The sequence below is a fragment of the Cuculus canorus genome, chromosome 16 (assembly GCF_017976375.1).
Source record: "Cuculus canorus isolate bCucCan1 chromosome 16, bCucCan1.pri, whole genome shotgun sequence".
In the NCBI taxonomy this organism is placed as follows: domain Eukaryota; kingdom Metazoa; phylum Chordata; class Aves; order Cuculiformes; family Cuculidae; genus Cuculus; species Cuculus canorus.
The window spans coordinates 7,035,002-7,319,454 of record NC_071416.1 but is presented as its reverse complement, the minus strand read 5'-3'; the positions used below and the strand labels follow the sequence as shown (position 1 = coordinate 7,319,454).

The window sequence follows — 284,453 nt, the reverse complement described above, 5'->3', positions numbered from 1 at the left end:
CTCAACCCATCTGGCGTGCACATCTGCACCACCCACACGTGCCAAGTCTGCAGAGTTCCAGGCTGCTGATAGCTTAGCCAGGGATGGAGGGATAGCAGTGAGCAAAAGAGGGGGGGATAAAAAGGATAAATCCCCAAAGCCTGCATTACAGAGAGCTCCCTTTTCAGGGAGACAGTGCCCCAGAGAGGTCAGGACTGAGGACAGGTGGTAGCTTTGGGGTGAGGGCTCCCCAGAGAGTGTAAGACTCTGGAGCAATGCAGCCCTGCAGCCCCCCGGGTGACTGCGCAACCCTGCAACCCTCAGCTCCTGCTTAGCTTTCCTATTTCTTGCCAAGATCACTCCAGAGCATGTCAGCACGCTGTCATGTAAGGAATCTCATTTCAGAGAGGCTTTTTCTTTCTCTCTCTTTTCCCCTTTAGATACAAACCAGACACAGCTACATTTTATTGGGTGTGAGGGCAGGGCTACCTGCATCCGGCCTTCCTTTGCTCCCTCCCCAAAATGATACCCGGGTGGATCTGGAGGGCTGGGGCTGCTGAGGATACATTTGCTGTGCATGCAGGGACCAGCCACACATGGGTGCTTATGTGCGGGATACCCCCAACGCACACATACCCAGCGACAGCAGCCCTGCATGGAAATGATGGGAGAAAGAGCAGAATTGATCCCCGAGATGATGGCTTTGGTGCTGGTCAGGGGCTACTCATTGAGCACCAGGGCTAGGGAAGCCGTGGAGTAGTAGGATGCTGCTGCTTCTCTCCGCTACATCATTGAGCACTGAAAAGCACTGCTCCTCCATAAACCCTTAGGAGGTCTATTGCATTCTCCTCAACTCCCATCACCTTAACCCCCCTCAGCAAGGCCACAGACCTTGCACATTCCTCCTCCTCTTATTCCAGGTGACTGCACAGACCCCAGAGGCCTTTACCTGCCTGACCCTGGGGGTCAGTTCCCGTGTTCTGGGGATGGATAGTGACAGACAAGCCCTGGCCTGGATTCCCATTGCCCCTTTAGCATCCCTCACCAAACCCCACCCCCCCCAAACAAGAATTTCCTCTCTCCCAATAACTGCCTGCGTTTCTGGATGCAGGGAGCAACTCCCATTGCCCCCACATGCAGATCAGCACAATAAATAATTGGCTTGGGTGGTATTTATTGGCATTTTGCCGATTTTAGCACTGCTCCGTGCTCAGGGCTGGGCGCCACCAGTGCCGTTTGCTGAGATCAGGGCTCTCAGCTCAGCCCTGCACCTTTGTGCCACGATGGAAAATCCCCAGGTGGTGCTGGTGGCTCAAACATAGTTGAGGTCAGGCCCTGTGACACCAGCAATTCTCCCTGGTGCTTTCTGCGTGCTGTCATGTCTGTGATGGGGCAGAGGCTTCTCACCACTGCAAACCTCTGTTCTCCAAGTATACTCCACGTGCCTTGCCCTATCCCACCACCACCTTGGGATCAGCAGTCTCTAGGCCTTCAAAGGTGACTGGGCTGAGTGGGGCTTACTGGGATGGAAAGTATTTGGGACATCCAACAGATCAAGGCATGGGAAGTCAGAGCATCTCCCCAACCACTGCCTTCAATGGGCCAAGGAAAGCTGGGAATGGCCAGGTCTGACTCTCACAAATATCAGGAAATATATTTTCTATGAGGCTTTCTGCCTTCCTGTGGTCTTTCACTCCTCACCTCTTGCTGCTGAGGAGCCACTGCCCATCCACATGGTGTGACACACCTGATGTCATCCATTCTTTCCAAGATGCTCGGTCTGGAAAGCAAGAATAATTTGCTTAAGTCATTGAAGGATTAAAACCCTCTCTTGATCTTTTCAATTGTCCACCTGCAACCCCACGGAGGGCTGTTAGAGCCAGGGGCTCCAGCCAGATATGCAGAATATGCCTAATAAGGGCTATGAGAGCTGGTGAGCCACGATGCCCCTGCAATGGAGAGGCTCTGGACCCACCACTTCTATGCAGGGAAAGCTGCCCCACTGCCCAGACACAAAGAAGCAAGAGCCTTCCATGAGAGCAAAGCCCCACAGCCAAGCCTAGGCAGCTGAAATTGGAGGCTTCAAGAGGCCATGAGTGCCAATGCTTCCAAGAAGGTGCCCCAAATCCCACCTGAGCCCCCTTCCAGTCCTGCTCATTGCCTGTGCTGTGCCAGCTGGGACATAGAGCTCTGTTCCCATCACTGAGGTGATAGATTGAGCTCATAAAGTCCCAGAACACAGTTGGTGCCTCTGCACAGCACCTCTGCTTGCCCCTGTGTTTCTGCATGAACCCAACCTCGCCTCTCCCCATCACTGGCCAAAGGTGCCCTGAGCAGGTTCTGCATCCCCAGGAAGGGAACAGTCCCCTCCTCAGGGAGCCCCAGCGCTCTGGCCCATATGGAACAGCTTTGCAAACATACAAGATTAATTCAAGAGTTCACCAGCATTTAGATTGAGAGCTTGTCTCAGACGCACCCTCTGTGTTGCTTTTCCACCCTAACTTGCATCAAATCATCACTGGACATTTATTGTTTCTGGGCATGCTCCAGTTCCTCCAGGATACAACAGTCAGAGGGCCCCTCTCCTCCTTTTTCTCTTGCCATCTCTAGGCTCAGCCCCATTCCCACTAGTTTCCAAAGCCTCCAAACTCTCTCCAAGCCTCCACCAAGAACTGTGCTGGATGAAGCCTCAGAGATGTGAGAGCTCTGCTTGCACCTGGGACAGCCAGTCCAGAGAGTGGAGCTCACTCTGAATAGTGGTAACAAGAGGGTAAGCAGCGTTGGAATGGCTGGCTGGGAGCAGAGCAGTCTGGGGAGACTGAGGAGGTGAGGAGATGCTAGAGGATGCCAGCATCCCTGCCGACCGGTGGTTGATGCTCCCTACTGCAGTTTGAAAGCTGCTACAGACTCAGGATAAGGTTTCCAGTACAAACACTTGGAGGTCTTCACTCCAAGTTTATGTTCCAAGACTAATTTCTCAATATTCATTTAGGGAGTCTGCCTTTCTGTGGGTGTAAATTGGTTTACCTCCACTGCCTTGGAGAGGCCTGTGCTGATTTATATCAGCTGAGATGCTGACCCCAAATTTGCAGTTTGCACAAGTGTTCCTGCCAATAAAACTCAAAGTATTCACAGAAAGTGAGCCCAGGAGGCATGAGAACATGGTCCAAACAAATCTAATTAAAGCTTTCATCCAGAAAATTCTTCCTTGCTATAGAAAAAGAATCCATACATTAATACTTGTCCTCACTTCACTGGGGCTAAAAATGTTGGATTGGAGGCCCAGGGTAACTGATATTTGTGCCAGGCTGAGCACTTACAAACCCTGCCAGCTGCAGGACACCTCAGAGCCCCTTTCATCTCCCCCTGCATCCCCATGCTTAGAGTATCTTTCTGGATGACTCTTAGCTTCACAAGGAGCTCACTGCTTAATTCAGATAAGCCAGGCTGGGCTGCAGTAGAACAGAACCATGTGCTGCTCGCTGTGCTGGGGAAACATCTAAAGAAAGCAACCTGGCAGGGGCTGATGGAAGCTGGGAGAGGACAGAGGTGCCAGCAGCAGAGGAACCTGGATGCCACCATCCTGCAGAAACACAGCAGAGCTGATCCAGCTACTGCTTCTCAGCCAGCCCCGTGTTCCGTGTTCTGGCTTGGAGGTGTGAATTCAAGCCTTTTCTTTAGACAGATTCTGTCTGATTTTAGTTGCTGATCACTTGATCCACACAACCTATCACAGTAAACCTACCAAGGAGGAGCTAATTCGGCCCTTGGCAGCAGCTTTACAGAAAGCTCTGCGTGAACCACATACTCCCCAGGAAACTGGCTCCATAGATATAGACACATGGCCAGCACAGACACAGCATCCATGACAAGCATCACTGTTTCACCACCTCAGTATCTGAACTATTAACAGTGCTGGTGCGTGAAACCTCTCACCTTGCAGTGCCTGCACAGCCACCCTCCTCAGCTGCCACCTCAGCCCATGCTGCTGAAGGACAAAAACACTTCAGCAGCCTTGCTGATGGGTGAATTTTCTCCGTTGGCATGGAAAACAGATTAGCCAAGATCCTTACGTCTTTTCTCCCAGCATTGCGTACCAGGGCTAAAACAAGCTGCAAACTCAGAAAGGAACAGGACATAGCAAAGGCTGCATTTGCATCATACACAGCAGGATGGGGCAGAGCAAGGGCAGGAAGAGTCTTCTCCATCTGCTGGGTGTCCCATGGTGTATGGACACACGCTAACTCTAGTCTCGGGCTGGCTTCTTTTCTAAGAGCATCACCCCCAGGACTGATTCTCACGTCACCACGATGGGGCAGCCTATGGTGATGCTGTACTGCTGCAGCTCATGGTCACACGTGGGAGCCAAGGCCAAGGTCTGCAGGGGGCATCTCTGGCCCACTGAAGTCCAAAGACTGCGGGCAAATAAACTCTTCCTCTAGCCTCTTCCCCTTCCTGGCTTTCTCTTGTTTTCATTTTAGCTGATATCAGGTGGGAATCACTCCATCACTCACCCTTTTCTTCCTCACTGTCCCTCCAAGAAGCTATGCAGAGAAATCCAATGCCCCTGAACCACCTTCGTTTCATCTGCCCTCCCAAAGCCCCGTGTTGTTCTGCAGGATTCCAGCAAAATGGCCCTGCAGGCGTTTTCCAAGACAGGAAAGACTTCAGACAGCAACAAAAATGTGCAGAATTTGGCCTATACTATTTCCTTACCTTTCAGTGACCTTCAGGGAGCTTTAGACAGGCAAGGTCTTCCCTTGGCCCCTGACATGCCCCAGGACAGCTCCTGCCAACCCAGCCCAGGCTACCTCCTGGGGGACAAGCCACAGAAATGGAAAAAGAGAGAAAAATGAGACAAGTGGGGGAAAAAAAAGATGAATTGACTCCTAACATAAAAATTATTTCCATGCAAATTCCTTGTGTAATCAAATGGCTAGAGCAAGAGCTTTCAGACAAGGTGTGCTCTTCATCCCTGCTGCTACCCTGCCTGAGCCAAGGCTCTGCCTGGGTCCTTGTAAAATGCACCAAGACAGGCATTACTGACCCATTTGTGGTGGGAGCCAGGAGCTTCACCATCTCCTGGCATCTGAAGTTCTTGCTTCTTGGGCATGCATAGATGCTGAGGAAGTTTGTCTGCTCAAGGGGACTCCTAAGTTTTAGGTTTGCACCCATTATACTACCCCCTTCCTCCATCACATTGCAAGGAATTACTCAAGGACAAACATCCTTCTCTGTAGGAAACCAGGCCTGGATGTCTTTGGACAAAAGATTTGTCTCCTGTCAGCGTGCTGGAGAGCAGTGCTGCAGAGGGGACTGCTGCTTCTGTGCCACCAGGACTGATATCAAACCCACTGCTGCAGCTCACCAGGAAAATCCAGTATTTGTAGCAAGGGATAAAATAGTCAAGGAATCTCTCTTGATTGGCAGTGCAGAAAGAGGCTGGGGCAAACTGCCCAGACACGGAAGATTCTTTTCCTTCAGCTCTCTTGCCAGGGATGCAGCCGGCTTTTGCCCAGACACCCTGGGTTTCATGATGTGTCTGGGAGGAGAGAAGAGCATCCGCAGGATGGCTCACTGAACCATGGCTGGTCTGCCTGGGGATGAAGTCTGACTGGTACCAAGCCAGTGGCTGGACCATCTGAAGGACAGGTGTTGCCAGAGAAGATTTCATTGCATTCCCACCATGACTTTAGCCTTGACCTGGGGGGCTCATACAGCAGGAGCCAATTCGTTCCCTGTGCTCAGCCTGAGCAACAGAGCCACTCAGGGGGCCATAGAGGACACCTGCATTGCCTCCATTCCCACACTGCCAAGCATCCCCCTGGGCTCCCCAGACAAGCAGGCAGGGCAGCAGGACATACACAACATCTCCTCTGTGAGACTGTTTTACAAGTATGGCAAATGAAATGAAAGAGCTGGAGAGCTGTAAACAAGCTAATCTGAGTGTCTCCCTGGGGCCTTGTCAAGTCAGCTTCAATTCCAGTCAACACCTCTCACATCAGCCAGAGCCCAGCCCCACTGCCCTGAGGGACTGGTGTGGTAATGGCTTTCAGGTGTTCCAGCAAGGCATGGAAGAGCACAGTGAAGGCACTCCCTCTTTCCCACCCTTGTCCCTCATGAAGTCCCCTTAGTTGGCTCCAGATTCTGCTCACAAATATCCATTTCAGTGCATGATGCTGATTTCTAGGCTACCCAGCATGCATTTCTAAGGAATGGTTCTTACCACAGTGGAAGAACATTATCCCAAAACAAAAACACATGAAGAGAGCCTGTCGAAATCAACTGAGCTTTTAATAGACTTCCAGAGACTATTTCCTGCCCAGGTCTCTTCTCCCCTGGTCCTTTTGTTTCCCTCCCCTTTCCCACTCACGCTTAAGCCTCCCTTTGAGTGAGCATCCCACCCGCTTCTAAACTAAAAGTTCCTGTGCCACATTTCCCAGAAGTGATGAGACATTTAATGGAAAAAGGATAAGGTCAGGATGGAGCCATGCCAGGGCTGTAGAACAGTTACAGCTGGAAATGGACTTCCAGAAAGTGTCCATCCTTCCCAGTGACAATCCTCAGATGTCCTAAAGATGATCCACTGAACACAGCTTGCCAAGGAGGAGTCTTTGCTGCAGCTCAGGAGCCCAGGCATCATGGAAGAGACACCAACAGCCCTGAATGTCAACTGGGATAAATGAGAATCTGCATTAGTAAATGCAAAGGAGCAGGAAATTAGGTAGGCAAGCATCTGATCTGTGACAAACTGGGCCACCGACATATCAGGCAGGCAACAAAACAAAGAGCCAGTGATGAACCCATCAAGCCACCCTACAGCCAGCAGCAGATGTGTTCAATTAGCCCAAGAGCCAATATTCAACCAAACACCAACCTAGCCAGCGAAAGATAGACAATAGACTACTTGTTCCATCAAACAGCTGAGTTAATAGCAAAAACATGCAGGGAGTGAGTGAGCAGCCAAAAACCCACACCAGCCACTCAATAAGTCAATTAACCAAAGACCCACATAATCAACCACTTAAGTAGAGCCGAGCAAATAACTCACAATGAGTTATTTATCCATTGAATTTAGCCTCTAGTTTTGCTTGGGCCATCCCTGTGAGCACATGTCAAGTCCCTTCCATTGATTTTCAATTAATCTCATTTTGGCTTGTTTACTGTGTGCATGGCTGGCCAAAAGTTGACATTTGAACCACACTCGTTAGCTCTGATTGCCTGGGAAGATTACATGTTGCTCTCTAGTCTCAGATTAGATAAGCACAGGTTTGCCAGTGAATCTCAGCTCCCCAGAATGCTCGAACATGACTGCTGTTAAGCAGCCAGGACACGGTGATCACATTATTCAATGAAACAGCTCAACAAGCTGTTATGCAGCACTGATCCACCCATCCGAGAAGTTCAACTAAGTAGTCCTGCAGGAAGAAGTCAAATGATGCTGCTCAAACAGAATGGGGAAATTGGAGGGTTTGGATTCAGTCCCCTAAGATTTGGTTCCATTCCTGGGGATCTTTTCCATCACTGCGGGACAGTTGCTGAGGTCATAGCTCCACGGCAGGCAAGGATGGCCCAGCTCTGCAACTACAGCCCCTTGTCTGGGGGGTTCTCAGACCCTACCTGGGCTATTGCAGTGCCTTCTGCAGGGACTCCTGACAAATCTCAGCTCCTGATTTGATGTCCCTGTTTGAGAAGCACCTCCATAGCGACCAGCTAGGGGCACAGCCAGGCTAGCTCTTTCTGGCAAGGGCTGGGGACACAGCAAGGCTCTGATTGCATCTGGGTGCCTGAGATACCACCACAGCATTCAAATATCAGCAGCAACACACTGAGAAACACAATCACCTGATTGGGAGCTTCTAAGAGCACAGCTGTGCTTCCCATCCCATGAACTTGTGGAAAGAGCTGCATGGTGGAGTGGAGTCCAGGGCTGCTGTCATCCTTCTGGTGCAGAAATGCCTCCTTCTCCTGCCCTACACCAGGCTCTTACACTTGCTGCCAAGTGACCACACGTCTTCTCATGCAGGTGGTCAAACACAAACCCAGGCAAAGCCCTTGCTCCTGTGGAGCTGTGCCACAACAGGATGTGGCCCATGCCATGAGGCACACTGCACTACACGGAGACAGATAAAAACCAAGCCATGGCCATTTCTACACCAACACTACCAATGATGGGGAAGGCACAATTCCTAGCCTTCTTCAGCCCAAATTGGCCATGGAAAGAAACCAGCCAGGCTTGCTGGGCTAGCTCCAAGCATGACCCCACACAGCTAGAGGAGCTTTATATCCCTCTCCTCCCAGGGCTGCTGTGAGTGCTTTGCATTCGGTGCTGGCCAGGGAATAGGCATGTGCTGCCGGCTCAGCGCTGCCAAACCACATTGTCAACTGCTTCGCTGCTGCCTGTGAATCTTAATCCCACAGGCAGTATATAACCAGCGGGAGCAACACCATCTTTGAAGCGCAAAGTGGAATATCAGAGGAACGCTATCTCCTGCCTCTCTGAGAGGCAGTCATGGGGACTGTCAGAGATTAGGACTAATAGTACTTAGCTCACTTCAGCAGCCAGCTGAATCAAATGATCCTTACATGCCCTTATGTCCTAATGAATTGTGTCTGATTTTTCACCCAGCTCCAAGTATGGAGCAGCAGTGCAGCTGAGACTTTGCTACTTCTATACTCAGAGGGCTGTGCAAATACTCACTGCCCTCATTACCCCTGCAAATCTGGCCTGTGTTTTTAATCCAGACAACATCTCCTGCAGATCCCATGGCAGGTTTGTGTTCGAGTTCAACTTTCGAAGAGAATTGACATCCCAAAAGCCAAGCTCGGCTGCAAGCATCATGCTTCATCTTCAAGACCAAAAAAAACCCACTTGATTTCACATTGTTTCCATGCGAAGGTATAAATCAGCTCAGCCTTGGCTTGACTCTAGGCCAAGGCTTGACTGAAAGGTTCATGAACCTCAAGGAATCTTGACAAGCTTGGTCCGAGATTCAAATTTGTAATGAAACCCCAAAACAGCAAAGCTCTGCTAGTTCATGTAATTTCAGGTTTTGTTATGAGCATTTCATGCAGCTCTGGGGACACAGTTACACCAGCATAAACCCAGTTACTCCTTAAAAATCAATAGAGCTGGCCTGGATTTATGCCGGTGTAAAAGCAATCAACCCAGGCCAGAAAAAGTGTTATTTTTATTCCTTGCCTTCTGTTTTGCTAGAATCCACCCAATAAAAGTTCCCAGACTGAGTCCAGACTGTAGAAATGCAAATGCCAGTAGAGTATAAACCCCGGCATGTGTCTGGAGGAATTCATGTAAACCAGCAGGGTGATTGCAGCTGCGCGAGCCTGCCTGTCTGATGTGTGACTTGATCAAGCTCGATGAAAACCAAGGACCTCTCTCCCCATCCAAACCTGCTTAAGCCCCAAGGGGCTTCTGTGAGAAGAGGCATTGACTGGGCTGTTGCCATAAGCATTGCCTTTTTCTCAAGGGAAAAAAAAAACCAAAAAAAAAACAACAAAAAAAACCACTATGCCCCACTAAAGCGGCCTCGGGACAGAGGTTCCCACAGCCCGAGAGGTCTGGCTCCTTCTTCCCTGGTGTGGTGCTGGGCTCTCAGCAGGTCTTTCAGGCTTATTCCCACCAATTTTTCACAGATCCCCAGCTCTAATAAGGCAAACTGAGTTTGGGCTCTGAAAAGAAAAACACTGTGGGGCTCAGAGGATGCTGTGCTCCACCCTCCCTCTAATTTTATGAGATATCTGCAGTGGTGGGTCAACATCAAATTGCTCCAAATGGGAAGATCGGTGTGAGATGCTGAGCCAAAGCCCATTTAACTCTTTTTCGTCCCAGCATGGGAACCCATATCTGCAGGTCCAGCTGGATAGCTGCTGAGGTAGGATGCTTCTGCCTGGCCTTCTGCCTGCACAAGAGAGGAATCCTGGGCTCTAAAGCCTGGGGCACAAGCAGAGCAGAGCATGGCAGCCAGGTGGTGAGCTTCATTTCCCTGCAGTATTATCAGCCCTTTCAATGGAGCTGCTCCGGATGCGTGCCGCGGCAGCATCTGGCCTGGCACCAGTTCCTGCTCCTTCCTATGCCAAGCATTTCTCGCAATAAGACAGCAAACAGCAGGAATTCTCTGTATTTGCTTATTTTATAAAGTTTCTTATTGCAAAGTTTTAAGACCTGGTGGGAACCTGAAAACGTTTATTTTCATGGACGCTCTCAGCAGCCCCAGAGGTGTAATGGAAGGAAGTACTCTTGCCTGCCTGCTCCCCATCTGTACCACAGCCCTTCCAAAGGCTGGCAAGCAGCTCTCCTTTCACAGCTCATTTTAGCACCCAGAAAGCCACTGGCTTTCCTAGACTAATCTCAGCTTGCCAGATCCTCCTGCCCTTGTTTTAATTCCTCACCCACTCCCAAGAGCCAAAGTGCTTTGATGCGCGCTCCCTTCCATGCCTTGGGAAGGGAGGTCCTATAAGGCAGCCAGGCCATTGCTTTGGCAGTCGTTATCTTCCTACCAGCACTGCTGAGAAGAGCTGTCTCGGTGCTCTTCCTTCTCTTGCCTTCCCTGCTAGGCTCTTTAGAGGTGTTGAGACAGAATTCCTCACTCCCTAGCAGCATCTTGCTGACCCATCACTGTGGACACACTGATATTTAAGTGTTTGTTCACGTAAGAAAATCCATTGATCAAGGCTGGACTGGATAGGCTTGGAGCAACTCGATCCAGTGGCAGTCCCAGCCCGTGGCAGGGGGTTTGAAACTGGATGACCTTTAAGGTGCTTTTCAACCCAAACTATTCTATGATTTGCTGCCCCTTGGTCTGAATAACTGATGGTGCCCATCTCAGAGGGGTGGGAGAGGTGATCACTGGGTTTCACTGACACATCCAGTGCATGCCTTAACACATGGGCACAGCCCAACCCTCATACCAGTGACACTGCTCCAACACACAATCCCAACCAGTACCTGTCTCCTGCTAGAGGCTTCCCTTTGGAAAACAGGGGAAGACCTACCTCAAAGACAGAATGCCAAAGCTCGGATACCAGCTTGAGCTTTGAAGGAACTTGGTCCTACACCTGAATCTTAAGTAGAAAGAAGCCTTAAGGCTAAGGGGTATCACCTTATTTATCATTAACATTGATACTCATTTGTACTTACAATTTAAGTTCCAACAAAAACACAACAACAAAAACAATTAGCTTTTAACCTACCAGGACCAAGATGAGCCGTCAGAGAAAAAGCCACACAATTGCGACAGGGTAATAAGAGCAGGACTGAGGTAGAGGATGAGCCAGGAGCCAAGGGTGACAGCAGTAGAGAGGATATCCACACTGATAAACCTACCCTAGGGCTGAGTTTAAATGGAGCAGTGGGCAGGGGTGTGGGCGAGGTCTCAGGTGAAGCTGGTCAGGGTGATTGGTGTGCATTAAGGTGCAGCTGAAGGTGCATCAGGGAATCTGGCAGATATGGGTGCAAAACTGAGGTACCAGGGGGAGGCCAGCCCAGATGTTTGGAGATGCCAAGTATTTGAAGGTCCCTCTCCCTCCCTTGTGACACAGCACGGAAATAGTCAGAGTTTCCAGCATTCAAGCCCTTTCTTCTCGGGGCTGTGAACTGATGTCATGAAGGGCACCTCATGGTGGGTTTAGGACACCTCTACTAGACCACTCTCCACGGCCAGCTCTCCTCAGGGATAAGTCTATGCAGGCATAAGTCTATGCGGAGACTGCTGGTTCCCTGCATTCCCGGTTGGTGGGGTGGTGGGACACTGTGCCCCTAAGTCCCTCCATTTAAAAAACCAAAGGATGAGAACAAAAATCCCACCCAGCACTTGGGGTTCCCCGTGAAGAGTTGTCCCGACAGAGAATGGCTGCGGTGAGTTGTCCCTTTCCCATCACAGCTCTGCTGTTGGGAGGGAGCAGGGCCAGCCTCTCTCCCCAGAAGCAATGCTGAGCATCTGTCACAGTAGACCAGTTATTCCTCAGCAGCATTTCTGGCAGAAAGATGGACCAGCGATCTTGGACTTCAAGGGAGGATCCGTGAGCTGCATGCCTTGCAGCAGACACCAGGATTTGGCATCTGAGTGCTGTGCATGAGGGGAGAGAGCCCATCGGGGAATACAGAATCATTCGAATTGGATGCAAGCTACATTTATCTTATTGGAGTGGGTTCGGAGGTGATGTAATCACTCAATGTGCTTGTACATTTGGGATCGGGATGAGATGCCGTTTATCATGAGCTGACAAGTCAAGTAAGGATGCAAGAAAATGATCTGGGACTTCCCATGCAGGACTTGCTGGAGCTGTGAACCAGGGGAGACGTGACTGGAAGCCGTAAGGATTAATGACCCCTCTGCTGCTGTACAAGGCGCGAATGAATGAAATTCTGTTCCCCTAACAAAAGAATGTCATTAATTCAAGGGGAGATAGTCCAAATTTTTCTCTGGTGTGATGAAAGCAGAATTTGGCCCTTGATCTTAAACAGAAAATGCCTGTCTAGCAAGTTTCGAGGTGCTTCTTTCCATTTCTCTTTCGATTTGATTGTATTTTCTTCTGTAGAAGCATTTTTTTCCACTCTCAATGCAGAGAGTAAGGAATAGAGAGAGATCGGCAGGCAGGCGAGTAGAGGCATAGGTGGTCAAGAAGGAAGGAAAAATGACTGAACAGAGGTGATTTGTGCCCACAACATGGGGAGCTGCTCCCCCCCGGGCAGTGAGTGGAGGATGCTGGGGTGTGAGGGGTGAAAAGCTCAGGGAGTGGGAGGTCTCTGGCACCTTTGTTGCCTCTTTAGCTGGAATTTATAAGTAAACATCTAGCTGACTGAAACTGCTCCGCTCGACAGCAGCTCGTCTTTGGTGCTCAGTGGAATTTGGGGCAGAAGGGGACCAGGTAGGGTCTGTGTTTGCTCACATTCCTCTTCATGTTCCGGTTTCAGGATGTCAGTACAAAGCAGGAGATTGAAATGAGGCAATGTGTACGGCTGGGAGAGGTGACAGGTTCCCTTGGCTCCTGGTGGCTTTGCGCTGGTCCAGGAAGGGGAGTTGATGCTGTGTAAGTGATGGGTTATGGAGCACAAGGGCGAGTTTTGCAGTGCAAAAAAACAGGGCTGAGTGGGCTGCAGGTACCCACTGGAAGCTGGGCAGGGACAGGAGCCCCAACAGATGAGGCTGTGCCATCTCCCTGAGCCAAGGCACCAGGTCCCTGGAGAGCATGAGGAAGCAGTGCCCTCCCCGGCATCCTGCAGGTACACCAAAGCAATGGGTCCTCCTCCTCATGCGTGCCTGGTTCCAAGCAGATGAGCATCCATGAGGGGCAACACAGCACATGGCACCAGCCCTGCTGTGCCCAAGCCCTCTGCTCTGGGCTGTGGTCCCACCAAATTTCCAGCTGTGCGGTGCTTGGGGTCCAGCCAGAATACACTTCAAGAGATATTTCTGCTCAGGCTCTCTAACCTGTGGCATCACAGCAGGGAGCTTCACTTAAATCTCTAAAGGTAGCCAGTGGTGCCTTTCCTTATGGAGCAGTTGAAATGGAGCTGCTTTGCTATGTGTCACCCAGAACAGTGGCAGGCTGAGCTCTGCTGAGTTCCACTGCCTGCCATATAGCATCAAGTTTGCCACCCACGTCCTGCTTGGAGCTTTTCCATGCTGGCAGGACGCAGTGGTACGACAATCTACAAGAAGAAGCAGATGTTTGTTAAAAAAATAAAGAAAATAAGGCAATAATCCAGAATTTTGCTGATATAAACACAATACTAGCACTAAATACTACTGAAGGAAGACAAAAACATCCCAAAGACATAAAACATCAGGACCCTTGGGGAATCTCCAGACTGCATGCACCGAACACCATCAGCCTTGTAGAAAGGAGTGCTTAACCCCTTTTCGATCTCTTCGGCAGTCCAGCCCTTGAAGATTTATGGTGGACTCTGAATGAGAGATCTTCCTCGACATGTCCTGCTCCTTTAATTATGGGTGAGACAGCGAACTAGGTAACCCTGCAGACACCCATCCGACGGTACCATTCCCCTTCCTGTGGGACATGAGGACCCTTCTTAGCTGTCAGTCCCAACAACCTCTGCATCCCCACCAACACCTCAGGGCCCTGTTGAGGCACTAGGAATGCCCATGTGCCAAACGCCAGGTGCTCAGACACCCAGTGGTCCCCACGAGCCATGCCAGCAGCCAGAGCATCCCTGGGATGCTCTTTGAAGAGATGGGTGCCCTGCTGTCGTGCTCCACCGGTGACGCGCTGCTGAGTGGAAGAGTGGTGCAAGTTAGTTAGGGCAAGCAACACCCTCAAGCAGTGTTGTAATTCCTTTCTGACGGCTCCGCTCATTCCCAAGCCCTAATTACACTGGAGCTGCAGGGACCAGCCTGGCGCGGCTGGATCCGAGGGTCAGGCCAGGCTCCGAGGGCCAGCTGAGCTCCAAAGACAGGGCTGATGTATTTTGACAGGACTTAGGGACACCTGCTACTTTTGGAGATTTTTCTCTTTTGCTAGTGAGCTTTAGAACGAGTGTGTGTGTGTTGACAAGGGCAGATATCACTGGAGGGTGTTGAGGAGGGAGCTGGAGGGAAATCTCCGGAAAAGGTGTCAGGAAGGATTTTTCTCGGCTGCTCACCCTGCAGTAAGTGATGGGCACCAAGGAACTGGCATCCTTTGGACCCAGCTAGCGTGTGCTAGCTTTGTTATGAGGCCTCACCATATTCTTTCTAACATCCCTTTAAAGCCAATTAGTAGCTTTTATTTATGGAGACCACACACAACCCCAACTCTTGTATTTGTGCTGGATGGCTTCCATCTTGGAAACTTTCTTGGCAACTTTCTTGGCTTTCTGTCCAGTCCCAGGATGTTTTCAGGACTCCACCTTCCCCTGTCCAGACCCCTGACCACAGGGAAATGAGAGGATTCACAGACAAAGCATCAAGAGAGAAACCGAGTTACCAGCCTTTTTCGTCCACCAGAAACACCTCAAGCTGCACAGACCATGTGCTCCGGGTGGGGAGGAGGGACTGCATTAACTCATGGAATAGAGAGACTCCAAGCATGTTCTGCTCTGTGGGTACAATACAGAAAAGGACAAATTTCTTTTGTTCCAGCTCAAAGCCTCATGGGCTGCACCTGAGACACTGCACACCGATAGATCCATCAGTCTTGATGGATTTGGTCCAAGCAAACATTGGAAACTAAAACCAATGCTGTATATTCATTTCACCAGCCCCATCAACCTCCCTCTGTCCCCTGCTCCTTTTCTGTCCTGATTTCCAGAATCTCCCCACCTAAGGGACTTGCCAACGCAGTAGCCATTGAAGCCAGACTTGACTCTCCCAGCCATAGCCCTGCTGGGAACGCCGCTGGAGTGACACTGCAGGGTCCCTGCTGCACAGCAGGTAGGGGAGGCAGATCTGAACTTCATCCACTTGCACAGGAGCTGGGCTGCATTAGGCATGGGAGATCATCTGTCTGCTTTAGCTCAGACGGGTCCTCAGTCGGAGCAACCAAGAGACCAGTAAGATCAAAAGGTGTTTTTCAGTCTGGAAGCCGACATCCCATCCATCTCATCCCATCCCACCCTATCCTCTCCCATATGGTGTTACAGTGCAGAGCTCCTTCATAAAGTGCCTGGTGAACCATGTAGAATTGTGCTGGCCAGATTTCCCTGCCAATTTCCATACACATTATGTATATATTCATATACATATATATAGCTGCTGTTTTGCAGCCAGTGGGAAATGAAAGTTGTTCTCAGTCTTGTTCCCTTTCTGACGATACCCATGCTCCCGCTTGCTGGCATTCATTGAACCCCTTCCTAGCAGTATCTAAGGAGAAGCCAGGAATTCGATAGGCAATGAAGGTGCTTGATGTCTTCTCAAACTGCTCCCCCGCCTTTCTAGGAATTTTTTGCTGGGTCAAATGGTGGGATCATGTGAGGAGGGCTGGAACAAGCACCACTGCACATCTTCCCCGGTGTCGGAGCCTCTCTGTCTGACTGCTTTCATGTGCAAAAGCCAAAACAGAAATACACCTGACCTCAGAACCTTGGACGGGCCCTTTCACCACCTCAAAGCAGTTGACATTATCTCTGGATTACCTCCTTCCTCTCTTTGCTCCAAAGCTTGGACACTTATGCCAAGTCCAGTTCTCAGCACATCTGCTCTTTCAAAGAGTTGGGAGGTCCCAAGACCAGTCAGTCCTGGAGTCAAGACTCTGACATCTGGATCAGCCTTGTCTATTAGTCACTTGGGGAGCTTGGGAAAGTCACGTAACTATTCCTAGCCAGTGCAGCTGACTGCTGGGGTGGTGCGAATCCCACCCTGGTGGGTCTCAGTTGGCCACTCTTCTCCAAGGTTTCACCTCTGAGCACTTGCCAAGATCCTTGAGGTCTTCTGAAGGAAAAGGTCATGCAAATCCCCCTTGGTCTGGTGTCCCATGATGGGAATATAGGTGTCCTACACCAGCAGTCCTCTGCCAGCCTGTCTCCAGAAGAGGAAGGTGCAGAGATGTTCTGAGTAGTCTTGCATCAAGCATCAAGCCTACAAGAGGCACTTTCATGTCATGCCATTTTGAGGGATTTACCTGCGACTCCCCTCTGCTGTGGTCCAATCCATCCCACCATTTCAGAGAGATTTCAACTATTTTATTGCATTTGATTCTCAGGACCAAAGCCTGCTCACAGCCTCCCTGGCGTCGTGCTGGAGAAACACCGCCAGTCCCAGCTTTCCGCCAAGGTTAACCGAGCAGAGCCTGGCCCCATGTGTGTTAATTGTTCGCAGACTCATTACTGCCCTTCCTGGTCTTTGTTATTTCCTTGGAGGGGCTGGGAGCTGCGGACATCGTGTGTGCTGGGTCCAAAGCAGAAGAGTGCAGCAGGAATGGGATCTGGCAGCTCCCAGCCAGGGGTTGTTATGGGGGATTTTGTTCCATTGCCTCTACTGGGGCTTTGTTTTTCCATCTCCATCCAATGAAATAAACACTTTCACATGTAGTGAAGTCCTGCAGACGGAGCTTGGGAGCTTTGCTTTTGCTTTCCACGTCCTTGTGGAGTGGCTTCCCCTTCTGGCTTCCCTACCCGCCCGAATCACTTGAGTGCCACCTCAAACTCCCTTAGCTGAGTGGGACCTTGGTGCTCTCCTTCCAAGGAGTCTGGTGGCACTTTTCCCCAAGGACATGATTTCCCCAGAGGGACAATACCTGGTGGTTGTGCGACATGGTGCAGGACTGTCCCTGCCATGTGTAGCTGGGAGTAGAGGTGAGCCTGATGCCCAGCGGAGCAGTTGTGGGGGATGAGGAGCCTGAGCATGGCAGGAGGAGGGGAACCTTGCTGAGACCCTCCTGTTACTCCCCACTCCTTTCACCATGGGACCCCAACCATCCACCCAGTCTCCTTGGCCGAGATCCAGGCTTCGTGCCCCTGGGATTCATTCAGATCTTTCTGCAAGAACCCCCTCCCCTTTCCTGTGAGCCCAGGAGTCGTATGGGAAAGGAGAAGAGGGGGGCAAGGGATCATATTTAGGCCCCGTTGTTTCTGCTCACAGACGTGGCAGTCCCCATGCACGCTGCGGCTCCAGCACTGGCAAGCACATCTCAGCCTGCTTTTACGTTTCCTGCCTCAGCTCCCAGGCAGCCCTTGGACAGCCCAGCACCAAGGCATTGTGCCGGCTGGGACCCTCGCTGAGCTGGCTGCACTGGGGGGGGATCCAACCCCCAGGGGAACTGCAAACCCCTCTGAGCATCACGGGATGCGGCAGTACAGAAGAAGGGCAAGCCAGCCCCAGGAAGAGGAAAATCTGATGTGTTCTTCTGGTGTCCCCTCTCCTGGTGTGGGTCAGGAGATGTTCACCAGCCAGGGTGATGCCACAGCCTGCATTAACCTCTTCCATAGGGCAAGCCAAGGAGGGGGTCTGGCTTGCATTGGCCTCCCTGTCCCTTCTGCTGTAATGATTTACATCAGCACAGCCTGGATCCAGCCCCGAGCCCAAGAGGAACGTCCTGTCCCTACTGCCTTCCCCACTTGTGCTTGGGGGAGGCAGAGGTCCCTGGGGAAGGCTGTAGACCCCAGCAGAGACACAGGAGCTGTGACCAAGGCTGTGTTTGGCATCGTGCCCATGGGAGCATCCTACTGATCCCCAATGCGATGAGCTGTCCTCTGGGGCAGGACAGGGGCTTGGTTCTCCTGGGGCATCCAAATTAATATCATCATCTGCAGTGGATCACAAATCAGGCAGTCCTTTCTGCCTTCCATTGTTGTCACCAGAGAGGTCAAAGTCTAACCTGCACCACAGCAGAGAGTATCAAATTCTCCTAAAATTTGGGTCTATTGTACCTTGGCTTTTTCTGGGTCCTCTACAGCCTTCCAAGAAGAACGGCTGCACTTACGTTTTGGGGGAATTGCTTCAGAATTAGGAGCTGCCCAGAAATGGGACCTGAGTGTCACACAGTTCACCTGGAGCAGGGAGAAGGCAGCCTGCTAGCAGGGAAAAGGCTGGGCTGGGAAGCCGTGGAGTGGGTGGTGAAGGGAATAAGCCATACAACGTCTTCAGTCAAAGGTAGGCTGGTCCTTTTTTGGATGCTCAGCCTTGGAGCACAGTTTCTTGGAAAATGGCAGCTTTCCTAGCGTCCCCGCCAGGCAGTCAGGAGCCAGGCTGTGGCCCAGGTGGAAGCCTGACGGCTCCTCTCTTTCCTTCCACATCCCCAAATCTGGCAAGTGCCACCGGCAAGATGCAAAGAACAGACGTTTCATGGCAGAGACACACTCACGTCCCCGCCGTGTTTGCAGCCTGGCTGCTTTTGCTCCCCCAAATAGGTGAGCTTGAAACTTCTCCTCCACTTCTGCTGCATTTAAGCTCTGCTGCTCCAATACCATAAATAAAACGAAGGACATAAATAAATAATAATAACTAAAAAAAATTCTCGCACAGACACGTAACAAATCAAAATGACCCCGTCTGTGAATGAAGAGAAAGAAAAGGCGGGTCCCTCCCTGGAAGTCTTCAGAGCTTCCAAAAATAGGCTGTAGCCCCAGCCAAGGCGAGCGCAGCCAGGGTTTGTTCGGTCAACACCGGCTCCGGAGCGGAGCAGTGGTTTCCCAGCCACTCCTGCCCTGCTCCAGTGCCCATGGCTGGATGGATCCCATTTCCCTCCTGCAGGAACAGCAGCCAAGAGCCCTGTGGTGCAGTGAATGGCAGTGTGGGTTGGGTAGTGTGAAATTCCTCCAAAACTCAGGGTGAAGTGTTGTTTTGCTACTTACAGCTGAGCAAGCCATGGGGCACGAAACACCTCAGTCCGAAGGTGGGCGTGGTTGGTGCCATAGCCAGAACAGCAAAAAGGGTCCCGTGAGCATGCACGCCCCAAATTTCAATGCTCAGCTGTCTCTCAGCCTTTGTATTGGCTGTTACACTGACCTAGCAGATTTCCTCTGGTTTCCCAGGAGTCTCCATGCTGTGCATGGTAAGTGCGATGGGATGCTTTCTGCCTCCAGATGCCCCAGAGAGCAGTGCCTGTTGAGAGTGGGAGGGAGCTGAGCTGGCTGGGGATGGCAGAGGCATCACGCCATCCCTGCGGCACTGGGGTGATGCTGGCAGCAGCTCCTGTCCGTGCTGTGTGTTTCCTTGGGCTTTGGGTATCTCCCAAGCCTTGCTACAGGAACACGCTTCACATTGGCTGCTGCCTCCCACATTTGGGGACCACGAGTGGAGCAACGAGGAATGAAAATTTGGGCTCAACCCTGCTGGCTCAGCTTTCTCAGTCCTGCAGCCATCGCAGGCAGAGGCTGCACTAAATTCCCTGCAGACCTGGACACCCCTCCGCTGGCCGGAGGCACCTTAGGCCACCCATATCCAGGCAGGATCTGCCATCCCACTGGGCACAGACAGGAGAGGCAGGAGAGGGGGAAATGGATCTGGAACTGCTGCTGAGCCGGCAGCTGGCTGTACATGGACAGCACAGCCTCTGCGATCCTCCGGCTGGAGTTACATTCCTCCCTTAACCCGGCGTGCCGCAGTTGTGAGTGTGTGCACGAGCGCACACGTCCTCTAAGAGCCCCAGCCAGTGGCCAAGCGACTCCAGATGCTGCAGGAGCTGTGCACAGCTGCTGGCCAGCAGTGGCAGAGGGTGAAATAAAGAATTGACATGCTCCCCTTCCCATTTTCCCTTTCTCTTTTTTCCTTTCCATTTTCCCTTTCTCTTTTTCCCTTTCCAACCCAGGACAGAAAGGAAAAGCAGCTCCTGAGTCCAGACTCCCCTTGTCAGCATCATCCCTCTCCTCCAGCTGTTGATTCAGCAATGGGGCTGCCTGACCCCAGCACAGCAGCAGGACATTCCCATGTCCCCATCATCCTCCTCAGGCCATCATCCCATCTCCCGAGGCTGGTCAGTGCCTGCGAGGTCTCTCGGGGCAGAGCTACCTGCCTGTCTTGGCAAGGGGAGCCAGCAGAGACTGTGGCATTACTGGAAAGAGAAAATCTCCCTGGATAATTGAACAGGAGCCCGGTGAGCTTGGCTGCATGGGGCCTGCCTGAGAAATGAGACCACGGAGCAGGAATGTTAGGTATTTCCTTCTGCTCCGCAGTGCTAGAGCAGCCCCAGGTAACAGGCAAGGGCAAGGAAAGGACCAGCGCTGCTTCCCTGCATCTCTTTGCTGCTGGGGAGCTCTGGAGTAACCTCCAAATCCCAAGGAAAGCTGCAGGGGTGGAAACGAGACTGTGTCTCGCTGGTGAGATATGGATCTGATGCTGTCAGCCCAAGTGGGAAAGGAGATTGAAAAAAGCCTGCAAGAATTGCAGGAGGTTTTATTCAAAGATTAGATCGATTGAAACATTTCTGCAGTGTGGGAGCTGGGAAGGAAGCTGCCTCATAGGGGGCTAAACTCTGTATTTAAAGTGAAAACATTTCCTGGGCCATCAGCCCAACGTGCTCACAGAAACAGGATGGATAGGGTTCCACACAGGCACCAAAAATGTGGAGGCCCCACAGCCTCTCCTGTACCACCTCCTCCTTGACAGGGCTGAGCACCCCAGTGGGACGTTCAGCAGGGATGGAGAGGAATTGAGAAATTTGCCTCAAAGGCAAAGAGGGGATACAGGAACAGAGAGACACCAGCCCCCCAAGAGTTGAATTCAGGTCATGGTCCCACTGCCCCTTGGGTTTGTTTCTTCCTTTGCGTGGCTTGCGGTTGAAACTCTAAACCGGCTCATCTGGCCAGCCGGCCGATGGAGAGCGGGGCTGCAAAGCTGGATCTTGGCACAAACCTCGCACTGGCTCCGCACAACCCCCAGCCATTTGTGCACGATGGAAAAGCACAGTAAAGCTTTTCCTTCCTAGTTTGCATAAGCATTGCTGCCACTTCCAGAGAGGATGGGAAGGATAATAGGCAGTTGGCAGCTTTGAAGGCTGGGGCAGGATGAAGAGGGGCAGAGCATAAAGGCAGCTACAGCGAGGGACTGCACAAGCAACGGCGTATTCATCCCACTGAGAGTGAGGTGTGCTTTGCACACACAAGCACTGCCAATGTGGAGCTCAGCAGAGACAGTTTAGACCTGGCAGAGACATGGGTGTCTTTGTGCTGCGTAGGGTTCCCTGCTGCAAAAAACGGGGCCCAACTCCCCTGGTTTTCCTGCCTCAGTGTCTCAAAGTGTTAGGTGTGCGAAGCCAGTGCTTCCCTGCAGCTGCACAGCAGATGAACAGTTTGCTTGCTCGTCTGCTCTGCCTGCAGACACTCCCTAATTACACGTGCTCTTCCAAAACGCAACCAAGCATCAATAGAAATGAGTAGCTCTGTCCTTCCCTTTACTGAACTCTGAGGCTGAAACATCATCACCTCTATGCTTACATCCAGGGATAGGAGCAGATTCCAGCTTCCCCAGCTCCAGAACAAGATTATGAAACGGGTATCAAATGGAACAGAGCAAAACAAGAAGATGACCACAAACTTAAAAGCTGTTATTTTTGCTTTTACCTTCTTCTTCCACCTTATGTTTGTTTCTGAACATCAGCAGCAGCACTGGCCATACCAGCTATCCTACATGTGAAGTTTCCCTTCAATCAACAGCAATCCAGCTGCTTTCCATGAAGAATACTGTTTTCCTTAAACTGCTGAAGCTTTTGAGTTTGACACAATCCCCAAATCCCTCTGGCAGCTCTGCATGCCAGGGCACCTTCACTTCTTTCTGGGAAGGTCTGGATGGATGAGTCCCACCCTGCCCCTTCCTCCTGGGTCCCTTGGAAAGGGGGACCCCAGGGAAGTGGTCTCGTTGGGGTCATTGAGGAGCTGTGGCATCTGCAGGTGCTCTGCATGTTGCAAAGCCCCACAGCAATGATGCCAGAGCTGTTTATATTTACCGCTCTGCCCAGGATGCAACTCCTAGGTTTGGGTCTCTCTAACCTTGTGCTTTACAACTCAACAATTCCTATTTTCCACTCTTTCTCAGACTTACTCGTCCCTGGTTGTTGATCCTGACTGTTGCAAGGTGCACCCATGTCCTCTGTGCTTTTATCAAGCTCCTCACCACAGGGCAGTGCTGGTGGGGCTGGTCAAACCTTGGGCCTGGGGTTCCCCTGCCTCCCCATTCCCGGCCCCTCCTGCTAGGCTGATATCCAATATTCCTGTCTCTGCTCCAGGCTCCTCAACGTTTTCCACTGTTTGTCTGTTCTAATTTGGGTCTTCAGCAGCACAAGTCTGTCTCCTCTCCAAGTGTGGATCCAGCCCACGCTCATGGCTGTGGCTTGGATGTGTCTGCATGCAGCCAGGCTGCCCGGCAGCAGCCCCCGCTGGGGATGCTCTTGGTCCTTCCCAGAGAGAGCCAGGCTGCTCAGCAGAGCTTCAAACCCCATGGCAGGCCAGGTGGTGGCAATTCAGCATCTTTCAGCTGGGTCAGAGTGGAAATGGTCCCTAAGTTCCTTGGGGGAGACAGGGAGCCCCCAGCGCAGCCGCCGTGCCTCAGCCCCTGGACTCACGCATAGGGCTGTCCACGATGCCCACGCACATTTTGGCACAAAGCCCCTTCCCCTCCTTGCAGCCAGGGCTGGGGCTGAGCAAAGGTTAGTCCTTGTTTGCCAGCATCAGCCCCTCTTGTCAGCAGGGCATCTCAAGAGGGATGGGATCAGGTCCCTCTTCCCTTAATTCCCTTAATTTCCCCGATCAAGCTCTGTGGGCATGCCTGGTCAATGTACAGCCAGCTGAAGTGTTGTTAGGATGTTGAACAGCGTGGAAGCAGGAGAATGAGGACACAAGCAGGACGTGCTGCAGGTGGATGTGTGGATGCAGGGGCAGGGTGAGCCGTGGGACTTGCTCCCCGTGGCTCTTGCCTTTGCGAATCTCGGTTTCCTTCCACGGGGTTGTGAAGTTTTCCTTTAGTTGAGAGTTTTGCTCTCTCTTTTTTTTTCAGCTGGTTGAAGGCACACAGGAGTTTTATCTTCCTGAGAGCTCTACCCTGCTCCTGAGTTGGGTTAGGACTGGGTGTCACGATGCTGACACCTTGTCTTCTCCTATCAGCTAGATGGAATGAGATAAACTTAATTATCCCAAATGATCTCATTAACAGGAGGGTATGGGGAAAAAGGCAGTTGTTCTGCCTGGGGGCCACCTCTCTCTCTCTACCCACCAGGTCCTGCTGCCTCCCTCAAGAAATAAGAAGTGCTCCCCTTCCAGCTTCTTAGCTCCCACACAGCCTTTGGTGCCTTGGAGGAGCCATGTGGTGCCACCACCACTGCTGCTGGGGCAGGGTGGTGTTCTGGGTTGAACGTGGGGAGGACAGGGATCGCTGTTGCGTTTGGGGGAAAGTGATGGTGGCTTTTATAATAATAATAATAAAAACAACAAAAAAAAAACCCCAGAAATCATGTACCTGCCAGGGGAAAAAAAAAAATCGAACATATTTTCCATCATGTCTTGGCTGTGGAAGTGGGGATGTGACAGCCATGGAAAATGGGAAGGATTAGGTAATATGGTGCAATGTAAATAAGTAAATAAATGAGGGAATGGAGATGGGGGAGAAGATCCCAGAGCAAAACCTACCTCCACTCCTTGTCACCCTCTTCCAGACCTGGCATCCCCCTCAAGCCCCCCAAAGCCGCTGTGATGCCACAGGGAGGAGGCTGCTCTGGGAGGCTGTCCCGCCAGATGCTGGCATGAGGAGCACATTTCAAACCACAGCTAGAGATTCTGGGAGCAATAAAAACTGGCTTCGCTTTGCCCCAGCCCCTACTCCCTCCTTTTTGTTTTTTTATGTCTTGCATTTCCTACGATGTGATTTTCTTCTCTTTGGCAAATACAGGTTTCAGGTTCCCGAGCACGGGGCTGCGGTTTGAGAGGAGCAATGGAAACTCCCTTGTGGTGGGAAGGGGCCAAAGGCATGCGGTTGAAGTAGGGAAAGGAAAATGGGGCTGTACTCACTGGGATGTGGAGGCTCTTAGGGGCAAAGATGTAAAATCCCTGCACTCTGCTCCACACCACGCATGTTTTTCATTCAGTCCATCTTGTCTCAGCTGTGGGTGATACTGTATCTTGAGCTGGTGCCATCACCTATGCTGGAAGAGGTGTCCTCAGATGGTCCCATCACCCCAAGGCCACCCCAGACTCCACAGATGACCCACAGGAGGGTCTAAGTGGGGGTTTACTGGTGACCCCTACCCTCCCCACACACCTTCATCCTTTGCCCATGCACATTCCACAGGGCACTTCCCTGCCTGGCTGATGGCCAGCACATTCACATTTCCCAGACAGCTGGGAAAGAGTGAAAGTGGTTCACCCCATTCCTGAGTGAGATCTTTATTTACAGGGACTTCAAATATTTATCTAAAATGCAGGGCTGCAGTGGGGATGTCGGCACGTGGCAGCCAGGTCCCCTCACACAGCCCTCACTGTGTTGCTCAGCTCCATCATCCATCCTCACCCTCAGGCCATCTCCTGCTCTTTATTTATTTCCTTGAGGATCTTCCCTACAATAAATCACTGCTGGCAGGGTTGGTCTAGAAGTGATGGGATTCTGCTGCGTGCTGGGATTTTAGCTGTGGTCTTCAGGAACACCTCTCCTTCTCCTTATGAGGGATGGATTGATTGTCCAAACCCTCTTTCCTCTGCCTCTCACTGCCCGGGCATTTAGTCTATCACTTACCAGGAAAGTACGATCACATCATTTGGGACAGTCCCTCCTTGCTTGGTGTCATAGAATCACTAGGTTGGAAAAGACTTAGATCGTCGAGTCCAACCGTATCGTCTCAGGACTCCTTCATGCTCCTCATTCTGGCTCCTGAGGAAGCCATTCCAACTAGCAAAGTATTATTTCCTGATGAGAAAGTCCTGAGAAACCCATATTTCTTGGGAATCTCCAGATTCTCATGATTCACCTCCCAGCCCCAAACGCAATGCCTGGTCCGGGTGGTGCAGCCCCGGTATGTAAAACCATCCAAAACGCCTCAGTAAAACAGAGTAGACCCAGGAAAATGACCTTAGTGAAAGTCTGCAGAGGCACCGCATCCTGAAATTGCCCAGGACACATCAGGGAGCATCTCCAAAGTGGTCCATTGCAGCTGATGGGCATCAGCTGGGGGATGCAGGAACAGAATCAGGAGGTGTCTGGGGGGCAGGTCCAGAACTGGTTGTGGGCTCATCAGGAATTTATTTCCAAACAAGTTTCTGAATGCGTTCCCATTTCCATCACCCACACATGCTCCTCCAGCGGGTAGGATGTCAGAGAGCGGCTCAGCCCAGCAAAGACCGGGCTCTGCCTGCTCACCACAGCCCATGCTCTCATCAGAGAAAATATGCAGCAAGAAGAAAAATGAGTTTCTGGATTAGATTCTGGCATGAATAAACACTCGTGCTAGAATTTGCCAGTCTTTCAGGAACTGCAAGTATTTTCCCAGTGTCAAATGTTCATGCAGATAATGTATGAATAACGACCTCGATTATGTCAGATATTAAAATGAGCAGAGCTCTGGGCTTTGATTCATAACAGTATTTACAAATCAGTGTCTTAACATTTTGCTCTTCTTGGTAGGTGCCTCGTGATCCGGCATTTTGAGGCCAAATACCTGTGTTTTGGGACAGGGCTGTGGCAGCCATTCAGCACCTTCCTTGCAATGGGAGCAAGTGGTACAACACCGTGACATGGCAGAGGGGCCCTGGGCAGTTTTGGGAGAGGTGTGGGCTCTGTGGAGGCATCTGGACACCTACTGGTTGTCAGGTAGCCTCGTCTGAGGATGGAAAGCCAGGAGCTGCAGCGGAGGATGTGAGAACATCCGAGAAGGAGCTGTGATCAGCCCAGGAGTGTTTCTCTGCAGGGCCAAGGAGAGCAGAAGGAACTTGGCAGCCAGCGGTTGTGCCTTTGGTGAGAACGATGTTGTTCCTGGGGCTGGGGGACATGTGGGCTCCTCCTGCCTCTCCACACCTCTGTGCCTCTTAGGGGTAGACCTGAGACAGGAGGGTGAAGGTGCCCGGGGGAGCTGGGGACACTCCCAGCTGTAATGATCAATTAATGAGTTTTGATTTCCCTTGGAGCACATCTGGGAATCACTCTCTGCACCAACTCCATTGTGCGCAGGAGGGTCTGGTGCTTGCAAAAGTATCTCTTTTTCCCTTGCCTCAGTCCCAGGAGCTGCACAGAGACACAGGTGACTGGGAAGGAACCATCTGCCAGAAGCACAGAAAATCCAGCAACTTTGCTACTTCCCCAGCGAGAGAAATGACATCCACAGGCTGTGGGTGAGGAGAGCACCGCTGGGAAATAACGAGGCAAATGCAGATTGAAGCTAATCTCAGCCTCTGTGTTTTTTCTCCAGATTGCTCTATTTATCCTCAGTCTTTCTTTGATAAAACTGGTAGAAAATCAGAGGCAACATAGACTGCCTCCCAAATGCACAGAAGGGGATAAAAAGAGCGCCAGAAAGAGAAGGCAGATGTAGCGAACAGTGCGGTGCAGAGGGGCCATCGAAGAGGCGCGAACAGAGGAACCGCAGTCGGTTCCAGAGCTTGTCTCTCAGCAGCCTCCATTTGCTGCTCCTTCTATGCAGGACTTTCCTTTAATGTCCAGCTTTTGAAGCTGCACACCTAAAAATAGAAAGAGATGGAAAATAAAATTCTTTTGTTTTCAAGGCTTGAAGCTGCCACATCTCCCAAGATGATGGTTGCAAAGATGATAACAAAAGCTTCACTTCAGCCTGGAGCAGTGCTCTTGAACTGGTATCCTTGTCTCATCTCCCACCATCCCTTCTTCCTCCCACCCTCAGCTTGCCAGAAGCTGGTTCTGTGTTGCCCAGTTGGGATGCTTAGAGGGTACAGGAAAGACTTAATTACAAGTGGGAAATGAAGATATTAAGATAGCTTTGATTTTAGCTGGAGACTGCGGAGTGGGAGAGAGTCTCCAACAAAAAGAAAGGAAGAGAGAAAGGCAGAAAGAGAGAGAGAAAGAGAGAGAAAGAGATGGAGAAAGAGAGAGAAAGAAACAGAGAAAGAAAGAGAGAGAGAAAGAGAGAGAGAGAAAGAGATAGAGAGAGAGAAAGAAAGAATTACCAATTTCCAGCAGGTTTTATCATAGATTGGACTGGTAACCCCACCTGTAATGAAAGTAGTCTGCTTTTTCCAGTTATAAGACTCCAATTTCATTTGTTTTTAACTTCATGAAACTCTAACCACTTGGCCTGATCTTCTCTAGGCTGGCTGCACGTTAGCCAAAATAGCAGCACTGTTCGCAAGGACAGGGTTAAGGAAAATGAAAGCATTTTCTGCAGGAGACCTCTAGCAGCCTTCTGCTCTGGCAGGGAGACGCGCTTTGCCCAAAGATGTGTCTGCTGGCGATGAGATGAAAAGCTACCCAGGTTATAACCTCTGTGAGTCTGGCTGGTACCTATGGCAGAACAAGGGAGAGGCTGGATTTCAATTAATGTCTTTTATAGCCCAATGTGAAAGGAAACGGTGCAGCCTTACTCTGAGGCACTGAAGGTGTTAACGCCAAGCCTCAGCCCCTGTACAGAAAGCAGAGCTTCCACTGCCATGTGGCAACGCAATCGCTAAAATCCGCACAGAAATTTACCCTTCCAGTCCAAACAGGGGATCTGCTTTCTTTCTCCTCGCTCTCAACCTTTAGGGAATTACATGCTAGGAACAGGTCTGGCCAACTTCATGGAAAGCAGCCGGGACCCAGTGCCGATCCCTGGGCTGTCCTGAGGGCAGCAGTGTCTTCTCCTGCCAAAAGCTTTTAAGAAAGTGTTTGCAATAATCAGTCACTCCGCTCTTTTATTACTTGCCAAAAGAGCTTTTATCACGTGGCCTTGTGCGGGTTTGTGTTTCAGAAGTGTTCAGGTATTGTTTAAAGCCCTGCTCCCGTGCTTGGCTGCCTTGCTCTCCTGCAGGGCTGGAGGGGATGTAAAGACCCGGCCCCAGGCCAGGACTCCTACTTGGCTGCTCTCCATGTTGATGGGAAGGAGGAGGTTCTACTCGATGTGTTTGGGGCTGGCACAGAAACCCCAAAGCTTTCCCTTCAGTGTGTGAGGATCTGCCAGGCAGCAGATGTGTCCAGGGAGATGCTAGGCAGGGAGCTGTGGAGACACTGGAGCTGCTTTCAGCATCAAAAGGCAGCAGCAGCCTTGGAGTTTGGTGGGATGAAGGTGGGTGAGTGGGGAATAAAAGCAAGAACCCCCTGCCAGAAGCACAGAAAACACCGGGTCCAGAAACTTTGCTACTTCTCCAGGTATAAAAGAGTGTCTGGAGCTGGCTCATTTCTGCCTCCTGCCTGCCCAGCAAGGCCCAGTGCGGCTGTTGGGGAGACCAGAGGCAAGGTCTCACTGGCTGTGAAGATCTGGATGTTGCTGTGGTGAGGTGTCAGGCTGTGGTGTCACAGGTACCCTGTGAGTCTTCCCGCTGCATTGCTCTCTCTTGATGTCTCAGAGCATGGGAAGCAGCTGATGGTCTCTCCACTGTGTCTGCAGGGCAGGAGGATGGACAGAGCTGCATGCCACCCCACCAGGTACCCCTGCCATCTGCCGGTGTCCCCCAGGGAGGATGGTGCATATGCAAGAAGTACCCAAGGGAGGGGGCTCAGGAGGGTGGGGAGCACTCAGCTGGTGGGTCAGACGTCTCATTTCTCCTTGTGCCAGGGCTTGGCCACCCATGCTCTGGAGAGAGGAGCACATAGCACCCTGCTGCACGTTCACTGTGATCCTCAGGGCTGGCATCTCAATGAAGCAAAGAAATGCCCTGTCTTATGTGGGTATCCTGACTCCAGCAGCTGGGATCCATCCTGATCCAGCTCCACCCATCATTTAAAAAACTCGCTTTCTTGCAGATAGATCAACAGCAAGGAAGGGAGTTTCCACTATTCATACGCCAGTCCAACTCCATCCTGTGGACCAGAGTGATTATTTGTGTCTGGGTAGCCAAATCCCTCCTTGCCGCTGCTGCTGCCGTCTTGGGGTCTGCTAGCATCAGCCAAAACCTCCTCTGCTGCAGGGCCAGCTCTGGCTGGGATCTGCAGGCTATCGGCATATGGCCTGGACCAGCGGAGGAGTTTTGGGGGAGCCAGGATCGCAGCCGTGACACTAGAGAAAATTCCACCATTAAAAACCTATGGAAGGAACAACTGGTAGATGCTCAGAACGGATCTTGGCTGTGGCACCTAAGTTAGCCTCCCACCCTGGCCAGGAGCACCGAGGTCTCCTTAGCAACCGCGCTTCAATATTTAGCACCAAGTACATGTGCCCAAATGACTTTCCATGTCCTTTCCAGTGTGTTGATGCTGAGCTGGCTCCAGAAGCATGGTAACTACCAACGGAGTCACTGCCAACTCAAGATTTCCTCTTCTTCTCCCAGATGGGCACTTACTGGGCTTGCCACAACCCGACCCACTCAGCACTGGTGAGCTAATGGCCAGGGTGGAGCTTCCTGGAGAAATAAGGTGAGATTGCCCACCAGGGAATTTAGAGAAAGCCAAAGTCCAGAGGGTCAATGGATAGAGAATGTACTCTTGTGGCCACCAGATGGAGAGGAAGGAGATATTTTTGGAAATTCAGGCTGCAAAGGGATGGAAAACGGTGCCTGTCAGGAAAGCCTCAATGCCACCATTGTTATGACTTGGGGAAGGACAGGGGAGTTGGCAGCATATGAGCACCAGAAGCAGAGATGAGACCTTAATGTGGACAGATCCATGGACGGCTTTCACCATGCCCACAAGGACAGTGATACTCATTTTCAATAAGGAGTTAATGAGGAAGAAAAAGACATGGCCTGAAGGCTGACTGTTCGGCCAGGGTGGTGGGCAGTTGTGCCTGTCCTTGCAAGGGCACAGCAGAGACTCAAGAGAAAGTCAGCAAAACAGAGAGGAGGCTGCAGAAGCTCTGTGCTTGGACTAGTAAAGGGTAGAGTGGGTGGTGTAAGAAGAAATCTAGGACATCTAGGGATGACACAAAGATTACAAGTAATGATAAAAACCAGTTGGGGCTTTCAGTCATGACTAGGCAGAGAGGAGACAGAGTGATGTGCTGCAGAAATGTGTGGCTGTGAGGTACTTGATGTAGTTGAGGAAGGATGGGGTTTCTTTTGTGTGGTGAGCAAAATACTACATAGTGAAGGTGAGAGTGGTGGCATCCCTCTGGGCCCACTGCAGAGCAGGTTAAAAAAGCTCCACGCACAGAGATGGATCTTGCTGAAGCATTTCCAAAATGACCAGGAAAAGAAGTTTTGGTTTAACAGAAGTCTGAGGAAATTGAAACATGGGTTCAGGTATTCCAGTCACCAAAGCTGGCAGAGAAAAGGACCTGAGGGCTTTCACCTGAGGCTTTGGGAGCCAAGCATCAACTCAAGCCAATGTTTGATGTTAACTACCTAAGCTCCCAGACTCAAAGAGGTTACAGTCTTTACTATCCTTCCTTCACCCATTTTAGCTATTACTGTTTTGACTTTTGGTCACACCAACTTCTCACTCCAGTAAGTGGCAGCTTATTCTTTTTGTCATGAAAAGCAGGTGTAACACTACTGTTCAAAAACTATGGCTTTCCTTCCTTCCCTCCATCCGTCCACCCATGCCTCCACCCTTTCCTGTAGTATCCAAGCAACTCCAAAGCAAAACACATTTACTTTCTGTAGACTCACCCAGGGAACCCTCTCCTCAGAGACCAAGGGGGTTTAAGGCGAAAGCACTGAGGCACGTAGCCCCAGCCCCAAGTTGTGAGAAGTTAGTAAAACCCACAACTCGCTTCATCATGCTACCGATGACAAAAGCAACCGCGGCCTCAGCCAGCGCTGGCTGTCCGTGGTCTCCAGCTTTTGGTGGGCTCCTCCTCACGCAGAGAGACACTGATAGACACAATGCCCTCCCCTCCCATGATCTAATGGTCTCCCCTTCAAACAAAATGTGCTTTTAGGTGCGGACTGCCCAATTCTCTTGATATAAGAGGCTGTGTGAAGCCTATGCAGACCTCAGAGTTTGGGACCTCGTGAATCCTCCAGCTTTGCCCCCAGCATTGCACCTGCCTTCAGCCCAAGCCCTTCCCCTCTGTGCCTCCGAGCATCAGCGTGGAGGCATGGCATGTGCACCGAGAGGAAACAACCCTGCCCCGAGCAGGAGGTGGGGGATGTTTTATGAGAAGCAGTTACAGCCGTTCTTGGAGGACTTTGGCTCGGACCCCCCCCTGCCACATTCTTAGGAGAGATCATATCAAAAAAACCTTTTTTTACTAAAAATGTAGTGGTAACAGGCTCCAGATGTCTGTTGTTATGTAATAGGGTTTGTTTTAATGGATCCGACTTCCAGATGTGCAGCTTGGACTCAGGGCGTCTGCTTGGTCCTCTGTGGAGCAGGAAGGAACAGTCAGCTCCCCGTGCCGTGCAAGAGGGGGCAACAGCCTCCATCGCGGATGGAATCTTTCCTGGCTCTTGTGTGGTTCCTGAGCATTGCTTTTCCTTGTCCTTCTTTCCAGTACAGCGTGAGCCATCCTGGGCAGCCGCCTCAGGTCCCACATCTCATTTTGGGAGAAGATCAGCGAGAAAGGTCACTGAGCATTGGTTTGCTCAGCTCCATGTGAGAAACAAGGGGACTCACAGGCAAGGCTGGAGTAAAGACCAATTCCTGGAGGCACCGTAATCTCCCAGGGGCCTCACTGGAGCAGTCTGTAGGCGTCACATCACCATCACCTAGATGAGAAGTACTGCTTGTTGGCAGATTTATAATAACCAGGGATGGAGGACTGGAAGCTAAACGGAATTAAGGAACTGCCCGTGTCTTGACTCCCCAGGTCCCATTTTGTGCTTTCCAAGCTGCGAGCAAAACCCAGGCAGGAAGACAGGGGGTTCCTCAGATAGAAACATTTTGGACCTGGAAGTGGAGAGGCAAAATGGGGACATTTTAGGAAAGGGACTGACACCTTCCCCATGTGCCTGTGGGAACAGCTCTCAAAACACCAGTGGCACCAGCCCACACTCCTTTCTGGACCAATTTCTACACTGCCATTGATATTTAACAGCTGAGCTGTTGTCTTGGTGCATCTTGCTTGGTAGAGGTCCGCTTCCCAGCTGGAGGCTGGAGAGAAGATTTTTGAAGGGATTTTGGGGCATGGTGGTTTCTCCTTCCCTCAATGCAGGTCTGGGTGCCACTGTGTCCCTTCTCCAGCTCTGCAATTAGTTGGAAATGTTGGCTAATTTCTAAAGGGAAGAGCTCCAAGCAGGGATGCAGGAGATGTCTGGATCCTAGCTGCTAGGTGGACAGGGGGATGAGTGGTGCATGCTAAGCAGAAGAGGAATTGCATTCAAAATATGTGGCTCCTTGCCATTGCTATTAGCATCTGCTAATAAAATGCTAAGACTTATTAAGTGCCCAGATCCAGGAGGGAGATTTAAGGGGGATGCACTGGGACTAAAAGCAAGAGGCTTAAGTGTTTTCCGGAGAGCATGGAAATGTGAGCGGCCCGGGACTGGCTTTCCTGAGAGGAAAACATAACTGCTACCTGATGACAGAAAGAAAGAGCTGGAAAGGCAATAGGGACCCCATGGGACATGAACTGAGCTGCAGCTTCAAGGAGAAGGAAAGGATGTGGGGCAGGGACAGATCCTCACCCTGCAGAGGGGGACCTGATCCTGCAAGAGCAGTTCATGCACCGACATCATTGACCTCCCAGGCTGAGATTTGTGAAGCACTGAGGCCAAAGTGCAATGGGAAAAGCTTCCTTTGGATTGGCTGTGTCTCAGTTTGAACCTCCCTAGTGTCAAAAAATAAACACAGTCTAGTGGGAGAAATTCACTGCTCAGCCCGAGTCTGGGAAGTCCAAGGGGAAAAAGAGCTGCTCTGGGGTCTTAGGTTCATATCCTGTCTTGTGCTTGATTTTATCTGCCACGAGACTTTTGTGGACCTGGTTTTGCTTTGCATTGCAGCCACGTGCTTGTTTCAGCGTTTTGATTTTCTCTCGCCTCTTTGCAGAGCTGCGCAAGGCGGGCTCCAGGGCTCTGCTGTGCACATGCAGGCTGCCTCGGCCACGGAGGCGATTGGAAAGCCATCTGCTCACACACGAAAGAGGAGGTTTCCATGGTTTTGTGAAAGAAAGGGACTCTTCTTTTCTTTTTATCTTCCCCCCCCCCCCCCTTTCTTGCTCTGATGAAGCCATACGTGTGCACAGGCAGCAGTGCCAGAAATGTGGTGTTTATCAAAGGTGTATTCCCCACACCGCCACGGCACAAAGCCCCAGTGGAGGGGTGAGAAGGGAGGGCAGAGGAGAGCGGATGCAAAGGCATACCCAGCCCAGGAGACAGCCGGTGGAAGGTGTGGAAACAAAGCTGGGCTGGGGAAATGAATGAACCCTTCAGCCTGGACCCTCCCCCCAGCACGTCCATGTAGAATGTGGAGATTAGGTGGAAAATCCATATAAAGGGGAAATGTATGCCTTTAGCAGAGTGGGGCTCCTGACAGGCCAGCGAGTTGTTTTCAATGGATGTCTTGGCACACAGAAAGTCCTCTCTTAGTTTCACTTTCTTCTGTTTCAGCCAGTGTTTCTGCTGGTAAGCTTTCCTTTGTGGGAGGACAGGAGAGAGGGGACCATCCCTAATCCCACATGGGTCCTGCTAGACTCGTCAGGAAGGGGGAGCCGGAGGAGGGTCCCCCGGGACCATCACAGCCGTGCCCACAGTGTGGGTGCAGCACAGACCTCAGGTCCATCTACACCCACTCAGCTGCCCACGGGAGTTCCGACACCCCCCAGCTCACCTCCTTTGCAACCTCATCCAAACAGGGTCTCAACAGAGAGCTGGGGCAGCTCTGTGTCTGAGGAACCAGCAATGCCTGATCCCTTCAAAATCTTCTGAAAATCGCAAAGGGGGGAAGTATTTCAAATTGAGATGTGAGAGGCAAACACATGGGGCTGACAACAAACAGCCAAGCGGAGGAGGAAAGCAGCCTTGCTTGTTTTCTGGCTGGTTCCTGGGCTGGCAGGGATATGACATGGAGGAGACTGAACTAACTTCCAAGCTTAACCATTAGTCATTTTTACAGGGCAAATGGTTTTCTCCAAATACCTTTAAACACCAACGCTCTTGGGGGAAAGAAGCCTCATGTGGCATTTGAAGGGGATGGGTAAACGTGGAAAGAAGAGCATGAAAGACATATCCAGGCACTCTGCACGTAGGAGACCATCTCTGCAAGCCGTCTGTGCTGGGCACGCTGGAGCATGGCAGGGAGAGGATGCTAACCCCAAGGCTTTGCCTTGAGACAATCCAGCCTCAGGTATGGCCTTCACGTATGGTTTCTTGCTTGGTGAGAGATGCACAAGGGAAAGACAAGAGGGTGCTCTGCTTTGGTGAGACCCCACCTGGAATACTGTGTCCAGCTCTGGAGCTCTCAGTACAAGAAAGGCAAGGACTTACTTGTTGGAGCAGATCCAGAGGAGGGCCACAAAAATGATCAGAGGGGTGGAACACCTCACCTATGAGGATAGGCTGAGAGAGTTGGTGTTCTTCAGCCTGTTGAAGAGGATGCTCCCGGGAGACCTTAGTGCAGCTTTCCAGTACCTAAAAGGAGCATGTAAGAAAGATGAAGACAAACATTTCAGTAGGTCCTGTTGCTACAAGACAAGGTTAATTGTTTTAAGAGTGTAGATTGAGACTAGATATAACAAAGAAATTTTCTACAATGAGGGTAGTGAAACACTGGAGCTGCTTGCTCGGAGTGGTAGAAGCACCATCCATGGCAACATTCAAGGTCAGGTAGGATGAGGCTCTGAGCAACCTTATCTGGTTGAAGATGTCCCTGGTCACTGCAGGCGATTGCACTGGAAGACCTTCAAAGTCCATTCAAATCCAAACCATGCTATGATTCTATAATTCTCTGGGCTTAGACCAAGGCAGGGAAAGCTAGTGTCCTGTAGGATGTTTGGAGTCACACCAAGAACATCCAAGCTCCAGCACATCTGAGGTCACCGGTACCTAGGGCCCCAGGTTGCTCAAAGCAGCTTGGAAAGAGAGAAGGAAACATCTGCGTGACGAAGAGCAGAGAGCCAAAACAAGGGACACTTGGCGCTCTGCTGAGGCAGGTGGGATCCTTGGTGAGGTCTCAGCATCACATCTTGCAGGCAAAGCAGGGCCAGTGGGAGAGCCCAGCTCTTGTCCAGATCTAAACAGACTCATCAGATTTTCCAGCAGGGACCAGCCGGCCTTGGCAAGGGCTGGGGAGCAGAGTAAGGACCGGCAGGAGGGCACAGGGCAGGATTCTCAGTCCTGCTATAGCTCAGCTTCACAACCTCCTTGCACCCTTTGGGATGGATTTTTTTGCTGTGGTGCCAAGCTCCCAGCGAGGATATCCCACAGCTTGGGAGACAGTGATTACTGACGACGGCAGGCAGGCAGGTTGTGAGCTGGATCCTCTGACACAGGACCTCATCCTGTCCCCAGGTCTGCTCCTGGCCACCAGACAGGTTATGGCCAGGCACATCCCTGCTCTGGTCACCTCCAAACTAAGGGCTAGAGGGATAAAGGAACAGATAAGGTCTTATCTCCTGTTTTGCCATGACCATGCTCAGCACTTCTGCAAGAGACCTGTTTTATACCCCCCCCCACTCATGTCCACGAGCTGGGGGTCCCAGGAGGTGCAGTAGCTCAGGACAGGAGGGCAAAGGACCACAAAGGCTGCACACCCCAGCATGTCAAAAATACAACTGCTAATTACACAATAGGTTCCTTATGTTCCCTGGAAATGCAATATGCAGGAGGATTCTCAGCCAATTCATGTTTTAGGACAAATCAAGGCGATATAATACTTGATTCAGCTCCTAAATTTGGTCATACTTTAGCTGGTGTTTTCAGACATTTTTGAGTTAGGTTGGCCAATGCCACAGAGAAAAGTGATGGGGCAATTATCCTAATTAGGAACAAATGCATTACTTCTGCAAGTTATTTGGTGCTTGGAACAAGCCTTCCCCATTGCGTGACTAGTTTGTGCAGAGTTAACCCCTGCTGAGATGTCTGGGAGGTCATTTTTCTGGCAAATTAAAAGAAAATTCAGTGCCCATCAGATTGCTGGGGTTAAAAGTTGTGTGATGTGTGAAGCTTTCACAGCATCCGGCAGCAGTCTCCATGGCTTCAGTGGCACTAGACAGCTTTTCCCCGTCACAGGAGTCAAGGATAGGCTGCGTGTCCTGCACATGAGTGAGGGACCAGCCCAGGGAAGCCCAGCAGCCCTGGAGCAGCCCGGCAGCAATAAGCCTGGGTGGTGTTGGATAAGGCAGCATCTTCACCGCGTGGGTGAGCAAGGCTCCTCTTGCCTCATCCCTAAATCACAGCCTGCAGGTGCCCATTTTGGGGACCTTGGAGAAGAGCAGGATGAGCTCAGCCAAAGACCTGACCCTTCCCAGCCAGTCACTGGCTTTGGAGATTTGCTCCCGGATGGCAGCCCCCAATATCCCAGCACCCAGGGGGCAGGGGCAGAAACTCCTGGCCCTCTTCACCCTCACATTTTGCCTTTTCTTCCCCTTTTCAACAGCATCCCCAGGTGATTTTGAAGGCAAGACAGACTGTCCTGCAGCCAGCTCTTCTTGCACAGACTGTATAGGATTTACACCTACACCGGCTCACAGCAGCACTTTCCCCGGTCCCATCGCAGAGCCCACAGGACAGCGGTTTAATGGAACATTCAGGCTCCTGTGTGGCATCAGTCAACGAGGTGACAGAATCTCATCCATCCCCCAGCCTCAATTACAGAGCTTTTAAATGGGCTACGAGCCCTGACACCCCAGCATTGTTTTGGGGCTCCAGCATCTCGTCTGTGTCTGGCTGCCATCCTCGTGGCTGAGCATCATGCGGCAAAGTGGTCTCCAGCAGTTTGCTACACTTTTCTGGCAGGCAGCCCTTCCAAAGCCAGATCCCTAATTTCTGCATATCTACCCCTCCTCCACGCAAGTCTGTGGCTCACGCTGAGTCCTCATCGCCTGCCTGAGCCCCACAGGGCCAGAAGGGTGACAAGGGACATTGGGGGTCTTGCTGGGAGAGGCACAGCCTGGCCAGCCCTCCTCTCGACAGAACTCCCTGGCCCCGTCCGCAGCAGGCGCAGGGGCACAGGCTGGAGAAGCTGCTTGTCTCTAAACACTTTTTGCTTTTGTATTTTCTTTCCTCCTTCTTTTCCTGCTTTCTCCAGAAGGGCCCAGATGCCTTTACTTTGGCTGGGTTCCCTTGGCCGGCAGCCCGCAGAGGCACCAGAAACGTCGTGTGTGAGTGTGTGAGTTGAGTGCATGTGCAATATTAATACATAGAAATGGAAGGCAACCAGCATATAAACATTCTTTACTGTTTGGGTCACAGCCCAGGGAGCTGTAAGAGCTTTTGTGCTGAATGTCGAATGCAGACTAAATAGAGAGGGAGCAAGAAGGGCAGAGAGGATGAGAAGCTGGGAGAGACGGGGTGGGAGGATGAGAGAGAAGGAGAAGTGGGGACGACCCTCTCCGTACCATGGGGACCAGTGGGAGCACGCGAAGAAGGTGTTGGTGCAGGGCTGGGAGCAACCAAGGACAACCATGTCTGCTCCCCGCAGAAGGCTGGGCTGGAGAAACGGGAGACGCCAGCTTGGGACCCGTCACCCCACATGTATTTTTTTGCATTAAAGCAAAAGTGAAGTATAATAATGACAATAATAATGACAAAAGGCAACAAGCAGCTGAAGGTTGAAATAACCAGGATTCCTGTGCAGATCTCGTTAGAGAGGCTTAAGTGTCTATTTGGGAATAAGGAGGAGGGGGCTATGCTGGAATTATTTCTGCAGCAGCCAACGGGAAGGATGGTCTCTCCGGAGCTAACGAGACCCAGCTGGGTCCTGACTGCAGCCGAGAGTGTTAAATCAGAAACTATTCCGTCAACAGTCAGTTTGGCCAAATATGAAACATTTCCAGGGAATCAATGGCCGGTGCTGGTGACGCAGAAGCCAATAGTCTTGACTTCTTTTCCAGAGCCTCCAGAAATACACTCGTCATTTTGGACTTAAAGGGACAGACCGCACTTTTTTCCACTCGTCTCGACGGTGTTCAGCTGAGAAATCCACATTCCAGCAGCGAGAGTGATGGCTGGGCTGGTTTAATCCACTGGTTAATGCTCGTGAAGGGCCCCAGGGGCTTTCGGACCTGCCAAGCTGCTCCATATGACGAATCTGAACTGGATGTGTCCTCCTCAAATGTTTTCCATGGAGATGAGCTCAGACGGAGGACTCGAGCTTTGTGCAGCTGATTTCGGACCACTGTTGCTCTCATTCTCCATCAATGTCTGAGCCTTTGACTCTCACCTGTGCAGAGCACGGTGGAAATCAAGTGTTCAGGCCTTATACGTGGGAGAGCAGAGGTCTGGCACAGGTAGGGCTGGTTGGTGTCAGTCTTTGCACTTGATAACACATTTAATCTCTTGGTCTGCAAGAGGGAAAGCTCAGTCAGTCTGCACATCTCCAGCACATTTAGCTCTTTTAGGAATAAAACAGAGAAAATGGTGTATCTCTTTCTCTATGTCCCCAGGCTCTCAGGTCTGCTTCCACTTTCTGAGGCACTGGGGCATCCCACTGGCTCATCCCAGTCTTCTTGCCAGCCTGGGTCATGCTCGTTCCATCCAAGCAGAGAAACAGCATCTGTGGTGTATGCCAAGTCACAGCTAAGCAAGACGGATAAATCGTTACACTATGAAATGACAATCCCTGGCGATAACATGGAAGGGGAAAAACTGGCAAAAAAAGAGTAGCAAATAAACACAAATTATTCAGACAATGTAAGGTCTGCGGAGTAGTATTTCTTGCAAATCAGACTGTATTGCTGTTTGCAGCAGTGCAAAATCTGCCCAGCTCTGAGCTTCTCAGTGCACCATGCACCTGCTTCCCTAGGCATCCTCCCCATCTTGGAGGGGTCCTTTCTCATTCCCATCTCTGATGGGTCATGTCCTCCATCAGAGGAGATTGATTTGTGATCTTTGCCCACAATGGCTGTGTTTTCGTAGCGGGTGTGCCTACATCTGCAGCTGTACACTGTAAAAAGCCCTGAAGGCAAAGCCTTGCCGTGGCTAACCATGATTTTCCTCCACGTAGCCAAAAGCTGCTGACCAGGGCACACCAGTGCAAAGCTGCCCAGGTGCTGGGGCAACAGTGATGTGGTCTCACTTTGCCCAGAGTAGGCTTAGACATATGTGGATCTTCTCGCTCTTCATGGCTTGTGGCTCCCAGCCCATCAGGTGAAGGGCATTCTGCATCTACGGCATCATTAGCTGAACATGAAGTCCCAGTTGTGCATGGACTTTAAAAGCCTGGTTGGTGGCCTCCTCTGGTGAGCATGGTTTTTATCGGGGACCAGGGAGCTGGAAAAAAGGAGCCAAGCATCTTGTTATTCTCTCCCTCCTGTAGGCAGCCCACATTCCCACCAGCTGCTCCGGCCGCACATATAATCCCAGGAGTTCTCCTGTTAACCAAATTTGGGGAAAAAGCAAAGCAGATGGAGAGGTTAACTTGGGGTGAGGAGGGATGCACCCAGAAGCTGGGCAAAATTAGAAGCAGGAGAGGAGAAAAGGGGCTCTGCTGGAGCATGGCAAGTGTTTTCCATCACTTTGGGGGTGACAGTGGAGCAAGCTGCATCTGGAGGGCACCAGGGTGACACATGCTCTTGAGATGGCAAGGAGTTAGCACAGCTCCCATGCTTCCAAGGTTGGCTCTGGGCAGGGCAGGAGCTTGGGTTTCAGTCTCGCCAAGAAAGGGCAAAGCATCATCAGGACAAGTCAAGATGACAGCTGGAGAAGGAGCTTGTGGCTGTACTGGGAGGCAAACAGAGGAGCTTGTCCATGGGCCATGTCCCAGTCTGTCCCCCATCCTCCCCACGCTGCTGTGCCTGCACCTTTTGCTTATGCTGTTGTCTCCCCTTCCACTGTGTTTCCAGAGGTACTTCCAGCATGGAAAGTTGTATTTAAAGGGCATTTTTCCTCTCTCTCTTTTTATTTTTCCTTTTGGATGAAAAGCCAAGGGGCTGTAAAATGCAGAGTTTCCCACCTAGCTGAACCAGCGGAAATGATGCTGACAAAAAGTTTAATTCACCCCACTGCAACAGTAACAGGCGTCAGTTTTTGGAGATGGACAGAAAAGCTGGAGTGGACAAGGTGGGCGTTGGCTTGGGGGAAGAGGGACTTGGATCTCCCACCCCTTCCTAAGATGCACGCAAGGCAGAGCTAGGAAGATTCAGGGTGGCAGAGCAGTGCTGCCCCATAGCTCATCTACTTCTGGCAGCTCCCAGGGCAAGGAGGGCTGTGAAACACCTTGTGGCTCCAGGCACTGAGCAGGGGACCTTTCCCGTTCAAGCTGAACATGCCCTGAGCTGAGCAAAGGATGCTGAAGCAGCTGCATCTCCCACGGCTTCGAGCCACCTCTTCCCCACCAGTCTCTCCTCCCAGGGCTGTGGTTGTGGAATGGTTGCCCATGCAAGACCCTGCAGACAGCAGAGCTGGTGTGGGCACATGGGGGTTCCTCCGTCCTGGTGGGCTTGCAGTGGGCTGGCTAACAAAGCAGCACCCACACACAGTCAGTCAAACCCGGTTTTACTCAGCTCTGCATTTGGTGGGGAGATTAATCAGCTCCTGGGAAACCTCTGGAAAAGCAGGCAGGCACATGTCTGTCAAAGGCACTGGAGGCAGGGGGGGGGAAAGCATAATTATTATTTTTCTTTTCTTTCTCTCCCTACTGGCTGGGAGTGAAGAGCTCACATCAGAGGTCACTGCTTTCAGGGACGACACTGCAAAGTCATTGGGGTCCTTTGTCGGGGAGCTGCCCAGGATCTACCTGCCTCTGGGATACAGCAAGCCTGTACACCACACATTGTGGTGATTCCCTTGGGGGATTAGGCTTTTTAATTAATGCTAATTCCTCTGCTTTGTGGCATTTCTCCAGCCTTGCCGGCATGCTTGGTTTTTACACACGCTGTGGGACCCAGCTGCAAAGAGTGGGCAGTTTTCCCAGTGGAGCTGATGAATCTCTCCCACTGTTCATTACCTTCGGGACAGCTGCTTCGAGGAGTGTGTGATTCTCAAAGTCACTCAGCCACTGGTGGGGCATGAGCAGGGACTAGAGAGGGACATTGAGAGCCCTGTGTCCATACGCTGCTTCTCCAAGCAGACAGGAATCTGAGCACCAGAAAGGCAAGAACACCCCTATGTCCCTGCAGGCACTGAGAAAGTGACGTGCATGAATGCAAAAGAGGTTAAGGACAAACCTCTGCTCCCAAAAGAAGAGAAACTGTGTGACTGAGAGATTTCAGGGATCTTGGCTCTCCTGAAAGTACAATGGCTGAAGGCAACGTCAGGTCTTATGAGAGGAAGAAGCCTGGGAGAATCTCCCCACAGGGCACCCGTGATGCTCTGCACCCTGGGCTGCTCCTGACCCTGAGCGCAATCTGCTGAATGGGGCTGCCCAAATTCAGGGGGATGTTCCTGAGCGTGAAGAGCCTTGTTGCTACGTATTGAACGGGGAAGTCAACCAGCGCCCACTGGGATCTTTAATGTCTCCCTCCCTTCCAAGCAGAGCAGCACTGCCTGGACAGCAATACCCCTCAGCAGTTGGTTGGGTTCTGTCCTAGCCCAGCCCAGCTGTGTGGCTTCTGGAGCCCTTTCCAGACTCCAGACCACTGCCAGCATTAGGGTTGCAGTGAAAAAGAGCCCTGAGGCCTTCTTGTGTAGCAGACCGGGCAAGGTGAGAAGCGTGAACACCAATTCCCCGGGGCAAAAGACCAAATCCAGCTCCAGCAGGAGGTTCAGTTATGCTGGCACCACCACGGAGCACAAATCCTGGCCCTCATCTGGCTGCACTCACCAGAGTGTAAATAAGAGGCATCCCCTCCTCCCTGAGTCCTTGCCGCTCTGCAGCATTTGCAGACAACAGGTTCTGACCAAATGCTGGAGGTCAGGACCTCCTGGAGTCACTCGTTCCCAATTAACAAGTCAGCTGCACACTCAGATCCGCCAGGTTTTGCAAGCAAGCAGCCAGGGGGACACACAAGCACTGCACACCTCCGCTGTGGGACATTGCCTCCGGCCGCAGCCAGGGAGCTCTTTCTGGGCCATGGCTCCCTGGTGATGCTCTGAAGAGCAGCTGAAGATCCTGGACTTGTTTGCACCCTCCAAGCCAAGCATGCCAGGATTTCCCTCCTGTGAGTGAGCAGATGAACATTTCCCTCTGCTTTGCCTTCATTCTCTGGCCTAGATGGGTTCTGGGATGGCACTGTCTGTCGTCACGTGTAGGGCAGAGCAGAGGACTGCAGACTGGGACAGGTGCTTGGGTGTCGTATGCTGCTGCTGGGTGGGTGGCCGGGACATCTCCCTGCACACAATGGCCTCAGCCTCTGAGACTGCTCAAACTCAATGATTCCTCAAGGCAACCTCAGTGTTGGGAAAATACTGGCACCTGCCACTTGTGTCATGCTGAGCTCAGCCATGTTCCTGTCACCGCTTCAAAATCTCCCTTTTGTTCAGAAGAAAGCAAAAGAATGATCATCTCCAGGTGTTTTGGTTACTAGCACAACCTTGCTTGACATACATACTCTGCACCATCCTCTCTGGATGATGCGTTAGATACACCTATCATGACAGTGGTAGCCAAAACAAGACCTCTCCTGGAGCAATATCCTTCCTGAAGGCTGCAAACTGCTTTGGGGAAATAGCTGTCCTTTTGCACACCAGACCTCAGTGAATTCCGATTCCCCATGGCGAAACCTGGAAATGCAGTGGCTCTGCCCGAGCAATTCCTCTGAATGCCGTGCTCCTCCAAAGTTTTCAACATTTAGGGTCCAAGTATGAGAAGCTTACCTCCCCCCTAGATTCGGAAGCCACACCAGTCAGCCCAGCCAGCTTTGCATGCTGCAACACTGGGAGAAAACGGAGATAAAAACATCCTGTAGGGCATGAGCAGGATGGTGATTAATCCTTGGAAAAGGCTAACTGACATGACCATCAATAACTACAGTAACTTGTTATGGCTGCCTCATTCCAGGAGGATTACATGCCTGAACACTCCTTAAAACATCTAATGAATGTCATTTTGTTTTTACTCTCAGTGCTCATGGAAGTGGAGCACTCAGCAGCACTGGCCAGAACCATGGGGAGAGCTGGCAGGGCTGCTCCCAGCTTCCCACACACCGATCCACCTCACACCTCCCCTCTGACCTGAAATATCCTCCCTGGGTTCTCCTGCTGCCCTGCCACTAGGTCTGTCCCACCAGGATCCTCACAATCAGGTCCTTGATGGCTTCAGGTGGCTTTGAGTGACATCTTGCTTGAGGTTACCTTCCCCATGGAATGGATTCTGTGGCTCACACCTTGCTCTTTCCAGTCACTCGAAAGCAATTTTTTAGTGAAGCAGAGGATGGCTCAAGTTTTCCATTTCCCCATTTGGGGGTTTCTATGGCACTCTGCAAGGAGGAGGATGGCAAAGTCATGGGCGCTGACACAAGACGTATTTGTCTGCTCCACCTTCAGGGTTCTTCTCCTTGTCCGTACTGAGGGACCAAACCAAAACAGCGATGGACCTGCCATTAAAGGCCAGTAGTCACGAGCCCTGCAGACATCAGTAAGCCAAGGTGAGATGTAGAGCATCCAGAGACGGTTTCCCACTCACAGCTATGTCTTGCTATGCAGCTTACTTGGGTCTCTTGAGATCTGCATTAAGTACAATTCCTCTCTATATCTCTAAGGAATGTTCTTTGAAAGGAAGAATAGCAAAAGCAAAGCTGCAAATGGCATATTTTTTGTACTAAATGGCCATGTCATTTTGCCTTTCCTGTACAGGTGAGCTGTGACACACCACGTCTCGTGGCACAGCTGTGGTGGGCTGGGGCTGGGAATCACTGCGGAGATGCCCACCTGACTTGTGTGTACAGCATTTCAGGAGAGAGGCAGTTTTGGCAAGGATTGTGTGCAGCTCCAGATCCTGAGGGTTACTGCTCTGCCTCGTTCATGCTGTACAGGGACATCATCAGTGAAATCATGGGGCCAGCGTCAGAGTCTCCAAAACCCTATCATGAATCCACTGATATCAGGAAGTGCCCTGGTTAAGAGTAGCTGACGATGTCGCTGGTTTCGTGGAGGACACAGTGGTGATTTTCGGCCAGAGCGAGTCACTGCCAGTGGCTGATCCTGAGCATTTCCGCATCTATCATTTCCCTCCTAGATACGGCTCCAGGGAAGGCACTTTTCTTTTCTACTGGCAATGCTCTCTGGGTTCATACCAGGCTCACTCCTCACCTCAATGTAGTCCTGGCTCACCCCAGTATGGTTTCTTTTTTTCAGGGTGTTGACAGCTTCTTGCTTGCTGATTCTGTGGGAGACTTTCTGGGCTGTGAACAAAGACTCTCATACAGGTTTAGAGATGCTCTCTGTTCTCATGCTGCCTGACCCCACCGATGGTGTGAAGAGAAACCTCAGAGTTAAAGGGGACAAAGTGGACCCAGCTGCCAAGATTCCACCGTGCTGCTGCCCGCATCCCACCAGTATGAGCAGCCTCACCGGTTAGTTACTGGATTTCCTCAAAAAATGAGACTGTCTGCAGAGATGCAGCCTGAGCCCAGCCCCGTGTGGCAGCTCACACCTGACCTTCCCTGATCTCCTCAGCCCCGGATGGCTCGGCTTTTCCTATTAGCAGAGGACCTTTTTGCTGCTTCTTGTACTCTCAGCTTCATATTTCAAATTCCTTCGGAGCTGTATCTGGTTTTCATTTAAACATATTGCATTTAGAGAGATATATATGAAATACAATGAGAAAGGATTTTCAAGGTAATAAATAGAACATGCAAGCCTAATTATTCAGGATGACCCAATGCAATTCGGTAAGTCCAGCGGGTTGTTTACATTGGCAAGATGAGAACAAAATATCATTGGATATGGTCATTACTCTTATAAGATTTCAATATATATACATTGTCAGGAGTCCCTGAGTTATGAAGTCCTCCTTGCTGGAGGAATAAACATACTGGGTAGTAATCCTGGAAGCAATCAAAATGCCTTTGTCTCAGTGCCTGCAGAGCCTCTGTCTCCCATGATGTCTGCAGTCAGCCCTGAGCCCATTGGCTTTGGTCACAGCCCAGACTCACACACAGTTTATCTCGCTCTGAGGCCATGAGCACAGCTCAGTGAGCAAGCAGAGGCAGAAATAGGATTCTTGGCATTTCAGGTTGAATTACTGAAGCTGTCTCTGACCGGCCCCATTGGTCAAACAGGGAAAAATAACACCAGGGAGCTAGTTTCACTCTCAGTATGGCCAGAGGAGCCTCAAGGGTGTCTGCTCCTGCACGCTGGCCAAGAAACACCCTTCAGATGCTTTGGTTTTGCAGAGGTAGGACTGACTGCTCTGCAGTTTGTTCAGGGCATCCCAGTTGGGGTGCTGCTGCCTCCCACTCCCCATCTTGCTGAGTACGTCTGGGTGGCAGCTCCTCTGGGTGGGGATGCAAGAGTGGGCTGCTGGGAAGGATACGGGGCAAAGAGCTGACCTGCGTTCCCACCTCTCAGGCACACCTTCCTGTCGCTTGAGAAAAGCCTTCTGAGCATCCTTATTGCTAAAATCTGCTCATAACCCAGGGAAGCGGGGCACTGTGGGGATGGGGGTCAGGGCAGCGCTGAGAGAGCAGGTGGTACGAATGCAACAGCAGCCTTTTGCCTACCATGGGAGGCCTTCAACCACATAGAAATCATTTCGTGATGGCGACACATAAGCTCCTCCCAAGAAACAGGGACGATGGCAGCCAGGACACCCCCCCAGGTCCCATGCAAAGCCCTGGGTTTGCCTGTCCTGGGAACCCATGGATACTTGTAGGGTGCAGGGGCTAAAAGTGCTTAGCAATTCAAAGCAGTGGTTACTGCCTATGCTGTGACGTGCGAACTACCTCCCGGCTGTTAAACCCCAGCTCGTTCCCTGTGGGGCAGCCAGAAAAATCCTGAGAAGGCTCTCCGACTGGAAAAGGACCCACCGCCCAGCTGGTCCTGTGTCTGAGGGGTATAAATCAGCCCAAAAGACAGCATTTCAGGGAGAAGTTAACTTTCCACTGACTGCACTGAGCTGACAAGCGGTGATGCCTTGGCTGCTTACCCGAGAGCCCAGGCGTCATGGTCCGCATGGCTGGAAGTCTCAGTGGGGTTCTATTCACTTTGATTTTACACCAGGGTTAACTAGACCCCGGTAATTATCCCCTTTTAACAAGGCAGTGTTTACACCTATGAGACAGGGTCAGCTCTTGACTTGCTCACTGTGCCTGGAAGGAAAGTATTGCTCATGGCAGCTGGAGAGGGGATGTGACCATAGGGGGGAAAGAAAAGATAGGAAGAAAGAAGGAAATGGGAATGGGAAAGGTGATCTTAAAGCTCAGATGAAAAATATCCCCCATGATCCTTGACTTTGCTCCCTCTCCGTCACTTCTTCCAACCGCCAAACTGCGATGCAGCCTTGGAGCGCACATGGAGATAGTTGGAAGCTGGGATAGGTTGATGGATTTCTTAGCTCCTGGGCTATTCAATGTCTGGGCCAGTGAATTTTAAAGCAAACAAGCGAAAACCAAATGACAAATTGTTTGGGAGGCCTTTCGGCAAGAGGACGGAGCTTTACGACCACCAAGGGCACTGTTGCTGCCATTAAATCCATGGACATGGGGAAAAAGTAAGACCTGATTTATTTGGTGATGGCAAAAAATATTATCCAAGCTATAATTTATTGATCATTGCATCCTTTCCATTTTCAAGGCCTCTTTCTTGTGCATATGGAACATACATATATTTTTCCTTGCCTATGAGGCTGAACACATAGTTCTTCTGCATGTGAGGAATTTTCGCATGCTCTGCTGGCTGTGTCACAGGAACTGGTGATGCCGGCAGCCTGGGGTAGAACTGGAGAGCAACATTGTGCGGTGAGGGAAAGGTCACCCTGGTGCTGGGGCTGCTCGTCAGCAGTGGGGACAGTAACGGGTCGTATGCTTATAAGGGAACAGCGGATCCGTGGGACTCATCCAGGTCCAATGTCTCTATTGAGGTGTCCACCTCCTCCTTCCCACCAATCATCAGATCACTGCTCCTTCTTCTCCTGTCCTGCTCCTCTTGTCCTTGTGTCTGCCCTCCTGGTCCCCAAGGTGCCAGGGAGACACTTGGAGCGATACCATCCCTGAGGGAAAACACAGTAGCCCAAACTCCCTTGCACACCACAATGAGGAGAAAGCAGAGCACAGGCAGGTTTATTACTTGCAAAGGAAAGCAGGAACACACTGCTGACCCACCACAGCGTTGCCGCGGCCACATTGTACACCTGAACATCACCTTGTAGCTGCCCCAGTGCCCACCCTGAACTGCCTGCAGCAACATTTCCCAACCTCTTCCAGCCAAAGGCTGTACACAGTTTTCATTTCCCAAAGCAAACAAGGGCTTGGTGCCTCCTGAGGGCGTCCCACAGAGCACAGCTGTCTCCACTACCTGGGTAAGGAGCAGGATTGCTTCTCTACGCAAGCGCAGGTGACGGGAGCAAAATTCGAGATGGCAAATGACAAAAGGGCAACATCAGCCCCTCGTGAGCCTTGGTGGAGGTGGAGGTTCTCTAAGCCAGTCCATCTGGTGAGGAGAGAGCTGAGCTCTGCAGGGATAGCCGGAAATAACAGCAATTTATGCAGTTATGCTTCCAGAATTTTTTTCCCTAACCATCAAATAATACCACAAGGAAAAAAAAATGAGAAAGGAAATAGAAAAAGCAATATAGGGACCCGAGTTTTTAATCCTCCTTGTATTCCCAGAGATAGCCAGGGCCTCTTTCCACTCCTTAACTGACTTATGCTCTCCTTTAAATCTCACTCCAGCCGATCCTGCGAGAGGAGCCCAATCGCTCTGCAAACAGTCTGAGCCTCGTTTATCCTGTGCAAAGCTGTCCAATGAAAACCTGATCCAAGCAGCTCTCAGAGGTGACTTTGGTGGCCTTTCTATGTCAGGTGCCATTTGCAGAGCATTGCACCAACCTGGCAGCCGAGGGAAGTCAGGAGCTGGTGCTGGGTCATCCCCACAAGCTGAGAGCTGCTCCTGGAGCAGCGTAGAGATCTTGGCCTCCCACCCTGCCCGGATGATGCTCGTCCCAACTCAAACACTGCATTTCCCTGGAGGGCTCTCCAGGTCTGACTGACTAGCAGTTATCACCGTGGCCCTGGTGTGCTGTTAATCCGACGGTAGCTGCAGCTCTACACCCTTAGGGAATTACAGCAAAATAATTTATAGCCTCTGCGCCGGAGCTGTGTGTTCTCCTCCGTGTCCTGCACAGCCTGTGAATATTATAGTCCCTCTCAGAGCTCAGGACACACTTCAGGTCGGAGCAGAGCCCTGCTCTCTGCAACCACCAATCACCCAGCAGCCACGAGCACCAGAGGTCCTGAACCAAGGAGTGCAGTCCAGCTTCCAGGCATGATGGCATGGAGATGCTACGAGCTCCTGGGTCAGCATCCTGCTTTGAAGGAGGTTGCAGGAGAAAAGCAGCCAGAAGGTCAGTGAGGCAGGGAGCCCAGAGGGCACAAAGCCCGTGTGCTTTGCAACATGGGCTGCAACTCATCTGTTTTCCTTGATTTGGGGAGCAAAGGCCAGGGGGAAAGGTGGGTCGCTCAGACCACCCACAGCCCTTGGTGGTCACCAGGAGTGACAGGGTCAAGAGGGATCCACCATCCCCTTCCCACCAGAGCCGCAGCCGGGCAGGGGGATGTGATGCTGATGAGCACAAACAGTGGTACGGATGCCCGTGGCTGCTGCTCCCATCCTCCCCAAGGATGAGCAAGGGCCAGGATTACCTGAGCAGCAGGGCTACGTCCAGCTGCATGATAAGATACTGTACAGGCTATTTTTCCTCTAGTGTCTGGAAACGAGAAGCAGAAAACATTTTTGGGTGGTCTGAGGGTTCCCATCACACCTGTCCAGCTGAGAAATGGGGGAGAAGATTGATAGCTGCATCCTCCCACTTGTAAGGCAGAAAATCTACAGTGCCCAGAGAGGCTCTGGGGCTCCTGCATGCAACACAGGCGGAGCACAGTACAGGTTTGATGCCAAAATCTCCTTAGAGGAGACCGGTGAGGGAATTTGACTGAATGAACATCCCAGTGAAAGCCTCCTCCTAAAGCTCATTTCTTGCTGAGGGGAGAGGACATGGTACCTGACCAGGTTGTCCCACATCAGTGGGGTGAGGGGGGCCAGGGAACCATGGTTTCCTGCCTCAGCCCTGAATTAAACCAACAAGCATTTTTCTCCTTTTTTTTATTTTTTTTTGGAACAAAGTGGGAAGGGGGTCGTGCTGCTTCCAGGAGAGATCTGCACCCTTCAGTGTGCTCCTGCAGCAGCTGGACTCAATGCCCTAATCATGGCCAGGGGTTTCTCACATCACCCAAACCCGCTGGGCAGGGTTTTGGGGACAGACTGGGCTCGGATTTGTGTGTCAGCACAAATCCCCCTCGATGCAAGCAGGCAGAGGACACTCAGCCCTCACACTCTGCAAACAGAAGAGAAGCTCTCTTGGCACTGGAGCTGATTACCCTTCTCGGAGTAAAATGCCCAAGTACTTGCTATATTTAGACACCAGGGGTTTTCAGGAAACAGAAAAAGGCTTGTGCTAAATTCCATGTTCACCTCCACAGATGGCTTCTAGCCCCCCATCACGGACTGACCCCAGAGCCCACTGCTGCATCGGTGCCAAACGCTCCCCGCCTTGCCAGCACTTCCCACAGGCACCAGGGGACCCCGAAATGCCCTTCGCCCCCAGCAGGCTCTGTGGGCCCCAACCAGCCCCTCTTTGAGGTGGGGAAAGGCTTAGGGAAGCTGGTGGAGGGCCAGGCTGCGATGGCAAAGAGCAGCAGCGCCTGACTCCAGCTACCACCAAGCCCTGGGAGCGAAGGCTGCCGGCGCAGGATGGCAGAGGGCACCGAAGATGGCAAAGCCATTCTGGAATAAGAGCTTCTCCAGCTTTTCTGGTGCTTTTTCCTGGACTGCGAGTAAAAGAAAAGGGTTGCCTTTTTTACTGGTTTATTGTTCAAGGTTTGCCACGGCTCGTCATGGTGCCCAGGTTGGGGTCCCCACCCCTGCCACCCGCCTGAGGTCGCAGGGCAGCCCTCCCTCCAGTGCTCCCCTTTTCCAGCTGGATGGCTTCCCAGCAAGGAGCAGCAGGAGAAATCTTGGCTTCTGGTCGGGAAATGCAGCCAGCGCCAGGGAAGGGCGGGGAGGGAAAGCGATGCATTTCCAACGCTTCAGCACACCATCCTTGCAAGCATCCCCGTAATTGCAGCCACATGCTGGCTCTCACAGCCCTCGCCTCATTCGAGCCCCACATCCCCTTCTCCACTCCCGGGGCTGCTGTGCATCTCTCCCCCAGCCCAGACATGCCTTTCATCTCCTGCTTTAGGCCGAGAGAGAGCTGCACCCGTTCTGCATCACAGACCTGGTGACCCAGTGGGGCTGGCAGGGAATTTGTAACACACCCCTAAGCTGTAGAAGAAAATGTTGGACCCTGGACTATACTGGTCCCTGGGCCCTTCAACCTCTTTTTTCCTCCCGCTCCCCTCCTGCATGAATATTTATCCGCTCGCCTGGGCTGCCTTCGTGCTGGCCATCGCCATCTGCATTCCTGCAGGAATTCCTCCTTCTCCCGCCGGGGCTGGGGCAACGGGGAGGCAGCCCTTTTCATTTCCAATCCCCCCATCCTTGATGGAAAGTAAACATTGTTCCTCTCACAAAGGCGGGTATTGTAGCAGGATGGGGGGAAAGGCAAGCGGGAGGAGGCGCGGGGGAGATGAAGTGCGAGTGGGAGGGAGGGCACAAGAGAGCCCCCTGAGAAGAGGGTGAACGGGATGTGAATATAAATTCTGTAAATATTTTCTTTAAGGTGCTGCATGTAATCCCAGGAAATAGATCCAGTTTCATGGGAGAGCGAGGGGAGTGGGACTGACTTTGTTGTGGGTTTCTCCACATTGATTAAAATCCTGGTGGAGAGGTGGAGGGAGCATCCCTGGCTCTTCAGGAGAGCACCAGAACCTCCTTATCACCACCTTCCTGCCTGCCTCCAGGTCTAGACACCAGCCAGGCAATGTCTTGTCCCCTGTGATGTCCCAACTTGCACTCCTCGGGCCATTCTCCTCCTGGATAACACATGGCCAGGGTGGTAAAGCAAAGAAGAATGGAGTTTGAGTCCCGCAGTGAAGCGTTTACTGTCCATCGGCCACACTGCACCGAGCAGGGACAAAGTCCTGAGTTGAAATGGGACACATGGCACCCAAGGGAGGGTGCAGGGACACCTTGGCCTGGCCGTCACCCAATAAGATTCACGCACAAGGCTTGAGATTTGTCTAAAGGACATCCCTGGTGATGGGCAGTGCTGGTAAAGCCAACAGCAGCCGCGCTGACCCCTCTTCTGCCCAGGACCTGCTTCATCCATCCTTCTCCTATCCTTGGTCTAGCTCCCCTTTGCCCAGAGAGAAGACAGGAGGTGGGATGGCCCAGACCAGTGCCGGTGCCCGTGCTTGCTGGCAGCTGCCTGCCCCCTACTCAGTGGGGCAGGGGCTTTCCCAGCCCTCCCACAGAGCACCAGGAGCGGATGAGCCGGATGAGCCATTACCCCGTTCCGGTCCGACGAGCCGCTGTGTCTCCTTCAGAAAAGGATTACCAAAACATCCAATTACGCTCTCCCTTCTGCCTGTCTCGCCTCATTTTGATGTTTTTTTGGCATTGTATGAAACAACTGTATCCAGAAGCCAGGTCTTCCACAAACTCTTTCTTTGACGGTGACTCTTTACTTGCCCACCTCCACCCCAGGAGCCCCATTTACCCTCCTGCAAGCACAGCCGCGATGCCCACACCACAGCCCACCTGCCTTTGGGCACTGAGCAAAGCGCTCACTTCCACGCAAGAGCTGAGCTCCTGGCGTAACTGGGGACCATCACAGCATCCCATCGCTCACGCCAGGGCTCAACCTGCACCCTCAATTCAGGCCCATGGGGCAGTGGACCTTCTGCTGCCTTTAACACGTGATGAAGGGCAGAGGCTGGGAGGCAACCATGCCCCTGCCTGCCACGTGCAAGCATAAAAATTCCTAATTCTAAGGGACTTCTAGGGTTATAACAGTTGCTTTCTATAATTATTACTTGTTTTAACCCCTCCTTGCTCCCAAGGGATCTCTGCCACTGTCAGCCGGTCCCCCAGCGGTCCCAGGGGAACAGATGCCGTGGCCATGGTCTCCTTTCACCCGCAGCACCACGAAATGTGACATTCACCGGTTAGGGCGATGGGGAGGTCAGAAGCATAACTGCATTGCAAAAGAGATTAGAGCCATTCAGGGAGGTCCCGGGAGGACTGTGAAGCAGGCTGACCCAGAGGTGTGCTTCACCCTTTCACTGCCAGGAGGATCACTGCACACTTGCTTCATTCCTCCTTCCCCAGTCCCTGTCGCTGGCTAATATTTGAGATGGGACATGGGGCTCCCTAGTCCTTTGATCTGTGCCAGCACAGCTGTTCCCAGACCTTTATGTAAGGGACGAGAAATGCGACTGAAATAACCGACAGAGCGAACAGAAGCAAATGTGAAAGACTATAAATAAATATGACACAATAACTGTGACCATCACTAAATAAGTTTTAAATTGAATTGATGTTATAAATAGAGGCAAAAGCGAAGATGTCACCAACAGATGACATGGATCTGGGGTGAGGAGCGACTGGTGTGATGCAGGTGCAAACACGGTGAGGCCCCATGCGTGTTCTAATTGCCCTGTCCCAACCCTGCTGTCTGTCAGCCATGGAAGTGGTTATTTCAGTCATTCCTGCTTTGGAGGGAGATATGACCTTTACCCAATATTCAGGAGTGAGTGCTCCCAAGGGTGACAGTGCCCATGGAAGAGGAGCTGGGTGCAACAGGATGACAAAAAGCCCGGAGGGTCCTCCATCCCTCCAGCTTCCAAGCGCTCTCCCTTTGGCCTTGCTGACTCTGAAGGAACCAGACAGGTTGGGACATGCAAACCTATCCCTTGAGGGACCATGAAGAAGGTCGAGGACCCATGGTGGCCCAGGCCCCTCTTGCCACCCTCTGAGAGTCCACTTGGACAGCCGGCAGCCTCGCTTGTGGCCTCCAAACAGCTGTAAAATGGGGTTCAAACTTCATTTTCAATGTTTACAATCTATTCTCCCTATTCCTTTCCCTTCTTTCCCCAGCAGATGTGTTAACCCTGGCTCCCACAGATCTTGGCCCTTCACGGTGTTGTTTGCAGCAAGAGCTGGGCACACGCTGACTCCTTTGCTGGCTGATGCAGAAGCCATGTGAGCTCCTTAAGACAGTCACTTTGTACCTATCCCTCACCTTGAAGGTACCCAAATGCTCCAGGCACCTCAATCCCACACCCAGACAAGTGTTAAAGTGCTGCTCTCAGTATAAGAACTGCAGCTTCCATGTAACTGGGACAGCATCTCATGTCCTCAGTCCCAAAACACAGACCAAGGAGCAGAGCCCAGGAACCTGCCCTTCCCAGCATCCTAGATTGCTGCTGCAGCATCACCTTGGCCGACTTTGCTATTCTGAGAACAGTGATTTAGCAGCCCCACAGAGATGCTCAGCAAACATTGAACACTGAGATCGGCCACGAGAGATCCCCGCAGGGCCAGTGACGGCGCTGCAGTCTGAGCCGTGCCACAGCGGGGCTCACATCGCCAGCCACCCTCTGTGCCAGCTCAAGATGCTCGGCAGCACGTGGGAGAGCACATCCCACCCATGGCTGGTGGGGCAGAGACCTCTTCCTATTTTATCCACGAGGATTTGCCTAGCTTAGATCCACAGCAATCCTGGCAGGGTGGAAAACTTCCCAACCGTCTCCTCACTCTTTACCACCTTCTCCACCTTGCGTCCAAACCTGTGATGGTTTCCCTCCCAATTAATATCTGGGTAAACACCCCCTTGGTATGAGAGCATGCAGCCGCGTTCAGCTCAACACATAAGGCTGGAGCCGGGGGGAGCAGGGGGGAGCGTGTGTGGGAAGGGGCGAGGGGCTGCAGATCAGGGCTGATATGGCCTGGCATTTTGGCAGAATTTTCTAGGACAGTTTGTACAGTGTCTTCCCTATACAATAGTTATGTCTAGCCGCTACACTGCAGCTCTCATTTCCATGAGCAAGGAATTCAACCGAAAAGTAAACAGGAAAAAACGTTACATCTCACAGTTTATAAATATATACGGAATTATTTAGGCAGTCAGGCCAATTTGCACAGATGCCGCATATATGCTGTGACAGATCTCTATGTTGTTTTGGAGCCACCCCTTGTGAATGGGAAACAGGACTGGTTTCTTGCCATGTCTGCATGAAATATCGGTATCCTCCTGCAAGCTGGCTGCGAGCAGCGCGGCTCTTGGGAACAGCTCTATGAGCTGATGCGAGCTATTTGCACGTAGTGCTGAGAGAATTGAGCCCTCACGTTTCCAGCCTGGGCTGCACAAGGCCTTTGGAAGAGGCATGGAAGCTTCTCCTGGGGATTGCAAGGGGATTTCAGCCTTAGATCTGTTGGGGCAATGGGACAAATGGTGCTTTGGTGGGGTAGGGCGGGACGTGCCCTGGCACACAAACCTGCATGAGGGCGAGGTGGCATTTTGGAGCCCCGGTTCCCTGTGTCCAACAGGCTGAAGCTGCTCTTCTCCAGGGCTTGGGGGCAGAGAGGGAGGCAGGCAGAGCAGGCTGACCTCCAACTCCACACAGGGCACCAAAAAACTGCTGCTCAGGGGAACAAGGGACCCAAGTGTCCATTCCATCAACCTCCACCACAGCAATCATCGCAAGGCACCTCAAGCCCAGAGCCATAGTTCCGATCCAAACGAAGGGACTTGGCTTTACCCAACAACGTCCCTTCCTCCCCCTCTCCCACCCGGCCTGAGCCTGGAGGTTTATTCAACCTGACAGCCGAGTGACTTGATCGTTCAAAGCGATGTCTTAATTACAGAACGTCCTCCATGGCATTTTCTGGCCATGACCGGTAAAAGAAACTTCTCTTTCCCGTCTCCCTCTGCACCGCCCCCCCCCCCAGCTCCGCCAAGCCGTGCTGAGCCGCAGGAGCCGCTCAGACAGTAGGGATATTGTTTTGGTCATTGCCTGAACGGCCCAGCCTCCTCAGCTGTAAAATTACCTAGAGGATAACTAAACAAACCCCAGACAAACACTTCTTTAAAGGCACTGCTTACTTTGCAGCAGCCATTTCCCCCTGCCCACCACATGTGCTCACACTGAGTTTTCTTTTCCTCCCTCTCAAGGGCGACACAGTTGCAATGCCCTTATAATGCATCGTATGGGGAAAAGGAGATGGGAAAGTGTGAGGGGACCTAGGGGATGCCACCGGCTCTCCTGGACAGGGCACTGCTCAGATCTGGCTCAGGGCTGGAGACCTCGGGATGGAGAAGCATCGTGAGCAAAGAGAGGCAGAGAGTGATTCCTCAAGCTGAGCCATGTTGGAGCTGGGAGCAGGATAGCCGTTCAAAGGGTTCAGTCATTCAGGGAACTGGGTTCTTCCCCAAAACAGCACTGCTGGCACACCTGGTCCCACAAAACAAAGTCCACTGAAACTGGTGGAAAAACCATCCCAGACACCAGCATCACGCGTGAGTCGATGGGATTGCTGAGCTCCTGGGATCGAAGTGGAGCATTAAGGGACAATAAAGCCCGTCAGGACTGGACTGGATGAGTGGGGAGGTCAGGACAGGTCTCCTCAAGGAGGTTTTGTTGCTTCCAGCTATCCGTCATAAATCGGAGAAAAGTTCTGGCCAAATCCTCATTCAGAGTCAATCTAAGCATTTCCTGAGTCGGTGTTGATTTCATAGATTAAAGCTGGTTAAAAACAACCTGGTCGAAATCCAGCCAGCATTAATTTTTGGAAAAAGACCTTGAGGAATTTCATTCGAGTTTGTTCCAAGGGGAGGGGCTGCACTTTTCCCACCCAGAAGCTTCTTTCCTCTTAAAATACGTGCAATAAACACATGAAAGCCAAGACCTAGCTACAAACAAAGACACTGTCCTTCTGCTGCAAAGGCATTATTTTTTTGTAAACAAATGCGATATCAGTCATTCTGGGGTTATGCCTTTAATTTCAGGTCTGCTGGTGAACCACTAACCTAAACTATCACAACTGTACCCAAGTTTCCACGTTCACATGAGGGCTGCAGTAACAGCCTGGGGTTTGGCACAGGGAAGCAAGACAGCAGTTTAGGATCAAAAATTCCATGGATCCCAAAATAAAGGGCGAGGAAGTTAAATAAATCCCCGTAGCCAGTCAGAGGGAGACTTTCCCTTCTGGTGTTGTCAACCTGTTCGGGTAGAGTGAGCCCTCGCAAAGACAGAGGTGGAAACCCGAAACACAGCAGCGCAGTGTGTGCTCTGAAAATATGTGCAGTCCAACTGAGGCAGATCCCAGATTTTGGCAGATTCCTGAGATCAGGAAATTCCTTGAGAGCTCGGGAAATTCTCCAAGACTGAGCCCAAGCTATTTCACTTGCAGAAGATATCAAGTTCTCCTCCCCTTCTCCTTTTTTTTTTATTTTTTTTTCACGGTGATGGGTCAGTGGGACCTTGGCAAGCACATGTTGCTGTACAGTGAGAAAGAGGATTAGCAAAACACTGCAGAAGGCCAAACGCAGATGCAGGGCCCGCAGGAACAGCTGCTTGCAAAGGGAAGCCAGGGAAGCCAAATATCAGCCATGCGGTCCCAGCTCCAAGCAGGTCTGGAAGGAACCCAAACTGGTATCAGTTACATTTTCTTCCCTGCTCCGTTGCCTGTGCATAAATAACCGCCTGTTATTTACGGCCGTTCACATCGCACACCGGACACGCGTGCCTGCAGGGTCGCCTCGGAGGACAGGGCAGAGCTGGCTGCAGCAAAGGGGCATGAAGTGCCCCTCTTAGGACCCCAAAATAACTCATCCTCATCCTCTTGCCTCAAGCAGCATGGACAGTGGCAGGATTTCATCCTGGCTATTACCACATTGATCTATCCAGAAGTGGTCTGGTGCCTGGGGACACGTGGGAGCCACTCTGCTCATGGCTTGGAGCAAGCAGCTCTCGACAATAGTCAAAGAAAAGCATCCCTGAGGTGCTGAAAACCTCCTTGCTGCCCCAGGACCCCATCCCCAGGCACAACGGCCACAGCAAAGCAAAGAACAGGCACAAAACAAAGAATCAACCATATAGAATAACTTATTCCAAGCAGGCTTATAGAGTTGCTCTCCATCATCCACCCTAGAAATGCACGTTTGCCTCATTCAAGCAGGATGTTGGAGCTGGCAGGAAAGCTCCACATGGCCTGTGCCTCCAAAACGCTGGAGATGGGCAAACAGAGAACAACCCTCAGGCTACTTCTTCACAGAGCCCTGCAGCAGCCTCCGCACTTGGCCATCACTCCTCTGTCCCACCACGTGCAGGCAAACCTGTCTCCCAAGCTATTTCTCAAGTCCATCTCCCTCGCTGAAGTCAGACAACTCCTCACCTTTACCTCTCCTGCAGGAACCAGGGGCAGCCAGCCCTCCCGAGCACCCCAGCACCAGCACTTCAATGCCAGGCAAACACTTTGCTTTATAGAAATGTTGAAGACAGAGTGCAAAGGAGACCTCAAAAGGTCACGATTAGCTCAACGGTGCTATGATGCTAGGTTACTCAAAAAAAGAAAAAAGCCCTCAGCAAAGAGGTCAGTTTGCGCTAATGTCCTTCAATATTCCCCAGGTCCCAAAGGAAAAGTATTTTCTTTCCGTTCTTGTGGTGTTTTTCTTCCACTGTGTGCAGCAATGAGGTCACTGAGCAGAGGTTTTGTGGCTAAATCATTGGGTTGCTGCCATCTTTCTATTCCCAGGGAAGGTGAAAGTTGGCCCAGATGGACATGCAGCCAAGGAAGAACATGGATCTAGCTGAAAGCCAGAGGCACAGCTCTCCAAAGGGCCTGGATGAGCCCTGAAGAAGCAATCAAACATACCAGTTCTAGGGACACTTCTTTAAACTAAAGTGCCAGGCTGCTGTTCTTTCCACTTCCAGTAAAAATGTTTCTTGGACCATCGACAGTCCCTAAGGAAAAGCATTCATGCAGGAGAGCTGGGAAGGACCATCTGAAGTGCAAGTGCAGAACTACTGCAACACTGTAGAAATGGCTGAATTATTTCAGTAGCACAGAAGGTCATCTTCTGCTGAAGACAACCTCTCCACAGCCCTGTGGTGTGCACTAGCTGGGATGCAGCAAAGAGCTGCTTTGGGAGAACCTTGCCCAGGCACACCCAGCTGCAGGTCAGGCCAGCAGGTAGCCCTGAAGCCATGCAGTCCCCCCAAGCCAGGGCTCCTCAGGTGCTGCAAACAACAGGGTTTGCAGGATAACATGTTGGTGTTGAAGGATGAGCTAGCACCAAAGCACTCTCTTGGAGTCACGGCATGAGCTCAAAGCTCACCTTGCATTGAGCAGGGTGGACCATGGACAAACCTTGCAGGTAGGCAGGAGCTGACAAACTTTTTTCTTGCAATAAAGATCCCTCTGCTCACCCCAGATTGTTACCTGCCCACAGAGCAGCCTCTTCTCTCATACCATGGGGTGCAGAAACAGCCCCTGCTCTGAACACTGCCTGATCCTCACTGCAGCCTCTCCAGCTGCAGGCATCCAACCTTTTATAGCATTCCTCAGGCTCCTGCTCTGCGGAGCCCAAGCTGATGGGGACCAGCTGAGCTCAGGGCTGCTCCTCCCTGGGGCTTACAGGGTTGGGCCACCCTAGCACAAAGCCTGGGTCCATCAATATGCTAGGGTTTACTGGGAGGATGTCACCTCCTCCCTTATTCAGTCTTCATTCTCTTCACCCTGCATCCGTACTCTGCTGAATCTAGCTGTGATTACCCCTGGATACTGCTCCTGCTCCGTCTCCATGCCTGTTGCCTGTTAATGCTCATCCCTAGGATCTTGGCATGGCTGCGAAAGGACTTTTTAGGCACATGGACCCTGTCCCCCACAAAAAATCTCCTGCCTTGCCCTTGCCCTTGCTAAATCTCTTCTGCCATCCTCTCTGTGTGTTTTCCTGGAGGAAGGATGCGAGCAGATATATAAATAAAGCAACCTGTGCATTCTTCTCCCCACTCAGAGCTTGTGTAACCTGCGGTTGACCCCTCCCCAAACCACAGCCCCACTATGTGCTGCCTGCCGCCGCCGCTGCTGCTCTGGCATTTTTATGAATGGCCTTGAGCCCAGGGAAGAGACGTGAGCATGGATTTGGAACCGCTCCATCCCTTCTACCGCACGCGCTAATCTTGACAAATGATCAGCGTGTGGCTTTCGAAACCAGAGATAAGGCTGTCTGACCACTTCAAGTCACTACACTTTCCCATGAAGAAAGGGATTTTGTTCTCAGCCTCCGACCGCAGTTTCCCCCTCAGCCCGGGTAAGCTCAGGTGCCCCCCACCCCACAGCTTGTGGGGAAAACACACTGCAATCATCTCCTTGGTAGTGGGACCACGGTCTGTTTGAGAAAAAAAACCCGTAACCACCAAACAAGGCAGATGTTTTGACGTAGCCTGAGTTTCTGATGCCTCCGGCTGGACCAGGGCTGCCTCCTGCCTTCACACCTGCATCCCCTGCCTGTTGATGCCAATGGGAGAAGTGGTCCAATGCCCAGCATGGAGCCAAGATATGGCAGAAGCGTGGGATGGGAGCCAGCAAGCGCCTCCAGTCCTGCCGCTGAGACATGACAATGGTGGGTATGGCATGGAGAACATATCTGGGAACTGGAGCACCTGGAGAACTCTTGGCCCACCAGGCCAAGAGTCATTGTTCACTGGGTCACTGTTCTTCTCGGGCTTCTTCTCCACTGCTACAGCATTTGGGACATTCCCTGGCAGTTCGGGCAAGGCTGTTTCCCTGTTCTTTCTCCCTGGGAGAGCTGCAGTGTCTTCACGGGGACTCTGAAACAGCAGAGAAAGCCCTGGGTGGATCCTGTTGGATGTGTACCTGGGAAAGCTGGCCTTCCCAGAAGGCTCCCTGTCTCTCACAGACACAGACTCACTGCCAAGGGAAAGGCCTCTGCGAGTGCCAATTCAAGGAATGCCTTTGATCCAGTGGGAATCATCAGGGAGAAACTCTGCCTCTAAATTGAGCTGCTCTCTTGCCTTGCCACTTTGGGAAATGAATTTGTACTCGGAAAAACTCAGGCTGGGAAAGATCTTGGGAAGACATCCAACCCATTTCCCTACCCTAAATTGGTCCTGACAGGTTTTTTTTTTTATCTAACCTTTCCTTTAAAATCTCCAGATGGCTCAACACAGTCTCCTCCAGGGCTATATACATTTTACTACCAGATTTTTTTTATTATTATTATTAATATCCAACCTAAATTTCCCTTGCTGCAATCGGCTCCTATCCCACGGCAGCACGGGGTCCTTTCAACCACTGTGCCCAGTGCACCCCACCCTGCCCAGTGGAGTGAGTGCTTTTCCAGCGGCGGTAGCTATTTAAAACTCAGGATTAGGGTGGACAAGACTGGTCCTGGCCAAAAGCAAGTGTCCTATCACTTTTCCTATCACTGTGCTCGCCTGTGGAAGGGGTTTGCTGGTGCCCACCCGCTGTGCACTGTGCTGGCACCAAACTTTGTACCCAGGTGGGAAGGGGAGGTCAGGGGCTGCTGGCTTGTTGACCCATGAAAGGAGGCAATTCTTCAGCTGATGAGGCCATGCAGGTGTTAATTGAAAAGCACACGAAGCAGAACAGGTCACTGTTTGGTGTCATCCACTCATGAAATTAGCCTTGAGATTGTTCACCCAGTCCTCTCCAGGAGACAGAGCAGGGGAAGAGTTGCCTGTAGAACCTCTGCTCTTCCTCTCATCTCTACCACTTGAGCTCCTGTTTCTGGGTACCTCCTGGGTCCTGCCCGGTCTCCCTGCTTTTTGGCCAGATCTCAGCTGGATCCTTAGTAAGAAAAACCTTCTACCTCTTCACCCCTGGACTGGCCAGGAACCTATCTGTGCAGGGGTGAGAGGGGCGACTAAAATAATCCGCTCCTGGCAGTCCAGGTGGAGAAACAAGCTCCCTAGTCACACACCAAGCTGGTGCAGGAGGTGCTCACACAGGAACACTGATGGACACAGCCTCCCAGGTCAGGATGTCCCTTCATAGGGTCTTAGGTTTACCCAGCATCCAGATTTGGTCAGCAGCAGCTTTGAGCTGATCCCTTTTACCCTCCAACCAAGGCCAGGAGGGAAAGCAGAGCTTTCCTCTGGGAAGCACCAAGAGCTGGTACTCCATGACTCAAAGGTTATTAGCAAGCAGGTCTGCAGAGCCTTTCAGCAGCAGGTCAGGGTGGCAAAGCCCTTCCATTCTGAAGAGCTCAGTGCTCAGCACAAGCTTCACAAACCCTGTGAGATGAAGCTTGGCTTTCCCTCTGTTAACGCTGGGACACACCCATGTCAGGAGGATGCCCTGGTAGGAAGGAGACTCCAGTTTCTTCTCCACATGAATGCTTCTCCAGAGCAAGGATGCCACGCCAGGCTCCACACAGGCACCCTCTCGCACCCGCTCAGAGCTTGTGCTGCAGAGGGGAGCTGCAGAAGCACGGCTGAGCGTCAAAGTGTCAGACCTGAGCTGCTCCCTGAGAAGTGCAACTTAACGAGTACCAGTTTCCTGCCGCTCTGTGTCTCATGGTTGGATTAGCTCATGGCTAATAAGCCACATGAGAGATTTTCCCATGGTTTTGGGTGCTTGTAATGGCTCTCTGTCGTGTGGATTCTTTGATGTCTGATAGTGGAGTTGATGATGAATCCATTTCCTCAGTGGGGACCCAGGTTTGGCACCCTCTTGTCTATCCAGATGCCTTTTTTCATAAAACAATTAGGCTATAGAATAACGAAATGGAATTCAGTCTCTCTGAGGATCCTGCCTCGCTACGAAATCTGGAAGAACGTGACCTGGAGCTTCAAAAGTGGGGCTGGACAACAGGAACAGGCAGACAGATACACACAGGCGCAACGGCTCCTACCTCCTGCCCTTTCACAGCCAGTCTAGGGAGAACAAATGAGCATCCTCGGCTTTGCGCTGTCGAGCCCGTTCAGCACAGGGCAGGCTTGAGGGCCAAGACCAAGGGCTTTTTCTTAAACGGTGAAATACCAGATGTTTTTTTCCTGAGGCCTCAGACACACACGTGCAGCACGCTGTTATTAAAACTGGCTCATACTTCCAGCGCACAGGGAAAAAAAATAAGGTTCTGTGCAAGGTTAGTTCTCATCTTTGGCATCCAGCATTAAACCATGCAGGCTCGGCTGACTTTTGTTTGTTTTCATAGAGTTGCTTATAGACAGTTCCTCCTGCAGCATCCCAGCGGAGTGGAACAATCCGATGCACCAGCTGGATGAGAAGTGCTTCATGTGCTGCCAAATATACCATGTAAAAACCATAATGCAGCCACCTCTGGGGTGCAGCCTGACAAGTGCGCGGTTGCTCGCAGCAACACCCTGCAGCAGACTGAACCGAGAGGAGGGAGCCGCTCGAGAGGATGCGCTGGTTCATTACACAGATTTCCTCCTCTTGGTTTTCCAGGCTGCCTCTCCAAGCACAGCTCTCCTGTGGATTTTTCTTCTCCTGCTAATGTTTCTGTAGTCACCTCAGACCGAGCCAAAGGCTCCTTTTAACTGAAAAAGGCTGTTTGTCTCGGTATCTTATCATCTCTGTCTCAGTGTCAGCCCAAGCCTCGATGCCTCCTTCCCCAGCAGTGTGTTTCACTCTTGGGTTTGGGGTTCCACCCAGCCACCCTTTCTCAGCCACTTCTTGTTTTCTTCCAAGAGTTTCAGAGAGGCATCGCTTGCCTCACCATGGTGCGTCCCTGCACACGGGGCTCACCTCGTTGAACCCCTAGGGTGGTCTTAGTGGGACACCCAAGGGTGTGAGTGTCCCAGAGGCAGCACGATGCTCGCCCCAGGCTCTGCCTATATGACAACATCTCCCGCTCCTTGGCACAGCCTCACCTCTGCAGGGCTACAAGCTGACCTCTACCAGGTAGCACTAGAGATGTCACACCCCACCCGCCCCCGAATTGCAAGTGCACAGGCAGGGTTCCTCTCCTCTTTGCCCAACAAGCAAAGTCCCCCATGGCTCACAGAAAGGGTTTTACACCACTGTGGTCAACGGTGCAGGGCCTGGGGAGTGGAGACAGCGCAGGGTAGAGTGTTCAGCGTCCGGCACTGGCTGCTGCTGGAGGTCACCTGCTGGTAGGGGCATCAAGGAGCAGGTTGACAGGGATCTCTGGAGCACAGGAGTGTTAGGACACCTGAGCCTGCCTTCCAGAGCCACCAAGGAGATGCACTTGGCTGTGGGAGACCCACAGGTCTGCAGAGAATGGTAAGGGATTCCCTCCTCTCTTTTGGAGCCTTGAAGTGAAGGCCAAATCCATCAGGGAGGGTCAATGCCAGCTCCCAAACAGCCCTTCCTGCAAAAAACAGGCATAGGGTTCACCGAGCCCTTCCTGGTGCTGCATGCATCAGTCTGGCGTCAACCCCATGATTGACAACTGCCAATCTCCAACAGCAAAGGTCTGCTTGAGCCCAACACAGCGGCAGTGGGAGAGGGGGAAGCGGGAGAAGGGGCAGCGGGAGAAGGGGGCAGTGGGAGAAGGAGCAGCGGGAGAAGGGGCAGTGGGAGAAGGGGCATTAGGAGAAGTGGTGGCAGCGGGAGGTGGAAGGGGGAGTGGGAGAAGGGGCAGTGGGAGAAGAAGAAGGGGAATGGGAGAAGGAGAGGGGCAGCAGCATAGGGGCAGCAGGAAAAGGGCAGAGGGAGAAGAGGGGGCAGTGGGAGAAGGGGCAGCGGGAGAAGAGGGGGCAGTGGGAGAAGGGGCAGTGGGATAGGGGGCAGGAGGAGAAGGGCAGCAAGAGAAGGAAGGGGGAGTAGGAGAAGGAGAAAGAAGCAGAAGACAGCGCAGCAGGAGAAAGGGCAACGGGAGAAGTAGAGGGGTCAGCGGCAGCAGCGGGATGGGGACGGCTGAGGGACAGACCCCGCTCGGCTCCCGCTCTCCATCCCGGCAGGGGCCGCGCCGGCGGGGCCGGGCAGGGGCTGCGCTCGGTGTCCCCGCCCGCGGGGCCGGGGGTCGCGGCGCTGGGAGGGCGCTGGGAGGAGCCGAGCCCGCCCCACGCCGCCTCCCTACTAAAGGAGCCGGGCGGGCAGCGGAGCGGCGTGTGCCGGCGGGCAGGGCAGGGCAGGGCAGGGCAGGGCAGGGCAGGGCAGGGCAGGGCACATACAGCCCGCGGTGCTCAGACCCATCGCATCCCGGGATGATGCGGCGCCGCCGCGGAGCTCTGCTCGCCTGGCTCTCCCTCGGGACGCTGCTGGCTCTCGCCGATGCCAAAGGTGCTTTCTACCCCCCCGCCGCTCCCCTGCCCTACGGCGGCAGGTACAGCCTCTACACGGCCGGTTCCAGCCCGCAGCTCGGACCCGGCAAGCCCGTGGGCAAGCACAAGTAAGAGACTCTTTATGCTTTCGCGGCTTCCAAAGCGATCCGGCGGCACCGGCAGCCGGGACATCCCCTCCTGCGGTGTCCCTGCCTGGGCACCGGCAGCCGGCGGGGCTCCGCGGGCATCCCTCCCGCGGGCATCCCTGGCCGGGCGCTGGGGACCGGCGGGCAGCAGCCCCCGGGGACCGCGGGCATCCCTTGGTGGGCGGCGGGGTCCGTCCCCCGCCCCCTTCCTGGGTGCCCGCAGGCATCTCTAGGTGGACAGCGGTGTCCCTCCTTTGCGGGTGCCCACGGGCATCCCTTGGTGCACAGCAGTGTCTCCCCTTCCTGGGTGCCTGCAGGCACCCCTTGGTGGGCAGCGATGTTCCCTCCCTTCCCTACTGCCACAGGCGTCCCCCGGTGGGCAGCGGTGTTTGCTCTGGGTGTCCCCTTCCATATTGCCACAGGCATCCCTCGCTGGGCAGCACGCACACGCAACCCCCCCACATGCACACAGGTGCCCGCCCACTGTGGGCATCCCTTGGTGGGCAGTGGTTCCCCCATCCCTGGATGTCTGGATCCCTGGGCATCCCTTGCTGGGCAGCATCCCCCTTCCCCACTGCTGCGGGCATCCCTTGCTGGGCAGCCTGCTCCACCGCTCCAGGTACCCAGCTGCCACAGACATCCCTGTCTGGGCAGCAGTCCCAGCTGCTGGTGTGCCCCACACCAGCTCCCGGGTACTGATCAGGGGCTGTTTTGCAGGGCAGAGTGTCTTGGTGCACCCCACCGTGCAGAGCAAGGTTGGGGGGCCACTCCCCACAGGAGGGTGTGGGGCTTGTGTTTCCAAGAGGGAGAAGGCTTTGTGTGCAGGGATGTGCGTGCTGCCATCTCCAGTGGGACAGGGCTGCGGTGGTGAGGGTGGGATGCTTGTGTGTCTGTGGGGTGGGTGCATATACCTGTTGGATACAGGATGGCAGCGGATGGGGATGGCAGCGCACACCTATGCATGAAAACGCAAATTGGCTGGGAGGGAATTTGCCCATTGACTTGTAAAGCACAGATTTACTAGGGTTGAAATTGTTTTCAAGTAACCTGGAAAGCTCAGGCAGATGAGGAATGCGGGCTTTACATGTACTGTAGACTTTTTCCACTCGGTTGCAATAAGGCTGTTACACTGGTGGGGGGCTGGCTTCCCTCCCCACTGGTTTGCTAGAACTGTTTCTGTTGGGCTTCCTCGAAAGGGGGAGCATGTGGTGTTATGAAAAAGCTGAAATGAATAAAGTAACATTTCAGATGAACAATACTGGCAGTGCCAGTGAGAGCTTTCCAAAACCCGTAACATTTTCCAGCTGCTCACTCTTAAAACATCAGGCTGGAGCTATAAAACTGCTATCCACAGGTGGGTGAGAAGGAAAGGGGTTTCAGAGAAAGAGAGCAAGCCAGAAACCACCTTAACCCAAGTAGTCACAGGTAGGAAGGGTTTGTTAGTAGTGGCTGGTAGATTTGCCCATATTGGCTACTGACTTGCTTATAGAGGGGGTTAGTAGTGTTTGTAAGCAATGCTGGATTTATGGATAGTGATTCTAAATTTCCACATGTACACATGATCTCCCTTCCCTCCAGCTAAGAAAAGTGGCTGGCCTTCGCTCTCTCATAGCCCTCTGCATGGATAAATGACTCACTTTTGGAGAAGCCGGGAGCAGAATGGATCCTTGTGCAGGCTCTGAGCCTGGCAGCCTGTCACCAGGGCAGAGCCACTTGCGTCTGGGCAGGCTGGAACTGCTGGTTGTTGTCAGGAGTTGCAGTATCCATCCCACGGGAGAAAGAGCCCTTGGCAAGTGGACAGGGTAGAGGTGCTGGTGCTGCTCCTGGGGGGAGCAAGGAGGGATGCACTGGGTGTGTGAGGCTGGGGGGTCCCTGCTGGGAGGGAGCATGGGAAGCTGGGGTTTCAGAGGGAGGATGAATCTGCTCACACCTTGCTGCTTCACTGAGGGAGCTCTTGCCTATGTGGGCTGTTGAAGGTGGAGGAGCCTGCTCAGGACCTCTGAACAGGGGTACTGGGGAGGGTCATGGTAGGTCTTGGCATGCACAGGGGTGTACTTTGTCTTCACATGTTTGCCATTGGTGCTCATCCCTCCTTTGTCCATCTTTCTCCACTTGGGGTGAGCCATAGTCCCCTGCTCTGTTGCCAGAGGGTGATGGGGGGGGAAGACCTCTGTGCACACTCACTCCCCCAGACAAGGCGTCCTTCTCCCCAAACCCTTCTGCTCCACTGTCCCATTCCCTTCCCTTGCCTCCACCTGCCAGAGGTGTCTCGGTGCTCTCTGGACCAGCATCAGACCCAGCTGGTGAGAGCTGGGCTGAGGCTCTGCAGCTCTTTCCCTGTTCAGCCCCGATGCTGTTCTCTGCAGGCTGTGCAACAGTGATGCCAGGGAATCCCGGCTGCTTCCCAACCTGTGGCCAGGCTGCCGAGCTGTAGTAACCCTGGCACACATGGGGAGAACTGGGTCCTCCCGCCTCACTGAACACCTCCCCACACCTGCAGCTCACACCAGCCCATCTGCTCCGTGCTGCTGGCCCTCCGCCTCTGCCTCGGCTCTGCGCTGTTTGCCTGTGCCGTTCTCTCCTCTCGCTCTGCCATCTGCCATGTCCCTATGCCTTTAATCCCTGCCTCACTGCACACCCCCGCTGTCTCTGCCCCTGTGGCCCAAGTCCATCTGCTCCTGCTGGCAGCCCTGCCGTCAGCTGGAACAGCCTTGGCCTCCATCTGTCCCACCAGCTCTCCCACATCCTTCCCACGCAGCTTTCCTCCAGGCCACCTCATCCTCAGCAAATGAGTTTGCTGACTGGTACCCTGAGGCACCCAGCTGCAGGTGTGATGGCAGGAGGAGAGAGGCTCTGCTCCTTGCATTACCCATCCAAGGGATCTGAAGAGGTTTCCAGACACTGCCTGGCTTGGAATCTGGGTCCTGTCCCTGCCTTCGTGGTGAAGGGAGCTGCAATGCTGCAGCCCTGCATCTCCTCTCTCTCTGCTGACTGTAGCATCGCGCTTGATCAGGGTGTGACTCTACAAACAGCAATGTGCGAAGGCTTTTGAGCTTGTCCCTGGTGCTGGCAGCATTCCAGGAGCTGCAGAAGGATGGATCACCACTGATGGATGCTGCTGGCGCTGTTTCTAGAATGCTATTCCCATAAATGCCGTTGTTGGTGGGTTCTATATGTCCCTCCAGCCCACCTCACCACCCAGGCTATGCTGTGCCAAGCAAGCCCAGCCCAGCCCTGGGACTGGAGCTCCAGGTGACCCCAGGACTGGAGACAACGTGGCTGTGACAGTAGCAGCCATGCTCAGCACCCACCCAGCCTCCTGCAGCACAGCAGATCTGCCTGGGGAGGCTCTGAATTTCTTGTAGACAGTGAAAAATCAGAAGGTGAAGGTGCACAGCCCGTTTGCAGCAGCAAGACTGATTTCTCAGGCAGGACTCAACTGCAGAGTGGTTGTGGGTGTGGGAGGATGGGGCAGCCACCAACTCGGAGGGACATTGGGGGTCAGGCACTGCCCAAGGCTGAGTGAGGAGCCCAGCACAGCCGAGGTGAGCAGAGCCGTGTTGTGAGTGCAGGGGATTAGCTGCACCCCCTTAACCCAGAGGAGAGATGCCTGAACCCACCTGGACCAAGTAAAAGGTTCCTTGTTGCTGGAGATGGCATCCAGAGGGCAGCTAGGAAACTGGGCAGTGCTGGCTCCCATGGAGGTTCTCAGGTGAAAGTAGGAGAAAGTCGGGGTGCCCAGGGACACCCCAGAGCAGGAGCCAATTCGCCCAGCCCAGCTGGACCAGGAGCGCCTGCCTGCCCCTCCCTTGCCTGTGCACCCAGACAAGGCACTGGGAGACTTTGCTCCATCCCCACTCCCTGCACTCCCCCAGGCCCCACTGCTGTCCCTGTTCCCAGGGAGTGGGGGGAGCAATGCCCCCACCCCAGCAGCCACCCAGGCTGGCGTTCCCTGTGGCTGCTGGCCCCTCCAGAGCCTTGCCAGCAGGGCAGGCAGACCCACCTGGGGATGGGTTGAATAGCCAGGATGCTGCTATCTGCCAGGGCAGGGGGTGATGGTATCTTTTTGTGCTTCCCCCTAGGAGCTACTGTGCCTACGTGGTGCAGCGCAACGTGACATGCACGCTGCAGGATGGGGCCGAGAGCTACGTCAAGGCTGAGTACCACAAGTGCAGCTGGGGACCCAAGTGCCCGGGGAAAGTGCTGTGAGTACCGGGGATGCCTGGGCACAGCTCTCTTCCCCTCTCAGCTTCAGGTTGCAGCTTTCCTTCAGTCTCCTAAGCCCCTGTGCCACCCTTTTGACCATCGACCCATGTTTTCCAGAGGGCAGTGAAAGGGGCTGAGGGGCTATCCCTGGACAAGGCAGTCAGTGGCAAGGGCAGAGGCGCTGGGAAGCAAGATGGGGTCTGTCAGGAGGTAGAGGGAGCCCTGCACCTCATCGGAAATCAAGCAGGAAATCACGGAGAGGTGGGGATTCGAGTGCATGTGTGCAGGCAAGTATTTTGTTAAAGACGTGCAACCTGGCAGAGATGGCAACTAGGCGAGAGCCTGACCAGGAAGGGGAGAAAACAGAGCCCATGGCTGGGGATGGCTGAGGGCTTCCTGTCCAGGAAAATGTTTGCAAAGCTCTGAGCCCCATCAATGCTGGAGTGAAAAACCCCACTGTGTCACTGCCAGAACCACAGGTGGAGCAGAGTGGGCACTGGGGCTTCGTGCTCTACCGTGCACCACAGCCCCCTGTGCTGCTCCACGCAGAAATGCTGCACTCCGGCATCACTGAGAGCAGCAGAGCCAACCACGGAGAAAAACTGGGCTGAAAGGGGCTTTTGTCGGAGCCTGGCACTCCTCCTGTGGCACTGCCATGCTGCACTGCAGCTGTCTGGGACTTGCCACATGCCAGCCTGCAGCCTTTCTTGGCTGAGAAATGCCATCAGACGCACTTGCTGACGTGCTCTTTCCTTGCTCCCATCACAAGTGCTGTAGCAGCTTTTGAGGGCTTTGGGACATCCTGCATCTAGTGATACCTGTGGAGGAGATCCCCAAAGCCTCTTCCCATCTCTGCAATGTCTACTGTTTGGCCCCTTCAGCCCTTCAAACAAAACGGGGGTGAAACCAAAGAGTTTTTGAAAGCAGCTGGATGCACAGCTGGGTTTTCTGCACAGCCTTAGATGCTGCATCCGTGCATGAGAGGGAAATGTTTTTTCCACTTCCTAAGGCCATCAGCTAATCTTGTACAGCTGCAGTAAACATTTCCCCTTGTTGCTGTTTGGAGCAGGGGGAGAAGGGTTCAGAGGTGCCAAAGGGCTCCAGGTTCCTCTGCAGAGGCCAGCATGACACAGAGAAGGTGCCTTGCCTTCTGGATGCCATCCTCGTCCTCGCTTCATCCTCTGAGAGTGGCTTGGTGTAGCAGCCTCCAGGCAGGTTTCTGCATGCTAAGATGGAAGGAAACCCCACAGAAACTTGACAACGTCTATGAAGAGGAATAACAAAAAGAAGAGCTTGTTTTGAAGCTGTCTCATACCTTTGGGAAGCTGTTGATGTTGAGACATTGTGAAGTAATCCAAAGAACAGAGGATTTGGGTTTGCTTTCTCCTGCAGCGTGCATGGAGGTGGCTGTATCGCACCAGGATCTGTGTGGAAGTGCCATTGTCTGGGCTGGGGGCACCGAGGACACAGGCAGGGATGGAGACTCGGCCCTGTGTTCTGCTCTGAGCTACTGGAATGGTGCAAGTGCCCAACACAGCCCCTCTGCGCAGTATGGGTGATGGTGCTGCCTCCTCCTAGCCCTTCTGCTGAACGTGCTGGAGGAGAACAAGGGCCTGATTGTATGTGCTGTTACAAAACAGCACGCTTCAGGATTTTCAGGCCCTGGTAAATTCATATTGGAAGTTTCCAGAAGGCAGGTTCAAAGCATTGATGTTTTGGAGGTGGTGAGAAATACGTTGTCTTCAGCCCTGTGCAGCTCAGCTTGGCTGGTGGGGACAGCCTGGGTACTGGTGAGCTCCTGTCCCATCCCTGCCACCTCATGGGAAGGTGCCATGGAAGAAATGGGTGTAGCTGAGTCCTGCCTACTGGCTGGTGGGGACCCTACTTAGAGGGAAGGTGTTAGGATCCCACCAGGCAAGGAGGTGGACTGGCACCCTTGTCTGCTGTGTATGGGACGATCAATATATACCACCTGTGGTAAACCTTGCCAGGGCTCTGCTGCTCCACTGCCAAAAGTCTTGCTTGTAAGGCCAGCCAAAGCCACTTAAGCTTCCCATAAAGCTGATACCCTTCATGCATAGAGAAAATGCTGTTTTAAAGGTATTCCAACCCTCCTTGAGGCTTCAGGATAGGATTAGAGTTAAGAGGAATTTTTTTACCTCACTATGAAATTCTCTAGGTCAACTCAAAGTAAAAAACATACCCACAAGCACCCACTTGGAAGGGATCTGAGCTTGCAGGGGTTTTGGAATCTCTTCCATCATTTCATCTTGCATTCTCCTGGACTAGAAGTTGCCACTGTGTGGTATCTGTCATAGTGGTCATCTATCGGGCCAGAGACCTCTGCAATGCACTCATAGCTGCTTTACGAATAGAGTCCCAGGGTGGAAAAAAAATTTCAACAAAAGAAAACTGCAGAAACCACAGCTCCATAAATAACGGCTCTACTCAGATGGACCCTCCTCACCCCTGAGCTGTTCCTCAGGCTTGACTAGTTGTGTTACCTACTTGCCTGGGAGAACTCTCCTCTTGCCATGGGCTGTCGCACGTGCACCTTGTGGCCCAGTTCTGGAGAAGGTTGGCATGTTTTTAGAGTGCTGGTCAATGAGCTGTGTCCCTGTACAGGTACCAAAAAGCAACACTGAGTTTTGCTGCAACAAGAGCTCTTGGAGGAAGTGCAGGTGCAGCACATGGGTCTCAGCCAGGCTTCCCCATGTGCATGAATTTCTCACACTCCAAAGGACCCATGACCCCACTCTTCTCTATTGCTTGGCATTGAGGTTGAATCTCTAAACTGTCTTCTCTCTTCCTCCTCTCTCCTGAAAAGGTACCGCACTTTCTTCAGACCCAAATACAAGATTGGATACAAGACAGTGACCGAGCTGGCCTGGAGGTGCTGCCCAGGCTTCATGGGAGAGGGGTGCCACGACAGCCCGACTGACCAACCTGGCCTTCTGCCCCAACATCCCAGCCCTAAAATACCTCCTGGGCAAAAGATGTTTCCAATGCCCAGACTTCCTCCCTATCCAAAAAGCCACCCTGACCTGTTTCCAGGACCAAAGAAGAATCAGTATGGTGAGATCTTGCTCCTGCTTCACATCCCCAGGTTATCACTCCACTGGTGTGCTCTCAAACCTCTCGGTTATTTCTCTTCTAGTGTAGGGCATGAATATGGCAAACATTCAGCGGGTGATGTGCTTTCTGATCAGAGACCTTGACACGTGATTGCTTTGAGGATAACTTCTTTTTTAAATCTAATTTCTTTCAAATGTGCCTCCTCGAAATTGCCTTTCTCTATTGCTCGAAAGCATTTTCCATTGATTTGAGGGTCGAGTGTGTCTCAAGACAAAGCTCCCCCAGGCTGTTCTCATCACCTGCTGTTGAACTTGGAAGCAGGAGGCTTGATCCCAAGGAGAAAGAGAATTTCCTGATCAGCTTAAGAAGAGGTGTAGAGGAAAGGAGGAAGAGTGGGCTGATAATTAGCTGAAAGGGTAATGAGAGGGGCAGGAGCTAACATCAGTTAGTTTGGAAAAGCACTCAGATCTAGAAGATAGACAAGGAGGGAAGTTAAAGGAGCACGAGCCCTGACTGTGCCTGCTTTTTCTTTCCCTGTACAGGCAGGAAGCTGCCTGGCCTCTTCGGGGACCGCCTGGATCGGCTGGAGGAGGAGGTGAGGCGCCTTTCCCAGTCCTACGACAGCCTGCACACCATGGTGAGTGGCCTGGGGGACCGCCTGCGGCTGGCCATCCAGGAGGACACCACCAAGATGATCGGCTCCCTGATGAACAGCCCGGGCACACCTGACTCAACTGTGGGCTTTGGCATCATTCCTGATGGCCTGGTGGATGTGGCGGACAAAGCTGACATCACCACATATCCTCCCGTAGGGGAGATCCTGACCAAAGTGACCGAGGTGAGCGACGTGCTGAAAACCAAGGCAGATCTGCTGCATGAGGTTCGCGGGATGGTCCTGGACCACGACGGGCAAATCAAGCATCTGCTGGAGTCAGCCCGGCCCTCGCCCCTCACCTCCATCGACCTGCTGGAGGAGTATGTAGACACACGGCTGAGCAACCTGCGCGGAGAGCTGCTCGATGGCTTTGAGAAGAAGCTGGGGAAGATCCAGACCACGTGCGATTTCCGGATCCAAGAGGTGCGGCAGCAGTGTGAGGAAGAGAAAGCTGCCAACCTGCGGCTGCAGCAGACACTAGACGGGAAGGAGCTAGAGATCAAGAAAGAGATTTCCCAGCTGGAGACCCAGATCCAAGGGCTGACAGTGGTAGAAAGCTGCTGCAGCAACCTGGACTACCTCACTGACCGCATGAACATCCTCGAGAAAGGCCTTCACAGCATCTCTGAGTCCCAGAAGAACTTGCACTCACGGCTGGATGGCGAAATCTCCACTGTCACCCTAGGGAACCTTTTTGAAGGGCGCTTTGAGGACCTGGAAGCCAGACTCAATGCTACAGAAAGAGAAACGGGGAGCTGCTGCTCTGGTATAGAGGACAGCATGAGAGGCACAGTGGTAGCAGAGGTTGATGGCATGAGGACTGCGTTTGAAGATAAGATGCAGACCCTGGAGGACAGGTTCATGACCATCGTCGGGGAGCTGAACAATATCAGTTCTCCCGTGGGCATGGATGGAGCAGTGGTGCCTGTGCTGGAGGGGGAGCTCGCCAGCATGAGGAAACGGACAGACGAGACACTGGAGATGTTGCAGAATCGCCTCATCACGCTGGAGAGCACTTGTTCCCTGAGCTGCTCCTCTGCCTCCAAAGATGTGGAGACCTTCCGAACAGAGATCGAAGACTGCCAGAACAAGAACCAGGACCTGCTTCTCCGGATGGACAGTAACTACGACCTCCTGCGCAAGCTGAACGCCACCATTCTGGAGATCCAGCGGCGAATCGAGGAGGAAGCATCAGGAGCTTTGCAAGGGGAGATCACCTTGCTGAAGATCAACCTGAACACTGTGAGCAAGTCTCTGACCGGGCTCAAGGACTCTGTCTCCCAGTACTCAGACACCGTGACACATGTCAACTCCTCACTGGATGAGCATGAACGGAAGATTGAGGATGAGGTCCACTCCATCCAGGAGAAAATCAACGACCAAGGCTCTCAGCTCTTCTTCAGCAACCGGCGTGTCCTGAATCTCAAGGGAGACTTGGAGCGACTCAAGGCCAGGATCATCAGCGACCTGAGCTCCTGCAAGAGTGTAGCCCATGACCTACAGCAGGAGATTGCTCACTTTGATGACCGCGTGGCCCAGGTGGAAAGAGTCTGCGGCAGGCTGGGTGCTGTCACAGGGAGCCTGGATGGCATCAGGGACGAACTGGAGAAACACACGGGCAGTCTGTGGGACTACATGGACCACATGAACGGGACCCTGGCTGCCCACTCTCAGGAAATAACGGGACTGAAGGACAACCTGCTTGACTGCCAAGCCAAGGTCTCCGAGCTGTCGGAGCAGGTCAGCCACTTGGAAGAGCAGGCGGAGGGGAAGCAGCATTAGCCACGCTGCCACGTGCTTCTTCCTTCCCCTCCCTGTGAAGGACAGGATTAACTTATCTCACACAGACTCGCTCCAATGTGAGAACAGTTCTTGGGATAATTTTTTTTTTTAATGAAAAGATAAATTAAAAGCTGCTACAAACCTTTTGTTTTTATTTTTAAATCTTGTCAGGCCCACTTCTCCGTAACGCTGCTGTTACGGTACTCGCCTCCTGATGCTCAGCAGCTGTCCTAACCCTGGCGCAGCAGGGTCACTGCCTCCTGGTCGGGGGCGTTGTTTTGGCTCCTGGACTGATGACCCCAGAAGGACAAATCAGGAGGAAGCTGGAGGTGGGAATGTTTTATTATTTTATTTTATTTTTGTGGATTTATCGCTTTTTGAAGAATAAAACCCCATAGTTGTCAGTTGAGGAATAGAGTTTCTCTGACCTAAAGACCACCTGTGTCTTAATCCAGAGACTGAGCAGAGCCAGAGCTCCTTACAGGGAACAAAACGCACCACAGGAATTGTGGATTTCAAAGAACACACGTATTCACACATACCCCTGGGAACTGCTTTCCCCTCTCCAAGACGGCAGCTCTCCTCGTGTATGGTAAATCCATTTATACTGCTCACTCCTCCACACAAACACAGATGCCTTACAGAGCGTATGAGGATATGCATTAGGAAAACGCACATATCCGTATATATTTATGGTATATGTATGTATATTTTTGAACAATCCACTGTCACGGTGCTCATCTGATTGAAAAGTTTCCTCTTGCCTGTGTCCCTTGTATTTCAAAGAACTACAATGAGCAGCTAAAAACTGTCGCAGCAGCATTTGGGGGAGGGCCCCGTGGTCCCTGGGGGATGCTGTGCTTTATAGTAACTTTTGCTGTGCTCTCTGGTTACTCCTGGGACTGACACTAAGGGTTATGAAAAACTTCTCTTCCCCAAAGAGACGCGTGGCCTTAGGTCTCTGCAGACCAAGCTGGGCACGGAGCAGCCCTGTCATCCAGCTCTGGTTCTATTCTGTTTTTTTGTTTAAACTGTGAACGTGGTTTTCCTCGTCTCATCCCAGGGCAGGGGAGCTGCAGCTGCTCCAGGGTGTGAGTGTGAGGATTCACCTGCTCTGTGCTGGCTTTTCCCTCTCTGGCAGCATGGAAGCATAAGCCTACATCCTCCTTGTGTTCCTCTGAGCCTGCTGGAATGCCTCCAGTCCCGAGGACCCACACTGACGTGGAGCGCTGGGGAGGAGGAAGGCAGGGCACCTTTGAGAAGACCTCTCAAGAAGGAAAAACTGAGTGATTTACCCAAGGTCACTCGGGTTTCCTATGAGTGCATGAGCTGGAAAAGGTTGTATGTGTTCCTGAGCAACTCTGACTTTGTCCTATGGAGTGCACACCTGGACTGCACGGCTGTTGCACACAAAACCCACCTCTCCCAAGAAGCCCAGCATAAATGTCCTCTGCTGCCTGGCCAACAGGCACTTCATTACCTGAATGGATGAAGAGGAAATTAAAGAGCCTTTATCATAACAGCTCTGGCAATTTATAGCAGAGGAACGTATTTTTCTATCAACTCAGCATTGCAGCTCATGGACCCTTTCACACTGGCTTGCCTTCAGCTCCCACCTCATGCGCCGCACCCTGACCAGGTCATTCCTACTCTTCTGCACCGCAATTCCCATCCTAGTCCTCTCAGCCCTGCAAAGGAGCAGCTCTGTGGCCAAACCAGCACAAAGCAGGACCAGCAGCGACTCCCAGCAGAGATGCAGCTAGGTGCCTTTTCTCCTCCATTCCCTCCCATAAAAACTGGATGAGCTCCCTGAAACAGATGCTTCCAAGCTGGGGTGGACCTTGGGGATCACTGACTTCAGCTGGCTGCGCCACATTACCCTGATGCAATAAAAGCTCATTCCCCTGCCAGAGGACCACGTGCCATCCTGGAGAGGGGACCAGGCTTCCAACCACTCGCTTACCCCCACTGGCTTGGAGGCTGCCAGATGCTCACAACACCAGAATCCACTCTGGCTGCTCTGGGCTTTGCTGATTTGGAGCTACACTACAACTGCTCAGACACTTCTCCAGTGGAGGAGCAACCTCCTGCTGCCTTTGGGCATCCTGCAAAATCTGTTCCTAGAAAAAAACCCACATTTTTTTTTTTCTCTCCAGCCCATGGAAGGAGTCACTTTGTGATGGGCTAGGAGAGCTCTTGCCCCACAGGAGGACCGTGCCCAAGCCCCCTCCTCATCCTCACAGAAGGGTAAAAAAAAGGGCTGAAGCAACCAAAGAGAAAATTAAGCCAAGGGCCAGGATTTATCCCTTTCGCGGCCAGGGCTGGGTTAGAAAGCAGCTGAGCAGCTACAGCTTCCTCCAGCACAGAGGCAGCCAGGACTGGCCATAACAAAACTAGGATAAGGAAGAAGTCTGACCTTTGAGAAAATGGTGCTACATTTGGACTGTTCCTGACTAGTCACTTGAAGCTACGGACAGTTTGTATTTCAGTTCTCAGCTATTCATGTTTAAAAAGCAAAAGGAACTTTGTACAAAATAGGGCATTTTTTTTTATTGCTTGCTGAGAAGGAAGGAGATGGTGCTCATGAGGTTGTCCTTGCACAGGCAGCTTTCCAAGGCAGTTGACAACTGATACTGCCGTGAGGCTGTGTTTTATTGTTTTTAAAACCTTGTACATTTGTTCAGATTTTAAAAGCTGAAAGACTGTTTGTACTGGAAAGGAAAAAAAAAAAAATAAAGTATTTCTTGCTGATGTTTCCAGAAGCAAAAAGACTGATGTGGCTTTAAGAGAAGCAGCATAACACCAGGACTGGGTTAAGACAGGGAGCTAGAGTTGGAGCAGAGAGGCTATTTAGAGAAGAACAGAGGGCAGGCAGAGTAGGAGATGATTTACACTCACACACAGGGGTCAGGGAAGGAGAAGTTGGATGCCAGACTGGAGGAAGGAGCCCAGCAGTGCTCCTGCCCATTTTATTTTCTTTAACGACAGCCAAGAGCTCCCAGAGCAGGGCAGGAGCCTGGCTGCACCCACAGCTGCCTGCAGCGCTGTGTGGTTTCAGAGACAGCTCCCACCCAGCACAGGGACAAGCAAACCAGTTCTAACCCAGCCCCAGTTAAGGGCAGCTGAGCCTTCCTTGAATGCTCCAATACAAGGGGCACAGGAGAAATTCCTCCCCTTGCACACACGCAGCACCAGGCTTTGCTTCCCCTATCAAGTCAGCTTTGCAGCATTACCTGAAGGTAGTATGTAAAAAAAAATTCAAGTCCTTTAGTGCAGCTGCTCCAGAGGTCCATAAGTTCCAGGTCCTGCCCCTGTCACCACCAAGACCCTCTTGGCAGGGCATTTCAGCAGGAGAAACACAAAAATGTTTGTTAAGGACATAGAGCCTGGCCCCTACTTCCATGCATGAGTCTACAGCAGACAGGAGGCAGCCTGGATTAAGGCACCTTTTATTAATTATTGCTATTAGCGTGGAACATTCAAAGCCCCAACAGCTTCCATCCTCCTTAATGGGTCATTAAGCCACAGGACAGCTTCATTCCATAAGCTACCAAACAGCAGGTAGCTGTACTGTCTGGGAACACTGGTCATACTGGAGGTAGGCTCATCAATAAATAAGACGGTGACCCACTCCCACCTTTGAAAAAGAATGTCTTTAAAGCCTGGCTAAGAATATGGAAATATGGAAGTATATATTACATTAACAATATATGGAAAGATCCAGCTTACAGGAAATTCTATTTAGGAAACAGAGTTTCTGTAGAGTCAGAGCTTCCTTGTGACCCACTGGTCCCCAGAGAAGGGTGTTTACTAGTGCAGAACATAACCTGTATTAGAAATATAAAACGCCTGAGTAGCAGACAGGGAGGAGGAGATGCATCTGGGGCATCCAGTCCCAGCAGAAGATACACAGGAGAGCTCAGGGTCAGGTGCCCGCAAATAACGGGATCAAGAGAAGACATCCAAATCAACAGAAGGCAGTGGAGATCTCCAGTAGGTAAAGTGGCTATACTCTGGACACACCAGAGCAACTCTTCCACTCTGCCCCAGGGGAGGGAAGATCAGGTCCACCAGCTCTGACAGCCGCTCATACCTATGGGGTAAGAAAGAAGTTGCATTAGGGGTTTTTTGTTTGCTTTTCTAACCCATGAAACAACGCTCTGGGTTAAAGCCAAGCAAACCCCAAAGTGCTGAGGAACAAGCAGGTCACTTACGTTGACTTGTGGTTCCTCGTGAGCTCCTGGATCAACTCTCCCTTGGGGTTGACTGTGAATATGCGGTTCTCTGGCAGACCCACTTGCTTGTAAGCATAGACATCCTGCCCAATGAAGGCCAGCAAGGCATAAGAGCCACAGGAAGACACCACCACCTCAGCCCGAAACCTCCCTTCACCCCAGGAGACCCACTCACATTTGCTCTATTGCCAAACGCCGCATAGAAGGGCAACTTTGGGGCAAAAAGGTTTTGAATGTCCCTCAAGCAAGCAATCTTGAACACCTCTGGCTTCTTCTCAATCACCCCCCTGCAGCACAAGAAGCATGAACAGAGGTCAGAGTGGTATCGGTGGGCCAGGACTGTGGGCAGCCAGGCTGTGTGCGGCTCAAAGAAGTGATTTGAAGAATGATTTTGTGCATTGCAGGAGCTTCGCCACGAAGCTCCAGAGAGGGGCATCTGAAAGGCATCCTGCACCACCGAGGCCAGAAGCTGTGACATCCCTCACCATCAAGCTGGGGAAAGGGGATTCCATCCCCCACCATCAAGCTGGGGAAAGGGGATTCCATCCCCAGGGATGTGGAAGGTGCAGGGCCAGGGAAGAGGAGAGGGTGCAGTACCTGTGGAAGGCAGAGAAGAGGCTGCTGGGGGCGAGCAGGATGGGGCCTTTGGGGAGGGCACAGCCTTGCTCCTTGACCCATTTGAGGTAACCTTTGGTGATGTGCGCCATGCCGATTGCTCTAGCTGAGCAGTAGAGGAACTTGTAGCCATTCCTAGAGAGAGCACAGGGATCCCCTCTGAGCTGAGCCCTGGACAAGGTGTCCTTTCCACTCCTGCTCCAAGGAGGAAAAGGGAGGATCAAGCCGAATACTTTGCCTTAGCCCAAACCCTGTTCACCCCTTTGTGAAGCTGTCTTGCTTGCCGAACAGCACAACTCACTTGCCCAGAGAAGACCATGGCTAAATCAGGTCTTCTCACTGCTGGGAAGCAGTGCTGGTGGGGGACCTCGTGCCACCCTCCAGCCCCTTCCCAGCGCCCACATCCCCATCCTGGCTGCAAGGTGCCCTTTGCTGCTTGGTATCCATGCACCCAGAGGGGACCCTCAGCCCAGCACCTTCACCCCACAGGGCTGCCTGCAGCTCGGGGGGTCTGGATACAGCCCCGCATCCCCCCGAGCGGCCTGCATGGCTGGACGTGCGGGTAGGGGGCTCTTGCAGGATCAGAGGTGGCAAACCCAGCCCCATACCTGCACCCCTCGGGGAACAGGAGCCCTGTGACCACCCCCCCGGGGCTGGGACAAGCCATCCGTGGGCTCACAGTGCCTCTTAGTGGCCACAGGTGCCAGGGATGGAGCTGCAGGGCAGGCTCCCCTGCTGCCAGCATCCCACATTCGGTGCCCTGGGGGCACGCAGAGAGGCAACCAGCATCCATCCAGGGGGCTGGGAATGCTGGGGGCACCCCTGGGCCACTGCTTCATGGTGATGCAAAAGGCTGTGCCTGCGGCTTCCCTGGAGTAATCTTGTGTGATCTCGTCTCCATCAGTGTTCAGCTACAGCTCTCCAGCAAAACCACTACCGACACACTCCTTTCTGAAAGGAGGTTGTGGTGAGGTGGGTATAGGTCTTTTCTCCAAAGTGATAGGATGAAGAGAAAGTGGCCTTAAGTTGTACCAAGGGAGGTTCAGATTGGACATCAAGAAAAATTTTTTCACCAAAAGGGTTATTGGGCACTAGAACAGCTGCCCAGGGAGGTGGTTGAGTCACCATCTCTGGAAGTGTTTAAAAGACTGGTAGATGGAAGTGCTTAGGGATGCGACGTAGTAGTGGACAGGTATGATTGGGCCCAATGATCTCAAAGGTCTTTTCCAGCCTAGTGATTCTACGATTCCTCCCCACAAAGGCAACACAGGAGGCTTCTCTCAGATCAGGCCCCCAACATCACCCCTCAACATCACCTAGGCAGCCACACAACCATTACTGGCAGACAATTAGGCTATTTTGGCCAGCGGCAGTGAGCAAGGAGCCCTGATTCTCGCTCCCACTCAGCCTCTCCTCCATCATCCTCCCAACTCCCCTTGGCCTCAGTTAACCCAATACCTACAGATGGATTTTGTGGTAGAGTTTAGCAATCCCATGATGAGTCCAGTCTTTTCCCAGATGTGGCAAGATATGCCCAAGAGCATCTGATCTAGAAGGAAAGGAGACCAAGTAAGGCTGATTCAGCCTGGTGGGTATCTAGAGGATGTGATCTGTGGTACCTTCTGGCTGCTTACGCGAGCCTTAAAAGGATGATTTTCCCTAAAAGAGGGAGCAGGGATGTAGGATGGCAGAAAGACCCTTTACTTGGTGATGGTTCCATCAATGTCCGAGATCACCACCTTGTCGTCCCAGTTCCACAGGTAGATGGTAGCCTCGCAGCGGCATGTGCCCTGGTACTGAGTTGTCACGCTGAATGCCACCTCGTTGGGGCCATCCTGCAGTTTCAGCCTCTCCTATGGCAGAGGCAGAACAAAAGTAGTACACCAGCACCAATCCACACCAGTTCAAGACTTGCCAGAGCCCAGACTGGCCAGATCAGAGGCCCCAAGCCTCTACAGATTGGACAACCAGGGTGAACTATTTGGATGCCCTATAAAGATACAGAACTGTCTCATCCCTACACACACAAGCAGGCTGTGAAGAAGGAGTAAAGTACATACGATCTGTTTAGAGGAGAGTCGCAGGGATTTCTTGTAGGTTGGCTGAGATTTCTGCGCAGCCCCAAGGTGCAGCGGCTCATCATCACTGGATGACACCTCCTCCTTCTGCCTGTAAAAGGAAGGGAAGAGCACGTTGGCTCTCTACTCTGCAGACCATGACTGTCTCCACAAGCTCCAGGGATATTTAGAGAGGACCCAGGACAACCCACCCACCAAGAAGCAGCCACGGAGGAGCTTGGCTGGACTCAGGTCAGCCATGGACCTAAGAGAGCTTTCTATCCTCATACATTAGGTAGACTTGAGGATAACTGGTCATTTAGGAGGAAAAAAGATCAAGAGCCTGCAAAGGGCCCCAAAGGCAACTGGGGGGTGAGGCACTCACCTCTGCCGAGAGGAGTTGTGCTGCAGCATCCCCACAGTGGCTTTCCCTGGCCTCGACTGCTGCTGCTGCAGGCAGAAAGGGGTGTCAGCACACCGATACCAAGGGCAGGAGCAGGGGCTGCTTTGCTTTACTGCCACTTAAAGTGGCGAGACCAGAAAACAGATGGCAATACGTCCCCCTGCCTTCGTGAGGCTATTGCCCCACAGAGGAGGAACCACAACCTGGTGCTGCAGTAGGGCATGGAGACCAGCAAGCACTTATGGTACCTGGGCTGTGGCATGAGTGGTGCACAATTACCATTGTGTAATTTTACAATTACCATTACAAGGTCCACATGTTAGTGCATTACCAGGTATTGTTCTGCTTGTTCAGGCATTAACACACCCTAGGGGATAGCAAGCGCCTTCAAAAGCCACCTTGCTACTTGGTCCCCCTTTGGCCACTTCCATACTTGGCCTCAGACCATCCCCAGGACCCTGCTGCTGCTCTTCTACCCCATCCCTGCCAGATACCAGAATTGCACCCATCCCCTTGGAACGCAGTTGTCAGAGTCACTGCTGCAAACACACCTCCTCTGACTGGAATTCTCTCCTCCTCCAGGAGAACCACCACCTACTGCCTTTCTTGGGCATCTTCTCCTTCACCAGCTGGTTGATGGTGCTCTGTGAACATCGCAGAACATGGGATGAAGTCAGTCCCCGGCCCAGAGAGGCTCAGCTGCCAACAAGCCAAGGAGACCCTTGCCCAGGCAGGATTTCCTTTGCAAAATTATTCACAGGATAAGATGTGTGACTCTGCCGGCTTTGAGCCAAGATGGTTTTGGGGTGAAGGGTACAATGACTCATTCTAGGCAGAATGACAGAGGCCAGGATTTGTGGGCTGGAGTGATGGTCTGCTGTGCCCCAGCCAGCCTGCAGAACCCCAGAGGGGCAGTTTGGCATCTTACAGCCTCACAGATCTCTTCATACCCTAAAGAAGTAGAGGCAGCAAGCTTGTCCTGCCACTGACCTCAGGGATGTTCCTGTGGAAAGCTTGGAGGGATAGGACCATGGGAGCAGCCACTGCCCAGTTGTAATACCTGGAAAAAGCAAGAGGAATAGGAACATCACTGCTCCTGGACTAAAAGCAGTTTCCAGATCACCATCTTGCAGAACAGCCAGAATGTCACCTCCCACAATGACTGTGGTATAATCATTGCCTTGGATGGAGCCATGCTCCCACAGGACTGTTTCTGAAGGGACCAAGGGACCACACCGGTCATCTTGGTATGAAGCAGAAGGAAAAGCAGGCCACTCACTTCTTGTTGATCAGTATCACCAAGTTTGGGTCATCAATGAGTCCTGGATTCTCCACAAATTGCTGGTACGAGACCATGTGCTCCATGAACTTATCTGGTGGGACAGAGGCTGTCACGCCACTGGTGTACATAATGGGTTTCAGAACAGCAGACTTGACCCTCCCTCCCACCTACCGTGAGGTATCTGCCTGCTGCCCCCCAGGCCTCCGCACAGCGACAGCGCAATTGCAGGCATCAAATCAATGTTGGAGTCTGTGGGGCTCTTGGCAGGCAAATCAGATGGCAGCTGGACACACAGAGGGTTGTTGGGGTCAGACACAGTCTTTGAACTCTGCTCTTCATCACTACCAGCAAGAGAACCAACAGCAGCAACATCAGACAACAGCTTTTGACATACCTCCATCCTTTGCTGTAAGTGAATCACTCAAGAAGGTCTCAGCTTGGCCAGCTGAAGCAACCCATACCTCCTGGGGAAATAGAGAGCCACCTGCTCCTCATCCAGGTTGGAGAGGTCTTCCAAGTAAACATCACTGGGACCCAGGTGAGGACTTCTTTTGACGAATCCTCAAATCACAGACAGAAGGGAGAGAACTTAGCTGAATCACCTTTCCAACCATCTCTGCATCTATTGATAAAGGCTAACAGATTTTCTTCTCTATCATGGTCATATATATATATAATATTAATAACGCACAAAGGGGGCAACTCTTTTCCTACTTGAAAAGTTGCTTTAAATCAACAGCAACAGAAGTACCTCAAGGCACCTGCACTGGCATGAGACCACTTGCCAGTAGTACACAAAGGAGGACAGGCTGAAGACCTGCCTGTGTCCTGCTCTGACTGTCTGAAAATGCCTTTTGGAGTTAGCACCGTGTAGGATAATGCATTGTTATCTCCCTCTTTGTACAGCGAGGGATCTCAAGCATGTCCTTTTCAGGGAGATGATTTTGTTCTGAATTTATGCTGACTGGGAGAATAAGGTTGGTTAGCACAGGTAACAACATACAAGTCCTTAAACACACTGACAAGAGAGATGTATGCATGCTTCACTCCGAATGATTTTCCACCCGACTTGGCATGCTCAGGATGAAGACACAGGCCAGGCATTGCCAGACATTTCAAGTGAAGGTGTGTTCTACACTGCTGAGAAATCTTCTAAGCATGCAAGAGCAGAGGCATCCAAGGATGGACTTCAGGAAATACAAGTCAAGAAAGCTTTCCTGGGAAGGTGGGTGGAAACCTGAGGAATGTGTCTTCAAAGCAAAGGAGCCCATAGCACTTGGAGAGGGCAAAGCAAACACGTCACACCTTGAATACCCAGGGTGGCTATGAAGGAGTTACACTGAACAAACAGCCCAGCCCCTATCCAAGGCAAATACATCTCCGGGCTCAAACATTGCTTCCAGAAGCACCAGTCACCCACTCACCTTCCCTCCTCTGGCTTTCCAGCTGGGACTCAGGGCCCTCCAAGCCCACCTGCCTTGGAACAGCACGTCCCTCAAAAGGCTCCACATCCAGCTGAACCTCTGGCACAACATTCACACCTCCCTCCCGTTCCTCTTGTGGGACTGAGGAGGCCAGCGAGCTTTCTGTTCCCATAGCACTAGGGAAGTCCTTCAGCCTGGAGAGGCTGTTCCTATCCCAGCATGTGGGTGTTGGATCAATGACAGACACAGTAGAGGAACAAGGTATGCGCCGAGGGTCTGCTAGGCTTGGACCTTCTCCCAGACCTTCAGAGGTGGCAACAGGATGGGTTGCTTCATCCACTGGGACTGGTGTCACGGAGGTAGTGTTTGCTGCAGTAGCAATGGTCTTTGTGGACTTGGCTGGTTCAACTCGTTCTGATTTATTCACCTCAAGGAAAGCAGAATGACAAGCCTGAGGATGGAAAGTTGCCCAAAGCATCAGACAGAAGAGGACAATTCCTCTAAGGCTGCCTGGCCGCAGCCTCTTCCTCTTTCTGCAGGCCTTTCAGACATCCCCTCCCACCAGCTGCTAGAGAAGAGCATGAGCAGGCACTCACCCGAGGGAGCCTTCCCCAGGTCCACTGCATGTGGGATTCAGCCCCTAGAGCAAAAGTCTCCTGTGGTCTAACCTCCAGCTCAGAGTCACTTTTGGGAGGAAATGGATGGCTCAGTGTGGGGCTGCAAGAAGAGAAAGGAATGCTGGACCTCACCTACCCTACAGCCTCATGCTTTCCTACCACTACAAGCACGTTTAGAGCCAAGAACCCTGTAAGATTCATTTCCCATAGAGCCAGTTCTGACCCATAAGACTATCAGTAACAAGTGATTAACACCCATGGGAGCTGAGGCCCAAGGAAGAAAAGTTGAAACACTGGTTGCCCAGAAGCAGCTCAGCAGCAGGAGTCTGAGAGCCCCATGTACTTGGGCTCCTTGTGTCTATGACCATGGCCAGAAGTGTCCCTCACAGACTCCAAACATTACTCCAGCCACACCATATCAGGCCAGGAAAGCTCTCCCAACACCTAAATTGGTTTTCCTTACAACCATCCCAGCCACAAAGCACATCCCCTTCTCTCACCAAAGCCAACCAGATCACCTTGGGTTGGCTCGTTACCTGTCCATAGAGGCCAGCTCCCCATCAGAATAAGGGTGCATCTCTGCGGGTTGCAACGACCCAGTTTCTTCTTCAGTGAAATCAGCAAAGGAGAAATACACTGAGTCACTGGGAAAAAAGAAACAGGTTTGTTATGCCGCTCTCTGACACCAACCTCCTCTCCTGAAAAGCCAGCAATACCAAACCTCACCACTTCCACAGGCTTTCTACTCCCAGGAGAGTGGGGTCCAACCTGGAAACACCATGCCTGTGTTTCAGCACTGCTGGGCATCACCAATGTGACCCTACAGGCTTGACCCACTGCATCACCCTGTCCAGACCAAGCACTTCACCTGGGAACTGATGGCTCCTCTACGGACGTATCACTTTTGGTGTCCTTGCAGCCTTCTAACTGGGAGTCCAACACCTCCCTCCGCTTGGGCTTCCTCCTGCGTCGCTTCCTCTTCTGCGGGGTCACTTCAGTACCAGAGGCTACCTGCCCATGAGAAGGCTGAGCGGCATCCTCCAGACTCTCCTCCTTTGGGACGGAGGATGTACAGAGGCAGGAGGGGATGCTGCCCTGCAACAAGGATTGAGAAAGCCCATTCGCACCATTGCCCTCTCCTCCAGCCTGGCAGCTCATGGCTCTGGTCTATGTAAGACGTGCCACCAGCACAACCAAGCCCTCAACTCATGGGTGGTTTTGCGGCCAGGCCCAAATAAAAAAAAAAAAAAGGTTTTGTTGTACATGCAAAGCACATTTTAAAAAAAGCAAGGCTATCCAGTCACAAACTCAAGACATCTTTAATGTGGGCAAGGCGAGACAGGCAGGAGATGGCACCATGAGACCAGAATTACAAAGGCTGCAGACAGGGTTCAGATCTAGAGTCCTCTCCCTGCTCTCAAACCCAGCCCAAGCTCGCAGCAACCACAATTCAGCCTGGAGAGAGCTGCCAAGATTTGTGGGTGCCACAACTAGTTTCATCTCGCTTCCCAGTAGAGCGGGCAGCCTGCCACAGCATCTGGCTCACTCTCATCCCTGTCATAAGATCCCTCAAGAGGCCAAGCTTTGAGATATCAGCCTGGCTGGCCAACAGCCATGCCCAGGGAGGGAGCACAGTCTGGGATGGAGATATATGGTGTCATGCTCCCTCTAGTTGCTCCACTGCCCACATCCTCCATACTGGTTATGAAGTCCTTTGAGTAGGAACCCTTCTGGACACACAAACCAGAGGGTATAATGGAAGCACTCCGTGGAAGAAGAGCAGTCCAAACCTGGTCCTTCCCCATCAAGCCTGAACTTTGAGATGGTCACAACAGGACACAGAAAAACAGCACCTCATATCACTAACCTCATTTTCCTCTGACTCCTGGATGAAGAAGGCCTCTCCGTTGTCACCCAGCTTCATGTGCAGGTCCACAGGCTCCCCATTAATTTCAATGTCAACCTGGCAAGGAGCAGAAGGAGCCTGTCCACTTGAACCCACTCACCCAGCAGCATAAAGGAAAGCACTTCTTCAGAGAGGGGACAGGTTGGGGTTGCTCACAGGGCTGACAGCCACCCAGCACTTGAGGCAAGGGATCTTTCTTAGTTTTCCTGGGAAGCACAGTCTTCCCTGGAAGGAGATTGGCTCCAGTTGGGGCATTGCCTCCAAAAATTGGTGAGCTGTCCTTTTGGCAGGGTTCCCATTCCCCTTAAACAAAGTTCTTCCATAACCTGCAGGTTATGGAGACAGCAAAGAAGACAGCATAGCACCACTTACCACCTTCTCCTTGGACTGCAGCACACCCAGCTTCCCAAAGCGCACATGGAATGGGGAGCACCGGAAGGAGTTATCAGGCTGCCTCACCACAACCACATCGATGCAGCCTGTCAGGGTGGCGGGGTTCAGACCCCGGTACAGTTCCTTCACCGTGACGAAGACTGTCTCAGCAAGCTGCCCCACGTAATTCATTGTTTGAGACTACAAGTCAAGAGACAGGAATAGACTCAGGTGGGGAAAAAGGGCTCCAGCAGCTAAACACAATGCAAGTTTACTCTAGGAGAGCCATTTCACATCTAGAAGCACAGCCCCATTGCAGGAACAGGTAAACCTCTAGGGAAACTGAGGCAAACACACAAAAGGCCCAGATGAAGATCAGTCAGAGCCTCTCTGAGTATCAGAAAACAGGGCAAACACCACAGTACCAGTTATTGCATCCAGCTTGGAGGAAAGACCTCTTTTCCACTGTGATGTACCATCACATATACCCTTTGGGAGGGCTGATACTAGAACACAGCAACACTTTGCAAACAAGCTGTCAACATCCTGTTCAAACAAGAATTTGGTTGGCACAAAACCTCCCATCCAGCACTGTCCTTAAAAAGACCCTCAGAGTAGAGAGGTGAGAAGTCTGAGGAGATGCTGCATACACCACACATCCACTTTGAGCAAAGCTCAAACCTAGTGTTTCCCACTTGGAAATGGAGGCAACTCACCTAAGCATTGCCAAATTAGTCAGACAGAGCCTTTGTTAAAGCCAGAACTGCCTTGCCTCCGTGCCTTGGCCACTACTGCTGTCACCCAGGGAATCCCAGCAAAGGGGCTGCGCTGCCCAGTGGACACCTGGCCAGCTCTGCAATGCCATTTTCACAAGGCACTGTTGCACTCCGACGTCACACGGTTCCTGGTTTTCATTAGCAAGAACATGTGGAAGAAAAACTTTGCCTGCTTCCTGCTCATCCCCTTGCCTGCTCATGCCCTCCAGCTGCTTACTCCACAAGCAGAGATAGTTCCCCTCTGCTGTGCCAGAGTGTGGCTGTAAAGCCAGAGACTCACGGTGTCAACGCTGGGGCTCAGAGCGGAGTCGTGCCTCCAGCCACACAGGCTCCTCATGGCTCTCAGGCAGCCCCCCTTTCTGCAGCCCAAGGCTGGCAGATGCCTCCTGGTCAACACATTGGAATCCCTGGAGTATTTTCTTGCAGATCTATGCCAGGGTGCTGGGTGGTGGTACCAGCCCCTGGGCCACAGTGGCTCCTTGCCCTGTTTGCTCAGCACATGGCATCAGCAGGATGCCAGTCTTGGTGTTGGTGCATCACACCGGTGGCTGGGAACCACAGAGGCTGAGCCCAGCTTCCTAAGCTGCCAGCTCTGCACTCCACCTTATCCCAAGGAGTGGATGACGACACAGAATCACCACTTTGGAAGGACCACCGATGAAGTAAAGGAAACCTCTTGTGCTGGCAGCAGGATCAGCCAATGGCATAGTGTCCCCAGGGGCTCTCAGCGCACACCCAGACCAAGGGACAGCCCATGAGAGATGGTTCCTTACCCAAAGAGAAGTGGACAAGCAGGTGGCTCCCAATGATGCCTCTGCCCCAGCAGACACACGGCCTGTCTGATCCGTTTTGCACAAGCTCAGTCCCGTCCCATTACCAGACATCCCTTCAGGAAGGCGGTCCGTGTGGGGACACATGGTCCCTGCTCCATGGTCTGTTTCCTTCACCTCTTCCTCATAGCCGGGAATAAGCCCAAAGCCCAGATTGTCCCCAGGGCGGGACAGCAGGGAAGCACTGGCTGACTCCTGAAGCTTCGGTTGCTTCCATCAGCTCTGCCGCGAGCAGGGCCAGGGTCACGGGGCCACCCACCAACCTGCTGAGCCCAGCTTTCCCAGGCATCGCTGCCGTTGTGGGCAGCCCTCCAGCTGCCTTCCCTGCCATGCTGCAGGGCCTGGCAGCAACCAGGAGAGAGCTCCTGGCTGCAGAGCCCGGGGACTCTCAAAGAGGAGAGACAATCGGGCTGGCCCTAATTTTCCCAGGCCAGCAGCATGAGGCTCCTGGCTGGGGCATACATGGAGATAGACCTGAAAAGCGCATCAGAAAAATCCCTGGCAGATAAACCTGCACATCGCATGAGGTCTGGGTGTGGAAAGAGCCCCTGGGAACAGCCCCACACTGAGCAGCACCTTGACAGTGAACACAAGGTGCAAGAGCTGAACACAGCACTGCAGCCACCCAGAAAAACACACTGCCGAGCGCCTCATACCAGTACCACAGCCCCTCTGCAAAGCCAGTGCCGCCCCACCACCAGACTTCATGTCTCGTTGACTCAGGGTACAGCTCCCCCTCCTCAGGCATCTACCTTCACGTCTCTGAGGACTCGCTCAGCGCCAGAGCTCGGGCAGCAGGAAGAGGACAGCTCTGCTACAGCTTTCAGCTCCGCTTTAACTCCCCGTGGGTTTCGCCCAAGGCAACTGGAGACACGCAGAGAAAAAGAGTGAAGAGGCTCAGACTTCTTGCATCTCTCAGCCCCACGGTGGATGGAACAGATCCAACAGGGAGATGAGGAATGAGTTGTGCTCTGTAGAGAGATTAATAAATGAATAAGGCAGAAGGAAGCGTTTTCAAGCCAGCCCAAGGGCACCAAACCACTTTCGACAAATAAGCCCTACAGAGAAAAGGGACATCCCCACCCTTAAACCCCAGAAACAGGATCAGCCCTTCACCCTGTTGCTGTTGCAGAGGGCAAAGGGGGCAACACAACTCCCACCCACCTCTCCAGCTAAAAAGCTTCCCAAATAAGCCAGATATTTTGCTAACATCAGCCTGCTTTGCTTCTAGGCAGCAACAAACAGGGCCACCTGGTAAGCAGCACACCTTTTCCCATCCTGCGCAACCACGCTCCCCATCCACCACGCACTGCAAGCTGCCCAGACCTTCTCCACTACCTGAGCAGCTGCTGAACCTCAGCACCTCCTCAGCTTGGGGCAACCAGCCCAGACACCCCAGGAGCCACTCTGCCAGCAGTAACACCCTCAGCTCCTCCTCTCCCTACCGCTTCCTTCCTCTCACCTGAGCAAGGGGAGGGCCCTGGCTCCCAAAAACCACCCAGTCTTCACACAGAGCCTCCTCCTGACTTTATGAAGACACCTGGGAGGCTGGAGGGTGGATCTGGGGAGGCAGCAGACTGCTGCATGGAGCAGCTGTGCCTCATTGCAAACAGCTCCTGTGTCTAATTGCAATCAGCTCGTTAGCCCCAGCAGCTCCAGCTGCCTGCACTGGTGGAGGCCCTTCCTTCTTCTTTCTCTAACCCATCACCCCAAAAGTACACTGTAGCTTGACCCACCAGGCTGGAATCGCCAAAGACGGTCTTTTTTTCATTTTCCAGACCAAATCTCTCAGTGTTCAACCCCTCAGGGTACAGACTATACAAACCCCCAGATCTCAGACCCCAGGAGAGACTGAGTCCTCTGGAAAAGGTGCTTGCAGAGGCTGAGCACACAGTTCTGGGAAAGACCTGTCCTTTAAAAGCTGCCTTGCAATGGCTGCAGAGCATCCTCACAGAGCTGCGGCCAGGTTGAGGACAGTCCGGAGTGGGAAGTATCCCGCAAGGGAGCCTGTGCCAGGTGCTGTTTGCTCCCTCCTCCAGAGAGCTGTAGGGATTGCTATGGGGTCCTATGGACTAGGACCATGAGGGCAATAATTGCTGTGTGGTTCACTTAATTGCTCCTGGGTGTGAGATTGGGTGCACCTTGGCAAGGTTTGGACTGAGAGGAACGTGAATGGTGCTGCTGTGTGGTCCTTGTAGGGAGGAACGAGGTTTCATGAGAACCTGAGTTATAGGGGATTGAGCTGCCCCTCAATAATGGCAAACTTTGGAAGAGTGGTTTGGGGCTCTACTCCTTGGTGAAATCGGACCAAAAGCAGCTATTGGGGATGGCCAGGCATGGCTGTGGTCACTGGGGAGGGTGGGCTGGCACCAGGCAGCACCTGCTGAGGACCCCAGTGGGGCTTCAGGGGGGCCCAGGGTGGGTGATTGCCACCGACCCCCCCAGCCCATGGCCAGGTCACCAGGCACTCATGCTCAGCAGAGGAGGAACAAGGGGAGAGGCACAAACACAAAGTCAGCGCAGATGAACGGAGTGAAATTCCCATCCCCTGAAAGCCATGGGGGGCAAGGCTCAGGTGTCCTGCTCCTTCAGGAATGGGGGCTATTCATAGAAGTCCAGCCACTCCAAGTGCCAGCCCTGGAGCTAGGAACATGACAGGAAAACTGTGGTGTTGGTTTTTTGGTTGTTTTTTTTTTTCCCCTCCTTTCCCATTTCCAGAAAGATCAGGCCAGACTGGCCTGGCATGGGATGGAGTGGGTGAGAAGGCCATTTTTTTTAATGCCATCCTCGGTCACCAATCACAAACATTGAAAAAAGTGAATTATGGCCACAGGACTGGTTGAAAACCATCTGTTCTGTTTTATAAACATGCACTACTCATTTGGCTCCCAGCATCCAACCTGTTAAAACTTCGTATTTCTCGCGTAAACACAAAGGTTTTGAGCTTATGTAAAAACAGAAAAGTTGTGGCTCCAAGAACCAGGGCTTGCAGAGGGAAACAACCACGCTCTGAACCCAGGAGAGCTCAAGCACTAAATGGTCCTGGAATTTGAAGTCTCTGAACTTGTGATGCACTGAGAACCCTTAGCTTTTTTTTGTCCCAGCTGCTGATAATCCAGCCAGGACCTGTGCTTTATAGCCAACAGCTCTAGGTAAGTGACATCACATATACATCAATGTAACTATGAGCAGAGTCTGACCATTAGCTCCAAATCCAGGAAACATGGGATGACGTGCACATGTCGGCAGCTGAAAAATCTTTTATCTTGTGTCCAGAGCTGGTGTCTTGTTTCAAGAGAGATGATGTTTCCAAGCCACACTTTATTTAAAAAATTGTCGGTGCTCTGTTCCATCCCTGACCTGCTCATATCACGCTTTTATCAACCGCGGCCAAAGCCCATGAGGTGCAGCATTTTGGCCGCCCCAAGAGCATCTCTCCAGCCCAAGGAGCGGCATCCAGAGCTGCTCACCCTGCAGCCGGACCCCCCGCAGCATCCATCCTGCACCGGCTGGAGCAAAATCACCCCTTTGGGGGTAAAGGCATGGAGTGGGAAGGAGCAAGGTGCTTCCAGCCGGGCTCCACCGGGCGCTGGCACACGGTGTGGAGCTGCTCAGGGATAGGTGAGTTTTCCTCGGTAGCACTGAGCGCACCCGCAAAGGCTGTGCCTGCGCAGCACACCCTGACACACCGCCGGCAGTGGGGTGCACAGTTCCTCCGCACCCCGGGCCGGTTTCACGGAGCCGATTCAGCTCCCCGAGCCGGAAGGAGCCCCCGGCAGCCCTTCAGCCGGGGCAGAGCGCTGGGCTGGGGCACCGACAGGCTGCGGGGAAGTGGTGGGTGAAGAGGAGCCCCAAGCCCAGCATCACCGCCCAGCCCTGCCCGTCCCCACCGCTGCCCTCCGCGTTTGCCCCCGGTGCCCGGTTCCTGTGCCCTCCCAGCCGCTCCCACACGGTGCCCACCTACACCTCCCTCCGCGGTGCCCATTGCACCCCCGGGGCAGGCGCTCGCCGCCCTCCCCGTCCCCATCGCCCTCCCCGGTGCCCGCATCCACTGCTCGTTCCCCGGTGCGCGCTCCCCGTTATCACCGTCCTCACGCCCGTTCCGCTCTCCCCGGTGCCCGCACTCAGTGCCCATTCCCATTCCCTGCCTCCCGGTCCCCGGTACAGCAGCAGCCTCCTCCTCGCCCTGCCCGCCGCCCACCCCCCAGTGCCCGCTCCCCGTTATCGCTGTCCGCACCCGGTGCCCGTTCGCCGATGCCTGTTCGCCGGCGCAGCAGCAGCCACCGCCCCGCCCTCCCCGGTGCCCGCACCGGGTGTGCGCTCCCCGTTGTCACTGTCCGCACCCGGTGCCCGTTCCCCGGTGCCCGTTCTCCAGTGCAGCAGCAGCCGTTGCCGCCCCGCCCTCCCCGCCGCCCGTTCCCCGGTGCGCTCCTCGTTCAAACTGTCCGCACCCCGTCCCCCTTCCCCAGGGCAGCAGCAGCCTTCTCCCCGCCCTCCCCTATTCCCGCACCCCGTGCCCATTCCCCGCTGCGTGTTCCGCAACGCCCGCACCCGGTGTGTGCTCCCCGTTATCACTGTCTGCACCCGGTGCCCGTTACCCGGTGCCCTTTACCCGGTGCCCGCACCCCATGCCCGTTCCCCACTCCTGCACCCCATTCCCCGACATCCATCCCCGTTCCCGCACCCCCTCCCGTCCTCCCCGCCCCGCCCCGCGCAAGCGCGCGCCCCGCCCGGTGACGTCACGGCCCCGCCCGGCGCGCGGCCCGGCTGATGCCGCTGTGTGTCGCGCCCGCCCGCTCCGCGTTCTCCCTCCCTCCCCGCCCGCCCCCGCCGGTGCCTGCGCTCGGCGGTACCCGCCCGCCCCGCCGTACCGCCCCGCGCTCTCCGCCGGGGCCTCCGCCGCACCGAGCCGGGCAGCTGCCGCGGTGAGTGCCCTATCCCGCGGGACCGAACCCCCCCGAGCCGCCGGGCGCCACCCGGGGGTCGCGACACGCGTGTCCCCCCCCCCAACACACCCACCGGGGACGCTCGCTTGCTGGCGCTGGCTCCCTAGCGATTAACATTGCAATTAAAAGCGATTCAATTAGAGAGCTGCCGGTGCGCCCGGGACCGTGGGGGCTGCCGGGGGATCGTGGGGGGTGCACGGGGGCTGCCCGGGACCTCAGGCGGCTGCTTTGGGGCTGCCCTGGGACCGTGGCGCCTGCTCAGGGGCTGCGTGTTACCTGGGGCTGCACGGGAACCGCGGGACGGGGGCTGCCCCGGTCCCAAGGGGGGCTGCACGGGACCCCTGGCTGCTGCCCGGGACCGGGGGGGGCTGCATGGGACTGCGCGGGACCTCGGGGGGCTGCCTTGGGGCTGCCCGGTACCGTGGGGTGTCTGCACGGGAGCCCTGAGGGGTGCACGGGGGCTGCTCTGGGACCGTGGGGGATGCACGGGGATCTGCACGGGAACCCCGGGGGCTGCACGGAGGCTGCTCCAGCCCCAAGGAGGGGTTGCTCGGGACCCCGGGGCTGCTGCACGGGAGCTGCCTGGAACTCACAGCTACTGTGTGGGAGCTGCCCGATACCAGGTGGGCTGCCTTGGGGCTGTGGGGGATGCACAGGGGCTGTCGGTTACCGGGAAGTCTGCACGGGAACCCTGGGGGCTGCACGGAGGCTGCCCCGGTCCCAAAGGGGCTGCACGGGAGCTATGGCTGCTCCATGGGGGCTGCCCGGAGGCTACACGGGAGCTGCATAGGGTCTGCCCCGGTCCCAAGGGGGCTGCCCGGTACCGGGGTGCCTGCCCAGGACCCCCGACAATTGCATGGGGTCTGCTCCAGGACTGGGGGGGGGGTGATGCACGGGGGCTGCGGGTTACCGTGGGGGCTGCCCGGGACCCCCAGCAGCTGCACAGGGGCTGCCTGGTACTCATCTGCCTTTCCCTCAGGATGTTCTGGCATTTTTTATTTCTTAGTCTGGGTCTTTAGAGGAAGGAAAGTCTTTTTTCCCAGCCCTCGCTGGCTGCTTGCTCCGGGCATGAGGTGTGCTGACCCCACTCGTGCTGCAGTTGGGGAGCAGAAGCTTTAGTCCCGGGTGGGTTTTGTTGCGGCTCCCAGCATTGCAGCAGTGCTGGGTTTAAGGTCCTGGCTGTGGGACAGAGTGGGATGGAAGCAGACAGCATCTCCCTCTTCACACAGGTAGGAAAACTGAGTTGCTGCTAAGTGATGTGCCTGCAGCTGCCTAAGAAACCTGTGGCAGAGCTGGGACTAAACTCTGGATCGCTCCGTCCTGCTTTCCCGTTTGATGCTTTCCTTGCTTGGCTGGGGATGGTGGTTTAACCTCACAGCCGCGGGGCTGCCGGGGTAAAGTCCTGCCTGGGCCATGCCAGGGCGCCTGCGGTGGCAGCCGGGCATGTGGCCAGGTGCCAGCGGAGCGAGGCCTCTCTGCTCCGAGTGGTGGATTTGGAGAGCAGGGATGTTTTGGTAAGGGGAGATGTGAGTCCAAGGTGAAGAGCCAGTCTGAGCCCCTCCGGCATCGCTTTTTCACGGTTTGCCTGAGGAGCAGCAACACCACGACTTGTGTCTGGGGCTTTAAACTCCATCCTCTGGTCGGGTATGCTTAGTCTTCACCCTCAAAACTCAAGCAAAAAAGGTTTTTCCGAGGGGTCCTCTTCTATTCTGGTTACGTGATGGGAAACTTCTAGGGGAGAGGAAGGTGATGTCTCTTGTTAGGCTGACCAGCATGCCTGGAGAAAAAAAACATACACAAACCCTTCTTGAGCTGTGTTTTCCCATTCCTGCTCCCCTAAGGGAGTGAGCTCTGCCCAGCCGTGGGCTTTCCCCAACAGGGATGCTCTGGCTGGGCAGGAAGGGTTTTGCTGCTCTTCTCTCTGACCACCTACTCTGGCTTCAGTCCCCAACCAAGGATCATGGTGTCCTAAGGAACGATTCTCCACGGATAAGAAGCCAGAAGTTTACTTCATTACCTGGAACAGCTTATTCTAGACTAAGTTCTCTTTAAGAGATGAGGAGGAGGGGAAAAAAAAGAACTGTGAAGATCCATTTTATTTACCATAGAAGAAAACAGCAATTTGATGATAACTTCTATTAACTGGGTTGGGTCTGTGACCTTGATGTATTTTACAGCTTGAGATGCGTAGCTGAGAAGAGGGAGCAGACTGTTCCAGTCTGTTTATTGCTTCTTCTTAGTGCATCCCAGTAACTCGCAGCACATGAGTGCCTACACAGTTTTGGAGCCCTGACCCACCTTTGGGGATGGGAAAGAGGAGGCTGTTGGATTGTGTTTTGCCTTAGATGCAAACTCATCTGTAGCTTGTGTGAATTTTATTAGAGACGGGTTGGGGTTTCACACAGGTTTTTCTGATGGTGCTCAGCCTCCTCAGTTCCTGCTACTGTAGGAAAGCTGTGGTAACTTGAAGCCCCGAAGTCACTCGCAGGAGCACATCTCTATCAATAAAATCCTTGTTGTAAAGACAAGCAAAACCAGCCCTGTGGGGGCTGCTGGCTTTCACCAGGGAGATGCAAGGACCGCTGGCAGCGGGGAAGTCTGGAGCAGGTGAACCAGGTTGGGAGTAGGAGCCATCTGGATCGTCAGTTGGAGGAGATTTAAGCAGTAGTGACGCTCCACTTCTCCTTTATATGAATGTGTCCCCTCGCTCTACAGAAAGGTTTTCCTTCTATTTAGACCTCTTCTTCCTCCCCTCCAAAAATGTGGTACCCTTGTGCATGCAAGCTTTGTCATCCGCCTCAGTTACTATGGTGTTACTACGGAAAAGCAGCTTGTTTCATAGCTCCTGGAATGATCTACAACTTGGGTTTACAGTTGCGTAACCCTGGGGCGCGGGTCTGTGTCCGTCCCTTGTCCAGCCTCTCCCTGTGTGTGCGGTGGGAGGGATGCAGAGGCAGCAGCGTTGCAGGGCACGGCTGTGGCTCGGTCCCACAGGAGTCTGCTCCACGTTCCTGGCTACGAGGAACCCGCTGCTCCCTGTGATGCTGTTGTGTAGGTGCATCAATTGCTATTTCCGAATGCAAGGCTGTATCCTGGGCAGTGATGAGCCTTGGAAGACCCACTGGTGTTACCCACTGCAGGGACTGGGCTGCCTGCTTCCAAACGCAGGCAGGGCTTTAGCTCCCCTGCGAAACTGTTGGGAGCAGAAGCAAAACGTTGAGGGTCTGCAGAAACCTGTGCAAACAAAAGGCAGAAAATGGGAGCAGATGTCTCTGCCTGTGCCACCATACCGCTCAGCCCCCCAGCTTGTGCAGACTCTTTGCTGCCCACTTTGCTGCAGTGGGTCACTTGGTTCCCATCTCCCAGGTTTTTCTCCCCTTTCTGTGTTTTCCACCTGATTTCCATGTGAAAAAGCATGAGGGAGATTCATCCCATGGAGAGGTCCTTGGTTTGCTTATGGTTAATGTAAATTATTGTCATCCTTGTTCTTGAAGGGAGCTGGCGCAGCCCTGAGATAGGGAAAGCTGCTTATGAGAGCAGGAGCCCAGAGCCAGATCCAGGTTCTCCTTCCTTGATCATCCTAAGGATAATTTGCCCTGTGCATACTCCAAGTCACTCCCTGACATGCCTCTCTCTTTGCTTTAACCAAACAGGAGCCTAGAGTGGTTATGTTTGTAGCTTAGGCACTTATGCTAGGGAAGCTGATTTGGAGAAGATCCTGCTTGCTGGTGTTTGAAGGTCTTCGTGAAGGTCTGCAGCATCTCTCTTGTAGCCGTGGTGGTTTTTCTTCTTTGTTGACTCGGACAGGGATGATGTTACTAACTAAAAAGGGGGAAAAAAAGTTTTGTACTTCTCTCCTTCTTTGTTTGTTTGGTGGTTTGTTTGTTTTTGGTTTTTTTCTGGACAAATGTTCTAAATAACAAAGCTTAAAATGCAAATGGAGTGAGTTTGCGTGAAGTCACTGAAGAAGCCTGGTCAGATGAGGACTGTGGTGGAGTTAGAGGAGCCGGTGATGACACATGGCACAAGAGCAGAGCCGAGGTGGCTGGGCTGCCACCAGATGCAGTCACAGGATGAGGACATTCTCATGTGTTTCAAAGACTTCGTGGTTTGTCTTTCCTCTCCCCTTTCAGAGGGACACTGTGAGTGCACCTTCTCCTTTTTCTACATGCATAATGCAGTGGTGTTTAACTGAACTCCCTTTTTATCTGTGTGCCCTTCACTCCTTATTCCTACTTTATTTTTATTTTTAGATATAGAAAATTGGAGAATGGCCCTTCTAAACTTTGTGTTCAATTGCAATGATGGCCTTTGTAACGTTCCTCCTACTGAAGGTGAGTGAGCGCTGCCCTCACCACTCCAACCCATGCCCCCCATGTGCTTTAGCACTTGCTTGGGAGGAAAAAAAATTAAATAAAATAGCATGGTTTTTAAGGTTCCAGAAGTTTCCATTATAGTTTTATAGAGGCAGAGCTAATTTACTAACAAAAAGCTAGGCATAGAGCCCCTCAGCTGTGCTAGACGAGGGGATGCAGTCTTATGGTCTGGACTAAGAGCAAACAGATGAATGTGAGTATTTCATTAAGACCATGAGCCACCTGTTAGGCTCTGCTCCTCCAGTCCCGTGCTTACCGTGAAGTGCCGTGGATGTTTGAAATAGCAGCCTGCACTCCCTGCTCTGGTGTCTGGCATTTTCATGTTGCTTTACAGGCAGGAGAGGCTGAGAGCGAGGGTGATGTGGCACCCATTGCAGGTTTGCAGGTCCTTTGCTTTTTGCTTTTTTTCCCCTCTGCTGTTGCTGTCTGTGTCTCAGTGCCGTGGTGTTGTCCTGCTCACCCAGCCCACGTTGGTGATGCTGAGCTGAGTTTGCTCTCCTCATGCCACCACTGTTTCTGGAGGTTTTTCTGCCATCTAGGATAGTTTTGGGTTTGTTTTCTTTTTTTATTTTAAATTAGAGTTTTAACAGGCTGGTTGTAGCTGAAAGGGTGGAGGTGAGGGGTAGCCCCCCCCCCCAATAAACAGCGCTGCAAGGTAAACACAAAGCCCCTTGCATGCTCCAAGCCCTGCTGTTGGCAGTACTGGTGTATCAACGTGTGTCCTTCCCCAGGTTAAATGAAGTGGTAAATAGTATTTGAGATTCTCCGAGCAAAATTAAGGCGCTCTGCTGAGTGAAGAACCCAGTCCTTGCTGGTGGGTGTTGTGGATATGCATTACCCCATCCCTCTCGCTCTTCTGGGGTGAGAATAAAGCCACCTACATTCATCAGAGCTGCTCATGGGGCAAAGACCGCCATGGGACGTGTGTGCCATTGCCACTTCTGCTCCCTGCTTGCTCAAAGCCCTGTTCCCACCTCAGCACGGGTGTTTCAGCATCACTGGAGTCCTGGGCTTGGAGATGAGGGCTTATCTCCCACTCACAGGGAGGTCTTCCTGCCTTATTCCATCTGTTGGCCAAGTAGGAAAGGGTACAGTAGCTGTGAGGCAGCAGAGGATGCTGTGAACAGCAGAGATATTGAACATGGAAGGCTTGCTTTGCCTTCATAAAGTGTCTGCTCCGGAGATGTCATTCTTGTTCTGCCCCTTAATGCTTGGAAGTGCTGCCTTGTGCATCTGTTCTGCTGGGGTTGTGTTTGTCAGGTCCTTGTAGGCATGAGACTCGAAAGAAAATTAAAAAAAAAAAAAAAAAAAAGTTGAATTTAAAATGTCATTGATTTCTTTTTGTATTTTTCTTCTAAATTAATCAATTCCCTACTGTGCTGTAAATTCCAAATGTGAATGGGAAATAATCCCACCAGTACAGTAATTAGCATGTAACCAGCAGCCGAAGAAAACCCAAACTGCTGAGCTGATTGGTGAATGCCGACTATTTTCTGAATTAATTTCAATAATCACCTCTCCCATTAAAAAAGAAGACAGGGCGGTGGAGAAGTCTTAAATTTTCCTCAAGCTCAGTGTAGCAAAAAATGCTATGTGCGGTGTAGCTGTTCTGCATGTGATTATAAAGGAGATGTGAGGGAGGTTCTTGAGACTGAATTGCAGATGCAAAATATGGCTAATTTTGCAACCAAGGAGCTCAATTTCAGCTGCTGTTTTTGGGAGGAAAATAGGCATTTTAAGTCAAATATCCATGATTTTATGTAGGTATGTAACGATAAATAGTTTTCTGGAAGAAGAAAACATTCCCTTGCTGTGGTGCTTTGCAGGATACAAAAATAAGTCCACCAGAGGCCATTAATAGTGATATTTGTTTCTGTTTACCGCACAAAGATCCAGCCCAAATGTTTTGTTGTTGTGATTGGAAGGGAAGGATGGAAATCAGCATTTGCGAAGGAGTGATTTCAGAGCAGCCAGGGGCTGGGCACCCTCTTACCACGGGGATTTGCAGCTGTTTTCTGCCTTGCCTTCCTCTGCTGCTTTTTTTTGGGCAACCCTTCCCCAAAGGTGGGGTTAGAGAAATCCTCTCTCTTGCCTTGATACCTCCGTGGTGTCGTGTCTGGGCAGCCCCAGGAAAGGTCACCTCTGCAGAGCTGTACAGCTGTAACAGCTGGTGTTATTGCACACCTGAATTCACATTCAGTATTAGCAGAGATAATTTTATCTCCTAATGATGTTTTTCCCCTCCTGGAGCAGCCCTGATGTCCCCTCGCCACCTCACCCTCAGCACTTACTTTCCAAAAGCAAAGCACAGGTGATGCTGCTATCAGGTGTTGAACCCGAGCATCGCTTTAAAGATGCTTTTTCTTTCCAGCTTAAACTTAATTCTAGCAACATTTGCTAAGTTGTGATATAGTTCAGTGCTTGTAAGCCTACAAATATTTTATTTAGAGAAGCAGGAGGTGGTTTGCTGACATCCTGGCCCCACGGGCATCACATATGAGAGTACCACGTTGTGCTGCGAAGGTGAGAAATCCTGGTGTGTTTGATGGAGCAACCTTTTTTATTGAAGTGTTTGCGAAATTAGGGCAATTGGAGGTGCTTGGGATGTGAAATGGTCTCTTTGGCCTCAAGCTAGTGATCTGGTATGGATGGGGAAAACAATTCCCTAGTTTTGGCATGGGGAATGAGATCTGCCCAGGGTCACCCCATACGTGGTGGCTGGGAGGGAGACTAGATCCCAGAGAGCATCCCTGGTGTGTTCTCTCCCTCCCAAAGGCTCAGGATATAGTGACGTTGTCAGATGTTATTTAAAATTAAAAAAAAAAAAATATATAGTCAGGCCAGCTCAAATGCTTTGAATCAGTATTTATTATTTTACAAATTGGAGCCAGGAGCTCTGTGGGAAGGTATGCAAGCGAATCACTATGGTATTTTCTTTGCATGTTTTCCTAATGTTAGAGACAGTCTCAAAGAAGTATCACATTGTTTCGTTTCCCCTCCACGCTTGATGTTTTTCTAAAAATAAAAGCTAATGTCAACAATCCTGCAGTAATGAGCGAGTGAATGTGCATGTCCTGCACTGGATTAATATATTTTTTTTTTTGTTGGAAAGCAAGATTGACCTGGTAATCTCATTATGAGCTGTGGATAAAAAAATATATCTTTTTAAACCACCTCACTGATGGCTTTTTCTTTTCGCCCTTTTAAAATGCCATTAATCAAGGTAGAGGCTGAAAATAGTCTTTGCAAAGTAGAGAGCAAGCGAAGTCACTTGAGGTGAGTAAACAAGTTGGGTTTTTTTATGAAAGCCAAAAAACTGTCCTGCTGCTGCTACGTGTGTGCCTTAAGTACAGAGTCTCCTTCAGCGCTGACAGGCATCCCAAACACCTTTTGTAATAAAGCTCTAATTATAGCATAGTGACTCCCTAGGTTCTCTGGATGAGCTTGGGAATATTGCACCGAAAACCAGGGAGAATATTGTTATTTTCTGCGACTGGTGGGTGAACCAGATTTAGAGCAGGACCTGGTGAGCGTGGTACAGAGGGATGTATTTACAGAGTATTCTAGAGTTGTGCTTGCTGCTGCATGATACAGTTTTGGGGTTAAACTCTGCATTTTGGGAAATGCTTCCCGAATGCATCTGTGTGGATCCCCAAATCCAGATGCCAGCTGAGCTGGTTGGAAAAGGGTTTTGCTGGTGGCCAGCTCGTGCACCCCATCGCTCTCTTCTGACCTCCTCTGGCACTTGGATTAAAGCCCAGCACTCGGAACCAAAGACTTTAGTGAAAATCTTGTCTTTTTAAAGAAAAGAAAACACCCGCCAGAGCTTTGTGGTTACAGAGAAAAGCTGGAAAATGGGAATTCTTGGGCAGAAATGGGTAGGGAGATGCCTTCTTCACACCACCCCATGGTAGCCTGGTTATTTCCCAGTATCCCAGACCAGAAGCCAGTACTGTGGTGTTGAGGGCTTGACTTATGGGTTTAGAAGTTGGCATGGCTGATACAGGCAAGTTGATTCTTTTCTCCTCAGTTTATTTATTTCTTCCCTCCTTCATTTTAATGCTGTCTCCTGGGAGATTCCAGCTGAAGTCTATTCATTGCTGAGATGTTTCTCATCCCTTGCACTGTGGAGGCCGGGTCCAGTTTGGCTGTAGTTTGTTTCTGGCACGGAAGGGAAGAACAGCAGGACAGAGGAGCTGTGCTTGCAGTTGGATGTGTGCGCGTACATCCCTGCAAAGATGCCCTATAAGTGTTATTTGCTTTTGTGTTGGGCTCAGCCCATCTTCTACAGAAACAGCAAAGCTCTCCATCCGCGCCACTGGGGCTTGTCCTTCTCCATCAGGACCTGCACATCTCCTGGGCTTTGATGGACTGGCCTTGCCACGCTGCTGAGTCAGTGTGGGGTCTTATTTCCATTTATATTTCCCGTGCAAACGTAAATTAGAGGTTTGAGAGACAGCTGGTCTGATCTGGTGGTTAGGGATGACAGGATACAGCTTTCTGCTGGTGCAGAAGCTCTTGGAGAAGTCTAGCCCATGCCAAGGGATAGGGAGACACCATGGTAGCAAGGATCGGGAAGGTGTGCTGGTGAGGGAAAGCAGAACAGAGCAAGACCTCCTGCTTTTCTTTTAATTTTTGGCAGGGCTGGTGGCCAGATCAGCAGCCCGGGACTCGTACCCTGTCTAGGCAAGGAAAGCATCCCTGTTCAGCTGAGCTCCAGAGTCCACGCGGGACCTCTGTGGCTCTGATCCCACACACATAGTTGAGCATTGAGTGATGCGGCACTGGGGACAGCCACTCTCCCCAGAGTTTGCAAAGCATTTGTTCTGAGGATGATTCCATGGCTGAAGTTCACAGCGTGGTTCCCCCTAAAAATCTTCTGAAGTCACCAGTGAGAGTCTGCCGAGTCCTGAAGCTGGATCAAACCAAGTGGTTATCTATCAGAAAGGTTCTTTCTGCCTGATCCTTAAAAATTAGGATACCATTTGCACTCCTGCTTGAGAGTTTTCCTCCAGAATACTGTCTAGACACTTATCTGTCTGTCTTCTTTTTCTCCCACATGAAATCTGAAGTTCTCATGACCCCGAGAGCTGGAGCTTTTCCTAGCTGAAGCTCCCAGCAAGAGCATCTTTTATTTCTCCAAATATTTTGGAGATTCGTGATAAAATTACGAGGCTTTGGCAGTGCCAGTTAGGGTGCTATTTGTGTGCCAAACTTTGCTGAATACGTCTTTTATCGCAGATTTGTAACAGTAGCTGTTGGAGGGGGAGCTTCATGGGAGAAGTGCTTTCAGAAGAATGCTTTTATAGAGGAACACTGTCCTGCAAAGTGCCTTGCAGGGAAAAAGAAAAACCAAAACAACCAAACCCAACATTTTTCTTGTGTTCATGCTGTAGAATTTGCCCGTTAATTTGGGGAAAATAAGGTTTTGCTTCTATTTCTATACAATTTTGTTTGTTGTCTTTGTACAAGCGAGCACTGTAGTGCTCTTGGCGCTGTTTTTTTTTTTAGGTGGGGGAAAGAAGACATTTAGATTCTGACTAAGAAATGCTGAAATCCTTGTTTTGTGTAGCTCTCTGCAGGCTGAGCCCCAGCCAGGTCCCGGAAGGAGCCGGAATCGAGACCCAGCTGGCAGTTTGCTCAGACAGGGCTTGTTAGTAGTGGGTAGAGCAAACTGGGAAGACCAAGGATGGATCCGTTTATCTGCTCCACCTCAAGCAGAAGGAGAGTTTAGGGAGAAGACAAGGCGGTAGGGTTTCTGAGCTGCAAATGTAGTAGGAAGGGAGGATGTGTGACCTCTGGGTGAGCTGAGGTGTACTCAGCTTTTACACCTACTCTGGGTTCCACTGGGTTGAGTTGAGCTGTTTCGGATCTCTGTAAGAGCCGGGCATTTCTCAATGGCAGAAACACAACGTTTGTCCACCCGTGTGTTTCCCTCACAATTAAAATTGCTTTTCCTTTAAGTAAAGGATTTTTCTTGGGAAAACCTGCTTTAAAATTACACTGGCATCTGAAAGCGTTTTGGCTGCTGTGTTACAACCGACACCTAAGGATGCTCTTGCTGAGCATCCCCTCTCAGTGGGGGAAAGTGGCACTTTGCTCCCTTTTCAGTTTTGGTTCGGATCATCACAAGCTGTTCTTAAGTAGCCATTTACTCTCTTTCCCATCTCTTCAACACAGAAGCAGGAGAATAAGACATTAAAAGAGGAATATTATTATAATCCCATAAAAATTGTCAGAGAAATTTGGCTGCAGCCTGTGAATGTAATACATAATATATTATTCATTTTTTAAAATGATTAGATTTCAAGCTGACAGTTTAAATGAGAAATCACCTTAAAAAAGATATTGTGGACAGTGTAAAAGCTGTAAGTGCCTTTTCTTTGCAAGCTGTGGAATTTGCAAGGTCCATTCACAAGAAATAGGATCCTTTGGCTTTAATCAGGCTGTATGTGGAAGCTGAGAGCAATGAGGTCCCTTGTATTAATAATTTGTATTATAAAATATCTTCACTGCTGGCTCCCAGGCTTTTTTTATACATGAGTTAATGGCAGCGCTGCCTGTCCAGCATGCTCGGGTGGTTTTTTGGTCAAAGGGAATTTGGTTTTTGGAAAAAAAACTTATTTTTGCTTTTGTTGTCCCCTTCCTCCCACAAACCGTTTGTGAACGGGACCAGTAATTGCAGCTGAAAGAGGGTGGATGTAAGGACAGAAGAACTGTTCAGATACGTTATTGAACGTATTGACTGTTTAAATGCATTATTCAGCGTGGAAAGCAGATCTCAGGGGACTGACAGAGTTCCCCATCCCAGAATATCACAGCTCACAGCGGGAGCTGGAGCTAATGATGCAAACCCCTCCAGGCAGCGCAGGAACCTTCCCATGTCCTGCGGGATGCTGTGGACTTGAGATTTTTGGATGAAAGGGAAACCAGTGCCTTTTTTGTTTCACCCGAACTGGATAATTACACAGATGATCAGACATTGTATAAAACATGTAACAGTGATAATTTCTGCTCTCAAAGAATAGACGGTAAAATTTAGATATTTGTGTCCCCTGTGATCCTCAGAGCATCTTCATGGGCAGTGAAACAAAACCAAGAGAAGCCTCTTCTGCTGTTTCCTTTCCTTGGAGCAAGAAGGTGACTGTTGTTTGCTGAGCTTTAGTGCTCATTGTTGCACACGTACACCTCTTGTTTCAAATCCAACCTGAATAGGATTTAAAATTTTTAAAGCTATGCAACCAGAATTTTTAGCTTAATGGGGATAATTCCATAATTCCTTCCTTTTGCGATAGAAAAAATAACTAAAGATGAATTGGACCGTGTCACTATCTGCTTGTAAATTTGTGGAGATTGGGCATAAAACTTGTCTCTCTTAGCTGAAAATAAACACCCCAGACTAGATAAGTTCATGGTGCAGAAGGCTGGGTGAAGGTGTCTTTTTCTGGCTCTGGCAGGAGAGAAGAGGTCGGCTGGAGGAGGTCCAGAGGGGAGTAACGAGGTTGACTGAGGTCTAGAAACCACAGCTCTGAAAAATTTGAGCTGTTTGGCTCTAGATAAGACAAGAGGGAGGAAATATATCTCCAGGCACCTGAAAGAGAAGGTGGCATTTGCTTTTTGAGTTCGCAGTGGGTAGGACGAGAGGTCGCGGTCCTAAAATTGTGGAGGAAGAAATTCAGATTAAATACTGGGCAATGCTTTACCTAAAAGGATCAACTGAATTTGATGGTCTGAAGAGCTTGTGGAGCACCAGTTGTTAGCAGATGAAAATGGCTTGGAAGTACCTTTCTAATATTTTTTGGTGGTCATCTTGTGTGATGATGTGTGGTTTATTCTCCTGCAAATGGGAGTTGTCTCAGTGCTGTCCTGTGCTCCCTTCCCGCAGCACTGACGTGGACCGGTGACACTGGAAAGGGTTGTTTTCAGCCTAAAATAAGCGAGAGATGACAAATGATGTTCTGGGGCTTAACTTTTCAGACACTTAAAAAGATTGAAGTGGCTAAAGATAATACAAGTTTGCACGCCTCCCTACAAAAGCAGATGTTGGCTAGAAATATTTTATGCTCTTTGATTCTAAAATGGAATGTTAGGGATGGTAAATTGTATGACTTGCCTCTCTCGATGATACAGCCTTTCCAGGACACCGGTTTGCTTGAACTGGAAGACAAAGGGAGGAGGTGTGAGTGATGTTGCCTTTAGTATAGCTGTTTCTCTTTAAAGTAGTATCAGTAGAGACAAGTTTCCAGCTCTGTGTAAATACTGGAGAAATAGAAACAGCCACTTTAGAGATCCTAAATGGTAACTTGTCAGTCTTTTAATTGTACCTTGGGAATAGGAACCATTTTAAAACAGCGTCCCACGCAGCGCGGAGCCTGCAGGACCAGACAGTCTCTGCTGGGAAGTCCCATATGGCTGAGGAGTGTTTCCTCGGTGCAAATCCTTCTGCAGTGCCCTATGCACACTCTTTCTTTCAGGAGTCTTATCAAAGATGCCAATCTGTTGCCAACTTATCTTTTTCTCTTACCTTTTTTTTTTTTCTGTAGGGATCTACTGTTTTGTAGACACGAGCAGGGAGCAGATCTGTGCTGTTGATTCACAAGCAAGGTGCAGTTTCTCAGGCCAGGTAAGAGAGTTAGTTCTTCCTTGGCCACAACTGTGCATCAGTGCACATCACCTTTTTTGTTCAGTCCACACACATCAATTCAGGTCTCAAGGTATAAATGAGCATTTTGCTGTTTGCTGAATATAACAAACATCTTTAATCAGCTCCAAGAGCATCTGTGAGAGCTACTAAATCTTAATTGTTGTAAACTGGACTGTGACTCTCATTGAAGGGAGTTTTATTGTAGGTGTTGGGACGTGAAGCGACACAGTGAGGAAACCTTGCCAAATTCTTGGATTTTGGGGCCGAAGGTCCCATGGGCCACAGGGAGGTCCATGTGGACACCACAGGAAGGTGCCTATCTCTGCCAAAGCTTGGGTCTTGCAAAGTTCCTGCACAACTGAGCTATTTCCCAGGGAACAGCACGAAAAGGTGAAGCATCCCCCAAAGCATCACCGTCAGGGACCAGAATTGTTTTTGCCTTTTCCGTATCGTTTTGTTCTTCGTCAGCCTGATCTCTGGCAGGGCTGAGTACTGAGGGTCAGGCTTGGGGCTGCCTTGTCTGCTTGCGGCTGTATCAGGTTGAACCAGGCTTCGCTCTGCAAGGAGGCTTTGTTCTGGGACAGCGTTGTTCCCTTTCTAGCCGCGTTGGAAAAAAAAAAAACCACCCAAAAGAGAGCACGAAGAGAGCTAACAGCTGTTAATAAATCTGAGATGGGGTTGCCAGGTGAGAGGAAACCAGAATAATCTCTTTCTTGGGGCTTTGCAGTGATTTTTTTGAATGTATAGACCCTCAGTGGGTCCCTGCACAGGGATGCTGCTGGGGGACTGGCATTTCTCCGTGCCTTACGATGAGCCTTCTGTCCCAGCTGGTTCAGGCATTACAGTTTTAAACCCCCAGGTAAATAAAGATGACTTATTCTCTGTGTGGAGTCTGATATTTGAGGAATATATTCTCTGTTCTTGAACTGCTTGCAGGTTTTGATCTGCTCAGTCAAGCCTGAGGAAAGCATAAGACTTGGAAAGGTTGGCAGCGGAGTGGTAACGCTGATGGGCAGCAGCTCTGACAGACCATGGAAATTCCTGAGACAGAAGGACCCGAGCGCCTTATGGCTATCAGATGCTGGGATTTTAATATGTGAAAGAAGTTAGGAAAAAAAGCCTGCCACGGGCATCCTTGTTGCCGTTCCAGTTTCAGTGCTAAGCAGCTGGACTGTTTGCCTGTGCTGCTCAGAGGAAACCCCAACCCATACCCCTTTCCCTGAGCTCTCTCCTGTACTATTTTACTTGAAGCACCAGCTTCAGGCAGTTCAAGGAGTTCAAGCCAGGGTAACAGTGGCTCACGGTGCCGGATTTGCAGGGAGGTTGTGCCATATTTCAGAACAAGGCTTTTGGAAACTCAGGTTTTTCTCTGCCTCCAGCTTAAGTCTCCAAACCACCTTTAATTTCAGGAAGAGCAAAGCTGCTCGGACTGTTGTGATCAAGGTCACTCCTCTTAATTTATGTACTCCGAGGCATGAAATCTTGTTTATTAAAGTCTTAAGCATATGTTAAATACCTAAAGGAGTGTGTGAAGGGTATTAAACCTACCATAGCAGAGAGAGCTTGTATAACAAGGAGAGAGGAGCAGCAGTATTATCGAAGGAGGAACAGCAGATGAGCAGCCAGGGCCGCGCTGTTATCACTTTGTTTGGGAGATGGTAGTGTTGTGCAAGTCGTTGCAGAATGTTTACATAAATTTCTGGAATAAAAACCCACTCCATCAGCAGTCTAGTATTTGTTTCTTCTTATATGTTAAACTTTTTCTGGCATAGAAAACATTGTCACCTGTTGTGTCAAGGTCCCAGTGTTCAACATTGGGCTTTTTCCAAGGGTGTTGAAACCCAATTGCTTCAGAATAAACCCTTCATTTCAGGGGAGGATAAAAAAGAAAAGCAGGGAAAAAGAAAAACTTGTGGCATCTAGCAGACATTTAAAGCATTTTTTTCTTGTTCTCTGAGCTCATGATTTGCCGGACTTGGGGCTGAATTTTCCTGTTTTGTGCTCGGTTTACATTTCCCGTGAATTAAACTGGGAAAGTAATATACAGCAAATAACATAGAGCACCGTGGAGCTGGGGGAGCTTTGTCCAAGAGTGTCTCTGCAGCAGGGAGTGTCAGGGCACCGGAGTGCTTAGCAAGGAAAAACCTTTATGCATCCTTCAACACTTGTCCAGTTCCTTTGCTTTTATTAAATTGACATTTCTTTTTTAATTCCTGTTGGGTCTTGGTGTGTGCACTTACAGCCAGAGTGGATGCTGCTTGTCTGCAGGATTTTGGAGAGGCCAGGGAGCGCCTTCCGGAGTCACAGTGCATCTGTGCTAGTTATTTGGTTAAATCTCTCCATGCTGCTTATTCACTTATTTATTTTAATCGAAGCAACTTACTGGTTGTGAGCAAAGGGTATGGTCAGCAGGATCCAAGCTGAGAAGCAGATCAGCGGGGCTTTGGCAGGGGACTTTAGCCTGAGCACACACGCTGGCTGAAGCACAGAGACACTTGGGATGTGCTGCTGAGGGAGGAGAACCTGTCACTGGCTGTGCTCTGGCAGGACCAGCTAGCAAGCCTAAATTTTCCATTACTTGGCAATCATAACAGAATTTTTCTATTTTCCATCCTTGTTACGAGCTCTGGCTCACCTTTTCCCGGGGTGACTCTTTGTTTTTCAATGTGCTGTTTTCTCCCCTGGTCTGAACTCCATCCCAGAAATCCACTTGGCTGATTATCCCTTTAGACGGTTAAGTTTAGAAATTATGAAATACATAGGGCTGGCTCTGCTGCTTCTCTGGGGATGAGGGAGCGAGGACTGGACGGCAGCAGAGGAAAATGGCGAGGAGAGCAGAAGCCCACAGCAAGCAAAGCTGCAGGTTATATATAGCTGCAGGCTGTGTCGGTCGCGGGGCTGTGATTGCTTCTCTAATTAGGTTCTCGGCCACCGAGGTTTCCAGTCCTATGAAAGAACTCAGCCCATGAGCGGCAGCTGAAAGGTGGGAAGGAGCATCGCCCCTGGTTTCCACAGCACTGTAGCTGGGAGGTTTTTACTTTTAATGGGTTGGGAGCGATGTGGTTCAGTACTTGGTGATAAATTCAGCAAACTTGGTTAGCTTCTGATAAGTGGTGTCTTTGCTAATTAGAGGGGAAAAAAAATCGAGGGTGTGTGTAACTTGGGGTGCTTCAGTGAGGAGGTGCTGTGGGAGCAAGGCAGGGTGGATAGCATGAGCTGGAAGACACCTTAAAGTGTTTTAGTTCTACTTTTAGCCTTTGCTAACCCAAAGCTGCTGTCTCCTTCAGAGGTCCCGCAGTAACTTGGTGTCACGTCTTCTCTTCCAGCCCTGAATCCCAGCACAGCTGAAGTGACTGCAGGCACTTTAAAGATGCGCGCAAAGACGGAGGAGGAACTGGAGAAGGACGGGCTGAGGACGTGGTCCCTCGTGCAGGTAGGTTGCTGCTGCCGCCTCAGGCTCCGTGTGTGACATGGACTGTGCACCTTTCTGTCTTGCGTGGCCTGGGCAGAGAAATGCAGCGTATTTCAGTGCATTGCAGGATTCTCCTGTGAAGGCTGGTCTAGCCTGAAATAAGGGATTGTGGAGTACAACAACTGGACTGATGCTGTTCGCTGTAGCTTTCCTGCCACAATTCCAGTTCTGCAGGCTAAATCCAGTCTGTAAAACTGGTAGGAACAGACTAACAGACCCTGCTGTAGCACACGATGTGCTGGGATCCACGTGCACCCCGGCCTCTTGAGAGCTGTCCTCCTTGAAGTCACCTCAATTAGTTGCACACTAGGTTGGTCCTCAAATACCTTATGGCAGTAACTTGCAAGCGCAGCGGACGCTCTTGCTCTGTGGGTTGTCTTACTATTAAAGGTGGAGACTTCGGCAGGAGGAAGAGGGTAAAGCTTTTGAAGCTTCACTCTGACTCAGTAAACAGAGTTGGGGCCTCTTGGGAGGGAGAATAGGGAGAAGGAAATTAAACTTTATGTCCCGTGGTATTTCCCACTGAAAGATGGTAATAATCTGTTTGGATGCTTGGTGTGGAAGGTCACTGGGTAAGTGGGGAGGATTCCTTTGTGTTACATCTGCAGAAAGCAATGTCGTTTGTTACTCCAGAGCTTGCACTCAGAGCAGATCGTGGCATTGTAGCAACATGTGTCATCCTCTCTGCATGCTCGTCGTCCTGCGCTGGCACACAGAGGCTTTGCAATTTCTTAGGGAGCTTTAAAAACCAAACTGAGGATCTGTGCTCTAGAACTTGGCCCATTTCTCTCCCCTCCTCCTTTCCCTTCACCCTCCTCTGGTGTCCTCTCCCTCCCAATTAATTTGTTTTTAAAATCATTGTGCTATTGTGTGCATCAATATGCACATAGCCTGTCTTGTTTTTCTTTTGGACTGAAAGTGCAAAGCAAATCTGTTTATGGTTTTGGTGAGCTAATTCTTCCCCACCCTAGATTTTTAAATGGACTCTTTCTTTACCACGGTTGCAGAGCTTGCAGGATGTATTGAAGTAATGGGAAAAATATGCTGTGCGTTAACCTTCCTTTTTTCGTAGAACTTTGTTTCCAACACCCTGTTCCTAGCAGTGCATTTGGGAAGTGCATATCTGGATGCTGAAGCAAATAGTAGACTTTGAAATAAGAAAATGAGAATTTAATGCGTTCAGGGGGGAAATGTTTTGAGTTTTTAACTGTCAGCGCTTGGATTGTGAAGCAATATCTAGTGCGCTGTGCTTAGTTGTTTCTTCAGTTATTTAGCAAACCCTAGTTCTCGAGCTTGGCTGTTCCCTGAGCTGCCTGTTGCCTTCAAACAGGCTTCTCCGAAGCTGTTTTTGACTCGGACCTTACAGATGAAGGTAAGAGCAGGAAGGAATGCTCTTAGCCTGTAAATAGTCTGTTGGGTTAAGGGCTTGGCATGTCACTGGTGTGTTGGAAATGTTATTTTTACCTCTTGATTTCACCCTCCCTACGAATCAATCTTAGACCTTTCTGTTGAGGTTAACAACCTTTTCTGCATCCTTGGGGGGTTGCAGAGCGCAGTCCTGCTCTGTGCACAGCTGTTTTCAGTAGGGTGTTTTGGCTGCTGAGAGGCAGAGCTCAGCTCTGCTATGGGAGCGCTAGAAAAGCCCAAGGGACTCTGGTGTCTGTGATGTCCAGACGGTGGCTTGGCTCATAGCACTTGGGCAGGAGCTCTTGCACAGCCTGCCCACTCCACTGCTGCGCCTCCTCTCCTCTAAACCTTGACTGTGGCTATTGTTTATTTCTACTGTAAAACTATGAGCTGCTTGTGACAGCTGCGGGGCAGGAGCTCTGTGTGGAGGTGGACAGTACGTGTGCAAACACACTTCTCCACCCAAGCTTTGTAGGGCAGATTTTGGTTTGGCTGGTTTGGCCCCTGGGTGCTTCTCTAATGTGACTTAGCAGGAGTAGGATTTCAAAGCAAGCAAATATTTGACATAGTTGGTGTCACACCTCTTCAGCCCTGCGTTTATGGCTCAAGGATCTGGAGGCCCACGCTGCTAGTTTGGTCTTGTTGGTAAGAACCTACTGGAGGTGCTTCTGCAGAGCTGGTTCTTGCAGGGGGCTGAGGGGTTCATCCTGATCGGACAACGCGGTTGTACTGAGGGCGGGACCAATGGGCATGAAAAGTATATGGTGCTTTCACAAAACAGGGTGCTGAGCATGAAATCTGTTGTCCCAGCATTGTGTGCTCCTCACTGGGATTTATGGTGAGGTGGTGTGGAATGACAGCAAGGTCTTCTGGTGAGTAACCTTAAAGCAAAACAGGCTGGGGCAGGGCTATCACACTCATGGCTGTGGTCAGGTGTTCCCACTGCCTCTGCTCTGCCAGTAAATAAGAGGGGAGGGGAAAGACCTATTTAATTTCCCCACTCTGAGAGAGGAACTTGTTATGAAATGAAATGTTCATCTGCAAATCTGCAGCAGAGCACAAAGTAAGGAATTCCTTCCTCTAAGGCTTTGCAAAGCAGAATTGTCCTTTACATGGATAATTTGGTACAGCTTGGGGTTTTTTTTTCTGCAACAGAGTCTTAGTGGAGGCAAAATTCTCACTTTTTTCTTTTCTTTTTCTTCTCTCTTCCTGTTGAGCCAATGCAGTTTGGTGCTCCCTGGGAAGGCTGGAGGTTAGCACTGTCTAATAATTATCGTTCCCGAGGCAGGCAGCCGTAGCCCTGAGCGTGGAGCTCTGAAGCTGTCCTGGGAACTGACCTCTGCAAGCTACCTCTGTTTTCTTGTTCTTATCTCCCCAGTCAGTATGTGTAACTGTAAAGTTTTCTCTTCTCACAGCTCAGACCCTGTTTTCCTGATACCCTTGCATCCCTTCCCCTCATTGCTCCCTTCCTACTCTTGTTTCTTATTTCTTATCTCCTTGGGACATGTATACAATATCAGTGTGACAAATTAAATTGCTTGTACCCCAAAAGATGAGGCCACTGGATGCCTCAACGCTGGATAAACCTCTTGGCTAGACCCACACTGTTTTGACTCCCCTCATGCAGACCACATTGTGTTGCATGAAAGGAGAATTCCATCCTGCATAGCCCTTTCCAAACCTATTGCCCAACACTTTCACTATTTGTCATCAACTGAGAATTATCTGAGCACTCTAGATATCCATGAACATGGTTTGATTGTCTGTTGTGTTAAAAATTGCGTCTGTTTATCGGAGGGATTTGGGTTTGCTGTTCCTGTTTGGACGTGGAGGGGCTTCTTCCCATGCTGGAGATTAGAGGGGTTTAGGGCATAGGGTGAATCTGCAGCCGGGGCTCTGCTGTTTCTCTGGGCTCTGAGCGAGGTGCACTGCTCCCCTGGAAGGTATTGGGGTATGTGGGCTACTCCTGGGGCTCCAACAGGGGCTGTCACCACCCTGCAGACCTGCAGGCTCAGTCAGCCTGGATGCTCCTGAGATGCCTTCAACCAGCCGTGCCTGATGAGGATACTCTGGAGATATGAAAGGCTCCAGTGAACGGTGTTTTTAGTTTCTGTGAATGAACCGGGGTATGCTGAGAGATGCTGTAGGCAGATTTTCTTTAGGAAGTCAAAGAACTGTGCCCTTGGCCCATGAAAGCATGGATAAAGTCCGCTTGGTTGTTTTTGTAGCAACACAAACTGATGGCACACTAGGTTCAAGGAGAGGCTTTTGGATGTTTGGCTCAGTGTTAAGGCTGTGATATTCTGTTTCATCCAGAGGTGTTTATGAATGAAGATGCAAATCCAAGGTGAAACTGGGAACCAGTAAGCTCTTACTCACTGGAGGTCACCCTTCAAAACAACATGATTACCTGAGCTGGGGGGAAACCACCTCCTTATCTCCCAGCTTGATCTGTAACCTTACAAGCACTTTGGTGGTTCAGCTGTCTTCAGTGCTCAGTTGTTTGTTCCAGCACACCGAACATTCTGCAGGTTTTATTTTATTTTATTTATTTCCTTTCTATTTTGAGTGTGTAGGGCTGGACGGAAACCCGTAACAATTCTCTGTGCCAGTATAATTCAGCGTAATCTCTTGGCAGTGCATTTGTATGCAAACTGGGAGGGTTTCTGACTAAAGGTGTCCCATTAAAAAGATGATCTGTGATAAATAACTAGGCTGGGGACTCACAAGTCCTGGGTGCAATTACTTGCTTTGCTATAAGTTTCCTGTGACCTTGGGCGAGTCATTTAAAATTGCTCTGTGCCTCATTTCCCTTTCTGTAACGCGCTGGTGACAGCATTTCCCTTCCAGCTGGGATCTGCTGTAGTTGGAAGACGGTTTGTGCCCTTTTCCATAGCTGATGTGTGAAGAACGTGGATGGAGTAGGTGTGACCATCTCATGGGTCTTTCTTCTGTTCTTCTGGGGAAAACAGAGCAAGATGATCTGTTTAAATGGGTTTTTAGGTGCCCAGAGAATATGCTCTATGAGATCCTGGGGCTGCCTGCATGACTGCAGCCACACACTAACAAGGTGGTTGCTCCTTGAGCTGAGAAGTCTTCCTTAGCATTGCTTTCTGTTCTTCATCCAGCTTTAAATTGATGGCCGGTTTAGGTAGAGCAGATTTCTTGTGCTGCTTTGCCCTTGGCATGAAGTTTTCTTCTAACATATTCTTCTGCATTTGCTCCTGTGCTGCCTTTCTGCTTTAAACCCGGGTGGATGCTAGGGCAAGGGGATGGCTTTGTGGATAAAGATGCTGGCATGTGGAGGTGCTCCCCACTGCAGCGTGTGGACATACCTTGGGCAGATTGTTTCATCTCTCTCTGCTTTGGTTTCCTCCTTTCCAGTGGTGGGTAACAGTGCTGACCACCCCTTTTACTGCTTCCTAAGTGTTGAGAGAGGCTTTTCAGCATCCCTGAATTGTGCTAGAACCTCCCAGCTGGAAAGTTAGATGGGCAGAGGGCTTGCTGGTTCCTACGTTGTGCCATGAAGATCTCTTGCCATTCTCACGGGATAAGAGAACTTTCAGAGTTGTCCCTTGGAGGATCCTAAAAGGAGTTGCTCTGGAGAGGCTTGGAAAACATCTCCTGGGGAGAATCTAAGATGCTGTTGAAATAACTGCTGTCAGAGGAAGGGATGGACGAGGAGAAGATACCAAACAACAAGGAGGTGGCTAGGAGCAGTTTCCTCACATAGGTCATAGAATAGTTAGGGTTGGAAGAGACCTCAAAGATCATCCAGTTCCAAACCCCTGCCATGGGCAGGGACATCCCATTGGCTCAGGCTGCTCAAGGCCCATCCAACCTGGCCTGGAACCCCTCCAGGGATGGGGCAGCCACAGCTTCCCTGGGCAACCTGGGCCAGTGTCTCACCACTCTCATGGTGAAGAAATTCTTCTTAATGTCCAGTCTAAATCTGCCCCTCTCCAGTTTATACCCGTTCCCCCTCGTCCTGTCCCCACAACCCTTTATGAACAGTCCCTCTCCAGCTTTCCTGTAGCCCCTTCAGGTACTGGAAGGTCACTATAAGGTCTCCTCGGAGCCTTCTCTTCTCCAGCCTGAACAAGCCCAACTCTCTCAGCCTGCCCTCGTAGGGAAGGTGCTCCAGCCCTCCGATCATCTTCGTAGCCCTCCTCTGGACCCATTCCAACAGCTCCATATCCTTTTTACGCTGAGGATTCCAGAACTGGACACAGTATTTCAGATGAAGTCTCACAAGACAGATGATCACTGACAAACGATTTCAGAACACCTGTATGCTCTGAGGGACAGCAAGTGGTGTGTTGCTCACTGTAACTTAAATATCCTCTTCCGAGCGAGGCTCAGCTGGCAGGGAGCTGCAGTCCCATGGGACCTTGCCCAAGACGGCACTTTGTGTAACCTAATTTTGGAGGTATCTTCTTTGCTGGCAGCTTTTCACCGCTCACCAGCGCTTGCCAGGTGGTGATGAAACTTGTGCTTGATTTTAGAAGGGAAGAGAGGATGAAGGGTGCCCCTGGCGATTGCAGATTCCTTTTGACACAAAAGCACGTGGTCTAGGAGAACCTCAAAAAGAGTGGCAGTATGGCTCTTCAGTGGTTTGGATAGTGCTGTGAACCACTTTCCCACCTTCTCATTGGAGGGTACGTGCAGCTTTACAGCGTTAATCCAGAGAGAGGTCACTTAATGAACCCTCTTGCTCAGCTGCTCTGCCCGATCCTGGCCACTTGGGTAAGCAGCTTGACACGAGGATTTGTGAGATTGATCTTAAGAACATTACCCTTGCGGGGTTTCACTGTGAAGCTATCTCGTCTGCTTCTGACTTGATTGGGGACAAGTACTGCAGACTGTAAACACTTCTTCCCTTGCTCCCCTGACACTGTAGACATCTATTTGCTTAATGTTTTGCCGGCAGGTGATTATGGGCTTGTGTAGAGAGTTCGTTCCTGCTGTCCTGACCTTTATCCGGTGTGACATGCTGTCATTTTGGTGCAGTATCATTCAGAGGCCTCCAAGTCTGCTCTCTCCCAGCCCAAGGAGGAAAGCAGGTGCCTAGAGGACCATGTTCTGTTAACGTGGCTACGATTTGGATTGCTGCCCTGGAAATGAAAGGCTCTGTCATGCCATTACCAAGCCCCTGAGCCGGCCGGTCATCCCCATGCCTGTATTTGCAGGCTGCCTGCTGACACAGCATAAACGTTATTTTTACATTATGGTCCCCTGCGCTGACAACTCCTCTGCAGTTTAGTTTATCCTGCTGTTTTCTTAGTTATGTTAAGCAGAGTTAATAATATATACTGTGCCGTTCTCCCTAATGATGATGATGAACGTTTTAGACTGGTGTAATGAGGCCACCCTTCATTTCTTTCTGAAAAAGGAGGAGGAGGAAGGCTTGATTTCTGCTTTTCTGAGGTTGTAACATAGGCCTTGGTGCTTTTGGTGGTGTTAATCAGGAATATTTCTGTTACCCATGGTATACCTTGTAACTAGAGCTTTTCCACGTTCAGTTGAAGGGGTGAGAAGTTTTAGATTCCTGAAAGACAGCTTTTCTCCTAAGGCTTCAAGTTAAATCAGCTCTAATGAAATGAAAGCACTTGAAACAGGCAGACTGGTTTATGGGGCAGGGGTTATATTGACTTAATTTCATTCCTTGATTATCCCCTTATTTCCCTAGAATGGTGGTGTTTCCATCCTGCTAGTCCTGAACCCAGTCTTGTGTAACTCACGCAGTTGTTTGAGAAGGGTGGGATGACTTCAAGAGGGCGAAATGCAGCAGTCGCCTCTTGTTTAAGCAGCATAATAATAGAAAGCAGGCACAAATCCTTTCCCTTTTTCTTCCATCGCTCCCCTTTATGTCATTTGTCTGCATGTCTGATTTGGAAAAATAAAGCAGCTATTAGTAAACTCCATCTGCTGTGGTCACCGGAAGGGGCAAACAGTCCTGGAACTTGTCTACCTGAATACCTGGGACCTGAATAACTGCCTGGAGGGAGGGGTATTCTTTTTTTAAGCAGTTTGTCTGGATTTTTGGAAGAAATATTACTCGATGGTCTCTGTAAATTACACAGGTGGCCAGAAAACTCAGCAGTGGCTCTAATTCTGCAAAAGGGGGCTGCGCTGAGCTCTTTGGAGAAGCAAGGGGTGCCATTGTTTCACCCGCTTGTGGGGATGGGAGTGAGTTTTCCTCCGTGCATGCAGAGAACATGGGAGCGAGACCCAAACAGGTGTGGCAGGAGCCTCTTGGGTTGACTCATCGCTGTCAAGCCCAGAGCTGAGGCTCTTCTCTGCAGCACTGTCCTAAGCAAGTGCTGAGGTGGTAGCAAACCTCTCTGTGCTTGTATGAACATATGAAATGTCAAGCATTTAGAAAACTCGGCAAATACAGCTGTTGGAGGTGTACTAATAACATCATACCCGGCTGCATGCACAGAAAGCAGGGATCTCCTCGGGCTGTAGTTTCTGTGGGTGTATGTTGGAAGCCTGTGCTGAAGACCTGAAGATAGGCTTGGTACGGCTTGGCAATACTTGGGCAGTATTTGCATAATGATAGTAATTTCCTCTCTCTCATTTCCTAAATTTGGTTTACGAGACTGTGCTGCAATGTGACTTAAAGCTGTAAGTATTTGCTCCATTGGCAGTTGGAGAGGTAGTATTAGCTGTGACTCTTTACAGAAATGAGTGTTCAGTGTTGGAGTTAAATTGAATAATATGCTGGTGTTCATGTCTTAGTGTTCCAAATAGTGCTCTTAAGTTCACTACATTGAGGTTTGAAAGGCTTAAAAATAATAAACTCCATTGTGTAGAGCTTTGAATACAGAGTAGAGGCTTAGTGATTGCTGGCAGTTCATGGGCAGACTCGCTAACGCATGGCAAGGAAGCAATTCCCCCAGCGTGTTTGAATGCTTTTAAATGAATCTCCTCGTATCGAAGCCTTGTGATCTACAAATTAATGAGTACATCAACATTTTGAATAAAGACTTGCAGGAGGCCTCAGTCCAAAATTCCAAACCTCTTACTTGGGCCATCATACAGTTTTAAAACACATCTTGTCTTCCTCATTGGTCTGCCAAAAGCCATTTGCATCCCCAAGCTGTTGAGTAGGACGGGTGTAGTGGGCTGGTAAGCTCATCTTCTAGCCGGCAAGAGACTCCACCGGCAGAGACATTAAGTCCTGAGCCTGTGTCACCTGTAGAAAGGTAACAACACAACTCCCAACCGTCAGCCCTTCACAGGAAATGGAAAAAAAAGCCAAATATTTGGTGGTTTATTTTCTTTAATGGTGTGCAAAGATTGTCAAAGGAAGAGTTCTGAAGGCAGGGGTCTGCCATTGCTGGTTTTTCTCAGAAGATGCCTATAGTTCCCCTGCATCTTGTGAATGGATTTTAAATGAGGAATTGTGGAGGACAGCTAAGGCAAAGGTTGATTAGACCAGCAGGCATCATTTAAAAAACAAACAAACATGAAAACCTGGAGAGGGAGAGGAGGAGAACATGATTTGTTTGTCACAACTGTACTTGAAACTAGTTTTAAATGTCTGTCTTCTGAGAGTAAGGAAATTCCTTTTGCTTCCAGCAGTAAATAACTGGGATGCTTTCAGCTCACAGCTGACTTACAGAGGCTGGTTTTCAACTGAAAAATAGACTCTCCAGTAAGGGCAATCCATTCCAAGTGTCACTAAGCAACTGGAGGAAGAGAAGAGTCCTGACAAGCACGGTTCATATCACAAATAACCCTTGAAGTTTGCTCTGTATCTCTGCGTACGGTCCAGAGATCGATTTGTGGCTTAACAAACGGTTTTGAACAAAACACGGTTTTCAAACTAGAGAGCAGATGTCAAGGATTGCATCTGGTTGAAAGGTGCACAGTTTGGACTCCTGGATCTTGCCCACGAGATCTTGAATGGAATCCCAAATCCATTTTTCTCTTACTATCAGTCCTAAAAGAAATGCTGATTATTTTGGAGAATGGGAGAAGGTTGTCCCCTGTGAGCTCTCAGCGGTCAGTGGCTGAAAAGGGTTTTGTGGTAGTTCTCCATACCTGCTCTTCTTGGCAATGGAGTGGTGGAGCACCTAGTATTAGGACTTCCCATTGAGTATATCTCAGCAAAGGATTTGCTGAGCTCTCTTAATGATCTGCAGTGCTCTGTGCCAGCAGGAACTGTTGGGAAGTGGGGACTTTTGGATGTCTGTCACTTACCAAGGTACTAAAAAGGAACTGGACTTCTTTAGAAGATGGTGTTCCAGCCGAAGGAGCTGAACGCTTGCCAGTCTGACCATATGCTTCTGAAGTTCTTGTGGTTCAGTGCTTTAGGCCAGGGGAATTGTCTGTTTAAGGCAATGGAAGAAAACCCTGTGCCACTCTTGCACAGTAGGTATGTGAATCCAAAGCATTGGGACCAAATGGTAGTTCTAGAATTAGATGGTGTCCCTAATTTCCCTCTTCAGTTTTAAGTGGATGCAGCATTCTTCACTTACAGTCTCAACTGTTGTGTTGCATTGTTTTATGGAGTTGAACATCTGCCCCTTCCAGCCACAAAAGTGGCTGTGTTTCAGCGATGGGTGGTTTCTTTCTATTCAGGGATCCTCCGAGGCCTGGAAAAGCTTGAGTATTAGGCATGACATACTGTCAACTGTTGCAGACCCCCTTGGCTTCCCTCCTTCCAACATCTGCAAGGCCAGAGTTGGCCATCTTGGTTTGTCTTTCTTGCACAGGACAGAAATACCCTGACCCTAAGAAGGAGTGGGACTTCACCAGAAACATCTGCATCCAACGCCAAAAACATTTGTGGTCTCAACCTCTAGGAGAGGGAAGATCCGTCATCAGCTCCTTAGGGCAGGCTGTATTGCTGGGACCACAGTATCATGGTCCTTCCCCACCCGTGGTAGCCTCCACAGTGGATGCACGTCCTGCATGCAGCAGCTCTAGGAGTGGTGTCTTGCTGCGTGGCAGGGCCAGGAGCAGGCAGAGCAGCTGTGGCATCCAGAAAACCTCTGCAGGAGGACCTTACCCCGCATTAGGAACGGATGGGATGCTGGAGCAGAGTCCAGTGAGACAAAGCACCAGTCCCATGCCGGTCTCCCAGCCCGGTATTTCTTTCCCCCAGCATTGTTCGGGTGATTGACTGGCGTTTGCTTGGCAAAAACCTTTTGAATATTCATTTGGCTGATGGGAGATGAGAGTGCAGTAGCTCCTTCAAATCAGCTTGGGAAGGCGAAACAAATAAGACTGCCTTTTTCTTGCTACTAATACTACTTGAACTCTCTCAAATGCACGCTTCCCATGGATAAATGATTGTGGAGTTCTCAGTCTACCTAACAAGCCTGCTCTTATAAAGCAGAAATTATAATGCCTGCATACTTGCCATCCTTGTTGAAAAGCTCATTCCTCGTTAATATCATTTTATAGATATTATTGCAGCTCAGAATGCCATTCCTCTTCTCCCCACCCATTTCCTTGACTGGCCGTGACATACAGGAACTACACCCAGTGCTCGACTCGCCTCTCCTGACCTTTTGTAACTTGGCTCCAAACTCCTTTTTTTGGGTCTTTTGCAAAACACTGTCAGAAGGGAAAAATCCTTTGTTAAAACACAGCCAACTCCTGCCTCAACGTGGAACAGTTTGTTCTGCTAAAAGAATGAGCCAGTTCAGTGAGCAGAAAAACATTGCCATAAACCAGTGGACTCAATAAGCTGCAAAAGCCATCGGTTGAGCTCAAGGTCTGAAAAGACGACTCTAAAGCAGGATCCACGAGGGAGAAAAAAAATAAAAATCCATGATCCCAACCTGCCAAATCCCATTTCCTTACTTTGAGCTGAAGTATTTTGTGGTTGTCTTTTTGGTTATAGCAAATGTAAGTGGGGGAATGGGGACTGATGCTGAGCCAGTACGTAACGCAGCGCTCGAAGCTAGCATATTGCAAAAGGGCACGGTAGATGAAGTAATACAAAAATGCTTAGCTGGGAAGGGGCTGCAGCACTGGAACAGTCTTGTTTGTGCTGCAGATGATCAGCTCCAGCGCCCTATGCTTGCTGTCTGGTGCAGTTTAGTAGCTTGGTTTAGTCCTTCCCACTCACATCTCCTTTTAAAGTTCTGGACACCTTTTTTTCCCTGGAATTGCAGCAAGTCTGTCCTTTACGTGGTGGCTTGGTAGCTGGTGATCAGCCTGTCTTCAGCAAACATTTCTGCATTGCACAAGGGACTTGGATGCTTGGTGAGAAGACAGTCTGACCCTCTAGCAGGCTTTTGGGGTTGTGGTTCTGCAGCGGAGTTGCTTCGGTGCTGGTATAAAAGCTGATGCTCGTTTTCTTCTAACAATAAATTTGGTGGTGCTAACATTTAGAGCCGTGGTTCCTGAATATGGGGTGATGGTCCCCAAATGGGAGGCCACATGGAGGTGGAAGTGCAAACCTGAAAGTGGGGTTGTGAGCAGAAATGCTTCAGAAACCCCGGCTTGGAGGCTTCCCCCAAAAGTGAGTCGCCTTGGGACCAGTGAGGCTGCAGCAGTGCTGAGAGCACGGTAGGCTCCTGCACTTTGCTCTGCTGCCATCAGGTGTGAACTCCTTGTCAGCTTGACCAGATGTTTCCAACTGATTTAAGTCTTGAGGACCCTTGTCAGAAATTCAACATGGACCAAGATCCAACTCTGGTTCTCATTTTGCTTTGGGAACTGCGAGTCTTTATTCTGAGCTCCCTGATAGCTTTTTGGCTTGGAGCCAGTTGAGCACTTACGGATAATAAAAATACAAAGTAGTATATTTTAGGTGTAGTCTACCCTTTGTCATATGCTGAAATTCAAAGGGCTGCGTCTGCCAAAGCTGGTCTTCCCCTACCTAAATTGTGATAATAAGCTCTAAGTGTGGGATCACAGGCGTGTTGCAAGTCCGAACATGGTGTGGCAGAACTGACTTGTGCGCGGGAATTGGAGGTGTTAGTGGTCAAGCAGCAATCGCGAATGGATCCTTCTGATAATAGGAGCAAAAAAGGAAACCTCCTAAAGAAAGCACAAGGGGCTGAAAGCAGAGCTTCTGTGCATTTATAAACATGATCGATGTTCTCTTACTGTCCCGTTCAAGCACAAACCAACCTGATGGTATTCACCAGCTGAATGCGAGGTGATGGGAGACCCATGTACCAGTCAGCTGAGGGACTTCTTGAAGCTCCATTAATGCTATCTGGTGTCCTCTGCTGGTAGCGTTAACCTCAGAGCTGGCTCTGTCCAGAGATGATTATCTGTCTGCTGAACCTTTTGCTTTGGGGGAACGCCAGGAATGTTTTACAATATGGACAAAATGTGAGGACTGAAGCTATGGAGGTGGGTCCTTGGGATGCTGGGACTGTGAACCCTGCTAAGGTAGTGTAACTCGGAGCAAATCTGTAATGAAACCTCTGTGCCAGAAGAGATTGGGTTGGTTTTTTGGGGTTTTTTTTGAAGATGTTAATGATATGATTGCATAACGTTTATTTTGTGCTCAATCAAATGGATTAGAGCAGAGGAAAAGGACTGAGTGAATTAGTATTAGTGATGTTCAAACAGAAGCATGCAAAGCTCTGAGGGATGATCAGTGGTTTTGGTTTGATGTGTGTTGTGGTTTATTTTATTCCTGACATTTTGCTGAAATATAGCACGCAGGCTTGTCTCTAAGGGGGCACATTGCCAATAGTCTAAAGGTTATATTATCCCAGTGACCTATTTTTATACTCTAATCGCGTTCTCTTTCAGCCGCCCCTTTCTAGCCTTCCATCTCACTCAGTTTTCTGCTCATCTGAAAAAAAAACCAGCGGAGATAATTACCACTAGTCCCCAAGTGCTAAGGCAGCAAGCCAGCCTCTACCCAGGTAACAACAGCAAAGGCGAGTTCCTGCTGTTTTGGAAGCACGAGAGCAAATGGAAAACACAGCTTGTACACGGGTGATGACCTGAAACAGGACGAAGAGAGCGTTGTGGGGCAGGGGAGAGAGGGGTCTTCTCTTGGAGGCAAATTTTAAACGGAGAAGTACAGCAGTTTGTAGAAGGGCGAAATGTTAATGAATAGCTCTGTTTAACTAGCCAAAATGGAAAAGACGCTTTCCTACTCTAGGCCTGCCAAGTAATGGAGAATGAATACGATTGTTCGGTCAACCGGCTTCCACTGCCTTTAGACTGTACACGCGTTTTCAAAGCCAGGCTTAAGCTACAAAGCACCCTGACCAGTCGACATAAAGAGAAATTGTTCCTTAGTACAAATGTTGACTATGTGATGCTGCTTGAAGCTCAGAACTGCTGAAACTTGTGCGTGTATTTGTACATTTGTGCAGTGCAACATAATAAGACGCAAAGAGGCTTTTCTTGTCTGCATGGCTTCTCTTGGGTTGCTGTTATTTTATTGTGGGTTGCTTTCCTTGTTCTTGTTGAGAGCACCTGAATTCTGAGTGCCTGCAGTGTTAGCGCGGTAGCGATTCACTCTGCAGGAGACAATCTCAGGAACTGTTTTGTCACGGGAACTTGCAGTCCTGTACGGGGTTAAACCCCAAAAGAATTGTGTCGTGACCTTAGTCTGGGTTATGGACCAGGCTCTGGGTGGCCAATGCTACACCTACAGGTGCCAGCCCTGGGCAAGGACGTGGTGTGGAGATGCGCGCTGCTTGCTGGGAGCCGGGATGATGCTCTGCTGCTGGCATTTTTTGGCTGCTGGAGATCGTCCCATCCCGTGACTTCCCTTCCAGCTGCAGGCTTTGCAAAGTTACTCAGGGAGGATGCTAGACCCCAGCTAGCCAGGATGCACAGCTGGAGACCAGGAACAGGGGAGCTCAGCCCTGCCAAACCTTGCCTTTTCTTCTCTGTTACAGAGCCGTGCTGGCGCAGCTAAAAGAGAGGTCCTGTCTGCACCCGGGAAGTTGGGATTTGCTCTGGAGAGGTGGGCTGTTCCGTCTAAATGTGTCTATCCGTATTGAATCACAGGGATGTAACCTGGAGAGATCTTTGCCGAGCTGCTGGCATGTGTCCATCCAGTGTGTCCCTGGGATGGATTAGCAATAGCTGCCCTCTTCCTGGCAGAGGGCTGTGTCCTCAGAGCCCGGTGGTGATGCTGCTGCATTGCCCTGAGCTTCGTTATGCTTTTGTAGTGACCATAGCCTGTGACTCCATGGCAATGAAACATAGGCGAGAGATAGCGTGGGTCAATGTCTGGCAGGGGAATAAGCCTTTAGACGGAGGTGAGAGTGGGTAGAAAGTGCAGGAGTCTCCAGCCTTCCCCTCTCCAGCCAGCCAACACCAGGCACATTTTGGCAATAAATTAATGAAAGTGGTGAAACTCCTACATGACTTCTCATGAACAGGCTCCAAATTCAGAACAAATGTTAGTATCCAGCCAAAGAGAAGGAGTCTCAGGACTGCCGTGGCTGGCAATGGGCAGCCATGGGGCCGTGCCCCACGTATGTTTATGCTCACAAGGACCTGGTTTTCCTCTCCTCCCCAGCACCCAGGTAAATACACCCAGTCCCAGGCTGCTGAGCTGGCACCCAGTGCTGCCCAAAGCCAACTGGGTATCTGCTTTGCTGGGGTGGACCCTCTGCAAGACCCAGAGTGGTTTCCCTCTTAGATACTTGGTGGTGGGAAGGGGAGAGCAGATCAGCTCTTGGATCTGGGTGCTGCAGAGAGTGCCCACTCGTTGGTGCTGGCCACAGGGGTCTTTTATTAACTGATCTTTACTTGCTAATTACCAGTGGGGATTTGGGAAATCATCTGTGATCTTCCCAAAGACAGACGTGCATCTTCTGGCCCTGGCTGGAGGTAGAGCTAAAGGGGCGAGACACAAGATCACCAACGTCAACTTATTTTTGCTCCTTTGATTTTTTTTTTTCCTCTTTTTTCCCCCCCATATTGTGCTATCAGCCGGGGCCTGCAGTGTTTCAGCTTAAAAACAAACTGCTTTTTATTTAATGTGCCAATATTGTGCTTGGCTTCATATGAGACAGAAACATCAACTTTGTCTCTGACCTGGGGAGTGTGTCTGCCTGCCTAGCAGGCACTGAAAGTGTTGAGAAAATTGTTATTTTACTTTTATTTTGGTGTTGATTTTTTTTTATGTATTTATTTTTAATTTTATTTTTGACTGAACATTCAACATCAGCAGAGTTGCATCAAACATCAGAGCCCACAGCAGAACACGTAGCCCTCCTACATGTCCATGTGGAGCATTGTTCACCGTGAGAGATCAGGCACCCAGGATTTGACTGGGCTGGGGGGCAGAAAACGGCATCTATCCCATCGTCCCTGTGCCGGGGTGGTGGGACCAGAGCTGCTGTGCCGGTCTCTGTTTCCTGGCAGGAGATGCTGCCTGGTGGGCTTTTCTGGTGGTTGTTTCTAGGCGAGGTTTGCACAAGGTCACAAAAATTAATCTTCTAACTGGAGACCTTGGCACTGCGTGGAATGAATGTTTTGCATTAACAACCTAACTCATTAATTCACTGAAACATTTAAAACCAAACCAGTTATATCCAGCCAAGCTGGAAAAAGCTGAAAGTTCATACTCAGCAGTGCAGATTTCGAAACCTCCCTTTGTTAATCTCTGCAGAAGTAAATTTTCTGAAATTGCTAAGCTCACTTTGACTGGTCTTGGTATTGTTTTCCTCGGCGAAGGCAAAGCTGAGCTGCAGAGGGTTAGCGGTGTGTACCTGGACCCGCCGATGGAGACGAGAGGGCTTCTGTGCTGGGGAGGAAGGAGGGTTGGTACAGGGAGCGTTGCAGGAGGGCGAATGCTCATAGCAGCTTTGCAGGTTTTAAGCTGTCTTTGGCAGAAATGCTGCTGTGTTTTCATAGATTGGGATCTCATGTTTCACAAATTCCACCTTCCCCCTCCGTTATTGTTTTCTGAATTGCTAGAGGTAGCACATGGTTCTCCTTGTACTTGTTTCTAAGCTGGAGATGTGGCCTTGGTGGACTTCCTACATGGAGGAGAAAAGGGGCAGGAGCGAGCTCAGCCTGCAGCTCAGAGGATGGGGATTGTTACATCTGAGCCTCAGCTCTTGAGAAACTGCTGGGTGGCCACCAACCTGGCTGACCCTGTAGCCACAACAGCGTAAAACTGCATTTACCGGTGGAGCAGATCTTTACCATAGTGATTTTTTTTAAACAGTTTTAAGTCAGGAGCTGTAAAGACACGCAGTCGCGGCTGTACATCGAGGATAGGGAACCACAGCTCAACCCCAGCCATTCACATGGGTTTTGCCTCGTGCAAAAACCGGACTGCTTGTCCCAGGAACTGGACGTGCACAGTTGTCTCGTGTGAGCGAACACACATCAGCCCCGGGGTTCTTGGTGCTTTAGGTACAAGAGAAATGTACCCATAGCCATGTCCTGGGCTGGGATCCAAGGAGCATTTAGACTGCCTTTCCTTCAGTGTTCATTTATCTGGGAGCATCACTGGGACTAGATTTGACCCCGCTTTAATCAGTTTTCCTTTGAATTTCCAACACCCGTGACAGGTTTAGGTGCGCAAGTCATTTCACCGGCTTACTCTGCTACCTCGCTATTAAATTAGCAGGTGTCAATTCAACAGGAACCATGAATTTAAGCACAATTCAATTGTTTTGCTCGCTGCCAGATAGCTATTCCATTCACATATATCTCTTTGCTCCAGTTGAGGCATTCTCAATGATGGTATACTGAGCTCCGTTGTAAGGCTGGTTTTACTTGATTAATTTTTCTGCCATTAATTTACTGTATCCATTAAAACAGCCTCATTTACTTTAATGATGAAGAAATTGGTGAATTATCTGTTCTGTTATATATTAGTGGTGCATTAAAGTATTAGCGCATTCCAGAAGGTAAGCAGTGAATAAAACATGCTCCGAACATGTGGTTATGCAACTGTTCCATGGAAATGAAACGGACAAACAGTACACTTGATTAAATTTTTTTTTTTCTTTCACAGTAAATTGGCACTGTGATTCACTTCCAGCTAGATTTGCAATCTGTGTTCTCAGGTGGCATTAATATTGGAGCCCCAGCAGGAGAGCTGGGGCAGCTTTGATTGCATTTTTAACGAAAGTTGTTTGAGAGAGCACGGAGCTTGATGCAAATGTGCTGGTAAATGAAATGCAGAGCTTTTAGGTTCTCCGTAGGTGGGTCAAGCCCTTCACATTTACCCAGCATAATAGTGGCGGCGTGCTTGGGAGAGGCACTCTCTTAACATGGCACAATGGGGGTCTTTGTGAATCCTCATTGCTCTGTATCAAATTTACCCTGTTGACAGATAAAAATCATCTTTTTGATATCTAGTGACTCCATAAGCGCTAGTTAGCTCGAGTCCCAGACGGATCCTGTCTCAGTAGTGGAGCCTCTGGAACTGGATCTCTGTCGGGAGTTTGCTGGAAATGAAAAAGCTTGCAGAGGGCCCAGCAGTTTCTCCCTAACTTGCGGTAGATCTGCAGAATAAAACTAAAAATTCTCTTTTACCGTTGCTTCCCTGGCACGAAACTCCTTTCAACCTTTAAAGCTATATTTTGTAGCCTTCAGGCTGGTCTTATTGTGTTTTTTCCTAATTGACTCAACTTGGAAAGGCCATCATACCCTGCTAGATTGTGTAATATTTAACTTAGCATCAAAAATGAGGATCTTGGGATTGGTGTCAAATGGATGCTGTTCCCTGCTGAATAGCAAAGCCCATTCATAGTCATCCAAGTCTTGGACTTGCTAATGCTAATGAATAACTTTCTGGCTCTCTGCAGAGGGAAGGACTAACCATGAAAAGGTGGGATGAGAGTGGCATAAAGCAGGTATTGAGAGCATGAAATTCGCACCATCTAAATCTGGATCACAGCTTTAACACCTTTTTTTTTTTATTTATAGAACCTTGTTAAGGTTATAATTTCTAGCTGTTCGCAGAGCTTTAACATAGGAAACAGTCGTTTCTCATGCCAAGTTCAGTGATGACTAACACTGTTTGCAGGACTGTTTTGTAATCTCAGATCAGCCCACATTAACGGGAAGTTACGTTGTCCCATCAGTCTTTTAAATGGTGCCCGAGATTTGCTGAGGCCACTTGGCCATCCAGGCTCTCCTGATTGAACACTGACATCAGTTTTTCCAGAAGAATTTTTTAAGAAATGTTCCTAATGAAGTTAGAGAGGTCAAATTCTGCTTCCTCCGTTTGTTTTTTTTTTTTTGCATGAGGGCCTTTCATTCCTCTGTTCTAAAATCTACCGACAAAAATAAGCAGAGGAGGTATTGCATAAGCAGCACAAAGTCATTTGCTCGATCTGCATTTCTTGGTGCATGAGATCAGCTCTGAATATCTGATATGAGAAAGCTACTGGTGCACAACTGTTGTAAGTGATAGGAGTTACCTCTCTGAGTCATCTGCTAGGATGGTAAGTTGGTCCTTTTTTTGTTTCAGTTCAAGTTTTTATGAGTGTTTTTATAAAGCCTCATCGCTGTTACTGTAAATCCCAGGAAAAGCTGGCACAGAGTCTTTATAATATGAATCAGTGTGTCTATATACTTCCAAGTGACCTTGCAGTCTGGAAAAATACCCTGTGTTTAAAGGAAAAAAAAGCAGAGCTCCTGTAAAAAAGGTTGTGGAGGGGTTAAGGCAGAGCTGTTGCTCCCTCAGATGTGCCGCCTTCGCTGTCATCGGGACTGTCACCAGGCGACTGACTCCTGGTGCCAGCTACAACACACAGCTTTACTGCCCTGGGATCGTGATCTCAGGCACGGAGCATCCACCGCGCAGATGGCAAAGCTACATCAGGCCCAAGAATAAGGTTGTGGCTAATGCCCTGGCCAGCCCTGGCCTTCCACAAGCTGGAGCAGTTCAGGAACTGCTTTAGCTTCAGAAAAAGGGAAAAAAAAAAAAAACAACCCAAAAAAAACACCAGAAAAAAAAATAAAAGAAAAATTATTCCTTTTATTTCTACCCCTTCTTTTTTTTCTTACAATATGACAATCTCTGGTCACTCCAAACCCATAAAAATGGGCTTGTGTTGCGGAGAAATTGTGCTTCCTTAGGAAATACCCCCAGTGCACAGAGTTGTGTGAATGCCAAAAGCTGCAAAGGTGGTGGGAGGGGAAGGCTGAGAGCCAGGAACATGTGTGTGATGCTGCCCTTGAGTTTTGGTGCCTTGGAGCTCCTGCCAAAGACTCAACAGATGCCATAAAACAGCAACAAAGTGTATGTGGAGTGGGGAGGGAACGTCACAAATGCTCTGCGGGCTTCAGAGCTCCTGGCATCCCTGCAGGCACTGGTCCTTGGCTCGGGCACGGTTATTTGAGCTGGCGAGAAACTTCCCATCAGAATGGTTGGAAAATGCCAACTTGGAAGAAATCAGAACGTTCGGTGGAGAATGTTTTGATTTTTCATCAGGTTTTTCTGATGGAAAGCAGGTGGGTTTCCAGGGTGACCCTGCCTGGTATCGCCTCCTGTGTGCCGCTGAGCCGGGAGCCCGCGCGCTGCTCTCCCTGACAGAATGCTGGTGATGATCTTGGTGTATGGCAAGGTAATTTTGGTATTTTTCCTCCTCAAATGAAAACTCGATGTGGATTTTAAAACAGGCGTATTTGTGTGTTTGTTTTAAAACAGCTAATTCACAGATTGTGTGTGTGAAAACACAGTAAATCCAAGGTCAAGTTAAATTTTTCCAGTGAAAGAGGTAGAAAATGATTTATTGAGTAAAACAGTTATATACCAGGACAGTTGTGCTTTGTCTAATGCCAAGGGAACTAACACCTCCTCCTTCTCCTTGTCCTCAGGTTCATCAGCAGTTATGAACATTTGTCAACGTTTGACAGCGATTCCTTGGGACGTCATGAATCTGCTGGAATCTAGACCGCAGGGCACTTGCAATAGCACTTTTTAAATTCTCATTTTGTTTAAGTGAAAGAAAAATAATCATCTGGATCAACCACAGTGATGGCTAGCAAAAGAAAATCCACAACCCCCTGCATGATACCAGTAAAAACGCTGGTGCTTCAGGAGACCGACCTGGACACTGTAGAAGATGGTCGTGAAGGAACACAACAAGATGCTGCGGTGGAAGGGACAGCAACCAGTGATGCCAGTGCCAGTAACAGTAATAATGGAGCTTTGTCTAATGGGCACCGTGGTATTTCTGATAGTGACACTTACATCTGCAAGTCTTGTGACTTTGGATCTCAAGACGTTCATCATTTCTTTGGGCACTTGGACTCTGAGCACTTAGACTTTAGCAAAGACCCTGCGTTTGCATGCGTTGTGTGCAACTTCCTGGCAAATAGCCATGAAGGGCTCTTGCACCACAATGCAGAGTCGCATGCTGGTGTAACGGGCTTTGTCTGGAGGGTGGCTAAGCAGGACAATCATACAACTGTGGAGCAAAGTCTGTGTGAGGCCACCAGCAGCCATGACCTTCCGGGAGAGGTCCCTGAAGAAGGGGTGGATGGCCAGTCTGAAATTATCATTACCAAAACCCCCATTATGAAGATAATGAAAGGTAAACCAGAAGCCAAAAAAATCCACATGCTGAAGGAGAATGTGTCAAGTCAATTGGGCAGTGAGTCAGAGGTGAAAGATGGAGAGCATTCATTCCCAAATGGATCTGTGCCAGTCAGCCAGCCCCCTGCAAGTTCAACAAAATCATCTCATGTAGTGAATGGCTCCATCATAGGAAATGTGCCTGTTCTGCAGGCGGGTGTTGCACAACTTGTGTCGCTGCAGCAGCAACCCCCCTTGCATCAGCAACTACCTACGTCCAAGTCGCTTCCCAAGGTGATGATACCGCTAAGCAGCATTCCAACGTACAACGCCGCCATGGACTCCAACAGCTTCCTGAAAAACTCTTTCCATAAGTTCCCCTACCCGACAAAAGCTGAGCTCTGCTACTTGACCGTGGTGACAAAGTACCCAGAAGAGCAGCTGAAGATCTGGTTCACTGCCCAGAGGTTGAAGCAGGGCATCAGCTGGTCACCGGAGGAGATCGAAGATGCCAGGAAGAAGATGTTCAACACCGTTATTCAGTCTGTGCCACAACCCACCATTACAGTTTTGAACACGCCACTCGTTGCAAATCCCGGGAGCGTCCCGCATCTTATTCAGGCAACTTTACCGGGCCACGTGGTGGGGCAGCCGGAGGGGACGGGGGGGCTGCTGGTCACACAGCCCATCATGGCAAACGGGTTGAAGGGCACCAGCTCCTCCTTCACCTTGGCGGTGACTTCTGTCCCCAAGCCGCAGCCGGCAGCCCAGCATGGCACAGTGAGCTCCAGCAACGCGTCGGGGGTGAAGGTGGTCAACAGTGGCCAGACGCTGCTCAGCGCCTGCCCGACCATCTCCTCACAGACCTTCCTGGATCCCAATGTGTACAAAAACAAGAAGTCCCACGAGCAGCTCTCGGCCTTGAAAGGCAGCTTCTGCAGAAACCAGTTCCCTGGGCAGGCTGAAGTCGAGCGTCTGACAAAGATCACGGGCCTTTCCACCAAGGAGATCCGAAAATGGTTCAGCGATAGGAGGTACCACTACAGGAATGTGAGAGGTGGAAGGTCCTTCCCTGGAGACAGCACTCTTGATTCCCTGCCTGAAATAGCCTTCGACGTCTCGCCTCGAGGAGCCGAGCTGAGCCCGGCGACGGCAGCTGTGCCGGCCCCTTCCCACCCCCCGAGGCGGCAGTCCTGGCACCAGGCACCCGACTTCACACCAACCAAGTACAAAGAGCGGGCCCCGGAGCAGCTGAAGGCTCTGGAGAGCAGTTTTGCCCAAAATCCCCTTCCTGCAGAGGAAGAGGTGAACCGCCTTAGGGGGGAGACGAAGATGACACGGAGGGAGATTGATAGCTGGTTCTCAGAGAGGAGGAAAAAGAAGGTGGCAGAAGAAAATAAGAAAGTGGAGGAGGCGGCTCGACAGGAGGAAGAAGAGGCAGAAAATGGTGGTGGGGAAGGGGAGGACTCCTCAGATGAGATGAGGGCTGGAAGCGAAAACGTCTCAGTTGATGCCTCTGGCAACAACCTCAACTCATTGGAGCGGAAAGTGAGTCCCATCAAAATCAACCTGAAGAATCTCCGAGTGACTGAGTCCAATGGTAAAAATGAGTTACCGGGGGCCAGTGCAAGTGAGAAAGGGGACAGCAGCTCCAGCCGACCGCCCACCCCTCCAAAAACCAAAATGAACTTCAAAAAAACAGCCCAGCAACGGCATCTGCTGAAGCAAATGTTTGTGCAGACCCAGCGGCCCACGAACCAGGAATACGATGCCATTGTTTCCCAGACGGGCTTGCCACGAGCCGAGGTCATTCGCTGGTTCGGGGACAGCCGGTACGGCTACAAGAATGGGCAGCTGAAGTGGTATGAGAACTACCGGCGGGGCGTTTTCCCCTCGGGGCTGGTGGAGGTCAGCCCCGCCGGCCGGGAGGTGCTGGAGGACTACTATGAGAAGCACAAGGGTCTGCGAGAGGAGGACCTGCCCAGCCTCTGCGAGTGTTCCAACCTCAGCGCCCAGCAGCTCAAGGTGTGGTTTGCCATGAAGGCGGAGGAGGAGAGCAGGAGCGCTGTCACTGAGGAAACCGGTGTTGGCGAGGCAGCGGGAAGCCGGAAAGGACCGTGTGAAGCTGGCTCAGAGGTGTCGGAGAGCAGCGAGTCGTGGGAGCCGGGCGGGCAGGAAGGCAGCGCTGGGACCCCCGATGCCCCTGGCCCACCACCCACCACACGGCTCGGTAAGACTCCCGCCTCGGGCCGGGCTGGTTCTGCGGGAAGGTTTGAGCAAGTAGGGGACACGTGTTTGGGCGACTGAGGCATTAGGGAAGCGTTGAGTATCTGGTCTTGCTGTTTGGGATTTAACTGAGGAAGCAGGGAGGAAACCCCTGGGAAAGAGGGGTCCAGGGAAGGAGGATGAGCAGGGCCTGGCAAGGTGCTGAGAGTGCTGCTGCCCCCCGACTCCTGCCTGCCTTGGTCACTGGATGCTGGCTCCATTCTGAAGCCAAATCCTGGCTCTATTTTAAGCCTAAGTAAAACCAATGGGAGTGTCTGGTCCCTTTACCTGCCTCAGGGGAAGGCAGCCTTGGGATCATTTATGAAGGGGCTGCATTCTGGGGAGGAAGGGACCTGGGTGCTGTCCTCAATGCCACTGGGTCCTTCCATGCTGGGCAGCCGATGTGACCCATGTGTGCCTTCCCAGGCAAGGGTCTTCTGCCTTCCCCCTCCTGTTGAAGATGGAGGCTGCAAGGAGGAAGAGGACATGGAGGGTTGGTGTTCATAGTTGCTGGCCCTATCCCTTCTCCTGTGGAGGAGAGGAGAGGTGGTTTCCAAGCCCTTCATGGGCTCTCCAGAAGTGCAGCTGGCAGCTGTTTCCTCCCTGTCCTGCCGCGAGCTGTGTAGCCCCTCACCTGCTCCATGCACACAGCCCCTTGCCAGCATGCTGGGATCTTCTCCAGCCCTGCTGCCTTGATTTGGAGCCTCTGGCACACTTCTGCCATTTAGAAAAAAAACCAAACCCAAACCCACTAAAATTCTTCGCTTCCCTCCCTTGCCTAATGCGGCAGAGATGGAACGTGGATTTGAATGGGACTCTGCCCTTCTTGCAGCTGAGGGGTCTGGAGGCGCACTGCCTGGCACACTTTGCTGCGGGGAGGCCGCAGGAGCGGGCTGGGACAGGGTTGCAGTGGGAGTGATTTGGGGAAGAGTGGTGGGCCTGGTTTTGTGCCCTGGCCCTTCCTAGCACCCTCTGAGAGCGGCTTTACGCAAGCCAAAGCAAAGCGGTCCTGTCATCCCTTGTGGCACAGAGGTGCTTAGTGAGGGTGCATGACTTTGGACCACTGTGGGCTGCATTCTGCATTAGCCTTGCCACTGGCCAAAGCCCAGCTCCATTTTTATGAGGATTTTTGGTTTTCTGGTGACTCTGAATCGGGCCCCAGTTTCTCTGCAGCTAACTCCATCGAAGCTCCTAATTTTGCCCATCCCAAGGCACTCCTGCACCCTTTCCCCACCCAGCTCCCCACCTGGGCTGCAGGCCCCTGTGGTGAGCTGAAGCATCTCTGACACCTCTGTTCTTTTCCAGAAACAGACTGAATTCAAATCACCGGCCCCAGAGGATCCGCTCTTACCCTTGAGAAGAAATTTTTGATCTTTAAAAACCCATGGGCCAGCCTGATCCAAACGTCAGGAGCAGGACGTGGTGATAAAGCACTGCCATAAAAGCGACCTTTGAGCACAGCATGTGAGAGAGCGTGCGTGCAAAAACTGGGCACTTCGTGCAGAGCTCTCGGTGGCCCAGCCGAGGAGATGGCTGAGAGCTGGCAGAGGCAGAGGCTCAGCTCACACCCAGGAATTAGGATGCTCTTGTTTGCTTTCCAGTGGACAGACTTTCAGATTTCATATTCGTGTACCAATGCCTACAGCTGCCTATACAAGCATAAGGAATCTCAGACATTGTGTAAACAAGGTCATTGCTTAGATATGGACTATCATGGCACAGTACTCTTGTTTTTGGTTTGTTGTTTTGTTTTTTTTTTTTCCATCTGTCCGTTAAGGTGTTTGTTCTCTAAAGGTTGGCGTGGCTGCAGATATCCTCTTTGCCCTTTCTGGTCCTTAAGCCCTGGCAATGAAGGGCTTTGTGGGCACACAAGTGTGTATAGGTGTGTTAGGAAAGGTATCTCAGAAGAAAATGCCAGTCTTGCATTAAAGTCCAGCGGCAGCTGAGTTTTTCATCCCTACGGATGCAGTTTAGCATGGCATACTCTTCAATAAGGAGCAGGTTTGGAGACCCAGGTAGCCCAGGAGATGGAATTCGGTGTACCTTGCTGGTTAGAATATTTTCGCCGGTGCTCCTGGAGACTGACTAGCAGGCTATTAAATCTCCAAGTCTCCTTTTAATCACGGAGAACTAGCACATAATAATTTTTCCATCCTGACCTGGAATCTTTTTCATTGTTCGGAGAGAACAAGCTGTTCTTCAGAGGACAAACGCAGAGAATACGCAGCGTTGCTGTGAGTGGTTCAAGTCATTGTTGTCTCTAAGGGATCCATGAGGCAACAGTTCTTCTGCAGTCGGGAAGTTTCCCTCTTGCAGCCCTACATGACTGATCCTTCAGCAGCGCTGGGAGCTTCAAGTGTTTGCTCCAGTCTTTATTATTAATTTTTTTTTTTTCCCCTGTTCATTTGCAATAGTTCTGGCAAAAGAGTAAAATAAATTTCCCGGTTAACCTTCCTGCTTCCCGGTACCTGTACATTTTTGATGTGCCCGTGTTGTCTTGGGTGGTTGCTGTGTGATGCAACTAGTTGAAGATATTTTTTTTTAATATTCTTTTCTAAGAGAAAACAAGGTCTAGAAGGGAAACTCTTGAGCTGAGTAGTCCAGCCAAATGCTGTGTAAGACCATTCTGTCACAAACTAATCAAATCCCAGCTCAAAATTGGTTCAAGGTCTTGCGTTCACTTTTGCTCTTGGAAGCCTATTCGAGAACTTCACTGCCTTTGGATGGTTAGAAACTTTATTTAAATTTCTAGTTTGAATTAATTCGTGGCCAGTTCATTCCTGGTTTGTTTTGGAGCCAACATTGTCCTTTAACTTAAATAGTTTTTGGTGTTTATCCGCTGATGTATTTATGGAGAGTAGTCATAGCTCCTTATTTTTGCCAAGCTAACTCAGCCAAGCTTTTTCAGTAGAAGGTTTTTATTTAGTGAGAGCTTTTTAATGTGGGTGACTTTATTGTTGGTGGTAAGTGATATTTATTAGAAGGGTGGGTAGCAAGCCCCAAAGGATCCGATCCAGTGATTTACAAAAAAATCTGGTTGAAAAACAAAAAAGCTCTTTCAGAACCTCTTCCAAAGATGGTGTCTGATTTCTACCTTTAATTGCCTTGGCTTTTCCAATTCTTTCTTCATCCCTTCTTTAAGAGGCTGCCTTGCTCCGCTGCTAGGAGGGGCGTTATCTGCTTTGCAAGAGAGGAGGCTTCTTCTCGCCTGGCGGTCCATGTCTACGTGGTAGGTGCCTGCACCTGAGCTCACGTAGCTCCTCTGGCACGTGGTGTAACTCCTGCAGCCACACGTGAGCGACTGCTTCAGGAGGTGACCTGCACCCTGAAGAGAGCTGAGGCGACGTGCTTAGATGCAGACACCTGCGCTGCAGCCATCCCTTAGCTGTCAGGCAAACCCTCCCCAAAACGCTTGCGAGCAAGAGCGGGATCTACCCAGAGAGCACCCTGCTCACACCACGCTCCCGAAATTTCTTTCTGTTTAGAAGCACTGTTGCCAGTCACGCCGTGGCTGGAGGCACAACTGGCAGCCGTCCCACCTCGGCTTCGTGGTGGCTCAGCCGGGCAGCATCCCTGGGGCTCTCCTCCAGGAGAGCAGGGGCGGCCGCGCTGCGAAGACAGCCAGAGCCCCAGAAATTCACCCTCACAGGTGCGATCCTGCACGCCCCAAAATGTCCCAGGTGATGGGAGAATCTGGCTGGTCCTATGGCAGATCTGGGAGTTGTGCGGCCCCTGAGTATGAGTGTATGTGCGGTGTCACCTTCAGAGAACAAATACAGGTAGGTCATTTACTCTCTAGTGTCTATGTACGTGCAGGTTTATTTAAGTACATATATATACAGTTCAGATATGCCATTGATTCTTTATTGCATTAAGAGGTACATTAAAAATGTACACTTTTACTAACTACTTGCTATATAAATATGTTGGAAGTGGAGTTTGCCCGTTCTGTGGGATTTTTGGTGTACACTTAAAGGCCTGTGGCTAATTGGAAGAGTGATCCCCGCTCCATCTACAGAAATGCTTAAGGACTATGGTATGAACTGGTCCCTTTGAACCATTTTTCCATGCACTAGCTGAAACTTTTTGCATTTGGATTGTATTCGGCCAGTTTTCCAGAAAATTGAAAAGAGAAGTCTTGTGAGCTGGAGGGAGAATTTCCCGGTGTACACAGAAAAAACAGCCTTGAGGGTTGGAAGCTGCTGAGTTTTTTTGAGCTTTGTCTCCATGCATTCATACAAGCACAGCAGGAGTTTTCTTTCTTTTTGGGTCAGAGGAATTTTAAAAACTGGTTCCATGCAGACTCCCCTCGGACGCGGCGACCGGGCTGGCAAACCCCATTGCGTGGGGAGGGTAAGATTTAGAGACAAAAAAACTCAAAAAAAGTAATCGAGTTCCCTTTCGAACTCCCACATTCCTTGTTATCTCCATTTTTTAGTTGACTTGAAATCTCCATGAAAGCATACGCTGAAGATTTTTGAGGGTTTATCTCTGTGGTCCTGTTTCTCGCTTGCATGTGTTTGAAGCTGAGGAGAAGCAGGTGCGGTCTCCAAGTAGACTCAGGTTTTAGTGCAGGACATACAAATGTTTGCATCTGAAACCAAAAGGAATAACAGAGGTGGCTTGACAGCCCCAGCAGCAGCTCTTCTGGTGTTAAGAGGAAGCGTCACCACAATTCTACATGGCGTGTGAATATTTATCATCGTCTAATCAAAGATGACTATCTTGACTTGAAAGGAGTGTAAGATAGAGGTCATATAGGCAGTAAGGAAGGGAAATCAAATTGTTCACCTCCATATGCTGTGTGTGAGCTTGGGTTTGACAGGCACAGTAGCATAACCATTTGTAATCCATGTGAATCTTATCTCTCTGAGGCTGCTTAGATTAAGGGCACAATTCAGTTGTTTAATAACCCGAAACCCTGATTCGTGCCGTACCTGGCTCGCTCATGTAACGGGCTGCTGGTATTCCTGAGGCGACAAACAGAGTTAGTTTATTTGTTCCTGTCAGCAGCCCCTGCTGTGAGATTTCTAGACGTGACTAAGTCTCATTTGGGTAGCTTATTTTCCAGCTCCTTAATTAGCATCCTGGAAATCATTCTTTTTTTTTTTTTTAGCAGAACACTAAACAAGCCGTGATTTACAGAATCCTATTTCCACTTGCCTGAGAGCTGAATGCTGCTGCACATCAAGCCGGCAGCCACGGCAAGAGGAACGGGCGCAAGTTCTTGCTTCAGTGCAAGGCATGGGCATCAGCGTACACCCGCAGGGCTCCAGCTGCAGGTATTGAGTGTGGCTGCACATCCCCTGTCTGCCCAGTTAGCTTTTCCAGGGTGTCGCCTATCCAGGAGGAAAAGGAGGATGTAGAAGGCTGGTTTTCTATTTTTTTTTTTCCTATTTTTTAATGAAAAGCAATGATTTTTGGTCACAGGTAGAAGCGTTGGATGCTGTTTTCCTTGCAGCCCCTGTATTAGAAACATTACAGAGGCAACCTGATTGGAAGGTGATGTTTGGAAGCTGAGCCAATGGGAATCGGAAGATGATTTTCAGTTCTTAGGCACAAATTAGAAAGTTAATGTGATGCTGCACCTTCCTGTCAAGTTGTAGTATTTAAAATGCACGTGAACTTGTCTCTCCTATTGCCCAGATAATATTGGCTTCGCTCTTTTCAAATCAGTGGCCTGATGTGATCCGGCTCAACCTGGTAACCTCAGTTGTAATTTCTCAGTTGATCACCAAACCAGGAGGGTAAGATTAGGCAACACTACGAATGGAGGGGGGATGAGACGCTTGCAAGCTGTACCTTTTCCTTTTTTGCAAGTTTAGTTTCTGCTCTGTGTTTTTACTGGCAGTGTTCCCTGCCAGGAATGCTGGATTGGCATCACCAAACTTTAAAGCAGAGCGAGGGAGCTCTGTTACCTAAGCAGTGATTGTTTTGTTTCATTTTCTTGTTATTGCCTGTTCCAGTCAAGAGTTGACATTGGCTGTATTTTGATGGCACGGTTAACGCAAATTTTCCCCTGTACTGATGGAGGGTGATATTAGGAAGGCTCTTGCTTACTGGTGCTAGTGAAGGTTGGGCTAGGAATCCATGGCATAGAAAACTTCTTGCTAAAATTGCACTTTCTCTCTGCCTCATCTGGCTTGTGGTGGTGTTATGGGTACGTGGCTGTGATTCCCCTTGCACATACTAACATTGCACTAAAAGAGAGACTTTGGGAACAGCGTGTTGATCACTTTGTTTCTCAGCAGACCACAAAGTCAGCTTAATGGGGTCTCTGTTTGTTGTTTTGTTTTTGGTTTTGTTTTTTTTTTTAATTATTATTATTATTTAGAAATCATGCTGGTGCTGAATGACCTGGAATTTTTGCTTGGATTTATCCAAAGGAAAATGTAATTGTGGCTGCAATGGAACCTTTCATAAGGGTGGCCGTGCAGCTAGGGAGCAGAGCAAAGGCTCTGCTGCGTAAACAGTCTTTGTACCGGGGAGGTGTGGGGGGTTCCGGTGGGGTTATTATTGTGTTTTTTTTTAAGACCACAATTTTAGATGGTCACCTTGGCAATCGTGTGAGGCAGGAAATAGTTTTTACTTTTGGTAAAGGTTTTAAAGAGAAAAAAAAAGTGAAGCTGCCTGTGATTGTGGGCTGTGGCTATTACTAGGGCTAGGGTAGCTTGTACCTGCTATGGACTTTACCTGCTCTTATTCTGAGGGCAAGAACTCCCTGTAGCAACAATGCCACTTCTGAGAAGTGAATGGCAAGTTTCCCTTCCTTTTGTATATGTGGATGTGAGGGTGGGCGAGGGGAAGAGCTTGCTTGTACAGTTTGTTGAAATGAAACCAGACATTTTTGGTTGTTCCTAAATAAAGAGCGTAAAAGATGAACGCGAGTCGACTGGTGACTGCACTGGCGTTTGGGGAAGCCCTCAGGGCGTGGGGTGCTGGAGTGCTCAGGGGATGCAAATGCCGGGTGATGGGGAGAGCTGCCTGTTGCACAGGGGGTCTTTGCTTGTCCGGGAGTGGCAAATGTTGTCACAACCCTCACATTCATTTTAAAAGCATAACAACTTAGCCGTGGGAGTATGACCATGAGTGAGTGACCCCACAGCACACTGGAGCCCAGATACCTCCATTCTAGGAGCCATTCTGCAGCCTGGAGTAACCGCTTGTTCCCAGCCCGGTTCAGAAAAGCATGGTCAGCTCTAGCGCATACCTTTGTTTTACCTTTTTGAGTGAACACCAAACCTAGGGCTGCTCCTGGTTATTTTTGCCCTGCGGTAACTGTGAACTCCCCAAAGCAAGGAGGGAGCGGGGCTGCACCCCAGCACTCCCCCAGAGCACCAGCTGGGTCTGCAGGGGAGCAAACCGCCACGCACCCAAGGTATCACGCAGGTAATACTGACATTTTTATTGTCATTTAAAGCTAGAGCGGCCTTGTAAACGTAGAGTTTCACTACTAGACCCATAGGCAGTGGCTATACATGTAAGTATCTGCGATGCCGCCAGCACAGAGATAAGTGCTGCCTTGGTCGCTTAAGTCCCCCCTTGCCCAGCACACTGGGAACCAGTACAGCAAAGGATGGCTGCAAAGGGCTCTGGCAGCAGCGCAGGAGTGGGATCTCCAGGAACACAGGCAGAGCAATGATGGCAGAGGGCTGGTTTGGGGGGCTTTTTTTGGGTCTCTCCTTGCGATTATAGACAGTATAGTCTTTCACCTCAGCGGCTGGCAGGCTGTACGCACTGATGCGCTTTTCATTAAGGGCTTAGTGGTGAAGGTTTGTGGGTGTTGGGGTTGCTTAGGGTTGGGGTTTTTTTTCCAATATATATTTTTTTTTTTAGTTCTCCACTGGAACACCCTTCAGCAGAGAAACTGGAAAAGCTGCCTGAAAGTAGGCCATAGCAGTGCCGTTTCCATAGAAACCAGTTCACAGCGTGCCGTGAGATTCACAAGCACTGGAGGGGCTGCTTTCGCCCGCCGAGATGGGCTACAGCCGGTTGTCCCCGTTGACCCGAGTCCTCCGCAGTACCCTGCAAGGCAGCACACAGAGAGGGGACACAGCTCAGGCTGACCAAGAACAATGCTCCAGTGACAAAAGCCACCCCGCATGAGGAAAGCAGAGGCTCAGCACATCCTCCGTGCTGGGGGAAGTGTCACCAGCTGCAGGGTGGCAGCTCCCCATCCCCACCTCTACTCCCACAGACCCCAAAGCAGTGACTGCCCCAAGGGCAGACACAACTTTCATGCTGAAATTTAGAGTTTCCACGCAGCAAATAAGGCTGCAGCTCCACTTGGGGTTATTGAGAGGCTGTATTTACCTGCCTCCACTAAGGAGAATAAATGCTGGGGGAAAGGGGGCGGGTCTCATGCTGGGAAGTGCTCCAGGAGCACTGGCATACCTTCGCTCCCGGCTCTCAAAGTGGTCAGCTAGGTGCTCCTGTGACACTCGGAAGTCCTCAAAGGGCTGCTGGTACCGCAACTCGAAGGAACCCTCTCTGCCTCTGCTTGCCAGCAGCTGATTGGAAGTATCCCCTCCTCGCTCCCGTAGGGCTGAAGCACTGAAGAGGTTGATTTCCCCATTCTCCTGCTTGGATCAGAAAATAATAGTACAGTAGTAAAGGGTTTGGGATCTCAAAGTGTATGTCTTGTAGCAAAGGCAGTCCCAGGGCAGGTCCCTGGCTGCTCTGTGAGCTGCCACACGGGGTGCACAGAGCTCATGGGGTCTCAGGGTTTGCAACGTGTAGCTGCTATAACAACCATTGCTGGCTCCTCGCATTGTTTTAAATGAAGAAATAGAAACATCTGTCTGTGCGAGTCCTGCCCTCCGCTTATGCCAACGCAGACAGCCTCAGTCCAGACAGCTGGGCTCCGTGATACTGAGCTATAGCTTCCCCGGATTGCAGAAAGGCACTGGGACAGAGCAAATCTGCGTCCTCCAGCTTTTGCTGAAGGGATTTCCAGGCAAGTCAGATGCAGCCCAGGCACGACCCTGCCTGAAACACCCTGGCTCGCTGCAGGAGGAGAGCGCAGTGCTTCCATCCTGCCAGCCCTCAATACATCACTACCGTGCGGCATGAACTCAACCACCCCACATGCACACAGACCAGGCAATAAGGAGCTCTGCTGTACCAACACACCAGCATGGGGTGAGCAGAGTAGGATACTCTCACAGCCTTACCTTGCAAGGAAAAATGTCTATCTTGACGAGCAGAGAAGCCAGCTCCAGGTTCTCACTGTAGTTGTTCTTCAGGGGTACAGCTCGGAAACCTACAGCAGACAACCCCAACATCACTCCTGGCACAGGCAGTGACGTGCTGGTCCCTGGACACACAACTGAGGGGTGTCTTCTCCAGCCCCCCAACATCCCCTAAGTGGCAGATGGCCTTGAGGGATGTTAATAAATGGCTTCTTCCTTCCTTTACCTGGCTGGGGACTTGACCCGGCCCAGGAAGGACTGAGCCGGCCTGGAGCTTGACAGCATCCTCTCATGCAACTCAGTGTTTCCCTAGCTAACGATGCAATTAGTAGACTGGTGAGGACCACCATGACACCCCCTCCCTGCTTCCCTGAGCGCTTTACCTGTCTTCAAGCCTTTCACTAGGAAGGTGGCCTGGGCCAGGAAGTTTTCATCGCTGAACATGTCCTCCTCATACACCACGAAGCGAAGGAAGGCAAAGTCGGGGTTGCTGACTTGAAAGTGGAACTGCTTCGGGGTCCAGAAAGGGTTCAGGCCGTTGTCCGCTAGTCAGAAAACACAGCTGTCAATGGGCAGCAGCTGCCCACCACAGGGGATGCCCACACGGTCAGGAGTGGTGGTGGCTCCCTCTCCCCTCTGCTAACCCACTCACCCACAATCTCAGTTTTCTGCTTGGCGTTGTCGTACTCAGCCCCAGACACCTCCACCTCCACGAAAGGACAAACTATCCCCCTTCCATTTTTGGGAAGGTGCCGGGCCCCCAGAACCTGGGCAGAAAGCAGGACACACTTGGTAAGAGACACGAGCAAAGGAAAAAAACTTGTTTGCATACCAAGACATTTTCTTTCCAAATAAATCACCCTGGCTGTGCTAACTGGAGAGAGAAGAGGCACTGACAGCCAGCCCAACCCAGCCCACCACTTGGACAAAAACAGCTCCCACCCCTGGAAGCCGCTGTGGTGTTACCAATCGCTGATTTGACTTGTAAGCCATAAAAAAAAGGCAGCTGAACTGCCCCAGGTTCCTGTCTGCTGCCTGCACAGCCAGGCCTGGGACCACAGCGGCCCTCTTCCAGCCTGCCAAGCTGGAGCTGGGCTGCCAAGCCAAGCTGCTTTCCCCTGCCTGGAGAGCTGTACTGGACAACCCCTTCTTTGCCGAAACTTCTTGTCCCTCCTGCCTTGGCTTGAAGGTGAAAAGGAGCTGCTGCTCTACCTTCTTTTTGTAGCACAGTCTGTGCTCAACTCAAATGACAACCTGCTTCCTTGCAGGAGAAAGCAATCCCAGCTCCCTCTTGCCAGTGGCCATATGTCACGCCAGCGTGCTGTCAGCACGCTGCTGTTGCAGGGGAAGGACGTGCTGCCAACGCTGGATCATGTGCTTTGAGTCATGCTGGGCTCGAGACGGCTTCTCCATCCGTGAAAGCTGGCTTTGGTGTGGACATTGGGCAGTTTTGCCAGAGGACAAAAGGCTGAGCCCATCTCTTAAAGGAGACTGTGCCAGGCTACAGCACAGAGACTCTCGACACACGGTGTTCACAGCTGCATCCCAGGATGCAGGAAGAGTTTCAAAAACAGGGATTTTTAGGGAGATGGTGGATACAGGGTCAATGGTGCAGATGGGACATAATGGGGTGTCTTCCCTGAGCAGGGCAGTGGCTCTCTGAGGTGGGATCGTTCCAAAACAGAGGTGGCCTCAGAGTAGCTGTAGTTTGTGCATGTTGCCAGAAACCTGTGAGCACCTAAAGGCTTGATCTCTGCTGCCTCCTCCCCAAGGTCTTCTTCAGACAAAGGGACTTGCAGAGGACACTGCCAACCCACAGTTAAATGGTCAGCTCAGCTCCAAGACCACTAAGGATGTCTGTACAGGCTAGTGGGACAGCCACCAGTCCACATCCCTCCAGGAGCTTTGTCTGGCAAGTTGCCCCATACACCTGCAAAGCTTCTGCTGTGTGTCTCTGACACCATCCATGAAGAAAAAGATTCAATGACCATCCTTCTGTATCTCCCACCAGCAGCACAACACGTGAATGGGCTAGAAAAGGCCACTCTGACCTCCAGCATCTTCCAAAGAAGGGCCATGAGCGAGGGGACATGGAAACCTTGAGCCTGGAGCAATTGAGCAACAAGGAGAGGACAAGGCACAGCTCGTTCTGACAGTCCCAGCCAAGCTCTGGGGGACACAGATGCCACCTCCGTGGCTCATGGATGCCACCTGCTGGCACTGGGCCTTGGTTCCTGGGGGGAGCACCCAGGGATGCTCCTGCTGCCCTTCGCCAGGCACCCGGGGAGGTCAGCGGTGCTTCCTTCAGCAGCACCCATGCGTTTCCCCATTCAGCCAGGGGTCTCCAAGCATGCACTGCAGGACAACTCTTAGGCAGGAGCTGAGGGATTTGGTGAGTTGAAGCTGCAGACACAGGCCAGGAGCCCCCCAAAAAAGTATTATATCACCCCAAGCTTGGTATAACTGCCAGGATCTGACCCCACACTGGGATGAGGTACTCACCTCAATGGAGATGGAGAGCGGCTCAACCCCTCGTAGCGTGCTCTTGTCAAAGGGATCGAAGATGTCATCCCTCATGTTGCCAGGCTGCAGGACGTACCCACACTGGCCACTGGACAGGAACAAGGCCTGGTTCATCTGCATGGGCTTGTCTGGAGAGCACAGGCAGGACATGGAGAGAGGAGACTGTGTATCCTTTCCACAAGCCAGATCACCGCAGGTACTGATGCCTCATGCAAAGCCCTTTGCAGAGGACCTGGCCCATCCCTTGGCAATGCCTTGTGCTCCATGGCCTCAGTGCAGCCTGTGCACGTGCTGGGGCCACGGGGTGACTGTCCCATGGACCTTCTGCCCAACCATTTAGTGCTTTATGGGTCACCCCCTTCTTTTCCTCCCTCTCCGTTCAGCTTTCCTTGTGTGACATGCTTGAAATCACAAAAGGAATGAAAAAGCCAGCAGGGGAAAAAAAAAAAAGAGGCGAGTGTTTTTTGGGGGGGTTGGTGAACTGAACAGGGAGACAGCAGAGTTTGGCAAGGGCCAGTGAAAGGGGAAGGCTGGACTGAAGAGCAGAAGCAGGAGTAGAACCTAGGGAAAGGCGAGCAGAGCAGCAGCTCAACTCAAACCCTGCAACCAGCCAGTGTCCCAGGGCTGGGGCTGCACTGTCCCCTTTGGTACATCCCCTGCCTGCTGCCAGGGACTTCAAAAGAACTCCCTGCTTCCTCTCCACTTCATCTTGTTCTCACAGCACCACAGTCTCCTGGCTCAGCCTAGGTCAATCCGACCCTCTGGAGCTCATACCAGGTGTGGCAACCACATGCCTAGACACGAACACCAGGTCCTCCTCCCTACACCCAGCACAGAGACTGCAGACTCCCTCCTAGATGCCCCATTTGCCAGAACCAGGTTAGCAGGGGTGCAGGCTAGGAGGAGGCACAGGGTACCCCAGGAGCCTGCCCACCTTCCCTGCCGGCTGCCCTCACCTGGCGTCTGGAAGTTGAGTGCTACCAGCTGGCTGCCGCAGATCCACATGGGCAGGGGGTCGTAGTTGGAGGAGTCGAGGCGCTGGCCCTTCGGGTAGATGCGGGAGAGCTGCAGGCGATTGTACTGCAGGAACTTCTTGCCTTTGATCTTGTTGACGTACTTTTCTGCCTTGGTCTCGGGGAAGGAGGACATATCTCTGTAACAGGCCCTCTCTGTGCCGATCTCTGGGAGGAGATGGCACAGTGTAAGCAGGAGCATGTTTCCTTTATGGACACTTGAACCACACCAGGTCACTTTCCAACACCGTCCCCTCCTCCTTTGGCTCAGCCACCATCATGCTGTGCAGAACCTGTTCTGCCCTGGTGAGTATTTGCTGGGTGCCCAACACCAATAGCTGAAAGCATTAAAACCACCCTCGGTGATTGTGCACTGTGCTCCCCAGCCCCACTCCCACAGCAGCTGCTCTGGATGGTGACAGATCCCAGCAACAGAGCAATGGGAAAGGGAACTTTCACCCTCTGGAGAAAGACATTTCCGAAGTTCCAGTGTAAACTGGCTCTAACTTGCTTTGGGCACCTGCCCTCTGCTGAGATGTAGCCAAAGCAGTGCCTCGGGGCACACCACGGGGTCTATAATATCATGGTGACTGTTTGCGGTGACCATCAGACCAGCAAATGCTCACTCTCTTCATCAAAGGGCACAGGTCGGCAATAGACCACCAGCTCCGAAAGCTCCAGGGCAATCTTTTTCCTCCTCTCCATCATCTTCCCTTCAGAGAGCTGCCAGGAGAGGCAGAGAGAAGTGTCAGGGAGCAGCAACGTTGCATAATCCAGTTCACCAGCCATAGTCAATGGCAGTGTTGGCCTGGTGTGGCCACTCCTGCCCATACTGTGGGAACCACTGCAAGGTCTGCATGGGGGTAGCACCACAAAAGCACCCAGCAGAAGGGCCTGTGGTGGGTCCTACTTCCTGCTTGGAGCAGGACTGGCACTGGTACCAGTGCAGGGCAGCTGTGGCCTTGCAGCTGAGTCTTGCCACCCTCTAACAGTAGAGATCTCCCACCTCCCAAGCCTGCAACACCCACCCGATGGACCAGTCTTCCCTATGTCCAGCCTCTCAAACCACAATGCAAGGCCACCACCCCTTGCTATATTATCAGATTACTCTGGCATTATCACCTTCGTAACTGCTTGGCAGTTACCGTAGGCTTGCATGTCACCACCTTCCCCACCAGCCTCCACCTGCTCCTCGGCTCCTGGAAAATCCAGGACTTGGCAAGGACTGCCAAGGGCTCCCCAGACTCACCCGCGCATCAGCCGTCTGGGCTGCCTCCCGGATTTTCTTCACCCAGTCCAGCAAGTCCTCATGTGTATCAGCTGCCACATCAAGGGACAAGCGCGACACCGAGGCCATGCTAATGGAGAAGACGAAGAGGCGGTTGTTCTTCCCCTCCGGGCGGATGGCTGTGTGGGGAGAGGGAGCAGAGGGCAAGGTCACAAGCAGATGCTGAGCCAAGTCCTACACACCGCACAGGGAGGAAGGGAGAAGACAGACACTGAAGGACTCTCATGGCTGCTCTGGGACTCTTCAACTAAGAGAAGCTCCGATTTCTGGTCATCGGAGGCAACAGACGGATCCCAGGAAATGATAGGTGAGGATGCAGAATTATCCTGAGGGGGCTGAGCAGCCTCAGGAGACCTTTGTAATGCCCTTTTCCTCCCATTCCTGCATCTTCTTCACTCTGTGTCCTGAAGTGCCCAGGTGGGAACAGCCACCCGGAGCACAACGTCTTCTGGGGCGTAGAGGAACAGCAGAGAGCTGCAGACTAGATGCAGCTCAGCCAGCGCCCAGGAGCTCCAGAGCGTGTGGCAGCCTGGCAGGGAGGCTGGACCACATGTATGTGAGGGAGGGAAAGTCCTTACAGAAAAGAAGGAGTCTACAAAATCAATCTGAGCTCCCTTGCCCATGGGGTGGCTGCACCCTGACAGCAGGTTCAAAGCATGCTGGAGAAGCTCCTCACCATAACCCTGGGTCCTCAGACTCCCCCCAAACCTTGAGGCAGCAGCAGAGTGTGTCACCGCACAGCAAGCACACACCAGAGCCACACATTCACTCGTGGCAGGCACAGGGGTGCCTAGAGACAGAGAGCAAAGCCCTTCAGCCCAGAAGACATCGCGAACGGCTGTAACGCCCTCCCTGGCACTCACCGATCTGGCAGGAGGGCACGTCCAGGACACCTCCGAGCAGGTCTCCCAGGGGGCTGTTCTCATCCAGGTGCTGCTGGGAATGAAGCACAGGCAGGATGGTGCTGGGCAGCACGGCCGAGCATGGGGGGCTGTGCACCTGCACTCCTCACCACCACCCTTCTGTGCTCCACTCAGGCACAAGCTCACCTCCCTCTCTGGCTCCAGGCTACTGGGACCAGTGATTTCTTCCACATAGTTGGAAGGGAACCACAGCTGCTTCTTGCCACCATAATCCCCTCTCCACCTGAAAGTGAGAAAAGGTGCAGTGTCAGCATCTGCTACAGGATCCCAGACCATCCCGACTGGGTGTCACAGGGGACAGACAACTCCTCCATCAAATACTTTTAGGGTTCACGAGGCTTCGAGGCTGTCCAGCTTATGGGCAACCCTCAAACGGACCCAACTACACAGAAGACACACCTTGGTATGGATGGTGACACCAAGATTTGACTCTGTCCCTGAGGAAAAAGGAGGCTCAGGACCAACTCACCAGCCTCCTTCCTGTTTTTCCACATTCTGGATGATGGCGTTTTTGGTGAAGGTGAGCTCGTCCTCCCGCTGTGCCTTGTAGTCGAAGAGGGCTTTGACAGCACACTGCAATGAGGAGGGGACCCATGAGGACAGGCACTGGATTGTCACATGGACAACAAGCAGATGTGAGGTCACCTCCCAGTGCAGATGTGTTTGTTTGAGGTGCTGTGAGGCCTGTCACGTGCAGGCAGCGTCCAGCTCTGCTGCCAGAGGCATTCAGACCCTAGTGACCCTTACAGAACAAATCAGGGCCCCCATTTATGCCAAACCAAAGGTCACAAGCGTGGTATGGCCCCACAAGGCACTTTCCTTTGGGCTGGAGCCACTGATGGGTTTAGTTTGCAGAGTTCAGAACAAGAGGCAGCCCAGCCCACGAACCTGCAGGCTCAGCCCAGAGCATGATCTAGAAATGAGTGTGCAAAACAATACAGCTCTCGGAAAATAAAAGAGACATTTGCTAAACCCTCAGGCTCTGCAGGGCATTTCATGCCAAGCAGTGAGTGTACCTTGAAGGTGGGCATGGGGTTGGCTTCCACGTAGAACCCAGGGTGGCGTCCCTCGTAAAGGGCTCCGTAATCCGGCTCCTGTCAAAGCAAAGGGCCAGTGGTGACAAGTGTGGATCTGCAGGACAACATTTTCCCTACCTCAGGAGGTAGGGGAACACCCCAGGGAAGGCACAAGAACAAAGATGATGGTGCACACAGCAAATGGAACCCAAGCTCACACTCGCTGCTGACCTGGGTCAGAAGGGCAGCAATAAATCTCACTCAAGACAATAAGTGTTTCCAACAGGACATGAAGCCCCAAGAGGTGTGGATTGTTAAGCACAGAGATGGTTCACACAACACTACTTCAAGGCACCAGCTCAGAATGTGCATCACCTTTTGGCTTGGCTCTTCCAACAGCCACCCACACTCACCGCTGTTCCTATCTTCTCCAGTGTCTCCTCGTTGATGGGGTACCTCAGCTTCATCTTGCGGTACAGTGGGTGCTTTTCATAGTAACTGATCAAGTCCACCAGGCTCTCGAACTCGGAGTTGCCGAGCAGCACAGTTTGGCCTTCCTGCTGCACTCGGCAGTGTTTGATCTTCCCTTCCGCCCTGGCACATAGAAAGACAGAGAGAAGCCACTTGGCATCTGCCAAGAGAGGGTCTCTGCCAAAATAAAGACACCCAAGCAAAAGGGCCCCCCACGGCTGGATGCTGAGCACAGCCACCTCTCATCAGGAGCTGGGAGGAAGAGTGAGGTCCTAATGGCTCTCAAGAGGTTGTAAGGTTTACCCAGGGCCATCTAGAAGTAAGAATAGCTCTGGGAGGGCTCATGTCAAGCTCATGGCCTCTCTCCTGCCTTTTCACACGCTGCAGCATCCCAGCCCACCACCCTTCCCCCAGGAACGCACCGGAAGGAGATGGCGTAGGAGCTGGGCTCGCTCCTCTTGCGCACCAGGAAGGCTCCGTCACGCGGCACCCTCATCAGCATGTGCTCGGCTTGGGCCCGGGTGAGATTGGCATGGTACCACCTTCCAGGAAAGACACGTCACTGAAAATGGGTCTCTGTACATACAGCTCATCCCACACCTCTGCCACGCCACACGGTTTCCCCTCCAGCCCACAAAAGGCCGCCTGAATCCTCAAAAGGAGGACAGGGAGCAGAGATCATAATATATGTAACACTGCAACAGGGCTGTCTTCTCCCTTCTGTGGGACAGGCAGGAACAAGGGCATCCAAACCAAGCCCAGTACTTCTTTTCTTTGCACTGAGCTTCTAAGACAGCCAGCTGTACCAACAACCAAGCTGGGCAACATGGTTGCTGTGACACAGAGAGCCCCAGCAAGGAAGGAAGGACTGCAGCAAGACCTGGGAAGGTTTCCCATGGGGTCCCAGCTGCCCAGTGGACGTGAATGACCCTCCTCCCAAACACACACTCACTCTTTGCTCTCATGGGCATTGGTCTGTGGCACCGGCTCTGTCAGCCTCATTTCAAACTCATTGCACCTCAGCGGCACCTCCTGGTAATGGGTGATGAGGTCGTAGAGGCTGTCGAACACCAGGTTGTCCGTCAGGAAGAACTTGGGGCTGCCAGCATCCTGCCGTGAGTGGATCCGACAGTGCTGTACCTTCCCATTGCGCCTGCGGAAGAGGGAGAGAGTATACCAGGGTCACCCATGGAGATTTCACACCTGCAAATGGTTCCCAGGCACAGCTTCAGCCTGGACACAGCATTCGCGCCCCACAGAAGACCTATTGTGCAAAGGTCCCAAAGGACGTGACCCTTGTGCACTGTGACAGTGAGTGGATATTATACCGTGGCACAGAAAAAAGGGAGAAACTGTTTGCAGACCACTAGGGAATGGACACCATCACTGAAAACAGTGGCAAGGTGAAGACTACCCCAGGAGTGAGAGAGCAGCAGGCTTGTGCCTGTGGCCCTCACCAGAAGGAGAGGGTGTAGTCTCCAACAAAGGTCTCGCTCTCTCTGACGAGGAAGGAGCCGTCGGGGGCCCCTGTCTCGATGCAGTACTCCGTCAGCAGCCGCTCTGCGATGTGCCGCCCATCACGTCCTGCTCCCAGCTTGCCATGAAACCACTTCTCCGTGGAGTGAAGCTCTGTGCTATTGCTCACCTGGCAGAGAAAATCCCACCGCTGTGGGTTACTGAGGGCAGGCTCATGGTCCCAGAGGCTGCTCTGCTCTGCGGTCTTCCAACCAGGACCAGAGAGTTTCCGAAGCAGCTCCCACCCTTCCCACCACAGGATCTCTCTGTGAAGTCAGCTGGCAGTGGAGATGCTCAGCCCTTTAGGCAGTCAAGTCCATTCTCTAGGGGAACAATGCACCAACACACAAGGGAGCCCTCACCTCCTTTTGCTCTTCCTCATCCTCGTTTCCTTGATCGCTGGTTGTCTCCCCAGAGTAATAGATCTTGCTACTAGTCAGGACAAAGTAATGCGGGTTCCACTCCTGCAAGAAAACAAACTCTGGGCAAAGAAATCCCCCTGAGGAAGCACCACCCTGGCCCACCACCCATCCGTGGGATCATCTCTTCCTGATCAGCACAAGCAGCAAAGAGTGATCGGGTTTGTGAAGGATAGTCACCAGCAACACCGATTTCAGTGGAGTCAGAGCTCCCAAGATATCCCCCAGATCCAAAGCACAGATTTATCAGCAGCAAAAAACCAGCATGTGATAGGTCTCACACACAAAGTGACTGCAGATCACACTGCAAACAACCCCGCATATATTGAAAGGAGATGACCAAATGAAGAGCAAATCAATGCAAAAAGAAAACACTCTGCATGGATTCAGCACGGGGGCTCTCAGAGATGAGGATATCAGACATGATTATGAGGTTTTACCACGGCACTTTCCTATTTTACCAAAACCTGTTTTGTTGACACGTGACTTTGCCTGACAGATCCTCAGCAAAGCAAAGCAGCTGGAGAAGTGGACTGCGTTTATAAGTAAATGTGCACAGTAAAATGAAAGCTTGGCGCTTTACAAAGCAGAATGCTCGTTTAGGGGTGTTAAGTGTGTAGGCACTCAGTAGGAGGCAGGCAGGTCTAGAAATGCAGGCCATCACTAGAACTTACTGCAGCAACAGATAACAGGCTATACGGATTACACAAGAGCAGCTGCAGTGCATCAGCCCAGAGCTCCCTCTAGCTCAGCCTTCTGCCTCTAACAAGGGCCCACAGGAGATGCCTAGGGAAAAGCACAGGAGAGAGCCAGCATAAAAACTCCCCCAGCCTTCAGAGACTCGTGAGAAACAGGAGAGACCAACATCCGCTTCAAACATTTGCACCGCAGCCCTTCCTTCCAGCACCACAGTGTCTCACAGAGTTACCATGTCACATACAGAGCCCATAGAGCAGGGCCAGGGTGAAAGCGGCAGGTAGAGACGTACGTGATTGATGGGGTCTTCTAGATAGAGGATCCCATTCTTGATGGAGTTGCTGATGTCATTCTCTGAATACATTACAGATGTGGGTAACTCCTCGTAAGCACTGCCCTCTGCCAGCTTCTTGTGCTGTGGGATGAGAGAGCAGGTCAGGCACCTCGAGGGGACCCAAAAAGCAGCATGGATATCCCGGTGAAAAACCTTAAAACTCCAGGGCTGCTGCAGTGGTTCCTCCACACTAAGAGGACTAAGGTAAGACCCACAGCCCAGAGATCATCAAATGGCGCTAAAGACCCCCTCTCTTTCTTCCCAGAGGTGTTTCAACAGCAGAAACAACAACATCTCCCAGGCTCTCAAGAAAGGCAGCACCCAGCTGATGAGCTCATTTCCCAGCTGCTCCTCTGAAGCAAGAGACCTCTTTGTCTCCAACTGTTTTTAGCATCAGGTCTCCACTTCCAACCCTGCACTGCCAACCAATCCCTTTTCCAGAGGAAAGCAGCTGCCCTCGGTCCCACAACCTCACCGCATCTGCCCCCATTCTCTCCATTTAGGGAAGGGAGTTCACCTTGATGAGAATCTTCCTCTTGAGCTGGTTTGGAGAGGGAAGGCCATCAGCAGAAATATCTACAGGTTTGGTCAAGAGCATGTCCCCAAAGACCTTCTTGAAATTCTGGGCCATGTTCCTCTGCTGAGCAATGCTGCAGTGGTCCTCAATGGACAAAATTACAGGGAAACTGGGAGAAGGAAAAGAGCTGTCAGAACCAGCGCTGTGTCTGGATGGAACCAAGGCCTTCTGAGCTACATTTCAAAACCTGACTTCTGTGCCCTCAAAGTGCAGTTTGCATCAAAAGCAATCTGTGCTGCCTTAAGCATCCAACATCACCATGCTGCGGCACGGTGTCGGTGTTCCCATCGCTGCTGGCAAAGCATAGAGGGGAGAAGGACCGGCAGAATACTGGGGTTTACCCAAAGCCTTTCCTCCCACAACTTTTTACTTGAAGAAATCTCCCTTCAGCTGGGAGACACACCACCACACTTTCCTCCCACCGAATCCTAGGCACGTAGTCTTGAACAGAATCTCTGGATAAAGGTGAGCTTGACTTTGCTACAGCCTGGGCTCTACTCTTTTTTTGCCTTCCTGGCAGCTGAAGTCCAGGTCTCTGCTGTACTCACTCAGAAGTGACAAAGGCATGTTCCTTGATCGTGACCAAAACATCAGAGAACTTGATCTTGGTGGTTAAGGTGTGTCCATGGTAGATGACCGGCATGCCATCAGGACCGTCCCAGCAATCCACTGAAAGAGACCCACAGAGGAAACTTAGCTCAAAGGCTGGAATATAGGCTGGATGTGGACATGAGAGAGGCTAAACTAAGCACAGCTAGGAACCACCCTGGATGGCCACAAAGAAGCGAGGTGAAAGTCAAGATCTTTCTAGGGGACCAAAAGCTCAGGCACGTAAACGCTAGTCACACAAAGCAAATGCCCTCAGTCCTTTCAGCACATTGTGGTGACAATGCAGACACTGACAAGTCAACTTTCAGCTCTGCCTTCCACGCAAAGCTTTCCTCAACCACCACAAACTACTGTGACGATGGAGATGGAAGTGCTGGCTCTGGGTACTCACGTTCGATACAGCGGCATCCCATGCGCAAGCAGCGGGCATACGCCTCCAGTGAGGACTCACTTGAGAACTGATCCCCCGTCAGGTACCTTTCATGTGAGAGAACACATCAACATAACAACAGAGTGACAACCAGAGTGACAGCCCGGGGACCTGAAAGCACAGTCTGTGCAGATGTGTGTTGCTGACAACACCTGAGCAAACCACTGATGGTTAAATGATGAGGGAGGACTGGGGCACCAAGAGGAAGGTCTCTGCTGTACTGACTCTGGTTTGGAAAAGTCTACTTGATCCATTCACTGGAATTAGGCAAAATCAGGGGAATCTCGCCCTGGCACAGGGAAAGAGGATGCTGGGAGTGGATAGATAGAGAGAACCATCCTCTAGTCCTTACGTGTTGTGTGAGGAGGAGATCCAGTAATGGGAGAGGGGGTTGTTCATGTTCTCCGGACACACCATGTCCAGTTGCGCGTTCCAGATGCTGTTCTCTTTGGAAAACAGGAAGGTGAGAAACTGCTCAGGAAGAAACAGAAGCGTGTTAATGATGTGGAGGAGTTGGGTGCTGTGGTTTAGCATCACACACATCTCACCCTCCATGTCAGCAGCTACCACTGAGCAGGTAACTATTTTCTAAGCTCAGCACAGATAGACCAGAGGCAACCAAGAAAGCACAGAATTGACCTGACCCAGCATCCTCAAGTAACCACAGCTTAGGCATTGCCACTTATCCTCTGAGCTGTGCCAGCTATCTGTGCACAAACCCTCTGACCCAGCTGGAGACAAATGAACTGCTCTGTATTTTATTTTGCAGCTCACATGGTAGGCAACAGCTCCAAGGCCATGTGCGTTGAGGGACCTTTGCATGGGAGTTGGTCTAGAAAACGGTCATCTCATTGTTTTTATGCTTTTGTTTTCAGCTCTTCTTGCTTTGAAAAGAGCCTTATTTCCCCCAAAGGGTCATTAAAACCAAATGTAGCCCCTTTTCCTCCTCCAAATTATCTGCCTGAGCAGCACTCCCAGCTGTACACAAAAAGAGAGCCCAGAAGTCATTCCCATCATCACGCAGCTCTTGTGCAACATGGTAACCCACCATATTCATCTCATACAGCACTGCAGCTCACAGGAGCTGTGATCCTTTAAGCAGGGCCACCCCGCAGTGAAGACAAGGACAGCAGAGCTGTCACACCGCAGCACACACCGCACTGGGGATGTCACACACTGCTCCACTGCACTTCATATACGCTAGCGTTAAGGTGTCTTACTTCATCCAAGGAGAAATAAGGCTCATCGATCTCTCTCAAAGGGTCTCTCAGGAAGTTGAACATGAATTCCTGTACCTGAAGGGCATCTGCAGCCCAGAGCTCCTGCAAACCCCAAGAGAGACAGAAAAAAGCAACCATTTCAGAAAGTATTACTCAAAACCACGTGCAGCCCATCCAACTAGAAGCTTTAACCATTAAGAAGGCAGTTTTTAAAGCAAGATCATCTCTGCCAGGAACTGAACCATCAGCACAAATGCCAGATAGCACGAACTGCAGAAATCTGCTATTTCAAAATGGTCTTCATTTTCACAGTACCATGCATTTTTCCTCTCCAACAGCTCCTTTGCAGACATCTGCCATCCCTCCTCCTTCACCAGCAGGAGCCAACTTTGCTTCCTTTTGCTTCCCTCTCTCCCTGAGTGTCTTTCATTAGGCCAACAAAACAGCTGTGTCCCTTCCCTGGTTACCGCCCCACTCGCTGTAGACCGTGGGCATGGAGGCGGAGGTAGGAGAAGGAGGAGGAGGGAGGGTGCAAGGCAGGAGGCCCCATGCTCTTGTGTGCGGCACAGCAATGCTTTCACGAGCCATTCCTGTCCTCTTGGAGCAGGAGACCAGCAACAAGACAGGAGCCCAGGGTGAAATAAAGGGTCTGCCCAGCCTGCAAACACGCTGCTTGTGCTTGCGAGCGTGTCCGAGTGTACATGCTATGCTTGCTGAACGACCCAAGATTGTTTTTAAATGGACAGATCCGCAATCAAATTGATCGTCTGCTCCTCAGGAGCTGCTGAGACCTCTTGAGCAGACAGGATGGACCGTGATGCTTCAGCTGCTGCGAAGCTTCCGTACTAGTGGAGGCTGCAGGACTAGGTAAATCACTACTGACCAGTTCCTCCCCCTTGGGACCTCCACCCCTCTCAGATCTTCTGCTCTTGGTCCCTTTTCTGACCAGTGTTGTCTGGCTGAGGCCAGCTTTACCCTCATATCACGTCCTGCTCCAGGAACAGTGTGTTCCAGCTGTGGCCGTGCCAGGCAGGGCAGCCCAAGATGAAATCATCCATGGCAACATTACCCTTGGAGTGCCAGACCCCTGCCAACACCAGTGCCTGCCCCTGGGCCTGTGTCAAGCTCACCCTCTGGTATTCAAGCAAGAACTTCTGCAACTCCAGCAGTGACACCCTGAAGTGCTCAGACCTTTCTCCAGCCCTGGAAGCAGAGAAAAAGAAGCTTCAGTCACTCGTGCAGGGTGTCATGACCAATTGTTACCGTCATCATGCAAGATACCATTTGCAGCCACCATGGCACATAGAAATAACACGGGCCCCAAGCACGCAATGCTGCAAGAGCAGAGTGATGTGCACAGAGAGCCAAGAAGAGAATGGCAGCAAGCACAAAGCAGCCGAGATCATGTCTACATCTCAGAGTCAGAGACTGCTCCAGGAACTGCCCAAAATTCTCACTGCCAAGGGTACAACAACATCAAACTCTGGCAAAGGGCAGCAAAAATCATCAGAGGGACTGATTTGTACAAAAAAATAGAGGATCTGGCTTGTGCAAGAGTGAAAAGAACTATAATAAATAGGTGCAGGGCAGTCAAGGAGTGACTGTAGACAGGACAGAGCTACGGGTATCCAGTGGACATGGACCCAAGGGGCAGGGCAAGGAATGAAGGAGGGAATTGTTTGTAGCTGATTATCTCAACAGACCTCTCCATGACCATAACAAGACATGATGGACAGGGTCATGCTGGGGAGTAACACCAACAAACCCAGAAATGGACTGGGCAGTGCCAGCTGCCCTGGGCAGAGGGAAGAACCAGAACCAGATGGTCTGCTGAGGTTCCTGCCAACTCTCTTTCCTATGCTTATAAGAAAAAAAAGAGGAAATCACTGGGAATTACCTAGACAAGGTAACAAGTCTTTCACTCTTTAGCCTCCATGTCCAAATTCAGACTCTTTTTACCATGACTGAGGTGCACAGGGCAGGGAAGGGCACAGCTAGTGATGGCATCGCAGGCACTGCCTGCACAGCCTCTCGCACAGTGGGCAACCAGTACCAACCACGAGGATAACCTCTGGGAGGTGGCTCAAAGCCTTGTTATTTCACATAACCCAACTGACTGGTTTTGGAGATGGCTGACTTGACCTGGATCTCAGTAGGATGCCTGGGAGAAAGAGAGCCCTTACTGAGCCAAGCCGAAGAGTCTACAGCAAAGCTGCTTATTCAGAGAGCAAAAATACAAGCAGCATGGTGGCAAGCAAGAGGTGTGCAGCATGCCTCAGCCCCGACACACTGCTGCAGGCACCAAAGCAGGTTACAGAGCAAAAGAAAACAGCCCCTTCCCCAGCAAATACAGAGAAACTATCCACCTTTCTAGGAATGGGACATCCATCTGCAAAAGAAGAAGCACAAGCATTAGGTTTGCACTCAATCTCACCAATGTACATGAAAGCACAAATTGATCAAGAAGGCAACAGGGACAGCAAACAAGCACTGTGCAGCTCGGCTTCCCTTACAGCCATTGCTCATCCACTGCCTGCCTCCCCAAGCCCAAGCAGCCTCGTGGCAACCAGCCGAAAGCAACAACTCCTTTACTCCCTGCCATCCCTGGCCCAGCAGCAGGAGACAAGAGCTATAAGCTGAGGGCAGCAGGGTTAAAAAGGTGATTAAGAGGGAATGCCCAGTAACAAATATGGTCTCTCCCTCCCCTCTCCAGCCCTGAAGAATTGAGCTCTTACCATTTTCTGGGCATTGAACATCAGGCTGCGGTAGAGCTGTGCAAACTGCCCATATGTGATATCCCCGTTCCTCTGTTCCACGTCCTGCGGCAAAAAAACCCGAGAGGTTTTACAGGGGCCACAGGCAACTCTGCATGGCCTGAGGAGCGTCTCCTCCCACCAGGATTCCTGGGGGAAAAGGAGGAAGGCAAGGCCAAAACCCAGCCAGATTTTGCTTGCTACCTTTGCCCATCTCTGCTGGGGCCAGTGGGACCCGTAGCGCCCAGGACAGACGCATATCCTAAACCAAGTTACATGATCCCCTAAGCTCACCCATATAAAGGCATCACAGTGCCGTGTTACCATTCACTTGAATATTTACAAAAGGATCATTTTAGTTTTTGTTTGCAGAGAGCATCTGAATTGTCTGGCAACTGCAAGACGCAAAGCACGTGCTCTCCTTCAGATACATCGCTCCTTGGCCTCGGAGTTCAGCGCTGGTGGAAACGGATAGTCACCACAAGATGACCCTTCTCCATTCCTGGGTCTGCAGTTGATGCTGGCAGCACTGGTCACCCATCACCCAGTGGCAGTCGGATGCAGGACCTGGGGTGTGCGGCCAACCGGCCTTGCTGCCTGTCCTCCTTGCCTCTACCCCACCGAGGCAAAGCCCTAGACTGGAGCCAGGAGCAATGCGAGGAGCGGGGGAGGCAGGGTGGGGCAAAGAGAGGGTGCTGGCCACAAACGGGCCAGGGTGCGGCACCCAGTGGGAGCTGGCACCTCTTCAGTCGCTGCTGTGGGTGGGGGCCCTCCCGGGAAAAGCTGAGAGCCTCTGCAATATGCAAACGTGCCACGGGAGTTCAACCACCACCAGGTTTTGCTCAGAGGCAGGCAAAAGGCTGCTAAGGGTCTCCAGTGTGAAGGAGGAGAGCGGAGGGGTCACAAACTCACCGTAAGTCTCTCCCGCAGGAACCTCATATTGGGAACCCGGTAGTTAACCTGAGACAGCATGTTCTTCAGATCCTTGGCGGAGATCCTGGCTCAGCGGGGAAAAGAACGAAAACACATTCAGGAACTCTGGGACAGAGGAGTCTCATCCTGGGACTGGGACACCACATGCACAGAGCAGCCGTGCCTGAAGAGGCATCAGCTGTGACACACCAGGATGCGCATCCCTGCAAGGACACCAGGGTCAGGACCAAAGGCAGAACAGAAGAGCATTTTCCACTCAGATGAACTCTTGTGTGTACGCTGCATGTGGGGAGCAAAGAGAGGCGCTTGCATCCCAACGGGAACTGCAAACACGGCTCCTGCAAGCTCCCAACACCGCAGGGTGAGTCCCAGCACCCTCAGCCCACTCAAGCCCACAGCTTTACAGGAGTGACTAGGGGAAGCATTTTTCAAGTATCTGTGCCCCAACATGGATGTTGGGTGACCAAATCCCTTCCAAAATCCACTCCCCGGCCTTTAGAGGGAGCTGGAGGAGGGCAGGCTTTGTAACTGGTTTGCACACAGCTAATTTTATCCTAAAGAGAGTAAAAAAGCCATTTTCCGTGCCTAGCCACAGGCACGTTGTGCCCAGCTGTGTTTCCCCAGCCACTGTCACACACACCCCTGGCACGAGGTGGTCAGTGTGGCTGTCCTCCCTCTGAGGTCCTTCACACCAAATCTGTTGGTTCCTGCACCAGGAACAGCTCTGATGCCAACCCTGAGCACCCAGGGGGGCAGAGACTGTCAAAAAGGAGCCCTGGGCTGCCCCTGCCTGCTCCGGCATTGTTCCACCATGAGGCAATGGCCCTACAGCAAGGAAAAACGTGGATGTCTCACATCTGCAGGATCTAAGCAGTAGAGAGGTCTGTGTGCAATCATTTTCTGGCAGCTCCTGCATTAAAAGCAAGTCCTCTGAGTCCGCCCCAGCAATCACAGATGCTGCTTTTACCCCCCACTGAGTGAGTGGGAGCCCAGGACCCTACAGGATACTCTCCATCCCACAAAGCATAAGGCAAGTCTGACCCGGAAAATGCTCATAGCTTTGGATTGCAAATACAAGTATGCCAGGAGGATGTCCTGTACAGGAGCTTCAGCCTAGGTGCACGCTGTCATCTGCAGCAATGAGGAGGGGCAATGCGAAGTACATCTTTTACTTTCTTCCCTGAGAATGGGGTGATGTCAAATGACACAGAAAAGAGGGATGGAGGGAGCCCCACGCAGAAGGAGAAGCTGGCTGGTGTCAGGCGCTGCAGAGACGATGGGATACAGAGAGCCCTTGTTTCTGGGCTCAGAGCCACAGGGAACCGGGATGTATGCACAGCCAGGGCAGGATCTGGCCCAGCTCCCGTGCCGTGCCCAAGGCCAGCACCCGGCCAGCCAAGGACCGTGCAGGCAGCATCCTGCCACTCGCTGGCAGGACAGGAGGTTTGAAGAAAAAAAAAAAAAAGCTAGCGAACATCACCAGCCTCCCCTTCCCTCCTGGCTGTATGGGGTACAGAGTCAGCAAGGCGCTCTCAGCACCAGCAGCAGCTTTGGTATTGCCCCCCTGGACCTCTCCCTCTCCATCAGAAGTTACCCCTGGGGCTCAGGTTGAGCGTTTCGGGGAGGGGAGCCTGCCCTTTCCCTCCTCCAACGCACCCAGCATCCATGGGCAGGCGCGGGGTGCCGTGCAGACCCCAGGGCACAGAGGTCCCAGCTGCGGTACCCTAGGTGACAGGGAAAAGCAGGAATGTGGTGGGAGCAAGCCAGAAGCGCAGTGGTGTCTCATGAAAGATGCCCTTATCCATCAATGACCACAGCATGCAGCAGCCCTCGTGGATACCAAGATGGGACAACAAGAGTCCTCAGGGCCACCCAGCAGCAATCCCTCTTTGGAGAGAGGCTGAGACAGCATCAAAAAACTCTTGGAAAAAGAACAGGAGGGGCTGCAGCAGCTGAACCAGCAGTGGGCATCGAGCTGGAGACCTGCTGGAGCCAGCATCCAGCTCTGGTGACGCTGGGCTGTTTCACAGGAAGGTGTTGGATCATGATGTGACGGCACCAGGAGAGGTGAGAGCAAACCCTGTAAAAGCCATGACCAGCATTTCCCTCTCTGCTTTGGCAGGAGGGTGTGGTATGGAAGGATTTTATTTGCTGTGTGTTATTAATAATGGTAAAGTGTTGGGGACATTGGATAAACAGCTTGGCCCTATTTTGAGGCTAGAAAGTAAAACCCAAATAAACAAACTAATTTCTCCTACGGAAGTTTTTTAAGGTTTCATGACAAACAGGCCAAAGGACAGATCCAGCCCTCTCACAGGGGATGAAAACATTCCTCGTCTGGAGTGCCGTAACTCTGCTCCCAGCCCTAGGCAGCTCTCCTAGCCAGAGGTGAAACAGTCTTCTCCACAGCATTTAGGAAAAAACACCCAGCATCCTGTTATCCTCCTCTTTCCACCTAACCTTCCCTGGAAAAACAAATACCCAAAGGCCCAGCAGCCAGTGAAAACAGCCAACATCTGCTGGCGTGCTGGAAGGTATGCACAGGCACCCAGCTGGGAGAAGGCAGAAAGGAAAGAGCTCCAGTACAGGAGGCTGGGATGCAGAGTACACAAACACCAGGAATGACTTCTCCAGCTGCCAAAAACCTGCCTGTTCTGGAAAGGACCAAGGATGGTTTATAAAAGCAGTGTTTTTAAAAAAAAATATATAACTCACTGTTCACTTTTCAAACCCATTTCCAGGGTGAGAAGCAAAAAAGAAGAGCCTCATGACATCAAAATTAATGCTAAAATGCCTCATAAGGGCAAAGATTTCATCCAAGAGATGTAGGTGCCCATAACTGCTCCACTCTGCTTTGCAGAAAACACACGGATGCTTGTAAAATGGGAAGACCCAGAATCTTTCCATGCATCCCCTCTATTGCTGTTTGGCTCCTTTTGCTGCCTGGGCTGGAAGAGCAGCTCTTCTAATTAAGCGGTTTGTACCGAAACCTCTCCCCTTGGTAGACAGGTGAGGAATATATTGTATTTTGCAGCCTTAATTCTGAGTGCCAACAGAAAGATGATATTAAGAAAAACAACAGGAGAGATGCAACAAGATGTGTTTTAGCTCTGCCGCCCATGCCTCGGACAGACAAATCTATACACGCAATCTCTTATGTCCTATCGGGATGCCATTTCATCAGATTTACTCTATAGCCAGATGAGGAAAAAGACCATTTTTTTTGCATTCCTGCTGCATTCATGCTTCAAAATCCTCATGCAGCCAGCTCAGTCCCTGCCTCAGTGCTCTGCATTGGAGAATTAGAAAATATTACACCCCATCACCACTGAAAACCAGTACACCGTGTATAGGACCCAAGCCTGGATTTGAAAGGTGTGTGGCATATGAAGAGCAGCTGCAATAGATTAAAAGGCCCCTCTCCTTCCTTTTGAGCCTCTGTGAGGACTTATCCCTCCTCCGCAAAATCTCCGTGCACCCAACAGTGCTCTCGTTGTGCTACAATATAAATCATTGTAAAGGCAAAGAAGTCCAATCCAGCAAGATTTCCACCATGCAACATACTCCTCTGAGATGCAAACAGGTTGAATTTAACCCTCGTCTGCCTGAGAGTGGGGCAATCTGCCTGTCCTGGCTGTCACAGGCAGCACACCGCAGGTGGAAGGGAGGGACACGGCAGTGGGGACTAAAGCAGGACGAGAGGACCTGCTCGCATCTCCTGATGAGCACCAAGCGGTGATTTTCAGCTGCTGATCCACAGAACCAACCTGTCTGACTGCAGTCACCGCTGGCACAGGCAGACAGGCGAGTCTCCTGGCAGGCACTTGCTGCAAGGATAAGAAGGACTCCAGGGCTCAGGGTGAAACGTGAAAATCAGGAGCAGCATAAGGTCAATGGCATCAGCAAGGACCAAGCAGAGGATGCTCTGGATCTGCCCAGTGCTCTGCAGGGAGCCCTGTCTGCACACATAAAGGGGGCAGATGGGTCTCTGCAATAGCTGGGAGACATGAGCTAATGTGTGAGCGCTGCCTCCAGCACTGCCCTCTCAGGAGAAGGACTGGAGGAATCTTCCTACCCCAAGGGAGGACAGGGATACGGAAATCAGTTCTAAAAGATTAAGGGGCTTGGTTAACATTACTGGGGAAAAGGGCGTCCCAGATATGAAAGGAGGTGAATAACAGCACCTTGGGAAGGGGAGACTGGCAGCTGGCGTGCAGCTGGGCAAAGCAGGCTACAGCAGCGGCAGCAGAAAGCAGAGGGCAGTGGACCTCCCCTCAACAGGGAAATGTCCTGTTCTTCATTCTTTCATGATGGATCATGGCCTAATTCCCCCCCTTATCTCCCCATGATGGGTCCAAGCATGACATTTCACCTGCAAGGACATCACTAAGCATTCACCCAAGAACCCCCACAAGTAGTGGCCCTGCCCATCAGTCTAGAAGCCAGGCAGTGGGATGATCCAAAGCCTCATAGAGAAGAATAAACTAACACAACCCAGTTTAGCCCCAATGGGGTGGCCAGAGTTGCCTGTTGGCTCCTTAGTGTCTGCTTCCTCTGGTGATGCCAGCTGGGCATGAAGATGTTTCCTAGCTATGGGGTCTCAAGTTGTTACCGGGTCCAAACAGCTGGGTCAGGGAAATAAGACAATTTTTTGATGTTTTGTTTAATTTGGTTAAAATCAGTTAGGAAAGTATTGGGATGTGAATTAAAATTCCTTAGAAATGAAAACTAAAAACTTAAAGAACCCAACAAAAAATCCAAAGCAAAAGCTGGAGTTTCAAGTCAAAAGTAAATCCTTCCAGCTCAAACCCTTCTATGAATATGCAAGTCTGTGCAAGTAAGATCCTCTCTTCTTACCTGTCTTCCCGGTTGCGATCCAGTGAGTAGAACTGCTTCCGGAGCCACCTAAACGGAAAGCAGAATCACACACACACTTAGCCTCAGCTCCGCAACAAGCCCGTTTGATTTGATGTTGCCTCTGGAAGATGCTCAATGCCTTGCCAATGCTCCCACCAGCAAACCTGGCTCTACTCCCCCTTCCAGAGGCAGCCGACCCTATTTTCATGCAGGCAACCTGCCCCTCCTTCAAAGCTGTCCCCGCCTGAAAGCAAGCTCACAGGATGCGCACACAGAAAGACATCTGTTTCGTGGTAAAGCTCCTTTTCCCTGCATGCGAGATCAAACTCTGGCTACGGACAATGTAGCACAGCACGTCAGTGGGATGAAGCCTTTTGAGGGCAGAGCCAGGAGGGCCAGGACAGGAAAGGGTAAAAAAAAGAAAACAAGTACAGGACAAGAACAAGTTCCTCACCTTTCAATCTGCAGGGGGGTGGGAGCCCTTAGAGTGTCTGCCACCAGCCAGTTCAGCCCCTTGATCCACATATTGACCTCATCCTCGGAAGTAGCTGTGGAGAGTGCACAGGAGAAATGGGAGGAAGGGCTGTAGAAGCCAACACAAACCACTTGGGACTATCCCCAGCATCTTACAGCCCCTATTTCTTCTTTCATCTCCCTTCTGACAAAAGACTCCTCCTGTGCAGACGTTCTGGCCAGCTCCTCTCCCTGCTGAGCTCCTGCTCCCCTATCATGGGATGTACACGGCTGGCTGGACCCCTCACCCCTGTACATCATGCTCTGTCCTCCCTTCAGTTCCTGAGATCTGCAGGTTATCTTTGTCTCCAAGCAGCAATGCTCTGGCTGTCCTGGGTGATGGGCCACCACCTCCTTGGGAACATGTGCCAGCTCCTCCACAAGGTCCCTGTAGGCAGATCCATCCTTTCTGAGGGCAGAGTTGCCAGCTCTGTCCCTGTGTCCTGACAGAAGGCAGATTTGCCATGGAGTCAGCACAACTGCCTCCATCAGTGCTCATCTAGGTGGGTTAAAACGAGATACAAGACTGCATACTTCTAGTAGAAAAAGGTAATGTCTATCAGCTGAACTGCAGCCAGTAGTTATGAGCCTGTGCTCCGTCTAAACAGGAGACTCAGCAGCATAAACCTCCCCTCTTTCAATAGCAAAACACAAGGCTGGGTGCTCCGAGTCCAGCTTAAGTCAACAGAGAAGGTGTTGAGGAAAGCCGAGATCAACAGCTCAGATGTTCCATGGCTTTATGAGTTACCGCTTGTCACCAGCAGCAGCTGGCAGTGTTTTCTCGCTCAGAACTGCCAACCTGAAGTGAGTGAGATTTTACCACTTCATGGGTGGGGCCAGTTACCACAAAGCAGCTGATGAATGCCAACACACCAACCTGAGATAGAACACATGATTTCAAGCACACGTTTGAACTAAGAGCCTGATTTTTGGGTTTATTGGGTTAACTGACTTAACCAGGGGCTGAATGAGTACCCTTCCGGGAACCAGTGCCATCTTCTTCCAAAGACACTCCCTTGGTGTGGTGAAAAGAGCATCTGCTCAGTGGTACGTACCAGCTCTCTCATGGAAGGATGCATGGGAAGTTTGAGTCCTGTGGTGATGAGGTACCTGTCCAACCCTACCCAGCACAGCCCCGGAACCATGAGTATTTTACCTTGCAAGCTGAGGGTCTTCAGCCGGAATTCTGTGCCATAAAGGACAACAAAGCAGTGAGACTGGTCTAGTCGGAAACATGGATCCTCCTGGTACCGGTCAAAGTCACGTGAGTTCTTTCCTGGACGAATCTCTTTGATTTCACGAATATCCACTGAGAGAGAAAGGGAAAACAGAAGGGCAACTCAGTGAATAGCTCAGAATTCCCATGAAGATGGAGAAGGAAGGGCATGGATGAAGTAGGTTTAGTATCTGGAGAGCTGGATTACCACCCAGCATATGACAGCAGACACAGGCATGCCTACAGCACTGGGGTACCAGGCTCTGAACTGCAAACTCTGTTTCCCTGGCTATGCTGGAAAGCGAGGCTGCCCTGGCCCAGGCAGAGAGCTGCCAGATCTCCAAGGACCGTAGGCAGGCTCTTGTATGAGGATGGTGTCTTGTAGAGGACTTAGTGCATTCAGGCAACAAGTGAACCATCACAGCAGCCTCCCAGTCCTCTTCTGCCACCACCGATGGCCTGGGCTGAAAAGGCAGGCTGCACCCAGAGTTCTAGCACAGCAGGGCCACAGGTGCCCAGGTCTTCCCAGAGAAGTTGCCCATGCTTCTCAGCTTGGACAAGCCCTTCAAGTGCCCCAGCTTGCTCCTTAAACTTTCGAAGCTGCACAGAGACCGCTCATCTTGCACTTTTCTCTTGCTGTGCATATGTAGTTGTGCACACGCACACCTGTGAACACAGCCCCTTCGTACCAGTTCCCTAGGAAGCCTCCCGAGTCACCACCCCACTCTCGACCTGTGTCCCCCAAGAACAGCTGGATGTCTCACCCACAGTGATCCCCAGGCACAATAAGCAGAGGGCAGCACCACTACTACTACTGCTGCCAGCTCCTTCCCTCTTTAGCTTCACACCTTATGCTTTCTCCTTCCTCTACCCAACATACATCTGCAAACTGGACTCGATTAATCATCTTTCAAGACAGTGACTTTATTTGACTTTATTTTCTAACCCAAAGAAAGCCTTTCTACAGAGGTGAGCCCAGCCTCTGGAGATCCAGTTGTGGTCAATCTGCCACAGCCCTGGAGCAGATTTGACCACAGCAACTCCTCTGCCCCATCCCCATCTTATGGGAAAAGGTGTGGAAGCCAAACACCTTCGAGAGAGAACACATCAGAAAAAAACATGAAAACAGCCAAATCCGGGAGGTCTGGTATCAACAAGCTAAACATACACAAGGTGCTGGTCAGGACTGGAGCCGAGGGAGGTAGGATAACAGCTCAGGGCTTCCACCTCTCACACTTTTATATTTCTCATGTAAAAAGAGTCTCATGGACTTAATCCTACCTTCTCTTTGCACCTGTGGCGACAGCAGAGTAGGTTATTGTGGGGGATGAGCCCTGGTTGCAGATGAAAGCTCAAGAAGTTGCATCTCTTGCCAGATGGGAAACTGCAGGGTCCCCAGTCATGAAGCTGGTAACCCAGCTGGATGGTGCTGCCTCAGTCAGGGCTGGTGACTCCAGGGAGCTGTGCTTGCATTTATTACCTTCACACACATCTGTAATGTCTATGTGCTTCCTCCAGGGAATGGTCAAAGAGGGCAAGATGAAATGCCATGGTCAAATGGGACCCCCAGACAGTGTCCATCAGAAGATGGTTACGGCAGGCAGCAGCACCACCATCACATCAGGCTTCTGGGACACTGGAACAGCACTGCCCTGGGGATATTCCTTAGGTTATAGGGCTGGTGTCATATCCCAGCAGTTGCCCCAGGAGGTCACCCAAAGGTAATCAAGCGTAAGGCAACAGTGTGACAATAAGGGACATCCCAGGGTGGTGAGAGCCGATCCGGGCACATCCTGGCAACCAATGGCAGGGCAAACTAGATGATCTTTAAGGTCTCTTCCAACCCAAACTATTCTATGATTCTATGAAATCCAGGCACGGGGATGGCAAGGAGGCAAACGGGGGTGGTGAATCTGACGGTGCATCTCCACCATCATCCTGGCTGTGGCTCATGGAGAAGAGGAGCAGATAACTCCAACCAGCTACCTCAGAGCTGTGTCCCTCTGCAAGGGGCAGCTGTGGGCACACCAGAGCATTAAATGCCAAGCAAGGAGAAGGAGCTAAAGACATGCTGGTAAGAGAATGTCTCGCAGCCTCCATCCTCAGAGGAAATTCTGGGAAAGAACTCTCATTGCCATTAAACAAAGAGAAAACAACCGCAACAAGGAAAAAAAAAAAAAAACCCACCAAATCCAAAACCCAAGAATCTTTGCTTCCTGGAAAAATAGTTTTTAAAATGCTCGGGGGAATCAAATAACAACATTTCTGAGTCACATTTCCAGAGCAGATGATGCTTCTGAGCAATGCAGGATGGAGATTAGTGCAAACCTGGCGTGTAATTCATCCCAATTAAACTCCACTTACCACACTCACTGTGGATCAACTTGCTTATCATCTCAATTTCTTGCAGTTTAGAACTAGACAGAAATGCGACCTGCTCATCAACCACAGACAACAGCACCAAACTGCCTTGTGAGAGATGATGCTCTCTGCAAACAAACACCATGGCAAGCCAAACACATTGCTTGACTTCAGGGAGACTCATAAACCCTGTACGAGGAATGTGGGATCCTGTCTTGGCAGGATACACTGTGCAGCACCGTGGGTGTGCAGCTGGAGATGATGGCAGCCTGCGCATTGCCAACACGGGACGCATCCAGATCGACTACTGTAATATCCCCCTCAAAGTCAACAACAAGGGCCAAGCGCACAGAAAGATCCAACTCCTTGGGGCTGCAGGAGGAGGACAGACAAGCTCCTGAAAATAAGCAAAGGTGTGACTTTTTAAGGCATCCTCTACCCTTTGGAAAGGAGCTGGCTAGAAGTTCAAACGTTAGTGTGCCCTGCTGTAACCTGCCCATGTGCTCACATCCTTAGTGACACAGTATGTTGTTTTAGCCCCTAAAACACATATCACAGTTAGGGTCTTTGCATCCAGGACACACATGGCGTGGCTGAAGACTGTTCCTGCCTTTGAAGGATGCAGGGCTTGACCAATGCACTGGGAAAGAATCAGCAGCTGGGGTTTCACCGTAGTTCACGAGGCAATTACTACTGAAGGTAGGTGCCAAAATATTACTGGCCTTCTTTTGCATCGTGCTGCAAGCTTCTTGTCTCCGCTCCAGGATGCCGCAGAGTTCTAACCATGCCCTGCACTCACCTCTCACTGCATGGGGCACCAGTGGGTTAGTAAGTAAGTAGTAAGACAGAGCTATTGTTATAAACTGCATACCTAAAATACACACAATGGTGAGAGCCCTGGAGCAAGTGAAGTGCTTATCAAAGACAGAAGCACGCAGGGAATTCCTAGGGCGAAGGACAGCCTCTGCAAGGACCATGCATCAGGCAAAAGCCCACACATGCTTGCAGTTGCTCATCTCTCTCATCGTCCCAAACATGCCTGTGTGTGCTGGGCAGAAGGCAGTTTAGGGTTTGGTTCTTGCAGCCCTCTTCTTGCCAAAAAGCAGCCTCTTGAACCCCACTGACTAGTGATTCAAATACCTTCCCGGCCCCCTTGCAGCATGGAAGGAAATGACTCTTAGCAGGAAGCACAGCAAGCACAAATGCCACCATCCCATCCAAGCGACTGCAAAATGCTGCTTCCCTGCACCAGCCCCTGCCTCTATCCCACCACAGGTCCTCCTTCCAGCACCCTTCTGCCAGCACACGACCGGGAACCTCTGTGCACAGGGGAAGGAAAGATGAAGACATCTCGCTATAGCCCAGGTCTCACTGGGGTTTTGTCTCAACGATTTTGTTCACGTCAGCTCGGCGATTGCTGCTACGCCTGGAGATAACCCCAGCTTTGTACAGCACCAGCCAGGGCCTGCAGCCACAGGGGCGCACAGCTGAGTGGTGCAAAACCTGCTCTGGGTGGGTTTTACAGCCCAGACTGAGCACTGCTCTACCTCAGCTTTGTTACCAGCAGGAAGGCTGCAGGCAAGCTTGAGATCAGCTCATGGGTCCGCGTGCAACTAAGGTAGAGCCTACCAGCACCATCTCCCCTTGCTCTTCCTTCACTCGCACCAACTCCTCTCACAGCTGGGTGTCAATCTCGCCATCCTCCTGCCTGTCCCCACCACAGCCAGGCATGTTATTCCAGACAATAAACCAAACTCCAACCCATAACTATTTTCACCACGTCATGCAAGAGCCCCAAGTCAAACACAGCCATCTTCGCACACCTCAGCCATCCTCCTGCTGTAAACAGGAAACCCAGCACCTGCAGCAGCCTCCCTGCCCTCCCAGGCTTGGGCCACCTTTGTCTTTTAATCCCCCCAGCCTGCTCCCGTGTTGGCTGCCGATCCCATGCACCTGGATCTGTTCGCCAGCGCCTGCGTTTACTCAGGCAGAGCCCTGCGGCTTTGCAAACCTGCAGGGAAGGATGTGGGGGCAGCCCGGACCCTCCCGGCGCAGGCAGGGGAACCTGGCAGCCAGCCTTGAGCAGGGAGAGGAAATTAAAACAGAGAGGGCAGATGAGTGGAGGCGAGCTGGAAACACAGCAGAGGTTCTCCGTGAGTACAATGGATGGAGAACTGCTGAGGCACGCTGACTAACCATCACTCCAGCACCTTTAGCATCAGCAAGCTCCCCAGGTGAGTGGTGGTATGGACTCTGTGACAGCTGCTCAATGTGTCCCACCATGGGTCTTGTACCTTGGGTCCTTGCTGACAAAGATTTACCTGGGATGCAGCCAAAGACTAGGGATGAGCATCTGGTGGGGCCCCACAGGTCATATGCCTGCCTGGGCAGAGGAACAAGTGGCAGGTGATCCAGGATGAACCCTTCAAAGATAAGTACCCTGTCACACGGTCATCCACATCTCCTCCCCAAGCCACACTCTCCCCGAGCATTCTGTAGAAGGCAGCAGTCGCTGCAGAAGGCAGAAAATGGTCTTCACCCCATGGTGTCAGTGGCAAGAGGAGAAAGATCTTGGTGCCACAGTGATGGCAGAGGGAGAGGGAAGCTCTCTGCCGGGATGCAGACCCCACTGCAGTCTGGCAGGGCTGAGATGTCTCAGAGCCGGGACCAGCACCAAGCAGGGACAGGTGAGCAGTGAATGAGAGGGAAGGCTCGGAGCACGCTGGCTGTCCTCCAGCCCTCCCAGGCGGGCGTGCAGGCAGCAGCCAGGAGAAGCTCTGGGAAGGAGGCAGCAAAGCTCATCCAGCCCAAAGATGCCCTGAGCTCCTCACGCAGTTCTACGTTGCCTCCTGACCTGTGTCATAGCCAGACAAACAAGTTGTGCTCTTCACAGCCTCCCAAGCATCCCCCCCCAGCCTTGAAGCAGCAGAGAGGTCTGGCCCTTCACTTGCCTCCGGCATTTACAAAAGACATGGTCACATTTCTGGGCAAAGAGCCTTCCCTTCAGCAGGAGTGGGCTGCATCAGAAAGAAGAAGCCAACCCCGGATCCATCCCCCGCACCGCTCAAGAGAAAAAACAACAACACAACAAATTACCCTCTGGTTACATGAAAACCAGATCCACCCTGAAAGTTATTTAAAACTGAAACTTCATCCAAGCCTCGTTTAACCACTGATGGATAGGGTGAGGATAAAGAAACCCTGGAACGGGGCCCCGGGGGTTGCAAAATCTCCACCTCCAGAGGATTTTTGGAAAGATGTAAAACTGGTTAAATAAATAAATAAATAAATAAATGCTGACAAAAAGAGGGTTTAGCCCAGTTTACCTTCCAGGATGGATTTATCCGGGACAATCTCCAAGGAAACACCCACCCCCTCAGCAAGCAGTGGGTGCAGTGTCTCTCCCTGGGGACAAACATCATCACTCCCAGTCCAGCTTGACCTCAGCTAGCTGACATGGACTGATCCTGCATCCGGGCAGTGGAAAAGCCTCCAGGCTACTCACTCTGGCAAAGAAATAGAGGTGTGGGGTTTGTTTTTTTTAAAAAAAAAACAAAAAAACCAAATGGTTTCCTGCTCTTTAACGTTGCTGATCCCACTAAGCACAACCCAGTGGTCATCCCTAGGCTTCTCATCACTGGAAGGGGCGCTGGGCGGCCAGGACCCAGGAAAGGCTGCTGAGGGAGAAAGAGTCAAAAAAGACACAGCTCATCGGTAAAAATAAGAGACATCTACCAGGCATCAGCCTGGAGAATAAAGTAGCCTTCAATATTTCAGTGGAAGCCCCCTGAAATGGATATTTAGGCCAGCACTAGAGATCAAGAGTTGCAGAAGTCTGGAGTTCACCAGTTGGTTTATCACCTCGCACGCAACTGCCCAGCCCAGGGCTGCTCTGCACCCACTCAACACTTTGAATTTGCTGACTGCAATCAAATATCACTCAGCAACAAAAAAACCCAAACCCATCCCCGACCAAAAATCCCCCATGATTTCAGGGGAACGCTGGAGTGTGCACTAAGTGCTTTGCTGGATGGGGGCCAGAGCCTTCAGCACCTCGCAGTCTGGAGCCCCGTCGCCTGCCCTTCGCTGTTTATCAAGCCCCTTTCTGCCTGCGAAGCTGTGGGTGAGCCTGGCTTTTGTCCTTGCACAGACCCATCCCCGCGACCACCCAGGATGCTGGAGGAACAGGGGAGACGGTAACTCTCTGAGCTTGTGTTTGGCTGGACTGCAAAAATTAATGTAACTCTTACAAAACACACATTGCACCCCTACAGAATGCAAAATCTGGGGTCCTGCACTCTACATGCCCTCCGCAAGAAGCAAAGTGGTAACCCCAACCCATTAAAAACGTATTTCAGAGGGAAGAGCCATGCACCTCTCATTAATATATGTTTTCGAAGTGATGATAGCTCAACCACTCAACTCTACAAGCTTCCCTTAATCGATGAGACTAAGGCAGACAGAGTAACAGAGAATGAAACATCTCTGCAGAGACGCAGAGATGGGGTTACTGCATCCTCCTCCCGGCCACACTAGCTGCTGCGCCTGCCATCAGCGTTGCTGAGCATCAGGTTTCCGAAGGACAATCCCATGCCATTAACAGATGGCTTATCCAGACAGAACAAGAAGAAACCAGCTGAGGCCTTTAATTTGACCTTACTAATCTTTTGGAGGGCAGGAGGCATGGCTGAGGCATCCATGGAGGCCAACATAAACACCAAACCAGGAGCACCCTGTGCCCCACGGAATCCTTTATTCTCTATGAGCTAAAAATGGCCATGCTGCCCTTTTAAAGAGGCACCAAAGCCCCTGTGAAAAGCCCTCTCATGCCCAGCACTGTCCCAGGGAAGGACATAGCCACCCTAGTGCTCAGGGGCCACTGGGTCCCACTGATTCTGTTGCTCCAATGTGCAGGTAACCTCTCCTGCCTTAGGAGAAGATGCAGGTAAGGGGAGGTAATATTTCCCCCTCCAGACTCAGCTCAGTTGTGTCTCAGGTTGCTCTAGCAAGTTGCTTCATATCACCTGCTACCTGCAAACAGCATTTTTTGCTCCAAGCCACTTCATTTTCTTATGAAGTAACTGTTGTATTAGCTCTACGCAAGAAGCGGCGACATCCACGCAGAGAGCGCCTTGGGAGGGAAGAGGCTGGGAAAAAAAATAGCTCAATGGGCTGGAGATGGGACAACACGGAGCTCCCATGATCTCCTGACTCAGATCCTGGCTCACCTCTAAATGATCTCTGTCAATCAGTGTGGAGCAGGAGGATTTGCCACGGAGCTTAAATGCCGCCCTGGGAGCCCACAGCTCTGCTCAGGTGCCAGCAGCACGCATCGGGCAGCCCACGCGGGGCATGCAGGGATGCGCTGGCTGCTCTGCACAGCTGCTCTGCGGGCACCGGTGTTTCCTGCCCGCGCCTCCGGCTGCCGCTGCCTCCACTGCATCCCTGAGTCATGTGTTCTGTGACTTCTGAGCTCCGGTTCCTCCCTCCCCTGTGCCCACCAAATCCTTATCAACTGCAGAGGAAACTAGAGGAGATGCACAGGGAGATTAGGAGATGCTATGCAGCCGTATCACTCTGCAGGTCGGAAGAGAGGAAGCAAGAAACTGCCTCTCCCTCCTCCATCCCACACACCTATGTTATGGGCTGGAGCAGGGACACAAAGGTCCTGCCCAGACATCACCCTGCTCCTACAGGGCACTGGGGGCTTCTCCCCAGGCTGACCCAGACCTCGCTGCCCCACCAGCTTTAGCCTCATGCAGGTGGCCTTCAAGAGCTTACAAACATCCTCCTGGTGCTAGAAGCAGAGGATGCTAGCTGGCGGCAGGCAGCTGCCTCTCCTGTCTTGTCAGCACATCTCTCCTGCTTACTCTCAACCACAAGAAAATCAGACTAGCACTGCTCAGTTGCTCAGTCCTACATCCAGGCTGCCCTCCTTGAGCAGATGAGCTTCTCATACAGGATACTCTGGTCCTGCTGGCTCTCTCAGTCTCCCCCAAGCTTTCTTTCATGTCACTGGAAACTGAACATCCCACGCAAGCTGGTCACAGGGGCTCCCTTTGCAGTACAAGGACAGACGGGCACTTCAGTCCAACCCCACACAAGTGTACAAGATGGGTGGCAAGAAACTTCTGAGGAGACACATCTCTTCCACGACTACTGGAGAAAGCACATCTGGTCCATGTCTCATTTCTGGGGTGATCAGCAGGGGACATTGTAGAAAGAGTGAAGAACAGTGTGAGCCTATTTGATATCTCCCACGAGATACACTCCCATCATCCAACACTTTGCAGTTTGGGATCTCTCTCTTAGAGGTTATCTTATCTGTCTACAATAAGGTGCAGGCACCCAATTTTAAGACAGCCACTATGAGGAGGGATGAATTCTGAGCAACATGAACGATCCATACAGTATGAAAGCAGTCACAGTTCATGGTCAGAATTCACCCAGCTCAGTGCCAGGTCTGGGAAACACAAACTTCCCCCTGGCTGAACACCAGCAACCCTGTCCCTCCAGCACAGCCCTGCGAGGACAGCATTGGGGAGCTCAAGGAGAAGGATTTTGTACCAGGATTACTGGACTGTGCTGGGCATCCAGGGCTGCCGGCTATATCGGCTCCGGTGTGCAAGGCACATGAGAGTACTGGACTTGTTGCACCTTCACCATGCAGGACATGGAAGCACCTTTCCATCCCAAATACAAGCAAAGCTACCCTGGGCAGGGTAAGGCCCAGTTTTCACATGCGCGGACGCTGCTCTGAAGAAGTCCCTGTCCCTTCCCCAGATGAAATAAGGCCGGTGACATCCTGCAAAGCCGCCCTTCAGTCATCAGCCTGGTCCGAGAGGCACAAGCTTCCACTGACTCAAATGGAAAGGGGAAGCTCGGCACTGGTGTCTCTGGACAGACAGTCTGTTTAGGGATGGCTCCGTAAACCACTCCCAAGGTGACCTTTTTCCTGCGTAGCATCAAGGGCTCCATCCCTGTCAGCCCTGCCTGGGTGAAAAATGTAATGACCTTACAGAAGCACAATAAAACAGAGGAAGGATGGGGGAAGCTGAAGATCTGCAAGTGCAGCTCCTCCAGCCTGCCTCTCTCACCCTCCTGTATGGACACACACAGTGGTAAGGAGATCTGAGAGGTGCTGCAGAGGGCAGGGATCGATGGAGGAACCCAACACGGTGCTGCATCTCTGCACAGGAGGGGGTGAGATGCTCAAGGAAGCTGCTCCCTGGGCAGTTGTCCCCACCGAAGGGGGCCCAACAGTGAGCACTTCCATGCAACTTCTCTGCATCTCTCTCCTTGAGCTTAGAGTGTTGCTGATGTTCCCAGACTCCCCTACAACCACCAGCTAGGGAACACTTAACTACTGCAGCACTACCTGGGAGAGGAAGGTGATGGTACCAAGCAGACTGGCACTGAGCAGATACTACCTAAGCCACACTCTGTCTTCAATTTACATGGGAGAAGCGGGGGCTCTTGGTGATGGTCTTCACACATGGGCTTGGTTTTTTTCTTAATGACCTCACCTGGGATTTATTTGGTCCTCAGAACTGGAGATCTTCTCCTGCTTGCACACCAACCTTCTCCATGGTTCATATCAAACCTGATGTGCCAATGCTCCAAAATTTCACATCCTCATCTCTAGGCCTTTTCATAACCTGCCACAGAGCCTGAGCTGCTGGGGACTACAGGGACTGTACTCCAGCCAGAAGTGAGACCTCGAGAACAGACTGACACAAGGCATTAAATGACAGACGAGATGCTGAAGAGGAAACAAGCAAAAAAGAAAAAAATAAAACAATTTCTGCTGCTTTGCTGGGACATAGAATCAAGTTGTGTCCCAGAAGAGCCAACTCGCAGCTACCCAGCAAGCCTGCGGAGCCCAGCACCACTCAGGGTCTGCTCTGGGGCTCAGGACAGCTTTTTGGTCTTCTGAAGTTGAGAAAAGCTGTGAGCTGGCAAGGATTAACAAGACAAGGACTGCAGGCTCATAGGAGAGAAAGGTAGCCAAAGCACCTCCGGGTCTTGGCCAGAGGAACCAGAGGGGGTGAGCGATACCTGCAGGACAGGGACTAGCAGAGGTACCCGAGTACGGCCGCTTAGAGAGATAAGGCTCTCTGCTTCTGCTCTGGTGCAGCCCACAAGCACAAGAGTCTTGCCCTTTGCTCATGTCAAGAAGGACCATGACAGGCGGTGCCCAAAAGCTCAGCAAACAAACTGCCATCCCCCACCCTACCTCTCCACCAGCTGCAAACCAGATTTATGTGGCACAGATGTACAGGGCAGGGTGCCAAGTGGCTCAAAGCCCTCTTGAACATCCCATACTGCAAACATGGTGGAGCACCTGCCCTCATCTACCCCCACCATGTTATCTGGCCTGGCTCACATGCTGTCAAGAGTCTCCTCCTAAAGGGTGAGGAGGAGGGATGAAGGATGCTCTAGCACACACAGGAGGGATGTCCTTTAATCACCACATCACCCAGCACTTCTGGGAGCAAGTAAACAGGAAAAAGACTCTCCAGCAGCTGCTCTATCCAGCATCCCTGTGGGTCACAGCCGTGACAGCCTTCCTTGACCTACCCTCTTGGTGGTGACTTCCAACCCTGACCAGTTCAGCCCTAGCACAGATAGATGCTCGGATGGAGCAGGATGGGGCCCTGCACAGCACAAACCCAATAGGAGAGGAGCAAGAGACACGAGAGAGTGAACTGGGGAAGCTCTAGCAGAGATGGAGAGCAGGACACTGCTGCGTCGGAGCAGCTCAAGGTGTCAGGAGGCAGTACAGCAGCCACATCACTGTGTGTTGCCCAAAGCACAGAAGTCCTTCTGCACTCATCCCTCCATGCACCACGATTCCAGCAGCACAGTGAGACACATGACACCACAGTGACCGTGCTTCTGGCTCCTGTGTGATGGGTTTTGAAGGTAGAGGGAAACAACAACCCGAGGTAAACTCAGTCCCTGAGGACAATTTACCCTGTGGGTTTCTCCCCCAAGGTCCACATGCAAGAAGGGAGCAGCAACCACATCTGTGGGAAGGAAGCAGTTCAGCACACGCTGCTATACGGGTAGAGGATGGGGGTAAGCAGAGGCTGAGCTGCAAACACGAGGCAGCACAGCTCTGGGCATAACGGTTTTGTGTGTCAAGGCAGAAGAAAAAAGCCACATTCCAAGAAAAGAAGATAAATGCATTTCTAATGGGTTGGGGATAAAAAAAACCCAACTCATAAGGCACAGTCCTGCCCCTCCTGCCGTGGCTGTTAGCCATTTCATCCTCAAGGCCAGCAGACAGTCAGCCCAGCAAAGCATGGAAGCTCATGTGCTGGACCACGACCTTCGCCAGAACAATTTTAAAACAACGATGTGGGTTTGCCTGCCTGCGGGCAGCCAGGATTGCACTGGGGCACCGTATTAATAGCACAAGACGACACAATTGACCTAAACCTCAGAACCACAAGTGTTTGCAAACAGAAGCTAGGAGCTGCAGGGGAAAGCAAGGTCTGTTCCAGACTCAGGAAAGCTTTCCATGGCTTACCAGCCAGCCTAATTCAGGACCCCAAGCTTGAAATGGAGCTGAAGAGCCATTAGACCACACAAGCAGCACAGATGGAGCTGGAAAGCAAGCTGAAAATCACAGAGACTTTGACAGTATGGGCTGTCAGCATTGTAAAGCTCTGCTGACTCCTACGGATTTAGAGTTGCTACCTTCTGCTAGAGATGCCAGTCCTTGGCCTTTTGGGTGCTCAGGGTGCTCCACCCTCACATCTCCTCCCACCATCTGATATATCAAGATGTTTGATAAGTGACAAGGATATATCAAGAGGCAGCTACATGCCCAGAGATAAGGACAGCTGGGACAGGAGGGATGAGCCCGGCATAGCCGCTGGGCAGGAGCAGACAGCCCCGCCTGCAGCTCCAGGTGCTGCGAAATCTTCAGAAAGGCAGAAAATTCTCAGAAATGAGGAAGTTTCTCATTTGAATCAATGCCAAAAAGCTTTTTCCAGGTAAAACAGCTCTTTATACAACACAAAAATCCACAAAACTTAAAGATTAAAACCATTTCAAACAAAAGCTTTCTCCAGCACTGCAGAGTCCCTTCAGGAATGGCCACTGTCACCATGTCCCCCTCCTAAGGGCTGTCTCCAGCCTGGGAGACACCCTCCTGCCACTGCCTGATGTAACACCTCTAGCAGAGAAACCATGCTCTGTGGAACAGATGAGCAGGGATGTCAGAGTGGAGGAAACACCATGAGATCACCCACCCCCCTGCATGGCAGGATACAGTCACTGTGCAGAGGATGTGCTACATATTAAACTGATCTCATACACGATACTGGCAGGAAAGAGCCAGCAGCAGCAAACTCCATGACCCAGTGAGCCGACAAGCCTCACCAGTAGGTGTTTGCTGGGACAGTCACCGGTTTCTGTGAGCATCCCTAGCTGTCAGAGACCAAATCATTTTCTCCATACAGATGCAGGTACCTGCTGAACACACAAAAGATTTTCCTTCTCTAGACAGGTGTCATTCCAATTGCTCTACTTCAGCATCACCTTCCACCACCTCTCTCTAAGCTTCTTTGCCCAAAGGGAAGAAGGGAGGATATGGGGGGGGTAACTTTTTGAAAGCATTCTAAGGACTTCAAAATTTAAACTCCACTGATTTCTGATTTCTACTGCCCTTAAACCTCAGAGCACACTAGAAAAGAGAAAAAGCCTTCTCTACTGACTTCAGACATTTCCTTTTATTGTATAATAAGGTTCAGCTGACAGTTTAAACTCAGAGTTGCATGGGGTTTTTGTGACTGAAGCCCCACGCTCCCTCACTACACACTACAAGCTCTTCCTGGGCTCCTCACACTCCTCTTTTATCATGTGCTTTACACCAAGTCCTGCCAAACCTGCAGCGGTTCAGGACACAGCACAATGGGCTCGCCACAGCTCCAGACAGCCCACCTGGTTCTGAGAAGCACTGTCACATACTTCCAAACCCAAAGCACCAGCTCAGCTTTTGGTCATCCGGCCTTAAGCAGAGACAGTTGCTGATGGCACCTCTCTCTGACGCCCTATGGCCCACCAACAGTGTGGTCCTGCTGTATTTCTACAGCCATGCAGGGCTGGCAGCCACCGTGGTTGACAGCGGTGTCATCTGGAAGAAGTCTCACAGCTCCTGCCAGCCAGTTTCATGGCCTGGATGAGATGCTCAGCACAAACCATTCGCAACGCCAACCCCAGCCCCATGATCTCACTTTGGCAGAGACAGAGGACATGGACAAACAATCAAATGCACTCCACTTCCAGCAGCACTAGGAGCCACCATCCATGGGCTGAGCCACTGCGTTTGGTCAGGCCAGGACACAAGCAGAGAAGCCTGTGTGATGTAGCCAAAACTGTAAGGCAGTCTCAACTGAACACTGTACTTAAAGAGCTCCTACTCCATCCTAAGCATTGGCAAATTTCACATCCCGGCCAGACTGCACATCAGGGTGCTGTGGTGTCACTTCCCAAAGGACACAACAGTCTCAGTGCTCTCTGGAGGGGAAGGTCCCAGCCAAAAAGCAGTGCCCGAGTTCCCAGCATCACAAAAATTAAACAAAGGCTGCACCCCTGGGGCAACTCAGTGGTCAAGCCTGCTCTACCATACACAGTGCTTGGGGACGGGGACCTTGGCACTGCTCAGGATGGGGACTTCAGCACTGATTCCCTCCAGAGTCCTGCTAAGACTGCAGGCAAACCTTTTCTCCTCCACCCACAATCTGCAAGATATGCAGAAGGTCACACGCCTGCTCACACAGGGACAGGCGATGGGCATCACTAACAGCCAGCACAGCGCGTCTTCTGGATGCTCACAGTGCACACCACTGTGATTAGATAACGGAGCTGAGCAAACGCTTTGCTGATAAGAACAACTACACCCACTATGCAGGCAAGGGAGCTACAACAAAGAGCAGTAAAAAATCATAGGTTGGGCGACCGGTTGCTCAGCTCGGAGTTGGGGCACACTGCAAGTCCTGCATGAAATCCCAAGACAAAACTGTCCCCAGAGATGAGAGCTGACGGCACTGAGCCCACGAGGTGCTCCTCTGCCAAGACAGATGTTCAGATCCAGCTTACTCAGTGTGTCCAGCGCCCTGCAGGCAGGGACAAAGCCAAGCCGCATCGCTTCTGCCCTGAAAAACCTGAAGCGCTCTGGCCTTTGGCACAGGAGAGAAGTAATCAGTCTGACATTATACAAAACCTCTCCAGCACGTTTTAATTAGTGGGCTTAAAACCTCTAAGCTGATAGTTTCCACGTGGTTGACTGGCAAATGAAGTAACCAGATGGATGGACGTGGGTGCAGGAACCACAGCAGAGCACAGGTCTCCTGGCTGGCTACCTCTAGCTGCTCTCCGGGCTGCACAGAAGATTTGAGATGCCAAGAGAAGAAGTAATTTGTGACATGTCTCACTACTGCATGAGAAGGGATCTTCTAGCACGTTCCTCCTGGGAGATGCTACCGAGAAGAGAAAGAAGATGACAAAGGGATGTAAAGTGAGAGAAAAAGGCTGTTCCAGTTTGGTGCTGAAGGCGGAGTAGAGCTCATTTGCTTTCCCCAGCTTAACACAAATATCCTAGTAAGCAGGAAGGGGACTGGTAATGACACAAAAAAAAACCCCTTCACTCAAGAAACTCCCACAGCAGAGCTTCAACAGGGCAAGGTTTAACCATTGTAATGACTACAAGACACACTCCCACCTCCTCACACCAGCAATTTCTGCAATCCGTGCCCCTCAGGAGGCACTTTGGAGCAAGCTCCCCTCCAACCAACCCCTGCCCGCTGCGAGGAGCCGCATCCTGCAAGCGGGGAGTGGTGGAGCAGGAGGGGACCTGCCCTGCACCCCAAGAGAAGCTGACTGTGAAGTCTGTTTATCCTTGAAAGCTATTTCTGGCTTGCTTCTCCAGAGCTCCAAGCCCCTCAGCTTATTCAGATGGCCTCAAAAACATAAAATTCAAACAAAAAAAGCGGTGCCTTGGTGGGCTCACAGAAGGGACAGGGAGTTGGAAAGGGTGAGGTGAGTACAAGCTACTCTTCAGTCACTCTATTTTACAGTTCCTGCCTTTTGTTTAACACAGGCAACAGCTTTTCTGCACCTCCACGGGACTGAGCTCATTTCACTGAAAGCAAGAATGCAACCAGGGCTTGTTAGAGGTGGGTTTCCCCCGCTCCCCTCTTTCTCTCTCTCCTATAAAACACACATCTGCTCCAAATTTTCAGCTCGCTCTCCAAGCAAGCTCTCTGAGTTTTCTGACGTGTTTCAAGGCAAAGAGATCAATTAGAAGCTGGCCTGCAACCCCCCCCAGAATGTGAAGTTATGAATTCAAGACCCTTATATATTAAAAAACAAATTACAGAATTACGTAACGCAGGAAGTTTAAAAAAAAAAAAAAAGCATAAAAGACAACTGACTCGAGGGATCAGCTCTCCTCTGCTTTGGGTGATTAACAAAAAAGAGAAAATTATTAGAGCTTTTCCCATAGTAACAGCCAGGCCCTCTGCAGTGCTGATTAGCAGGAAAGCAATGCATCGGGAATTGGAGCTGGCTGGAACCTTTTGGATAAAAACAAATAGTAATTGAAAAAATGACTTTTTATTTTTTTGCACAAACCAGGATCGCATTTTGCTCTGTTACAGGAGAAGGAGGTGCCCCTTTTCAAAGCAAAAGGCTTCCCACACAGACAAGTTTGCCCTCTTCTCTCCATTCCTCAGCTAATTCTGCTCGCTGAGAGTCACTGTACTCTGGAGTGAGCCGAAGAGCTTAATGAAGAGCAGGAGATGGGTCTTTTCCAACAGAAGAGGTTCTTCATCTAGGAGCCCAGCTGGCTGGAGCCCCTGCGCTGCCTGCTGCTGAGTCAGAGCTGCTCACAGAGGGGAGGCGAGGGGGGGACACACGCTGATAAGTGACACACAAGGTCGCTCTTTATGCGATGCTCACAAAGCGCTACACAAGTGTGACAAAGCAAGCTGGTGTGACAGCCCTTCACCCCCAAGGGCTCCCCTTCTCAGCACCAACGTACCACGACCCAAACACCTCCCAGCTTGCCAGCAGGAGGAAGGCAAGGCTGGGAAGTTTGATGGTGGCCAACAGGACTGGTTGGATGCCTGTAGACATCCACAGCATATGCGGTGATGCCACCCACTGCACCAAACCCAACCAATGGTGGTCAGCATCCCTCTGGTTAAATCTCACTGCTGTTAAAAGACGCTGTTCAATATCATGGATTTTGTCATTACTTGCCAAAAGCTCCTTCCAGAGGCCAGCTCAGATCCCACTCACTTCAGTGAGTAACTTCAAATAAAAGATGTCCTATCACCTTCAAGCACAAGAAGTATGGCCAGCAGAGCTTACAGCTACACACCTGTTTGGTCAGGGAGAATCTGTCAGGTCCACAGCACACCACTGGTGAGGCTCAAAGGCACAAAGGATGGGGGCTTCCCTGGACCTTCCACCAAGCATACTCCTCCCCAGCAGTGAGTGACCTGAAGCCTGCTCAGGTTCTGCTCCCCTCAAGGCTCCAGGTCAGCACACACCAGAAAGCCAAGCACCACCAAAACAGCTTCTCAAAGATGAAGGCAAACAACAACTGCAACCATCTGGAGCCCAGAAGATATCAGAAGTACTGACGGGTGAGTAGCCAGGGATTCAGGGGAGGCAGCAGCTCCACAACCCTGCCCACAGTGGTGTCAAAGCTCTGAAATGAGTAGCACCACACCAAGGAACTCTGACTGTGTCTGTGCTCAGAAGCCCTCTCCTCCTGGCTTTAGCTCACATGCCTGAGGCCACCTGGAGAAGAGTCAACTGACCCTCTGTCCCTTCATCCACTGCCTACCATACAGCAGAAGGCTTCCCAAGCTACAGTCAAAGGGGCTGTGCTCTTCCCAACAGGGTCAATAATGGAGCCAGGTAGCCCCAGTACTGCGTACGCCCACCCTTTGGGACAAATACACATCTCATTTCTGCAAAATCCAGCAGGTGCAGAGAAAGGAGCATAGATCCTTCATGCTGGGATGTTCATGGAGACAGATAACTCTCCAAGACACGGCCATCTAGACAGACATGCCCCAAGTTTGAGACCTCCATGTGTGTTATACTGTGGGTACTCAACTGTCCTGAAATGGATAAAACCCCAGGATCATTCCTACTTAGACAACATGTGTCCAGGGGGTTCTGAAGGTCCCTGCTGGTCTCCACATCTCAAGGAACATGAGGACATACATTACCAACCCGTGAACACAGTAGTCTTTGACCTGCAGAACCCCAGACATCGTCCAGTGGAGATGCTGTTCCACCTGAAGGAACAGCTCACCTCCTGACTGCTGGCTACTCTCCTCTGCTCATAACCTCACTCGTATTGCAAGATAGGGTCAAACCAGCATCACCACAGAAATCAGACCCCAATCTTCCTGCCCCAGCCTTCTACTCCCCATTTCGACATGATTTGTCTTCATGGGGAGAACTGGGGTCAGGCACTGCTCACTGTTAAAACCATTCTGCACTGAAAGTCATCAGCTTGACTCCAGATCACCCTACCCTCTGGTCCTCACCACGGCCCCGTGAACGCTGTGCCAGTAAAGGCACAGGTGGGTGAGCCAGGAAGGGAATACATCAGTGTAGTTGCCACGTGAAGTGGAGCTGCCACACACCTGGCTTTTCCCAAGCATCCTTCTTCTACCCCGAAAGCGCATCCAGATAAAAGCAGGGAAGTCGTCCAACAAGGTAGTATGGCTGGCCATTGACCGGGTGGCTTTGCCTCGCCTGCCTAGATACACAGTCACTATTTGTGTACACAAGCTGATATTTCTACCTGGAGCTCCCACACTGCTGTCCAGGAAGTGTTGGAGCAAAGCTGCTCTTCTCAGCCCAGCAAAGGAAGAGAGGCACGAGGATAGGTGCTACGTGACACCAGAGGAGGGGACTGAGGACAGGACGAGATGCTTGGGTGCAGAGAGATGGTGCTGAAGATATGGCAGCTCTTCAGGCTAATATCCTCCCTTTCCAGCATGGCCCATCTTGCCTCTAGGGAGGGTTGCATGCACTGCAGGGACATCACACATGTTGGCAGGAACATGCTGGGGAACACAAAAGCCCACAGCCACCAGCCAACCAACTCACCTGTGGCACAGCAGAGGAGACCCAAGTAATTTTCCATTGTCACATTTGAAGGAATATGAGGGAACTGGCTGTCCTACATTCCCCAGCTCTTGCTTTTCTGTCACTAGAAACCTGTGGGTTGTATTATTTGTTTAATTTGATCATCTCGGTCCCTGGGACATGCTCTCTGCTTTTACTGGTCTGCTCTTGGCTGCCTGTACAGCACAAGAAGTCCTCACAGCTATAACATTAGCATTGTTATTACCACCAAAGTTTCGGTACAGAAGTTAAAGTTCTCTACGTTTCCCTGAAGCCAAGGCCCCAGCCGTATAGGGATGGCAGCACGCGCCCAGGGCTACCCACAGGAAATAATCTGAGCAGACACCGGTGGAGACCTCCACCCCACCACAGGCCATGGTCTGTAAGCACTGCTAGAAATAAGAGTCTCAACAGCAAAACAAATGGGTGCTTTGCCTCAGTTTAAGAGAAACTTAAAGCCAGAGTCGACGGAGTGCCGCATTCTCCTCCCTCTCCTACTGCCTCAAAGCTCCTAGAGACCATTCTAGGAAAGGTACGGAGGAGCATCACCTCCTAGTGATGCTAATGGACCCCCAGGCTCCTTCCAGATCTGCCTGGAGACGCCACTGGGCAGAAGCCAGAGGACTCCATGGATCTTAGGGCAAACCGAAGCCCCAAACTGGAAGCACCATCATTTTGTGGTCCTGTCACAGAGATAGGACCATCATCTCCATTCTCCTTCTTCACCTGAGGCCCCTGGAAGCACCAACAGCATCCAACCTTTCTACCCTGGGCCAGCAGCACTGGCCAAGAGAGACAACAACCCCCCCAGAGCCTCGCTGCACCTCAGTCACATCCCTCAACATGGGGAAGGATGAAGCAACCACCACACCAAGCTCAGCACCAGGACTTAAGTCACATCACCTTTGTGCGCATCCCCTCTTCCTCGCCTCCAGCATGGAACAGAGACACTGTCCGGGCGCTGGTATGCGTGGGGGCGAGAAAGGTAATTTAAGAAAAACAGCAGTAACCTAGGAAACCAATGCCGAGGTTAAAAGTTTCCCAGTGCAGGGCCTCCTGACTCTCCCTCCCTGCCCACCCATCTTTGTGGTTTTACTCTCACATTTCTTACGCATCTTTTCCCCTGCCCTCCTCATGCTAGAGGTCCACATCACACACGGGAAACTGAAGCTCTGCCCGTAACTGCTCCCACAGCTGTAAAAAGGGTTGGCAAGACCTGGCCCAACGCTGACCGTGCTCCACCTAACCCTGTGCCATCATCCGTGAGCAGATGTGCAACGGGAAGAAGGGAAGAGGAGGGAACATTACAATATTTTGGGTTGTTTTTCTGGTCTTTGTCCTTTTCCATTGCATTTGTTGCTCTTAGATGCAACCCTAAAAGGGCTCAAACTAATCCTGCCTCCTTTTTGAGGCTCCTTATGGCTTTTAGGTCCTATTAGGATGTGGGAAGTGACATCTATTTGATCCCGGGGAAGTGTGATGCCACAGAGGGATGCAGGGCATTGGGAAGTGGCCATGGTGGTACCTGCCTGGCGCATCCCCCAGGGCCAGAGCACCCCAGATAGGGACACAGGCACCTCCTCTCCACCGGGAGATGCTAGGAACAGCCAACCAGAGGTTATTTTGAATTCCCCTCTCTTTTCCCCACTGAGATAGGAACAGTGGCTCCCTGGGATGGCTTCAGCCATTCCCCATCCACAGTCATCATCCTGAGGGACCTGCAGCCCCTTTCCCCATCCCTTCCCAGCCGTTCCCACCCTGCACCCATCACCCCAAGGGACCCATAGCCCCTTTCCTCCACCCCTTTCTGGCTTTCCCAGCTGTTCTCCATGCACACACATCACTCTGAGGGACCGGCAACCCCTTTCCCCCCCGATCCCTTTCCAGTTCTCCTGCCCGTTCCAACCCTTCTCGTCTTCCCGAGAAGTTCCCCACTTGCACCCATCACCCCAAGGGACCTGCAGCCCTGTTTCCCCACCCCTTCCTGGCCTTCCCGGCCCTTCTATCCCTTTCCATCCCTTCCTAGACGTTCTCTCCAGCACCCACCACCCCAAGGAACCCCAAAGCCCCTTTCCGCCATCCCCTCTGGGTTTTCCCAGTCGTTTCATCCCTTCCCAGCTTTCCCAGCTGTTTCCCACTCGCACCCATCGTTCCTAGGGACTCGCAGGCCTTTTTCCCCCATCCCCTGCTGGCTTTCCCAGCTGTTTTACACTTGCACTCATCACCCCAAGGGACTGACAGCCCCTTTCCCCCATCACTTCCCAGCTTTCCAAGCCGTTCCATCCCTTTCTAACTGTTCCCGGCTGTTCTCCCCTGCACCCACCACCCCAAGAGACCTCAAAGCCCGTTTCCCCCATTCCTTTCCTGGCTGTTCCATCCCTATCCATCCCTTCCTGGCTTTCCTACCTGTTCCTTACTTGCACCCACCACCCCAAGGGACCCTAAAACCCCTTTCCCCTCCCTTCCCAGTCGTTCCATCCCTTCTCAGCCGTTCTCCCCAGCACCCACCGCCCCAAGAGACCTCAAAGCCCCTTTCTCCCATTACTTTCATGGCTTTCCCGGCCGTTCCATCCTTCTCCATCCCTTCTTCGCTTTCCCAGCCGTTCCTTACTTACACCCACCACCCCAAGGGACCCTAAAACCCTTCCCGGCCGTCTCCCACTTGCACCCATCACCCCAAGGGACCTCAAAGCCCCTTTCCCCCATCCTTTCCCGGCTTTCCCAGCCGGTCCATCCCTCTCCATCCTTTCCCGGCAGTTCTCTGCGGCACCTATCAACCCAAGGGACCCCAAAACCCCTTTGCCCCATCCTTTCCCGGCTTTCCCAGCCGGTCAATCCCTCTCCATCCCTTCCCGGCCGTTCACCCCAGCACCTTTCCCCCGCAGGGACCCGGAGCTCCTTTCCCCCATCCCCTTCCCGGCTTCCCTGGCCGTTTCCCACTTGCACCCACCACTCCAAATGACCCCAAAGCTCCTCTCCCCTATCCTTTTTCCGGCCGTTCCATCCCTCTCCATCCTTTCCCGGCCGTTTTTCTCTGCACCCATCACCCCAAGAGACCTCAAAGCCCCTTTCCCCGATCCTTTCTCAGCTTTCCCGTCCCTCTCCATCCCTTCCCGGCAGTTCCCCGCGGCACCCACCACCCGGAGCTCCTTTCCCCCCTCCTTTCCCGGCTTTCCCAGCCGTTTCCCTCTTGCATCCCCCACCCCACGGACCCCCATCCCTCTCCTTTCCCCCCCCCTCCCCGCACTCACCCGCTCCCTCGATCTTCTCGGAGCCGCGGCTCCAGGTGAGCTGCCGCGTTTCCAGCTTCACCTGGAAAGTTTTGCGTTCGGGTCGTTGGGACTTTTTGGAGTAAAAAAGGGTCATGACGGTGCCCACCTCCAGGCTGCGGCAGAGCTGCGCCGCCTCCGCCTCGCTGGGCGCCCCGGGGCCGCCGCCCGGCGCCGCCGCCATCAGCGCGGGGAACAAAGGGGAGCGGCAGCGCCGGCCCCCCGGCGGGGAGGGGCGGCGGGCGGGGCGAGGGCGGGGGGAGGCACCGGGGGGCGTGCGAACCGCGGCGCCGGCGGGGAGGTGGGGGGTCCAGAGCCCCACGGGGTTCCTGGGGCTCCCTGCGCCCCGCGGCATTGATGGGGAATTGGGCATCCTGCGCCCCACAGGATCCTGCGCCCCCCAGCATCCTGCACCCCATGGTGTTCCTGGGGCATCCTGCGCCACACACTATCCTGCGCCCCATGGTGTTCCTGGGGCTCCCTGCGCCCAATGGCACTGATGGGGAATTGGACATGCTGCGCCCCGCAGCATCCTGCACCCCACGGTGTTCCTGGGGCACCCTGCACCCCGTGGCAGCAATGGGGAATTGGGCATCCTGCGCCCCACAGCATCCTGCACCCCATGATGTTCCTGGGGCACCCTGCACCCCACAGCACTGATGGGGAATTGGGCATCCTGCGCCCCACAGCATCCTGCGCTCCACAGCGCTTATGGACCTCCCTGCACCCCATGGCACTGATCGGGAGCTGAGCACCCTGTGCCTCACAGTACCCTGCGCCCCATGGCACTGATGGGGAATTGGGCATCCTGCGCCCCACAGCATCTTGCACCCCACAGCGCTTATGGGGCTCCCTGCACCCCATGGCACTGATGGGGAGCTGGGCACCCCAAGCCCCACAGCATCCTGAGCCCCATGGTGTTCCTGGGGCACCCAACACCCTATGCCACTTCTGGGGAACAGGGACACCCTGTGCCCCACAGTGTTCTTGAGGTACCCTGTGCCTCACAGCATCCTGCACCCCATGGTGTTCCCGGGGTACCCTGTGCCCCACAGCATCCTGCGCCCCACAGTGTCCTGTGCCCGATGGTGTTCCTGTGGCACCCTGCACCCCACAGCACCTTGTGCCCCACAATATCCTGTGCACCATGGTGTCCCTGGGGCACCCTGCACCCCGTGGCACTGCTATGGAACTCAGGTACTCTGCACCCCATGGTGTTCCTGGGGTACCCCGCACCCCACAGGGCTCCTGGGGCTCCCTGCACCCCATGGCACTGCTGGGGAACTGAGGCACCCTGTACCCCATGGTGTTCCTGGGCTACCGTGCGCCCCACAACACTCCAGAGAAGCTGGGGCACACTGCACCCCACAGTACTCCTGGGGTACCCAGCACCCCACAACATCTCGCACCCTACGGCCCTCCTGGGACACCGGGGGCACCCTGAACCCCCATGTGTGGCACCCAGAGGTCCCCAGTGTGCCATGCGCCCCACAGCGCAGTTTGCGTGGGGTCCTGGGTGTGCAACGCACCCCACGGCATGGCACAAGCGGGGGCCCAGGGATGCCACAGCCTCCAGCACCGCACCTCATGGGCCGTCCCCCCGTGCACGGCCCCCCAAACTTCCCACTGCTCCCCCAACCCTCTGTGAGGGCTGTGTGGGGCAAGCAGGCCCAGACAGGCCGGGGGACAGAGGAGTGCAGGGCACCGGCCAGGCCAGCAGCTGCCCCCAGGGCCGCCCTGCTCTCCTTGCCCTCCCAGGGACACCTCCAGTGCCACTGTGCCGGGTGGACCACACACGGTGGCTTCTCCAGGAGACAGTCCCCTCTGTCTGCTTGCCGACAGCGCCAGGCCGGCTTCCTCCCCATAAATCTCAGCCAGACCCATTCCAGCAGAGAGAGTGGGATGAGGTTTGCAGGGTGCCCGGCAGCATCCCATCCCCGGGGGGTCACAGCGGGCTCTCCAGCCCCACTCCGGGCTCGTGAGAGGCCACACAAAAGCGGGGTTAGCGAGGGGATGAGTGGTTGCATTGGGTGGTGTTTCAGGGTGGTTTGCTCCATTCATGTGGTTAAAGCCTGCAATTTCCCTTTCTGCGCTGCTGGCCTTCCTCCCCAGCGCCCTGTGCCCCCCTCCCCGGCAGGGCACCCCAGGGCAGGCTGCATGCTCGCTGGGGCTGTCCTGGGCTGGGGACCAGGTCCTGGCTCTGGTGCAAACACCAAGATGCGGTGGTGGGTGCATCACCCACCCCAGAGCCCGCCTGCCCAGGGGTGAGCACGGCCCGGCTGCAGGAGGGCGGCTCAGGCAGGGATTTAGAATCATAGAACAGTTAAGAGTTGGAAGGGACCTTGAACATCATCCAGTTCCAACCCCCCGGCCATGGGCAGGGACATCCCACTGGCTCAGGCTGCCCAAGGCCCATCCAAGCTGGCCTGGAACACCTCCAGGGATGGGGCAGCCACAGCTTCCCTGGGCAACCTGGGCCAGTGTCTCACCACTCTCATGGTGAAGAAATTCCTCCTAACGTCTAATCTAAATCTGCCCCTCTCCAGTTTATACCCATTGCCCCTCGTCCTATCCCCACAAGCCTTTATGAACAGCCCCTCTCCAGCTTTCCTGTAGCCCCTTCAGGTACTGGAAGGTCGCTATAAGACCTCTTCTGAGCCTTCTCCAGGCTGAACAACCCCAACTCTCTCAGCCTGTCCTGATACAGAAGGTGCTCCAGCTCATTTCCTGCTGGGAGAGTCCGGAGGGATTGTACCACTAAACATAAATGTACAGATATATATGGAAGGATGCAATATAGACACGCACACACATATGCACCTGTATTTGCACACCCACAGCAAGGGAGCTGATGCCCGAGCAGCCCTCATCTCACCCTCCAGCGCAAGGGTGGGTCTGGAAGAAGAAACATTCGGTAAGTGAGGCACCTACCATGCCATGAACCCCAGATGTGAGCGGCTCCCTCTGTCTCACTGCTCCACCGGCCTCCAGAGGGACACGCATAAGTCCACATATCTACGTGTGCTCACACACAAGCAGCCTTACAAGGGTCATGGTTGTTTAGGGTCCTACCCAACATCTGGGCATTGAAAAAGCAGGAAAGGACAAACCCACTGGGGTAGAAACCTAATCAAAATGAACCCTTCTGAAATAACCATCGTATGGCAGAGCCATAGGAGTGAGAGGATGCTGGAGACTTGCTCTCCCCAGGGTGCTCCGCCGCTGATCTCGCCGGGAAAGGCGCTCCTTGCTCGTATAACAGCATTGCTTGGGACCGGCAGGAAACAGCCGGCTCCCAGTGGTCTTAAAATAGCTGAGCATTACAGGCACACCCTTGTTTTTGAGGGCAAAAACCTGAGAAGGGAGAATGGCCATCAAAGAAGCAGAAAAGGTAACTCCCTCACTCCCAGACAGTCAGTTCATGCTGATGGAGAGTGCCCGGCATGGTGTGTCCCCGGCCCCTGAGCGGCCGGAGTGTGGTGGTGGTGGTTTGTGATGAGGTGTCTGGGATGGATATTTTTCCTTCGTGTTTGACTAATCACTTTTTAGCCTTGCATTAACTCTCTGTGCCCACGATGCTGCGCGCTCAGGAATTTCAGTTGAATTTGACAGCATGCAAACCTGTTTTTTTCTGTCTGCTTCCCACCAGCCTTGCCCAGTGGTCCCAGCAGGCTGTGGGCTATCATCCTGGCTCCTCGGAGCAGTGGAAACTCCCATCCTATTCCTGTCATCCACCTGGGCTTGGTCCGCAGTGGGTCAGACACGTTTTGCTTTTGAAGGAATTGCCTGGATGGTGTTCATCACTTGGCTGCGTAGAGGGTGGGCTCTGCAAGTGTCCTCTTGCAAACACCTGTGGGAAAAGGAGTTTTTCCCCTCTGAGTGGCCCCACAGCCACTGCATGTGGGGTGCCAACCCCCTGATACCCTGCGGGATTCATGGAGCAGCGGGAATAGGCAGCAGGTTAACAGCCAGGTGACCTCTGGCTTAGGGACGGCTTCTGGCTTTGCTCAAGGGCTGGAGAGCAAAATCCAGGGGAACAAAACCCTGAAGCCACCCCAGGAGAGAATGCAGGGGGTCCTCAAAGCCCAGCATCACCCTAACACCATCTGGAAATGGACACATCCTCTCTCCAACACATTGAGGAAAGGTGCCTGATTCTCATCCAAGCAAGCAGCTCTCGGCATCTCGCAGTCCCCAGGAGAGATGCACCACTCTGGGTTATTTGTTCATTTCTGTCTGTTCTGTGCTGCCTGGGGTGCATGAAAGAGAAACCAGCCCATGGGCTGAGAAAATCGTTATCAGGGAAGAGCTTCCCTTGGCCCTGCAGGGAGCAGGATCTGGAAAACCCACAGGGAATGGGGTGTGGAGCTACCTCCAGCCCCAGGGTGGTGTTAGCAGACACAGAGCAGCACAAGGCTTTTGCTGGGGATGGAAAGCAGACCCGCCTGGGGCCTCTGTGGATGCTGGCGCGGTGCCTGCCGTGTGCAGCCTGCTCACCAAGGAGCTGGGGCCGAAGCCAGTGCTGCTCCCCCCCTGGCACCCTCCAGCCCCTGCCAAGCATTGCGAGATCCCTCTGGATTACAAACCAGCACCTGACGGGAAATCCGCCACAGCTCCAGGTTCCCTGTCTTTGCTCTCTGATGGTACTAAGGAAGCACACATTTTTTTAATATCCTACATTCACCTGGTTTCAATTTCCAACCCCCGAATGCTGTAGGACTTCAAGGGGGAGGGAGCTGCATCCCAGCAGGGTGTGCAGCCTTCCCTTGGCTGCTGGCCCTGCCCACAGCAAGACTGGGTTTGCAACACATGAGAACCGATTTCCACCTAAATTTTGCCCCCTCCACTGGTCACATCATTGCTGTATTAGTTTCCCTCACTGCCCAACACAAACCCCATCGTAGGGCAGGAAAGCCGTGCTGGGGTGGTGGCGCAGGCGTGGACCAGGTGCTGCTGTGGTGGGATGCAAAATGGGATGCAGCTCATTTTGTGGCCATTTCTCTGTTTGCACAGTGAGTCAGCGGAATCTGGGAATTCTCCATTTGAAGTGCTGGATGTGTGGTCCCAACCCTGCTGTGGCACCGGCAAAAATACAGATTAAACCCTCCTCAGCTCCCCATCTGGGACAGCTGGCAGGGGAGCCTCTCTGCTTCCCAGCGTTAAGACAAAGCCGAGTACTTTCTCCAGGGCTGGTTTTACACTTTCCTTCCATTGACACAAAAAGGCAGAGCACAGGACATCAGCTTGGCCTCGCACCTCCAGGCAGAGAACCACGACCCCCAGTCTGGCCATGGGCACCCCATCATCCCTATGGAGAAGGTGGAAGTGGTGGCAGCGATGCTGAGGTGGGAGATTCCCCTCTGTGAGAGCACATCCCTCCCTGCCGCCTTCAGCAGGGCAGGGGGAGAAGCGCATTTCCCTGCTCAGCAGCACAGGGAATGGGAATTTAGTTCAGCCAGGTCTGAAGGCGGGGAGTATAAATAGAAAGGATATTTTTAAGGGCTGCATTGTTCCAGGCATGGGCAGGTTGGGAGCACAATGAGCCCCTTTGCCTCTCCGCTGGCATTTTCTCTGCTGCACCTTGGAAAGGCCCCAGAGAGCAAACGGTAACTCCTGCCAAACTGCGAGTTTTTGCAGCCACAACAAAGTGCCTGAAAATATCGCAGCAGGTGGTGGGGAGCAGGAAGCCCTGCTCGGGGCCGGCTGCTGGGAGGTTGCTGCTCCTGCAGCTGCAGGAGTCTCAGCCCACAGCCACCCTCACGGGGCTTGGGAGCCCAGCACGGGCTGCCCAGGGGGTGTCTGTGGAGGACCCAGGACCATCTGCTCCAGGCTCCCTAAGGATGCAGCGCACTGCACAGCTTACCAGTGCCAGGGAGATGGATGCGTCCATCAGCTGCATTCCCCCTGTCTATGCCCAGCCTCCTGCCCTTCCTAGCCACGAGGGGAAGGAGAGGGTGCTGCTCCCACTCCATTCCTCCTCCCTGCGGGGGCTGTGGGCTAATAAAAAGCAGCAGAGAAACCACAACAGGAAGAGCAGCTCACCACATCCCACTGCTCCTTGGTCTTGCATGGAAACCCACAGTGACCACCAGTAAGGTAGGGGGAAAGCAGGAAAGCTCAGAGCAAGGCAGTGACAAGCCACGTTCTTCCCTGCTGGGTGGAATGCAGGACTCCCCTCTGCACTGCCAGCTCCTGGGGTTCACTGTCTCTCCAGCAAGTGCCAAGGATCCCAAGCTTGGCACAAGGAGAGGCCAACCCCTGCCCTCAATCCTCCAGCTCCTTGTGCCGAGCAGTGCTTGTGCACCCAAGAGCAGCCCTGCTGCTTCCCTTGCAGCACCCTCTATCTGCTTCCCTTGCAGCACCCTCTATCCCTTCCACCCCAGAGCACCCCGTGTACAACTCCAGCCCCAGCAGCCCTGCTCTGGCTGAAGCTCCTCTCTTCTCCTTCATGCCACGCTTGCTGTGCTCACTCACATGCCAGGTTGTGATTAACCTCCTTTCAGCCACAGCAGAAACGTGGCAGAAGTCCTCCAGCCTCCTCAGCTCACATTGCAGCCTGGGCATGAAAACGCCACACACCCACTATGCCCTTCCTCGTGCAATAATCCTCCAGGGAATTCCTGCTGGGAACAGCAACTGGGCAGCTCTGCACCCAATAAGCTTGGAGTGTTGGGCTGCTGATATTTAAGCCCATTATGCAGGGCGGTTTCACCTGGGGTGCACAAAGCACAGATGAGGGATCTGGGAACCAGGTGAGCTGATGGACCATCTCAAGACCCAGCATTAATGCCGGCTCAGGAGCAAGCAGCAGAATCATAGGCTGGCATGGCAGCAGAGTCAGCTCTGTGTCCCACAAGAACCCTGTGGGTGTAGGACCAGCTCCTCCACCTACTAAAGGTCTGCCTACGTGACCGCAGAGCCACCAGGACTCAGCACGAGGAAGCAGCAATGAGTTACTCACAACATTAGGGCAACAGCAGCAGCTGTGGAAAGCCTTCTCCCTTCCAAAAGCCACAGCCAGGTGCTTCATTTCAGATTCAATCATGAACCCATGCGCTTCCTACTCACCCTGATGCAGATGGGAAGGTCCTGGCCCAGGTTGCCCAGGGAAGCTGTGGCTGCCTCATCCCTGGAGGTGATCAAGACCAGGTCGGATGAAGCTTTGAGCCCCTGATCCAGTAGGAGGTGTCGCTGTGCACGGCAGGGAGGTTGGAAATGGATGTTCTTTAAGGTTCCTTCCAACCCAAGCCATTCCATGATTCTATGAAGAGACAACTGCTGGGACAATGCTGACCTGCCTCGCCCTTGCCATGGCCTCGCCATCTCCCCCAAGCCCAGGGACCACCAGGAGCTCATGGCCCAGGACCCCGGGTGACAGAACACACAGACACCAAGACTCAGTTAAGTTGTAGGAATTTATTTTAAATAACCTACAGTTGATTAAAAGGGAATTTATGATAAAAATAGAAGATACTTGTTGAGGAAAGGCTGCAGGAAATGGTCTTCGCACACACACTACGCTAACAATGCCTCTAAAACTAATGATTATAGCAAAAAAAGGTTTCACATTAAAATTCTGCTTTTTAGTTTTTTAAAATTTTTTTACACAATTACAAAAGAAAAAATAAAAGCCCTAAAATCTTGATTATTTTCCTTTTTGGACCGATGCTCATTTCCCTCGAAATTTATTGACCTGTGAAACTTCTTTTTACACAATAAAATCTTTCAAGTAAAAGAGGGGAGTGGGGCTTAGAAAAAAAGGAGGGGGGGGGGAGGTAAAACAGTCTGACAAACCTAAAAAGTAGATATTCTTGAAGTGTACAGAGCATGTTCAGAACAAAGGGTGATGGGAATGTCATTTGCTGCCAATTTCATTTGTCCTCAAATTCCACACGCATTTCACCACCACTCGGCCTCGTCCCCCCACCCGCTCCCCAAATCTACACGATCTTTAAGATCAAGAAGAAAAAAAAACTGTTTAAATATTTTAAAATAATTAAAAGAAATAAAAATTCACATTTAAAAACAGAACACTCAAGTCCGGAGGCCGATTTCCCATCGCGCTTTGCTCTGAACAAACGTGGTGGCTATTTCATAATTCATGTTCCAATGCCATGACTGTTTTGAGTGACAAATTAAAAAAGATTTGGGTGTTTCCATGACTACAGTGACAGCTGTAACAGGTGCGTTGGGTTTCTTAAATTTTGTTTTTTTGTTAAATTCTGAAATGGGGCGGGATGGGGAGGGGAAGGGCAGGGGTTAAGGAGTCCATTTTCTATTAAAATATAGAAGTTATTGCAAAACCCTAACTGTAAAAACGCACCAATATAATTGGATTTTGTATACAGTAGCTAAAGTTTCCCACGCTCTCAGTGTGATGGTGAATTTGCCTGGCGGAAGGTTGACAAATCCCCCATCCACTTGCCCTGCCTCAAGAGAAAAACCACACAAACCAGACAGCAAGAATTTGGATCTCTGGAACATTTTTAAATAAGTTGTCCATAGGACAACTGGCTCAGCTCCGTTAGGATATTTCCAGGTTATGCTTTCTGCAAGATGTTGGCTGTTTTATCCGATGCTCACTTGCCCCTTTCCTCCCCCTTCCCCAGCATCCAAGGACAAGTAAGGCTCACAGTTTATCAATCTCCCTAAAAACCAGGCTACTCCCCCTTTGTTTCCCAGAAAATTCAGCTCATTAAAAACAGGTTAAAACTCATAGTCTTCCTCTGCCATGTCGATAGCCCAGGCAAATTTCTCTCGTTGGGTTTTGTTATAAATCTTCTCTATAGGAATTCCCCACTTCTTACACCTGCGGAAGAGGAGATGCTGTTAGGATCAGCACAGCGCAGGCACTCAGCCCCTCACTGTGCAGCAGAACCACCCTGCTCTCTCCTGGCCCCTTCCTGGCTCTGCTCCTTAATAAGACACCCCAGCCTCGCAGTGTCAGACCCTGCAGGGTCTCCCACCCGTCACCTCCCAGCACGGCGCTGGCTTTGGCTGGCACAGTCACACTGGCCTCAAGAGACACTTTTATAACTTCCCAAATCCATGCGAAGATACAAAGGAAGGCCACAGAGAGAGACAGCTCTGGGAGCATAACGGCACTGCTCTCACCCACAGCCCTTGTCTGCCAAGTAGGGAGAACAGACACAAGCCAAGGGGCGGTTCCTTCCAGCAGACCCCAGGCTGATGCTTACCAAGCAACAGAGATCCTAGGATCCAGATAGTTGAGTTTGGAGGTGCTCAAAGCAATCTGCTTGTTCTCCTCCCTATCTGTAGCCTGAACCTCCAGCTTCATCAGTTGCTCCTCAATCCTCTGCACTGCTTTCTTCTTGCTCTCCACTGTCCTGAGGTGGGAAAGAATCAAAGTGTTTAATGTCTAATGCCCAGCTGGGCTTGAGATGGCAGCACTGTGGGAACCCAAAGGGACTCTGCTCAAGGTCAGCAATGCCACCAGCCACAAAGGGCAGCTGTGTCAGCACAGATGGTGACACAAAACACTCAGCACATGCAATTAAGAACTGACATTTTCAAAGAGGCAGAGCAGAATTCTTAAGCAGCAGTTTTGTTTTAGAAGGTTGGAAGCAACAGCCTGAACTGTACTGATGCTACACCCACTTGAATACCAGCTCACCTATCCCTCTGTAATGGTCATGCTGTGATTCTGCTTTTCAGAGCTCTCTTCACCCAGCACCCCTGTGACTATTCTGCAGAGCCCACACAGAGTCCGAGTGCATGATCTGCACTGTGGGCTTCCAACAGGGCAGAGCAGAACCCGGGAAAGTGAATGTGCAATTGTGTAACTCCCTGCTCCCCATGAAGACGGCAACACTGCACACTGGATCCACCGCTCTGCTTGGTCCCAGGCTGGTGCTCAGCTCAGAAGAGACTATTGTCAGTGACCATGTCAGAAACTGCAATGTCAGACAGCCCTACAGGCCTCAGTGTGAGGGTCATTTCTTCATGCACAAAATAAAGAAGGGACAAGAAAGCCTGAGGAAGTCTTCCCAGATCACAGGCTGGGGAAACAGAACACAGGGTGAAGGACCCATTTGGAGCCGAGAGCACTGGGAGCATTGCATAGCCTGGTAACACCAGCCTTACTTTTTAGACTTCTCATCCCTCCGGACCTTGGCATCAGCTTTGGCGCTTTTCAGTTCTCTCCTGGCATCAGCTAACTGCTCCTTCTTGGCATCGATCTAGGAGAGGCAAAACCAGACGGCAGCACTGTGAACAAGCTGCTGATAACTGGGGCAGTCACCCCTGAGCAGCATGACCCAGGGAGTGAGTTTGTGACCACACTCAGAATCCACCAGCGCTCAGACCCTCTTCTGCAGAACAATTTGACTGTTGGCCTTTCAGTTTGCTGCGAAGCCTAGCGTGGTGAAATTTTGGTCTCCTCAAAGTACGGGCCCACTCATTTCCAAAGACAAGGTGGTGCTGGGAGCTTTCTCACACAGCTACAACCGAGCAGGCAAAGGAACTTGCTTGGCCTGGGACTGGCCAACAGCCCCTTCAGGCAACTTGCCTGCCTCTACACCAATATCGGCTCTCTGATAACAACATGGAAGGATGACACCAGTTCCCTGAGCAGGAATCAGATCTGGCTTCAAATCCTACAGGCTGAAAGCTGTTAAAGGCTTCAGGCAGTTCTCCAGTAAGTTTAGGATTCAGGGAGATTTAGCATTTTGCAGCCCCCGTTCAACCCTTAAACATCCTCCAAGCTCTAAGATCTAGGGCGCAAGCAGCCGTGTTAGGTGTTACAGAAGCAGGGGACACTGCAGTGCCAAACCAGAAGTCCTTCTTGTGAAGGTTATTCTAAAACCAGACCAGGAACAGACCTAACCCCTTTGGACCTCATGGCCTTCACCAGAAAATCTGCAAAGGAAGAGGTCATGTCAGAGGGGCACAAAACACCATGTACACAGCCTGGGATTGGGATTCACGTAACAGCAGTGGGTGTCAACTCTGGGCTCTTTAGGAGACACAAGCCAGAGAGCTAGAGACTGCTGCTCTGAAGTTTCAATGGCAGTAGAACGCACGGAATGAAGGGCAGCTAGAAAAGGGTCTGGTCTTGGTCTTTATAATTAAAAATATAACTCAGACTGAAAGGTGTCCCTTTGAGCTCACTACTCTTCTCCAAGCAGGCCCACCTCTGAGGCAGCACTAACCAACTCATGACACGGAATTATAGCCTGCTTTTCCCTTTCACCCCAAGTGAAAGGAAATGTGACTCCCAAGATGCAGCACTTGGGAGCCCTGCCCCAGCCCAAGAGCTGGGCAAGGGTGGGGGTACCTTGCTCTGCAGGTTCATCATAGACTTCTCGAAGGTCTTCGGTGGAGCCCTCTGGTGGTTACACAAAATGGCAACCGCTCTGTTGGCACGATTATAGGACAGGATTTTTGCTGCGATGTTGTCATCCGCTGCAAAGACAAGAAAGCGGTGAACACAGCTCTCCTTCAAGAGCTGTGGAGCTGCAGACAGTGTCCCACCAATTCTGCAAGCTCACCATCACTGCAGAACTGATCTTCCCCTCTGATGGGCCAGTCTAATTAGTCCTAAGAGCCTGACTACTTCCATCGGGGGCCCCAACTCTTTCTGGGATGGTTTCTCCAATAGCAACAGAAGACTCCATCTGCCACTCAGCAGAAGAGAAGCTTATCCATGCTTAGAGCAGAGGACAAGACCACCACACTGCTAAAGACACTGCTGGGCTTCACAGATTCAATGTGCCCACTTTGTAAAGTTAAGTGCAAACCAGCACTGCTTAACAGAGAGGGTGTGAACAAGCAGCCAAGAAACATGCGGCTTTTACAGCTACATCTGCCTTGTCTTTACAATTAAAAGAAAGCAAATAAAAGATTTGGTAAAGGACAGGCACAAAAGAGCAAGCACACCTTGCTGTGCTCACAAGTCAGCTCTGCTCTGTCCCAGTACTGGGCTGCTCAGCTACCCCAAAAGATTGCCTGGTAGCAGATTTTTGGTCAGACCTCAGCTCTCTGACATCTGCAGTGGGAGAACTGCAACGAGAAAGCGCTGTACAAGACTTGTGGCTAAGCCAAGGAAGCCAGGTCTGTATTACAGGATAAAATCTGTTCCCATCAGTTCCAAGGACGAGACTTACGATTAGTGAGCTCCTTGAGCTGCTGCTGTAGCGTGATGGAGGCATTGTAAGTACGGAATACCTTGGCTGTCAGTCCCTCCATAAGGTCTTGAAGGTGTTTATTTAAGATATTGGTCTAAGGAAGCAGAAAGGAGATGACAGTTAGCACTAGAATTGACCACAGCATTTACAAAATGCCTGGACACATGGCTCATGAAGACATGCAGTTCACAGCTGAAACCTGGTGTACTCAGACCTGACCACAACAGAATGGCCACAACACTACCAAAACTCTTCCAGGCCAGGTTGGACGGGCCTTGGGCAGCTGCTTTAGTGGGATATCCCTGCCCATGGCAGGGGGTTTGCAACTAGATGGTATTTAAGGCCCCTTCCAACCCTAACTATACTATGATACTATGAAAACCATAGGAGAAGAACCACAAAGAACCAACAAGTATTACATTGGTATCAAGTATCACAAGTGACTAAAGTTTGCTTCAGTGTGGAGGTTTTGGTTCCCAACAGGTAGAAACATGCCTGTCCCATATCCCAGGGAAGGTGCCTGAACCACCACAGTGCTCCCATAGAGCCAAATGTGCAGATGGGGATTGCTTCTGAAAATCTGTCACCTCACACAATCATCTTCTCTGAACTTTGAAAAAGCCTCCCCATGTCGGAGCCAGCCAGGCTCACCAGGACCGAAAACTCATCACTTCAGGAATCTGCAGGCATGGTGGACAATACAGACACCAGAATGAGACAAGACTCTCACTGCTTTTAGGCCACTTGGGCCAGCTCTGGAAGAAAACTGTCACTGAAACCATTTTTGGAACAGAGTAGCTGTTATTGCCTGGTGCAGAGTGAGCCTACTCATGGTACTCTAACAACACCCCTCACCATTAATTACATGCTTACATTGAGGCGGTCAAAGAGGTCATCCTCAGGCTGCTTGTTCTCCATGAATAGCTGAAGATTCTTAAACACCTGCAGGAAAAAAGTTAACTTTAGGTACACAGACAAAACAGTGATGGGTAGCAGTAATATGTAAGGAAGTACTAGTGCTAGAGAGCCACCTAAACTGCTTTTGGGCAACAGTGACGATGCTGGATGTGACTTCCCAGCAGTCAAAGACCTATCCATCAATGCAATGCTTGCGTTTAAGATTCCTCCCCAGCAACAGGACTCTTGAGCATTCAATGCCCTTCATCCTCACCCTTTAGATCAAGATTGCAGGAGACCTGATTCTGCTCTGGCTTAGCAGAATCTTAACAGAGAGAGACCCCAAAGCTACCACCGTTCTATTACTCTCCCATCACTACTCCAGCCAAAGAGCCATTTCCTATGGAGTGAAGCTACTAAATCCCAACCCTTGTCATTGCTGCACTGTTTCATACAGTTTCATCTTAAAAAAATTCTCAGTGGGGTAGGGAGAAAAACCAAAGCGTCGTTATACAGACAAAAATCCCAGCTCTGTGTACTCCAAATCCCCAGTTCCCAGCTTCTCAACAACACACATTCTTCTATAGTCACTTAATACACAAAGATTCCTAGTTCTACAATAATCAACTCTCCATTTTAAGCACTGAAGAGTAAGCACCAAGAGATACCAACACAAATAAATTTAAACAGGAAAAATATTTTCTTCTTTAAACAAGGAAATAAAAATTCCAGCACACGTGCTTTTCTATAGCAGCCATAATTTGTTTTTTGTCAGTTGGTTTGCTTCCAAAGAGGCAAACATATACTGCCAATTGTCATCACCATTACCACAGTATCATACATGCCGTATCTAACATACTATGCTGGCTGCAGAGCTGTGGGCCAGATGCAAAGCTGTTACACCCACAAAAGTAAATCTTTATTTGATAGTGTCCTCCAGGCTCACACTGCTGGATGGGGATTTGTTCTGGAATGAGGTCAAATCACAGCAGATTTGAAATTGGTGGATGACAAAGTAGTAAAGGAATTAACACTGCTTAAGAAAAAGATTTGTTTGTTAGATACCAACATTCATAGGGCAGACGTATCAGTGCACCTACTCTGGAACATGCAAGGTCAAGATCTCCCTCACTGAGGGCTCAGCTCCAACATTAACAAAACCACTGTGACAGAGAAGCTACCATCACAGACGCTGAAGTCAAACTGTTTCTTTAATCATGCCATCCAGCACTGTATTTCAGAACTTTCTGTGCTTTTACTTGTCATATGGGCCTAGAGTTCTACCACCTATAGGTGACAGAACCTACTCTGCTGACCAGAGTGAGACCCAAGAAATTAATCTAACATAACTTAACAGTTTTGCCAACTGCTCACATTGAGACCTCAGAGAAGAGCAGCAAGACGTTCAAATATCTCATTTGCTGGGTTATGTCACACCACCACCAGGCTTAACTTTCATGGCACTGCCAATAGTACGGGAAGAACACTAAGTGACCTATTTTCTGGCTAGGTTTCTGACCAGTAACGAAGCACCCTATTATTGCCATCAAAACTGTGTTGATGGCACTTCTTTGCAATTCAGTCTGTGTATGTGTTTGCGGAGATGCCTTACCCTCTTCTCAACAGGGACTTTGTTGTAATATCGGATGGAGTCTTTTCCGAGGAAGTCAAACTCAACCACGTATTCCTGGCCATCCAGTTCAGGATGCAGCTTGATATGTTCTACTCTCAGAGAGCAGCAGCCCACAGTGTCAGCTGTCTCGCCTTCTTCTTTTTCATTACCAGCTCTCAGGGCAAGCTACATGTTATATCAAGAAAAGAAAGGTAAGCATTTCAAACCATCCCAGTAACAGACAGATGCTGGAAACTTTCAGACACACTCCATAGGAGTGGAAAAAGGGAGAAAACGCATTAATAAGAACAAGTCCAAATTGTCTTTAAAACTTTTTAAATAAACTTACACTAAAGCCACAATCTATCAATCTACCAGAATACCTGTTTTTTAGAAGAAGTTTAGACCAAGATGTTTCACCAACTTTTGCTCATGAACTCAAACTGTAAGACAGTTCTGACTAACGGATATCCATTTTAAAACATAGTTTTTTAAAATCTAATTGACTTCCATGTGAACTCAACCTGATACAAAATCACAAAGTTCACTGCACCTCTTCACCACATGCTGAATAAATACACTGTAAATAGCATATAGGACGCTGAGTTATATAAAGAATCTAAGGGCTACATCTGGCCGCATAAAAAATTGTACTGACTGAACAAATTTCTAATTTTTGAAGAAAAACCTTCAGTGTTCATACAAAACCATGATTATTCAAAATCGCAGTTCCCTGGTTTACACCAAACCATTTTGTTCAAATGCTGTTAATTTAGTTTGTCAAGACAGCATACACTATCAGGGCAACAGCTCTCTGGGAACTGGCACTAAGTAGCTTTCATTGAATCAATAAAATCACAGTTTTCCTTACGCTGTGGTGAAAAAGTCAGCATAATTATGAAACCTCATGACTGTGACCTCAAACTAAAGAGGTGACAAACCAGCAGAAATTCCCAGCAGGAAAACTGAAACAGCTGGAGACAAAAGGCCCACACAAACTTCCCAGTAATCCGACTGGGCAATTCTGGAACCAGGCTGTGAATTTTGCCTGAACTAAAACAATGCTGCCCGAAATAGTCATGTTGAATACAATAGTTTATTACTCTGGATTCCAGGTAATGGGAAGGAAAAGGAGATGGGAGCCTGCCCACCAGGAAGTCTCAGGATACCTTAGTAACTGGGCTCCATTCTGCCCTTGGAAAAGACACACAGCATTCTAGAGTGTTCCCAGCAGGACAGAAAAGGTAAGAGAAGCATGCTAGGAAATGACCCTTACCTTATCAATAAAATACAGTGCCACAGCCCGCTGCCGTACTTTCATCTCTTTGGATTTCCAGTCTTCTCGATACTGATTTCGGATTTTATCTACACACTTCTTCAATCTCCGAGCTGTCTCGTACTTCTGCCAGTCCTTCTCACCCTGCAGACATTCGGAATAGAGTCAGCATTAGAAAGCAGGCAAAGGATCAGTTCCAATCTGCAACTCAAGGCTGTGCAAAGCCTCTATGTGGCAAATGGCACTGTACAAAAGCACTGAGATTTTGCTCTTGAATAGCTCAGCTTCAAACTATGCTGCTATGCAGCTGCAGGTAATTCAGATTTCCATAATATTAAATGCTTCCATGGAAGCAACTATACAGACACAAAAGATATTATGTCTTCCATGCTTCTCCACATATAAATGGTTTCCTCTGCTTTATTCAGATGGCACTTATGTTCTTTCAGCTGTGTAATTAAACACCCACAAAATGTAAAAGCAAGACCAACAGTTCATCATCATCATTACATACTCAAGCCATGGCAAAAACAGGGCATGAATTCACAAGGAATAGATTTTTCCCGATACTTGTAGGACAAACCCCTTATTTCCAATCCAGGAAAAAGATATTTTAAAAAAGTTCTTCAAGAAGTCTTTAAATCTGACTCCCAAAACTGAAGGCTACTTATCTTTTAACAGGTTTATCACTGCTTTTACAGAATTGATCCACTGCCTGGTTATTTGCTCTCACAGCAGGGTTTGTTTTCCTTCTCTCACCAGCTCCTTATCAGTCTTCACAGCCAGTAGCCTGGCCACATTTTTAATTTTACAATTGACTAATTAGCAACCCATGGTTAGAACTTCACTACGTGATCAGGCAGGGGAAGTTAGGGCCAAAATAGGTAAAACATCCTCCAGAGTAAGTCTGTTCTTAGATAAATTGCTTCCTTTTAGGTTTACTTAGAGTAAAGGATTCCTACTAGGAATGACACAATGATGCTTTTCAATAGACACTTTCCAGATTGCATCTGATCCCCTGTGCAGCAATTGTATTCTTTCTTTTCAAGGTGGAACAGAAGCACAGAAACCTTCTTATGTTTTTCAATCAGTGTAGGATGAAAGAGCAAGATCATTTTGCTTCCCCTCTCTCTTTCTCCTAACCAACAGCTATATCTGCTTTTTGGAGACATGTCCACAAAAACTTCTTTTTTTTTAGCTAGATCTTTACCTTAATTCTTGAGCTAGGGTTCAACATAATGTATTTAATGGAGCCTTGGATGTTCTCAGTCCATGACACCAACCAGGTAACCTTATTATCATGCCGGACCTCCTTCCATTTGTGTCCTGGTGGAGGGGAAGGGATCTTGGAATCCCTGCAGAGAATTACAAAACAGCAAATGAAAACTATTGAAAGAGACTTCTGCAGCATCAAAATAGGGAAAGCGATGTATACCATGACACAAAAAACACAGGGAAAGAAACTGAGGCAACATAACTACATATTTCCACAAGCAGGAAACGAAGATCAGAAATGCAACTACTATTAATATGTATCTGCTTAAGAATTATACCTTAGATGGCAATACACACTGCTAGGACCAGCTTTGATTTGTGGACACTGCAATTGTACAGACATTTATCTGGAAAAGACTGAAGAGAAGCCTGCCAAACCTTAGCCTTTGACACCAAGGAAGACAAAGTAGGGCAACCTACCTAGGAGAAATTCAATTTCTGGAAATATCAGCAGGAAAGACAGTTTAAGCAGAGACAGCCCATAGGCATGAGGAAGAAAACATGTTAACAAACGAAACCCATGATAGCCTTATTCAGCCTTTGCTTGCATGACTCAGTTTCTTATCCATACGAGAACGAGATAAGCAGCATGTGTATTTCTACATGCTTGAACACCAGCCTATAGATGATTTTAAAAAAGAAGCTGTCCTATCTAGAAAGCAAAGCCAAGGCGTAAAGCGTTCAGTGCTTACTTGCTACAGTTAATGATGATGTCCTCTGGCATGATGCGTCTCTTCAGCATGCCCATTTTGGGATGGTTCCCACGACCTCGGAACAGACCTGGGGGTTCGATTTTAAAGTTGGCAATCCTCTCCTTGTGGTTGTCCATCACACAGTAACCATATTCCTTCAATAGCCGCTCATTTTCCTCTTTGATTTTCTGGAAAAAGCCAAAAGCAAAGATAATATGGTAAACCTAGCATCCCATACACCTTGGAATACCAAGATTTAAACAATTTTTGTATTTGCACCACAATAACGCTTAAGACTCAACTCAATATCAGACCACATCATGCCAAGTGCTGTATCAACACACAGCAGCAGACTTCCCGAAAAGCATTTACAAAATGCAAGCAGCACAAATTGGAAAAGGGGAAGGAATGTGTGAAAACGCTCTTAAAACTTACATTTAAGAGAACCAGATTAGGGCTGGTGAAGACAGTTGCACATTTGCCACAAGAGAGGCATTTACCTCTGTCCACACATCACAGCTACAAGGGCAGCCTAAACACAGCACTGCTGCTTTACCGTCTGTATTAAGCATCTGACATATATTGGACTCTATATCTTGTTGTTCATATAAAAAAAAAAACTGTTTGAACTCAGCATTGGAAAGCAGGCAGAGGAATGTCTCCAGTTTGCCACATGTCAAGCCTGTGTCAGCAAATGGTCTCCAAGCAGAACACAGTCTCCTACATAAAAATGTGCTGAGATTTCACTGCATACTTCTGTGCTTGAACTCTAATTACAGAGAAGGAAAACCAAAAACATTGCAGCTCAAAACAAGACATCTGACCCACAGACAGCGCCAGTGTGCTAACTAAGCAGCTAACAGAAAAATGTATTTCTGCTCCATCGTAATAGCTGCCATGGACAGGAACAGAGAAGGGCACACCCATATGCTTATTAAATGGAAACAGCATCAAGACAGGGGCTGCCAACTTTGTGGGACCCCTCTGACCCCCAGGGCCATACTTGCAAGCTACCAGGACTCTCACTTAAGGGGTATTAGGGAATAATTATGGTGGCACTGAAAAATACCAACAGAGAAACGGCAGCAAGCTTCCAACTTCCATTGCAGTAAGTCTCAGTCATCTAAAAGCTATTTAATTCGCTCCCTACAAGACCCTGTAGCCATGCTACTGGAAGACAGTTTTTTATTCAGAAAAATGTATTACCTGATATTTAAGATTTGTTCTCTCATTGTATCCACTAATGTCATTGCTGCATCCTTTCCATCATGCTGAATTCTGCCCTGCAAACCCAAGGATCTTCTAAAATGAAAATCTACCCTTAATGGAATATCCAATGCTCATTGTTGGCCAGGGACGAAGGCTTCCATGGAGGCAGCTCCTCTGGTTCTTTATTTACTTAAGCAGGATCAGGAGCCTTAGTGCATGAATCTTTCCGACCACTCGGAATCTATTCATGCGAGTTCTTTTGTGGTATAGTTGCACCACAGCTTAGCCCTATCAGTATCATTTTAAGCCAGGATGAGGATTCAGCTGTAAACACAGTGCTTTGCCCTACCCAAGCTGCACAGTAAAGATTCCTACAGTCAACATGAAAGTAACAATTTGAAAGCTAGTAAACACTGACTTATAAACAGCAAGGCAGGCAGAGGAATGATCACACAAAGACATTTACAAGGCAGCTAAGAATCAGAACTCTCCTGGAATTCCCTCTGGTACCTGTTTTTCCTCCTTGGACATCTGTTTCCTAGCTTCCGTCTGAGCTTTGAAATACTGGCTCATGTGGGTGAAGTCACACTTGCTGAGGTTGGTGATAGTGCTCTTCTCTTCAGAGGTCATTTCCTTGCAGAAAGAAAGCAGCACTTTAAGTTTTCATACGTAGTAAGTTTTCATGCATAGTAGAGCTTACTCTACCCCAGGTGGTTTAAACAGGAAAAATAGACAGGTTTTCACAATAAACCCCCAAATTCTTGCCTGTGCTCACTCCAGCTACAGCCAAAGAGAAAAGGAAAAGCAGCAGAGCTGCTGACTGATCAGCAGTCTGATCTCTGCAAGCACTGGGAAAAGCTACACCATTTCCCAAAGAGCTCTCGCACTGAACAGTGGCTGGGACTGTTGAGGGATGGGAACAGGGGGTGTGTGTGAAATCCAGTAACCCATCTAGGAAAATTGCACTGAGTGATCTAAAAGTGTGACCTTATGGCTTATAAGACGAACGAGATTAAGTTCTGAGTTTTAGGTCTCTGGAAAGGGTTCCCTTCTAATATAAACCTGGCTCTCCAACAAGGCGTGCACCAAATCAGTTATACCCTGTCAGGCAAATTTGGCTGGGAGGAGTCAGACTCCATTGGTTTAGAAAAGTATCTACAATAGGGTCCTTCCCCGTGAAACTACAGGATAAACTGGAAATTTCACAAGTATGATCTGACGTAGCTTTTAGCTGCCTCAAGCTGACTTTCCTCTGCATGGAACAACAGCTGCTTTTCACTGCCCATGCTGCGGAGATCCTGGCCACACCGGCCACTGCAGTGTGGACTGTGTGCTGTCACTGCAGTCAGGACTACGCGCATACCTTTCTCCAGTCTTTGAAAAAGTTTTTCCTGAAGATCTCCTTTGTAGTGTACTCATGATCAAGCATTTTTGCAAAGAATGTGGCAACTTCTTCTGCTTTGGTACTCAGCTTCATGACTTTACCTACAAAGAAAGGTTTTCTTTTTAAAGAAAATAGTAAACAGGAATTGAAGCTTGAAAGAGGCCTTAGAAACTACCTTAAAATACACTATTTTTACCACAGAGGAGTTTTTCTTAAGAATGTTAAATAGTACAGCAAATTGGACGAACAAAGGAAACAGAGCAGCCTAACTGCTTGACTTTCATCATAAACATTTTGAAAAAAGTTTCCTCTGGAATCTAAACAGTAAGAAAAGCAACAGCGATCTGATGTGAGACAGGTCTGAGACACAGGGCAGGAAGGGGAAAAGGCCTCCTGCAGGAAGCCCTGTGCCTGACATGCCAGTGGTGTGTATGTTCCTGGGGAGATAGTGCTGTTTGAAATGAGAGAGGCAGGGGATTTTATTAAATGTCATATTCCAGCACTCAGATGTATGGGAAATGCAGTCTCTGTACTCCTATCCACAGAGGGACTCCACTTTAGAACACCCCTTCTGGCCTTTAGCTATTTCTAGCCAGGAAGAGACCTTCCTATGGATACACCACAAATAGGCTGGAAAGCAATGCCAAGCGTTTAACACCACTGCAGGGAAATGTGTCAAGATTTTGCTAATGGTTTCCCTTGCTGTGGGAATGCACTCCCGGGTCTCCGAATCGGGCTCAAAAGCTAGTAATTTTTGAGAAAGACTGAGCTTTCTGTGAATGCAGAGGCCATATTTCAGCTTATCTACAAGACTGCAGTACAAAGTAAAATTCCTGCAAGGGAAGACTTTAAAACAAAGGGAAAAGACGCTGCTGCAAGATCAGAGCTGCGGACTCGACATTTAACATTCCTATCGAGCGTATTTTCAGTCCAGAGCGCATTCCTAAGATGCGAGGTGCCAGTGATCCCTGAGAAGGATTTTGCATGCAGCTCACATCTCCAGCTAGTTGCAAGAAATATTTAAAGTCCCAAAGGGCTGGCAGGCAGTCAACACCTGTGGATTTCTTAACGACCTTTTTACTGTGCAAAAGTCAATACAACAGACACTATTGTTGATTCTATGCTCTTGGTAAATAATACCACACTTTTGATTTACTATGTGTTTTAAAAAGTTGCATCATTTCCAAAATTAAAGCATGGGAGTCATCTATAAGCCTTAAGATCTATAAACCCTCGTATAACAGGGCTTAGCAAAAGGTTCCTCCCAGTGATCTGAGAATATTCCACAACTAAATTAAAACCAACAGTAACTCTGCCAATTTTTAAGCTGCAACATAAAATACAGCATTTGTTTGCTTATAACAGGAAATGAGGGAAGGGAGAGACAGCAAGGGAAACGTTTTTTTCCAGGCTGCAAGTCTAGCTTGAAGGAGGCTATTAAGTTAGTAACTTGTTACAGGGCTAAAAATGACTGATAATCTTCCCAAATTGCCAAAGGCTCAGTCACCTTTATCTAATAACTTAAAATATATTTCATTGGAATCAATTTTCTTTTTTTCACAAAGGCTTGAAAAGCCTTTCAGTGACAGAACTGGAAAAGAAAGGTTTATTCCAGAGCCAGGAATATTAGTTACCCGATTTAAAAACTGAAAACCAGAAAGCAACCAGAGGGCATAATGAGAAGAGACTTCATGGTCATGACTGAATTGCAACTGCAACACCTACTCTCTTACCTTGCTCCATCTATAGAAAAACATGTGGTTTAAAGCCATCTCTAGGCTACAAACAGCAGCCTGTTAACGACAGCCACTTGCACAGTCAAGCCCTAAAAAACGTCTTGGGGATTTCAAACCTCTTCACTGAGTCTGGCGTTGTAAGCACTAACAATAGTTGCAGCAGCCATTGTGCTGGATGAACACAGGCAGTCCCATTGCAACGCAATCGCTAGGCGAAGGACAGATTCCTCCAGTGAGAGCATGCAGCCCGGCAGCTGGCTGGTTGGCCAGTGATTATTAGACTCTACAAATCATCCTAGGATAATCTGGAAACTAGACAATGCCTTGTGAGCACAGACAGCGGCTCTCAGCAGCTGCTGTGTAAATCAGACATCTGATTTTTTGCCTAGTTTCTCAAGGAAGACTTATGTGGTTGCTTTATTTGCCAGAACCCCCTGCCCACCCAATAACTGTTGAGACTATTGATGAATTTCCCCCATGCCAGAGGCAGGGGTTGCAAAAATCCCTGCGCTTCCTAGAGGTTTCATGAATTAGATGGCTAGACAGAACAGGAGCTTATTGCTGCCTGCACCAAAGGGACAGCTACAGTGAAGGGCTTACTTCCTTTCACCTATCCCCTTCTCTAGGCAGGAGAGATAATACATCCTTCGAGAGAGGGAATAAGTTCCCAACTTTGTACCCACTTCTATTAAACTCTACAAAAGAAGGCTGCAGCATTGATCACTGTGCTACTTGCTTGCAGGTAGCATTTAATAGGATGCAGTAGGTTTATTTCACCACATTGTTGCTGAAAATGAACGTCACCTATTTCTCAGTATTTAAAATCACCGCGTCATGTCACACGAAAATAGTATTTTGCTCCTGGAAAAGTTCCATGCACAGATGTCCCCTTCACCAAAAATTACATTTTCACCCTTTCAAATGCCTCCCACTTAATTCAACCCTGGGTTAATTTGATCCTTCATTTAACATGATCACAGGACTAAAAGGAAGCACACGGGTCATCAAGTCTCGTCTCCAGCAGGCATCACATCATATAATCCCTTCCACATGAGCCTCTAACAACCAGTCAGCCCAGCATATTAGAATTCCACAACAATTAGTACTACCACACACAATGATTATAGTGAGTGGGACAACGACTAATGCCACAAGGCTGTGTCCTTGAGGCCACGGTCACCCCATGCATTCCTACAAGACCCTACCCATCTATATAAAAATTCAATTGTCTTTTATTCCACTCATGCTACCAAATCATCAAGAATTTCATCACAGATGATGGAAGATGCAATTTGTAAGGTTAAAGAAAACAGAACAAGCCTAAAGGTGACGAGGCGGTTACAACTCCATACTCTGCTGCTGTTACACAATGCTCCACTCTCAGGCATCAGACATTCTTGTACTGTTAAGTAGCCAGAGAGATTTACCACCATAACAGGGTGAGAACGAGTTCACCTATGTGCCAGCTTGGTTAGCAGAATAAGCAGGCTGTTCCTTTACTTCCACAGATTGTTCCTTCACTTAGCCCTTGAGGAACTTCTTTTAAGCTCACCACTAAAACAAAACCACCTCCTCATCTCTTCAGTCCCTGGAAGAACAGCACAACACTCTGAGAATGTTTATTTCTCTTCCCGGCAAGTGGAAACACAGATTAACTCACCATCATAATAAAACTTGACATTTTCAGGCAGAGGTTCGTATGGCGGAGCAAATACAGGACCTTTGTGCTCTAGGAACTTCCATTTAATGCCTTCAGGGTAACGCTCTTCCTCCCACCTTTGAGAGAAATAAGAATGAATATGATTTTAAGCTCCTAATCTTCATTTTATTACTAAGTGAGTATAAGAGTATGCTAAAGAAAAATCAGCAAGCAATCAGTGCTTTGCCAGGCACAGACCAAGTACAAATATTCAGTGCCCTGTGACCATTTATTTTTTTTTCCTTCTTCCTTTATTTAATTCTCTAAAAAAGCACAGCTATGTCCTTGAAGAGAACACCTTGAGTCACAGATCACCTGACAACACCACAGTCCTCACCTCCCACTTGCTGCTCTTTTCACAAAATCACACAGCCGAAAAAGCTTGGAACATAAGAAAAGGAAGAATTCAGTCTTGTAAAGCAGCTAGGATTGTGCCAAATTAGAGTCAGCTGTGATCTAACATCAGGTCCAGGATGCCTGCTCAGCAAAGCCAAACAATTGTAGTACATCATGCAGCTGCTTTCAGCTGTGGACAAGTAGACCACTAAGGGCAGGGATAAAGAAACAGATGTTCATTTACAACCTAAATGAGAACGAACCTGCTCAGGCAAGAAAGATTGAAACCTACTCTGTCCTTTTAAACTCATTCCAATCCTTTGAGGAAGAAAATCATACTTGAAGAAAAAACAAGTAGCACAGGAAAATTGCAAACTCGTCTTAAAAAGCACATCTATAAAATTATTTTGTAAATGATGCATTAAGTATCACAACATGGCAAGGCAGGCGCCACCAATCTCACATTCCAACTGAACAAATGCATGGGGTCAGCAATTCATCTACAGAGAAAAGAGATCCTGCCAGGCCAGTGTCCTCCCCTGGTTTCCAGTACACTGTGCCCAAGCCAGTGATTCTGCTCTCCTTCCCCTCTACACTTCTTTCACGATTACAGGAACATCACTGCTCCATGCTGCTGGCACAGGATTCCCTGCTGAGAAAGGCTATTTTACCTTAGTGATTAATCAACTGCAAGACCATTAACTTGTCACAGCACTCCATCCTTGAATTGCCCAGACCACTTTGTTGAGCAGCCACAATAAAAAAAAAAGTTCAAGCCTCCCTCAACAGACAGCCCTACAGAGCAGTCCCACTGGGATCAGCAGCAGCCGAGAAAAGACGTGCACGTACTGTGTGCATCTAAGGAATTCTGATGCACAAACACAGATCATGTAATCCCTAATACAATAACAGGGCCACTGTACAGGGGATAAGCACTGTGCGGAGGAAAAAAGAGCTTCTGCTAGAAGACACTCAAAACACTTCACTTGTGCCTGTACATCAGTAATTTAGGAACAACAATGGTACCGGGACACAGTGCTTTGCTGTAGTTAGCAAGGCACAGTGACATCTTTCACAGCAATGCGCACAATCCCAGCTATCAGTACAAACCCCACACACTGGATTTCGGTCCCTGGCTGGGAAAGAGACTTGAGTAAACTATGCTGATATAAGAATCTAATATTGACATTTGAAGTCTAGATCCCAAATATTTACATTCCTAATGATTTTTTTTTAAAAAAAATAATTAGAATCTAGAAATCTAAATATTTTGTCAAACATAGGCCTAGGTTCTTGCACCCAGAAGCTCCTTTTAGCAAAATAAATTTAAACCATTCACCTCTCCTCCCAGCCAGAAAAAGGTTATCCTCTCTGACAAAGAGAATTTTTATTCCTGTAAGGAAAAATGAGATCATTCGCCGTAGCTACTACTTTACAGGACAGGTTTGTCATTCTTGCTTTTCAGACGTGTCTTTTTAAGATTTATCACTCTGGTATTTCCTTAATGAGATATTCTATTCTTCTACCCATTCCTGTTCTTTTATAAAGGATGCATGCAAAAGGACTTGTAGAAAGTAGTAGTTTAAAAAGATAGCTGAAGCATGCTGTGACTTTTAGGAGGGCTACAAGGAAGCATGGGGCCCACAGGGTGATTTCTAAGCCCAAAGCTACCACAAAGTTTACCACAGAAAGATGACAAATCATTCCCAATCCCACCTTCACCTTCCTAATCCTTGTACACAAGCATTAAGACAAAAGGTAAAAGCAAGCCTCCTGGAGGCAGCCAATTTTTCATCCTCCTTTGGTTCTAAACAGAAAACATTACAGCAACACCACCCAAGGAAGCTCCTGGTCCTAAAGCAATGTTCCACAGATGATTTTGCGGTAAGAAAAAGAATGTGACCTATTAGGAAAGCTGCCTTAACGATTTCAGCAAAAACTGAGCTAATCAGTCATACAGATTCCTTGATTAAATGCCATATCAGGCCTAGGAATGCCAGGGTGGCTCACGAAGGAAGAGCTGGGGAGGATTTTTTAAGAGGAATGAAAATAGAGAAGATCCTTAGGAAAAAAAATAGAATATACCTCAGGGATATGTTACTTCAAGGAAACAAACTTGCTATAACACAAGGTGGGAGAAGTGCTTCTAAGGTATGCTTCTGGATCACATATTCTTCACTTGCTGACAGGGTGTGAAAATGACCTCTAAAAGCTTTCTGCGTGGTGATGAACGAGGCTGATGCCATGGGAGTGCCTAGCATCAAGTATTCACAGAAGTGAGGATGAAAATGCTCAAGGCAGCAAGCACTTGAGGAAGCAGCCAAAACAAGAGATCAGACATTCAGAAAATTGACTCAGATGGAACATAAAATGCCCTTAAGAGACACAACTGAAGTGCAGATGAAACCCTGTCCAGCAAAGACAAGCTATACAAAGCTGCAGATGGACGACAGGAACAGAAGGATGCGGTTACCTCCTGCCAAATTTTGCAAAACATGCTTTCAAAGGCATTCTTCCTGAGCAGTAAGCACAAATCACAGAGCTCAACACAGCTACCTGGGACTGTGCTGCAAAGACAGGCGAGGGGAGAGCAGTACAGCTTCCCAGTAAAGGTTTGCTGTTGAAGGATACAGACTACAATAAAAGGGAGCTGTAGTAATAGAATATTAAGTTAGAACCAGCAAGGGCAGCTGAGACAAAGCTAAAAAGACAACAGATCGTTAAGGCTTAAAGAGATCTTCTGTAGCTTCCTACTGCTTCATGTCCCTGTAGGTTGGAAATGTCAAAGCACATTAAAAAGATGCTGTGTCAAAGGGATCAAGAAAAAAAGTGGATTGCTAAGAAAAAAAAAAACAGATAGCTTTTGGGAGGGGCCTAAACCCCAAATTTCTGAGAGTACAGAAGTATGAAAAAAATATGCAAGCACTGATGTTCTGAGGAAGCTGTGACAATCAAAGAGAAATAGGTAAAGAATATAAACACTACAGAAGAATTTTTCTTTTCAAAGGTGCATCAATAGAAGTGATGATAAAGGGGTAAAATACTGAACTTGAAAGGACAGAAGAATATTGCAAAGGCGTTCCCCAGCACTACAGATCTATTAAGAATAGCCAAACGATCTGAGGAAAGAAAACGTTCATGGGAATATCATCCCCAAAAGGTCATAAAAAACACATTACAGGAGTGGAGAAAACATACATGCTTTTGAAAACTACAAACGCATTGAACTGAGGCAAGTACTAAGGCTCAAACTTCAAAACATGCAAGCTCCTCACATCTAGCAGTAACAATAGCTTAAATTACCGCAGGTAGTTAAAAAAAAATCCAGCAGGTTTCTTACACAAAGCACTACTAGTGCAGCACAGGCCCGTCTTCCAAATGAACCAAAAAGTTCACATCTATTTAAAGAAGGTTCTAAGAAAATGGTTCTAAAAAAAATTTAACAGTGAACGGAAGCACAACTTCAGCTGCTCAATGCCACTTTAGGATCCTGGGCAACATAGAAAGTGCCCTCCATTTAAAACTTCTTTTTGAAATTCATTTTCCAAACAGCCCAAGCTTCACTGTTTGTTTGACCAACTTTCATTTTTGTGCCAAAGGCAAGAGCAGTATTGAGGCACATAGTTGACATCCAGCTAGAGCGTAGCTAGAGCATCCAGCTAGAGCATAAAGGCGGGCACCCACTTGTGCAGTACCTTTATAACACAGATAAGATCTTCTAGAACACTAGATAGTACATCTGCACGTTATTTATATGTTCCTGTTGCTACTCCAAGCCTACAAGTTTTCCTATTGCTCTGAAGAAGGTCAGCAAGGAGTGGGTTCTGGGCATAAGAACACTTATCCGATCATTACAGCCAGCCTCTACAATCCATTGATTGGTGGGGGGTGGGGAAGCCCCACAAAAATCTTATTTCTTGTTTTAAGTGTTCCAAAATAAATGTACTGAATTTCTGCTTCATAGGATGAACACAGTGAATATGATATTTATTTAGAGATTATCAGAAAGTAAGCCAATTATTCAGAACAAATCCTCACGAATCCACGAGAGAGAAAGCCAGATGGGCTTACTCAGTCAGAATGGGAGGTAAATGGGAGAGTCCAGCTGCAGAGGATAGCCTACATCATTAATATATTAGTTACCATTTCCATTTTTGCTCTTCTTCTTTTTTCGGCTTCTTTTTCTTGTCCACTTCAGGGACCTTCTTGTCTTTGTTCTTAGCCTTCTTTGCTTTGCTGTCCTGTAAGATGAGTAAGAATCTGTTAGAACAAGCTACTATGCTTCCTCCCTCCCCGAAAACATGTTTTAGAACTGAAAGACAGCCTTTTACAGTATATAAATTTGACTGCGAACAACTGAACACCAGTTGCCTCACTATGTAAGTGCATTCTTAGATCATCCTATGAAGTCAAATTCTGCTGGTGTTCCTACTTATCTTTTAAGCCAAATTATTTTACTTTACATTTGGGACACATTAAGTGCGCAAACAATTGGTTATTTTAGTTCACCTGACAAGCAGTAAGTCTGGGCCACAATAAGGAGATTGCTTAGTTACAGAAACACTAGTGGAGAGACCAAGGAGGGGGTATCAGATCTGGCCAATGCTATGGAGCACACTTACAACGCTGCGAGGTGGCTTCTGGAAAAGTACGGGTATACACTCTACCCATGTTGCCAGGAGGTGCATGCAACAAGCGACTCACAAGAGTGTGCTAAATGTGGAGCGTAGTTTGTTAAGTCTCAAATTATAGCTAACCTCTCCTTACCTCTGAAGGGGTGTCCACCCTAGGCTCTATCAAAAGTTTTAAGTATCTTTCTAGCAGTTAATCTTAGTTTCATCTCCTCCGCTTTTGAACCATGCTCTACATCATCTGTGCAATCACCAGGTGTCGGTAGCAATGCTTCTCTACCCCCTACAAAGTATTTAACAGGAGGACTGAACTATCTGCACCAGACTGGAAGTTCACCTCCTGGTGGCATAATCTCCACCCGCTGTTTTAAGAGTAGGAGAAAGCTTTCCTAACTTTTTATACACTTCTGTTTGGATAAGTGAGGATTTAAGACATGCAGCTTTGACCCAGACTGGCCCCTGCCTCCTCACCCATGAATCAGATTCCCCCTGCTCTACATAATTCAACATCAAATTGTCAGCCTTGCTTTTCTCAGGCGTAGAAATTAACTCGTCTTTTTCATTACCTCTTCTTCCTCTTGTTTCCTTTTCTTTGCTTTCTTGATGTCTTCTGTTTTGATTTTCTTGGGTTTGTACTCAGCACTATAAGAACAAAAGGACCAGATGATGAAAATAATCAATTTTCCAGCAGGGAACATAAAGTATAGTCATATATACACAAAGTTTGTGTGCACAAGTCCACAATATTTCATGCCATAAACATATGGCATGCTTAATTTCTAAAGAATATAATTTATAACCTACTGTCTGGGAGACTGAATAGTCCTTTAACCAGCAAAACAGCCTACAAAATCCTAAAACCTGTAAGCTGTTACGCTAACTCCCCATGTTTTACACTGCTGAAGTAAAAACCATCCTTGACGAAATTCAATTCGAAAACACTAGTAGCCACCCAGCGATTACCAGGGTGGGATAAACAGGTAAAAGATTAGTGGTGTGTTCTATTCTCAACTCCTTCTCCGGTCACCAGTCTGGGATCTGCCCACAAGACTCACTTTTTGCATCCCACACTAGTTCAAACAATAACAAAAATGACTATTGGCAAACTCTTAATCTTTCCATTGCAGACATGAGACGGGAGGCTGCAAAAACTTAACAGAAGGCAGCAAATGATTAAAGAAAAGACGTCACACCCATCTCTCTTGCAAACAGAAATACCACATAGGGACAGAACACCACTATGGTTAAACCCTTCCAACCCTTCAACGTCAGACTGCTAAACAAGGTCACACTATCTAAAGAGCTGGATGCACACAGATGGTGACAGATCAGTGTGATGTAACTGGGCTTTTATTTTATTAGGTAGGTTACTTTATCAGGCAAACATGATGTGTATTTTTCTTTTTTCTACAGAGACAAAAATCCTCAGCAGAAACCATGACATATTTCGATTCTAGGCAAATAATGCTGAGCAGCACAGGCAAACCTCCCCCCGCCCCCAAACAGGCTGACTATGCATTTTCTTCCTCTTGTGCAGCCATTTCCTCACCCAACAGAAACCACTGCAGCCACTCAGCTAGCATTAATACCTCACTTGCTCAGACTTATGTTTTACAATCTTCATCGGTGTCTTCTCCCCCTAGCTGTCTTCTGCTTTTTTTTTTCTTTCTTATTTAATACACTGCAACATTTCACAGCAGCAGGTCATTGTATTTTGCCTTGAACATCACAAATACTATCCTTGCCCTGCTCATAGACCTTGGAACCGCATAAGGTGCCTGGTCTCAGACCTTCCATCACCATGTGAACAAGTTTTGACTGACAAACCAAAATCCCACCTGCTCCTTCAATGTCATCATCTTTTTAAAACTAACAGCAAACATCCACATCATCAGCACCCACACCACTTACTCATCATCTTCTCGAGGTCTCTTCAGGGGTTTGGAGTCCTCTTTAGGAGATGCATAAAACCCATCATCATCTGGTTCATCTTTAATACGTGGTGGGCTACGAAAAGAAGCAAAGAAAGGTGATTCTAACTTCAAAGAGGAAGTCTACTGGAAACCAGAAACAACTCAGTTTTAAGAAATGATCATCTGCAAAACGAGTCAGTCTTCCAATCCTGGAACATGTCGTAGTCTTAAGAACCCCAGAGACCTGAGGTATGTCATTCCCTGCATATTCACAGACAGCATACAGAGAGGGTCTTTACAGCATCTACGTATTTGCCATTTCTCAAGCAACACCAAGATCAATTTCAACTGCTTAGATTTCCCTGTTTCTTTGAGGTTTTGAGTAAAAACAACTGTAGCTTCCAGCACTTTAAACCAAAACTGAACTGAATGCACATGTGCAGACAAATAGCTGACATTTAATTTCAATTCAATATCCTCAGAGCCTAATAAGAGAGAAAAACATTGTCAACTAAAAGATGTAAAAGCTATTCCACCGAATCTTTTGCCACCTAAATAACCAAGGCATGTGAAAAACAGAGAGACAAAGATTTAGCAAAGTTAAACTGATATTCTATTTTCAGTATCCAAACTGCTGGAAGCAAACAATCCCGTCCCTTTCAACAAATCACAAGTATTAAATTAGCCTCAACATTTTCAGCCATAATGTCCCAGGACATCAGTAATATGGAAAAAAAATAGTGTGGGTGCAAAAGAAATTTCTAGATTTCACAGAAGCCTGTCACTTATATCCATAAAGAAGAAGATGTCTCAGAGTCTAAAATTACATTTTGAAGCACTAAGCAATGCTCCACTCAGGTAGAAAAATTAACAGTGCCATCCTGGGCTTTCCTAATCATATTCCATCATCAACTTCTGCATTAAATCGATTCAAGTTTCCAGGTCAACACCTGGATTTTGAATGGAAAGGGAGAAAACCAGCAGCATTCTGCTTTGTAGAACACATTCAGCAAGTGTGATCCACATTGTGGAGTCTTATTTTAGCTAGTAATGCGTCCACGAAGCCGAACAAGGCAGTTTGCTCTGTCACAGCTGTAAAACCACTGCAGTGCTGCTGGCAGATGCAACTCAAGGGAAACGGAAACGTGCTGCTATAAGACGACATTTCTGTGGCATTGCTGGTGATTAACTAAGACACAAGCCTGCAGCATGTAGACAGTTGCAAAACATCTATGGAAAAAGAGGTATTTGTCCCGTTTAATTTATTCTCCCCTCCAGGAAGAAATCTAAAACTACAGTTTATTACGGTGCTAGGATTTCTATCTTGTCTATTTTAACACTGAAATATTTCACAACACTTTTTAATAGTGGAAAATAAACTGTGATTATATGAAAAGAAAGGAGCTGTATGATCAAGCTGAACCTTGACTCGCATTGTTCCCAGGACTGCAACATTGTTCATCCTTCCAAGTCTTAAGGAAGAAAATCAAAACCATGCGAGCGAGGACATTTTTCTCTGGTGAATTTGTAAAAGAACATTTCAGCAGGAAAAAAAAGAAAATAATTACTTTCCGCTTAGCCAGCTTTTGGCCCTGAAAAAAGCACAATCGTGATGGCTCCTTCAGGCTTTTCTTGGACACACACAAAACATGGTCTTGGACCTGAAGAGGACTCAGTTACCTTCATATGAGAACTCCCAACATTCCTGGTGAGAGCAGCATATTCACGCAATTCTTCTGAACAGCAGAGACTAGAAAGATTTACTATTAACTGTCTCCTATACCGTGAAACACCTAAACATCACTGCTTTACCTCCAGAGTATCCCCAAAAGGGCCTGGAGAGGGCGCCTCCTCCCTATCTCACACACAGCTACTTAGTTTGCATTTTTAAACAGGAGTCAGAAAATTAAAGGGATAGAGGAACTCATGTCAAGAGGACACATCCGAAATATGCAGAGAATTAACAGTTATGGACTAGACAGGTGACTTCTCCAAACCACTCTGTGGTTCACAGAACATGGTGAGACTGGAAGGATTTTGGTTTGGTGGCTTGTTTTTTTTGTTTTTTTTTTTTAAAAAAAGCAGGTTCATAAACTGGACACGACTGAAAGCTTTTCTTGACTAACAGATATGAACACATGTATCGATCACACAACATACCTCTAATAAGTCAGTGGACTGGATATACCACCTTAAATAACCAATGACTGAATTTAAACAAGTCACAAGAGATCTTAGCCCATCAACAATTAAGAGAAAAGTAATCATCTAGCAATTGCTCACTTCAGGTGTTTAAGATGACTGATACAGTGATGACTGATACAGTACCTAAGTTCAGGAGGTTCTAGCACCAACAGGAATTTACTAGAGTAGGACATCCAGGGATTTTCTGAAGGTACCTCTGATTTTACACAAGCACCCTCCTTTACCTGTCACTCTTCCGCAAAGGCTTTAGGCTGCAGTCGCTTATAGAAGAGACACTCAAAGGCAACCTGGACTGTCTTTGCAAGACCCTGTCTCCAGAAGACTGCCTGCAGTATTCAAGCATCTATTGTACAACAGAGGTTCTTTCAACTCCATGGTTCAATCTGTCCTTGGCAGAATTCAGTTATTTAATACTGGGACAAACCCAGCATGTGCAGGCAGATACCAGGTATTCAACAGTTCCCATCTCCAGTTACCAAGTAAGTAGATCAATTACCAATTCCCATAATTGAGAAGAACAGATCTCCTGAAGTGGTCAAAAGCATACCATTTTTTTTCCCCAAGACCAACTGAGAGGACTCAAACACTGAGCACCTAATTGAAGTCAAACTGCTGCTTTTTTCAGATCATAGACCTGATTTCTTACCTGGAGAACCCATTTTCCTTTTCCTTCTTTATTTTTATATCACCAGAAGATGACTTCATCTGAAAAACACAAAAAGTAGAAGCTGATTAGCACTGCCAAAAGCATTTTATGATGTTTTTCTAATATGCTACACAGGTGCGATATTTAACTTCCCAAAGGGCACTTCATCCCCTGTAGCCTTCAGTCACCTACATGACACATGTAGGCAACATTTTCTTTAAGTCATAGTAATTTCAGTATTTTCTGGCCTTTCAATAAATTGGAGTTAAGTGTATAGTTTGTCTGACTTGCGTGTGCCTGTCCCCGCAAAGAACCACTGTGATCATTTTCCTCCCTCATCTCTGAATCTGAGCTTGGCAAGATGAAAAAACACGGAGCCAGTGGACTCCGCTTCATTGTGCAACTGTTTCCATTTATAATGTCTGCCAATAAAGCTCTTAAAACCTCATACCTAGCACTCCACAAAATAAGTCTCTGGGTCAGTATTGGGATAACTCTCCAGTGTGATACAAACTTGGAAGTATAAGCTACAACTAACCCGCCGAGTTTGTAGCATTCAGTAGTAAAAGCCAGAACCATTCTATTGTCTCTCCCACAGGACACCTACCTTCTCCTCCTTTCTCTTCTCCTTGTCTTTATCTTTGTGTTTGTCTTTGTGTTTCTCTGAGCTGCCATCTTTGTGTTTAGTTTTCTCCTTGTCTTTGTGTTTCTTTTCCGAGGAATCTTTGTGCTCACTGCAAGACAAGAGAGTACATTTGCAGAGAGGGACACACCAGGAGACTGGACCAATACAGGCAACTTTTATCAGTCAAGAGTCACAGGTTTTGAAGATTACAAACCCCTCCCTTAACGGGAAGATCCACCAGTCTCCTGTCAAATGTCATCCATTCTCTTTGTGAGGAAGAGGAACAGGAGGGGAACATACCACAAAACCTCAGCCGCCAAGTGCTCCACTTCAGGAAACCCCCCATCAGCCTGCAATGCTGAGGAAATCCACAGTCTACACTTAAAGCTCAACACTTTAGGTTGAATTCACACTGCCTCTTTTTCCTAGTCCATGTAAAAGGTCACTGGAATAGAACTGTCAGTCCTGTCAATGCCCTTGTCAGCTTTTGCTCAGACAACAGTTTGTCATTGTAGCAGCTCTCATCTCTGGAATTTAAAGAGAAAACCGCTGATCTCTATTATTCCCAAACAGATGGGAAAACCAGAGCAAACAGGATACATGATGTCCTTGTGTTTATGCAAAGTCAAACAGAAACAGCAGGAATAAAGCTGCAGCTCTCATTCAGAGCTGTTTCATCAACTGTGCCTCATCACCACGGCCAGCCCAGCTCTGCTCAGATGAGATGAACCTGCCATGCAGGGCGGGAACTCAAAGGTGTCTCCAAGCAAGAATCTGGTCTGTTACTACTCAGTCTGGTGCTATGAATTACAGTGCTGTGAGTTTAATATCCCAATTTTTTTAGTCAGAACAGAGGAAAATAATTCTCCCAAGTAAATCAACCTTTTTTTATTCATTTTGTTTATACCTCCTTCTGATTTCTGAGACATTTGGGTAAATTCAGATCACATTCTTTTCAAGCTTTATTATCAGAGAGACACATGGGTGCTTTCAAATGAAAAAGGGTTTTCTCATGGAATGACTTGACCCTTGGAGCCAGAAAGTGAGGAAACACTCTCGGGAGACTCACAACAGAAACTGCGAGAACCGGCTATGAGGATTAGCAGCACAGTTGTGGAGCCCAGCAGCAAGCCTGTCACTTCTGCTCTCTGGAATGCACTCTGCTTGCTCCCAAGGACTATGCCACACAACGCAAAGCTTTAGTAGAAATAGGCAGCTTCTTTATTTCACCACTGAAGTGCAAGCCCAAACAGATCTGGAGGAACACAGCCCTGAAGAGCAGCAAGCCTAGAATGCCAGGTAGGAGAGTGATATTTAAAAACACTACATGCTTTGAGACTTTTTTCTATCATAAAAAACAGACTGCAAAATGTCTGATGGCTCCAGAAAGCAAGCAGCACATTAACCAGCTCCCATAAAGCTTGTGTGTGATTAAGAGTAAGGCAAGATTAAGACTGGTCACAAATACGTCAGCCCACACCCAGCTGTAGAATGCAGAGTAAAGTCCAATGTGGAGAGTCTCGAAACCCCACTTAACAGTAGCATGAACAGATCTGTACTTGCAATGAGCTAAATTATTCAAGCTCAGAGTAGCACATACTCCAGTAAATATACACAGGCCTACCAAGTCCAAGCAGCTAAAGCATGAAAATCCATCTATGAAGGACCTATATTAATGTACTGCGCGAGATGAGTAGGAAGAGAAACCAGTTTCATTAAACTTCGTAGAAATCTCTTTGTATTACATATAAAACTGTAAAGGAGTGTGTAAACAAGGCAACTGATACCCAACAAATTCTTGTAGATAGACACACAGCACCACATGTTGCCTGTGAGTGAAGCTTCAACAACTGCAGACTATTCTTACCCAGCAGATCGTATTATGTACACTGTGTGATCGGGACATGCGTGTACGTACGGAACATCCTGACACTGGATCTCGGAAATCCATGAGATGCCTTGCTACTCTTGCTCAGGTTTGACATCCCAGTTTCTGTACCCTGTTTATTCATCAGTCTCTCAGACTTAAGACACCTAATGCATTTCCCTTTGCTCCAACTAGATTTATTGACAGTCTGAAAGCACAAAACTATGTTATTTATACTTTTCAAATTCAGGGAGGCCTGAAAATTCTGATTTGGTATCTTGTGCCATTATCTGTACATCAGGTGCCTCGACTGCCAAAGACTTATGTTTCATGATTACAAAGGTATACCCTCATACAGAAAAAAACAAACACACAAGGCTTAGACCTGTTTTGTTTCCTGCCAGACTGCTTGTGTCTATTTTCTGACTCTTTCTTGTTCTTATTTGGTATTTAAATCCTACCTTAAATAACATGTTTTACTCGGACAGCAATGTGCATCTTCAAAGCATGGTAAAGACTGCGATTGATGGACTTCTCCAAGGTAAAGCTCATGACAGTGTCTGCTGCTTAGAAGGGTGGAATAGCAAAAAAAAAAATTATTTAAAAAGAAATTTTCAAGAGCACCATACTCATTCTCGTGAGCAGCCAAAAGCACCAGCTTTCAATATGACTGGCAGAGCCCTGGGATATACACAAAACTTGACTAAAAGCAAATTAGAAGACAATCTACATTACAAAGCTAATAATGAAAAAGAAAATCCCACTGGCCTAGAGAAGCAGTGACAATTTTTGTGTTGAGTACTTACAGTCTATCACTGGAATAAACAAAAGCACTAAAAATCTAGGGTTGCTTAAGCAGAAGCTAAAATGACATCTGTCTCAAAAAAGAGTAAGCGACCACCGCTACAATTTTTTGCAACAGAGTCAGAATCAAGAAGTCTGCATTCCCAATTCGTTCTTTGATGTTTTCTGTGTTTTAATCACAAGACTATCCTTCCCCTTTGCTCTGCAGCGAGCAGTGAGATTTCTCACCAAAGCAATGTGGACTCAGATAACCCAAGGAAACCATCTCCAGTTTCACGCTGCAGCTTCCTTTTCCAAACAGCAGCAGTGGTGGTTATGCCCCGAGGTCCTGCTCGCTGCTGCTCCTGCTCTGCAACTGGAAGAAAATCCCCAGAGGGAAGCCTGATTTCCTTCCCCCCACTTGTAAACAGGCTGCTTATAGGCCCTACTTGATTCTAGACACCAGACCACAGCTCAGACTTCAACAACTCAGTCGCAGTTTTTCTGACGTGTGCAATGATAAAAGCACGTGCTCCTCTTCCCTGGGAGGGCCTGAAATCTGCATCTCCCAGAAAATCTCATTTGGAAACACACTGATAACAAAGGTCTCAAACAACAATCCTGAGAAGAGTAACTTTTTTCCTCCAAAAGCAAAGCCACAGACATTCACTTCAGCCACTAAGCTGAGTAGTTCTGGTCTTCCATTTGACTAAGATGCTTAAGGGAGCCTCCAGGGGAACACAATTTAACCACCACACTAATCTCAGAAGAGAAGGCAACAGGATGCCATCCTTACCCTGAAGAAGAAGTTTCAGTCTTCTATCAGAAAGCTATTTCCAGTCAACCCCAAAGCTATTACTAGGAAGGACTGGGAACAATTTAAAGATCAGAAGTTGGTCTTCTCGGCTAATTCAAAACTGAAAAAAATCCACTTTAAAGAAACCAAACAAAAGGCTCTTGAACACTGAACACTGTGGATCCTTCATTATCTCTGCTGCACGTGCCCCTCTGCGAACATGCCAGCCTCAAGTCACTGAAGTAGGAGAGGAAAAACCCCCATAAGAGAGAGAGAAGCTTCAGTGCAAGTTAGCCTGAAAAGAGGACAACCAGATCACAAATCTGTTTTAGAAATACCCAGCTTTGCCGACAAAATAAAAATCTTCCTTTTCACCCAGGCCATTACAGCTGGAGCACAGCAATAACACTGCTTTACACCTCCAAAGGGGCTTAATGCCAACAACCTGCACCGATTTGGTTTGTTAAAGGTAACAAATTACTGTAGGACACCCCATTAACACAGGCAGAACCAGGGATTACATCATCTGGAGACATATCACCGCACTGGCTTAGTTCAGACAAAGGCCAGACAAGTAGAAATGCATCTCCTAAAGCACTAAAGCCTTTTTGCTAGCTTGGTTACTGTCCTTCATTTAGCGTTTTAGTGTGAACAAGGACATCTGAAGGCCTCGGAGAGTCAGGCTGAAGTGTATGAAGCACTAAATGCAATAGAAGCAGCCATTTCCCTTGAAAGCACGGTTGTATTTCCCAGGGAGGATGCCTGCAGAAGGAGAGGAGGGAAGAGAGGGAGGGAGAACAGGCACCTGGCAGCAGCTGCTCCGGTAGCGATCACATGGGAAAGTCACAAGTGGAAAGTGTTTCCAAGGAATGGCAGATGTGCAGATCACAGCTTCCTTCTTCAAACTACAACAGCTTTGCAGTAATTCAACACCGCATTCTTCAGGTGCCATTTATGTACGTGAATAATCCCTTCCCAGGCCCTTTCCATTCCAGCTTCAAAATCACAAGCTGGGAAGGATGTTTTATCTGAAGTATCCCATATTTCCTCTCTCTCATTTACTCAGCTGCAATTAGCTCGTGACCGAGAATCTGCTACTAGCAAACACCCGAGCCTGCCGCACACAGAGCCTTGCTCGCCTACTTGGGAGCTGCTACAGCGCAAATGAAGCATAAAATAACAGGGAGCTGTGATTTTTAGCAAAATCTAAAAGCACAATAGGGACAGAACACAGGTTACACAGCACGTGTCCCATTCGACGTAATACAATATTACTGGAAAACTGTGATCATATTCAGACTAGCGCATAGCAAGGAATGGCTGACTAGGCAGGGAGCATTTCCGAAACAGAAGGAACACCAGCGAAGGACAAGGTTTCAGCTGGCTTGCAGTATTTTATGCTCGCTGTTAGAGGGTTATCCTATGGTATCACAGGGAATGAACACGTGAGCCCCAATGGTTCTGCTGGGATTTCAGCAATACAATAAATCCCCTCCCCCTGAAAGCGCTTTTCCTGAAGTTGAAAGGCATCTTTTCACCAGTTTTCACAGATAATAGATCAAGCCTTCAGCAGGAGAACAAGATAAAAAGCTGGACTAATCAACAGCTGATAAAAATACACTTGCACACTGAGATGAGGATCAGGCTCTGCATGCACTTTCTGGGGATGTGTGAGAATCAGGGATAGTACTAAATGAAAAGCAAAAATTTCTACTACTGAAGGCAGTGTCACATTAGGAAGCTGATCAAGGTGAACTGTGCACTTAAATGGGAGATAAAAACAAAACCACCCACGCTGGGGAATATGATGTTGAAATCCTGTTTCAAAATTGCCTTTCTTCCTCTACGTCAGCTGTCCCTGCCTCCTCCTGTTCCCAGTGCACACATTTCTTAGCAGTTTGGGATCAGATAATAAATCAGGAGATGTGCAAGAAGCTTGAACTAAAATTTATGTCCATTCATGAGTAGCAAACGCCTGGAATCTGTTTTTCCTAGCAAAACCATGAAACTTAGAAGACGCCAGTGAAGATCAGGTCTATAAATCCCGTATGTGCTCCATGCTTCTGTTCATCTCAAATCTGTAATCACAAGAGATTTAGTTAACGGAGGAAACATGCAATCCGACAGAAGATTTTTCTTCCTGTGGCTCAGATGCTTGTCACACTGACAACACGGATCAGTGCTGCAAGAGCAGCCTCTCTACTGCCATTCCCTGTCACAGCCATGTCTCCACTCTTCGCTCTGCTGGCAGCCTACACTCCATGCACAAAGCCCAGGACACCCGGCAGAAAGACACTTGTTAATGCCAACACTTCCAAAACAATCTCTAACAAGTCTTGCCTTCAAAGGGTCTGTTATTTCGTTATTTTACATGGTCTACTTGATTGACATATTCATCTCCCACAGATGAGACACCTATTTCACTTTATTTTTGTAACCACTGACATTTATGTTTCATGGGTGTTAGCATATTTTTTTGGGGATCGGGAGGTAAAGGGCTAAAGAGAAGGCACAAAAGAAAACACTTCGCTTTATAGCGATGTGGATTTATCCTTTGATGCAGATTTTTCTTAAGTGGGCTTTGCATTTTCTTTCCTTGAGGGGCAATAAAGAAGACCTGAGGCATATGAATGTTCTCTCCCAGTTTACTACAGCTGTAAATGGGTGGTTAAGATACAGAAGTGTCATCTTGTGAGTGGGAGAGGAAGAAAGCAAGAAGCAAAATTAAGGAGTTCTACATACCGTTCCACACACTTCTGCCATGTGAAATCAAAACTATCTATTTTAGGTATATCTGAGACTTATCTTGGCAGTTGAGATCCTTCAAAGTCTGGATACAGGAAACGCTCTCCTGCTTTGGAGTTGTTCTGCCTTCCTGATGCAGGTTTTATCTTAAAAGTCTTTTTTAAGTACAGGGCAGGAAATGAAATTGTCAAAATATCAGACAGAAAAAATATCCATTTCAAACACAGACTGCGGACAGTGTCCGGCGCAGTCCTGCACTTCTCAAGACTGCCATCAGGGGACTCTTCACAAACCCTGTATAAAACGCCACAGAGGCACAAGCTCAAGTTTCACTGACAAAGGCTTGGATTTCTGCTAAAGCACTTTGAGAATTATCAAAGATACAGCACATCTTTTGCTATAACACACCGTCTTTTCCAAAATACAGAATGGATTTTTTGAAGATTTACATGCAATTCTATTAACTTTTCCAATAGATTCATTTTCAACTTGTAACTGATGACGGGTCTTCATCAAGAGCGTTAAAAATTCCCCGTACAGGTAAAAACCACTGCAAAATCTCACGTTATCTTAGAAATTTTGGTTTTTATTTCTAATGGAGTAATGGCTATTTTTCACTTCTTTCATTGTTTAAGAAGAAACTTCAGTACAAACAAGGATTTTTCCCTTTACAATACTTCTGTGAATAAATATCCCCTACCAAAACATCTGAAAGGATTCTCAGCAGGGAAGAGGCTCTCTGAGCTCTGCTGCCACCCCCTGCCACCGGGTCCAGCTGATGCTTTTACTGCAGATGCAGGGTGGTGCTGGATAGTGACACTGGAGGGACAGTAACTGTAGCACTGTACCAGTAAAATGGTAGCACTGCTGCAGGGCTGGGTTTTGGAAAAGGCATTTTAGCACCTTTGTTTATTAAAAACAAGACCTTTGACCCCACAGAGTCTTCACAATAAGTTGTAATGAGATGGGGAGCAAGACAACAGCCACCTGGTATCTAATCCTTATAGAAAACTTACATTTATGGAATTACATCGACAACAGCTGAATCACAGGATTTGGGCAAGAAATGTTTACATTTCAATTATGAGACCAGGTATTTCCAAAGAGTTTGTGTTAGAAATCAGCTGGCTTTACGCTCCATGCACAACTGAGCATGAACGGGGCAGTGACAATTTTAAAGCTCTCCTGAAGGAGCAGTCCAACCAGAGCACCACACACATTCATGTATGTCACCTTCCCCAACTACCACCTTCAAGGCCAGATCTCATGATTCAGCACTATAATACATTCATTTTTCAGATGGCAGTTTCACAAAGCAGAAAACACTTCAGAAAAACGTCGCAAGCTGGGCATGCAGCCTGGGGAAGCAAAGTCCCACCTTGTGTACAGGCCTGCGGGGAAAGGCAATGTTATGTCACCTTTCCACAAAACATGCCTGGAACAAAGCCCCTGCACATACACACACAGAGTCATGCCATCCACACAGGTGAACCCTCTTACAGGACTCAAAGAAGCAGATATTGTGCTCACAGGAGAAATGAACACTCAATTGATAAATAAAAGCTAGCGCACAGCGCCTGGAAAACATGCTGCCTTTTGCACAGGTACTTCAAGGCAGCAGTGTAGGGAGGAAGTAATAACCTCAAGATAGAGCATGATTTCATATCATCTCACGAGCTACACTGCCCAAAACATATTAGCTACTCTTATCTCCTCTCCACTGTTTTGGCATTTATTGTTTTCACAAGCAGGAGCATGCAGCTTTAAGTTATGATCCATAATTAGTTCTTCCAGTTAAAAAATACAGTGAACATTTCCAACTCTTATACAAATAAGATCAAATGAATTTTGGAAATTTAAAGATAACGCTTACATTACTCCTTACAAAAGGATGTATTTTGCCAAGATTGCAGGAGAATGACTTTTCAAGTGAAGCAATGAACGTTTGGAAATGCAACACAGTTGATTCTGGGACGCGTGCTTGAAGATCAGAAAAATGGAAATCTGAAATCAAGGCAATACAGACATGCGAGCAAAGAAGAGTGCAATGTGTTCAAAGCATTTAATCTTTACTGTGGAAGCCAGTAAATGCTGCAAGTTATTTGGCCTAGATTCTTCTCCCCACCTCAATCATTTACTTTTCAAAAAACAACAAAAAAAAGAAGAAACGTCTTACAGAACAGTCAGGTTGTGTAACTTCTCATAAGGTCACAGAAAACTCAAAGTGCAACCCCAATAAAACAAACCCACTGCTCAGCACAGAAGCTCTACCTTCTTTCTGCACTTCTTTTTACCAGAAATCATTGTTAACGCAAGCTTTTAAAATTTATTTTTAGGTTGTGTTATCACAGTTGCAAAACAATTAGTTAATAACACTTGCTTGGCCACAGCACAACCACTGCTGCCATTCAGAGTGTCAGAACAGAACCTTACCCTCCAGGGACTGTTTTTTACAAGTTCCACTGCCAGAGCAGGCTCCGTGGCACTTGCATGTCAGGAGTTAGAACTAGGGAAGCTTCTCTGAGTAACACCCTCCATGTGATGCACCGGCCACACCAAATCCCCACAGACAGACCTGCACGTCCTGGTTCATGCAGTTCACCACCTAGGCTAGGATATCGACTGGACTGTGGAATTCACTGCCACCTCAGGAGCATCACAGAGTAGCTAGGTGTCCATCTTCAGTGTGGACAACACAGCAGATGACTGGCATGGAACACCTTCCCCATGTAGGGGCAGTGTAGTGTATCCATTGCATCAGACAAAACAGCATGCAATCCTTCCTACTTTGACATCTAACCCAGCGGCTGAGACCAGTTCATAACAAGTTCCTAGCGCCGTCTCACAGCGTTGAGATATTCAACCACTGTGGCAGCAGGTCAAGGACACCAACACCATTCTGGGGGACCAGCTTTCCAGACGCTTACAATTCTCAGGAAGCTGAGAAATCCCATCAGGTTCTTCTATGCTTAAACAGTGGGTTTATACCAACACTCAAGAGACCTCCACATTTCTGACAAAAAAATTGGAACCACACACAAAAAAGTTCATGAAAAAGGTTGATCGAGCTTCATCAAGACAGGATTAAACTAGTTTTCAATGTCTTTAATAGCACTAAGCCACAATACCCTTCTAGACATTAGTGTTGGCTTGCATATGCAAGACACTGTTTCAGCTACCAATCCGGAATAGCATGCAATGACAGAAGCTAAGCTTAAAGCATCTACACTCGGAAACCACACTCATAACAATTGTGTCCTCATGAATTAACAGGGCAATTCTGGTAAGATTGCATGTGCAACAGTGTTTTAGCATATGAGGACTTCATTGACTCTTTCCTCACCTATTACTGTGCTTGGACTTTTCCCGGTCTTTTTCCTTGTCCTTCTTGTGCTCTTTGTGCCGGTGTTCTCGGTCTTTGTGTTTATCTTTGTGTTTGTGAGAATCTGCAAGCAGAGAGGCAAAAAAAAAAATTAAGAAATGAAATTGGGAGAAAACTCCATGCCTCCCTCCTGAACCTCTGTATTTTTCCCCACTCCAGTATTTTCTGTGATTCAAAATTTGTAACAAAAAAAATCTTAGCTTCAGAGGTCCTAAACAGATTCATTGTTCCTACAGCACAATTCATCTTGGCAAAAGACGCTGTTTATACGGCCTTTAGTTCAATGACCTTTAAACACTTTAAAGACCCTGAAGAAATGCAACCTTCCTTATTAAATAGGTAAGTATGGCTACAGCAATTTCAATCTTATGTGGCAGACGGGAAACCCAGCTTCCTATGCCTGCAAATATGTCATGCCAAATAGATTATAAGGATACAGGAAGAAAGCATAAAGTTGAAATGTTAGGCCTGCTGGATCATGGAATTTAGATTGCTACTTCCATAAGTATCTGATCTAGGCAAACCAGGCCCCCCCAATTTAAAATAGTCTTGTTCGTGCCCCCAGCAGTGAGTGTATGGCATGACAGGCACACAGCAAGGGAAAGGGAGAGTAAAGAGAGAAGAGGAAAACAAAGGGTGAAAGGAGAAAAGAGCTAGGAATTTTCGCCTCATGCTTCTCTTCCGCAGGAAAGAAAGCCCAACCCCCCACCAAGAAAGCCCAACATGACAGTGGTAATTGGTTTGCGATGGCGAGAACCACCTACACAGGTTAGGACTGCTCCAAATTCAGTGACAGGTCAGGAATGGGAGATGGCACTCAAGTAAATCTACATGAACACAGTAATTTTGTTGGCATAAATTTCTGCTCCAAGTGACATTGCCCATCCTCAGTGACAACTGCACTGTACAATAAAGTCCTTTAAAGCACCAAGGAAACAGATTCAGCACAGATAAACATAGTTGAATTGTAAATAAACTCATCTACAAACATCTTTATGCCTTTAAATATTCTTTATAAGCAGATCAAAAGGAGCTGAGGACCCAAACTCACTTCAGAAGGTTGTGTCATTTACAGGCAAGGTCACTGTATTATTGGGAAGAATCTGTGCATGCCCAAAGCCTCCCCTGATCGTTGTGCGTTAGGTTTGGTTTTGTTTTTTTTTTAAACAGGCTTCACAAAGCAACTGAAATTAAGTAAGCTCCTCAGGACACCTAAAAGGCTGCACTGACTTTGGCAGCTGCTTTCAGATTATAGTGCCAGAATTTCTCAAGATCTTGGATGTAAGGTATTAATGCTTAATTAACTGTAAAGATGTTACCATACCTCTAAAAAGGCTGCTATCCCTGCACTAAGAATAGGAAACTGCAACACAAGGATTTTGTAACTTTCACAGTCACATGGGAAATTGCAGAGCCAGGAAGAAGCCTCCTGATTCCAAGTCTTTTGCCACAAATCCATATTTCTCATTTCATTTTACAACCTCAAAGCATTCAACTGGTTTTAGTGGAAACATCCCCACAGTCACATTTCCACAGAACATAAGTTTAAATCCACTGCTCTGTAACTTCAGGTGCTGTTTTCAGACACCTGCAGTAACACAACATAAGTCAACACAGGAACGCTGACATTCAAGCCTCCAGCCTCTCTCCTGCATCCTTCCTGATCCTCTCAAACACTGTGACACTTCCTAGTGCGCTGGTGCACACGGTACATACATTTAAAGCACAGGATTTAGTTCTCTATATTTTGATATATAGGCACGTGGCAGGTTATGTGGAACATTTGGTGTTACAGCATAACAAATCTAAGAGTCTTCAAGTACCTAAACAGCAAAATCTATTTCACAGCAGACAAAGCTTTGCAGGCATCTCTGGCAAACCATGTGAGGACTGGACACCTACACGCTCCGAACTGCCAAGCAGCAATTTCTCAGTACCCTTCTTCCCACCAGGACAACACGTATTTCACTGGCAAAAATGTTTTCACAGTGCATTTCACACTTTGGATTCCTCAGTTCAGCCAGTAGCTGGAAGCTCAGGCTGTTTGCAAACTGCCTGGGTTTTATTCCACAGAGTGTACTCACCGATTCCTAAAGCACCAGCTGAACAGCCATCTAATTTACACTTGATGAATAGGTAAATTGCTAGAAAAACCACCGAGTGCTATACATAGAACTACGCACATTCATTTTACAGCAAACTCACTTTTTAAGGGGGCACATACCAACACAGAGTCAACCTTTTTACACCAACCCAGTGTACGCAACCCTGCTCACAGTTATTCTCTTTAGAGTTTAGAAACACATTATTTTTCACCAAAAAAGCACAAAACAGAAGCCTTTTATCTTCATCACTAGATTCCCTTCCAGCTGACTCGTGCTTTCCAGCTGAATCTGTTCTTGGAAAGTAGTTCCAGCGCTATACCCTGGAAACACTGCAGTCAGACATTTATTTCCTCAATCCTCTGCACTGCCTACAGTGATTTGTTATTTTCAGATAGATAAAGCCTGGTACAACAGCAAAGAAAATTCCTGGTCAATTAAACCAGCTCTACTTGCTAGTATTCGTCACTGCTCAGCCTTCCTTTGCCATCCACCAAAGGATCTGTAGCAGGTAGGTCTTTCATATGGGTATCCTGGCTAAGAAGCCGGCCAAAACGACAGGGGAACAGGTAGTTGTGTGTGTGGCCTTGAAAGCAGAAGGAAAAAAACTGGCAGGAGAGCTTTCACCCACATGCAGCCACGGCTGGATAGGGACTTGGCCTCTGACATGGAAAACACCTTATATCCAGTGGTCCTGTGGGGGGCAAGCATGTTGCCTCCCAGACACACCTCCAAAGAACTACATTAATCTGGAATATTTGCCCAGTATTCAGACTCAATGGTGTTGCTTTCAGACACAATGCCATAAGATAGGTTAAGAATCAAGACTTCAAAAGGGTTTATTAAATCGTCTTGAGCTGACATACGTATGTCTCCAGCAGGCATTAAAGCCCTTAGTCTCTTTTTTTTTCCTGAGGGTGGAGCTGGCTGAAGTTCAAGAGACTGGGTGATTAAAAAGGACAGAATTCTTTTTTCGGCATATCACACAAAAATGCTTTGTTCCAGACGGGCTTTATTTTCTTTGGTGGCTGACATGAAACAAGCTTAGCCATGTCATTCCAGCTTGCATACCCCCTTCATAGAAGCCTGTACAGCATCACCTCCAACCCAACTCCACAGGCAACAGATGATTGGATTGGAAACAAAACTTTAAGACACAGTGGGCCACCTTGCAGCAAACCTCATCAATACAGAAGCAAATCAACAAAGTGTTCCCATCTGTAATATATCGTCTTTGATATATTTAGCATTTTGTTTCCTAGAAGAATCTTCCATCCTCCAGTAACGCTCCCAGCTCACAGTTGATCACAGTTGCCTCAGTCCAGCCTCACATGAGCTACAAAATGAGGTCAGACAATATCACACATGCAGATTTGTTTCCTGCCTTTTATGTCTTCCATTTAGTATGTTTGCTACTTTTAACAAGGGGATAAATACTCTTCCTTCTCCAAGAGAATTAGCAAAATCCACTGCGAGGGAAGTCCAACCCCATGAAAGCTTGTGTGATATTTAAAGGACCGCAGAAATCAAAGAGCCACTCTCCAGCACCAAGGTTACAGTGGGGACAGGGGTTAAGCTCACTGGGCAAGGATCCATTACCCCCAGGGCTCTCCCTCCGGTATCCTCTAACACAAACACACAGCTTTTGGCATCTCCTCTGTTCTAGAAAGCTGGTTGTCTCTGGCACTGGATCTCTGTCTGTTAATGCTGAGCCTGGTACGTCTCCAAAAGATTACTGCAGTCCCTGTACTATTCCTGCCATCCCCCTGTACCTCCAACAATCACAAGCAGCTCTGCATTTTTGTACACTGATTCATCTCTCAACTCTGTTTAATTACAGGGATGCCTGACTTAAGGATGGGAAATTCTAAGCACTTTTGGTCTGTGGCTCTGTTTGTCATCCCCCCCCCAGCCTTCACTCCACTGTTAATTCTCTGGGGAAAGGCTGAGTCATAGCCCTATTTGCAATACTTGTATATACACATTGCTGGAACAGCACAGTTTTTACGCTTTATCCAGGAACAGAGCTGTAAAAGGTTAGGCATCTCTAACAACGGCATGACAAGAACAGCGATGAAGCAAAAAAGCCATTCTCCAGGCACCTGGAAAGGAAGAGTTCCGACTGACAGCAAAGGCCAGCAGTCTCCTTTCCTAATGAAAGGAGATTGTCTGGAACAAAACAGTTCTGTGGGACTATACTGCTTTAATTGATGGGACAAATTAATTTGCTTTTAAACACTCCTGTACACTCTCCAGGATTACTTATATCTTACAACCAAGGGAAGCAGGCCAACTTCCTACATTAATATTTCAATTTTGACAGCAACTTTTCTAATAAAATACTGAAATCAAAGAGGGAAGTAAGTTCTTGCATACTCGATCAGTACAGCTATCAATATTATTTGGGAGCATATCGCTGGCACAAGATACAGGATGCTGTAGATGCTATATCCTACTTCCATTTTATCCAATCTTCATCATTTTGCATTAGGTTATTTTCTATTTTCTTCCTCAAGAACCAGGAAAAAAAAGATGTGAGCAACAATCTGGCCCTTCTCATTTCTCCTAAATTAGGAGAGTGCTGGCAAATTAACACGTGGTAACCCCAATTTCTGGTCAACAGTAGCTTTTCCAGATAAATTGATTAGCCTTCCATATTTCCTGTCTCTTGGTTCACCGTCTTATAAGTTTTTGTGGGTATAATTTGAATATCCCATTAATCTGCTTACAGAAAGGTTTCTGCCAGCAGTCTTTGTTCTTTTGAAGTGTTTTACTAGGTTCTGGGGATAAGGACTTTTTGTACTTTCCTTGTGGTTCCAGCAACACCCCAATTGCTTTTCCTCTCATTAGACAGCCTCAACTAGTACGTATGCTGGTGTTTTATCCATTCAAAGCCTCATTTCAATGCTCCTCTACACTCCTGTCCAGAAAGGAGACTTAAACTCATTTTGATTCTTGAGACTAAAATCTGTGCCCAAAACTGAAGGCAGAGCATGAAAAATTAATCACATCACCAACTAAGAACAATAATTTTAACTTCTTGTTACTCCAGCATCACTTCCGCTCTGAATAAGTCCGACATCTCAACCATAGCTTATTTGTTACCAGAGAAGCACACAAGTTCTCAGGGCTTTTTCAGGACCATCATTCTGTAGGAATACGGTGCTCTCCATTATCATTACTATTCAGCCATCCTGAACCTAAGCAGGAAGCTCTTTACAATCAGCACAGAGGGCGTGTATGATGGAACCAGCAGGGTCTTCTCTACCTCTCCTCTAGAAATGAGAATAGAGTCTTTTTTAAAACTTCTCCAGTTCCACTGTTAAACTATGCAGCTGAAACGGAAGTAACTCTGTTACACTGGATTAGGTTGAAAAGTTGGTCAAGTTCAAAAGTTTCTCAGGAGCCTTCCTGTCACTTGAGGAATGGCTGGTCCCTTCTCAGCTAACCACTGTCTCTACGGCAGACCATTCACTCCACAACTGCAGCTATTTTACTACTTAGGCTGAACACCTTCTCAGAGAAAGGCCTATTACTTACAAGTAATTCAAGTTTTATCATGTTACTATTTGTTTTGCCAAATCATATTACTTTTAGAGTTTTGATTTCTTATACATCAGATATAAACCAACTACTACTAAAATTGTCAAGGTTCAGATGCTTAAGTGATGCCAAGAAGGGCTAAGAATGTTCAAATACGAATGTAGTTCAAGGTATCTAAGATACTCTTCATATTCCTGGCAAAGAACATGCACTTTTGCCTTAGGCATCTGATCAAAATGGCTTAGGGTTGCACTAATTTTTACAATATATGGATCATATCAGCAAGTGGAGAGTAACTCCTAGTCATTATCCAAAATCTTAACATCAATAGTGACAGGGTTAGCAGATTATCCAAACAGGGAATGGTAACCCCAAATGTAAAGATTGCTCCATGAGGTTCTGGTCAATTTACAAGTTGTTCACTTGAAAAAGCAACTACCACACAGAGATGAAAATGCCTATTTGCAGACCCCATCCAGCTCAAAGTGGCACGGCCTGAGGCACAGGGAATCAGGATCCTCACTGCTAACCAGGTTATGACTTTGGATTTGTCATCTGGCTTTATGTGTTTTGATTTAACAATTTTAAAGGCATGTACAATAACCCTGCCTAACCAGTGTGAAAGGTGTTTAAAAACTCTTCTAAAATATTTGTATTCCAGTTGGAGGAAGTCAGAGCATGATCATGGTGTTCCAGTGATCAATTACACCATGTTTCTAGAGTTTAAACAGATTGCCATTGTTGTAGCCTCAAAAAGGAGGAGGAAAAGCTACTGGAGAGAAAACAGAACTGCATCCAGGTACCAGACAACATCCTTCCCAACAGAGCAGGGCAGACCGAAAGAAAACAGAACTGTAGTTATAAAAAAATACAAGAACTGGAAAACATCTGTATGCAGCTAGCAGCATCAAAAGCAGAAAAACACACCCAGAAGGCACTGTTCAGAGAGATGATGGTATTGTGGATGACACTCTGGAGCAGAAAACCATAATCTAAAATAAACTTCCCCTGTGAAACTGGATATGTCACTTCCCGGCCTAATGGCCCTATTTACACAACTACATAAAACACATAAAACATTTACCCTGGAAAGGTATTGCAGGTCTGTTTGCTGTGCTGTTTTATTTCTCAAATAACTGACTGCAAAACATTTGGCATCCTGAAATGAGAGTGAGTGAAAAACTGAGACCATGATTTGAGTCCCCCATAACCACTACCTGGATCAGAGTAACTCAAACTCAAAGTGAGCATCATCATCTGCTCTAACAGAAACTGAATCTAGGGAAGCAATATTTCCTCAGCATGAAATACAATAAAAGCAGAACGACCTGGGTTTTCAGTAGGTGTCAAAGGAAAGCAACAACAGCAATAGTGAAACAAGACTGCTGGGCTTCTGCATCTGCATGCAAAGTGCCACACTTCGTGGTGCAGGTACACCTTTCAAAAGCAACTTGACATGCAATCATTTACCAGTGCTGAAAGACATCTCCACAATCAACACTGCTACAGAAAGCTATTTCTAAATCCTTAGAATCCTCCTTGAAGTCAAATTTAAATGAAGTACAATTACTGTGCTGTCACAACCTTATCTCACTTCAGGTGCATCACTGGGTGAGATGCACCAGTTCAGGGAGGCTGACACTGCAACAATGCTCACTGTTCCCTTCATAAACCAGAATAAAACTTGAGTTTTATAGTTTACAGCAAAGCAACTAAATTATTTTCGGCTAAGCACAAGGAGAACATACAAAGCAGCTCTTGGTTGTGAAGCTTCAGATCCTCAGTCATTCATTTTCCAATTACATAAGGGAAGAAATTGGAAAAAAAAAAAAAGTGTGAAAGCTTCACGAAAAGGGAGCCTGGAAAAGTAGAGTAACTAAACAATTTATCCTTGCTGAGGCAGGAACTTTACTACCAAAATTAAGACTCCACCAGAGTGCATTCCTTTTTCTAAGGGATGTCTCATCACTGAATGGATGTGAGTCAACTTATTTTCCAAGCTACAGGTACTGCAAAACAAAACTCTGGTTGAGCCAAAACTGATCGTATCACATGACATCCAATTCTGACAAAGCTTGAAAACATAGTACTTTTGATAGAAACACAGTAAAAACAATAACCTTACAACCCTTCCCAACTCTTCAACAGTTATTTGAGGCAAAAGATACTATGGATACTAATATACTACAGACAGATACTACATCCTTATCCTTAAAAAGGCTGTGCTGCGAAATTTGGCTTCAGAACAAGACAGACCCCTTAGTTCCCGCATTCATTAACAGTGTTATTTGAAGGCCTTGTATTCCTTTCTGTTGAACAGAGGGAAAGGAAGAAACCTGTGGAAAGACTCCGTGACGAATCTTGGCACGGGAACAGAGACAGACAGACAGACAGATAAAGAACTGTCTCCAGTCATTCTCTGCCCTTCAGTGTAACTCCTAGCAACTTCTTGAGAAGTTCCACTTACACTCCAGCAAAGTTTTATTATGCAAGCAAGGATCTTACACAGCTTTTTAAAAACACAAAGTTTGCAAAAAAAGATCAACGCACCTTCTGCTCCACTGAAACCCCGGGGCAACTTCAATCTAAGGAAGAGAGGTAAACAACACGACAGAACTGCTAACAGCCAAAGAGCACAGCATGCGCAGGGCCAAGTCTGCAAGCTAAGCTATACCCTCATTTACCCATCCCGAACTTTAAAAGGCTTATCATGGACAGTCTAAGGACGCCAGGAAAGCGACTGAAGCCTCTAGGAGATTAAGTTAACCTGAAGCAAATGTCATTGCTGGCATTTCATCGATCTAAACCGACCTGCCAAAGCTGCGTAGGTAAGCAAGACATGCTGCAAGAGTGTGCTGAGAAAGAGTAAGTCAGATCATCTTTAATACACATGCTTTGAACCCTTCTTCAATTTTCGACCATACTATATTAAATGCTTATTTTCTGCACACCCCATTTTTAAACCTGCTAGGGAAGTATCTAATACTCTGAGGGTAATTAATGCTTAAGTAATCGAGATAGCTATGTGGTATAAAAGGATGCTGACCGTACAGAACTGCTACACTGCACGCATTTTGCGGCAAAACAACTAATGGTGTACATGGCAGCAGCGAGCTTAATGTCCTGACAGTGCTTTGACAGCCTCTTCTGAAGGAGGTGGCACATTCACATACACCTATTCCACAGATCTTAGTTGCTGTGTAACAAACCCCTCAAATCACTTCAAGTAGAATTGGAGTAGACAACGTTACAAAGGACAAGACTGAGGAAGCCTTATAAAGCATGAAAATACATGTTTGGTCAGTACAGAAAGGCTAAATTAATAGCTGCTTCTTACACATGCCAAGGGCTCCCAACTGAGAGGCAACAATGAAGTTTCAACCCACTATTTGCATTCAAAACCAAAAGAAGTTCAATGGGAACAGAAACATGTGTTTCCAGGGATTCCCAAGATGTAAAACATTCTCCTGTAATTGTATAAATAAGAGTCAGAGACTGAAACCCATTAGTATGTTTCCACTAACAAAGCAGAATAAAACAGAACAGCAAGTTAAAACTTCAGTACCACCATGTACTGCTTAAAATGCTGCCGTGCTGGCATGGAAGAGAGGAAAGGCCGGAGCAGTCTCTTAAGGAAACAAGATAAGAGCAACCCCATTCTTGTCCCTAGTGATACTTGTTCTTATAAGGCTACACACTATAAAAAAGTATAAGTACATAGCCTCCTCCACTCAGAATTTGAGTAACTTGCATACCAACACTCTTCCCTTCCCTTACTGGGGTAGAAATAGTTTCAGCAATTTTTTCCTGTTGCTTTATGAGTCTACACCCACAGCAGTAAAGTTATGCACTGCAGGTGCCTCTTTAAAGCAGCAGCAAAACTGAAGATACTGAAGCTTCAAAAGCCATGGCCCATCACATCCCTGTACATGAGGAGGCCAGGATAAGGTTGAGAGCAGAATTTAAATGAAAAAATCCACACAGTGAGCACTGTGGGACACAGGGAAGCTCCAGGATGCACCAGAAAACAAAGCCGTATAGGAATCATGTGCCTGATATATGCCCACCTCACTCCTAGCGGTTGTCATGTGCAACAACTGCCTTGCTTTCAGCAAGCATTTATTCCTTCTCCTTCCACCTCAAACCAGCCCAGAATGGCCTTCCACCGTCAGGGAACAGAAAGAGGACCGGAAAGCTAGGCAACTGCAACAGCCAGTGACCCTTTCCAAAGTCAACGCTGCCTGTATCTGAATATCACAACCAGATCCAAAACGCAAAATGTAATATCAGATAAAGGACAGCCACAATGAGCTTGAGCTTCCTTACTTCTCAGGTTTCAAAAAGCCTTATGCTCATTGCAGCTACATCTGCATTTCAGCTTGCTAACACAAACACACAGGGCTGAGACCCTGGAGGGCTTACAGGTATATAAAGTGAATTTTTCTGAGAGGGAACAGCCATTACCAAGTAGCTCAGGGAAAAAGAAAGAGTGCATCAGAAAGTAGTTACAGGTAGGTTCCCTGTGGATTTCTTTTAGATCTACTAATACCAAACAATTTTTACTACAGCATCTAATCTCAGGCTTTTCCAACTTTGCACCCGTTTGCTCCCCACTGTGTGAAATGCAGTTAACATTACGGGCACAGCAGGAAGAACAGACCTGCTGAGAAAGCCTGGACAACTGTTCACAAACCAGGCTAATACCCAGGAGTGCAAAAGTAGCTTAAAGTTATGAAAGAAGGTAAAATTCAAGGGCATTCAAATAGGTAATGCAGGGGAGACTAATCCTATTTTCAGAGTTAGAAAGCAACCAACCTTTAGCACGGACACACTGCTCTAAGGGATGGAGACACCGCACTGGAGACAAAGTAAAAAAGAACTGTGCAGGGTCACTTGCAAGTCACACAGGAGCAAGAACCAGAGGCAACCTTGCCTCCACTCGCCTTCATTCTCCAAAGCTTTGCTACCGCAGGGCAACTGCGACATTCCCAATCATGTTTAGACTTCAGAGCTATCGGGGACTTCTGGAGATAACCCATCCCTTACTTCAACAGAGTCTAAACCAAAATGGTTCACTTAACCCTTATTTTTCTGGTTTGCAGGAGTCCTTTTCCATAAGGAGTTCTCGGCTAGCAGCTTGGGTTATGGAATCTTTGAGACAACACACTGCTCTTCAGCAAGCCCCTCTCACAAAGGCTGTGCAAGCCAGGGTGGGCTGAAACACTTGCTTTGCTCAGCCACCAAACACACACCAGAGACATTTTTGCTCTTTCATTCCTTCAGAGCTCAGAGAACCCCAGCTTATGCTCAACTGCAGCACCAGAATAAAGCCCAGACCTTTAGCAAGAGCACAGGGACTGTGCTCCTGCCCGCAACAGCTATCACAGGTAGGTGGGCTGAATCATCTCCTGGAGGCTTCTGACAAAGCTCTGCCTGAGGAACAGCTTTGAGAATTACTTCAGTAGACTGGGTCAAGAGCAAAGAACATCTTTTGGCGCAATCTGTGACAAATTCACACTGCAGAGAGAGAACTTCACATACTGTACTCCATCCGTAGACTGAGTCAGTGACCCTAGCAGGTTTTTCTGCCTCCAACTGCTTTTTATACCATCATTAGAAAGGTGCAAACCACACAATTTGTGATGCAAAGTCAACAGCTGCTTACTGCATGCAGACTTTCAAGACAGGTGAATCAGGAGAAAATAGGGGCAAACAACTACAATTCCTAGTCCTTACAGAGGATAAAAGACACTTCAGCTATATTAAAAGATAAAGAGATTGATATTTTGGAGCATAAGAAAAGTTTATATTCTAAAAACTGCACTAGCCAAGGGGAAAACTGCTGTGGTGTGAGGAATAATTACATTACAATGATGTCAACTAGAAAAATATTTTCACTTGCTGGCTGTGTAAATCACCAGCCTTTTTGGACCCACTAAAAAGAAGTCTGTGAAGACTCCCTGAAAACCTGACACTTCCTCAGCCCAAGAGTGATGTCTCAACACTAGCTCCCATAGAGCCTGTGTTCGCACAACACCACACGAGGACAGGGCTGGCGTGTTTTGCTCTCCCGGGTTTGACCCAGAACAAGGGCTCCTCCCAAGCACAAATTTCACAGGAGATCAAAAACAAGCAGTTGGATTGAATCGCTTCCCTTGCAGCAGTCCATGACCAGGCTCCTGTCAGCAGTCAGGATCACACTCGGTTCACACACATGGGAGCGGTACAAGCTGTGCTCAGCGTCCTCAGGAGAGGCTCTCATGGCAGCTGTTCAAAGCCTTTTATTAGCCATCCCTTGACAACACAACGTGGCTTTGGCCAGTGCTGGTCTCCCGCTTGCTGTAGGGATGAAAAACATGAAGAGGCAGCACCCCTGGGAACAACGTAAGACTTCCGAAATCCTTAGAATTAGAGTATAAATTGAGTATGCATGATAGAGAAGTGATTGGTTTACGCTTTAAATCACCTCTGCCTTAGAGCGCCACTGTTTCAGGCGATGGAGTCAGATGATTCTCTTGCTACCTCACGCCTACTGAGCTGAACTGATGGGGGAAATACGGCTAAAGTCTTATAAAAAGTCTTTTTCAGAAGACCAGGCTTTTATATTATTTTTATCACACTCGAGCTGGTTCCTCTCTGCAGGAGGAACTCCCACACTGACTCCAGCTGTTATTGTGTTGGGTTTTTTTAATCTACAATTATTTCCTTCAAGTATAGGGCTGCACTGGATGGATGCAGCCTGATTTCACCTCTGTTCCCATTGTGGGCGAGTTCAATGATCACTCACCCATGCCAGGCTAATTCCAAGGGTTGTCTGCAAGCATCAGAGTCTGCTCTGCCACAAGTCCCACTGTGCAGACAGAGAGGGAATGCAAGTCCCCTGCCTTAAGGGGACATTACCACAATTAGCATACAAGAAGAAAACCCATTCCAGCTAAAACATAAAAAAAAAGGGTAAACAAAGGGTAAATGTTTAGTGACAGCTGAGATTTCTGTACTTCCAATTGTGCTCCCGAGACTTTGAGGGGAAGGGATAGAGGACCTAGAATGAAGCACCAGCACAGCAGTGCAGGTCACAGACTATTTAACAGTGAGTTTTAAAATAAGGCTGTGATTGTAATAAATGACCAGTTACAGCTCCTGGATATGGTGCACCAAATTCCAGTGGAAGTCTTCGATTTACATCAGTATACACAAAATGTAACTTTAAGTCACTGACTGTAATGTTGTTATGCACCTGTAATGTTCATTTTGTTAAATCCAGGTCAAGTCTCACTAGCTGGCAACTGTTAAATCACAGCGATACGGATACTTGAATACAAAATGTAACCTGTTAGCGCAGGATAACATATTGTGGTTACTTTATTATGTATAATACACTCGTAACTTGTTCAATTAAAAAAAAAAAATCCATGCAACATATTATCAGTTTGGCGAGATTTTTTTTTTTGTTGCGGTTTTTGTTTGCTTTTTTCCTTGTTATTTTGTTTTTTAAACTTATGGCTTGCATCTTTGGATGCAAATCAGAACTTTATTAAATGCACAGCTAACATTTGCAGATTCCACTTTATGCAAAACTCGCATCTGCCTTGAATGAGACTTATGAAAGGGAGAAAACATTTACTTAATTTCTTTCACATCTAAAGCCTATTGAAAGAAAGCAAGCATAATCCTTGGAAATGGAACCGAAACAATTGCTGCTGGTTCCCTTTCCTTAGTTTTAAGAGTAGCCCTTTCTTTACCCATGCAGAAATAACTATGTGAAAAGTTAGCCTTCCTTTTTCAGCTTTCAAACGGCTTCCCCTATCAGAGTCTCTAAACGAGCTGTTTAAACTATAGGAAACACATTGCAGGTGCAGAGCCATCAGAAGTTTATCACTGCACTTCAAGTTCCAAGTGCTTAGACTAATGACTTCCATCACACCAGAGGTTCTGCTTTACGGCTATGGCAACACGATCACACTCTACTTTTCAGGTTTTCTGAACATGAAACCTAGCGTTATTTAAATATTTTAAGATGTTGTTCGGTGAGAGGGTTAGAACTGTACTTGAAAAACTATAAGCACTACAGAAGCAACCACAGAGATTCAAGACTTTGTTATTCATCTTTAACATAACCCAAAATGAGAAAAACAAGTTACATATCTTATTTTCAGAAGTATTCCAAAGGAAAAATTACAAAATATTTCTTTCCACTTGATTATTTGACAGCAGAAACAAGCAAAGGAGACAAGCGGAACATCTATTTACAATCTGGAAATTTATTCCCAAATGATTCAACTCCGTAAACCTAGCTATTTTTACAAGTTTCCTGGCTGCCACTTTTATATATGCTGAGACAAATTTTTAAAGGGTTATTATGATTCTTACTACAGTCCAAATTAAATCAAAAGATCCGTTAAAATTTATTACTGATTTTGCACAAAGGACTAACACCACCTTGAAAGCTTCAGCCACTCTGGCTGATTTAGAGTTTGCACCTACACAAACAGCCCAGAGCAGCAGCCGCACTGTCCCCTCCTGTCCTCTTCTTCCAATTATTTCAAGCTTGTGCTAGGGAAAATCACTTCTGGGAGTGAAAGAGCCATCCAGGTACTCAGCAGCAGAAAGCAAAGTGTTTCGGTGACACTGTTTTGCAAGTTTTAAAGTGTACCGATTTTTTTTTTGGACTTGGATCTGGTTTAAACCCAGCAATTATCTTACTTCCTGCACTCCAGTCCCTAGCAGGCCAGAAAAAACTCCCTCTTTTTCCTGTGATCATCTTTTACTTGATACTATCAGATGTAAAAATGCACCAATACTGCAACATCAGAGCCTTAAGCTTTCAGTAGTGACTGTGGTAAATCCTGTAAGTGGGAAAACTACACAATGAGGAGCTCTAATACAGTAAGAAAGAATTAATACGAATAACCTTTTCTGAAAATGAGCAAACGATACAAGACACTTCATATGCCGTTCCCAAAACTAAGCAGCTGCACAGACATACCAAGATACTCCTGGAGAAAGGTATAATAAAACTGAAAGTTAAATAACAGCTCGTGTCTCTTCTAGTGATGGTGCACTAAACACCCAAACTTTTTTTGAGACAGTAGAAGTTCAACCTGGTTTCCTAAGGACATTTGTTTGATTCGCCAAGAGGTGAAACAGTTCAGAGTAGTGTCTGCTCAAGAAAGGATTTACAACCAGAAAAACAGTTCAACGTAAGTTTTCACAACAAGAGACTTTAAAATATCAGTTATCTTGAGATTACAATAAAAAACAAGATACTTTCTGCCACCACAGTCTGTGACAAGCACTGGAATCCTGTCTGTAGCATTTTAGCCTAGCACAGCTATCCTGATATAAGTGAAAGTAACCACCCCAGACAAGTAAAACAAGGAGAGAATCCGATAGTACCAACATTACACTCTCAGAAAAACCTAACTTCACCACAATGAAAAGTGTAAAGTTCATGTCAAGTCCAGCATGAGTTCCATCAAGAAGCACATCACAAGTTGCTTTACTAACTACCTGCACATCTGACATCCAGCAGTAATTTCTGTTTGATGATTAAGTACAAGGGAAAACTGTAGTGAGGAAGCATCAGGAAGGAAACATCAAAAAACTCTGTGTACAGAGATGCTTGACAACCTGTTTCTGTACTGATGTCTTTTCAGATTACCAATCTCCACAAGTAATTTGATCTGAATTTAGTTCTGTATGCAATTAAATCCATTCAGATTGCAGGACCTGGGAAACTTGCTACATGTCTGTAGCTAGCAAAGCGCTAACCATGCTGCCTAACAATATCTCGCTTGGATACCTCGCAGTGATGGGGTGGAGACAGTTAAGATTTAAGAAACAGCTTATGGGGTGCAGAACTGAGCAAGGGTCACTTACACTTCCTGACCCAACAATACTAACTTCAGAACATGGAAATAGGATACCTATGAGAAACTTAGAAATTAAACAAATCTGAATTCATTTTTAAGCCTTCGAACACTTCATGGATGATCAGAAGAAAGCCCTTCCGAATGGAAAACTAGTGGAAAACTTCCTTTTCCAGTCTCTGAAACAACTATGATAAAAGTCACCATTATACTGCTTCATGGCCCATGTACTACAATTTCTTTTAAACACTTTTCTCAGTAAGGGGGAAACCAACTTACAGTAAGGGCTATTTGACTCTGTTCTCTTATAGAGCTGATTGCCAAAGACTAATTCCAGAGCTCTGCTGAAATTAAACTGTTAATACACACAGAAAGACACTACAGAACCTCTGCTTAGAAAAAAAAATAAAAAACCCAAATAGCATATTTATTACAGCTCCATTCAAAAAGTAAATATTTGCCATGTGCAAGTCAGTGGATGTCTTTCCTAGGACTCCTCTATAAAAACAAAACTGAAAAGCCTTCCCTTTCTGCAGCTCAATGGCCCTCCCACGACACAACCACACTGATGTTATGCAAAGAGGACTCCTTGAGCTGCAGCTACTGAGCTCCCTTTGGGATTGCAGATTTCTTTGTCGAGGTTACAGTCTGAGCACCCAGCTCCGGTGGATGGGTGGGGTATTTACAAAAAGAAGAAAAAAAACACAAGAGCTTAAATTAAAAACAAAGTAATTCTGCCATTAATAAATGAAGCTCACATCTGTTTTGAACATTGTTTCATGTTCTTGTGAAATACAGCTACAGGGGATTCATTTCACAAACAATGCTTCACAGCTTCATTCTCTTTAAAGGAATACATTTAAAAATACACACTAACTTCAGTACACAAAGTATCAGTAAGTATCCCGATCCTTTGGAAACATGGCCAAGACATCAGTACCACTGCTCACTCTAACCAAGTACACTGATGAGTGATAGACAAAGCCCAAGCACAGATCAGCTCCAAGGATGAAGGAAGGATTCCTCTTTCTGAACTGCGGCCCCGTTGTCAACACCAAGCGTAACCTGTTTGCTAAACAGCACACAGAGCAGATTCAGTCAGTGTGCAAAGGCTACACCGGCAGGCTGGAAGAAAAATACCTCAGATTTCTAAAAAAGGCAAATATTGCACTGGCTGAGTGTGGCAAGAGGGACCTACTCATGAACACAGACACACTGGATATTTTAACAGTTCAACAATAAATTCCCTTTTTTCCTCTGCACACAGACAAGCTCACTCCTTGACAGTGATGGATAGCAAACCCATGAACTGAAGATTATGCATCACTGGACAAGCCTCAACCACAGGGCTGTGCAGGAGGAAAGGGGCAAACATGTTAGACACAGACGGTAATGCTTGAAGAATGACAGCTTTACAACTTCATTTACGAAAGAAGAAAAAAAACCAACACTTGGATTCATCAATTCAAGTGCTTCTGCCTTTTGTCTAAGAGTCAACTGAAGAATTAAATTGCTGGGATAGCCAGCTTATTCCCAGCTGCAGACTACATCCACTGCAAGACAAGCTATGGACCAAGGCAAGCAAAACTGCACTCTCTGCTGGGCTCTCCCAAAACAATATGCTGACAACAGAAGCAGTCAAGCACTGAGCATCAAGTGCCTAAAGCACTGAGCATCAAGTCCTCACTGTATCTAGACAATTAGAACAATCTAAAACATAGAAATAAGCTTGCTTTAGATACAAGTGATGCTGAATAAGCCTACTTGATGATAAAATGAAAAAAAATTGTTCATGACAGCTATCAAACTCCAGAGAGCAGTATATTTTAAATTAGGAGACTCTCTCTCATAAAAACAGGTATTTCAAGGACAGCTTGCTCATGCTTCCCTGATGAAGTGCAGGTGACACAGCTATGATATTATGACTCAGACAAGATGCTAACTCCTCTGAGAGGCTTCTTGGGTTTGGAGCTGGAAGAACGCAGGAGGATATAAGAAAGAAAAAGTGAAAAAGGCTCTTGAAAAATGCATGTTATTCACATCCAAAGGTGAACGGACAAGACGTTCCAACCTGCTGCAGCAAGACAATGTACCCCCTAACCCTCACACAGCTCCAGTACGACCACTCACACATGTTAGTAGCACTGATGTCCTAACTCTGTTTTATGCCAGTGTTTATCAAAAAGATAGATCAAGATGATACCTACAACAGGACTGTGCAACACTGCAGGAGTTAAACAAGGTCACTGTTAAGAGTTCACCTCTTGCATTGCATTTACACTCACATGAAACTAGTGCTCTGGGCCTGGTAGTTTACACCCGAGCCCTGGAACACAGCGTGCATCTTGCTTTTCCTACTGCCAAAAAGCACTCCAGACTTTTTGCTCTTTATCCCCACGGTGCATCATTACCAAACGGAAGGAATACAATCTTCAGTCAAAACCAATGCTAGAAACTAAGTGTCAAGGGGAAACACCAGTAAGGGAAGCTTGTTCCAACCCAGGCAGAGAGGTTAGCTCTGCTTGAGCAGTGCTACAGCAGATACAGCACATTTCCACAGCCTCGGTGGCATTCTCACTCCTCAAGAGAAGAGCAGGCAGCTTTTTATTCCCCATCTGGTGGTCATTAAAACCAGAGTAAAAACCTCAGAGTACGTCACCAGTACTACGCCATCCCTCCATTTTGTACACGCTGCTTATGTTGCAATGAGCCATACCCTCACATGGATATTCTGCTTCCAGGTTCCCAAAAGGCTATATTAAAACAGAGTACGCTTGTCTAACTCGTAAGCGCACCTTCTGAGGCAAGTTAAAACCAGTACCTGCCCATCCTGGCTTTTTATCTCTCCAATAATTGATCTTACTCATATGCTTGCCAGCATTCACCAACTGCCAGAAGACACAATTTGCTCTTCCTCTTGCTCAAGGCACAGTGAGGAGACACTCACACCAAGGTGGCACGTATGGTGCAAGAGACTAACCTGAAAACTACTTGATACTGGAACCCTGCACGCAGGCCAGGGAAACACCATCCTCCCTACTGTAAACCTAGTGATTTCACTAACTGCAAACCCCAGCATGCAACCTTTTTTTTTTTAATTTGTGAAATAATTCATAGAATCAGCAGGCTCGAAAATACTTTTGATATCATCAAGTCCAACCATACCTATCTGCCACTAAACCACAGGAAAAAATGCAGGCTTCAGCTCCAGAAACGATTTCTGCATCTGAGAAAAAGTTACAACATATGCCAAAACTGCTGTCTTTTTTTTTTTTTTAATTTTTTTTTTTTTTTTAACTGTCCTTTGCTAACCACCTCAGTCCTCATCTGGAAAAAGAATTAAAAATGGAAAAAACAAAAGTTCAGGTTGGAAGTGACTCTTAGTCCCACCTAGACAGCTTTGTATCTATTTCTGTGCTGCAAGTAATCACTCCCACTCTGTTCTTGCTTCTCCACCTCTGAGAAGAGCATGGTACTCCCTCTCCTCCCTCTATGTTGCCTATGTGAACAGTACGGCCTTAAGACAAGATAACAGAGCAGAGCACAAAGGATCTTGCTCCCAGGCATACTGTCCAGGTGTAACAGAACTTCCCTCCTCAGTGCTTCCTGCGTTCACCTTCAAACGAGCCTCTCCTTCGTTCTCAACCCTTCATCTTCCCAGAGCTGACCAGAGAGCCAAATAAGACAGACTATGCTGACAGCTGGCAAGGCAGCATCACAGAAAACCAGGAGCTAGAATAAAAACTACCAACTTTGCAACTGTTCTCCCTACATACAGAAAGAACTCACCTCGGACTTATATCCACTGCAGAGCACAGGAAAGAAGATAACACTCCTACCTGGTTCTCCCGTGTCCAAGCAATTTCATGTCATAAGCCACATAACAGGCAGCCCCACTGCCACCACCTGTACTTCCCTCCTCCCAGAGCTCTGCAAGCAGACCATGAAACTACAAGCCTTGCAGTTGTGCTACCCTAACTCCAGAAACCTATGCACTTCAATAAGATACCACGACATGTTTCTCAACTCTATCTCTAGGCACTTCAAAATCTGCAACAGATGCTCATCATCTTTCTAACAGAAAAATCACAGCAGGACAGAGCCCACTTTTCCTTCACCCTCTCCCATAAAATGTTTTTTTAGGCCACCTCTCCAAGAGAAGAAACCGCAACCTCCGAGGAAGACAAGCAGCTGTTTTGCTAAGTCTGGCCCTTGTTCAAATACTGGAATACATTGCCATCAATAAAAAGTTCAACTAAAGTACGTTGCCCTGGCTCTAAAGCAGAGGTTACCTACTCCGTGTTACGTACCAAGGGAAACTACAACATTGCTGTTCAAGCTGAAAAGGTGTACAGGAGAAAAGTGGCAAACAAATAAGAAAAAAAGGTTCTGGATGATACTTTACAAATTCATGTTCTTACGTGTCAGTATCAGCCACAGGCAATACGTTGGAGTAAGCGACAAATGCCAAGGGAAATTAAAAAGCTCTCTGTACTTGGGTATTGCTCCATTCCTATTAATTATTTTCTTGAATTTTTACTATGAAGCCACATCTCTGATCAATGCCTAAAAAAATACTTCTTAAATTCTTAAAATTAATCCATTCAGACACTGCCACATATCTTCCAGCTGCACCAAACTGCCGTTTAGATAGAAACAAGACAACTTCCAATTCCATACACCGAGTAGTGGAGTGAGCCCACCACTTCAGAAATTACAAGGCATTTAGTAAAACTCATTCTAAACAGCACACATGCATCAGCCTGATGGGTTTCAGACAGGACAAGGTGTGCGCAGTCTTGTCCACATTGAACACAAGACCTCGTATTTCATTTGCTCAGATCATTTACCTAAATGCTCTACTACTGAGGTACTGGATGCTTGCTGCAAAAACTAGCAAGACTTTGAAAATCAATGACTGAGATTTTAAAATAAGCGATAAATAGTAAAAATCACCAGTCTTAGTTTTAGAAAAAATCATAGAAAAATAGCATTATTGGAGAAAAAGGGGCATTTTAAAGAACTATGCTGTCATTGAGAATGCAAGGGTCTTGCTCCACCAAATAATGCTGTACTAACTGCTAAACACTACTGTGTGTAGCAGACCACGTCACACCTTTATGCTGCAGTGGATGAGACCTAACAGATACTTAGCTAGAACATCCTTACCATAGAGCTTTGATGGACACAGATGTGACCTAGCCAAGATGAGGGACATAGACTGATCAAAATATTTTAGTGAAGCTACAAGTACACTCCAAGCTTTCCTGAGGCAGAAATCAATCTCTCTTCAGTCATGGAAAGATGCAGCCAACTGCAGAATCACTCTGCTGCAGCACAGAATTCCATGAATGTCCATCTGTCTCTAACACGCAACCATACACGTTGGACAGAATTATGGAGGAGTACCATGAAGCTCAGAGCTCTGCAATCCTGCTAGAGAAGGAAGCCATTGTCTTTATAATACTCCCTAAAAAACCCCTCTCTGACGAAGGTACAAGATAAAAATACACGCATGCACACCCACACAGCTCACAACTGCATAAAGCATACGGTAAGCTTGTGAACATGAACAAATACATTCATGTCAGAAATATCGATAAGAAATCCAAAAGATCTACAAATCAGAAGCTTTGTGGGAAGTAACTTTTGGCTCCAAGACTGACAGGAGCCTTCTGATAAAAGAATTTCCCAGTGGCCTAATGCAGTCCATCTTTCCCTTGCAACCACCCCAATTTCAGAAGTCACCTTCTTCAAACATAAAAGGGATTTAAGTCCTTTAGGCAGAGACACAAGTTGTTTTTCTTGATGAGGTATTGTCTGCTGGGGCTGAATGACAAGCACCCACGCTAACCTCCCTGCTCTGCCCCCACCCCATCAAGATACACATTTCAGACATTTTTCCAGCCCCCGCCTCCAAAGTTTTCCAAGACAGGAGTAAAGCACACTTAAGGCTGTCTGTCCTTGTGACTCCTTCATGTTGGGAACTGGCAGTGTCAAAACCCACAGCAGCTGCCAGTACAAGTTAACTGCCTGACCCGAACTACTGCTGTGATCACCATCAAGCCAGGCTACAGAGACTTCTGAAACAAAGGAAACTTCCCCAGGGTGAGGCAGCAGTATCAGACACAATATTCTTGAGAGCTGGCTGCCCTTTTTTTTTTTTTTTAATTGGTGTAGAGTATGTTATTCTGGCAGACAAACAGGCCTCGAGATGATGGAAAACATCACTATAACTTTGTGATAACACCACCAAATTTGTGAGGTGATTCTTGTTTGAACCGCTGTCCTTCTGCTCATCTGGCATCATGATAAAACTCCATCTCTATCATTAGCTATTGATAGGGAGCTAATTGCCAAGGTCTCTATTTCTCCAAAGCATCAAGTCCCATCTCCCAAAATATTATTTATTATCAAGATTGGCACGAAGTTGTATTTCCCAACATCACTCCTGCTGACACCACCCCACAGACTGAGGTTTAACAAAACACTCCTTCTAGCTCAAAGAAGTCAGAGAATCATTGCTGTTAAGGAGATATTTACAAAAGAACCAGTTTCAGGAGGACCAACCACAGCTCCATACTCTCCAGATCTGGAGCTCCCACTTGCTCATCAGCTAAGCAGCTACAGAATCCAAATTTAGAAATCAAATTTAAACTTGAAAATATGCATGTATGCTCATGTTTCTAAAGCAAACAGTAACTTCCAACTGCTCTTTATACCTTGCAGGTCACAAGAATACAAGATTATCTTCACCCTTTCTTTTCATGTCACCTTCCTAATGTCCTCACTCTCACTGTGACACCAGGAGATATTACTGCAGTTCATTCTTTATGATCATTAGTTTAAAAAGCCAGCACTCCAGAAGAAAATATTTCTAACTATAAATCTGATTAAATCCACTGGAACTCTTTAGTATTTATGTCAGCCAGGACATTTTGAACAAATGCTGTGCTAAAAATACTGCAGTCTGATACACACTGGGAAGCCACTACTACAACTTGTTCAGCTGCACTACTGAACAGCACAAGCCTGCAGCAGAACAGGACTGCAACACTGTCCTAATTCCAAGGTTCAACCAGCCACAGACAGTGGAAGTCACCAGAGGCACATGTGGTGGGAGCTCCCTTGAGCAGGCAGGCAATAGCGGAGTGAGGACAGCAGTAACTGGGAATACTCTTTAAAAGGAATAAACCTACTGCAGCTGAGAACTGTTTTTTACTGTTTGGTTGTTGTTGATTTTTTTTTTTTTTCAGAAGAGAGGGAGAGCTACTGAATATGTGCATACCCTTCTCCTGTTTTCTTAATGGGAGGAAGCATTTTAAAACCTACTGATGCTACCTGTTTAAATGCTGACAATGCTAACCAGCACAGAGCAGACAGTCGGGCAGGGAGAAGGTACGGCTGGGCAGATTTGTCATATGCTGCTGTCTCAGTCAAATGAAACGGACCCAGAAAAGCAAAGTGATAAACACAGATTTCTACAATAAACATAATGTCTCAGACTTGCAAACCTAAGACACAGTCCTTTGAAACCACAGCCAGGAGTGGGATACATAATGCTAAATAACATTTTGCTCCCACGTTCCCGAGTGCGAGGTTTTCTATAAAACGTGGAGCAGTTTCTATAAAACTAGCAGCCGCAAAGGCAATTCAATTTAATAAGCCAATAAATATTTCTGAATAACTGCATATCTTACAAGGATATGAGAAATTGTATTAGCACAACCAAGCAACTTGAAAGAGAAACCATCCCATCTTGACAAGCCACAGGAAAAAAAAATCTGCACTGATTCTTACACTAAATCGTCTTTTTCTTAGATAGTCACTGTACCATTAAAGCCCATTCCTGCAGCCCAGCAACAACAAAGCAGATAGACTCCGCTGATTTTAGCAGAACAACAGCAATTTACAACACCAGTAAGAATCTGACCTGGAGCCTCTCTCTAATAGGACAGTGGCTTGTGCTATTTCAGCAGGTATTGCTTTAACAGGAATCCAGTGAAATCATTAACAGAGGAATTTGAGTCAATGAGATGTTAAGTACTTGTTATAATTACATATTATTGCAGTTTCTGCTGACAGCGCAGCTCAGGAGGTTGGAATTCAGTGAACTATCCAACAAATATCTGCAGACACCGTTGTAAATGAAATTAAATCTGAATTTGTATTCAATCATGTTTAGTAGCTGTGCACCTTATTTAGGTGAAGCTATGTAAAAAGCCACACTTTTGCAGTGGTCCCTAGTTAAAAATTGTTGATGTTTTACAAAGTAAACAAAGCAGTCCTGATAACATAGTTAATAGATAGTTAATAACCGATACCACTTAACACTGTAGTAAAAGCCAAAACATCTTAAGAAAATCTGCTACAAGTAGGAAGCACAGGCCATTAACCCCCGAAACACATCTTCCAGCACATTTTGGTAATTCTGCTGAGTTTTAACAAAAACAAAAGCTGGCCACAGCAAACAAATGCACTCAACTCCCCACTCCCACAAGACACCCATTAAGTTTTAACCTGAATGCTGAACGTGTCAGAACAATTAACACAACAGACCAAGTTCTTTAGTAAAGCCCTTCTGAGGCTACTGCTGGGAAAAGGCAAGCAAACAATTTATGTAGCACATGATATTTAAGAGCAGCTTACCTACAATACATTTATTTAAATTTCTGACTTTGCTTTCCTGAGAGGTGTCAGAAATATCAGTTTCCGGCAGCATAACCTCAATCATAACAACCTGAGATTCCTAAAGCAAAGCTACACCGTTACATTATACAAGCCTTGCAATGGATTGCTGTGAACATACTGAGAAATTGATGAGAAAACAAAAATTAAGAAACTTCGCAGAGACTGGGGTCTGACATTAAATACTTCTAAAATAAAAAAGCTAAGTGGTTGCAGACTTAACTCCCCCAAGTATTGTCTGAGGCTGTGGGCAGCAGTTCTTACAATGCAGGCTCATCACCCAGCACTGCAGTTTAGAAGGAAGGCAGGCAGTGACTCAAGGGTTGTGTTGGAAAGAACAAATTACATTCTTCAGGATTCACATCTCCATGCATCACAAAGAAGGCAAAGGAAATTTTCAGCGGAGATATCAATCTGCATCTAAATACCACTAACTACCTTTTGTGTTTTGGATCCCCAGCCAAACATTTGACATTTAAAGGTGCCGGTGACTACATGTTCCCAGGGAACTCAGAAGGCAGTTTGGCCCTGACTTACACAAGGCACAGATAGAGCACAGGAGTCTTCATTCGGGCTTCCTAACCTCACCAGGTTTGTTTAGGGGTCTAGCTCCTTCAAAAGACTCACCCATCCATAAGCCATCAACAAGGCAGCAGCCAGGAACAACAAATCTGGTCCCAAACAGACATTCACAGCCTCTGAAAAGGATCTTAAAGATCCCCATAATGTTGTTTTTTAGTTGATTCGAATTTAAATCATCCCCACCTTTTCACATGTGCAGCTCTGTCACAAGCGAAATATTAATTAATGCAAGACACTAATTACACTGAAATTCCATAACTCATAAGGCATTTGTTCAGCACTCTTGTTATTTAATTTAAGCTTCTCTCTTGCTCATTCCCCTTCCTATCTTCACCCTGCTATGTACAGAGAGGCCACATAAACACTCAGGCCAACACGTAAAATCTGCCAGTTTCTGATAAGATGCTGCAGCAGGAAGGGCTTCTTATTTCCCCAAAAATTCACTGCTAAAACAAGCCCTGCCATCAAGCGTGTTTGACTTCCAGAAATCATCTCTACAACGCTGGATAATAAAACTCACACTTGACTCCTGTTAATATACTGCAATGTTTACTACAGTATTGGTCAAGTCAAACAAAGGGAAAAAAAAACCCTACTGCTTTGGGCGATGTCTTCACTTTCTACACAGAAAGGAACCGGATTGTACAGAAGTTCTGATGCCAGGCTGATGAACAGCCAAGACACTAACAGTAGCCAGTGGAATTTAGTAGCTTTGGAACACAATTTGATTATTTTGCAAACAAAAGTAATCTTTATCTACTGCACTCTGCAAACACAATGGTAGAACTGAGAGTCAAGATAAATTGCTTTTAGTCTCAATGTTGTCCTCAATAGTAAGAGGTTGTTATGTTCAACCTTAATAACAAAGCCCTTACAGGCAAAACTCAACAGAATCCAAACCAATTTTCCATCTGATGTGATCTGCAATTTTACCAAGCAAGAAAACTAAGAATCAGAATGATTCCCTCTCTGAGTATGTAGTTGTGACTCAACATTCACATCTGTGAAGAAGGGGTCATTTTCAGTGACCAAGCTGTACTTGGAGATGACATTTTTAGACTACGATTTCTCCTCTACAATGCTGAAGGCTGTGAGGACATAGCGTTCAAAAAAGGCTCTCTGTTTCAGCACAATATTGTTCTCAGTATGGTTTGCGAGCAGGCACTGCTAGGAATGAACACGGAAAAATTCTTTTCAGTGCGTACTGATACTAAAAATACAGTTAAGGTGAAAAAAATACCCACTATGGCCAAATTAAACAGGAAGGAGAATCTGGATATTGAGACGGAATGCAATTACCCAAGTTGGAATTTGCCCAGGACACACTTGCTTAGAGTGATCTGGCTATTTAATGACAAGAAATAGCCAGGAACACCTATTTGCTGCTGGCATTCTCTCTCACACCTAACACAACCCTGCTATCCATGAAACAGGTGTGTAACCGGACCAGAGTTCTCGGCTATGACCAGGGTGCTCCATGGTGACCTGCAATGGGCAAGCAGATCCACCTCCATCCACCCTACTTCAACTGCAACAACTTCTGTGATCACCACCTGAGGCAGCATGGCCAGTGACCCAGATATGAACACTAACAACAACAGGAAGTTTCCAACTGCTTCAGCTGCTCCATCACTGATACACTACCCAGAAGACACCCAAAATATTCTTTATTAACAAAAATGTTTACGGTTCAACATCTAGAATGAGTCAGTACCAGACCCCCGGAAAAAATCCCTTTCCCCAAACAAAGAGGAAAGGCAGCCTAAAAGGAGATTCCGGCTCTGCTGTTAAGTGCTGCCGCACAATAATCAAAGTACAAACTCAATTCTAAACATCTGGGGGGGAAAAAAAAAAAAAACCAGTACTTGAGATTCCTACCACCCACTCCTAATCTTTGCTATTAAATAGGATCAAAACAAGAATATAAGAGCTAGGGCCTCACCACCATGCCTAAATGGGAACCGCTGTTCTCAGATCAGCGTGTGACACTTCCCAACACAGAAGTACAAAGAACTCCTGTATAGAGGAAAAAAGACTTGGAGCAAGCAGAGGTGACAGGTTTTCAGGAAGACCACTCCTGGTCACAAGGTCAGAGAGGACAATGTCTATTCAGCATTACTGCCTTAGAAGACTAATATATTTCAGTGTTAGAAAGGATCTTGGATTTTAGGGGCCTCTGATCAGCCACAATGATGTTATACGACTATCATAAAATAATCACAACAGGAGGAAAAAGGTGCTGCTACCTACACTGGTATGAATTTGCTGGGTATGCCTGACCGACCAGGAATTCATTTTTTCCATCAGGGTGTCTGACTTTGAATTTCTGTATTGAATTCCTCCAACACATGGTAGAAATAAAAACTAGAGGAGTTTTAAGTGCTGTATGCCTAAAACCCTTACAAGAATAAAACAGCACATGGTCACAATAGAGAAGAAAAATCATTCCAAGAGGTTCACTGGAAGCTGGAGTCGAAGGTCTAATATGCATTAACTTCTGTATGTAAATCAGTACATAACTAAATCTATCAGGTACTTTTCTCTAAATCAAGATGATACTTAAAGCCAATATCTCCCAGCGTAAGAAGGCTACAAATATTCAAATACATGCTTACATTTAAGTAGCTTCCAGAGTTACTCTTGCATTTCTTGGGAAATCCACTGCACCCTTTTTTCTGTTAAGTCTTATTCATAGAGCCCTACTATCGATTCAGAATGGAAATAAAAGTCCAATAATCGCATGTTTGCTACTGCCTGCTCCTATTGCACACGCATAATCACATTCCAATGAACTGACAGAAGTAAAGGTGCAGGCAAATGTAGATTTGTAAATATTTACAAGCAGTAGCCTACAAAGCAACCAGGCACATGGACATCATCCAGAAGAGCATGCTAAAGATCAGTGTAACTACAAGTCAAGCAAGTATCTTCAACCATTGCTTTGTCCTCTACTGCCTCACCAGTCGAGGACAGCTCAGAGTTCCACACACATCTTCAGCAGTGATGAACACAGACACACAAAGGTAGGCTGTACAACCTCAACTCCCCTCCACTCTGCTTAAACCCTTCCATTTGACACCTACCAACCTGGGGGGGATTGCAATGAATAAACAATCAGAAAAAAATGGCCATTAGGCCGATTAGAAAAGATAATATTACAAGCATGTGTGTGTATATATATATATGAATATAAATCTATGTAGATATAAATGTGTCTCTATTTAAATATATCTAAAAAAGCAGGACTCCACTAATGTTTCTGAACAAAATGAACAGTTAGCTTGCAAACTTTCTTAAGTGATGCTGTCTTACCTTTCTGGAATTGTCTACACTGTTGGGTTTTATTTTGGTTTGTTTTTCTTTTTTTAAATGTGGGGGTTTATTTTAATGAAGAAGCCCCACCCAAGAAGGTAAAGTCACCTCAATGAAAGCAGCAAGGAAAGCAATAAGCCTCATCTTAAAATGGATGCAGCAGATTCTTCTGAAGAGCAACATGTTGCAATCACCTTTCATTTTAAGGGAAGGAGCAAGGGAAGGAGCAAGGAGGAAAGGAGGTGGGGGGGGCTGCGGTGGGGAAGAAAAAAACGGCTCGTGGGTTTATGGAATTAAAAACTTGGATTTCCCCTTTGTAAAGGGGAGTCTGAGGGTTGCGGATGGCTGCAGGGCGGCTGTGGAGGAGGCCCTGCGGCCGGCGGCTCGGGGAGGAGGAGAAGGAGAGAAAAGCCACACCGAGGAGAAAAAGAAAATGGCGCAGAGACTAAGTCCCGACCGCCGACACGGCGACTTTCCAGCAAGGAATGGGGGCCCAAAAGGGACCCCGACGGGGCCGATGGGCCGCCACGAGGGTCCTGCGGAGCCCCTAGTATATGCAGCGGGGCTGGAGGGGTTCGGGTTGGGGCGGGAAGGGCGAGTTTTTGGCAGCTGGATGGGAACAATGGGGCCGGTGAGCGCGGAGCCGGGACTTAGTCTCTGGGGCGCCATGTCTGCGCGCGGCGCCGCACTCACCGTTCGCTCGGAAATCCGCCTCGATCTGCGGGGAGAGCACACGGGGACACACCGTCACTAACGCCGGACACACGGGGGGGGGTTCGTTTTGGGGAGGGGGGGGCCGCTGGGATCTCCCCGTCCCCCCCTCTTCCCCCCTCCCCGCCTTCCCCCATTCTCATTTTTAGGGCCATTCAGTGAGACCCCCTTTCCCCATTTTAGGGGCATTAAAGGAGACCCCCTTCCACCTTTTTAGGGCATTGAATGTGACCCTTTCCCCTCATTCTCATTTTTAAGGGGCAATGAATGTGACCCCCTTCCCCCACTCTCCTTTTTAGGGGCATTAAAGGAGACCCCCCCCCCTTCCCCCATTCTTATTTTTAGGGGTACTGAATGTGACTCCCTTCCCTCACTCTCCTTTTTAGGGGCATCCAGTGAGACCCTCTTTTCCCACTCTTTATTTTTAGGGGCACTGAATGTGACCCCATTCTCATTTTAGAGGGATCGAAGGAGACCCCCTTCCCCATTCTCCTTTTTAGGGGTATCCAGTGAGACCTTCTTCCCCATTCTCATCTTTAGAGGCACTGAATGTGACCCCTTTTCCCCATTCTTATTTTAGAGGCATTAAAGGAGACCCCCTTTCTCCATCCTCCTTTTCAGGGGCATCCAGTGAGACTCCCCCCTTTCCCTCATCCTCACTTCTAGGGACATTAAACACCGAATCAGACACGACCAGCGCCGTGAAGGGGCGGGGGGAGGCACCGTCCCCCCAGAACCAGCAAAGCCACTGGACTGACCCCCCAGCCCATCCCCGTGTCCCAGGGCGGCGGGGGGGGGTGACCCCTCCAGCCCATCCCCGTGTCCCAGGGCGACGGGGGGATGATCCCCCAGCCCATCCCAGTGTCCCAGGGCAGAGGTGGGGGGGGGGATGACCCCCCAGCCCATCCCCGTGTCCCAGGGCAGGGGTCACCCGCGGATCCCCGCTGCCCGCAGAGAGAAGGGGTGGGTGGGAGGATGGGGCAGCGCAGGGCGGGCTGACAGCGCTCTCCCAGACGCCCCATGGGGGGCAGCGGCAGGGCTCTCCGTAAAAGGTAGAAGAGAGGCGAGCCGGTGGCACGGGGCGCTCACCTGGGAGTCGTTGTGCAGCTGGTCGCCGCTCATGCCGGAGTCCGGAACGGAGCGACAGACGAGAGAGCCGAGGAGAGCGGAGCGGGGACGCGCAGAGCGTGGAGACGAAGAAGACCGCAGCAGCGGGTTGTGTAACAGACTAAGTCCTCATTCGGGCGCGATGCGCAGCCGCGGAGCCTTTTACCCGCGGGGCTACGTCACGGGGCTGCCGGGGCGGGGCGGAGGCGGAGAGACGGTGAATATTTGCATATTAACCACGCCCCCTGTACGCTCTTTGCATACGGACTGTGCCTCATCCACGCGCGGATCGGGCGGATTTGCATACGAGCCACGTCTCCCCACCCATGCGCGAACGTCAAGGATTTCCCTACAGGCCGCGCCCCCTCGAGGTCTAGACGTGAAATTTACATACAGGCCACGCCCCTATCAATGCACGAACACTGGGTATTTACATACAGGCCACGCCCCTTGTGAAAGACCGGCCAGCTTTACACTACGGGACACGCCCCTCTGTCCTTATTTGCATACGGTCCGCCCCTCGCCCTTGCGCTGCCTCCCCACGCCCCCTCCCTTACGCCCTGCGCTAGTTCTATTTTACATAACCGGCCCCGCCCCTTCACCGCTCTCCTCTAATCGCGCATCACGAGCCCGCCCTCATTTGCATACCCGGACCCGCCCCTCCGCGCCGCAGTGGAAGCCGGTGCATTGTGTAAGAACCCATGCCCCGCTGTGTGCGCACTGCGCATGCCCACCGCGGCGGATTCGTTTGCATATCAAGCTCCGCCCCATGCAGGCCCCGCCCCTACGGCCCGGGGAGCATGGCGGCGCCCTGGAGACAGCAGCGTGGGTTCGCGTCCCGCCGGGGCCACCGGCACCGCCTCAGAGCCCCCGCTAAAGGAACGGGTCTCCTTGCGGGACCCTTAGGGAAGAGTTTAAGCGGGACAGGACAGTTCCTCACCCGAGAACTGGTGATGGCTGTGCTTGTGGCGTCCTGGCAGAGGGCACACGGGCGGTGTTGTCCAGGCTGGGTGGTGTCCTCCCTGCAGCTGGGCCGCTGGTGGGCTTGGGGCCTGTCTGTCCTTCCTCCTAGGCCGGCAGGAGGAACTCTGCGAGCTGGGCTGTGTCACCCTCTTGAAGAACCTGTATAAGAGCGAATGGCCCCATGGATACTTTGGTTTTGAGCATTTCAAAGTGATGCTGCTGTCGGTTTCCTTTGGCAGGAAAAGAGCCGAGCTCGGTCTGTGCATCTGTGGTGCAGGGAGCTCGGGCGCTAGCAACCGCTCATTACTAGTCTCTCTGTGCAAGAGCATCAGGCTGGAACACAGGCCACAGTGACCCTGCAGAGACTACATTACACTGGGCGCTGTACAGCAGCCCTGCAGCCAGGTAAGAGGGATGCTGAGGAGGGACAGGTTTGGGCTGACTTGACTTGTCAAGGACAGCAATGGTGAATTGCTAACGAGAGCCTTCTGTGTTAAAAAGGCACCAGCCAACAAGATTTTTCTTCCAGAGTAAAAAGGCCCTTGAATTTTTTTTTTCTCTCACAAGGAAAAGGGGGGGAAAAAAAAAGCTTTATTTTCTTTTAGCTAATGTGAGGATGAATCACATACCACCCTAGAAAAACACCCCCTTGGCCTACCCAAATCTGAAGACATTTCTTTCTGTTCTGCAGCAGCTCTACTAAAGGAGTTTTCTTTTCAGCGTACTAAATGGCAGGTTTAGTATGCATGACTGGTACGTGTCTCACGAGACTGCCTCCAGTCCTCTTGGAGCTGCCATCCTGTGCTGCAACACAGACTGTACCTTTCCTCAGCTTCTTTACACAACCAGAGCTTTGATTTGACACTAAAATAATCTGGCAGTGCCAGGCTATCTGAAGAGATGCATCAAAATGTAAGCAGAGACAGCAGCCACCTATTTGCACTGCATATTTATATACTGTAAAGGAAAAACTCTGTCGCTTTCCTACAGTCTTCAGAAGAGGATCTGAGGACTTCCTTTTTTTACTGAGAGCAGGCAAATATTTCTGGCTCTAGAACTGTTTATTATGCAAACTGCTTTAGTCACTGTTAGATTTATAAATATAAACATAATGAAAAGGCTGTTTCAGACATTCTTCCTCTTGGAAGAGGTGTTTGCCCCTAGCTCACAAGAATGAGATGAAAGGGGGCTTTGCTCTGGGGACAGCCGAAGGTTTGAGCCCCTCCTTGCTGCCATCCAGGTGCATAGAGGCAGGATAGCCTGGAAGCGGTTTGGCACCTCTTCAACTTCAGGCATTAGAGATTTCAGAAAACCCTTTCTTCGGAAGCAGTAATTTCATGTTAAATCTTACATATTTTTGCCTTGCTCAGGTGGCTGCATGCTGCCCTTAGAGAGAGGCTGGACAACCCCCACCGTGCTGCAGCTGCAGCCAGCTCCGGTCAGAGGAAGGGATCACTACCTCTTCTAGCAGCTGCCATCTTCACAGGCGTTTGCAAGTGCACGTCTCGTTGCAAAAGGGAACCTCCAAACTGGCACATGAGAGGCTCAGCGTTGCGCTGTCTGCAGGAGTCTGCTGACAACCAGATAAGAGACTTCTGTATGTAAAGGGAGCTGCCTGGTTTTTTAGCTTGGGTCCTAATAAAGACCACTCCCACAGCAGCAGTGCCAGATCCATCAGGGACAAGCAAAACCTGTGCCACGGCTGTGAAATACCACACATACTATGAAGGGAACCTCCAGCTGTGACATCCATACCCAAACCAGGCAGAAGTGCCTCCCAAGGATCAGATGCCATCTGCTATGTTTTGCTTCCAGTCTTCCATAGAGTTAGCCTGGGGACTGAGCGGGGCCTGCAAGGAGCCCCTGCTCTGCTGTTAGATCCCAGGAGGCAGGGAGGCATACAGTTGTTGAAAAGCATATTAAACTGAAACACCTGTGTGGCCCCATCTGTTGCAACAAGCTGTATGATAAAAAAACCCCTTCTGATCTCATGGGACCCTCTCCAAACCTATAACCTGTACCATCACACTGCAGGAGCCTGCACCTCCCTCATCCCCTTCTAAGCTTGCACCCTTTGTTGCTGGAAAGGTTCTGCCAAAGGGGAATGGCCCTGACAGGACACACTGCTGTACAACCAACCATTTCTGCAGCACAGGCTGGCTGTGAAGTAGTTAACATGCCTGGACCCGCGTTCCTAGCAAAGCTGTGCACACCCAGTTGAGATAAGTGGGGGGAGTTCACACCTCTGAGTGCTGTTGTCTCTCTGTGTCTCTCCAGGGCTCCCTGGGACTGTGGTACAGGTTAATGTAGCCTAGGTGATTGTTTGCAAAAAGAAATGGTTGGAAACTATGTGTTTAAATTAAATCATAAATCGTCCTGGATATAAAACCTGTAGGAAAGCTTCCAATTCTTGATCCTGGTGAATTGTGAGAGCTGATTTATTTGGTGCGCTCCTGGCTTCTTGCTATGCTCAAGGTGCGTGTTTTGGGAGAGGGAGGTGGGTGCTGTTTTCCCTGACTGGCTTTGCAGTCCTGTGTCAGGACTTATAACATCCTAAACCCTCCATCGCTGGCTTTCCAAGCCATTGCCTTCCCCTTAGCCTCGTGTGAAGCCATCTGCATTGTATTCCTTCAGTTCATTATCTTTTATATTCAACTTTGTATGATACATTTTAAGTTTGAGGGTGAAACAGATTTAGTAATTAATTACTTAAGTTTTCTATTACAATATCAAAAGTTCAGGTCTTTGACCCTTCTTTCAGAGTGCAGGAGGAGGAACACTTGTTCTGTTTTCCTTGATTTTATTTTGTAAGAATTTCTACTGTTGGTAGAGGCAGCAGCAAGTTTCTAGCACTCGTATTTTAGGAAAAAAAATCTTCTGAATATGAAACCAGTACATTCTGCTAATGAAAAGGTAACAAAAAAACTAGTTACAAAACAGATCTAAACCTGAGAAATCTCTTTTTTAAAAGCCTGTCATGATTTTTGAGCCTTAGCTTATTTGTAAAAGCTATGGTTTGGATACTTATATTGCTAGTCTACGATTTTTCACAGCCAGAGGAGCATGCCTGACATGCAGGATTCCCGATCAGTGTAATCCTGTAAACCTGCTGTCACTAGAACAAAGTGAAACTTGCACAAAACAGGAACAGTGAGATATATGACACCCCTCTCATTTTTCATTAGGATGACCTACTCAGAACACACCTATTTTACCCTACTGAATGTTTTGAAGCAAAGTGATCTCAGTGCTTTGAAACCTCTTTATTTTTACCTTTACTAAACTGCAGCAATTATTCAGGGTTTTATATGTAAGACAGGAGAGCAAATTAAGCAGAACCAGCAGATACTGTTGTAAGTGTGAGTTTTCAAAGGTCAGTCTTAATTACCAAGTTTCACCTGGGATAGGAGAGGCTTGTAGAATTCCTGGGAAATCATTAGTTAGAAAACAAGAGCTGATACCAATTGAACTTTATTATGTCCTCATTTTCCTTGGGTACAGGAGCCAGAGGTGGTAGAAAGGTTAGTATTATGGAAAGAAGAATATTTGGGTCATAATCTAAAGAGTCTGTAATTGCATTTTCTCATGGAACCAGCTAATACACATGAATCTGTACACATCTGCTGTGATGGTTTGTGGCTGCTGTATGACCGTTGCCTGACGCTGAGTGCAGTTGGGTGTATATATTCCACTATGCCACATTGCCTCCCTGATCTTAGCAAATAAAAGCTACTCTTCAGCTTGGGAAAGCAACAAGAAGCCCCTGGGCAGGACCTTGCTTCATCCTGTCCTCCTACTTTTACTGTAATAGAGCAGTACCCTGTATTTGGAGATCACCCCATCGCCCAGGCTTCCAGGCAGGGAGCTTGGTGTGAATGCTTTAGGAGCCCCAGAGCCACGAGAAAAGCCACCCTTGAAAATGTGGCAAGTCTGGGAGGCAATAGGATGGCTCTTTTTCAGCATTAACGTGTTGCAGATATAACTGAGGTAGGGAGCCAGTTCATGTAATCTGTGCCCCTGGAATGTATTTCTCATGAGTTTAGGCTAGCTGGTTTCACTTCTTTTTTTCTCCCGTAGCTAATTTCAGTTGCTGTTTCTCACATAATAGCATAATTCTGTGATGTAGATTCCTGACATTGCAAGGAAAGGGTCCAAACTATATCAGAACTGATTGAAAAAATGCCCAAAGTTAAATTTGGTACCCACAGTTAATAAATGGTTCTCCTTCACAGTATCATGAGATAATATTTCCCCTGTCTGTAGTGTTTCCATCCAAAGGAAAGAAGAATCCCCATTTTGGGAAAGAAACTGCTCACTTGGAATGATTCCATTTCTGGAGTTGTGCCACATGAAGAATGCTGGGCCCAACTCCAGGAGATCTGAGCAGCCTAAACCTATCCAAAATCCACGGGAGCTCTGATACTCATCACTGCGAGCGCCAAGCCAGACGTATCCCAGAGACCCTGCTAAGCCTGAGAACACTTTTGAAACACAGCCTTTTAAAACTTTGCTCAAGTCCGTTGCAAGAGCAGAAAATTCAGCAGAGGCTCTCAGTACAGCTTCACACCTGCCCACAGGTCTTGGGGTATGAGGGCAATGGCACACTGACTCGTGCTTAAGACCAGCTTTAGCTTGAGGGCTTTGAGATACGCTAAATTCAGCTTAGTATGGAAAAACTCAGCAGAAGGGGGCCCCAATCTGCAGGGAAATGCCCTTTTGCTCACTTGGCTTGCAGGCTGAAGGGAACTCTGACCAAATGTTGGCCATTCAGACTCTAAAGCCCCAACGAGGTGTGAGTTGCTCACGCCTTAGTCTGAGATGAAACGTGGCCCTATTAATAGCTTTATTAGCTTCAGTGGTCCCACGCAGTGGGGTGGTTCCTGCCAGGAAGGCCAAGCCAGCTGGTCAGCCCTGTGTCCACGGGGCTTCAGGGGCTGCTTGTTCCTGCTCTGACATGGATTTACTCTTGGGTGATGCTCAGCGCCATGGCTGGGCTTGCAGAATTACTGCTTTTACATGGCAGCAGGGATTGCCATGAAAACACTGCATCCTGCTCAGTGCACCAGGCTGTTCGGGGGTCCCATCCTGCACCCCCTTTCAGCACAGGCTGCTGGTTTTGGGTAGCTATGGCAGCACCGTCGGCTCCTACGAGTGCCTTGGGTCTCAGCAATGGCTTCAAAGGCTTCTGCCACGTGGGATCTCAGCAGGCAGATGTAGCATCTGTCCTCGTCTGCGGCTCCTTCCAAGCTCTGAATAGACCTGATTCCCTCTCAGCAGAAATGGAGAACAAGCCAGAAGATTTTTCCCAAGCTGAGATGAATTAAATTTGAGATGAAAGTAAAGCTGTAAAAGCTGAGATGAAGTAATAGTTGAGATGAAGACAAGCCCTGCTTTTGGGGTTACACATCCCGTACGCTAAGGACAGCCTGCTGTGGGTTAGCCAGCTTTGAGCCTCTCTACCAGCAGGGGTGGGGGGGTGAGAAATGCAGGTGTGGGATCCTTTCTTAATTAGGTGAGAATGATTCAAAGGAGTCAGGGTTTTTCAGGTTTAAGCTCATCAGCCTGATTAACAGTGTCATAATTAAGCAGGGATAGCTGAACTTGGGTCCACTAAGGGCAGCTCTTTCCCTGGAGGTGGGTGAGACCTTGGCAACCCCTCACAGTCCAGGGGGCCATCAGATCTGCCGTGTCCTGGGTGCAAATTCTTGGTTTGATGTCAAGATACAGCGAACCGTTGACAGAGGCAAAAGCAGAGTGTGCTGCGGTTGTTTGTTTAGGGCAAACCTGCCATGGTTCATCCTGCAGAGCGAACTGTGCCAATCACCAATGCAAGGTCCACATACATCAGGCTGGAGAGGTTTCTGGGAGGTGTTTGTGTCTAAGCCTAGTTCTGTCCTGCTAAGGCTAAGGCTGCTGGCTCTGAAAATCCAACGAGCTGCTATTTCAAGTTAGTAACTGACTCTGTAAATCAGAGTTTAAAGAGCCACCGTTGGATTGAATCTGACCAAATTTGTACATTTTATCAAATTAGGTAGCTGTGTATAAAAATGTCCCTATTGCTGGTTTCAAATGCATTTATCATGGTTTTAGCTGGAACATAAATCTTTCCCAAAATAACTTGTAACGTTAGTATTGTAACCGAGCTGTGAAAGCCTAAGTGTGAACCTCCATCAGGAAATCCACCAAAACCTCAAGTGGAAATAACTATTTTAAAGTAATTTTATTAGGGAGGAAGTAATGAAGATACTTTATAAGGAAGCACTAATCAATCTCAAATAATGAATAAAAATAATTATGAAAATGATTTTCTGACTAATATTTGTCTTGCTATTTTTTTATTTTTTTTATGAGAGAGTTGTCACTTTCAATGAACTTTAGATTTGTAAACTCCTTAGACCCTCCTGGAACATTAATTTGCATGTCCTGTAGGGGTCTTCATGAAAGACAGATGTGAGATGAATGTTGCCAATGCCAAGGATTTCATAGCCCCTTTTAAAAACCTGCATTCCAGAAATAATGAGACTGGATTTAAAGTAATCAATGAAACTTTCTTTAGTTTTTGAATTCTTAGCCCTAGTAGGTGCTAAGGTGCTTTTTACTCTCACTTGTTATGATGAGGTGGAATAGAAACTTAAACCTGATCTGCTCAATATAGCTGCACTGATTTAACACAGTAGCAAATCAATTTAATTAGATCAGTGACTAGACCTTGTGTGAGCACACCTCCGTGCTAAGGGAGGCTTAAACTGCTGGGGAATTACATCTTTAGGTCAGAAAATAAAGTACTGACTTTAATAATAATAATAATAATAACAACAATAATAATAATAATAGCTTTTTCCTTTATGATGTATCTTTCTCTGGACCAAACTAGAGAATGGGGCAGGTAAGCTCTGAGGAGGGAGAATGCAGTCACCTCTGTGTCAAGGTGGCCAAGAAAAGGTAGTGAGAGAAACTTCTTAGCACATGACGTTGCTCAGTGCTTTGCCAGCTCCTTATCCTCGTTTTGTGCGAAGTGGGTTGAAATCAGCCATCCTTCATCTGAATTGAGCTAATTAGAACTAAACCCACAAAGCACTGAACATGCTGATGCAGATATGTTGCAGACCAGCTGTTCACGTTGTCCGCCTGCCTAAGGTCCCATCCCTGCAGCGGGGAACCCTTTCTCCCAGGAAAGCCCTTGGATGTCCAGAGTTTCCAGCCTAGCATAGCAGGGCAAAGCGGCACCAGTGTGGGCTTTGCTGCTGTGCCAGGACTGAGGCCACAGGAGCTGTTTCCCATGCAGCCGCGCCTGCCAGCTGGCAACCTCACAAGTTCTAATCCAAAATAGTCTCCAGTGACTTGGCATGGGGATGAGAAGGGGCTGGGATGGAGCGTGGCACTGTGCCCTCCATGGGGTATGGGCTTTGCACCCCAAACTCCTGCCTTCACCCCCCCCAAGTGGTGCTCTTGGCAGCAGTGGGATCCCACTGTGCCTCCATCCCCGGAGTGAGTGACCCTGGCTGGCAGGGCTGCCTGTCACCAGAGCAGGACACTCATTCATAAATCCAGCGCTGGCTGGGATAGGGCTTGGGGAGGAGCTGGGGATGGAGCTGGGAACAGGGGCTGCTTTGTTGTGATACAGCCAGCATGGACAGCACGTGTGCATGGAGGGAGCCAGGGGAAGAGGATCAGTGCCTTTGCGGTTGAAAGCTCCCGATCAGCTGCTGCTTGCATGGCTCATATCTGGGCTCAGCCCACTCACAGCACCCAGAGTCCCTGCCTGGGCTCAGCACAGCCCAACAGCACCCCACCCGAGAGCAGACCTGGCAGAAGGGCTCAGACCAAGGACCAGGGTCAGAAAAAAACTCCTTATACCAGCACACAGGACAAAACCCCAGAGACTGCAGGCTCTTCTGGTCACTTGCTCACTCAGCACAGCTTCTCCTCTGGGCCTCAGTTTCCCCATCTGCAAAATCTGGTCTCCTTGAAATGCTTCAGGGCGAAAAGCCCTAGTGCTGGCAAGGAGCAGGAACTTGCCACTAGCATCACTGGCCCTGGGAAAGAGGGACAAGGAGAGAGGGTTCTTGCTGGCACAGTCATCAGTAGGTAGAGCGGGGCAGCTTGGCAGCTGGCTTGTGACCACTTATGAGAGCAGAGCAGACAGTGGAGCAAGCACTGCCAGTGCCCACAGCCCTCATGCCATGCCTTTACTGCCTCAATGGACCTATTTATGCATCCCACGGCAGTGGCATGACGCCTGCAACACACGCATGGAGTGACCAGGGAAGGTATCACTCTTGAGTAGACCTTCAGCATCATCCACTTTGTCACTGTGATGGGCCAGGTAACTGTGAGACTGCATCAAGGATGGACTCTAGGACCCTTTCCAAACCCCACTGCATCATTGGTATTCATTACACTCTGCCACTCTGGCTCACCCTGCTCTGCTCAAACCACATCAGCACCTCTGGAGTTACTGCTGATTTACACCTCATCTGGCCTCATTTTTTTTGCTCCTTGGTACTAAACTGCTGGAGCATCTGAGATCCAATTATTTTCCTGACTGTTATGAAAGCTAATAAACTTTAGCAAAGCCTCTAGAAACCCCAGACTCTCTGTTGTGCGTCTGTAGAGTCACCAGCGCAAAAAGCATTCGTGCCATCAGCACACATAGGCTGATACAGGCATCCCCTGGGCAGTCAGATGCGGTTGTATTGCTTAAGACCATGCACTGCAAATGCTTGACAGGCAATTTAAGTATAATACAACTGAATAGCACCAATCCAAATTTCTGGGAGTGCGAGACTAAAGGAGAAGAGCTGTGGAAACTATTTTCTGCTTCATCCAGAAAAGCATCTCTGCTGACCTCTGAGCATGAACCCAAGTCTATGGGTGAAAAGGTGCTTTTGCCCTTTTTTGTTCAGTCTATTCCTGTTTTGACCAGGGTAATTCCACCACAATGAACTGCACACATCCCAGCAGGGGAGTATCAGCCAGAGAGGATGGATGCTGCATTTTTCCATACCTGTGTCCCATCACACCCCTGTCCTTAGGCAGAGGTGGGGGATGTCCATGGCCAGGCACTGGGCTGGGACCTGGCCTTGGGAGCAGCTCATGGTCACAGTCACCAACAAAGGCAGGAGGTGCCACAAATACAAGTGCAACTGGTTGGAAATCTCCACAGCCCTCTGTTCCGTGACCTCTGGGGCTCCCAGTCTCCTATTAGCATGGGCTTTGTGCTGGATGGGGCTTTTCTGGGTCCTAGCGCTGCTGCTTGATAGAAGGATCTGGCTGCAATCAGCTATTGGGTACAAGGAGGGTTATAGATAGCAACAGCCCCATGCAAACATCTGGACTGCATAAGTCCCAGCAGATGTGCTTGGAAACATGGTATGGAGAGGGGCTCTGCAGTGAGAGGCCTCTGTGTGGGCTCATGCAGGAGCTTTACTGCTGAGTCTTTGGGACCTAACTCGCCACCACCCATCTTTTCCCTGGATCTGGGCAGGCAGCGCAGGGACCTCAGTGCAAAGCCAGCTCAGCTCTCACCAACTTCATCTTTCTGAAAGCTTTTCTGTCCTCCTTCTGAAACTGAGCTGGCCTTCGCTGCAGCAGCGCTGCCTTCATTTCCCCTTTGGCACACAGCGGATGATTAACCTGTGACCGCATGAACCACCTCAGAGAGAGGCAAGCAGCACACATGGGTTTGCTTGTGGTCAGGTGTTGCAGCACAGGTCAAATGCTGAGTCCACTGCCCAGCTGCAGCCTTGTGTCTCCAGCCAAAGACACAGCCCATCCTCAGCTCCCTGCGACTTGCTGAAGGGCAGATGGGGTGCAGATGGAGGCCCTCGAACCCCACTCTGCCCTCATGGCTGCCCTTCTCTCACCAGTGCTGGAGCAGCTCCTTCTTGCCATGGATGCCACCAAGAGCCAGGTCAGCTGTAAGCGATGTGCCCCAAGGATGGAGCATTCAGCATCCAGCAGGTCCTGCCCTCCCAGTCCTCCATCCCGCAGTGACACTGCACAGTGGAAAGTGAATCCTCAGGTGAATACCGTGAAATGGGCAGCTCAGATTATTTTCCATATTGCTGTTCGTGGCTTCCTGTATTGAACTGGTGCAGGGAGCTATGGAAGGGGGTAGTGGTCCTGGAGAGTAAAATCCTTCAGGTTTTATTACACTGGTGAGGCTGTCTTTCCTCATAGCCCTGATTGCACTTTGTCCTGATCATCTCTCCCTGCTTCATGCAGAGATAAATGACAGCAGAAGTCGGGAGGACTAGCGAGAGGCTGGGAGGTTGCGATGACAGTGGTGATGTGCATGGGGGACACAGTGCTGAGCTGCAGATGCCTCCTCCCACTGGGTGCATTAACTCCTTTTCTGCTGGTCTCTGCTGCAGCCTCTTGTAATAAAGCTGCAGGTCTGACCTGCCCTGGTAGCAACTCCATCAGCAGCCTCCAGCTTGAGGAACAAGGAGCAAAGCAGTAAATATGTCACAGGTCTCCACCAATAATTAGAGAGCTGCGGATGAACAGGTTTGTGCTGTCCTATGTGTCTGCTGAAGTCTTGCCCTATTTCCTAGCTAAAAAGCCTGCCCAGTCAGTGCTTGGAGCTGACGACACCTGCCTGGATTTTCATGCTTTTAGACTGATCTCTTTTTAGAATTCAAAACTTGCAACCTATTTTATTTTTTTTTATGTTTCATTCATCTTGGTGGCTGAAAATAGCCAACGCAGTTTCAATTCCTGCTTTTTCTCTTTGTTCTTTTTTTTCTTTTTTTTTAAACCATCAGTTTAATCCTCAGACAATCTCTTTACTGCAAAAAAGATAAACATGTCTTCAGATTAAGAGCTCTGTCTTGGTTTAAAAGCTATCGGGAGCATGGCCCAAAGAAATGCTACCACTATGTGCCCTGTGACCATAAATCCTGCCCATGCTCCCCGGCTGCCAATTTCTCCCTCAGCTAGCCAAACTCTGACACAGAGTGATAAATATTAAGGGCTTATTTTTGCAATTAAATAAAACTGATTAGCAGATGTGCTTATGAATTTCCAGCAAAATTCACCGTGTGACCAAGAAGTGGGGCTGTGCGTGGCAGGGCTGCCGTGTGTACGCGAGGGAGGCAGCCACGCGGCTCTGGGCTCAAACCAGCACAAATTACTCCTCCTCAGTCCCTTTATCTTCCGAGGACACATACAAACCACACACAGATTCTAAATAAAAAATTAAAATTGAATTATATTGTAGTTTCAGATGAAAACATGCCCTCAGTAGTTATATCTATGTGCTTATGTGCAAAGGCAACAAAACACACCAGCAAACACCCAATGCTGTCACATCTGAGGCCTACAGGAAAGCTGGGGAGGGGCTCTTGATCGGGGGGTACAGGGATAGGATGAGGAGGAATGATTTTAAGCTGAAAGAAGGGAGATTGAGATGAAATAATAGGAAGAAATGTTTTCCTGGAGGGTGGTGAGGCCCTGGCCCAGGTTGCCCAGGGAAGCTGTGGCTGCCCCATCCCTGGAGGTGTTCAAGGCCAGGTTGGATGGGCCTTGGAGCAACCGGATCCAGTGGGATGACCCTGCCCATTGCAGGGGGGTTGGAACTGGGTACCTTTATGTTTCCTTCCAACCCAAACCATTCTATGTTCTTTGAAGGGAAGGTAAGGCAGCTGTTGCTGTTAACGCAGGGAGAGAGAAGGAATGCCAGAGAATATTACAGATGAACAACTGTTAAGACTGACTGAAATCAAAACTGGAAGAAATCTTTCCTGCCAGGTCCACACCACCAGTGTTTCCCATTGCAGTGCTGGCAGCAGAAGGAGGGAGTTACACCTGACAGAGCCCCGGGAGCAGACTCAGTCCCAGGCCAGGGTGGGTTCAGGGGCTGCACTGAGCTCTCAGGGGGATGGGTTCATTATCAGTCACACCATACGTAGTGGCTGTCACCCTTCGCTTTGCATGCCTGATACTAGACTAACATCTGGTAAGTGGCACCACGAGACTGTCCATTCAGCCTCAGCTCCTCACCTTATTTCCCATCTCGTGGCTAAGTCTTCATCCGCTTGGGCCAAGAATGAAAATAAACAGAGAATCACAGCTCTGCTGCCAGGCAGGCAGCAGGGATGGCCTCAGATCTTCACTTGGATTCAGTTACAGCAGCAATAAAGTTATAACAGGAACTGATATTTTCATTCTTTTCATTTGCATTTGAAATGCCACTCTGGGGATATCATTATTATTGTTATTATTACAAATGCACGCTTTGATCTTTTCCAATCGTGACTGCGCTGCGCTCAGAGACAGCGAGACTGATCTCCTGCCCTGCAGAGACCGGCCATTCAAATTTCACTGCCCAACAGAAATTAATTGGAGGGGGAAGGGAAGCAGACACCTTCCACCTGAGGAGCGTGTTACAGATCAGCTTCTGCACCGAGGTCTGCTTAGACAAGCTCTTACAATCAGCTTTGTAGCACTAAAGATCATCCTGAGCATTATGATTTATTAATTACTACATAGCCCAGAGCAGAGATTTCTATCTAAAAGTATATATTTATTGCTAGTAATTCTGAAGTAACACCCACAGGACGATTGTCACAACCAGGACTCTTTTTTTCTTGTTAGGTGCTCTACAAACATGGGATGGGATGATAATTGTAGCTGTGCCCCAGAGGATCTCAATACTGAGCTAAAAGCCTGGTTTTCTAGGAAACCTCACCAGCCCCCCTGCACTCAAACCCCTTATTGCAGCAGCAAAAGGGCCTCATGTGAGCAATGCGTGTGGCCAGAGTAGGTGCAGTTGTTATTACACATGAAAAGAGTCTGGATCCTGGAAACAAACCCTTGGATTTTTCCCAGGGCAACATGCTTTTAGGAGAATAACAAACAGAAGCTCATAGGGGGCTTTGTCAGGTCATGCACCATCTGGTCTCTCATTCTTGGCTCTAGCAAGACTGAAGGGCTTTTTAACCCACCATCAGTCTTCAAAATGGTTAGCATATGTGATGGCTCTTGGTGGTCCCCAACGCTGGCCAGGGAGAACAAGGCTTTTGGGAGGAAACTGAGGCACATGGAGATAAGCTGGCTTCCTCCGACCCTCCAGGTTAACGCTGCACCAGAAAGATTTGGGTGCTTACATCCACGTTCAGCTCAAACTGAGCTGGAGTCCATCTTGCTGTCTCAGATGATGCTGTGATATGGAAAGACACAGGCTGGTGGGGCAACAAGCAGGGAAGACATTGATTGTATCAAGCGATTGTGACCACCAGACAAAAGCTGCTCTTCCCACACCTTTGCCAAGCACTGCTGCTCCCCGTTCAGCCAGCGATGGCTGGTGCAGTCTCACCACAAACCAGCCCAACTCCCTCGGGTTTTGATGGCTGCTAGAGCTCCTGCAACCCTGTGACAAGCGCTTGCTTTTGGGAGGTGATGGAGACCCACTGCAAGAAAAAGACAGGATCTATAGTGGTGCCTTTATTTCAGACTATCACATTCTTTCCTTCTTGAAAGCACCCTGCTTCTTCCTCCTCAACAGGATTAAAAAAAAAAAAAAAGGCTACAGGAAAGGATCTGGAACATGCTAATAACTGCACCTGCCTCTCAGGGTACATCGCAATCTTCCCATGACATTCCCATGGAAGTGACTCAATACATCATTCTACAATCCTTCCCCTTCAGAGCTCTTTAACCTGTCCAACAGGCAGGAAAAGTTTATAAAAAGAAGTCCCTGCAAATCTGTCTTGCAAAAGTCGTTTTGAGAAAGGAGATGCAGAGCCATCGGCTGCCCTCTTTGCCACTGGAGAGGCAAAGCGGAGCATAAGAGAGGAGGTTCATCCCCTTGGGAGGAAGGAAAAGGCCAAAGGAGAGAGGTGTAGACCCATCTGCTGCCCGGGTTGTCCCAAGGAAGCTGCAGGGTGACCATGTACCCCTGGCACTAAGTCGCTGCCTATTCCAGCTGCTTCCTTGTAGACTCCAGAGTGAAAGGCAATGGTCTAGGGGAGCTCATTAACCTGGGCTCAGCAGACAACTTCATGCAGGGGTCATGGCTGTGTCTTCCGAGGCACCAGGAACCAGCAGCCAACCTCCTCTCATGGTTGAGAATAAGCCAGATGCTGGCTCGTAAGGGCAAAATCTGAGAAGAACAGGGGAAAAATATAGCCGTAGAATAAATACATCTTTAAGTCAGTGAATTTCTCACTTTTTCAAGTCACATTGGAAAATTTTGGGAAGCAAAAGGTTTGGTAGATATTCCAGCTGACTACATTGTAAGGCTGGCATTGCAGTGCAAGAGAGCACAGTCATTTTTCAGCTTGCCTGGCCTACTATTTCCTACTTTCTGAAGCACTAGGAAGCACCCTGTTACTGACAAAAGTTTTAAGAACTCCTAAACCCACAAGAGGTGCAGTTCTTACACAACCCAGAGATCCAAGACATGGGGAACTCTAAGAGCCACCACAGAGATGATAACCCAGCATCAGATTTGGGCAATTCATAATAGCAGATTTAATGACCATATCATCCTGCCTGGAGGCAGAACCTGTCAGTACCAATATGACAATCCCAGGGGTAGCCAAACCCTGGAGATCTTTGCAGCCCTAGCTGGGTCATGGGCTGAGCATGGAGCAAAGTGTAGATACGATGGAAGGGGCTCTTCCGATCTATGTGTGGGACCAGATATCTCCAGGGGCTGGATCTGCCATGGATTTCCTGTTTCCAACCTCTTCCCATATATGCATGATACTTTTTGCAGTGCCCCTCACTTTGATCTCTGCCTCCGACCCTAAATCTTTCAGCCAGTGACTCTGCCGTAACTCCCCTCTTCCAACATCACAGGCTGAAAACCTTCTGGGTAAAAAAAGAAAAAAAAAGAAGAAAAATCCTCTATATCACCCCAGGCCCCTGACAACACCATCATTCTCCTTAAGTGTGTGTTAAAGATGCTATATAAAAATAAAATGTATCATTTCTGATGACACAGAATCCTCATCCTAAAATGTAATTTATGAGGGGGGCATAAATCTTGAAATGCTAGCATTGCTTTTGCTAACTCATGAGAAAAAGCCTTTATTCTGAAATCTTGCCTATGGTGTTATTGGCGGCAATCATTCTTCCACAAACCTCTCCAACTGTTATCTGAGCTCCTGTGCAGACATCGCTGGAGTCATCGCTTCACAGGGAGAGCTGCCTGCTCCCAGGTAGGGTCCGGTTAGTCTGGGCTCAGGCCACAAATGAGCTGGATTTGGTAAATGCCGTTTTTCCTCTTCTCTGGGACAGATTGGATGGGGACTCTGGTTTCACTCCAAACCCACCCAAAGCTCAGCTGCTGTTTGGATCAAAAGTTGTCAGGAATACAGGTGCATTTAGCAGGACTTTTTTTTTTCCCCCATGCGATTCTACCCCTGCCCCAGCAAAGATAAGCACTGATGTTAACAAGGGGTGAGATTTGGCTTTAAAAACAATGAATTATTATCGTATAAGATATTTGTAGAGCTTAATGATATCAGTTATTGAAAACTGCTTTAAACACCTAACACTTACTATGTCCTTTGAAAATCCTTGCCCTAGGATCCACTCAAACTACTCTTGCTCTGATCCAGCGTTAACCAAATTCCCCATCCCCTGCAGCCTTGAACTGCTTCATCATCACATGTACATCTGTAAAAACCACACCGTAGTTCAGTATGAAATGTCCTGTTTGCAGAACAGAGCTCCTTCGCTTGGATCACCCATGCTTCCTTTTTCAAACATGGCTTAAAGCAGCTCTTCAGGAGGCAGCAAGATGAGCTCAGCTTGAGTCTTCTACCTCCAGTCCCTTTCAGTACCAGAGCCCAGGGTTCTCAGTCTCTCTGCCAAGGGAGACTCTCTAACCTTCTACTTCAGAAAAACAAAATAACCAACCTTGGCTATAGCTTCCCATGTTTTCTTTTGTGCTGTGGTGGTGGATGGGTGTTCCTGGAGATGCTCACTTTGGGGCTCCACCACTCCTCATCTCCACCTTTCACTATCGAGCTGCCTGCCCTCATTCTCCAACACTGAGATGTAACGGATTGACATAGTCCCAAGATTTACTCTACTGATAAAGCCAATGAAGTGACAGAACCGGTGCTGAGGGAGACTGGGAAACAGCACTGTTGTGGAGGGCTTCACTATCAGGTTGGATAATGAGTTGTCTGAATTCAGACCAGAGCGCTGATCCTTCTGCAGAGGAGAATGACAACACAACCTCCAGAGAACTTCTCTACCCTTGTTTTCACTTGTATTCCTTCATATCTAGTCATTTCATGCTTGCAGCAGGATGGTGATTACATTTCTAACCCTGTTACAACCACAGAACGAAGAGATTCAGCTGCTCTGTGACAACATGGAGATACTCCCACACTTGCAGCAGAGGTCCAGGTGAGATCTGTCAGCAGTGCAGCTGCACAAGGGCTGTGGCAGTCTCCAGAGCTGGTGTCTATGTGACTGCAACTCCCCAGGCCCTGCAGGACATCTGACACAAAGGGTGCCAGAGCTGGGATCTGCTGGGATAGGTGCCGTTAGGTGGGGGGTGCAGCAGGGACCCTTGCAGAGACACCCCACAGACCAGCACGCTCCCTTACCAACTGCACTGCCACATGGCAGGATTCACCCTTCCCTGGGCCATGGGAGGAAGCATCAACTGGGAGAACTGGACAGACAGAGGTAGCCTTATGAACGGAGAGCAAGAGGGAAGTCATGCCATGCACGAGCCTCACCACCCGAGTTTGTCTGGTGGCCAAGGATAAGTCCCCGAGTGGATGGAGAAAGCCTTGGCAGTGCTGGCCTGCAAGGAAGCAGGAACAAGAGCTCTGAGCACCATCGTGTGGCACAAACCATGCGGGTGTTTGCACTGTGCACTGCTGTACATGCTGCACAGCGCCATATAGACCGTGCACTACTCAAACTAGACCACTTGCTGCTGTACCCATCCTGCCCTAAGAACTCCAGTGCTGCACCTCACTGTACCTTCCACACCCTGCATGATGCTGTATGGACTGCACGCTGCCACACAGGCTGTGTACCGCTGAGATGCCGCTGTATGGTCTGCATGGGATGAGGCAGGCAGCAAAGCTTTCATCTGGCATCATCAGGACAGGGCTAATTTAGTAGGGAAGCTCTCTGGACTAAGCTGCATGCAGGTATAGGGGTCGCAATAATGAGGAGCAGTATTTTTTGACATCCCATCACTCTCACACAACAACTTTTCCCACTTACGCTTAGTAGCACCAGGTGCCAGGGAAGTGTCTACCTCACCTTTCACCATGGGAATCACTGGGAATACTCAAACCAGTTCACAGTCACTGAAAAAGCCAGGTCGTTGGCTTCTCACAAGCACAGTTCCCGTGGGCTATCCTGGCAGCACCCTTGGTGCCACCGCAGGCGCTGGCAGATCTCCTCCCTCCCCTGACAGTATCATAATTCAAACCTCAACAAAAACTTCTGATGAGTTCTACAGAAAAATGAACTAAAGCCTTTTTAAACCTCTGCAGGAGAGGCTGTGTCCCCATGTTATTGCCTCTATCTCTTTTCCTGGGATGTTTTAACCATCCTGTCTGCACCCTCCAGCTCAGGCAACTCCTTAGTTTTAGCCACACAGCCTAGTTCCAGTGCTGCCTTACACTGGGATTTGGCTACAAATTTGTGATGCTCTAAGGATATCTTACAAGTCCACTATTCTGGAGCTAAATCTTGGTACAAAACCAAAATTAATTAAATTAAAAGACGAAAGGGATGTCCTGTTTGGTTTTTTAGTGGTAGAGAAGAGCTTCAAATTAAGAGCAATCCTGGGGCACAACCGCACCTCCTGATCTGAGCCTCTCAGGTATTTCAGAGACCATTTAACATCCCAGCCCTCTCTCTGCACATTTTTCCATGTCTCTGCCTCAGTTTATCCACAAGAAGTCGAGGACCATGATGCTGTCCTCATGACCGGTGATGCTTTGGTTCAGTGGGGGGAACCACAAGGGTGAAGCTTATAGTAGTAAATCTTTTTTCCTCTGGAATCTAGATTTATGGCACAAGCACAGGAACGAGGCAGGAAATCCAGCTGCAGACTCCCAGAAGATGGCACTCGTGGTCTTCCGATCAAACCTGGGCTCTCTGAAGATGGCTCCCTGCGAGGGAACCAATAAATAGCCCTGGACAGGCTGTCAGGCTGCCTGATTTAAGGACCAGAAATAGTGAAACTGTAGAGGTTTCTCAAAAATTAATTTTTCTAAAATGGGAGAAAGATGAAGCTAAGTAATTTTTTTTTTTTCTGCTTCTCTTGCAAGCCTCTTCCCTACGAAGAAATTTAACTTAACTCCTTTGCTGTTGCTGCCCCAGCAGGGTCAAGGTGGCCTTTGGCAGGGAATGATCCTACCTGCCCTGCCACCGTGCAGTGGTGGCTGTCACACTGCTGGCCAGACTCACGCGCGGTGCTCAGCCTGCGGCATCCTCCCCTCTGTGGTCCACGGGGCAGAGCAGGCTGGCACGCTGCATCACTGTTACTCCATGGGATGAAGAAGGCAGCAAAGCCTCCATCTGGCATCATCAGGACAGGGCTAATTTAGTAGGGAAGCAGTAATTGCCAGAGCTACATTTGCTAAGGTCCTGAGGATCCCCACGCCTCGATTCTAGATCGGCGGGTCCTGTTAGTCTGGTTTACACCTCGGCACTAAAGACACTTTAATGTTTAAGCATAAGGCGTTGCAGACAAGGTGGTGCACAAATACTGGTCTCCTGTTCTTCCTCACCCTGTAAAGCTTAGGCACAGGTTTACTGAGAAGTCTACGGAGTGATTACCCTCTTCACACACATCCAGGAGGCACCTACCCTGGTGCTCGGAGGATTTCTTCAGCTCCTGTGGTGTTACATCAAGACTTTTTCCTCTTTGGAGCTCCCTTGTGTCCTACAGAGCATGACAAGCTGGGTCACTTTACAGAACTGGGCTTAGCTTGACTCTTCACCCAGAGCACAGCTGCGTCCTGGTCTGGAAAGGTGGCCGAGAGCCAGATCTGCCTGTGAAGAGGAAAAGCCAAGTTGGCTCACACTAAGCCCGGGCAGGGCAGGGAGAGTGGGCAGCCTTGAGGACAGGAGAGCTGCAGCCTGGCTGCAAGGCAGCTCTGTGGCTAAAACGCAGAACAAGCGTTGATTTTGCCACTGCCCCAGGCCTTGAGGATGGTGATGGCTTCAAGGTGCCGAGACCCTTGCAGGGCACAGATGTGCTCAAGCCACTGAGATGGGCTGTTACAGTGCATAAGACAAGTCGTGGTGCAGGCTCGTGAGGATGCTCGGAGCCTCTGGTGTAGACGATGTGGATTAATCATCCAAAGGGAAGAGCTGTGCCAAAGATCAGAGCAGGAAAAAAAAGCCCTCTGACCTCTCCATCCAAAGAAACATGCAAAATAGTTATTATGGAATCATGCCCTAGAGGAAGAGATGGGAAGGGATGTACTGAGCCCTGCCACACTGGGTCAGGCCAGATCTGCCTGCAGGAGCATCCTCTCCCCTCTAAGCCCCGGGACAGACACCCAAGGAAGGAACAAGAGAGCAAACAACACTGCCTCTTTTCCTTCCACCACTAAAACCTGCTCAGTTTAAATTATGCCCTAATTATTGAGCACCGACTGCCCCCTGTAAATTATGGATCTGTCACTGTTTGTTCCCCCAGGAGGTGCAGGATAATTTTTGCTGTGCCTCTGCAGCTGCAGTCCTGCTCACACAGCGGTGCCTGTGCTGATCAGCCCTGAGAACACATTTTCAAACAGAGGAGGTTTTTTTTAAGTTATTCCTGCCCTGCTTTTAAATACAATTACAGATTAATAGTTAACAACTATTTGCTCCTGGTTTGAGTGCTCCCTCTTGGTTATCGGATCCTACTGTTAATGTGCTGATCACACCTACATCCACCTGCACTTGTAATCCAGGATAGTGGTGGTGTTTGACTTCTTTAATGCAGTGTAGTGTTCCTGCACATTTTGCTCAGCTGCTTCTGCTCTGTGCCAGAAGTGGCTGCATTTCACTGGGCAAGCAAGATGTAATCACAAGGCAGATAGGTATTATTGGGGTGGGAAAAGAGAGGTTTAGTTCGAGTTCTTACAAAGATTGTCAAAACACACAATAAGAGATTCTATCCCAAAAAAAACATTTGTGTTACAGCTAATATTTTCAAAGTAGAAAAACAATGAAAGACTTGGACAAGGCCACAGAAAGTCAATGGCAGGGCTGGGAGCAGAGTACCAGGTTGATAGGAAAACAGCTATTTCATGCTGCATTTACATAAGGTTCTTAATCACATAGATCAACTGTATGATCCATACTTGCATAAAACAGACAAGGGAGTCCAGATCCAGGATATCCACCGTGGATCTAAGCCCAGTGAAAGATAAAGAGAACTAAAAAAAATATAAAGTAATAGAATATTTTTCTTACTGAGAGATCAGAAAGGGAAATTATGTACTCTAAATGCATTTGTGAGTAGACATCAAGGTGAAAATGTTAGAGGATTTTTCTGATCTAAGTTCAAAAGCTTGAAGACTTGATTATGAATAGATTTGGTCCATCACAGTGACAGGGAGCAGGGTGAGGGACTCCCCTGCATCGCCTGGGTTGTCCTTCCTGGTGCCCTCAGGCCTTTTGCTCCAGGAAGGAACTGGCAATTCACCCGGTCCTCATAGATAAAGGGAAAAAATACTGATTACCTATCCCTCAGTTGGCAAGATGAATTGAGTCTGGGGAGAGCTACAGTCTGTCAGACCAGATTTGATGCCCCAGCACCTGCACCTCAGTGGGAGAACAAAGATGTGCAAGAGAAAAAGGGGAAACCAAGAATTCCTGCTGCACCACTACGATCAAACTCAGGAAGCATCAGGCTTGGCGACAGTGTTTTGGGGAGTGTTGGAGCCACACAGGCACCTGCTGCTCTTTTTATACTTGCTTCTCATGCAGAACAAGGAGCTGAAAGTTGGGACTTGCAAAGAGAGCTTCCTAATTGGTTTTAGGGAAAGAAAAATTGCATTAAAGCTAAGCAGCACTTGGCATCTTGTGCAATGCAAAGAGGCTCTGCAGGATTTCTCATGGAAAGACCCCGAAATACAGAACCAGTCCAGGCACTCTAGAGCTCCTCTGGCAACACCATCACCTCAGCAACATGCTTCATAACATCTCTTCTCTGGAGGGAGAAGGGTCACACAGACCATCTCAGCTGCTCCGGCCGTAAAGACAGCATCGAGCTATCTGATGTGTCATTTGAGAAGCTGCTTTCTCCTTGAGATTACACAATTACCAGATATAATTGTTTAATAGAGTCACATCATCGTCCTCTTGCATGAGACTAAGGAATTGACCACATCCTTTTGCCAAGACAGAAATCCTAGGAGTCTGTATTAACCAATTACCATAACCTACAAGCATTGTAAAAGGTATTTTTGATAGATTAAACTGATTTAGGGGCTTGACAAACATGTCACTTACAAACAACAATAAAAATACTTTTACTTTTATGATACCTGGAAAAGCTCCGATTTTTGTGAACTCCCCACCTGCTTTAAAATCCACGGTTAATTCAAATTTTTTTTTTTCCTTACATTTGTGGCTGCTTCTCCCTCTCTAGACCTTTATTCTGTAACACCATGCTGCTCTCTGGTTTTAAGGTGCAATGAGGTCTGGTTTGCAAATTCCTATGAAAAATGGGCAAGCCTGGAGCATTTCACCTGATCTGAATTACATGGTCAAGACATTTGTGTAATGCCCAG

At 49.3% G+C, this 284,453-nt stretch overlaps 5 protein-coding genes across 19 annotated transcripts; 2 read left to right on the top strand and 3 right to left on the bottom strand.

Moving 5' to 3' along the window:
- The first annotated feature begins 64,669 nt into the window (after window positions 1-64,669).
- On the top strand, window positions 64,670-74,628 carry EMILIN3 (elastin microfibril interfacer 3). The gene is made up of 4 exons (XM_054081716.1): window positions 64,670-64,892; window positions 68,993-69,115; window positions 71,944-72,191; window positions 72,734-74,628. Exons 1-4 carry the CDS (start codon window positions 64,708-64,710, stop codon window positions 74,626-74,628), a joined length of 2,451 nt encoding a protein of 816 aa, XP_053937691.1. The 5' UTR covers window positions 64,670-64,707.
- Window positions 74,629-78,571: 3,943 nt separating this feature from the next.
- Window positions 78,572-93,057, bottom strand: LPIN3 (lipin 3). 5 transcript variants are annotated; one of them, XM_054081711.1, is made up of 21 exons: window positions 90,484-93,057; window positions 89,898-90,116; window positions 87,540-87,740; window positions 87,129-87,224; window positions 86,130-86,356; window positions 85,798-85,905; window positions 85,241-85,361; window positions 84,645-85,095; window positions 83,682-83,781; window positions 83,392-83,561; window positions 83,218-83,311; window positions 82,929-82,998; window positions 82,490-82,582; window positions 81,921-81,985; window positions 81,539-81,647; window positions 81,183-81,331; window positions 80,941-81,027; window positions 79,461-79,613; window positions 79,039-79,150; window positions 78,843-78,946; window positions 78,572-78,721 (listed from the first exon to the last, which is right to left on the bottom strand). In XM_054081711.1, exons 3-21 carry the CDS (start codon window positions 87,729-87,731, stop codon window positions 78,577-78,579), a joined length of 2,646 nt encoding a protein of 881 aa, XP_053937686.1. In that variant the 5' UTR covers window positions 87,732-87,740; window positions 89,898-90,116; window positions 90,484-93,057; the 3' UTR covers window positions 78,572-78,576. The 5 variants fall into 5 exon arrangements, with proteins under 5 accessions (XP_053937686.1, XP_053937688.1, XP_053937687.1 ...); XM_054081713.1 differs by having other exon boundaries at window positions 84,645-85,071; XM_054081712.1 differs by having other exon boundaries at window positions 89,898-90,009.
- An 875-nt stretch (window positions 93,058-93,932) lies between these two features.
- Window positions 93,933-140,874, top strand: ZHX3 (zinc fingers and homeoboxes 3). 6 transcript variants are annotated; one of them, XM_054081427.1, is made up of 6 exons: window positions 93,933-94,070; window positions 107,011-107,090; window positions 110,438-110,544; window positions 124,833-124,900; window positions 130,735-133,664; window positions 135,005-140,874. In XM_054081427.1, exons 5-6 carry the CDS (start codon window positions 130,895-130,897, stop codon window positions 135,013-135,015), a joined length of 2,781 nt encoding a protein of 926 aa, XP_053937402.1. In that variant the 5' UTR covers window positions 93,933-94,070; window positions 107,011-107,090; window positions 110,438-110,544; window positions 124,833-124,900; window positions 130,735-130,894; the 3' UTR covers window positions 135,016-140,874. The 6 variants fall into 6 exon arrangements, with proteins under 6 accessions (XP_053937402.1, XP_053937403.1, XP_053937406.1 ...); XM_054081429.1 differs by lacking the exon at window positions 93,933-94,070 and adding an exon at window positions 98,375-98,425; XM_054081428.1 differs by lacking the exon at window positions 124,833-124,900.
- Window positions 140,875-141,089: 215 nt separating this feature from the next.
- Window positions 141,090-188,209, bottom strand: PLCG1 (phospholipase C gamma 1). Of its 6 annotated transcripts, none has more exons than XM_054081690.1 (32): window positions 187,976-188,209; window positions 166,137-166,289; window positions 164,922-165,015; window positions 164,468-164,515; window positions 159,590-159,674; window positions 158,660-158,743; window positions 158,291-158,313; window positions 157,055-157,127; window positions 155,925-156,026; window positions 155,057-155,175; window positions 154,666-154,751; window positions 154,214-154,334; window positions 153,606-153,774; window positions 153,047-153,169; window positions 152,002-152,103; window positions 151,582-151,769; window positions 151,077-151,277; window positions 150,547-150,666; window positions 150,067-150,247; window positions 149,654-149,731; window positions 149,107-149,210; window positions 148,764-148,860; window positions 148,578-148,650; window positions 147,676-147,833; window positions 147,053-147,149; window positions 146,370-146,594; window positions 145,393-145,541; window positions 143,543-143,657; window positions 143,274-143,435; window positions 142,873-142,961; window positions 142,094-142,281; window positions 141,090-141,724 (listed from the first exon to the last, which is right to left on the bottom strand). In XM_054081690.1, the coding sequence occupies exons 1-32, from the start codon at window positions 188,175-188,177 to the stop codon at window positions 141,682-141,684; spliced, it is 3,852 nt and encodes a 1,283-aa protein (XP_053937665.1). In that variant the 5' UTR covers window positions 188,178-188,209; the 3' UTR covers window positions 141,090-141,681. The 6 variants fall into 6 exon arrangements, with proteins under 6 accessions (XP_053937665.1, XP_053937667.1, XP_053937666.1 ...); XM_054081692.1 differs by having other exon boundaries at window positions 142,094-142,278; XM_054081691.1 differs by having other exon boundaries at window positions 148,578-148,647.
- A 7,204-nt stretch (window positions 188,210-195,413) lies between these two features.
- TOP1 (DNA topoisomerase I) lies at window positions 195,414-261,910 on the bottom strand. The gene is made up of 22 exons (XM_054081505.1): window positions 261,745-261,910; window positions 260,638-260,662; window positions 231,810-231,912; window positions 224,604-224,705; window positions 222,258-222,384; window positions 221,651-221,709; window positions 218,798-218,893; window positions 217,453-217,528; window positions 216,399-216,496; window positions 211,881-211,996; window positions 208,464-208,585; window positions 207,611-207,733; window positions 205,892-206,079; window positions 205,135-205,279; window positions 203,925-204,068; window positions 202,649-202,834; window positions 201,013-201,081; window positions 200,119-200,233; window positions 199,290-199,417; window positions 198,098-198,192; window positions 197,191-197,340; window positions 195,414-196,802 (listed from the first exon to the last, which is right to left on the bottom strand). Exons 1-22 carry the CDS (start codon window positions 261,775-261,777, stop codon window positions 196,700-196,702), a joined length of 2,403 nt encoding a protein of 800 aa, XP_053937480.1. The 5' UTR covers window positions 261,778-261,910; the 3' UTR covers window positions 195,414-196,699.
- Between the last annotated feature and the right edge of the window lie 22,543 nt (window positions 261,911-284,453).

What these genes read in the sequence shown, in the direction of transcription:
- ZHX3 (XM_054081428.1), top strand. Translation starts at nt 130,895, where the DNA reads ATGGCTAGCAAAAGAAAATCCACAACCCCCTGCATGATACCAGTAAAA.
- LPIN3 (XM_054081711.1), bottom strand. Translation starts at nt 87,731, where the DNA reads ATGAATTACGTGGGGCAGCTTGCTGAGACAGTCTTCGTCACGGTGAAG. An exon ending in GAGGAGCCATCAGTTCCCAG is followed by an intron (nt 85,906 to 86,129) that starts GTGAAGTGCTTG and finishes CTTTTTTCCCAG; the next exon opens with TGACTCAGTGTATTTCTCCT. An exon ending in CACAACTCCTCTCGGCAGAG is followed by an intron (nt 81,648 to 81,920) that starts GTGAGTGCCTCA and finishes TTCCTTTTACAG; the next exon opens with GCAGAAGGAGGAGGTGTCAT.
- TOP1 (XM_054081505.1), bottom strand. Translation starts at nt 261,777, where the DNA reads ATGAGCGGCGACCAGCTGCACAACGACTCCCAG. An exon ending in AAGTCCAAGCACAGTAATAG is followed by an intron (nt 224,706 to 231,809) that starts GTGAGGAAAGAG and finishes CCTTCTAAGCAG; the next exon opens with CAGACACTGTCATGAGCTTT. An exon ending in GAAGAGCAAAAATGGAAATG is followed by an intron (nt 211,997 to 216,398) that starts GTAACTAATATA and finishes TTTCTCTCAAAG; the next exon opens with GTGGGAGGAAGAGCGTTACC.
- PLCG1 (XM_054081690.1), bottom strand. Translation starts at nt 188,177, where the DNA reads ATGGCGGCGGCGCCGGGCGGCGGCCCCGGGGCGCCCAGCGAGGCGGAG. An exon ending in GGGATGCCGCTGTATCGAAC is followed by an intron (nt 154,335 to 154,665) that starts GTGAGTACCCAG and finishes GGTCTCTTTCAG; the next exon opens with TGGATTGCTGGGACGGTCCT. An exon ending in GCCTGGAGCCAGAGAGGGAG is followed by an intron (nt 148,651 to 148,763) that starts GTGAGCTTGTGC and finishes CTTCATTCCCAG; the next exon opens with CAGCACCTGGATGAGAACAG.
- EMILIN3 (XM_054081716.1), top strand. Translation starts at nt 64,708, where the DNA reads ATGATGCGGCGCCGCCGCGGAGCTCTGCTCGCCTGGCTCTCCCTCGGG. An exon ending in AAGCCCGTGGGCAAGCACAA is followed by an intron (nt 64,893 to 68,992) that starts GTAAGAGACTCT and finishes GCTTCCCCCTAG; the next exon opens with GAGCTACTGTGCCTACGTGG. An exon ending in ACCAAAGAAGAATCAGTATG is followed by an intron (nt 72,192 to 72,733) that starts GTGAGATCTTGC and finishes TTCCCTGTACAG; the next exon opens with GCAGGAAGCTGCCTGGCCTC.